The 206,114-nt window shown below is 45.6% G+C and overlaps 3 protein-coding genes across 7 annotated transcripts; 2 read left to right on the top strand and 1 right to left on the bottom strand.

Annotated features, from left to right (window-relative positions):
• Nucleotides 1-11,538: 11,538 nt before the first annotated feature.
• Nucleotides 11,539-22,299, top strand: LOC149869188 (uncharacterized). 5 transcript variants are annotated; one of them, XM_090039880.1, is made up of 3 exons: nucleotides 11,539-14,865; nucleotides 16,887-16,950; nucleotides 21,004-22,299. In XM_090039880.1, the coding sequence occupies exon 1, from the start codon at nucleotides 11,563-11,565 to the stop codon at nucleotides 14,494-14,496; it is 2,934 nt and encodes a 977-aa protein (XP_089896006.1). In that variant the 5' UTR covers nucleotides 11,539-11,562; the 3' UTR covers nucleotides 14,497-14,865; nucleotides 16,887-16,950; nucleotides 21,004-22,299. The 5 variants fall into 5 exon arrangements, with proteins under 5 accessions (XP_089896006.1, XP_089896005.1, XP_089896002.1 ...); XM_090039879.1 differs by having other exon boundaries at nucleotides 20,989-22,299; XM_090039876.1 differs by having other exon boundaries at nucleotides 16,887-22,299.
• Nucleotides 22,300-35,178: 12,879 nt separating this feature from the next.
• On the bottom strand, nucleotides 35,179-37,536 carry LOC149869187 (cation channel sperm-associated auxiliary subunit delta-like). Its single transcript, XM_090037693.1, has one exon. It carries the CDS (start codon nucleotides 37,534-37,536, stop codon nucleotides 35,179-35,181), a length of 2,358 nt encoding a protein of 785 aa, XP_089893819.1.
• A 25,213-nt stretch (nucleotides 37,537-62,749) lies between these two features.
• On the top strand, nucleotides 62,750-178,601 carry LOC149869186 (opsin-5-like). The gene is made up of 6 exons (XM_090037315.1): nucleotides 62,750-62,853; nucleotides 128,227-128,314; nucleotides 132,726-132,888; nucleotides 137,515-137,642; nucleotides 146,943-147,277; nucleotides 177,818-178,601. The coding sequence occupies exons 1-6, from the start codon at nucleotides 62,848-62,850 to the stop codon at nucleotides 178,436-178,438; spliced, it is 1,341 nt and encodes a 446-aa protein (XP_089893441.1). The 5' UTR covers nucleotides 62,750-62,847; the 3' UTR covers nucleotides 178,439-178,601.
• The last annotated feature ends 27,513 nt before the right edge of the window (nucleotides 178,602-206,114 follow it).

Raw genomic sequence — 206,114 nt, 5'->3', positions numbered from 1 at the left:
GGAACAATGGTTCAAGCAGCTGTATGAGAGTCAAGGGGTTGTGGAGCTGAGTTGAGGTTGAGGCAGCTAAGTTACAAAAAAGCCAGGACATGTGCCATCACAGTTAAGAGTAGTAACCATTATGAAGGTAGAAGACTTGGTCCAGGAAACTAGCTTTAAGAAGTTGCATGCTAAGTTGAGTGAAGGTGGAGCTGGGAAGCCTGGTCAGTAATGATTTGGATGGGGGAACTGAGTGCATACTCTGCAAACTCACAAACCATACCAGGCTGGATGGAGCTGTAGACCCTCTGGAGGCTAATGCTAGGATCTGAAATGGTCCACAATCAACCAGCTGAAATTCACCAGGGACAAGTCCAACATCCTGGACTTGGGACAAAATAATTGCATGCCCAAAAGCAGACTGGGGAATGATTTTTATGATTTTACTAGCCAGTTGCCTTGATGCTATCCAGGAGACAGGGATTCCTTTACTTTCTCATCCCAAGTATGTGCACAGAAATCAGACTTGAACTGGTTCACACAGGATTCTTCAAGGGCTTCCTCAGAAGCAGCTCTGAAATCTTGCTTTTAATCGCATCAGTTTGTGGCTGCCTGACTATTGTGTAAGAGAAACTTATAGTAAACTTGACCTTTGGCCTGATGGGTGCAGAAACCCTTTCAGTTAAGCAGTGTATGCAGTTAAAATTGTGGAAAATCTGTGGATTTACTAAAATAGCACCTATACTGAACAGCTGGACATTAGACCAACCATCAGTTACTGTGGTCTGGGGTGTAAAACTTACCGGGCCCTGTACAGGACCAGTCAATTGGATCTGGCATGTTGTGGGAAGAGGCTCCAATCCAGAGCTTGTGGTGCTTGCTTCAGCCAGTCTGACATGAGCCTCATGTGGCACCAGCTCCAAGTGGTGAAGGGTGGATGCTGAGCACATGTCAGTTCCTGATCAGCCAGAGGAGGTGCTAGATTTGGCATGTGGAGCACCAGCCTTTCCCTGCTGCCCTCATTTTCCCCCCCCACCAGCCCATCTACTTCATATCCTGCCCTTTGACCCCTGCATGCTAAATTCAGCCACCCCTTCCCTCTGGCCTGAGACTGTACTGCATATGGTGCCTGCTCCAGGACTCCTGCTACATGTACTGCCCACCTGGGCCCAGCCAGGATGAGCAATGCATGTGGTTTGCTTTCCAGACTAGAAAGAGTGGGTGCCACATGTGGACCCATGCAGGGCCAGCCTCATGGGCCAGATGACAGAAATTCACAGGATGGATCCAGCCTGCAGGCTGTATCTTTGACACCCCTGCCCTAGGTGATATTCCCACAAGGGCACAGAATGTGGTGATGCAGGGAGTTACTGGTGTGGTAAGAATATAAATGGTGGCTAGTGCACCCGATTATCTGATGTAAATAAGACTTGGAGCCACTGCTATATTGCACTTAAAGGTGGATATTTCCATATCTTTGGTATATAGAGATAAAGGAGTTTCCTTTTGGTTAAAAGACAAGGACCTTAGTGGTGTACCTGATGGATATGTGAGGTCCAGTGATATTTGGTTCTAGTCCTACAAATAAATTAGACATATGTAACTAGAGGAGGAATGCAGCTAAATAAATATGCTGATCTATCTTTGCTAAGCACAACACTATGAGAACTGCCATACAAAGGAACTTCTTGTGTTGCATTAAATATCTTTGAGAGGGATTAAAATAGTGGATAGTGAGCTTATTTTTCTTAGTTTAAAATTAATATTTATAATTCTAAAAGTATGAGAGCCCTGTATGTTTGATTATATAAAAATCAGTTATGCTATGAATGTCTAAGAGGTATAACAATTAAAACTCAAATAGTGTAATTTTAATTGAAATTTATCCACAAATAAGCTTCTTCATATTTGTGGTAAGACTTTATTCCTGTTGAATTTCCAGACTATTCTTCTGAACTGAAGAAATGCAGCTTTCTATTAATTTCTTTTTTTAAATGCTAAGATTATCTGATTTTTGAATGGAGAATTTGCTACAACATGCTTGTTGGGAAGGAAAATAATCATTAGATCTTGGAAAGCTTTAAATGGTCATAGAAAAATCTAATGTGTAGGCAGGCAGGTGCTGACAAGAGCACTTCTTTAAATAGTGTTGCCAGTGCTTTGTCTAATCTCTTTTTCACTATGAGAATGGGCTCTTCTGCAGGGATGCAAACTGGTACGCGTGAAGCTGTGCTCCTCGCAGAATAGCATTTGCCTGCCAAAGTCTAAACTCAACTCTTTGGGGTACTCTGTTCCTTGGAAGCTCTTGCATCACTAATGTGACTGAATGTTCACCGGAGCACGTTTTCCCTATTGTGGAGAGATCTAACCTGCAAGGTTATTTGGCATATACCCAAGTAATAACCACTAGAGGGAAGAGGATGAGTACTGGAGGAAAGTAAAGGGGAAGAACATTGAGGAAATACTTGCTTTGCAGCTGAGTGGGCTGTGTGGAAATGAAGTTCATGCTGTTGAACTTTTGCCCGTTATATCCAAGGATAACCCTGGTGCAGGGGTAGGCAGTGTTTTTGGCCAGAGTGGCGAAAAAAGCCCACTGCCTACCTTGTAATGTGCCGGAGTGCTGGCATACCAGAAAAACAAAACTGGAGCAGGGGAGTACATGGCAGGATACACTTCAGATTAATATAATTAATAATCATAAATGTTGGGGGGGGGTTTGGGGTTTTTAACAGCAAACGCTAGGTTTTCTAAAAATTATAAACCTGGTGACAAATAAAACTTCATCTACTAATTTTGTATTTTTTTTAAGCATGTTGTGATGAGAGAGAGAGAGAGAAAAATAGGAGAAAGAAAGGGAAAGAAAAAGGAGAGAGTATGATAAGAGGGAAACAGGAAAAAAAGGAGAGAGATGAGGGAACAGGGGGAAAAGATAAGAGGGAAAGAGAGAGGAAAAATAGAGCAAAAGAAAAAAGGGACCTACCAAATTCATGGCAGAAGTGGGCTGCGCAGCAGCACCTCTAAACTTTGTAGGTTCCTTTGCGCCTGGTACTGATTGGTGGACAGGCCACACTTGCAGCTCACTCCAGATCAGCAGGGAGGCAAAAAATGTGGTTTTAAATATGGTGCTGATTTTGTCTTCCTGCTGTTGATTAGCCAAGAGGCCCCAGCACTGCTTTTTGCTGCTGACTGGCATGGAAGCAAAAATGGTGCCATGTTTAAAACCATGGTTTTTGCTTCCCTGAGGATCCATCAGAAAAACACCTGCAGTTGCTGGGGGAAGAAGGGGAGTTATTATATGCATTTTTATTCTGGTTTGGCAAGCAGCCCCAGGCTGGCAGCACCAAGACAGGGGGAAGCTGCAGGGCTGGGCTCTGTGGTGTACAGCATGAGTGAGAGGGGGAGCTCATGTCCTGCTTGGCTGTGCCCTGCTCTGTGGCTGGCCCTAGGGGCGAGCAGAGGCAGCAACAGCCAACTTGCCATGTGGCTTTGCCTGCTTACCACAATTTTCCCAGAGTACTGTGATGATGTGCCCCTGGGCAGGGAGGGTGCCAGCTGTCCCAGCACTTCTGCATTGGAAACCTAGCAGTTATTTTTAGGGGGCTGCTAGTGTGGCCAACAGGTTCCAGGAAGAGGCATCCCCTACCCCACCTCACTGTCATGCAGTTCCAAGGAAGCACAGTCCCCCCCCATGCAGTACAGGCTCCTTCCCCCAGAGGTCTCCCATGCCCACCTACACGCAGGCCCCTCTGCTGCGATGAGCACCAGCTCTCCCCTGTTCCTCCCAGTGCCAAGGCTCCCCCTCCCACCTTCTTCAGGGCCAGCCTGACTTGCTTACAGTCCACAGGAACTGTATCTCCAATTCAGCAGGGAAGTGAAAACAAACTATGGTTTTAAACATAGCATTGGTTTTGCCTCCCCACTGGTCAGCAGTGGTGGGGAGACTAAAACAGTGCCAAGTTAAAAAAATTAGGAGTGAGCTGCAAGTGCCACCTCTCCACCAATCAGCAGCTGGGAGGGCAATGGAGGAACCTGCAAGATTAAAGGTACTGCTGTGAATCCTACTTCTGCCATGAATTTGGTAGGTCTGTAGAAAAAAGGGAGGAAGGGAAAGAGGTAGAAGAAACTGAGGAATAGCTGCCAGAGCCTGCCTCTCCCTCCCCCCCCGCAGGCCAGTGGTGCAGGCATTGGGTACATGAGGTGGCAGCTGCCACCACTGCTGCTAGTTTCCCTTCCCACCTCCTCAGCCCTGCAGCAGGCCTAGGGGGAATGCAGGCAGGGTGCATTCAGGAATGCAGGGTGGAAGACTGCAGTCCTGCAGTTTGCCTGCCCTGGCACTATGAATGGAAATTGTTGAAAACTGTGAGTGGCCTTGCTATGGTGCTCCTCTGCCTGGTCTCCAACTAAGTTCCTCTCAGTAAGGTCATGCTGTTTCTCCTATGATTGGTCATGATCCTCAAGGGTATTTAGTTTGGTAGAAGTCACCAGGGCTAAGTACAGACATTTGGGAGGTGAAATCAGGTTCAAAATGGCCTTCCAATTCTAAGTTAGCTTGTCCTGGTGCTGACCTTATGTTTGAGACCTGGTTTCAGTAACTGGCAATCAGGTTCTCCCCCTTGCAAAGTTCTCCATCTTGGGAAGAAAAACCTGCAGCATCCTAATAGGCTCGGCAGTGCTACGCTGGCTAACACTACGGAAGAAAGAGACTTGGGAGTCATCATTGACCACAAGATGAACGTGAGCCTGCAATGTTGTGGCTAGTAAAGTGACCAAAAGGCTGGCTTGCATCCATAGATGCTTCTCAAGCAAATCCCGGGATGTCATTCTCCCCTTTGTACTTGGCCTTGGTGAGGCTGCAGCTGGAGTACTGCGTCCAGTTTTGGGCTCCATAATTCAAAAAGGATGTGGAGAAGCTTGAGAGAGTCCAGAGAAGAGCCATGCGCATGATCAGAGGTCGGGAAAACCGAGCTTACAACGACAGACTGAGAGACATGGGGCTCTAGCCTGGAAAAGCACAGGCTCAGGGGTGATCTGGTGGCCACCTATAAGTTTGTTCACCAGAGCGCACTAAGGGATGATGAGGTCAAACGACCGGTCATAAACTCCTGCAAGACTGTTTCAGGCTGGACATAAGGAAGTATTTCTTTACTGTCCGAGCCCCCGAGGTCTGGAACAGCCTGCCATCGGAGGTGGTTCAAGCACCTACATTGAGCACCTTCAAGAGTAAATTGGATGCTTATCTTGCTGGGATCATATGACCCCCGCTGACTTCCTGCCCTTCTGGCGGGGGGGCTGGACTCAATCTTCCCAGGTCCCTTCCAGCCCTAATGTCTATGAGATCAGTCTAAACCTGCAACTGAACAGAAGTTCCGTGCACGCACACTGGTCTCAAAATTGCAGAACCTGTTTTAAGATAAACCTGGACCTGTGTAGCATCAGACTCATTCTGTTTAAGTCAAACGGTGCAGAGAACTTCTGTCCACTTCCTTTGTGCAGCCCAAGGGCTGGCCTCAGCTCCGGGGCTGCTCTTTTGACTTTTCCTCCTCCCCCTGCAGTAATCTATTTTTTGATCCCCTGACCTCTCAACCCTCATCCCATAAACCACTCTGGGTGCAGCCACTTTTATCAATGTTCACCACTTCTGGAGGCGATTAAGTGACCAGGGAGCCAGCAGGGGAACAAGGACTGCCAACAAGGGAGCAGTTTGCAGGCAGTTGCTTGAGGCAAGAGGAAGGAGAAAGAAGGCCAGACACTAGATCATGCCCAGGAAAGTAAGTGATCCAGCTGCCTGTACCTTTGGTTTAGCTGATTGTTTGTTTGTTTGTTTGTTTGTTTGGTGGGGGATGTGCTCTGAGAAGCTGGGAGTGAGTGCTGACTGCTGTGTGATTGCTGCCTGGGCCTGAGTCAGCCCAGGCCCATAAGAGGGTAGTGTGGGGGCCGGAGGTTTCCTTGCCTGTCCCACATCATTGAGGCCCTGGAGGGGCAGGTGAGGGAACTCCAGACGAGTGAGCAGGCTACGGGGGATCAGAGCTGCAGAGGATAAGATTGATGGATACTTTCATTCTCTGCAGAACCAGACACCTAGCTCAGAGACATCACGGGAAAGTCCCAGGACAGCTGAATGGAGGATGGTCACCTCCAGAGCTAGAAAGTGTGTGGTTGTGACTGCTTCCCCAGTGCAACTGGGGCACAGATATGAAGCCCTGGCAGCACTGAAGGATGATGCAGCAGAGGAAGCTGCAGGGGAAGACACATCTGCAACAAACACCAGGCAGGCTCAGCAACAGCTGAGCAGCCAAAGACAGAGAGACTGGGTCATTGTGGCGGGCAACTCAGTCCTGAGAGAGACAGAGGGGCCCTATCTGTCAACCAGATACCATGGCACAAACCCTGGAGCCGCAGGTTGACTTCCCTGATGAAGGCATCCTGATACTGACGGCAACCACTGACCAGAAGGATGGATGAGAAGACCACCTGTGCCCCCAACTTCCTAAGCCTGACCCCTAGAGCCCTGTAGTCATTCATGATGCAGTCTGGACTACTGTCTCATGGCAATGCGGATCGTGGTTGTAGAAATTAAAACCCACTTCCATAAGAGAGGTATCCTGGGATGAGATGGTCTTCATCTCTTCTAAAGGTAAGAGCCTGTTCTCTTACAGGTTGGCTAATCTCCTCCAAAAGTCTTTAAATTAGGTTTGTTGGGGGATGGGGAAGCAGAGGATAAGTAGAACCTAGGATCAGGGAGCCCCACAAGCAATGCACTGGATCAGCCCAGATAAGCACTAAGGTAAGCACTAAGGGGCCCAATAGACATCAGGACAGGGGGGTATCAAGGGCACCCATCGGGAGGCTTAAATGTCTCTACACTAATGCCAGGAACATTGAGAACAAGCAGGAGGAACCTGCAGTCCTGCTTGGAAGCAATAGCTTTGACTTGGTTGGACTAATTAAAACCTAGTGGGACCCTACGCATGATTGGGCAGTAGGCATTGAGGGTTACAGGTTGTACAGATGGGATAGAGTGAGGAAAAAATGGAGTGTGGGAGGGGTGTTTCTCTATGTTGAGGAACAATATACATTCTCTATAATCAAGATGGGATCAGAGGATGGCCAAACCGAGGTACTGTGGGTCAGGATACAAGAGGGCTGGGGAAAAGGGACTTGGTATTGTGGGTCTACTATAGACCGCCACACTAGGAGGATGAGCTAGACCTGGAATTCTCCAGATGGCTCTTAAAGGCCCTATGGTCGAGAGACATGGTTGTCATGGGTGACCTAAACTACCCTGACATCTGCTGGGAGGAGCAGTCAGACAAATCTAACTGCTCGTATGGGTTCTTAAAATGCATATAGGGCCTCCACCTAATGCAGGAGATATACAATCCCACTAGGGGAAACACCTTGCTGGACTTGGTGTTAGCTACAGGGGATGATCTGGTGGGGAATCTGCAGGTACAAGGCAATCTAGGGGATAGTGACCATCAATTGATTGAATTCACTATCTGCTGAAGGGTGGGTAAACTAACCAGCAGGGCTAAAGTGCTAGACTTTAGAAAGACTAACTTCAGTGTGCTCAGGAGATTAGTTAGTGAGGCATTAAAGCTGAAGAGCATTGGCAAAATGGGGGTCCAAGAAGGATGGTCGTTCCTCAACGGAGCAATCCCATTGCACATAAAAAGGGGCAAAGGGGCCAAGAAGCCCTCTTGGCTGAACAGGGAAGTCCAAGATAACCTAAGGGCAAAGAAAGAGGTATACAGGCTGTGGAAATAGGGGGTAGGTACCAAGGAGGAGTATACATCCCTGGCTCACTTTTGCAGAGAATCAGTTAGGAAGGCCAAAGCGGGATTACAACTTAGGCTGGTGACAAAAATTAAGGACAACAAAAAGTCCTTCTTCAGCTATATAGGGAGCAAAAGGAAGGCACAGGATAGCATAGGACCCCTATAGGATGAACTAGGGCAATTGGTGACAGAGAAGGGGGACAAAGCTGAGCTCCTCAATGAGTTCTTTGTATCTGTATTCCTAGACACAGACCAAGACAAATCTCCCAATTGGATCATAGATAAACACAGGAGGAACACCAGGTCACCAACTGTTAATGCAGACTTAGTGAAAGGACACTTGGAGGAGCTGGATACGTTCAACTCAGTGGGCCTGGATGAATTTAATCCAAGAGTGCTGAAGGAATTGGCCAGTGTCATAGCAGAGCTGCTGGCATGGCTCTTCAAGCACTCATGGTGCTTTGGTCAGGTCCCAGAAGACTGGAAAAGGGCCAATGTGGTCCCTATTTTGTAGAAGGGAGGAACTGGGAAACTATAGGCCAGTTAGTCTCACCTCTATCTTTGGGAAAACTCTGGGGAAAAATCACGAAGGATCACATTTATTTGGAGCCCAGCAGGGGAAATAATGCTGAAAAGAAATTAGCATGGATTCATTGTAGGTAGATTCTTCCTGACTAACCTTGTTTCTTTTTATGACCAGGTCACAAAATGCTTAGACACAGGAGTCGAGGTAAATGTCATCTACCTAGACTTTAAGAAGGCGTTCAATACAGTGTCTCATTCTGTTCTCGTAAATAAACTGACAGGCTGTGATGTAGAGGATTACACGGTCAGGCAGGTAGAAAATTGGCTTAGCAGTTGCACCCAGAGAGTGGTGGTGGACAGGTCGATATTGACTTGGAAAGATGCGGGCAGTGGAGTCCTGCAAGGCTCAGTCCTTGGACCAGTGCTATTCAATATCTTCATCAGTGACTTGGACAAGGACATGCAGAGCACCCTGTCCAAGTTCACAGATGATACCAAATTATGAGGCAAAGTTAACACACCAGAGGGTAGGGAATGGATCCAGGCAGATCTGGACAGGTTGGAACAAAATAGGATACAGTTCAACAAAGATGGGTGCAAAGTGCAGCACCTGGGCAAAAAGAACCATCAACACACTTACAGGCTGGGGGATGACTTCAGTAGCACAGCAGCAGAAAGGGATCTTGGAGTTATAGTTGACTCCAAGATAAACATGAGTCATCAATGTGACAAAGTGATCAATGAGGCTAACCAGACTTTATCATGCATTAGCAGATGCATGATGATCATATCCAGGGAGGTGATGCTTCCTCTCTATGCAGCACTGGTTAGGCCACAGTTGGAGTACTGCGTCCAGTTTTGGGCACCACACTTCAAGAGGGATGCGGAGAATGTTAAGATGGTTCAGAGGTGGGCAACTCATATGGTCAGAGGCCTGCAGGCAAGGCTCTGTGTGAGGGGGCCAGGACCCTGAGGGGCCCGGACCGAGCGGGGAACCCCGGAGTTCCGCCCCACTTCCGGGTCCGGACCCGGAAGCCCGGCCGAGAACTTAAGGTTTCCCGGAACTTGAACCACGCGGGACCGGCGCGGGAAGATAAAAGGGAACCACCTACCCCGAGCAGAGGAGGATGGAGGCTCCAGCGGGAACCTGCCCCTGGAGCTGCGGAGCTGGGACCTGCGAGGCCGGGAGCCTGGAACTGCGAGACCGGGAGCGGCGGAGCCAGGTGCTACGGAGCCGGGAGCTGCGGGGCCGAGAGTGGCGGAGACAGGTACGGCTGCGCCGGGTGCCACGCGGCGGGAGCCGGCAGCGGCGAGGCCGGGAGCCGGGGAACCGGCGGCGGCGAAGCCGAGAGCCGGAGGTCCAGAGGCAGCCGGGCCGGGAGTGGTAGAGCTGGGAGCCCGGCTGCTACAACAGCACCAGCAGACTGCCTTAAGGCAAGCAAGTGTGCAGGAGCATCTGCTCCAACAGCAGCAGGCAAGGGCTGGCCCGTATAGGGAAATGAACATGCCCCGCATGAATCGGAAGGAGGACGTGGAGGCCTTCATAGAAACCTTTGAGAGAGCGGCCCTCGCCGCAGGCATAGACCGAACGAAATGGGCCAGTAGGCTGGGAGTCCTGTTAATCGGCCCTGCCCAGGCAGCATACCGAGCCCTGACCCGTGCCGAGGCCAGTGACTACGAGCGGGTGAAGGCTGAGATTCTACAACGCCTAGACATCACCCCGGAAAAGCACCGACAGGCATTCCGAGGAAACAAGACCAAGGGAGAGAAAAGCCCCAAGATGTTGTGGCACAGCCTTAGAGACGAAATGATGAAGTGGCTGAGGCCGACGGAGACCACAAAAGAAGAAATATGCGATCAGGTTCTGCTAGAGCAGTTCCTGACGGACCTGGAGGACGACACCCAACAGTGGGTAAGGTGTCACGGCCCCACAACTTCCCTACAGGCTCTCCAGCTGGCGGAGCAATATATAGCAGCCCAGGTGGGGCGGCGCCCGGGTCGGGGGAAACCGAGGGCGGAAGGCTCCCCCCGAAAGGGCAGGGGAAGTAAGGCTGAGAAGACCCCAGGGAACTCGGGTGTTAGTTGCTTCCGGTGTGGCGGCAGGGGGCACCTTGCCTGGTCCTGCCCGACCAAAGCCGAGTACCCCCCCGGTAAGGGGACCCCGCTCCCCAGAGGTAGCAGCAGAGCAGGGGAATACACCCGGGAGGAACCTATGGACTGTGGGGTCGGCGGCAGGGAAGACGCCTTCCCCAGGCCCCTGCCGCGAGTAAAGGCCTGGGTGGGACAGCGACCACTCATGGCCGTAATTGACACCGGATGCGCACAGACCCTAGTCAGACCATCGCTGGTAGAATGGAGGCGCGCCCCGCGTTGCGCAGGGATCCACTTAGTCTGCCTGCACAATCAGAGGACGCACTTCGAGCGGCGGATCCTAGAGGTCCGGCTGCAGGGAGTTTCGAGACACCTGCCCGTGGGGTTGAAGGAAGATATTTTGCACCCCATGATCGTGGGGAGGGACTGGCCGGAGATATACGAGGTGCTGGCCGCCCTCCAGCCTCGGAAAGAATCCCCACAAGGCTTAGCCGGGGAAGAACCCGAACCGCCCTGGCCGGGCGAGCTGGACGGCCTGGCGAACAGTTACCAGTTCCGGGAGGCACAGGAGGAGGACGCGGAGCTGAGACCCTTCCGTGAAGAGGCACTCCAACAGGAGCGGCAATCGGTAAGCCCCACGGCGGATCGGGGACAGGGCCCCCGGGTCGAGTTAAGACAGGGTCTGCTATACCGGATTAAATCCGACCCCCAGACGGGGCGGGAGGGAAGTCAACTTTTAATTCCCTGCCGCTATCGCACACCCTTATTACAATTAGCCCATGGGAATCCAATGGGAGGCCATTTGGAGAAAAGGAAGACAGAGGCCCGGCTGATACGCTGGTGCTTCTGGCCTCACCTGTATGAGGACGTGGAGAGGTTTTGTAAAGAATGTCGTCACTGCCGGTTAGTGAACCCCACAAACCCCCGCGCGCTCCCCTTCAGGTGATGCCCGTTATACGGGAGCCATTCACCAGGGTGGCGCTTGATGTGGTGGGGCCTTTACCACGCAGCACCGCTGGACACCGGTTCTTACTGGTGCTTATTGATTACGCCACCCGGTTTCCGGAGGCGATTCCCTTACGGACGGTGACGGGCTCCAAGGTGGCCGAGGAGCTTATGAAGTGGGTTGCCCGGTTCGGGATCCCGCAAGAAATCGTGACTGACCAGGGAAAGAACTTTGTCGGCTGTAATGACAGCCCTGTGCAAGGTGCTCCATGTCACACACCTAAAAACGTCGATTTATCATCCCCAAACAAATGGGCTCGTCGAGCGTTTCAACGCAACACTGAAGGGGATGCTCCGGCGCTGCACACAGGAAGATCCAGCCAGGTGGGATTTGTTGGTACCACCCTTGCTGTTTGCAGTGCGGGATGCCCCGCAGGCCTCCACGGGCTACTCCCCTTTCAGCTTGGTCTTTGGGCACCGACCCCGAAGTTTGTTGGACATCCTAAGGGAGAGCTGGGAAAACAGCGCACGAGGGGGCCGCCAGGTGGCTGAATACGCCCAGGAACTGCAGGACAGACTCCACAAGGCCCAGAGAGCAGCCCAGGACAACCTCAAGCAGGCCCAGAGACAACAGAAGGGCCGATACGACCAGGGAGCCCGGGAGAGAGAGTTACAGCCCGGACAGAAAGTGTTGGTGATGCTGCCCAGCTCTCATAGTAAGTTCGAGACGCGGTGGCAGGGGCCGGCACGGGTCATAAGACGAACCGGCCCGGTCAATTATGAAGTCCGAAGGGAGGGCCATCCGAGGGCGTCCCAGGTCTTGCACATCAATCTATTGAAGGAGTGGCAGGAGCCGCACGGGCTCCTTCTAGAAATGGACCGAGAGCCGGTAGATGGGGAGTGTCAAGAGGGGGAGACTGGACCAAAGACCCTGGAAGAGGGACCACTTGGGGAAGGGACGTCCCTGTCCCCATACCAACAGAAAGAGTTACAGCAGCTAGTCGTAGAGTTTGGGGATGTGTTTTCAGAGACCCCGGGGAAGGCTAGAGGCGTGGAGCATAAGATCCTGACGCCACCAGGCCAGATTGCCAGGGAAAAGTGGCGACGCATTCCTTTTTTCCGGCGCCAACCGATTAGAGAGGACCTTAATGGCATGCTGGCCCAAGGCATCATCACGCCTTCCCGCAGTCCCTGGCGGAGCCCGTTGGTGGCTGTGACGAAGCCGGACGGCAGCTTGAGGCTGTGCGTTGATTTCCGGAAAGTGAACGCCATCACCCAGTTTGACGCTTTCCCCATGCCTCAGATAAGTGAACTGGTGGAGCGTATCGGGCAGGCCAATTACATCTCCACCCTGGATTTAGCAAAGGGGTATTGGCAGATTCCCCTGCGAAGGGAGGATCAGCCTAAGACCGCCTTTGGGACCCCATGGGGCCTCTATGAGTTCAAAAGGATGCCGTTCGGGTTGAACGGGGCCGCCGCGACCTTCCAAAGGTTAATCGATTGGATACTGGCACCCCACCAGGAATATGCCGCCGCCTACCTCGACGACATCGTGATCTTTACCAAGACATGGGAGCAACACCTCCGGGCCCTGAGACAGGTCTTGCAGGAGTTACGAGGTAAGGGCCTGACGGCCAACCCAAAGAAATGTGCCCTGGGAAGATCAGAGACTAAATACCTCGGCTTCCAAGTAGGCAAGGGACTGGTAAGACCTTTACGGGATAAGGTGGCGGCACTTCGGGACTACGAGGCGCCAGCAACCAAGCGGCAGATGCGGGCCTTTCTGGGGCTCGCCAGCTATTACCGGCGGTTCATTCCCCGGTTTGCGGAACTGGCGAATCCCCTGGTAGACACCACCAAGGGGAGAGAACCACCACATGTCAACTGGACCCCAGAGAGGCGCAAGGCATTCAGCGAGATCCGGCAGGCCTTGTGCCGAGGAGCGGTACTACATACCCCTAATTTTAACGCCCCCTTTATCCTACAGACGGATGCCTCAGCGTACGCCCTGGGAGCGGTCCTCTCGCAGGAGGTGGAGGGAGTCGAACGCCCCGTGGCATTTGCCAGTCGCCGATTGAACGAACACGAACAGAGGTACTCTACGATTGAAAGGGAGTGTCTTGCTATCCGTTGGGGTATAGACTATTTTCGGTACTATTTACTGGGCCGAGAATTTCGTTTAATAACTGATCACGCCCCTCTCCGGTGGCTCAACTCGGCTAAAACCGAAAATGCCCGGATAATGAGGTGGGCCCTGGCACTCCAGCCCTATCAGTTTAAAATCGGGTATAAACCGGGTTGCAGCAACACCATAGCAGACTTTTTGTCTCGGTGGGGAGAGATAGAGAATCCCCGCGAGCCATCGGTACCGCCCCGCGCGGACAGGGAGAAGCCCTCGGGGGGCGAATATCGCACAGCAAAGGGAGCGCCTAGCGGCGTCTCGAGGGGTGGGGTGTGTGAGGGGGCCAGGACCCTGAGGGGCCCGGCCCGAGCGGGGAACCCCGGAGTTCCGCCCCGCTTCCGGGTCCGGACCCGGAAGCCCGGCCGGGAGCTTAAGGTTTCCCGGAACTTGAACCACGCCGACGCGGAACCAGCACGGGAAGATAAAAGGGAACCACCTACCCCGAGCAGAGGAGGACGGAGGCTCCAGCGGGAACCTGCCCCTGGAGCTGCGGAGCCGGGATCTGCGAGGCCGGGAGCCGCGCAGCCTGGAACTGCGAGACCGGGAGCGGCGGAGCCGGGAGCTGCGGGGCCGAGAGCGGTGGAGACAGGTACCACCGCGCCGGGTGCCACGCGGCGGGAGCCGGCAGCGGCGAGGCCGGGAGCCGGGGAACCGGCGGTGGCGAAGCCGAGAGCCAGAGGTCCAGAGGCAGCCGGGCCGGGAGTGGTAGAGCCAGGAGCCGGGCGGCAGGGACCGGCGGCAGCGAGGCCGGCCGCCGCGAAGCCAGGAGTGGCGCAGCAGCAGCCTGCAAGGCGGGAAGCGGCGGAGCCAGGGGGCGCAGCGGACCCCGACGTGACGAAGGTACCAAAGGGACCGGTGGCCATTGCACCGGAAGAAGCCGGGAAGGGAGGCTCGGTCGGAGGGACCTTCCTCCGGCGGTTGCAGGCCGCTTGGCTGCGGGGGAAGACCCACGGGCAGGGAGGCAGAGCTTGTAGCCCACCCGGGTCTAGAGAGTGAATCACAAGAGGTAAAGACACCTCAGGACTAGTGGAGCGATCAGCATCAGGGAGACTAGGTGCTGGTAGGACTCCTGGTGAGGGTCCAGCAGTGTGAGGGTACCCCCCCCCCCCACTGCGGGGCTAGCATGAAGACAAGGGAGCCCTAACGGAGGCTCCCCACCCGGAGGACCGGGCGAGGGTGTAGGGGAGGAGGAGCCCTCAGGACCCCTGGACCTTGGAGGTACTGTACCCCACGTGGACCGCCAGCTTCCCGGCACGGGTGAACCCCATATTTCCATCAAGTCGTGGCGGACAAGAGCGGCGAAGCGGGACGGTCCCACCTGTACCACCTCCTCTCCAGGGGACATCCGGGGATCGGGGTCTCACGGTAAGTGACGCACCCCCATCCCCTTACACTCTACAACAGGGGTGGGCAATTATTTTAGGTGGAGGGCCGCTTACTGAGTTTTTCCAAGCCATTGAGGGCCGCATGACAGGTAGCCAGAGGCAGATGAATACTAATTTTCTAAATTTTTAGGGGCCCCACAGGTCAGATAGAATGGCTTGGTGGGCCACATCTTCCCCACCCCAATCTAGTCCCTCTCCCAATAAGCCTCCCACACTAGGTACAAAGAAGAACTTTATGGGTTACAAGGAGTAGGTTTGGAATAGGGTACGGGGTAGAGCAATATCAGAGAAATCTCATAGAGTAGGGGTGGGCAATTATTTTGGGCGGAGGACCACTTACTGAGTTTTGGCAAGCCATTGAGGGCCACATGACAGGCAATCGGGGCAGATAAATATTAATTTTCTAAATTTTTAGGGGCCCCATGGGCTGGGTAGAATGGCCTGGTGGGCCGCATGTGGCCTGTGGGCCACATTTTGCCCAACCCTGCCCTACAAGGAGAGGCTGAGGGACCTAGATCTCTTCAGCCTTCACAAGAGAAGGCTCAGAGGTGATCTTATGGCTGCCTATAAATTCATCAGGAAAGGGCAGCAGGGAATAGGAGATGCTGTATTTACTAGGGCACCCCCTGGAGTAACTAGGAACAATGGCCAGAAATTGACAGACAGCAGATTTAGGTTGGACATTAGAAAGAACTTTTTCATAGTAAGGGTTGCCAGAATCTGGAATGGGCTTCCAAGGGAAGTGGTGCTCTGCCCTACCCTGGGTGTCTTCAAGAGAAGACTGGACAAGCACCTAGCTGGGGTCATCTGACCCCAACACTCATTCCTGCCCAGGGCAGGGTGTTGGACTCGATGATCTACTGAGGTCCCTAACAACCCTAGCATCTATGAATCTATAAGTAAGTTTCAGTGGGAGGAGGGACAAGAGGGATGGGGGTGTAGGTTTACTGGCGTCTCCACCTACAGATTGCACCTCCGCCCACCCCAACCAAAGGTCATGCCACCGTCTTTTACCCCACCTGTGTGCTGCTCCTGCCCCCACAACCCCTGGTGGATACCTGATCCTCTCCAGCTGGCTGGACCCCCAATGACCTGGATAGCACCTTCCATCCTGACTTACATGATATCAGGCAGTCATTTTGAATCAATTTATGAATGCACAACTTCAAATAACAATGATCACTCAGACTGATCAAAGCCATTTTTTAGTCCTCAATTATCTTCATTTTTAAACAAAATCTTTTAAAGTGGTAGATGCTATTGAAATGTGCACAGAGCTCTGTTCTTGTTTTGTCCCAAAGGAAATTACAGGCTAAGAAGTGGCACAATGTATATAGTGAAAGTTATTTTGAAGAAAGTTTGTCTGATTCTTAAAAATTCCGTTGGCTTAAAAACTGAACAAAACTGAATGGAAAAAAACATTGGCAAAGGTTGAAAAAGGAGGAAGCATTTGCTGAATTACAGAATAAATAATGAAACGGTATCGATTGTGGTGGGGTGTGGGCATATTAGAAGGAAGGAATAGGCTACAATTGGACCTAGACAGTGTAGGATTTAATGTAAATTTAGTCGGCTTCTGACCTATTTGACTAGAAAAACAGAGACCAGAAGTGCTGATACTACTTATTTCAGTTAAATGTTCTGAGATAAGAAATCCTGCATGCCTTGGGTTATCCTTAGGTTATCTTGATATATTACCCTGTGCACAGATGGTTTGTTTAAGTAAACTTCCTAAATTTCTGTGTAATTTACTATTGTTTTGTTTCTCCAAGGTCATATTTTTTTATCTCTTTCTCTGTCTTAAGTATAAATATGCTTGTAAATTTAGAGAGTGCGAGAAATCCTTTGAAACAGACAAGTGGGTGATTCCCCTTGCTGTATGGAATTCTCCCTGTGATCACAGTATAGCCCTAAATAAAGAAAAGCTGGCTCTGTCAGTTCTGATTCAACCACAACGCTAAGTTTGATTTCTTCCACAATTTGGTGCTGTGACTCGGATAGAGATGCCTGGAGTGATCAGTTGGGACACAGACATCTCTTTACTGAAGCCCTGGCGCCAAACAAGGTAAGAGACCTTTTGAAATCTCTACTGGGGCTTTTTAGTGAGAGGCTGTCTCTGTGTCTTCCTGATTCACTGCTTGAGGCTCACACTATTCAAACTTTTTTTTCTGCCAGAACTGTCAGACCCACTGTGTAAGTAGTAACTGTGAGTAGAAAGAGTTAAGGTTAAAGACTCTGTGTTGCTGTTGTCAATGATAGTATTTCCCCGTGTGAATTGAGTTAAGTTCTGTAAAGAACTATGAGGTCTCTCTGAGGCCAGAAATAGAAACCTTGTGCAGCCGCCCTGAAGACAACAGATTTGTTCTGTGTGCTCTTGAAAAGCAAGGGTGCCAGGTGAAAACTCTTAGAGTGTGAGTGTTTTCCACGATAAGCGTTGACCAAGGCTGAGACTAAAGAAATGCTCTTGAACCTCGTGCCTCAACGCAGAAATTCCCTTGTGTGAATTAAGAGTATGAATTGAGAAATATGAGCCACTGACCAGATCTGAGACTAAGGTTGGGTTCAGCTGCCCCAAGGCTGTCCGGAAGAGCAGTTTTGAATGCAAGGGGACCCAACTGGAACCTCGTGACCCGGTGGACAGGTTTACCCTTTCCCCACCCTCATAATGAGCCGTGTCCAACAGTGAGTAACTGCATTGTGTGCTGTTATTGCAGTGGAGTCTTGTCTTTGGACATTAGCCACAGCATCTCTCTGCCACTAGCAAATCTCACAGCCTGACCAGACATCCTGAATAAGTCATTCCTGTATGAACGACCTGTGTGAATTGAGTTTAAAGATATGGGGAGTGGAGAGTCTAAAAGACGTACTGGCTCTGCCAAAAGGGACTCCAGCATTGTACATGTACACACACTATGGCCATAAGTTGTAAGTTTCTAGACAAATGGAATTGGTATACCAGAGATGATTTTAGCCAGCAGTTTCCCCTGAAGGGAACATTTGATTTAAGTAAAATTGTTCATCTCTGCAGAGACCTTGAGTTAAGAGGTAGTAATATACCACAGACTCAGTGGGACACATTTTTTGATTAGTATGAAGAAGCTTTCAAAAGACATCAAGAATCTCAATTTCAGAGTCTTAAGGACTCCCAAGAGAAACTGAAATCTCAGATAAAAGAAATTAAAACAGAAGGTGCACCAAAAGGGGGCCCCCCATCAACAGTACCATCAGCACCAAAACAACTTTATCCACAAATAACTGAGAATGAATCTGCAGAAGATATAATTGATTTTCTTAATGTGCCACCCCCATATCAGTCCCAGGCACAGTCTGAACTTGAAGAAGTCCAAAGTAACCAAATAGGCTCTTCCAGCAGGATTAGCCCACTTCACCAGGAAGCTATCACTCAACAACCATCACCTACCCCTGGGGCATGCCCACGGCCACCAAAGAAATTTCCTGAAATCTCAACCCCCTCCTCCTTTTTAAGGTCTGGTACCCAGTATGGTCCAGCCCCTCCTTTAAAATCTAAAAAGGCTCAGCTTATGCCTTTATGGCAACTTCCAGGGCAAGGCCCAAATGGGGAAACTACAATCACAGTCCATGCCCCCTGGGCCCCAGGAGATCTCCTAAACCTTGTTAAACAATTTCCCAACATCAGGGAGGAACCCCAGAAATTTAAAGATCAATTGGAAACTGTAATCCATTGTTATGATCCACAATGGGCAAATTTGAACCAATTAATGAGAAACGTTCTGCCGTCTGAGGTCTGCAACCGACTCATCGCACAGGCTACTTGGCCTACTCAGGACCCTGGAATTAGAGATCGCTTTGCAGATGCCTGAAGATACCTCCTTGAGGCTGTGCTTAAAATTTGCCCCAGGAAAACTGACTGAGCCAAAAATACGTAACGGTAAACAAAATAAAGGAGAATCCCCAGCAGACTACATAGACCACTTGAAACTAGTATTTGAAAGACATTCTGATATTGAAAAATGCAGCTGAAACTGCCCCAGAAGTAGTTGCTTCCGCTTTTGTCCACATACTTCTTTCTAAAGTCCAGGAACAGTTGTGCACAATTGCTGTAGGTTGGCAGACTAAGCCACTTGCAGAACTAGTCACCATTGCAAATCATTGTACAACCTGCCAGGAAAAGAAAAAGGAATCCATGGAAACTAAGCTAATGTCATTACAATTACAGACTTTAGGCAGGGGCAGAAGCTGAAGTTTCCACCAAGGACAGTTCAGAGGCAGGGGATGGGACAGAAAAGATTTCAGTCCCAAAATAATGACAGTCGTCATTATTGTGGCCAGCCAGGACACTGGAAGGCTTAATGTCCTCGCTGGCCTGGCCAGCCAGGGATAACTTTTAACCCGCCACCACCTCCTGTCACTCAGTTCTCTGTTCTGAATCAGGGAGCCTCCTGTTAGGCCAACCTGAGAAATAGTAACATCATCACAGCCCTGCTTCTCCCACTTAATCAAGAGGAACCCTTTTGTTTCCTGTGTGATAAATGGCATCTCTACAAAAAGTTTACTAGACACCGGTGCAAGCCGCTCTACTCTTCGAGCTGAAGAATTTTCCACGACACCCCTCTCCTCTGCTGTTGTAAACACTGTGGGAGTTTCAAATCAAATAGTTCTTCATCCTGTTTCCCAACCATTACATGTTTCTCTCAGTCCTGTTTCTGATCAACATGCCTTTCTCCTTAGTCCTTGTTCTCCTGTTAATTTGTTAGGCAGAGATTTGCCTTGTAAACTCGGTTGTACTAGCTATTGCTCTCCTAATGGTGTTTATTTAACTATCCCCTGTGATAATGAGAGAGCAGCACTTGCCATTTTAGCTAGTTCACCTCCTGAGCCTGAATTCCCTGATCTTTCTGTGTTACAAGAAGAAATCATAAAAGCTGTCCCTCCGTTTCTCTGGTCCCAGCATGCTAATGAAGTAGGACAAACCCATACTGCCCAGCCTGTAAAAAATAGATTAAATGCAGCTAAGCTTTGAAAGTTGCTCAATACCCTTTACGTCCAGAAGCTGAAGAAGGGATACGCTCTGTTATAACTGCCCTTTTAAAGCAAGGTATCATTGTCCCGACTAAGAGCCCTTGTAATACGCCTATTCTTCCTGTAAAAAAAACCAAACAAAAAACCTGGAAAAAAAACAAACCTATCACTTTGTACAAGACCTTTGTGCAGTAAATTCTGCAGTTTTACCTACTTTTCCTGTTGTACCAAATCCAGCTACTATCTTGTCCTATATTCCTCCTAATGCTTGTTATTTTACTGTTGTTAATTTGTGTTCTACATTTTTCTCTATTCCTATACGTCCTATACAAGTTTCTCTTTGCATTTACCTATCGAGGACTTCATTATACCTGGACGCGATTGCCCCAGGGCTATATTGAATCCCCTTCTCTTTTTTTCTCAAATTCTAAAGAAAGATCTAGATGATATAATAAAAATAAACAAAAAAATTCTGTGCTTGTGCAACATGCTGATGATTTGCTCTTGGCATATACCTCTCTTAAAGCCTTGGGGACCGTTTGTAAATTTACAACTAGATTTTATTCAAATGCAAAAATGTTGTTCTTATGAGTATGTTCTTCTTATTGTATGTATGTTTTCTAGATGGGTAGAAGTCTACCCATGTGCAAAAGCTGACACCATCACTATAAACAAAAAGTTGTTCAGAGACTTTATTCCAAGGTTTGGTATTCCTTTATCCCTAAACTCTGATAGAGGAACTCATTTTACTGGACAGATAATGAAAGAAGTCTGCAAAGTCCTGCAGATCCAACAGAACTTTCATTGCCCATACCATCCACAGGCCTCAGGCCAAGTGGAACTCCAAAATGGCATTCTAAAAAATAAACTGGCCAAAATTTGTGCTAAGACTCACCTAAAATGGCCAGATGCACTTCCCATAGCCCTTATGAGTATGAGATCTACTGCCAACTGAAAGACTGGGCTTAGCCCACATGAAATTCTAATAGAAAGACCTATGAGGCTCCCCGCCTCACCACCTGTTGCCTCCCACTTTTGCGATATACATTCACTTGATGATACCATTCTGGACTATTGTAAAGCACTAATGAAGTGTGTTAAGGCTTTTCATTCACAGGTACAGGCAGATCTCCCCAAAGAACCAGATGAGCTGTGCCATTCTATCCTGCCTGGTGACTGGGTCCATCAACAAAAGTCATCGCTGGAACCTTGCTGGAAAGGCCCATTCCAGGTACTCCTAACCACCAACACTGCAATAAAGTGTCAAGGACTCCAGACATGGAGCCACGCTTCACACCCTAAGAAAACATCAGCCCCGTTAGACCCAGAGTCTCCTCCATATCAATCTTGTAATCAGCCTCCACAGACTGGTAGTGAGCCTAGCACAGGAGAGCTCAAGACCAGTAATAAGCCAAGCACCTACTGGTGAAGAGGATTTGCCACTACATGAGCCCCAATGACACCACTATGCCCTTTGGGACAGGAAGAAGGCCTCTACCTAGTTCCTGGTTCCCGAAGTGGAGTTGGTTAGTCGTGATTTGGGTAGTTCTCAGTATTTCTTTTTGAGCCATCTTATATGAACTTTCTCTCATCAGTTATAAGAAACTTTGTAAACCAAGCTACACTTCTGCACTGACAAAGAAGATCATTTCATGAAAATGTGTTCTTGTCTTTAGTTAATCAAATTGGGATAGATTTAAATGTCTCTCATTGTTTGATAAGTAGTCATATCCCTATCTATTCTACTGGAGGAATACCCATGATACCGGAACCCTTGAATACAAATCAGATGTTAGCCCCTTACTATTCAGATTTTCATAGAAATGAAACTTGGCAGTAAGTTGCAACCAGTCTGACTGTCTGATTAGCATATGCCACCCCTGGAAAGCTCTGTTGGACCTGTAATAGATCTTGTGTTGCAGTAGGAGTCAGTAAGTGTGAGGTAGAATTTAAGATAAATGGTGCTTGGTTTTCTAATGGCTATAAATATCTAACTTGTTAGGAAAAAAAATAGGGAATGTAGGAGTAAATTTAGTCAGCTTCTGACCTATTTGACTAGAAAAACAGACAGAGACCAGAAGTGCTGATACTGCTTATTTCAGTTAAATGTTCTGAGATAAGAAATCCTGCATGCCTTGGGTTATCCTTAGGTTATCTTGATATATTACCCTGTGCACAGATGGTTTGTTTAAGTAAACTTCCTAAATTTCTGTGTAATTTACTATTGTTTTGTTTCTCCAAGGTCGTATTTTTTTATCTCTTTCTCTGTCTTAAGTATAAATATGCTTGTAAATTTAGAGAGTGCAAGAAATCCTTTGAAACAGACAAGTGGGTGATTCCCCTTGCTGTATGGAATTCTCCCTGTGATCACAGTATAGCCCTAAATAAAGAAAAGCTGGTTCTGTCAGTTCTGATTCAACCACAATGCGAAGTTTGATTTCTTCCACGACAGGTTACAGGGGTGGGCGCACAAGAATAGGATGGGATTCAACATTGACAAGTGCAAGGTGATGCACCTGGGAAGGATGAACCAGCACTATACCTACAGGCTGGGGAACTCCCTTCTCGTTAGTGCAGAGGCAGAAAAGGATCTTGGAGTCGTCATTGATGCCAAGATGAACATGGGCTGGCAGTGTGGGGATGCAGTCAGGAAGGCCAACTGCACCTTGTCATGCATCCACAGATGCATCTCAAGCTGGTCCAGGGAAGTGATACTCCCCCTCTATGTGGCACTGACCAGGCTGCAGCTGGAGTACTGCATCCAGTTCTGGGCGCCACACTTCAAGAGGGATGTGGACAACATGGAGAGGGTCCAGAGGAGGGCCACTCACATGATCAGGGGGCATCAGGGCAGGCCCTACGAGGACAGGCTAAGGGACCCGAACCTGTTCAGCCTCCAGAAGAGAAGGCTGAGGGTGTATCTAGTGGCCTGTTACAAATTAGTCAGAGGGGACCAGCAGGCATTGGGGGAGTCCCTGTTTCATAGATTTCATAGATTTCATAGACATCAGGGCTGGAAGGGACCTCGGGAGATCAAGTTCAGCCCCCTGCCCAAAGGGCAGGAAGTCAGCTGGGGTCATAGGATCCCAGCAAGATAAGCATCCAATTTACTCTTGAAGGTGTTCAATCTAGGTGCTTGAACCACCTCCGCTGGCAGACTGTTCCAGACCTTGGGGGCTCGGACAGTAAAGAAATGAGCCTATGCTTTTCCAGGCTAAACAGTCCAATGTCTCTCAGCCTATCATCGTAAGATCTGTTTTCCTGACCTCTGATCATGCGCGTGGCTCTCCTCTTGACTCTCTCAAGCTTCTCCACATCCTTTTTGAATTGTGGAGCCCAAAACTGGACGCAGTACTCCAGCATCGCATTGCAGGCTCATGTCCATCTTGTGGTCGATGATGACCCCCAAGTCTCTTTCTTCTGTAGTGCTATCCAACGTAGCACTGCTGAGCCTATAAGGATGCTGCAGGTTTTTCCTCCCGAGGTGGAGAACCTTGCATTTTTCGGTGTTAAACGCCATCAGGTTCTCGTCTGCCCATTTGCTGAGCTTGTCCAGGTCAGCCTGGATCACCCGCCTATCTTCTGGCGTGGATGCTTTGCCCCAAAGTTTGGTGTCATCAGCGAACTTGGCCAGTCCACTCCTGACTCCAATGTCCACATCATTAATGAAGATGTTGAACAGTATGGGTCCCAGGACAGAGCCTTGAGGGACCCCACTGGTCACAGCGCACTACAATGAGTGACTACCATCAATCACAACCCTCTGGGTCCGACCACGGAGCCAATTTCCCAGCCAGCGGATCGTGGTGGAGCCAAGGCCGCAACTGGCCAGTTTGGCCAAGAGGTGATCATGGGATACCAGATCAAAAGCTTTTTTGAAGTCAAGATATATGACATCAATCTCTTCTCCCTTGTCCAGGTGATAGGTCACCTGGTCATAGAAGGAAATGAGATTGGTCAAACAAGACCTACCCGCAAGAAACCCATGCCGGCTATCCCTTAGAATGTTAGCCTGGGCCAGTCCCTCAAGGATGGCCTCCTTAATAAACTCTTCTAAGATCTTCCCCATGATAGAAGTCAGGCTAATGGGCCTGTAGTTAGCTGGATCCACTCTCCTCCCTTTCTTGAAGATCGGCACCACATTGGCCTTCTTCCAGTCTTCGGGCACTACACCAGAGCGCCAGGAGTTTTCAAAGATCCGTGCCAGGGGCTGGGCTATGACGCTCGCCAGCTCCTTGAGTACCCTGGGGTGCAGACTGTCAGGGCCGGTTGACTTGAAGGTATCCAGCTTCTCAAGATGTTCCTTCACAAGGTCAGCATTTATGGAGGGTAGGGGATCCCCATCACCCGGATCTCCCTGTCCCATAGCAGGCATGGGCGTCCCATGGGACTGATGAAAGACTGATGCAAAGTACCTATTTAATAGCTTGGCTTTTTCCTGGGCGTCAGTTGTCAGTTGCCCCATCTGGTTTAGCAGGGGTCCAATGTTGCCCTTGCTTTTCTTCCGGCTTCCCACATATCTGAAAAAGGACTTTTTGTTGTCCTTGATGCTTGAAGCTAGTTGGAGTTCAGTTGCAGCCTTGGCTTTCCTGGTTTGCTCCCTGCAGGACCAGACCAGTGCAGAATAATCCTCCTTGGAGGTGAATCCCGTCCTCCATCCTTTGTAGGCTTTCCTTTTTAGCCACAGGAGGTCCGCTAGGTCCCTGGAGAGCCAGGAGGGCTGCTGTGCCTTCTTGCTGCCTTTCCTCCGTGTTGGAATAGATTTAGCTTGTGCATTGAGGATCGCTTCCTTGAGAAGCAACCACTCTTCTCGAACTCCCATCTTCCTGGGGTCATGGTCCCTAAGGGCCTGACCGACAAGCCTCCAGAGCTTGTCAAAGTTGGCTTTTCTGAAGTCAAAGACCTCTGTGTTGCTGACTGACTTGCCAGCTTTACGGCGGATGGTGAAGGTGATCAGCTCGTGATCACTGTCACCCAGCTTCCCATCGATCACTAGGTCGCCGATTAGGTTGTCCCCCGTAGCCAGTACCAGGTCGAGCAGCGCTTTGCCTCTTGTTGGCCCATAGACTTCTTGAGTCAGGTAGAGGTCATCCACGCATGAGAGAAAGCTTTGCGACCGCTTGGATTTTGCTGAGTGATCTTCCCACGAGATGTCCGGGTAATTGAAGTCACCCATGACAACCAAGGTCCTGGAGCAAGCAGCCTCAGTCAGTTCCCGGGTGAACTCCTGGTCAAGCTCAGGGCTTTGATGGGAGGTCTGTAGTAGACTCCCACCGTTGTGTCCCCTGTGCCATATTCCCCACGAATTTTTACCCAGAGGGTCTCTAGCTGTTCATGCTGGTCACCAACATCAGCTTGCAGGGGCATGTAGCTTTCCTTCACATAGAGAGCTACACCCCCGCCCCTTTTGTCAACACAATCCCTCCTGTACAGGGTATAGCCCTCTATACCCATTGTCCAGTCATGGTTGGAGTCCCACCAGGTCTCTGTTATCCCAATGACGTCATAATTCTTTGCACTGAGCAGGAGGATGAGCTCCTCCTGCTTGTTACCCAGGCTCCTGGCATTAGTGTACATGCAGGCAAGTGTGCCCTTAGGGGCTCTTGCCTTGCCCACAGATTGTGCAAGGGCTGGGGCAGGGGTGGGCTCCCTTAAGTGCCTTGGTCTGCTGGCTCTGCAAGGGTTGCTCAGCGGGCCAGCAGTGGCAGTAGCCCCCCAACCCCCAGCGGGCTTAGTTTAAAGCCCGGTGGAGCAGGTCAGCCAGCCTGGCTAAGAATAGCCTCCTCCCCAAGGGGGAGAGGTGGAGGCCATCTCTTCCCAGCAGCTCGCTGCCTCTCTCACCAAAGAGCAGGCTGTGGTCATGGAAGCCAAAGCCTTCCCGATGACACTAGCTCCGCAGTCTTTGGTTCACTGCGTGGATCCTCCTCAGCCCATAGCCCGAGACTGGGAGGATCGACGAAAACACCACCTGAGCTCCCAGACCCCTAAGCCCCGCTCCGAAATCCCTGTTTCCCTGAGCACTACCACGAGTGACTAGAAATAATGGTCACAAGCTGACAGGGTAAATTCAGACTAGACATCAGGAGGCGCTACTTCAGTGTCAGGGTGGCTAGGAGTTGGAACCAACTTCCAAGTGAAGTGGTGCTGGCTCCTACCCTGGGGGTCTTTAAGACAAGGCTTGACAATCACCTTGTTGGCAGTACTCTTTCCTGCCATGGCAGGGGGTCAGACTTGATGATCTGCTCAGGTCCCTTCTGACCCTACTAACTATAAAGCTATGAAATAAAATGAGAAGTAAAATAAGATTATCATCTGCTGTGTGCTTTTGAAGTTGCATTTAGGTTTCAATTACACGATTTCTATGTGGTTAAAATCAAATTCAGGGTACTTCCTTACAGTAAATATTTCTGAGTTATAGAAATCTATCCAGGAATTCATATTTAATGGCCATATAGCTCTCCTCCTGGAGCAGAATTGACATTCACAGATGTCTAATGATGGAATTAAAGGAAATGAGTTTATTGGCCATTTTCTTTAAAACAGACTAAAATTTGATTAAAGTAAAAGTTTATTTCTGGGTCCAGAAATTTGGTGGCAGAACAGTGGCACTACCCTGAGGGGCCCTAAGACAGGGATTAGGGCCAAGAGTGACACTCAGGGAATAGGAGTGGCCGGGGCAGCACTGAAAGCAGTAGTATAGCCAGGAAGACCTGGCATAGCAGCAGGGACAGTCGAATGTCCCAAAAGGACCTAGGACAGGGCAAGGTCACTAGGAGCCCTGCAGACAAGGAGAGTCCAAGAGGGAACATTGGAGGGCAAGCCAATCAACCAAGTGCCTGTCTTAAAAGCTGATGCATGGGTTGGGGGGTGTCAGGGAGGTGGATACCTGCTAGGAAGTGCAACTGACCTGTAAGGGACTACAAGAGGAAGCCCCACCACTGAAAGGAAGACCCAAGTTGTGGCAGGTGAGTTTTGGGGTTTTCCTCAGGGAGAACTTGAGTCCTCACCAAGACTGCAGAAAAAAATACTGCAGCCAACCCCAGGCACATGCTTCAAGGCAGCAAGGGAATGCCTATACAAGACCAGGAAGGCACAGGGTGAGACAATGCTTTCATAAATGGAAAAGGGTTGAATTGTTTATATAAGTATAAATAAGATGTTTTATAAGCTGGTATGCATTCTGGCATGCTATGTAACAGGATTAAGAAACTAAAAAGAAACAATATTTTAAAAGATTAGAAGTGAGTGTTAAACTACTATGCATAGTATTACACTAGACTTATGTATTTTCGGCATCATTAAGTTGGAAAGGGTTGACTGTAATGTGCTCTATCTTTGTGACATGGCTACCAGGGTTGTGTGAAACGGCACCATTTCATTTCAACTTCTGTTTCACCATTTTGATGGAACAGTGTTTCGTTTTGAGTTGCATTTAGTTTCCAAACTGTTTTGCAGTTTCAATGTTTCCCCCATAGGTTATAATGGGGAAGCACATAACTGCCTATAACTTTGTCATTTTTTAGCAGATTTAGATGAAAACAGCAGGGGTAGTAGCCCCTCCTGAGGGCATGAAGTGTGTCAAGTTTCAAGGAGATAGGTGCAGGGGTTTCTGGGAAACTGCACCTCAAAATCTTGAAATTAAAACTCATGTCACTTTTAAATGTGAAGGCACAGGGGAGACATGGTAGCTCCTGCTAAGGCCACAAAGCCTGTTAAGTTTCAAGGAGGTAGGTGCAGGGGTTTCTGGGACACTATACCTTAAGCTGCTGACAAGCAAAACTTGTGTGTTTGTTTGTTAAGGTGCAGAGGGGGTGAAAACAGCAGATGTGGTAGCCCTTGCTGAGGCCATGAAGCCTTTCAGGTTTCAAGGAGATAGGTGCAGGGGTTTTTGGGAAACTGCACCTCAAGCTGGTGAGCAAAACTCGTGGTGTGTGTGTGAGAGAGACAGAGAAAAGGCATGCCCTTATTAGCGCTGGGGCCTCTACAAGACATAGCAGTATGCCCCAATGAGCCTTCCTTTTCCCCTACAGCCTCAGTCTGGTCCACCACTTTAAATAACAACAGGTAAAATAATAACTTAGTGAGCACTAGCACAGTAGCACCAGCAGCATCTCAGGCAGCCAAACTGTAACAGTGCTTTTCTTTCCTCTTCTGCATATAAATGTATGTGTGTCTCTCTGTCTTCCTATATAAATTGCATAATATAATATGCAATATAATTATGAAATTGAAAAGGATAAATCAATGTATATAATAATAAAAAAGAGTCTAGAAAGAAAGCTAAAGGTATTACAGAACCCCACTTGCTAGGCTAGCAAGTAAGAAATCAATGGTAGTAGTAGCCTTTGTTGTCTAATGCTCCTGAGCTTCTGGAAGACAGCTCAGTAACTGACCTAAAGGCAGAAAGCAGGCCGTTTGAAACAATGCTGCCTTTTATGCTGGTTTTCCATCCCTCCCACAGAGCACTGGGATTGGAAGGGTCCTCAGGGAAGGATCACAGTAACTGGACAGCTATACAATCTACCTGAGAGCAGTCCTTCCTCCCTTTTCCCTCTCCTTCTCCTTACTTTCTGTTTCCCTGCAGGCAAGCCCAGCTTCAGCTTTGAAACTCAAAATGCTTAGAAACTTTCTAAATGTTTCAACTGCCCTTGTTTTGTTTCTAGGTTGTTTCAAAGCCCTTCATTTCATTTCTATTTCACTGTTTTGAGCTTGAAACAAGACAAAACAGTGTCGAAACAAAACAGCCGGTGAAATTTTGCACAGCCTTAGTGGCTACACTTGTGTCTAAAATAGAAGGATCATAGGAACTACTGTTAGCCTCAAGTACTTTACAAAGATGTTATGAAGATTTGGTAGTAGACTAAGTTTCTTTTTTTTTTTTTTTTTTTTTGAGAGAATCTGCAAATATCTTAGTTAAACTTGATTTAAGGTTAAGCTCTTTTTTATTATTATTTGCTACCCGCTTATGCTGGATTTAAATTTTCTGTTGTCCTAAATTCAACTCGATCTATTCTTTCATATTTGGTACATTTGGTGAACTTGGTCTTACCAGGTTTGTTATATCTGTTGCTTACTTCAATACATTTTCAAAGCTGAGGATTCTAAAATATAATTTTTTTATTATGCCTAGTTTGTTTTATTCACACACATTCGCACACAGGACCATTGTAATTATCCCAAACACAAACTTTAGAAACCCCAGAAAATTGATCATAACGCTTTTTTTTTAAAGAAATCCAAATGTTAAGGTTTGCAAATAAACTGTTAGAATATTCAAACAATCTCAACTCTGCTTGGCAGTATTGTTATATGAGAAAGGGACAAAAAAACCAAACCATTAAACTACCCTTAAAAATCAGTGGTATTGGTGGGATTGCTACTGGAGCTTTTGAGCAAATGGCTACAGCAGAACTCCTTAAGTTTACACTATTTAAAATCCAAACATTAAATGTTAAAATGCCTTCAGGGTAACTGTCTGATATTTGTTTGGTATCCCTAGTGGCAGAGTAAGCATTGTCTGGACACCTTAACCAGTCCATATCCATGCCTCTGTTTCAATTTTGTGAAAGTTTAATCTTACCTTTGAACTTCTTGGATTTGTAATCTCACTCCCGGTACAAATACTTTAAAATATGAAAGCTGTATCTTCCTGTCATTGCTCCTGTTTTCAAATAAAAACAAAAAAGCTATGAGACATCAGCCAGTCTTATGCTAAGAAACAAGGAACTCAGGAACAAGAATTGTACAAGAGAGTATCATATCAAGAAAGTTGTCACTCTGTTATAGTTCATGCAATGGGATGGGAATCAAACATTTAAGCCTAAGCTTCAAATACAGAATAACATGGAACACACACAAATAATGGTGGTTTGGAAGGGCTGCAGTGTCAGGCCAATGAACAGGCATTTCATTTGTGCCAGGAGAAAAGCCTTTCTTCCAGCACAAAAATAGAGTGTACAGTCCTTCAAGACATTTGTAACAGGGTGAGGAGTTCACCTTGTCACGAGATGCTGAAAAGGCAAAAAAACAAAGGAATACTTACTGCACCGGTGAGCCTGGCCAAAAGCCACATGGAGATCCCTGGATGCTAATTAGCTTGATCAGCTGGGAGAGCCAGCTAGGCAGCGAATGGGATGCTGAAGCTGGCTCACCACTGATTGGCGCAGGGGAATTAAAAGGAGAGCTGAGCAGGCAGTTGGCATTGGATGGGGAGAAAAGAATCTCCAGGAAGAAACTCAAGGGAATGTGGGGAGACAGCAATGAGGGACCGAACAAAGGGACTCAGGAGAGAGGCCTGAAGACTGACTTACCTGCAGAGGCAGGGAAACAAGGCAGCTGCAATGTTCAAACCGGTGAGTCCAAGTCTGACAGGTGCAGGCAGCCACTCTAGGGACCTGGAGGAAAGAAGAGGCGGGATTAAGTGTTTGAGTGAATTTAAGGTGTCTGCCTCCTGTGACTCTGCCCTGAAGAATAAGGGCAAAGGCGAACTTCAGGGCAGTTGGCTTGGGACCTGTGTGGGAAAGAATGGGGTAAGTGACCAGGGACCAGAAACCAGCCACCTAAAGGCTTATAAAGATAGGCTGGAGGCTGAAACTCCCAAAGAGAACAGATATGAATGAAATCATAACATCATGTGTGGTGAGGGCAGGGGATGGGGGTGGTGGAGCCCTGCGAAGAGGAGCCAGCCTTGTAAGTCAGTGTAACATCAACCCCTCTCACAGTACTGTATACGTTTTTGGTTCCTTGCTTTCCTATCTAAGTTGTGGCAGGCAAGATCAAGGAAACTATCTGGTCCAGCATGAGAGAGACCACAGTTTTACTTTGGGAGGATGCATCAAATTTTCCACAACATTTCTTATGGAAGATAACTCGCTATTAGGCAAGAAGATTAGATTCATATCTACCAGGATGAATTCCCTCCTCCTGACCCAACTTGAATGGATGTATATCCATCCTTTTAGGTGTTGGAGATGCCCATTACCCCACAATCCTCTACTTTCTCTCCATTCCTCCAAAGGAATGGAGGTGGAGTATCGGCCTGTATCAGGAATCCTCCTGGGCCCTCAAGAGGGTTGCTGCTGAGGAGAATGGCTACCAGGTAATTTCCCCACCCCCACAAAAAAACCTCCTCTGGGTCAGCTTGGGAGGGCATTGGGGGGGAGGGCAACAGCACTGTGATGGCTAGAAAATGATATTTAGAAATTTACTTTTAGGAACTGGCTTGTAGGTAAAGTAGATGTGCATTAAAATAATGGTTCAGGGGAATGGCAAAGGTTAATTGGTTTCTAAAAGCCTGTTTGTGCCAAATATTCCTTCAAGGCCCACTGTGCATGAAGCTAATACACAAACAAGATGGGAAATTGAAGATGTACCACACTGTTCCATAATAAAAGACAGGCTTACTGCATTGGTGCCAGGTCACCATGTCCAAATGCAGAGCCCTGGGATTTCCGGTTCTGGTGGACAGACCAAATTAGGAAGCCAGGGCATGCCCAAGTTAAGACACCAGTAAATGACCAAATTAAGATGTTTGCATGTAATGGGTTTAGGAAACAAAGGAACACACTGACAGAACAGAACATGGACAACATGATGACCATAGGGAGACAATGGCCAGAAATGAAGTAATCAGAGGACAAAAATAATACAAAAGGAAGGATTTTAGAGCAGCAAAGGGTCCCTTAGGGGGTGATCCTGAGGCCACCGTGGACAGAGGATATACCACCAGCCCATTTCACCCACCCCACTGCAGGGGGAGTGGGGCCTTGGCCTTTGACCTCCAGTTTGCTGACATCTGACATTCAAGAAAGAACCACAGGATGAAGTTTGTATACCATCCAGCTGTATCTTCCCTTTGTGACAGCTTTTGGACTGGTAGATATAGAATTGGTTGGGAAGGGGGGGAAGTGGGTTGCCTTACCTGCATTATTCTTATCTGCTGTCACTGTTTATCAGTAGAATTTGCCTATTATCGAATGAAAGACATTGTGGTTGTTCTGAAGGTTTGGGTCCACCCAAAACAGGGTATCTGCATCATAAATCAGGTGCCAATACACTGTGGCAGCAACTCTCCCAAGGCTTCGGGAGGGATGCTGCCACAGAGGAATGTCCACTATTCTGGGCTGGTTCTGATGGATGCATGCAGCAGGGCCTATTTTCAAGTACCCATCATGGGACAAAGCATCCTGCTGACCCCAGGCCCTCAGTATGTGTGAGAGAGGGGGTGGGAGTGTAGGTTGCGGGGAGTGTGTGCTTATCTTGGGCACAGGGCTGCAGCCTGGCCAGACTTGCACAGATAGGAGCCTCTTCTGCAGCTTAGCGGATGGGACCAGGAATGGGACATTGAGACTCATTGCTGTTGCTGCTGCCACCAGGACCCCTGTGCCAGCCACATCACCAGCAGTGCAAGGAGTAACAGATGGGGCGGGGGCACACTGCCCTCAGCCTCCTCCCACTGCCAACTGCTTGCCCGCTGGGCCATGACTTTACCATGGCCTGGCCACTGCCATTCCCCTCAGCCCGCCTGTACTGCTTACTACCTCGCCACCCCTCCAGGGTAGAACTGCAGCCTGAGAGAAGCAGTGGCAATGGGAGTAGGTGAGGGTAGTGTGTCCCTTCCCCTCTGTCTCCTCCCGTCCATTACTCCTGGTGCAGTCTTGCCATCTAGCTCTGCCCTCCTGTGCGGGTCCAGCCAGGCTACAGCCCTGTGCCCGCTGTGGGTGCACAAATCTGGAGGGGGCCCCTGACACATTCCCTGTGGCTCCCCGATTCATCATCTATGCCTACCCCTGCCCCCCCCCCCTTTGACTCTACCTGCAGGAGCTGCTTTCTATGCTACCTGCCTGTTACGTGCATGTATGCATGCACATGACACCCCCTGCCTGATTGTCCTCATCCTGCTTCTCGCAGCCCCTTGCAGGCTTGAACTCTGCCAGCTTGCAAGGGGAAACCTGTGGTTTTCCACGTTTTTCTCTTTAAAGGAAAAAATCCATGATTTTCCACATTTTTCCACGATTATTTGCCACCCTTCCATATATTCTTATGACCCACTTTTGGGTTGCGATCAATGGGTTGAGAAACAAACACTGGTGTAGATGATCAAGGGGACATTCTAAGTAAGCAGCAGGATGGGCAAGCACACAGTGCTTGCTCACAGGGGTGAGTAAAAGAAGGACATACAGGGAGGAGAGGTTTGCCCTGGTACAGCACGTGATCTAAACACAAGAGTGATAAGAAAAAATTGAGATTTGAATACAGCCTAGACGGCTAAGATAATTAGGCAAGTTATCACACTCGATCATAAGCAAATAGGGCTGGAAGGAACCTTCCAAGGTCATCTAGTTCAGCCTGCTGCTCAAGGCAGGATCAACTCTGACTAAAACCATCCAGCCATATGTTGGTCTAACCTGCTTCTGCAAGTTTCCATGCATAGAGATTCCACAACTTCTCTAGGTACCCTGTTCCAATGCCTGGCCACTTTGCGTCAGAAAGTTCCTTTTAATTTCCAACCTAAATTTCCCCTGCTGCAGCTTGAAGCCATTGCTCTTAGTCCTGTACCCATTAGCATCTCTAGAGAGAGATAACTATGTTAGTTTGAAGTCAGGCAGAAAGAAGGGCAGGCTGGCACCTTGGTGGCTCTAGTCAAAATAGTGAGTGAGAAAGGGTGGTATGTATATATATATGTGTGTATATACATGTATGTACATATACATATATGTGTGTGTGTGTGTATATAATCTTATCAAGCTCTACTGCAAACCCCAACATTTTTGTACCTTGATATTTTCTACTTAGGCTACAATAACCAGTCTGTCAGTAATCACCTTGCTCTTCTCCTATATATATGTACCCATTAGCGTCTCTAGAGAAAGATAGTTAACTATGTTAGTCTGAAGCCAGGCAGAAAGCAGGGCAGGGTGGCACCTTGGTGGCTCTAGTCAAAGCAGCGTGTGAGAAAGGGTGCAGAGAATGAAATAATGCCAACTTTCCAAATGATATTTATTTTTAAACCTAAATAACTTCCATATAATATGTAGATGAAAAAGCAAACGCATTTTCTAACTCAGCTAAAACACATGCAATTGACAATAAACACTATCAATACACAGGTGAAGACTTGGCAAAAAGCAAATAAAATAGCAAATTCAATAAAATTGCACAATTTTATTGAAAATACATTAGAATGGGGTGAATAGTTGTCTAAAATATTTGTTATAACAAAATATTAACATTTTACTATATTTATATTATAGTCACAACTACCTGAAATGTGTACATTAAATCCCAATTTTCTTTTTTGTGTATGGAACATTTTGATTTATTTCTTTTTATTGCATAGCCATATCGTGTTAGGATAATATTTCATTCCAGCTGATACATTTAAAAAGTATTAATTCTGGTTTTAAAAAATGCTTTGAGATGTTGGTGACCATCTTAATGGCCAAAGGTATGATGATACTTGACTATGGAAATGGGCCATGGCAGTCTTCCATGGCGTAGGACATGGGAGGCTACTGGTCTACCCATTAGAAACAGACTTGTACATTTAACTTGGGGGAGGGAGGGTAAATTCTGCAACTTTTATTCATGCTGTCTAATATTTACTAATGCAGGTAGGTATATTAAAGCCAAGTGTCATTCAATTAAATATTTGTAGAATCATGTCTTTTTTTCTTTTAACTAAGGGTTTTTTTTTAACTGTCTGTTCAGAGTGTTTTGTAACTGAGATGAAGCCTCAGAATTCCATTATCTAGCCAATAAAATGGAATATTTGAATGAACATTAATATTGTAAGTGGGAGAAGAGGTAGGAAATATGCATCTTGACTACAAAAGGAGTGCAAATACAGAGGAAGCTTTGATTTCCATTGATCTGTTGTTGAAGTAAAAGCAATTGACAGGCTCCAAGGATGATCTTTATTCCTCCTGAGGAAAGGAGACCTTTTGCAGTAAGCTAATGTAATTGATTGCATCAACAAAAGCTGGTAAACTTAAAATCAGTCACTATAATAAAATAACGGTGTAAATTCTTCAGGCAAGCAACAATATGGTCAGAAAATTATAAAATAAAAACAAAAAAAGTGGAGAAAATTAATTAGCATATTAAAAATGGATCTACAAGAAAGTTACAAAACAGACATCAAAATGGTTCCTTTTTGTCAATTCTTCTTTCACTTGTTTTAAAACTGATTTCATAACAAAAATATAATTTAATCTCCTGACCTGTACAAGTGAGATATGAGAATTCTTAACATAGTAACTTCCTTGAACATCACACAGTTTACAAAATAAGCTCAGAATATTTTAACTTTTGAGGGTATTTTTATCAGTGATAATGTTGGTAAGATATATCCCATCAAAATTGAAACAAAAATAATAGTAAAAAAAACTGTTAGTGCTACCCAAGGATTTATGTAGCTTTTTGGGAGGGCACCATAGACATAGACACAGAAAAATGTAGACAACTCACAATAACTGTAAAACTTGTCCACTACAATAGCTTTAAAGACATATAATCCATTATACTGTGAAAAAATTATTTTGTTTTTTGTTCTTCCACCAAGAACTTGATACTTGGCTGAAGGCGATACTAATTTAGGTCCATTGGGATTCTCACAGTTTATGTAATTCTTTCTATTCCATGCAGTATTTGGGTCTGGAGAATCTTGTTCTTTCAGCAAAGAGGTCCAATTCTGAGGTTGAGAGATGCAATCAGCTTCTGCAGCTGTCAAGAGATAATCATAATTATGAATTCCATTTACTTCAAACATAACAAAATCAACAGAAACGTACTCCACAAATTCACTGTTTTCCCATAACTCAAGAACTGGTGACCAAGGATCATCATGATATACCAGAAGAGGACATCCCAGCTTCTCATAATCGTAATGAATTTGAAGGTCGCTTTGCTCCAGGTTTTGTCTGGCAAGAAATTCTGGGTCATATATATCATAGCTGATTATGTAAGTGAAATTATTTCGTAGTAAGTCTTGATGAAAGAGTTCTTTGCTGCAAGCAGTTGCATTTTTAAAAAGTCTAATCTGTTTCGTAGGTGGACAACCTACATTAATAAATGCAGACAAAGGAACTATGTCAACACAAAAAACACCTTTCTTGGGAGCATCCACATTGAGGATAGACACGCCACCTTCATGTAAGTCAGCCCAGAAGTGTGGCTCTGCCATGTCAGAGAAGCATTGTTGCATCAGCAGTATGCTTAATCTGTACTTGGTATTCCCATCATCTGTGTACCCATCCTGTACCACATGTGCCTGGAAACTCAGCACATGGGGGTTGCTCACAGTCACCAGAGGAAAGGCCCCAGTACCACGTTTGGGTACAAAAGTGGCAGTGAAGTTCAACATGTGGTACATATCAATGTAAAAAATCTTGTTGTGAAAGGGGCTGTTAAGGACCTCCAGTGTGCAATACTGCATGGGTTGTAACTTGTCCATGAGCAATGACTGCATATTATAGGTGCATTTCTGGAAGTTATATATGTGGGAATCATTGTTACGGATGGGTCTGAGCAATGTCAGTATTCCTGTCCTTTCAAACTGCAACACACAACAGCCTACATCTGTGGTGTTTATTGTTTCTGTAAGGACCATGGAAGTGGAAAACATGCCAAGAATGCCATAGAACAGCTGGTTCTCCTGGGTGAAGACTGCAATCTCAGAGGTGCTAATGGCTACATGGAATAGAGAAGTATTAGGGAGAGAAGTGCCTGGAAACTCATCTGTGGGCAGAATAGTTACTGCTTCTGTAATCAGGCCATTGTTGAAGGAAAGCATCAGGGTACCCTTGGTCCAGAGAATGATGTAGCCACTCAGGCTAGGGTGCTGGATATTCTGGATAGAAGCGCCCTCTTTGGACATCAGCTGGAAGACTGTGGATCTGCGATAAACCTCATGGCTCCTCTTCCAGTTAATGTATGTAAAATAAGCCCCTGGTCCTTTTCCTTCATCCTCTTGGGTACTGTTGATTAGTAGCCCAGTAACAGAGAGGGAAATAAAATTATAGACACCAAGCAGCACATGTTGCAGAGCTGATTTTACCTTCATAAGTCTAAAAGTGAAACCTCCATTTTCTGACAGGAAGATTTGGCTCTCGGAGACTGAATGCCCAGTCTCATAGGCAAAAAGGGTCATGCTGACATTGTCACAGTACAGGTCCTGCCAGGAGAAGCAGCAGTAGGTGTTGGAGAGGTCAGCGACTGGGGAATGGATCCCCTCTGCTGGTTGCCATTTCTCCTCATCTGCAAAGATATAGAGATAGACCCTACCATTTATCACCATTGCTATCTGATTTTGCTTCACAAAGGTGGCAGCACTGACTAAGGCTGTTGGACTCACTAAGTCGCTGGGGATGGAAAGTGGTAGGAGGCTGCTCTCAAAGCCATCTTTGCTGAAGAAAACTCTCCCCCCCAAATACAGGGCTGGAGCAGGACCTCCCCAGAGGTTCTCATCTGTACATGGGTGTTGCAGAAGGCGGGGCTCATCGGCAGCGAACTGAAGGACAGTGCCCGACACCTGCTTCTGAGAAAGGGAGAGTTTAACTGAGAACGACTCCCTCCAATTGCAAACAGAGCAGTGACCTCCAACTATAAGGTACCTCAACAGCCAGAGTGGGACCAGCCAATAACTTCGCATTTTTTGTGCGGTTACTTGAGCCGCTCCCTCTGATCTGTTTGGCCTGAGGTAGGTGCTCTTGTTCCCTGTGGACATCAGCCCGCAATGGCTGCTGTCACTTCTCACGTCCTCCTGTGAGCAGATGGAAAGAAGTTCCGAGTGGCAGTTGGTGTCTGGGCCGGACTGTGGGTTGTATATGGCTGTTGCTCTGTGTGTTTCTGTCACAGCCTCAGTCTTTTATAACTGATGTCTTAGGCTCATGATTCCGTGACTAATTTTACATTATCAGTAATGACTCTTCATTTAAACAGTGTGTACTTCTCTCTCCCCTGCTCTTCGTGTGGTTCCTCCCTCACATTTCTCTCATCACTGGAGGACCTCTTTAGATAGAGATCAGTGCCTAATGTGATCTACCTTGGGGTTTTTTAGGGCTCAGCATAGTTTCAGAGCCCTTAGGGATGCAGTGACCCTCCAAATTGGCTGTTAAATCTCAGCACTCCATATTGGGTAGAGCCCCAAATGATCAATAGCATCCCATGCCCTTCCTAAACAATGGACCCCTCTGAGACCAGTTGCTCCTCATGCGGCCTATTTTTAACATCGCAAAGTTTTGTCCTCACAATGGCCACCACCTCCTATTATTGGTAATGGGTCAGAAGACACAAGTTGCCCTCAGCAAAATGGCTTCCTGGTCACTTTCACTTATTCTAGTGACAGTAAGGCTTCCCCCAGTAAAGATGGCTGCCACTTTCCACAGCATTGTCGGTAACCCACACTTAGTAATGTGATTGTACCCCTGTTGAAGTTTCTCAGCCCTGCCATCTTCCTCAGTGCCCTGCATCCAGGGAGAGAGCAGCTACTTCTGGAAGTAGGAAGTCATAGCTGTTTCACAGAGTAACTAGGAGATTTTGGAGGCAGGAGGTGGATGGGGCAGCAGATACCATTCTCACAAGTTAAGGAGGGAAGTGGGGAGTATATAACAGCTCAGTGCAGCACTGCTCACAGCCCCCTTTCCAGATCAGGTGTACTGGGGCAGAGGAGAAAAAGTCCTGGAGCTGAAAAACTGAAGGGAGGTGGTAATGAATAGGCAGAACAGATAAGGAGATGGATAGTAGGGCTCTGAACACCTCCGAAATGAAATGGCTGCCATATTTTCACACAGCCCTAATAGATAGTACATCACTATAGGATTGGGGACAAGCACACAGAAGCTGGTGGAAGTCTCACCCCCCACACCATATATAATATCTATATCCAGTCCAGGGTTTGTGCTACATGCAGCATGTGGGACTGGCATAGGACATACACTGTATGCAGTGCCTGTGCTGGACTGGTTCTGTGTGCTGGCTGCAGCAAACAGGGACAGTCTGTAGGCCTGAAGTGGACTGGCCCCAAAGGTGGCATGGAGGGCCAATCTGGCACCAGTGCTGCATGCTGTCTACACCTTACACTGGCCCCCTGTGCCACATGTAGCACTTGCAGTGCTGGGTCAATTCCTATGCGCCACAGGCCATATCTTTGACACCCCTAGTTAAAATGAAACTGATAAGGAAACAATTGTAGTGCACTCCTAAATTGATTTCAGAGTCCATACAAGGAAACTGCACGGGTTTCATCAAACTAATTTAGTTAAATCAACAGCCCATGTGTGCATGCAAAGAGCTAAAGTTCAGCAGTGCAGTACTGACAAAAACTGGTTTCTCACAAAGACTTGCCATGCCCAGCATGAATTCAGAGCTGGGTGCAGTGGTGTGTCTGCTGCCCTCTTCTAGATTGGGTCCAGCCCAGGAGCCTCTGGGGACTTTTTAAAAAACCCCCAAAGCATGTAAGAATCCCTCTTTTCTTTCTGTGCTAAGAGGGATCTCCCCTTCCCGCCCCATCCCTCCCCCCTTATGGGCTGCTGGTGCTGCTTCCCTGCAGTCTGGGGTGAGGAAGAAGGGTTGGGGAAGGAACTTCAAATCCACTGCTGAAGGTGGGCTCAGTTGGGAACAGTGCAGGCAGGAAAAGCAATGGGAAGGGGATTCCTTCTTCTGGCACATGCTGCCTGAGAGACCAGGTAGGGTGGGGGAATCTGCCCCCTGCCTATCTCACTGCTATAGTTATCACTTTTCCCATCCTCCATGCTGCTCAGGTGGAGCAGGCAGGAGCAGTTTTGAGCTTCCACAACCCTGGGACATTGGGAAAGCAGTAGCAGCAGATGGGGAGGTGAGGAAAAGAGAGGGGACATGATGGTGGGGGGGGTTCCTCCCCTCTAAGTATGGAGGGGATGTGGGGGGATACTTATGTGCTTTGGGGACTTATAAAAGTCCCCAGAGGCTTCTGTGGTGGGGTGTGTCCCCACAAGTTGGGGAGGAGGGGAGCTGGGAGCAGGGATACAGCCACCTTTGCCAAATACTGGATCTGCCCATGGCTATGCATAGGGAGTACATGTACCCCCTACCCCCTGTGTGTGGCGGTGCACCCCCTGCAAAAAGGTGACAGTGTCAGTGTCACCTGTGAGCAGTTGCCCTTCGCCACCCCACCGCCAGCACCACCAGTGGTGCCTGCACGCAGTCCATGATTGCCCCTGGCTACTACTGCTACTGCTGCTGCTGCCGGCAGCACCTGCAGGTGGTTGCCGACCCATGGTTGCCACTCGCCGCCACCCCCCCCCATCACTGCCAGTGCTGGTGGTGTCTGTGGGAGCTCCCCGCTCACTGCCACTGGACTCCCGTCACTGCCACCATGCTCCTGCCACTGCTGGTACAGCCATGCCCCCCTAGCCGCTGGGGGCACGCGCCATTTATGGCTATGTCTAACGCAACTTCAAACCCTGTTTTCCCAGCAGCATTTTGTCTAGAGCAATTGTGATAGTTAGCAGCACTTTACATGTTCAAAACACTGTAGACATATAATATCTTTGGAAGGTAGGTTACTATCTTGATACTACAGATAGAGACATTAAAGCCAAGAGTTGAAGTTGCATTGCTGGCTTTCACTACGAGTCAGTGCAGAGGTGAAAAATGAACTTGGAACCTTCTGGCTCTCAGTTATTATTCATTGTCATTGATCAAGTTTTCTTCCAGATGTGAATACCTGCAGGAGCATAGCCTCTTGAGGAGAGCATTATGTTGGGAGAAGCACTGTAGCACCAATTTTCAGCTTTTATGATCCTGGAACAAATTATTTCAAGTTTTACTTTTTGGAAGTATTTCTGAGTGTACCAATAAAAATAAATGAAAATATCCACAGCTTTCTATAATAGACTGCCTGGTCTACCCATCAGTTCCAAGCTAAATTTAACACACAAATTAATATATTGCCTTGAAAATGGTTCTAGCCACATCCCAATTTTAGTCCTATGAAATTATACTAACTGGCTTTTTACTGAAGCTTCCCAACCTGTTCACTGAAAATCTGTTTACACCATTGGTGAACTAAACTTATCTTAATATTGTATTATCAAATGAACTCCTGAATGAGGCACTCACAATGTATATTTAATGAGAACTGCTGCATCAATTAGATCGCAAAAAGCTGGTTAAAGCACTAACATATTTTTTCTTCCATTATATCTTTATTTTAGGGTGCCTACAGTTAAGGTTGTCCAACACTTCCCATAAGAAGATTCTGTTTCCAGTTGCTTCCAACTAACTTTGCCAAACAGGCTAGGCAAGAAGAGTGAGACTGGGAAGAGGAGCCTGGAACTAGCTATGCAAGGAAAGCAGTATTGCCAACTCTCATAATTTTTGGTGGTGTTCTTGAAGTCTAAGTTTCAGGAATGTGAAAAACTTAGCTTTTTCTTTTATACATGTATATAAATATGAATATATATACAAGAAAGAGCTAAGTTGTTCACATTCCCAAAGCGTGGACTTAAAAACAACTCCAAAACTCATGAGAGTTGGCAATACTGGGAAAGAAGGATTTTTGATAAGGAGTTATGAAAGGGACAGAGAACAATACCGGGGAGCGGGGAGACGAGATCTAACCACTAGCTCAACCCAGTGGGTACACCTTGATTTAGAAAATTACTAATCCCCTGAGAGTTTGTGATTGCTGGATTACAGCAATTGCAAACAGCTTTCTTAAAAATATTGCTTATCCATAATTTTTAGATTTTAAACAACAGAAAGTTTAGGTGCACATCTTTTATTTAGAGTATGACCATCCTCTTGACCAGGACTCCAGTAAGTTTAATTTAACCCAGACACCCACACAACAAGCTCTGCTCAGTTTCAAAATCCCCTCTCTCTCCTGGAGGGAGAATCTCTTTAAATGTAACTGAGATCTATATGGTCCCTTCTGACCCTACTTCTATGATTCTATGAGTCTTTTGATTTCCAGTCCCTCCTGGGCCTATCTGCCTGAGAGGCCCAGCAAGGGAGGTAAGCCAGGGTATCAGGAAAAAACACTTTTGTTAAGAGTTTATCTCCATTAAGTGTTTGTATCTGATTCTCCTTCCTTTCCTGTGTGTATTTCTTGACAGTCCTACTAGTGAATTAATTCAGTATACTGGGGTTATCAACCTTTCTCCCTGGTGGGTGAGGGGGGCAGTAATCTATCTATCTGCAGGCTGGATCCTGCCAGCGGTCCTGATCTGGTACTGGGGCCAGTGGAGTGGGAACCATCCAGCCACATGGAAGGGAGTGCAGGGCAGCCTAGCCACAACACAGCCCCACTGGGGGAAAGGGGACATGGCTTGGCCCTGTGGGGAAAAAAGGGATGTGGCTTGGCCTGTCAGGGGAAGGACCATGGCTTGGCCCCAACCCAACTCCATGGTGGGGAAGGGTATATGACTCAGCCCCTGTCTAGATGTGAGGGGGGCAGTGTGGGGTTTGGGAATTTGGTGGGGGGAGGGTAACCATAGTAATGGCCACTGCTCCCTGCCGACCAAATATTCTGTCCCATGAGGAGCCCCATAGGCTAGATGCAATGGCTCTGTGGGTTGCATTTGGCTTGAAGCCTGGAAGTTGAGCACCCCTGCAATATACAGTAAACACCCCAGTAACCCAACCAAGATAGTTTTCCATAAATCATTATAGGCAAATTCACTGTCACACACCAGTTTTAAACGATCTTAACTTTTGAGTTCTTGACTTGGATATTGTTTTAACCTGCTCTTGTGGATGTAATGCAGATAGAGTTATTTATCTGCATTGCCTGCCTGTATATGAATGCCAGGAGCTTGGAGAATAAACAGGAGGAACTTGTCCTCCTGCTTAAGGCAAATAATTATGATGTCATAGGGATAATGGAGACCTGGTGGGACTCCACCTATGACTGGACCATGGGTATAGATGGTGTAGCAGGGCACCAGGGTGCCTACTAGATAATGGTGTGTAGCAGGGCACTAAGGAGCCTGCTACTAATAATGGTGATATAGGCTTAGCTGCCACTCAATAGGGCAGCACAGCTGTGAGTTGCCAAAGCAACTAATTGGATCAGCTGACAGCCAGGGGGCAGGGCCTGGCCTTCATAAACAGAGGAGGCTGAGGCCAGAGCAAGTTCCCCTCTGGCAGCCTAAGGAGCAAGAGCTCTGCTAGAGCGAGCAGGGCAGTGTTGTGCACCAGTGTGCGGATACAGGGTGGAGAGGACCCTGACAGGGATGAGAGAAGGTTAGCCAGGTTGGCTTAAGGTTTACATTGTAGCCGAAGGGCTTTGAGTTTCTGTTTCGGGTTGTTGTGATTATTACACCGGAGGACTGGGTGAGGCTGTAGGGGTGGAGGAGGCCTCAAGGGAGCTCCCCGATAGAGGGGGAGTTCCTAGCACCACAGAGGGTGCCGTGTAGTGGGGTGTCCCGACCCCAGCCCAGCAGGGGTGATATCAGGATGAGCCCCAATTGGGAACCCCAGTTGGGAAGAGCCCCAGTGGGGCATAGGCCCAAAAAGGGCCTAGCCTGAGCCCCAACCTTGGGAAGCCCAAGTCGGGCATAGAAGGCCCCAGTGTGGGTGGGCGCGCGAGAGGCATGAGCAAGGGCGCGAAGAGCACAACAAGCGCAAGCAAGGGCCCCGGTGGGGGTGGAGAGCGCGACGAGCACGTGAGGCACGAGTATCTTGGAGCAGGCCCCGGGAGAGGGCGTGTATATTGGACATTGGGCAGGCCCAGTGGGGCACTGCCTGTGAAGGGGAAGCCCAGAAGGGGGCAAGCCCAGTGGAAAGCCCCGAAGAGAAGGGCGAGTCTACTAGGAAGCTCGAAGAGAGAGGGTGGGCTGCTTAGGACGGTCGCAGAGACAGGCCGGCGAGGGCCGGCATAGGGGGTAGCCCCAGAATCGTGGTAAAGCAAGACCGGCCCCATGCCAAGGGGGCAAGAAAGCGGCCTCCCATTGATAATAATAAAATCAAAGATGTGGCAGGTGAGATAGAGGATGCATTCAGGACCAAGACTTGGCACGGTGGGCAAGGACGCTAGGGGAGGTTATGGCACCCCTAGGGACTGTCCTGCCACAGATGGCTATACCCTGTACAGGAGAGACTGAGTAGACAAAGGGGCAGGCGTGTAGCTCTCTGTCAAGGAGAGCTACACATCCCTGCAAGCTGATATTAGTGACCAGGGTGCATGGCTGGAGACCCTCTGGGTTAAAATCTGTGGGGAACACAGCACAGGGACATAATGGTGGGAGTCTACTACAGACCTCCTACCCAAAGTCAAGAGTTTGACCAGGAGTTCTCCAGGGAATTGGCTGAGGCCACATGCTCCAGGTCCATGGTTGTCATGGGAGACTTCAACTACCCAGACATTCATGGGAGGAGCGCTCAGCTAAATCCGAGTAGTCATAAAGCTTTGACAAGCTCAGGAGGCTTGTTGGTGAGGCCTTAAGGGACCACGACCCCAAGGGGAGGGGAGTTCAGGAAGAGTGGTTGCTCTTCAAGGGAGCAATCCTTGATGCACAAGCTAATGCTATTCCATCTCAGAGGAACAGCAGCAAAAGGGCACAGCATCCCCCTTGGCTTTCCAGGGAACTAGTGAACCTCCTGCAGCTAAAAAGAAAGGCCTACAAAGGATGGAGTTGGGATCCACCTCCAAGGAGGAATATTCCACACTGGTCCAGACCTCCAGGGAGCGAACCAGGAAAGCCAAGGTTGCAACAGAACTCCAACTAGCTACAAGTATCAAGGACAAAAAGTCTTTTTTTTAGATATGTGGGGAGCCGGAGGAAGAGCAAGGGCAACACTGGACCCCTGCTAAACCAGATGGGACAACTGACAACCAACACCCAGGAAAAAGCCAACTATTAAACAGGTACTTTGCATGGGTCTTTCATCAGTCCCATGGGACACCCCTGCACATTACAGGATGGGGAGGCCTGGGTGAGAGAGATACCTTGCCCTCCATCAATGCTCACCTTGTGAAGGAACACCTTGAGAGGCTGTACACCTTCAAGTCAGCTGGACCTGACAATTGACACCCCAGAGTACTCAAGGAGCTGGCTAGCATCATAGCCCAGCCCCTAGGATGGATCTTCAAGAACGCCTGGCACTCTGGTGAAGTGCCTGAAGATTAGAAGAAGGCCAATTCATAGATTCATAGATGTTAGAGTTGGAAGGGACCTCAATAAATCATTGAGTCTGAACCCCTGCATAGGCAGGAATGTGTGCTGGGTTCAGATGACCCCAGCCAGATGCCTATCCAACCTTCTCTTGAAGACCCCCAGGGTAGAGAAGAGTACCACCTCCCTTGGGAGCCCATTCCATATTTTGGCCACTTTAACTGTGAAGAAGTTCTTCCTAATGTCCAGTCTAAATCTGCTCTCTGCTAGCTTATGGCCATTATTTCTTGTAAGCCCCAGGAACACCTTGGTGCATACAGCCTCACCAATTCCCTTCTGTGCTCCCATGATGAATTTATAGGCAGCCACAAGGTTGCCTTTCAACCTTCTCTTGCAGAGGCTGAAGAGGTCCAGGTTCCCTAGTCTCTTCTCATAGGGCTTGGCCTGCAAGCCCTTAACCATATGAGTGGCCTTTCTCTGGACCCCCTCTCCAGGTTATCCACATCCTTCTTAAAGTGCGGCGCCCAAAACTGGACACAATATTCCAACTGCAGTCTGACCAATGCCTAATAGAGGGGAAGTATCACCTCCTTGGTTCTGTTTGTCATGCATTTGCTGATGCATGATAAACTGCAGTTAGCGTTGCTGATGACTTTGTCACACTGACAACTCGTGTTCATTTTGGAGTCCACTAGGACTCCTAGATCCCTTTCCGCTTCTGTGCTGCCAAGCAGGTCGTTTTCTAGGCAGTAGGTGTGTTGGATATTTTTCCTCCATAGATGCAGCACTTCGCATTTCTCCTTGTTAAATCACATTCTATTGTTTCCTGCCCATTTGTCCAACCTGTCCAGGTCTGCCTGTAGTCATTTCCTGCCCTCCGGTGTGTCCACTTCTCCCCACAGTTCTGTATCATCCGCAACCTTGGACAGAGTACACTTCACTCCTTTGTCCAAGTCACTGATGAAGACATTGAAGAGTATCGGTCCAAGGATTAAGCCCCACTGCCCACGTCCTTTCAGGTTGATACTGACCCGTTCACCACCACTCTCTGGGTACGACCCTCTAGCCTATTTGCCACCCACTGGACCAATGTGGTGCCTATCTTCAAGAAAGGGAGGAAAGTGGATCCGGCAAACTACAGGCCCATCGGCCTGACTTCTATCTTGGGGAAGGTCTTAGAAAAGATTATTAAAGAGGCCATTCTTAACAGACTGGCTGACGGCAACATCCTGAGGGATAGCCATCATGGGTTTGTTGTGGGTAGGTCTTGCTCGACCCATCTTATTTCCTTTTACGACCAGATGACCTATCACCTGGGCAAGGGAGAGGAGATTGATGTCATATATCTTGACTTAAAAAACGCCTTTGATCTGGTATCCCATGATCACCTCTTGGCAAAACTAGCCAACTGCAGCCTTGGGTCCACCACAATCTGTTGGGTGGGAAATTGGCTCTGTGGTTGGACCCAGAGGGGGATCCTATGACCCCAGCTGACTTCCTGCCCCTTGGGCAGGGGGCTGGATTCAATGATCTTCCAGCCCTAATGTCTATGAAATCTATGAAATTAGGGCTGTGCAGACCTTCAATCTCTGATTTGATTTGGTGGAGATTCAGCTTGATTTGGTGGCTGAATCTCCAAATCCGAATCGAATTGGAGGACCGTTTCATTTCTCTGGATCGAATCGGAACCCTCTGAGTTGCTGAATCTTTCCAAATCTCTCTGAATCATTTCAGATGTACACACATTTTAAAATGTTTTTGCTACATACCTCCAGGTAGCAGGTGGCTCGTGAATACTGTGATGCTGGGGCGCATGGAGCATCCCACAGGAGTGCAAGGGCCTCCCCAGTGCACTCGGCAGAAGACCCAGAAGTGGACCAGAAGGACTGGGTGGAGGGGCCCCCCATGCCGCCCCCAGCTTGGCCACAGGTGCTTCCTGGGTCTGGGTGGGGCACCCGGGGTCTCCCTGTGGCTGATCACCAAGCTGGGGAGACCCCTGCGTGCTCCCCACTGAGCACACGGAGGTCCTCCTCACACTCCTGTGGGATGCTCCATCTGGCCCAGCATCACAGCTTTTACAAGCTGCCTTGGTACCTCGAGGTATGTAGAAAAAACATTTAAAGCTGTGTCTATGGCTGAATAGCTGATTCTCGAAATTAGCATCAAATCTTCAGATTTGGATTTGGCCAAATCCAATCGGGGACAGTGATCCGAATCAACAAATCGAATTACTGTCCCCAATTTGGGTTGAATTTGGATCGAATGGGACCTGCTTTGCACACCCCTATTATTTATGCTTGACTTCAGGGCCAGGTACAGACATTATACCTTTACTGATATAAGTGATTGGAAACCAGTTTATACTTGTAACAGAACAGAAACTTGGGACATATAAACTGGTTTGAAAATGACAGAAGCTGGTCTAAAATTTGTGCCCTCCCCCTCCATCAAAGGGAAATGTATGTTCTGTTTGTTACTGATCTAAACTATGTTGCTTACAGAAAACTGCGTAACTTAGATCAATTCCACATCAGGTTTTTTGAATGTCTGTACCAAATGAATAAGGCCCATCTTTAGATCACAATAATTTTCAATGTCCTGTTTTTCAGCGTGTGCATGGCTGTATTTTATCCTTTTGTGCTGGAACTAATAGTTGAAAGCAAGTATTTTATTTGACTTTTCAAAGGTATTAATTTTATTTTTCTAACAGTCCATCTGTCTGTGGTTCATGCTTACACAAAAGGGTACGACTTTGTCGGTCTGTTGCTTTCATATATTTTGGTATAGCAAGGAACTTGTCTTTTCTTTAAGCAGCTTGTTCAGGGCCCAGCAACAGTTTTCATTTATCTTTATGAAGTGCCTTGAGTACAAACGTTGTTACTATTATGGTTATTGTGTACTAGTGCAGGTGAATGAAGTCTTAGCTTAGTTCCTGAAAGTGATTATCTTGGAATAAACTGTTACAGAGAGATTGTATAGAGCCTAATCTAATCCAATGTGAAGACCAGAGGAATTTTTCAGAGATTTCAGAAACTTTGGTCAGGTCCATAATGACTAAATTCATACAATGTATTTGATACTATCTGCTTAGCTGTACTGCAGTTGTACTCCATATTTCTGAGTGATACAGAGAATTATGCTGGGTGAATTAGGTCCTTTTACCACTTCTCTTTTTGTGGTAGTAGGAGTTGGGCCTATCACTTGGATTTCTACAGTTGCTGTTTGAATTATACAAGATCATGTATTCAAGCTTTCTACATCATAAAATCTGTTATTGCATTTGATTACTGAATTCTAATCTTACAAAAATAGAAAATGCCCCATCACAACAATTTAGTTATTGTTCTAAGTAATATTAATTAGTATTCTAATGCTTAGTATTCTAAAAGTATATATTTGTGTCTATTGTTAGATGGCTGCTTCCTCACCTGATCATTCAAATTATACCAGTAAGGAATTCTTGAACGTTGCTGCCATCTAGTGATTCCCACTTAGCTCCTAAGTATGTGTTATTGTGCCTCACCAGCAAATAAGCATCACTTTCCTTCTTTTCCCTTGAAAAATGTATGTAAAAATTAAGGCCAAAGGAAGGAAAACTCTTGGTAAATCTGCAATGATGCAATTAACATAGGTTTGCTACAGCAAACTTGATCTATCAGCAAGCTGCAAAATTATGCTTTCTTCCCTCTTTCATTTCATTAAAGCCTGCTAAGTGCCACCGGCACTTGGAAATCAAGTTAACTAAAAAAATGAATCTCAGTTTTGAATATGATTAGGATTTCTTCAGGGTTAAAATCTCTACTGAGCTGTATCTTTCAGAGTTAGATTCCTCATTTGCCTCCAAAAAGAAGAAGGGTATGTGGCCCTCAATTGCCTGTCATAAACCTTTTTTAAAGGATAATTTGAATATAGCCTTGTCTTTGTTTGGAAGACAGCTTAGTGGTTTTCTCAGAACGATGTATTTTTCTTCAGGATAAAGAGCCAAGCCTCTTATGGTGCTTCCAGTTATGCTTTTGCTCGGCACCAAAAAACAGAAATGCCTAGCTGTAAAAAGTTGCTCAATTTCTCAAAATATAACATGAACCAATCTTTGGCTTCAATTTTGAATTAGATTTTTGTTAAACTCAAACCCAATAAAACCAACAAGTTGATTAATGTAAAAAGTTGGGGGTGAGGGAGGAGGTTGGGGAAATAAGAGAAAAAAACTCCCTTGCTTTCCTAAATACACTTGGCAGTTATTTAGTTATTCTGTTCCAAAAGCAAGTACAGAGAAAATATAGTAATCAGAACAGAAGAAGCTTCATACTGATGTTTAGTCTTTGGCATTGCTGATGCAAGTTTCTTATTCTAAAAATATTTCACTATCTTTATGGCTTTCAAAGTGTTTTTGTAACCAATGGGGAGTGCTCATTCTTCTCTAAAAGAAATTGCCCAAACGTCACTTCAAATTGCAAGACACAGAATATTCTAGGTACAATATACCAGTTCTGCAATGATAAGCAAAGGAGCGAAACAACCTTTCTTTTCTGGGCTCTAGAATGTGCTCTCTGGCAAGATGCTAGAATGGGTGGAACATGTTTGCTATTTTTTTCATGTCCGGACTCAAAGTTTTTTTCATGGTTTAGCTTATTCTTTTTAAAACAAATACATGGCATGAGCAGCAATGTAGAAATATCACAACTACTTTAATACAAACTTCTGTGATATTAAGCCATGACATTGCTTTTCTCTCAGACTAGTAAGAATTTCAGCCTCACTGAGAAAAATGAAAACCCCTGTCCATGAGAACATTCAAGGCAGTTTGGAAATCAGCTCAAAGGGACAAATCCTGGGCCTATTGACATCAATGGGAATTTGGTCACTGACATGAATGGAGCTAGCAGACCAGGCCAGCTGTGATACACAGGTCAGCGCCAGACTGTGGAGGTGTTGGTCATGGTGTTCATTTTTGTTTCTCCCCCCTACACACACGCACCCACACACGTGCAGTGCTTGGGGCTGCTGCCCTGGTAGTTCCCCACCCCTTAGTTAAGCTAGTGAGGTCAGGTTCCCATCCAAAAACAGCAGCTTTTCCAAAGGAGATCATGAAATGGAGACCCAAGCACTGTAGTCAAAAACTAGAATCTTGCAAAGACAACCTGCACCATGATAAAGCTCTGAGTCTGCTAAAGCATCTTCTCTCTAGAGCTAAGATAGGACTTCTCAGAATTACCAGAGATGGTTCAGCCATTGTCAGACATTTCTGTCCTTATTCTAATCATTCTAGAGTTTATCTGGGAAGTTTAGATAAAGGACTATCTTTGAATATTTTAAAAACAAAAATGGTTGCTGTAAAGTCTCTAAAGCAGTTTACTGAGGGAGCTTAAGTGATTTCTTTCTTATACTGTACATTGGCAAGTTCTTTGGAACACTACCTAGAATTAGATCTAAAGCAGGCACTGCTTCCACTTGGCATCTTATAAGTCTTTTCAAACTGTTTGGTACTTGTGACATGAAATTATTCACCTGGGCTTTCTGAGGTTTAAGATAAGGTAGAAGAGAGGAAAATCAAATCATGGTCTTCAATCCTTGATTTTTTATTTTTACCGTTTAACGAAACAGTGATAAGATCCAAACCAAGATTTATACCAACAGAATGAGGACTCCTCTTGTTTTTAAACAAATTTGCAAGGATAAACTGATTAATTTTAAAAATGTAATTGGAACAAGGAACTGTGATCATTAGATTAATAGAAGGTAATACCACAATTCAAAGACCTATTAAATGGTCCAATTGTAATGTTATATCTAAATTCAACTGAGATCTATGATTGTATGGCAGCAAATAGCAGGTTTTGTCAGTGGCATAACAAGCAGAGCTTGTGCCCTGAGCAAACCATGCAGGAGAGCCAGGGGGTGTGCAAGCAGGGGCAGGGGGCACAGGGTTCTGAGAGTAGAGGAAGGGGTACAATAGTTACCTGTGCCGGGAACTCCTCAACAGTATCGGCTGGGCAGCTGCTGCTACTGCATGCTCTGCCTACCCCAGCTGTTGCTCTTAAAAGAACAGCAGCTGGGTACTGTTCTGGAGTTTCTGGCAAGGGCATAGTGTCAGGGAATGGATATCACAAGGGTAGAGGGTGATTTCTAACTTGGTGCCCAGGGCAGCTGTCCCTCTCTCTTCCCTCTCCTCCTCACCCCCCTCTGTTACGCTTCTGGGTTTTGTCTTTACAAACTGGAATAGAGGAGTTAACTTCCATCCACAATCTGTATCTGACAAAGTGGGAAGTGGCTTTGACTAATGACTATATGTATAGGTTTTCAGATAGGAGACCTTGGGGTAAGGCCAAGGGGAGAACTAATGGAGAGCTGGGGAGATATGGAGGCATGGGCAGAATGGATGGGTGGCTAGAGATGGGCGGATGTCAAGGCTGGAGGACAAAAATGATGTGGGAGCAAAACTGAAGCAGGGAATAGGAACACCACACTGATTTGGAAGTTGTGTTGGAGGATCAATTGGGTATGGGATGAGTGGATGCGAGAGACAGAGCTCCTGCAGCATGGAATGGATCCAATGAATGGGAGACACAAATTGTCACAGACAGACCCTTCTAGGGATGACAGGGACAGCCCAAAAATCAGAGAGACTGAAATCCATAATGTAATCTATTTTTAAAACATCCTAATTTTGGTGTACAAACTCATTATTTTGCACCTCCAACTTACGTGTTTTGACACTTGTGACTGGTGATACTTTACATTATCTATGTGATTATTACTGCACATTGGTGCCTGTCAGAGTAGCAGGACAACCTGTGGCAGAGAATCAATAGAGCTACAATAGGCTATTGGCTCTCAGCTGTTTCTTTTCTTTTATTATTTTTTACACTGGGCAGCTTTTTGGAGAAAAGGAGCAAACCTGAAGCTCAGGCTGAACCAATCAGATTCCTGCCCTCTCTAAAACTTCTACAGCCCTGCAATGAAACATCCCTAAGTTCTCTCCTCCTTCCACAATGCTGCAGGCAGGTAGTTATGGATCTGTTAAAAGTAACGGGGATGTCATGGGAACATTTGAGGTGGTATCAACGCCTCATTCTTCCCAGAGGGACAGTAGCAACTCAGATGCATCAAACTAAAGTTCAGGGGGCCTGATTCAAAAAATGTTCTAAATTTGACGGCCTCAAGTTAGTGTAGCAGATTGTAGGTTAGGCACAACAGCCCTAGATGTTCAAACTCAGCACATGATTATGTCTCCAAATTCAATCTCTGAATCTTTCTGAGTGTCTTTAAATCAAAACAGTCATAAACATTACGGACAAACTCTGGTCTAAAGCTACACGTGTGAACACAGTTAGCTTCCTTTAGTCTTGAATGGCTTTATCTAAGGACAGAGTTAATCTTAAATTAAAAATATTTTTAACAATATGTTTTCAGAAGAATATACACATTTCAAATTGTATGGAGTGCTTTGAAAGAAATATAAATTAGAATACAGGAAATATTCAATTGCTGTGCATTTAGGTTAATAAAATTCAGAGCAAAGTCTCCAATCACAATACATAACAGACTCACTCAATATGGAAAACTTCCCTTTAGTATGGGATGTCTCCACTTCTTTCTCAGGTGACTTTACATACCCACATATCCTTCTCTCTGTAGTACTGTACAGTGGGGAGCCCATGAAATGGAAAGTCAGAAAAGCAGTAGAAAATGTCTTCACTGTGTTGCTGTGTCCCTCCTCATTCTCTCTGCTATGTATGGATGAGAATATGAGAGGAGGTGGTAAAACAACAGATCACCACATGTACTTTTTGTCTTAAGGTAGAAGATGTGTAAATTAAAACTGTCTTGAATTATTGCTGAGGAACACCATTTCTCTGCCTGTGTGGATGGAACAGAATGTGGAGAGAGAAGCAGCATTTTCCCAAGCTGGTAGAAGCTCATTACTCCTATAGCATCAAGGGCAGGAGACCTTAGGAGAAACAGGTTAAAGACAAAACTTTTATTCCTTTTGATCTTGGTTTTCAATAACAAGAAACAACCACAACCAGCTTCTCTGTAACTGCTCTCAACATCTTGAGGAGGAGATTGAACAGCTGTCCAGAAAAGCAAGTACATCTCTTTGAAGGGCGGCACTCCTATTCCCTGGGAGAGCATGACCTATAATTTTAATTATTATACCAATTCAGTAAAATCCTATTCCTTGCAAATATTTCACTTCCCAATGCGAACCAACATGGTGGACAGCAGAAGACAATTAATTTGGTTAAGTAGGTAATTACTTCTGCCTGCTGGGTTTAGTTAGCTACGGCTGTTTAGGAATGATAAAATGTAAATTCAGTATGATTTTCTCTAGGTCAGCAGCTGCACAATAGGTGTTAACCATTGTACCATTTCTAAAGATCTTAAAAGCAGAGATGGTTTCAATCTTGACAGCATGGTAGTGGACATAGTGACAGCTTGTGCTTGGAAAAATCAGTATCTCGGTTTCATGGTGTTGCTTTTGTGTTATTTGGACAAGGCAAATTGTGTTTGACACATTTTATGAACCTTTGTCCAGTAGTTTTAAACATGGTGAATTACTGAGTGATAAAATCCTTTGTCTCTAAAATGAATTGAGACAGCTACAATTTTTTAAAGAAACAACCATGTCCTGAAGGCCTGAGTTTCCCTTTTCAAGTAAAACATCCATTAAAATTAAATGGGAGTTTTAACTCAATAAAAAACTGAGGAAACTCTTCAGGATTTGTGAAGTGAAAAAAGACATTAAATTCCCTCCTCCATCCATTAGCATTTATCCTTTATTCCTAATGTCTTCCATTTTCCCCCTTTGTTCCTTAACCTCTTCCTTTTGAAAATCTGTTCATTTTTGTCAGCAATGTGAGACCATGCATGAAAGATGTAGTAATAACAAGAATACTTGACTGACCTATAATTTTATCCATTAGCAGAGTTTTATTTTTCAATCATGGAAAGAAAAGAGTGAAAGTTTATTCATTGTTTTATCCAAAATACAAAATATATACTGAGGTGGAAAGTGGTCAGGGTAAAATGTGCTCTGTAAATGTGCCCAGATTGTGCTGCTTTTTGTCATGATTTTCACTGAACTGCTACATTGTAAATATGAATGAATGTACAGTAAAGAAAATCAGAAGCTATGGTCATTAGTTGCACTGGGTTTTGGTAATGGAACTGAACATAACAAATGGACAAAAATAGCATGAACCACTTCCTGTGTATGTAGCTCTATGGTTCTGTTGGCTAAGACATTATGGTTATCTTTGCTTGTCTCCTCCTCTGTGTTCTTAACCAAAAGTACAATACAAAAATAAGAGAGACGATGATTCTATGATGGCCAAAAACTGAAATATTCTAGCACTAGCTAACTTACTTGCAGGAATAGCCCTGAAATGCTTCCTGAAATAAAACTGGTCATCCAGTTCTTCACACAAGCTTCCTTCCTGATTAAGAACTTTTTTGCATGCTGGATTCAGTGCAGTGCATTTCTCATCCTTTTGGCTCAGATCTGTTGTAGGCTAGCCAGTGGAAGACTTGATGTTAATTCAAAATGGACCAACAGGATTCTACCAAATAGAATGCAAGCTTTAAACAGTGTGGAATCATGTCCCCATCAACAATGATATTACAAATAACTGGAAGATGGTTTGAAGAACATGGGATTTGAAGGATTATGATGTTTAATAGTTTGTGATGTAGAGAAAAGGCCATCCTTGGGGTGGGTTATGAACTTACAACTTGTGGCTATGAGAAGTCTGTGAATTTGTGTACAGAAGGGATGACAATTGTTAAAGGAGAGCATGGAATTTAGAGGCAGGATCATAAGCTGCAGGAACAGTTTACAGGAGCCACAACGGTATTAGGCTGTGTGCATGTGCCTGAAAAGCTAGTTGAGTTACAGCATCACTGTAAATAGTTCTCTTAATAATTAGGCAGTTTAATTTTACAAGCATGGAATCATTTCCTCTTATTACTAGTATAGAATACACGAAGCAGACTGTCATTGTTTTACATCTATATTTCTTGTCCTTTCCACACCCGTTTTGTAATAATAGGGTTTTCTTTTCTGAATGTAGATATGGATTTTCTTGCTACTGTTAATGCTCTGACAAAATACTATTCTACTTTTGGCAGATCTGAGGAGCATCTTCCAGAACAATAGTGTGTGACTTTTTCAACAAAGTAAATGATGAAAGTTTCCTGGAATATCTTGTGTAGTCTATTTGGTGTTTGGCTTTAGCCTATCACAGAAGTGTGTGATATGACTTACATTCGCACCCCTTCTCTATCAGCATTAAAAATGGGAGCTGTTCCAATCCAGAAGACTAAAGCTTTCTACAGGGTAACCTAAGACTATTTGGTGTATGAAATAATCCTGAGGTTTCTTAATTGTATGTTTTAACAGCTTCTTCTATTATTATTCCAAACAAGAATAAAACAAACAAATGCTTGGTAAGTGACTTATTTAAGATTAGCACTGTAGATTTGATTACTGAATTTGCCCCCAGTATGGTATCCTGCTTTGCTAAAAGAGGTATGCTCTTCCACTGAAATGGTTATTAGTACCCAGATAGACCAGATTTGGCAAGTTACTTTAAATCTATCTTTCTAATACATAATGAAATCAGAGTTTATGTTCCAAAGCAATATATGCAGAACCCTGTTTTAAACATAATACCAATCCAATTATAATTTTTGACCATGATAATATGCTATATGCTAACAATCCTACTAGGTTCCTACACAGAAGGTATGGGGTGTGCATGGTGCTTGTGCAAACACCACACCCTCCTCTTTCCCCCCAAGGATTTTGTATCTCATTTCAAATTACCTTGTTATCTGAAAATCTGGCAAAAATAGAAATAAGAAAAATTCCATTAAAGCTATAACTTTGTAGTAAGCTAATTCATTCAGAAAAGCTTAAGGCCCCTCTACTCAAGATAGAAGTGCCATTTAGCCACTACTGGTGCTAATATCCAGTAAATCTATCTTGTATGAATATGGCAGCTAATCTGAATTTGGTGGCAAAAATTTGGTGCCTACTTACTCACCTCTGTCTGATTGTAGCTGATCTTTATAAGACAATGAAACCTCATACTACACCTGGGCTGGGCAAAATGCGGCCTGGGGGCTGGATGTGGCCCGCCAAGCCATTCCATCTGGCTCGCGGGGCCCCCCCAAAATTAAGAAAATGTATTTATCTGCCCCTGGATGCCTGTCATTCAGCCCTCAATGGCTTGCCAAAATTCAGTAAGCGGCTCTCTACCTGAAATAATTGCCCACCCCTGTGCTACACCAATAGGAAAATAGTTACATAAGCAAACATCAGGATACATGGCCTTTAATCTACAAGGAATTAAAGTCACCTGTACTCTCAACTAGTAAAAATGGGTTTATCTCTATCTTAATTATTCATCAGGTACAGTATTAGCATTTTGAATCATATATGTAATAATTAAACAAATAAAATATTTTCCTATATTGCACTAAACACAGCCAACTCTTTGTCTACCAGATCATACTACAGTTCAGCTGATAGATTCTGGTGTCTGCGAGTAAGTTGGTTCTCTGAGACAACTTTCAAAATTAACAGATGCTTCCTACATAAACAAGTATTATGTAGCCCTCAGGTCCCCACACATTCTTATTGCAGTCGTGGAGTTTCAGGGTACAAAGCCTTTTCTAACTTTAGAAATCAGTATTACACCTAATGTGGGGAGGAGACAGACTATTCTGCATCTGCCTACCTAGGCATTCTTACATCTTCCTTTAAAGTACCTAGTACACTACCCTCAGAGGCAGGATACTGAACTGGGTGGACTTGGGTTCTTGTTCAGTATGGCACATTCCTATGGGCATCTAAAGTTGCTTGCTCTAGGCACTATTCATATTCATCTGCATTTAGAAAAATGATCATTTTTGAATGCATTGGAGAATCTGTGGGCCACCAGCACCTCAAACATCTCTTGAGGAATGGTGGTGACGGTGCTGGGGTTGAGGGCAACCATGCACTTCCTCATGAATAATTTGAACAAATACATTGCTTTTTAAGGTATGCAAGTATTCTTATCCCTATTTTACAGATGGCAAGAGGAAGGCAGTGGTAGGTTTGCCATTTATTTACATTCACATAGGATCAGGGTCTCTTTCAGCAAAATACAGGAGGAATGTCCCTTCCTCCAAACATAAACTGGAACATTTTTTAACTTGATATTTACCAATTGGTAAGTGTGTTGCTGAGGACTTATTTCCCAAGTTTAGTATACTACTGCTTAAGATGGACTGAGAGGAGGATGTAGTGAAGTGGAAAAGCTCACTAGACAACTTGGAGCCCTTCTTTTCTACTGACTTCTGTGTTCCAACATGGTACCTTTAAAATTCCTTGAAAGTCTGTGTGATTAGGTATACACAAAGGTATAAAGACTTACCAAAAACATCCTGGAAAGGGCTGAAGGAGGGCCACAGCTGTGACTAAGGAGCTGATTAGAAACAGCTGCTACAGAAGACTGCAACCCAGATAGACTGGGACAGTAGGTGGAGAGGTTGAGGACTACTTTTGATAGGTGTTAGAGCCACAAGTTGAGAGAAGCTGAAGAAGTAGTAATGTGGGAAGTGCTGAAAGAGTGTAAAGATAGGATGTTCCCCAGGAAGTGCTAATGATAGGATGGCATAGTTTTTTGCTATTTAACATGAGGTTTCTGGGCTGGAGTTCAAAGGAGAGGGTGATTTTGGGTTCCTCTATGTTTCCTCCCTTGCAGGAGGGAAAATTATGGCTCTGGAAATAAAAGACTACTTGATGGCACTTTAGGAACAGAATACTTTAGTAATACTTTAATACTGGTGCAGCAAACATGGAACATGCCTAATTTTGGCAAGTTCAGTTTATCAACTCTGACTCCTTTTGAAGAAAACATTTTGAAAGTTGAATGTGGGGTTTTAATTGTTTATTCTATATACATTGGCTGTGTTGTTCCTGCAACTGTGGAGAGTGTAATATGTATGTGAGCCGATACTGGAAGTTCTTTGCTTTTGGACTGGAAATTGTTTGTTGCCATTCTTTAGGGGCATACATGTATCTGGGGTTCTTTGATTATTACTACTGACTGCTCCTGAGTTAGTCAGGACTGTGTGTCACTGTCCCAGTAAAATAACTTTGTAGCTGGTTGGTGACTATATCCCAAACTTTCTTCCTCTTGTGAAACCATGTAATAACCTGTAAATCTTGGCCTTTAAATAAAGGCTTGGGTGATGATTTGTGACTATATTCTTAGAGAACAGGCTGCTAGTGATCTATCAGACTGGTTTTCTACCAGAAATATAATAAAGTAGTTCTGCTCAAGCATGTACCACTCAGGAAAAGACTAAACAAAAAAGAACTTCAGTGAAGAAAAAGGATTTGTTGTTGTTGGTCCACTGTCACATTTATAAGTCAAACAGCCATATTATAGTTATGCATTGTTTGGTATTTTAAATAAACAGTTTTGATTGTCACATTTAGCTAGCATATGTTAATACCTTAAAGAAGCACTCAGCTGAAGAAAACAACTTCATCAGGCATCCTATTGGGACCATGAGCACAGAATGGAAATAGATCTTGAGGTCAAGATTATCATTCTCTACATCTTTCTCAGTGTAATCAGACATCTTTAAAGCCATGCTACCAGAGTAACCACATAACCACAGATTTCATAGACATAAGGGCTGGAAGGGACCTTGCAAGATCATTGGGTCAAGCCCCTGCCCAAGGACAGGAAGTCAGCTGAGATCAAATGATCCCAGCAAGGCAGGCATCCAAGTGTTTCTTGAAAGTGTCCAGAGTAGGTGCTTGCATCACCTCTGGAGGGAGTCTATTCCAGGCCCTGAGGACTTTGACAGTAAAGAAGTTTTTCCTTACGTCGAGCCTAAAATGGTCTTCCAGGAGTTTGTGACTGTTGGACCTTACTTTCCCTTGGGGTGCCCTGGTGAACAGATGTTCTCCCAGTTCCTGATGCACATCCCTTATGTACTTATAGGCTGCCACCAGGTCACCCCTGATCCTATGCTTTTCCAGGCTGAAAACTCCCATGGCTCTCAGACCCTCCTCAGAAGGCCTGTTCTCTTGTCCTCTAATCATGCATGTGGCTCTTTTCTGGATTCTTTCAAGCTTCTCCACATCTTTTCTGAATTGTGGAGCCCAGAATTGGATGCAGTACTCTGTTGACACTGAATTTTAGGAAACCAGCCCCTATACCTTTGTTCCAGGTGGGCACAACACTCAGACCGACTACAACACCTACCAGTTGAAAACAGGCAAATTTATTGATACAGAGTAATAACAACAAAGCAACAATACAAGCAATTCTATATCTACAATTCTAGGGCTGTCATCAGAGTCAAAGTATGCATGGTCAGGATGCAGGCTCCACTCTGAGGCTCTCTCTCTTAGGTGTCAGCAGTCTGGAGGTGGGATGCCAAGGCCCACAGCCCCACTCCAATGGGGTGTATGAGACAGGCTGCTGGTATGCTCTTGGTCAATGGTGACCGTGGGGACCCTTCCCAGGAGATGGGTATGGGGACCCCTCTCAGGGAGCAAGACAAGGAGGGATGGAACAAAGGGAGGGACCCTTTGTTAATCTCAAGTCTCTGCTTTTGTATTTTCCTTCCCCTTTGATGCTCCTGATGACTCTTCATCTATGGCTGTCTCTGGTTGGCTGTCTCTCTGTCATGTAGCCTTCCAGGCCTTTTCCTAATCTGGTCTGTTCCCCCCCCAACCGGGACTCAGCCTCCCCTGCTGCTCTGGGGCCTTGTGGCTGGTATAACTTATCTTGTGTTATGGGAGAGTATGGTACATACTTCTTTGGTTCCCAGGCTGTGTGTCCTTGTTGTGTTAGACAACCTGTCTCCCTTGAAGGCTGTGATCTTGTGTTATGGCATGCCCCCCCTTAATTCTCAGGCTGTGTCTCCATCTGTTGGCCTTGTGCTGGACAGCCCGACTGCTTTCAGGGCCATGAGAAGCTATGTGAGCATCTCCCAAGCTCTTTAGAAATCCATTTAACCCCTGCTGCCCATCTTGACCCCTTATAATGCATATATCTATACCTATAAGCAAATTATCAAAAAACAGGCCTTTAAATACCATTTCTAAGCCAACAACTCCAGCTGCGGCCTCACCAAGGCCGAGTTAAGTGAGAGGATGAATTTCTGGGTCTTGCTTGAGATGCATTGGTAGATGCAAGCCAGAGTTTTGTTTGCTTTGCCATCTGCAGCAATGCATTGGTGGCTCATATTCATTTTGTGGTCAATCATGACACCCAAGTCTCTTTCAGTTGTGGTGCTAGTGAGTGTAGCACTGCTGAGCCTATAAGTAGGATGTGGGTTTTTTCTCCCGAGGTGGAGCATCTTGTATTTCTCTGTGTTGAATGCCATCAGGTTTTGATCTGCCCACCTTGTGAGCCTGTCTAGGTCAGCCTGGATCGCCAGCCTATCCTCTAGTGTGACTACGCTTCCCCATAGTTTGGTGTCGTCAGCGAACTTAGCCAGTCTGCTTTTGACATCAGAGTCCAGATCATTTATAAATACATTCAAGAGTACAGGTTCAAGAACAGAACCCTACGGGATGCCACTGATCATCATGTGCCATGTTGATTCAGTTCTATCGATTGTCACTCTCTGGGTCCAACCATGGAGGCGGTTCCCCAGCCATTGGACCGTAAGGTTGTTGAGGCCTCAGCTCCCCAGTGTTACCAGGAGGACATCATGGGACACCAGGTCAAAGGCTTTTTTGAAGTCCAAATATATGATATCAACCCCTTCTCCTTTGTCCAGGAGATGTCACCTGGTCATAGACGGAAATGAGATTCATCGAGCAAGACCTGTCTGCAACAAAGCTGTGTTGGTTCTCTCTCAGAATGTTGCCTTCTGTTAGCTTGTTGTTATTGGTTTTTTTGATGTTTTTTTCCAAGATTGAGGTCAAACTGATTGGCCTGTAGTTTCCCGGATCCTCCTTCCTCCCTTTCATCTAGCCTCCTCTTAAAGACCCCCAGGGTCGGAGCCAGCTCCTCTTCTCTTGGAAGTTGGTTCCAGATCCTAGCCGCCCTGACAGTGAAGTAGCATCTCCTGATATCTAGCCTAAATCTACCCTCTGCCAGCTTGTGACCGTTATTTCTAGTCACTCCTGGTAGCGCTTGGGGAACAGGAACTCCCCCAGTGCCTGCTGGTCCCCTCTGACTAGTTTGTAAATGGTCACTAGATCCCCCTTCAGCCTTCTCTTGTGGAGGCTGAACAGGTTCAGGTCCCTTAGCATCTTCTCGTAGGGCCTGCCCTGCTGCCACCTGATCATGCGAGTGGCCCTTCTCTGGACCCTCTCCATGTTGTCCACATCCCTCCTGAAGTGTGGCGCCCAGAACTGGACGCAGTACTCCAGCTGCGGCCTGACCAGTGCCGCATAGAGGGGGAGGATCACCTCCTTGGACCTGCTTGTGATGCATCTGTGGGTGCATGACAAGGTACGGTTGGCCTTCCTGACTGCGTCCCCACACTGCCAGCCCATGTTCATCTTGGCATCAGTGATGACTCCAAGATCCTTTTCTGCCTCCGTGCTGACAAAAGGGGAGTTCCCCAACTTGTAGGGGAACCGGTGGTTCTTCCCCAGGTGCATCACCTTGCACTTGTCCGTGTTGAATCCCATCCTGTTCTCATCCGCCCACCCCTGTAACCTGTCTAGGTCTGATTGCAGCCTATTCTTCCCCTCTAGTGTGCCCACATCTCCCCCCATCTTGGTGTCATCTGCGAATTTGAACAGGGTGCTTTTTACCCCCTCATCCAAGTTGCTGATAAAGATATTTAAGAGTGCGGGCCCAAGGACCGAGCCCTAGGGGACCCCACTGCCCACATCCCTCCAGGTTGAAAATGATCCACCCACCCCCAGTTAATTGTGTGAGAATTATTTTGCATGTGTGGCTGGGCTGAATTTATTATGCTTCACCAGTGAACTGTGTAATATATATGTAATATGTAGGAGGGAGCTCAGGCTCTGGATGCCCCAGTGAAATCCTTGGGTTTCTCTCCTGAATTGTGGGTGCACTGAAGAGTGTCCACAGCATGTGGCACCCCGCCTTGAAAGGCTCTCCAGGCACCGCAGTGTCGTAGCCCCTGGTTGAGGACCACGGGGCAAGAGAGTTAGTTATAGTCCATCAGGTGCATCTCTCCCCTGCCCTATGGCTGACTTCAGTGGGTCACAGGGAAGCGGCTCAGAGAGGTGCACACTTCCCTGAGCAAGAAGGGGGAAGGCCCACCTGGGCCCAGCAGGGGGGCTTGCTGAGGTGAACCCCCTCCAGGTGGGTTCCCAAGGCCCCCCCCCCCTTCCCCCAGAGGCTGCCACATCCCCGAGCAGAGCGGGGGGTCCGAGGTTTGTACATCCCAGCCTCTCTCCTGGAGGCAGCTGCCGGGCGGGAGGGCGCCGAGGTGCCTGGGAGCCGCCAACTCTTGCCCTTCGCGGGCCCAGGGTGCCGCCCGGTGCCTTGCGGGTGGCGGGGACCCGCGGGCCGCAGCGTTCGCGCGGCGGGAGGGCCCGGGCGGGACGTCCTGGAGCAGCCCGTGCCCTCGCCCCGGCCCTGCGGCCACTTCAGCCGGCGGCTCCGAGGGAGCGCGGTGCTCTGCCTCCACATGGCCCCGCAGCCGGGGGCGGCGCAGGATCCGGCCCAGAGGCGCACTTCGCCCGCTTAGTCTGAGGGGGAGGCACCGGGGCTGAGAGAGGCATGAGCTTTCCTATAGGTGACAGCCGGCCCCATCCCATGCAGCCCGGCTCTGGCGCTCTCCTGTCTCATGACTAGTCTCTGCCCTACTTCTGCTCTTCAGTTCCTTGACAGGCGCCGGCCTGTGTCCCTGTAAAGATGAAGGTAGGTAAGAGATGCCTTGATATACCGAATTGTGCTGGAAGGGATACCAGCTGTGAACTGCATGGAAAGAAAGCTGTTCCTCCCCCCACCCCTTTTTTTTTATAATACTGCACCCAGTTTGTACAGGTTGTAAATTCATTAACAACCCTATTTGGTTGTTTTTTTAAAATTTTAAATACCGTGTTTTTAATTCAAATAATGATTAGGCACTTCCCTCTTCAAATTATTGGAGGCCTCAGAATAAGAAGGACAATGTCACATTTCCATTTCAGGGAGCCTCAGAGAGACGGCAGATTTCTTGGCTTCAGTTTCATTTTTTATCCTTGGCTTTCTCCCCCTTTCTTTGTAATTCAGGTGTGAACGTGCCCAGGGTTGCCAGCTCTCCTGAATCTTGCAATATTTGGCTTTTTACTTGGGGTCCCAGGTCTTGGATGAAAGGTGTTACATGTACAACTTTATTGCATGAAGTGTTCACCTAAAATACCCAGCTCTAATTCCTTTGTGATTGCAAACCATTAGAAACACGTTTCCTCCTGTGCTCACAATTTAAAAAATATCAGAAGACAAGGAAAAAGATCCCACTTTTCTCTTAATTTTATGAGTCTTAAGCCCTTTTTTTTTTTGAGGGGAGAGTCTCATGATCTTTGAGCAGCTGGGTGTAACAAAACTGTGCAGTTTAGCAGATTGCTTGCTCTGAAACTTCCTTTGAGTATTAGCAGTTGGGAGATTTGGCTGATGAAGGTACATGCTCTTGTTTTTTGTTCCCTTTTCCCAAAATATGTATTAAACAGGTGTTGTTTCTTTACCTGAAACAGACTTGAATTTAGCTCAGAGATAAGTGTAGTTTTTTTTTAGAGATTAAACAAATCTCAGGTGCAAGTCTGAAACTTGCCGCTTTTCTGCATACAGGCATACAAACCAAACCTTGTTCAGTTGACTTGTCGTGAGGAGATGGTTGAAACATTGTGAACACTGGGAGAGTGAAATTCAATTTAAAGAAGTTTGCAAATCTTATTTGTTGGTTATCCGCCTCGGCAGCCCAATTGGATTGTTAGGATGCGGTTGAGGAGGCCATATAGCATCCCAGTAATGCAACAAGGGGCTGGGTTGGTGTTATACCCGTATGGGCTCCTCATATGGGCAACTTGCCGTAACTTCGTGAGGAGTGGTGCTCTGAGGTCTCAGGGCAGTTACTTGGATTGGTCACACTCAGGGCAGATCCAGAGGTGGTGCAGGGGTGTGGTTGCACCCCCTTTCCAAACTGGACCATGATGCTGGATCCCATGAGAACTTGAAAAATGTCCCCAAAGCCAAAGAGAATTCCCTTTTCCCTTTGTCCTCAGAGGCATATTCCCCCCCTCCCCACCCCCGTCTCTGTCCCTCTCCTTTCCACCTGCTTTCTCCACTGTCCTGGGGCTCGGGGAATATTCAGAACTGCTCCTACTCCAGCTGTTTGCTTTTTTTTTTTTTTTTCCCCAGTGCTTGCCTAGGGCAGCAACAGTGGCAGCAGCTCCTTGCACCTGCTCCTGTGGGGACCAGGCAGTGTGGGGGAATCCACCCCCCTCCCCATTGCTGCTGTCTCTGTGGCTGTCCCAGCTGAGCCCAGCCCCTGTGCAGCCTGGCTGGAGTAGGCAGGAGCAGCTGTGAAGCTTCCCCACCCCCAGGGCAGCAGGGAAAGCAGGAGCAACTGGAGTAGGTGGAGGGGACATGCCTCTGAGCACAGAGGAGAAGGTGGTGATACTTGCATGCTTTGGGAACTTAAAAAAGGTCCCACAAGGCTCCTACTATGCATGGGCTGCCTGCATGGATGGGTTGCAGGGGTGGAGGATGGGAGCAGGAGTGCAGCCACCCTTGCAGCACAGGTGGCTGCTTCTGTACTCCTTCCATCCTGCCAAATCTTGGATCCACCCCACTCACACCTAAAACCAGTTCTGACTATGCATCACATTTGATGCTCAAAATGTCTTTGTGGAATAAGAGCAACTTCATGTTTAGTAATGGATTGAGGATAAATCTCCAATGTAGCTGTACTGAAGCAAGTGTCTTCTGTTGGGTAAGCAACCAGAAGATAGAACATACTCTACCTACTTATGTCTGCATCCCTTTTTTCTATGCTGTGGCAATGTACAGACATACACAGTGGTTGTTCCAGTCCAAAAAAGTTACTTCCAGTTCCAACCTAAGGTAAGAGATTTTGACTTCAGTAAACCCTAGTATGATGATGAATTAGAAAGAGATGGCTGTGTTACTTCTCTCTTCCCCATCAAAGCAGAATTCCTCTGCCTTCACGTGCATATGCACTGTCAGCAAGATCTTAATGACATTTACACCTATCCATGACTTACTTGGTATATGAATAAAGCTATGCCCAGATATCTGCTCAGGAGTTCACAGTACACTCTGCCTTTGAGTTTATATAATGATCGTTCTGTTGTACCACTCTAAGATAGTTCGCATCTAATCCAACTTGTACTGGAATACTTTCTAGAAATCATAATACTTATGGAGATGCTGATAGGACACTCTTTCTGCTTTTATGCATGGAGTCACAATTGGATATACCAACCTGCTTGTATTTTCTGTACATAGTTATAAACCTCTATTCATAGTGCATCTGTACATACAGTTCTCAGCACTGTGAAAAAGATTACAGAAAAGCTGCCAGTCAAAACCATGTTACCCACTGAGCTTTGAAAGGTTGCAGTAATTTTTTCATCTCTGCCCTCAAAGTAAGGCTGTTCAGCGTGGAGGAGCTGAAGGACTCTATGACCCTTAAGAGGACAGAGGGTTGTTTGCCCAGGAATGGGGAGGAGATCTGATACTATGGCTATTTGGGCAAACCGATTCTGTGGACTGGTTCTGCTAGCCAAAGCAGTCTGCAGTTTTGAGAAAAGGTGTGGTAAGCTGCAGACTCATGGGTTGAGTTCGAATCCTTTTTTTGCATTGATAGCTATTAATGTTTGAGCACTTCATAACCCTTATTACAATTATACTCAGAGTAATTATGATTCACAGATAAGAATACTGAGAACTTGCTTGATGGGAGCTGGGAATTGAGTAGAGCTGGGAATTTAGCCTAAGTGTCTAAGAGCATGGTGCCAAGTCTCAGTAAGTTTGCCACACAGCTTTTACAAATAACCTGCCAAATGGGGGTAATGCAGTGAAGCATTGTGGCTAAACCAGAAACCCTTTGGATTCTGTAGTTAGGCTAAGTGAGTTGATTCTTTAATTTGAGCAGGAAAGGCATGATATGGTATGATATTATATCATATGTTTTTAAAGATTCAGAGGTCCCAAGTTCAGTCTCTGCTAATGACAGATGGAGGCATTTATGTTTCTGACTGCGTCACCTTAACCATGAAATGACCGTTGGTTCCCAGATCCAAGACTGTAGAACAAGAATCTTAGTTCTCATCATTTCGTTGCCTTCTGACATAATTGTATATTTCACTGGTGATGCTTACTGTCACCTTGTATAGGCTGCTCCATATACAGAAAGCAAGCTCTTATACTCTCTGCTGCTTGGACCTATAGCTGGAGTAGTGGAAGAGACAAAAGCTCCCTATTTGCAAGTCATGTTCATACCTCTCCATGCCTATATGTAATGTCAGTCGAGTAACAGTTGGAATGATTTTACATTTAAAAGTGAATTTGGAAGGTATGTTGTTATTATTTTTTGCTATTGCATTTGTATTTTGGTTGAACAGAATCAGTCTCTTTTAATAGGAACAGTAGTGCCAACTTGCGATTTTATCACAATACTTGTAGTTTTTCCTGAAATTGTAGCTATCACTCATGTGATTGAGTGAATGCCAGAGTCATGTAAAAATGGTGTCTAGGATGAAAAAGTTAAAATTGTAACCTGAGGGCATTTAAGTCTCAAATGCTACAAGGGAAGTAGAAAGAACTGCAAACACATACTTAAAAAAATGAGGTTATTTCTGAGGCCTGATTTAGGAGTTGGGTTAGGCTTGGTGGGTTTGACAGGGTGTGGTGCTTCCCTGTAAGTCATGTTTGAGGCTGAAAAACATGCAAGTCTGCCTTTGTTCAGAAGTAGGAGACCCTGCCTATGTAACTCCAGAGCCTGATTTTATATATTGCTTCCTGACAGATAAATTTTATTCTCAAGGTATAACTTGTGTTGTGTCCTTATAATCATTGATGGACTACAATTCTGAAGTCGAGTTGTGCTTCTCTGTAAGCCGTAGGAAAAGTGCAGGGAATTACTTCTAGTTTTCCTTCTCAATGCTATTCCAGCAGAGATGGGGGTGAGGTGTATTTTGGGGAGGAGAAGGTTTATCTAAACAGTGGAACAAGTGAGTAAGGGTTCCCTGGGTTTTGTAAAGCAAATCTGAAAGATTGCATATGTTGAATCCTTTTTTCATCACTCATTACCATGATGCAAGTCAGCTTTTGAAACTTAAATCTTGTCTTTCACCTTGTAAAAATTGGGACTTTCAATGTATGAAAACTTGCAGTTTGTTTCCATTAGGCTCTTGCCATTTTTATTGTTTGCATCTGGTTCCCTGCTACATGCAGGCTTTGTGGAGGATGATACAGCGCTGATAAAATGTGGAGAAATATCAGTTTTCCTGTATAAAGTATTCATAAGAGCATCCATTGGTAACCATGCAGAACTTGTCTTGAAGATCATGCTAGTGTGAATGATGCTGTAAAGATAATTTCTAAAATGTTAAAAATCAAGTATACTACCTTTCACACAGTATTGTGATGGGATCCTCTGGTTGGTCAGCCATTCAAGATTTGAGTTTCCCATGAGGATGACTGCAGGAGAAGATGGGGTGGGGAATTCCCCAGGAAACCCATCCTGGAGTTCCTCACAAATTGCTCTGTTTTTAGGGGCAGAATAAATGCAAGTCCAGCCTTCGAGGACATTTGTTGCAGGATATCAAAGCAGCAGCCTAGAGCTCCCCACATTCAAGGCTTTGGCAACACTGTTTTACTAGAAACCCTTGTTTTTAAGCAAAGCTTTGAAGGAGACTACTTTTCCTGTGAAACTGTGTCTGCCTCTAGCACCATCTTTTCCATCCAGGTTCTCTTGCTCCTTATCCAGTTTCTTCAGTTAGGAGCCCTTGGAAAGGCAAACACAAATGGGGAGGTTAGTGGAGCTTCTAACTTTCATTGTGAGAAGGGTTGAGATTTGTTCATGTGTTTATAGTTGCTGTTTCTTGTAAGAGAAAATGGCAATACAATCATAAAAAGCAGATGACCCTTGAAAAAGCAAATGATCTTTTTTCCCCTAAGATTAAAGATCACCTCTTGCTGACAGTAAGCGGCGTGTACTTCTCACTGACAGTAATGTGTAACCATGAAACCAGCCTAAACTAGCCCAAGCTTGCTCTGTACCGTGTTTTGTAATTTTGTAACGGCAAGAGGAAAAACCTAGATGCTGTGCAACAATGTAGCAATGCAATGCTTAATGTATAAATACCAAGCTGTAAACTCAGTTCAGTGGAAACTCTCCAACTTTGTGACACTGGGTGGCCCCCTCTGCAGAGAAATAAATCATCTTGCTGATACTCCCTCATTCTCTGCCTAATTGATCGTGGCTAGGAACGAGCCCTGCAAAAGGGACGAGATCAGTGCTCCTTGGTGTATGAGCACACCCTTCGGTGTATGGGTGCTACACAGTAGCTGATCAAATTTCCCCAGCATTCTGCAGTGTTTGCTTTACTATTTTGTTGGATTTAAGATATGGAAATGATTCTGTAGTATTCCCCACTGCTTTTTTGGTCTTGAATCTATTAAAATAATCTACAGGGGAAATTTTAATCTAGGTTCTCTATGAAAAGAACTATTTTAATCTAGCTCCTATATAAGATTAAACAAGTGTCTATTAGCTTTTTCTACTATATTTGTGTATTGAAAGAAATCTGATGAAGTCATTTGTGTGTAAACCCTTGGCTCAGTTTATGAAAATTTGGAAGTGTGTGTTGAGAGCGAGTTGAGAAAATTTCATAGGAATATATATTTTTGTCAACTTTAACAAAGCAGGACTTTTTTCAAAAATATTTACCCTATTTCCCTGAAGAGAAGGGGGAGGAAAACATTTTCTTGATTATTTTGCAAGGTTCATCAATATAATGGTCCCAGATATTGCAAATACTGTACAAAAGAAGTTTGCTGGGGAAAGCAAGATTACTTGAATTTAAATGAGATGGGATATGCACAATCCTGCATAGCAAAAGTTACTATGTTGTAAGGGCCTTGTTACACATTACTTTTAGGCAGCTCCTGGAGCTCTTCCCCTTGAATTATCCACACATTAACACCTGCAGTTAGTTTTAAGCACACTTTAGGCATCTTAAAGTTATGCTGCTCCAGGGCAGGTTTATCTCTGCTCTGTATTACTCATCTCATGTTCCTAGAAGGGACTTTATTAACCTTTCTTTCTCCATGTACAAGCTAGTCAGGGAAGCTGAGGCATGCAATGCTATTGCAACATGAATGCACCCAAAAATATTACAACAAAACCTGTAGTCCATCATATTGATACACAATTTTTTTATTGCCACCTTTGAAAGGTGGTATATTGCCATTATCAGAAGTGGTGCAGTGCACATAATCTTGCTTAAACTCCACATAATATATGGCTGCACAGCTAAATGAGTGGTGTGGACCCAATCCACAGGTTGAATTAAGCCATGTGCCAGGATCAGGCCCTTTGCCCTGGGATCAGATCTTGGGCTGCCCCCTTCCAGCCCTGTGTGTCAGGATTGGGCCCTAGTGCCCAGTGTTGCCCATTTCTTGGGCTTTCATTGGAGGATCAAGTGACCAATCCATGTGCATGGCCTGGGGTTCCCTATGAGTCCAGAAATTTAGCAGAAACCCACTCCCTGCTGCCAAAGTTCTGTACCCATGGGGAACCGCACAGACTAGATGACATGGTACCATGGACTAGATCTGGCCCACAGGCCAGGGTTTGAGCATCCCTGCTTTAACACTTGGGAATCTCATCACACTTATTTCAAAAGGGGTCCTGCTCATCCTAGACACTGAAGCCAGCCTCTACCAGCACCTTCCATGTTATCCTTTATTTAAAGAATCCTATTTCTACATCAGTCCAGAAGGTTCCTATCCCCATCCAAGTTTGCCTCCCCCTTGTCTCTTACAAGAAATTCATCAACCAATGATGGATTGATTGTATATTGCTTCGGGGTGGATGGTTCTAACTAAATCATCGTAAAATGTGGTACCTTCAAGAATCCTCAGATCATGCAGTTGTTACTTAAGTAACCATGTAATCTTCTTATTGGTGCTGCTCTTTACATCATGGTTGGGGTCTGAGGTTGAGGTCCTATTATGTAAGGGCTCTATAGCTCTCTCACACATACTTTGAGAGTCCTTTGCCCTGGAAGATCTTTCCTATATAACAGGACAGGTAATTGGAGGAAGAGAAATAGATTCACAAAGGGGTGAAGTGACTTGCCCAGTGCCATAAAGAAGATTGGTGGCAGAGCCAAGGATAGAACTTGTTTGTTTCTTGCATCCTAATCTAATGTTTTGTCCACCAAGAAAGTGTTTTTAACTGTGTGAACTGTAGAAGTGCATTTTTTCTCCCTTACTGAAAAAGTGTTATGCAAAATGAGCTTCTTTAACAGAAAGGGAGTGTTTGACAGAGATGTGGCAACTGAAACTGGGACTGAAACCCTTCATCAGGCTAAGGAAGTTTCTGCAGTTGGTGTATGCTCTTTCTGGATGGAATGAAAAGTAAAGAAGCCAGAGGCTGGGCTGGTATGCATACAAGACAGGTAGTCAGTGAAAATGTAGATTGAGGAGTCAATGGGTGAGAGACAGGTGGGGGGTGAGGGGGGGAGGAGAGAAGAGGGATGAATAGTGGAGAGATACCTGGGGAGTCAGATGTCGGGCAGGTTATAATGTGTCATAAATCCAATGTCTATATTCATAGAATCATAGAAGTAGGGTCAGAAGGGACCTTGTAGATCTTCAAGTCTGACCCCCTGCCTGGGCGGGAGAAAAGAGTGGACTCAAATGAGTTCAGCCAGGTAGTCATCAAGCCTCTTCTTAAAGATCCCCAGGGTAGGAGCCAGCACCACTTCCCTAGGAAGTTGGTTCCAGCTCCTAGCTGCCCTAACTGTGAAGTAGTTCTTGTGGATGTCTAATCTAAATCTACTCTCTAATAACTTGTGTCTATTGTTCCTTGTCATGCCAGGGGGCGCTAGGGGTAACAGTGTCTCCCCTAAACCCTTCTGGTCCCCCCTTAGTGAGTTTATAGACAGTCACCTGGTCCCCCCTCAGCCTTCTCTTGTGAAGGCTGAACAGGTTTAGGTCCCACAGTCTTTCATTGTAGGGTCTGCCCTGTAGTCCCTGGATCATGCAGGTGGCCCTCCTCTGGACCCTTTCAATGTTGTCCACATCCCTCCTGAAGTGGGGCACACAGAACTGGATGCAGTACTCCAGCTGTGGCCTGACCAGCGTCTCTAGAGGGGGAGGATCACCTCCCTGGCTCTACTTGAGATGCACCTGTGGATGCACGACAAGGTCCGAGCCCTGCCAACCGTGACCTCGCATTGTTGGCCCATGTTCATCTTGGAGTCAATAATGATCCCTTTCCGCCTCCGTGCTCTCAAGAAGGGAGTTTCCCATTCTATTAGTGTGCTGCTGGTTTCTACTGCCTAAGTGTAGCATCCTGCACTTGTCAGTATTGAAATGCATCCTGTTTATGTCAGCCCACTCCTGTAACCTATCCAGGTCTTGTTGCAGTCTTTCCCTCCCTACTAGTGTGCTCACCTCACCCCAAATTTTGGTATCATCAGCGAATTTAAACAGGTTGCAATTCAACCCATCGTCCAAATCGCTGATGAAGAAATTGAACAGTGCAGGCCCCAGGACCGAGCCCTGGGGGACTCCGCTGCCCGCTTCCCCCCAGGTTGAATATGACCTGTCCACCACCACCCTCTGAGTATGACCCTTGAGCGAATCTGCAATCCATCTGACTGTGTAGGCATCAATCCCACAGTCGCCTAGTTTTTTAATGAGGATGGGGTGGGAGACAGTGTCAAAGGCCTTGCTGAAGTCTAGAAAGACTACGTCCACGGCGACACCTGCATCCATTGCCTTTGTGACCTGATCATAAAAGGCAATCAGGTTGGTCTGACATGACCTGCCTCTAATGAAACCGTGCTGGTTGCCCTTGAGCATCATCCCTGAAGCCGGCCCATCACAGATGTGCTCCTTGAGGATCTTCTCAAAGAGTTTCCCAAGGATAAAGGTAAGACCGATGGGTCTATAGTTGCCCGGGTCCTCTCTCTTCCCTTTTTTGAAGATGGGGACCATGTTAGCGATCTTCCAGTCATCTGGCACCTGGCCCGAGCACCACGAGCGCTCATAAAGCCATGCCAAGGGCCCTGCAATAACCCCAGCTAGGTCCCTCATCACCCTGGGGTGGAGAGCATCTGGACCTGCTGACTTGAACACGTCCAGCCCCTCCAGAAGCTCTCTAACCCGGTCCTCCCCAACCTGAGGTCTGGAGGCATTCCCCTCGAGTCTGTCTGGCATCATAGCAGGGAAGTCCCAGTCCCTGCACAAGAAAACGGACATGAAGAATAGGTTAAAGAGTTCTGCTTTAGTCCATGATTTTTAGTATCCAGGAGGCTGATGAAGTGCAGTTCATAGGCTTGTCTCTGGGAAGTGTTTTGTAAGTTTCCTTTGAGGATCAGGACTGAGAGATTGGAGAGAGAGTGGTTTTCTTGTGAGAAATGTGCCCCCACAGGTAATTGGGTATTCCTGTCTTTGATAGATTTCTGGTGTGCATTAATTCTGGTGCACAGTTGTTGTTTGGTCTCTCCTACGTATTTTCCATCAGGGCATTTGGTGCATTGGATGAGATGTATTACATTTCTGGAGGTGCAGCTGTAAGATCCAGGAATGGTGATGGGTCTGTTGTGGGGTATAGTAATTGTGGGGGTGGTGGAGATGTGTTGGCAGGTTTTGCATTTCTTGTCATGGCAACATCTGGATCTATTTGGTGTGCTATGGGCTTGAGGAAGTTTGCTTCTAGTGATGAGGTTAGCGAGGTTCGGTGCTTGTTTGAAGGCTAGGATGGGTGGCTCTGGGAAGATCTTTTTAAGAAAAGGGTCTCTTTCTAGTATGGGTTGCAGTTGTTTGAGGATTTTCTGAACTGGTTCGAGGGAGCGGTGATATGTCATAACCAACAGTGTGTGATTTGTAGGGGGTTTTCTTCTGTACTGCAGCAGTTCTTCACATGTCATCCGGGTGGCTCTTTCAAACGTGCAATCTATCTCTCTGGAGGAGTGTCCTTGTTGGGTGAAAGCCTTTTTAAGATTGGTGAGGTGACAATCCTGGGTGTTCTCTTCAGTGCAAATTTGGTGGTATCTGAGGGCTTGGCTGTATATCACAGCTTTTTTGGTGTGTGTAGGGTGATTGCTGGTTTTGTGTAGATATGTTTGTTGGTCTGTGGGTTTCTTGTATAACGTGCTCTTTTTTGTATGGATTTTGACTAAGCTCAATACCCTTTAGTAACACTAAAGATGTATATAATTATTATTTATACATGTGGTAAAGTAAGCAATGGGTTTCTGTGTATATCATCTCTCTCCATGTGGTAGCTTAGCTGCTTAGTGCAAGTTGTGAGTCCATGCTTTCACAAACCAGTGAATAAAGTATCATTGTGCTGCCCTTGCTTTGAGTACCTGTTACGCATGTACCTCTGGTTACAGTAAATCTTCATTTGAGGGTCACTGAGTTTTGAGATCTTAATTTAGTGTAATTGTCTATTTGAAGGGTAGCAGCTAATTTTGGAAATGGTGAGGTACTGTAAATATGGAAACCCCCCCTCCCCCAAAACACCATAAACCTCCCCCAAACCATTACAGTCTATCTGTTTCAGGACTCTCTTGTACATAATAGTTGCATTGCATTTTGTTCCATGAAATGAAGTAGTGATAGGAAATGGCTGTACAGGTGTTGTTTTGCTCAAATTACCCACCTAGGGGAGCTGTAGCAGACATCTTCCATTTCTTTGTGTAGTTATTAAAAAATGAATGTTAGCTACCAATGAGTTTAAGTGAAAATGCACTCTGACATCAAACCTGCTCCCATTTGCTTTGACTCAGTCTTACCACTGTGGATTTGTAAATAAAGAAATCCTAGGAAGTTCCTTGTTTCTTTCCAGAAGTCTTCCTGCTATCTAGGGCTGTGCGAGTCTTTGGATCCCGCTTCAGATCTGGAGCCACTTCAGACGCTTCAGTGTCCTAAGCGGCATGCCCGGATCAAAGTGGGGCCCCAGCAATGATATCTGAAGCGGGTCGGAGCATCCAAAGCACTTCGGATCCACTTTGGATGCTTCAGACCTGCTTCAGCCATCTTGATTCGCAATTAGAACACATTCTATTCCTGAGCAGCCATGACATCGGTGCTGCCAGTGGAAGCCAGGCGGTGGGAGCAGTGTCTGCACCTGACATCCCTGTACCTGCACCACCTTCGCTTAGTCCAGAAGTGGGCACCAGCAGTGGAATCAGTGCTGCCTCCACCCCAATTTCAGCTCTCAACATGAGCCTCCCACTGCCAGAGGAGCTGGAGCTGGAACCAGGGATGCTGAGTGTGCTGGCTCAAGCAGTTCTGGGGACTGAGGGGGAATCAGAGTTTGTGCTCTATACCCCTCAAGTTTCCCCTAGACCCAGGTCTCCTCCAGAAAGCAGCACCTCGGGGGAGGCTGAGGTTGTGAAGGCAAGTGACTCAGCTGAGGCAGCTCCTCCTGGTGTTCAGCCTCAGCCTACTGAGAAGGGGGAAAAGGCAGGGTCCTTGCCCTCAACCCAGAAGCAGGGGAGTAGTGTAGTGTGGGATTATTTTGAGGTGGCAGATGATCCCAGGTTTGCCATCTGCCAGCACTGCCGAAGGCATATGAGGTGGGGCAAGGAGGTAAAACTCTTTACCACCACAGCAATGCTGCTGCATCTGAGGAGGCATCACCCCCTTGCCCTTCTTTCTGCTCAGCCTGGCACCAGTGCAAGTGTGCTGAAAGGGAAGGCCCCCACTCGCTCCAAAGCCCCCTTCCCCCCCCAAAGCAGAGGCAGGCCACCCTGGACCAGTGGGGGGAAAGGTGGACAGAAAAGGGGGCACGAGTGAGATCACCCAGAGCATTGGGGAGATGCTTGCTCTGGATAGCCAGCTCTTCTCCCTAGTTGAGCGGTCAGGGTTCAGGTGGTTCATAGCACTTCTGGCCCCATTTTATGAAGTGCCAGCATACACCCCCTTTAGCAGGGTGGTGGTGCCCTCCCTGTATGAGGCATACAGGGAGTACTTAAGGGAGGAGTTGTGCAAGGCAGGACCACAGGTAGCTTTGCACTTCACCTCTGACATCTGGAGCAGCCTCACAGCCTCATAGGGCACTGGTGCACTCAGTCAGGCCGTCAGTGGGCTCTACTGCAAGCCAAGGTGCTGGATGAGCCTTACACAGCAAGAGAGATTATGGGGGCCATGGACTGCATCGTGCAGGGGTGGCTCATTGGGCAGGCCGAGATCACCCGCGGTTCATGGTCACTGACAACGGGGCCAATATGGTGAAGGCTGTCCGTGATGCCAATTTTGTTGGCATCCGCTGTGTGGCGCACAGGCTGCACCTAATAGTGAGGGATGCCTTGGAGGGGGACAGGGCTACCGGTGATGGCGCCGGTACCAGTACTGCTAAAAGCTAGCTGATTTTGAAATGCAGAAAGGTGGCAGGTTACTTCCACTGCAGCATCAAGGGGGGGCAAGATGCTGCGGGAGAAACAGGCAGAGCTGAGCATCCCGCAGCACAGAATCATGCAGGATGTCGAAACTTGGTGGAACTCCACATACCTGATGCTCGAAAGGTTGGTGGAGCAAAAGAAGGCCATCCATGAGATGGCCTTGCTCAGGGAGATTGGGATCAGCACCCCCCTGAACAGAGCTGAGTGGGTACCATCTCCCAGATCTTGCTGGTCCTCAAGCACTTCCTCGAAGCCACCGAGACCCTTAGCATTGGCGATGCCCTCCTCAGCCAGGTGATCCCTCTAGTGAGGGAACTGGAGAACCAAATGGAGCAGTTCTAGGGGATCAATGTTCCTGGCTGGGGCAGGCTGCTGTCACCAGGCGTGCAGGCACTGGTGAGGCGGCTGAAGGAGGTCATCAGGAGACAGCTGGATTCCTTGCGGTCCAGTATGATCCACATGTTGGCGGGCATGTGTGACCTAATGGTGAAGGGGAGCATGTGCATTGGCAGCCCCAAAATCTTTGATCACTGGACACAGGTGCTGGTGAACAGTCAGGGAGGCCAAAGTGCAGAGGCAAGGGGATGTTGAAGGGGGATCCACTTTCCCGTGTCAGCACTCCCAGCACTGGCTCCAGCACCACCACCGGCACCAGCACCAGCCAGTCTCCTCCACGCCAGCCACTGCCAATGTGAGCCATAGGCATGGCTTCAGTGCTGGGGTCCAAACACACCAGACCCCAGCCTAAGGCAGGTAGCACCGAGGCTTTGGTGGCTATCTATCTCGCTGAGGATGTGGAGCCACTGGACTATGACCCCTTGGCCTACTGGGCAAACCACTTCCAGATGTGGCAGCATCTGGCCATGGTTGCCTGGCAACACCTATCCTGTCCACTGAAGAGTGTTCCAAGCGAGAGGGTGTTCAACATTGCTGGGGATGTTGTGACACCCCACTGCACCTGCTTGGATCCTACATTGGTGGAGCGGCTGATGTTCCTAAAGGTGAACCTCCTGCTGCTAGGGTTCCCCAAGCTCCACTTGCAGACAGACTGAGTGCCACCCTCCTCACTCTGTCTGGACAATTTCCTTTTTTGAATTTTTTAAAGGCCAAGTAATGCCCCACTCTCAGCTGGAGGGGGCACAAACTGCATCACCAGCCAGCAGGAGAAGACCATGACCCTGCTGAGCTCATTACCCTGCCAGGACAAACTTGGAGGTATGGGATGGGGGCAGTGGGGAAGGAGGAGGCCCCAGGTCCTGGGCATGACCACTAAAACTGCACCCTCCCCAGGTAGGGAGGCTTGGTGGGACTGCTGGTGGCGCGACAGCCTGGTAAATGCCAGCACCAATGATCCCCTGGTGAAAGGTGGGTAGGAGGCACCATAACTTTCAGCTAATACATGCACGCACAAAGTCCTGGCTGGGGAACACCCAGACCTGTCACGTCTTTGACAGGTGTGACGCTTGCTGGTTGCAGTGCAGTTGTGAGGCTCCCAGTGAGCTCAGCTTAGCTGCCTGGGATGCCAGCTTTAGGGTTGAAAACCCCTTTGTCAGGTTGAGGAAGTACCTGCAGTTGGTCCTGGATGGAAGGAATAGTAAATAAGCCAGAGGCTGGCCTGGCCCGCAATGTAGGCAAGAAAGCCAGTCAGTGAAAATGGAAATGGAGGCATTTGGGGGAGGAACAGGCTAGGTGGGGAGTAGGGCAGAAAGGGAGATGTAGCAATGCAGGTAAAAGTGCAGAGGTGCCTTGGGTGTCAGATGTCCAGCAGGTCACAGTGTGCCAGAATGCCACTGTGTATATGGATTCCATGAGTTTCTGTACCTACTACCTAAGAGGCTGATGAAGTGCAATTCATAGACCCAGCTCTGAAAGTGGTTTGCATTGTAATTTGTTCCCTCACAGGATCAGGCCTGAGAGACTGGAGGCAGAGTGGTTTTTTTTGGTGGGGAATGTGCCCCCACAGGTAGTGGGGTTTTGTTGTTTTTGAAAGATTCTGGTGTCAGTTTGGGGGGTACTGGAGATAGTTAGCAGGTTTTGAGCTGCAGGAAGTTGGCTTCAGTTCTGGTGATGAGGTTGGGTGCTTGTTTGAATGTACAAACCACTTTTCAGAGCTGGGCCTATGAACTGCACTTCATCAGCCTCTTAGGTAGTAGGTACAGAAACTCATGGACTCAATGTAGACACTGACAGTGGAATTCTGGCATGCTGAGAGCGGCTGGACATCTGACACCCCAGGCACCTCTGTACTTTTACCTGAGCTGCTACATCCCCCTTTTTGCCCTAGTCCCCACCTAGCCTGTCCCTCCCCCAAATGCCTCCATTTCCATTTTCACTGCCTGCATTGTGGACCAGGCCAGCTTCTGGCTTATTTACTATTCCTTCCATCCAGGACCAGCTGCAGGTACTTCCTCAGCCTGACAAAGGGGTTTTCAACCCTAAAGCTGGCATCCCGGGCAGCTAAGGTGAGCTCACTGGGAGCTCTGGGTATGCCCCATCAGCCAATTTTTTACCCATTCAACTGTGTAGGCATCAGTGCCACAGTCGCTTAATTTATTGATGAGGATGGGGTGAGAGACAGTGTCAAAGGTCTTCTTAAAGTCTAGGAAGACTATGTCCATGGCAACACCATCTTCCAAGGATTTAGTCACCTGGTCATAAAAGGCAACCAGGTTGGTCAGGCAGGGCCACGGATTTGAGGTGCAGTTCCCCACAAACCGCTGCACCGCTCTTCTTGAAACTTAGCAGGCTTCATGCTCTCAGCAGAGGCTACCGCCCTGGAAGTTGCACTCAAATTGGAGCTAAAATAACCAAGTTATAGATATTTCATTCATCCCCCATTATAACCTATAGCCGGATCTCTGAGGTGGCTCTGAAGCTTCAGAGCTGCTTTGTCTGGATTGAAGCGGCAAACTGATCCAGAGCTCTGGATTGGATCGTGGCCATCCGAAGTGGCCAGATCCGAAGCCGGATCGGATTGCTGCCGACTCGCACAGGCCTACTGCTGCCTTCTGGTGCATCTTCTCTCTCAAGAGCTGTCTTGGAATGCTGGTAGCCTGTTTGGAGTCTTACAGCTGCTAATCCTGGCTGCAGTGTCTCAGGGATATTACTGCCTTCTTACCTTGTTCGCTCTACAGACTTCCATAAATCTTGCCTTTGGCCTTACATTTGTGTGTAGCTATAACCATTATGATGGCTTTTGTCCTCTCTGTAGTTCCCCTTTGTTTCTAAGCACTCTTTGTGGGCACAGAGTTCAAAAGCTATTTTGTTCTCAGTGCACTTTCCAGAGTGACAGGATGTTGTGTGTTTGCATGCTGTTTCATGGAGACTTTTTATTTTTATTCTTGTTTTTGTTTTTCTAAGTATTTTCAATCAGCATGATGATTATCTCTTTGCTCCTTAGGGTTTCCAAATTAGGAAAGAAAAACATGGTTAGGTCAGATGTTAACCTAGATGTGTGTTGTGTTGGTTGGCTAACTCTTATTGCCCAGGACTTCGAAGCATAGACTTTACCTCCATAGGTACCATCTGTTAAGATATAATATTGAGATATTAAGATATAATTCAGTGTAGGCAGGCCTACACTAATGCTTTTGTATATGTTTTATAAATGCACTTTTTTCTTCTTTTTCCTCCTTCCTCAGTTTGTTTGGAATGTGAGGTGGAGGGGAGAAGAATTAAAGCCAATATGTTAGCTTGGAGTATTAACAAATCTGAACGACTTTCCTTCTTGTCCACTGTAGCTGCTACAAACACGATGGTTTATTGGGTGGATGATCTTTACAGAACTTGTGTGTACCAGTGAAGAATGTGTTGCTTTTGCACTGTGTATATCAGGGGTGGGCAATTATTTCAGGCAGAGGGCCACTTACTGAGTTCTGGCAAGCCATTGAGAACTGCATGACAGGCAGCCAGGGGCAGATAAATATTTATTTTCTAAATTTTTTAGGAGGCCCACGGGTTAGATAGAATGGCCTGGTGGGCTGCATCTGGCCCATGGGTTGCATTTTGCCCACCCCTAGTGTATATGCAGCACGTGGTATTTCCTTTTTTAAAGCTTAGTCAGATTGTCATAAATGTCTGGCCTTATTTCACTAATGATCCTTAATTCGTTGTTGTTTTATATGTACAAAACTGAGATTCCCAGCTCACTTTACTTTTATTTCTGTCTTTGAACCTCATGTTGAACAATTACTCTACCTTCCAGAAGAGGAAAGTTCTGAATACCAGGATGAGGCAGTAGTGAGGGTGGTGGGTTTTCTGAGCCATGATTTCCAAGTCTTTAATATGGTACAAGCCAAGAAGTGGAGAGCTATGGAATACACTCAAGTCTCCATTTCACAGATTTCATAGACATTAGGGCTGCAAGGGACCCTGGAGGATCATCGAGTCCAGCCCCTTGCCCCAGGGCAGGAAGTCAGCAGGGATCATAGGATTCCAGCAAGATAAGCATCCAAATGTGTCTTGGAGGGGTTCAAAGTGGGTGCTTGAACCGCCTCCGCGGCAGTCTATTCCAAACCTTGGGGGCTCGGACAGTGAAGGACTTCTTTCTTATGTCCAGCCTGAATCAGTCGTGGCGGAGTTTGTGACCGTTTGATCTTGTCATCCCTTGGGGCGCTCTGGTGAACAGACCTTCCCCCAGATCCTGATGAGCACCCCTGATAAATTTATAGGTGGAGTTGAATCCATAGCTTCTTACTTGTCTGCCCAGTGTTGCCTACTGACCTTCATCTTTTGCCCCTGATTCTGCATCTTTTACCCACAACATAAGATTGTGGTGGGTGCTTGGGGTGATTTCTCAATGCTATTGCCATGATCATGATTGCGTAGCTGCTGCAAAAATCAGACTTTTCTTCCCCCACCTCCCCCATTGGTGCCCAGGGCATTTGCCCATATGACTGCACCCTCATTATGCCACAATTCTTTACGAAGCAAAGTCCCAGGTCCCCCACTCCCACCCTGCTATTCTGATAATGGATATTTCAGGAAAGGCTGAAAGAGTGAAATGGGAGTCCTGCCTGCAGAATGGTGAGACTGAGCCACCGGTGCCATTAGTGCATAGGCTCACTAAAGATTGAGCTTGGCAGAGAAGATGGCAGTCTGGAGGAGGCAGGTGCATCATAAGCTTTTCCTTAAATGCTCAGGATAAAATTCTTGGCTAGTGTAAGTTTACAATTTAGGAGTGGATACCCAAATTGGCAGTACTAGGAGAATATTTTTGAAATGTAGGCAGAAAGACAGCATTTATCTGTGGAAGAATTTCTGTATTGCACCTTGGACTGCTCAAGCACATTTTAACAGTAACATCACTTAACAAAAAGGGGACAGCTATGGAATACGCTTGAGTCTCCATTTCGGAGTACACACCTAAATTGGCAGTACTGAGAGAATATTCTTGAAATACAGGCATTTCCATAGATTTAGTATGGTATAAATATAACATGCAACTTCACCCTAGATCCATTGAATATCATATTAGATCCAAGCGTATGCACTACTGTCAAAGTCAGGGGACAGAAATTTTCATTGTTCCTATCATCGGTGGCAGGGAGCCTTAAACAACTTTTTTTTTGTGTGTGGGGAAAGTTTTTCGTATTCCAGGTCAAATTAGCCAATCAGTTCCGAATCTTAACAATTGAGCAAAACTCAATTGTTCAAACACCATATGTGGTGCTACAACTGGCAAGTATCCTCCACCCCAGACTTTTCAGGATACTCCCAAATCCATTTGGCAGGCATCCTAGGTGTAGGCCCAAGCCCAGAGATCTTGGGATTCGGATGCGCTCTGAGTCTCACATGTCCTTAGCCAATGGCCACAGGAGCAAGCTAGGGAGCAGTTCCCCATTTCCATAAAGTAGATGTGTAGCTGAGATCCTCCCACTGGGAGGCTATACCAGACTCTTATAAGGTGTCCTGTCCACAGTGCATTGGACAGGGGTGAACACTCTACTGCGCAATGCCATTCTAAAGTGATCTTGGTCAGGGCAACATACCAGTGCAGTGACTACACTGGATCTTAACCTACAAGAGGCTGAGAAGCAGTTTTTTAATTATTATTATTATATTTTGGAAATGTTTTTGTTCCAGGCTGAGAAGCAATTGTTTTTTGTTTTTTGGGGTTTTTTTGGTAAAATTTGACTGATAAGTTACTACAAAAGTTGGTCATCAAAGCATGCTTACTGAAGCTATTGGTCCACCTGGTTAGGGTGAGATGGATAAGATGTTCAAAATTCGAATAACTTGCATCACAACTTGAATACCATAGTTTTAATACTTCCAAGTAAACCGTTCACATAGGTGTCTCTGGATTGACTGTATGTCCTAGCGTAGACACTAAGATGTTCCACTATTCTGAATGTCAAAACATTCCAGATACAGATTGGATCTGATCATAAATTGTTAATTGCTCATGCAGCAATCAAGTCAGTGATGCATTATGTTGTAGGCTTTCCAGACAATCTCAGTTGAGGTTAAAACCAGTTTCAAAAATTGTTAAACTTGAAAAGAATCCTCCTCTCCACCTGGACTTTCTATAAGCGAGAGAGAGCCAAAACTTTTGCTGCTAACAGGATAAGAAATACGGAGAGATGATATGAAAAGGTCAGAGTCTGAGGACTTAGTCAACATGGAGAATCTAAACTCAGATTATTAAACTATAAAAACAGGAGTGATGTTGTATCTGTGATGGTCCAGGAATTATGCAAGAGGAAAGGATTTTTTAGGGTGATATATTTTATTGGATCAACTGTATAGTTGGGATATAGTTGGACAGGGTTTCAAATGCAAGACATTCTTCATCAGGTCAGAGGAGTAAAAGCAAGCACAGCATTGTAAAACAGTTGGGAGGGGTGGGGGGAGAAATTCCTAGGGGTAGGATAAGAAAAACTTGGATAAATTCCCAGACATGGAATAAAGGTACAGAATGATTAGGAGTGGGGAGGAGAAGGTGGAGTGGTCACTAAGAGCAAGCTGAAGTAAGCTTCAGGGGAAAAGGAAGGGAGAGAGAGAGTTTTTCCCTCTCCATCACAATTCTGATCACAGTCTCCTGTTTGGTTGAAAGTGAAATTCATATAAAGGAAAGACATACAGACTACTGCAGGGCTTTTGCCGCTGGAATTAGAATGAACTTCAGAGTCCATGTGACCAGAAGCAATTGCTTATTGGAGAACCCACTCCTTGAAGATTAAATCTGAGATGCTCTTTGGTGAATAAAGAATGAAAGGGACCTGTAACATTCTGGAAGAGCATAGGAGAAGGTATAGAGTTATTGAGGAAGCTATACAAGAAAATCTGAAGTCCCCTCAAGATGGGACTGCAGATTAGAAACAGTCTGCATTCAAGGCACCTAAAAATGGCAAAAATGATGCCACAATCATCAGCATTTCTACACGATAGATTATCTTGGAACATGGAGATGGAAGTAGCCATCAAGCAAGCTGTTTGCAGGGAAGAGAGAGAAACAAGAAACCTGTTCATCAGCCTACTTACAGTAACATTATTAAATAGCAACATGCTGTTCAGTTAATCACATCTTGACTAGTAACCCAGCCACATGTTAATACAGTTAATGGTGTAATAAAATAAGGCATAAACCACAGTTATTGCACTAAAATTGTATAATAGCTTAGTGGCTGGTTCCATCATGCCTTAAATTGCATGTGTGGCCAGGCTGATCATGGCTTCCAGCTTGGGGAGCTCCCGAGGCAGGAAGCGCCAGTCAGCTGATTGCTGCTTCCAGCCTCCAGGGCGCATTGGAGTCAAGAGCTCTGATGTGCTCCTGAGTCTGGGCGCTCCAGTTAGCTGCTGCTCTTAACTCTACTGCGACCCCCTGACTGGGAGTGACAGCTGATTGAGGCTCCTGAGTCTACAGTGTAGTGGAGCCCTTAACTCCAGCTGTGCCATGGAGCCTGGGAGCCCTGATCAGCTGCCTCTTCCAGCCAGCGTACAGTAGAGTCAAGGGCTCAGATACCTGGGAGTAGCAGCTGCTCTGTGCTTCCAGCCTCCAGGGAATGGCAGAGTCTTTGAGTCCATTGTGCCCCAGAGGTTGGGAGCAGCACCCAATTGAGGCTCCCAGCCTCAGGAGTGCATCAGAAACTAGGGCTCCATTGCATCATGAAGGCTGGGAACAGCAGTCACCTGATCTGTGCTCCCAGCCTCAGGGGTGCCTTGGAGCCCTTGAGTCCGATATCCTCTTGAGATTGGGAGTAGGGATCAGCTGACTGGCTTCTTAATTGCTGGTGCAGGGGGAGCCTAGGATCATGATCCCAGGCTCCCCCTACACCGGCAATATGGTGTGATGGGAATCTGATCCCTTATCCTACAATTTTGCCTTTTGCCATGCACATGTAGCAAGTCAGGAAGTGTGATTATTGAGATTGCACATTAGATTTTATGGAACCTTTAGCTGAATGTCTGCCAGGGGCCTGAGTGACCCTGGGAGGACTTGGTCTAAAAAGTCTTATAGATGCCTATAAAAATGTTTTTGTGTTTCCTCCTCAAACAGAAAATGTATACTTCAGACTGAGCTGTATAACTTAGAAGCAACAAGAAACGGTTATAGAAAGATACTTTTAGTAGTGCAAAGCACACCTAGCACTAACATACTTGACTATAGGGCTAGGGACAGAAGTTACACATAAACCAGTTGAAGTGATCAGAAACTGGTTTAAGCCTGTAACAGAGCATAAGTTCAGTGCGCATAAACCAGTTTCAAAATGTCTGAGACTGGTTGAATATAGTATCAGACTTAACTGGTTTATGAAACTTCTTTCCCAGACCCCCTCCTGGTTCAAATTCAGTCAGAGTCCTCCAGCATCCTAGTATGCTTTGCAGCTCTGGGCTAGGCTAGGCTGTGCTGCCTACTCCAGAGAGCAAGACTGGTGCAACCCCTCTGCTCCCTACCTGGAGCAGTGATGGCTGGCTCAGTGGTCTCACTGGCTGGCTCACTGGCCCCTTCCTGGCAAAACCAAGCTGGGGTCTAAAGTGAGGAAAGGGGCTTAAACTTACTTTCCCTTGAATACAGAGCTGCTCTGCCCTGCTAAAACTTAGTGCGACTGTGGACTACAAATTTCAGGGGTACCTGGAACCAGGAAGAAGAAGTGAGAAATAACCCCGAGAGTCCTGCTCTTCTGATTGTGGACTACAAATTCCAGAGACCTTGGGGACAGCAGGAAAAGTAAGTGAACACACAGCCCAGGCTGTGTTTTATAGCTCTTCAGTTTATAATTTTTCAGAGAAAGAACTAGTCTTGTTCAAGCTTTTATAAATTCAATGCCACTACCTCCCCTTCCCCCCCACCCAGGCAGAGCATGGGCTGGGGCCTGACCATGCCCCCTCTGCTCCAGCAGGGCTTTCTCTCTTCCTTCCCTTTTGGAAGTGGTTGGCAGGAATGCTTTAGCACCTCCTGGCTTCTGGCTTGAGCCATGGCAGGCATGTTGCTGTATTTCCTGAATCAAAAGTGAATGTGTGTTCATTTGCTTATTGGTTAGACTAACCTGCGAAGACTGAATCAATTTAACCTTGGGCTTTTTCACTGTCTGTACTTGGCCTAAAAGAGTATGCTTAGAGAGTAGTAAAGATCCATTTTCACATAGTTCATTTAAAACTAGACTGAAGAAAGCATGTAAATGCCATGCTGGGATTGAATGGACTGGACTGGATTGAATGGACTGGATTATTCCAAATAGACTTTTTTTTCCACCGTGCTAACTTAAATGGGTCACTGTAGCTTCTCCTTCAGTATTGTTTTGGATATGTATGTATGTTATCTATCTTGCCTTTGTAATTAGCTTGGCAATGGTGTGATGTTAGGAGGCATCATGGGTTTTGTCCAACTGTACCTGGGAAAAGAGCTGAGAGTTACTGAATGGGTTTATTTTATCAGTAGCTCATTTTTATGAACACTGGATATGGACGTGTCAGTTATTAAGTGGATGCTAAAAGAACTATAACATGTATTTGGTGCTTTTTAGAATATATTTATGGAAATTCCAGATGAGTTCTCTGTGTAGGAGGCTCCATCTGAGAACTTTGTTTTGTTGTCTGTATAATTTTTAAAATTCAAAGTACCTCAGAAATATAATTTTTATGTCAAAATGTTTAGTGTTCCCTGCCTTTAATGATGTCTATTTTGTTGACAGTTACTTCAGCTGACAGGAATGACAGTACCTGCACTTCTGAAAAACTAGACTAAATGTATTGAGCACCCAAATCTGAGGCTCACAAAATTAGTGAAACATCTTTTTAGAAGTAGTAGTTTTACTATAAAGTATAGGAACTGACTTTTGGCAATGAACTGTTTTTTTATGTAAATGGGTAATAAAATATACCAGTGGTTTAGCTGGAAAATTTACTTTCCTGGCAAATCTGAACAGGAAACAAATGGGACTAATTTACAAGGGCATAAATCTATTAGCCCTGGTCTTTCTTCTAATGAAGTCAGTGATTATTTTGCCATTTTCTTCACTGGCAGCAAGACTTTAGCACCTTTTGTTTACATGATTGGTTATCCATGGCTACCTACAGCTGCCTCTTGATGATGACTGATTTTCAAATCAGCATTCTGATGTATTTGACACAAACACTATTTCATCATAGTCTGGTACAAATAATTTTACATTACCCTTTTGCACTAATTTTGCTTAATAAATAGTTGCTAAATAAATCTGCCTACTGCTGCTGCCACTGTTCCTGGCTGAGCCTCTCTCTCTGCAGAGTCTAATTGAAGTGGGCAGGAGCAGCTCTGGAGCCTCCCCTGCCCTTTTCCCCAGGGCAGCCACTGAGCAGGGAGGAGAGGGGACATGGGGGAGGTGCCGCTGAGCACAGAGGGGAAGGGAAGGAGAGAATTCTTACCCATTGCGGGACATAAAAAATGTCCCTTGCTGCTGCTTCTGTGGCACCATTGATGGAAAGGAGTGTGTCTGTGCTACTGCATCTGCTCTAATCCTACCCATGCTGAGGCCTGAGCTACCGTGATTTAGTTTACACTCTACTACGAGGTAAAAGTGTGCACATACATGGGCATTTACTATAGAGCAGCTGATGATGTATGGTAAATCTCTGCCTCTCTTGTCTCATGATAAATTGTTTTTCTGTCTGTATTGTAAGACAACTACTAAGCTATATGGGTATAACTGCATCCTCTAGGCAAATGACTACCTCAGTTAACTAAAGAGGTTATAACTGTGACCATACATGGATTTTTGTACTGGTAATATGAGTTGGATGCCCAGGTCTCTTGGGTGCCTTTAGAAGGTATCTTTCATCTAGATGGTGTTACATGTTTACAGAATCAGGGCCTTGGCTGTTGATTATCTTGTCCCTTGCCCTGATCTTTTTGGGTAACGTGTTTCTGAAGGCTACAGACATGCTGACAGGAATTCGGCTGAGGTCTGTTGCTGTGTCTTGAACCAACCCATATTATTCCTGGAACAAAAGGATACAGAGATTGCAATGTGGCATTCTGTAGCTCCTATTCCATTGGATGGAGGGCATTAATTTTTAAAACAGTTTAGATTCTAAACTGAATATAATGAATTTATGGTGTTCTCTTACCCTCATCATAGCCTTAATTTTTGGTTTGTAAGGGGTGGATTTAAATTCCCTTCTCACATGTAGGAGGCTGCTTCTTTAAAATCTGCATTTTCAGGTTTGCTCATTGTCATTTATTAAACATTTTTCCTTGCTCCAACAAGAGGACTTCATGTATTAAGGCTTTCATGCGTAGTACATTGTACTGTGTACAAAATAGTATTTGAAGAACTTGGTACTGACTCAGAACGAGACACTTGAGAATTAATCATGCCCACGTCAGTTGTCTGATTCACGAAGACAGAATTTAGATTCTTCTCTGGAGGACAGTAGATTAGTCCCAGGAGCACTACTTTCATGGGAAGCTGTAAAAGAGGCTCCCTCAACTTACCAATTAAGTCACATTCGAAGAATACAAAATGAGTTTTTAATACTCAGAATTTGGTTTTATTTTCCTTCCCCTCACTTGGAATCCATGAAACTCTGCAACAAATAAAGCAGTAGCTTTATTTAATTTCACAGAAATCAGCTTGGCTCCCAAGCAATTATCCTGATTACATTTACTCTCAAACTTGACATACACCCGAGCTCACTGTTCTTTTAACACTTGGCTTATGCTATGAAGCCACCCGTGTTCTTGTAGTTTTGCATGAGCAAAATATTCACCAGCTCTTTCAGAAATCACAGCAGATAGAGCACACCTACGTAAGGGGCTTGGTGAAGCACGTGTACTGACACGATACCAATAATCATGTAGTAGTCTGTATTTACGTCTCCCCTTTGCCACAATAGGGTAAAAGCTGAGGTGGGGAGGGGGCTGGATATTTTGGTTTGTTTCTCTCCCTCTCCTTCCCTTACCCTGGGGAATAATCTATGTGAGGCATAAGATCTGCACAAAGTATTCCTTCCCACACTTGTCAAAAGCAGGTTTGGTAAGGGCAGATTCTGATGTGAAATGTGGTTCTTAAGTACATGTATATGAACAGCCCATTGGTGTTGGTTGCAAGGTAGTGAGGCTTGTGCCTGATCCCTAGACCAGGTGCAAGGGGGAGAGGTTCTTAGCTTGCTTGTCCCTTTTGTGTGCAGGCATATGCACAACATGCTACCAGTACCTCAGTGAGCAGCTCCTTTAAAACTAATTCCTTCTGCCTGTGGATAAAGTCCAGGTATAAAGGGTAGATGTGCAGCACAGATAGAGAGATGGGCACTGTTGCCCCTTTCATAAGCAGCGTTGAAGAAGAATGTGTTGTCGCCTCACCAATTCCTATAATGGATTTTGTTGGAGTCTCTTACAATTGTCAAAAACTGTATTAAGCCCACTGATAGTTCAGCACACTGTCACACTTGTGGAATGGGAAAAGCAAAGAAATGGGGTTTGCTATTCTTTCCCTGAGGTGCCTTTTGAAGCATTGTACACTTAGTATGCACTGCTCCATTCCCATGGCAAAGATGTTTGCTTTTCAGAAATATTTTAAGTTCTGTGGTAACTTGCTCCCAGTAGAAATGACTGCAGTATCTCAAGAGGCCCATCAGATGCAAGAAAACCACTTCACTCCTCTGAGAATTTCTTCCAGCATATTATTAGGTCCTATCTTCAAGTAGAATAGTAAATTGGTATGACCACTTCCTTCCCAGTCTTATTCCCTGAAGGAGTCATCTTAGCATCTATGACTAGAAAAAGCATGGCAAAGGTGATCCCATTAGCTTTTTTTATATTGCATAGTACTTTCACAGAAAAAAACCAACATGTTAAATATGGGCAATTAACCTTGTAATACCTTGGAGATGACCTTTGATATTGCAATGGGTTAACAGACAAACAGAGGGAGAAAGTTATTATTCTCTCTGCTTTACAGATGAAGAATTGAGACACACAGATTAAGCGGCTTTCCTGAGATCACATGGAAAATCAGCAAGCCCCATTCTCTTAAATCACATCATACTGAGTTGACAGTCTTGGATCCTGCTTCTCATCATATTTTCCTTATTCCATTGGATTATCCAAGTCTTCCAAAAATGTTTCTGCTGATTCATGATCCCAAAATAACTCCACTTTTTTCCTCTCATTTGCCCTGGAGTTTATCTGAGAAGAATAACATTTCCTGAGGAGCCTTTGCTGTAATGCCTTTGAATGTTGCTTGAGACCTGGCTTAGGGGATCTCAGTCTGGGAAAATACAAAATTGGTTTTGTTTATATAATGTTCCCCATAACTGCCACTTAGCTGCCAGGAAATCCAGTCTTAATCTGATATTAGATATTCCCATAATTGCAATCTTTTCACTATTTCTGTGTCTGAGGCTCTTGCCTAAGTTGGTTCAGACAGTGCTGCCAAACCTGGAGCTGCAGAAAACTCCCACAACTTTCTGGTCTCTTTCAAAGAGGTTGAAGTGACAACAAGATGTTTGCTGATCAGGCTACAAAGTCATATGGGGTAGGATAGTACCCCAAATAGAATTTGATAGTGTGAGAACTCTGGAGATAACATTTTTCCCATCAAAGAGAATGCAATGCCTTGGATCTGTTTGCAATTGTCTCATTCTTTAGAGATCCAATCTTTTTTTTCTTCTGTGGGAAAATGTATTTTTTGTGGAGTAGGTTGATGGAAGAAGGCTGCACTGAATCTTGGACTGTTTTAAACGGAAATCAAATTGAATGTTCTGAGCCCCCAGCTGTTTTCAAGTTAGCCCGGTTTCCAACCAACTTCGTATATAAACAGAATTATGAGAGTTCTCATTTAGTTTTTTATCAATGAATCCCAATGCTATCAAAGACCATAGTAGTTTCTGCTCCCTCACCTGGAAGCCTGAGACTGCACTGGTTATGATTCCTCACTCAGCTGTTCAGCATCTCCAAGAAATTGTACTGCTATTTATGATCAGACAGTGCTGGCCAAGAAAGATATGTGGTTTAACATATCTTCCTGTCAGTTCACTTTAGTCTTATGTTTGTTCCCACAACTGTTGGAATTAATACTGTGATAAATCATACACATAAAGTAACATCCAGATTAGGAGCAGAAATTTTGCCATAACTGTTTGTAAGAGGGAGAGTACTGCATCATGCTGGATGGAAATGACTAGGTCCAGGAGGGGAGTCTAAGCAATGAGGGTACATAGTCGGGGTTAGTTATAAAGAATGGTCTGTATGGTTGTTTCACACAGGCTTCATGTTTGGGGTTGTTGGAGGTCTCCTTGGAGAGTCTTTCTTTTAGATCAAAAGGTATTTGAAAGATGCTTAGCTATGTCAAAAACAGAACTCAATTAGTATTTCTTGGAAATGAATAGAAAGGGAGCAGAAATAGAAATGTACTTAGTAGCCACACTGAAAACTGCCTTTCTGTTATACTAACATGATTATTAGTGATACTTTATCTTTAATGTATCAGTCAATGAAATCTGCTCCCTCATCCTTACTTGCTAACTGACCATAGGCCTTTGGCACCATCCTCTGACCTGTTAGCACACATCAGTCAAAATATCCAACCACTGGCCCAACCACAAAGAATATAGAATTGGCTCTGCCCCCTTAGTTTCACCTGCTGACCATTCAGCACTGGTAATGTAGTATGGGCTGCATGCCTTATCCTGCTCACTGACCAGTCAGCTTGAGGATGTGGCACAGTCAAACTCAGCCATTCTAATATTATAAAAGGCTTAATCTCTCTGTCTGTCTGTCTGTTCATAATGCCTCTGACCAACCGCATATGTACCACTGTGAGGGTGGGCGACGATTGGCTGGGTGGCCCGGGCTGTGTTGGACCAAGTTTGAGCTGTTGCCAGGGAAGTTTGATGGGGAATGTGCCATCCCAGCAGTGGGGCTTCCCCTCTGCCTCCCTGCCTGAGGGCAGAGTGGAGGATCACAGTGGTGTTGCCCCCCAGAACAGCTGGCAGGGAGGGGGAGGTGGCTGGCAAGGAGGGAGGGAGGGAGGGGTTTGGGAAAGCAGGTGGATGCAAGCCAGGCAGACCCAAAGTGGCGGGAGCAGGGCTGGGTGGAGTGGGACTGGACCTGAAGCAGCAGGGGGGTGGGGGTGGAGCGGGGTTAACTTGGTAGCGAGGGGAAGTGGAGGTGGACCTGAAGCAGCTGGGCGGGGAGTGCAGCAGGGTTGGACCTGAAGTGGAGGGGGGGAGGGACAGGGGTCAGACTCGAAGTGGTGGGGCAAGGCATGGGAGTGGGGCCAGATGAGGAGTGGTGGGGTGAGGTGGGGGAGTGGGGCCAGATGAGGAGTGGTGGGGGGAAGGGCGTGGGGCCAGATGCAGGGCTCTATCTCCACCAACTCCCTCTCCCCCCACCTTTATATTTCCTCAGTACGTGGGACAGAGTAACTTTTGTGTGTTTTCTTTTAGTTTAATATTTATTCTATTTTTTTATAATGTTATTTTAATGTTATTTATTTTATAACGTTAATATGCATTTTAAACTCCTTAACTTTATTTAATTAAAAAAATAAGTGCCACATGCATTCAACTAGTTAAATTTTTTTTGTATCTATGCTGGCACTAAACAAAATTGGACTAAACACTTGGACTTTACCATTCAGGAAGCTTACTGTTTGGCTCATCAGCTCTAACTGGTTGTTTCGACATTAGCTCCACACAGAAAAGTTCCAAGGGGGTCAACAAAAGCATGGCATGCATTTTTACAGATATGCCAAGGGCTTTCACTGCTTTAATTTCTCTAGCATGGCTCATATGAAGTGGTTGCCTGACAGTGTAGGACTGAGCTCAAGTCCAGCAGGTCTTTCTGGTTCTATGCCCTTATGTTTATCAGTCTAGTACAGCACAGGGCATGAAAAATACACATTCATGGAAGTTTGTCTGCAAGCTTTGCAGTAGAACTTTGCACAAACTCCATCAACAGGTGCAAGCAGAGCACACTTTGCTTCAAGGAGCTCTGAAAAAATCTATGAGGGTAAATCAATTTGTAAAAATCTATCCTGAGTATGGTGAGGAAAGCAGACACCCAAATTATCACATCCTGAAGTGTGTGCATTTACCACACAACAACACCTCTTTTTGGAAAAATAACACTGTCTGTTGTTCAGTAACTCTACTAGAAGTGTACTAAGAATCTTTCCTGCCCCAGAATGTTTAGAAATTAAGGAGTTGTGGAAGGTGCCATTGATTTGAAAGGGACAGATTATAGTGAACCTGTTTTTCCCACTGATGAGCAATTACATAACAACTTTCATTGACTCTGTGGGTGTCAAATTTATCTGGTCCCTTGGACCAGATGAGAGGTGTGGGTTCAGTCTGTGGTCTGGATTAGGTCCATGGAGGCCCTTCCCACATGCCAGATCCAGTGTATGTGGCACCTACCTGACCAGTTTGGGATTGTGCTGAACAAGATGCCTGCTCCAGCCCCTGTGGCACCTGCCCTAGCTGGGATGTATGTAGCACTTAGCACTCACCTCTGTCGGACTAGAGTGGGCAGCACATGCAGCACAGGTCGCCTGTGGCATCTGGGTCACCTGCAAGACCCAGAGGCAGCTGGGTGCTGGAACATAGAGTTCCATGCGGCAGATCCAGCCCACAGGCCAGGTCTTTGACACCCATGCTTTATGGGACTTCTGATGTGAGTAATTGCTTGTTTATTTGGTCCAAAGCATTGTCTAAATTCTTTAGTGATATGGCAGGCTTTCATTTCTAGATTTTTTTTTCTGATGTGACCAAATAAAAGACAAGGACAGGATCATGAGAAATTCATAGAAATGCAGAGGATGTGGGGAATAATTGATCACTGTCTTCTTAATAACAGCCTTTTCCATATTTGAGGACTTGGCATGTTCCCAGTTAATGTTCATTCCCAGACTAAATGAATAAAATTCTTTCCACCTTTTCTTACAAGTCATTCTTTTCCTTCTAGTTGCTTGCTGCTCTTTGAATTCTGTACTATTTGCCTATCTCTTTCTTAGGGATCGTCTACTCTTCTGTGATGACAGTGTAAAATGGATTTACCTGAACCCTCCATAAAGACAGCTGGATACCCTGGCAGTGTAGGACTAGCAGCAAACCCCTTTGGGAATCAGGCTACATCCTTTGACTGTTAACCTGTGCTGGGCCTATCTTCTCTGCTAGTGTAGCTTGAGCTGGCCACAGTGTAGCTGTACCCTAAAATTGGGGTGCTGAATCCTGGGTACTGCACTGAACTCTAGCTGTGGTCTCACGATGGCCAGGTATAGCTGACTGACTATTTATTTCCTTGGTTATATTTACATTTTGCATCCAATACTCCTGTTTAATTCATTCAAAAGTAATTTTGTAGTAAGTTGGAATGTTGTAGCTCTGATGATCGAGGAAATGGTGGAGGGGCAGGGCTTTTTGGGCTATGTTTTATTGGACCAAAAGCATAGCTGAGGGAGCTCTTGGATAAACTTTCAGGCATCAGGTGTCTTTTCTCAGGTTCAAAGAGAAGCAGATAAAGCAGGGGTGGGCAAAATGTGGCCCGGGGGCCAGATGTAGCCCTCCAGGCCATTCTGTTCAGCCCTCAGGGCCCCTAAAATTTTTTGAAAATTAATATTAATCTGGCCTAGTCTCCCTGTCATGCAGCCATCGATGGCTTGCTGAAACTCAGTAAGCAGCCTTCCTCCCAAAATAATTGCCTGCCCCTGAGATAAAGGCTGAACTTAATATTAGAGAACAAAGTCCATGCAAATACAGTTCTTCTTCAGCACTGTATCTAGACTTCTGGCAGCCCCGGACAAACATTTAGTATTGGGCCCTTCACCAGAGATGATGATAATAAAAAAAATTACCATTTTCAGGTTCCCTTTCTGTCTGGGCTCCAGGTGGCTGCCCAGTTCGCCCATGCCTGTGTCCAGCCCTGGTCTTCTTGGAGGCACAGAGGTAGGCCTAATTCGCCTATTTTGAAACTTTGGAGTGTTGCCTCATGTTGAGTAAGCAATATGTTGTAACCCCCAGATTAATTTCTTCAGTACTGCCCCATTTTTGCTTGTACATTTGATTTCTCCTGTCTGGCTGTGTCCATATGAGTGCAGACATGTGCTTTGCATAGTAAGGACCCATCTGCAGTGCCACACACTGCACATGTAGGTGTTCCTGGAGTCAAAAACACCAAGTTGGGCAGAGTTGAATGGTTAGGATTCAGAATGACCTGGACAAATTAGAGACATGGTCTGAAACCCATGGTGAAAAAAAGTGGGGTGGCACACATGGTGGCAGCGTGCACTGCCTAAAACCGGAACCTGGCCAGGTTGAACTATGCTCCAGCTGCTGGCCAGGCTTTCTGCCTTGGCTGCAGCCTCGGGAGGCCCCCCAGGATCCCAGGGAAAGCTGCTGGGGCTAGCAGACTTGCTGGCCCCAGCCTCCCATACATCACTCAGGGAAACCTGCTGTGCTCCAGACGGTGCGTGGCACAGGCATTCTGTGGGGACAAATAGCAGTGGCACACCTTGTGCCACTGCTACTTGTCCCCATGAAAACAAATGTCTGCGATCATCTGGATGTGCCCTCTGAGTGCAGTAGTTTGAACTTGTGTCTGAGCTTCATCATGTTTTAAATTGGAAAAAAATCTTGAAGATTATTTCATTTCTGATGCTCTTCTGCAAAGTGCTTGCAATCACTCCTAGGTCAATTGCCATCTGCAGGTTTAGGAGCACTCTGTATCCCATCATATGAGTTATTATTAATGCCGATCCCAGATAGAACTAGGTTCAGGACAGACCCCTGCAGGACCCAACAGGTGAGATCCTCCTAGCGTGACAGCAAACCTTGATAACTGCTCTTTGAGAGAGATGTTTTTTTCCAACCAGTTGTGTGCTAAAATTTTACTAGATTAAAAATCTAGCACATAGATTACTTTCCCATTATCCACTAGGTAAGCTACACTGTCAAAAGAACAAATTAGATTGGTTTGACATGATCCATTCTTAACAAAGGTGTATTAGCTGGTATACCTTTACTTTTAGGTGATTGTAAGTTGATTATCAAATACATTTTTCTTGTATGTTTTTGGGTAAAAAATGTAGTCAGACTGGTCTATAATTCCCCACGTCTGTCTTTTGAAAGATATTTTGTTTGCTCTTCAGTTCTTAGGGATCTTTTTCTCCACAAGCTCTTGAATCTGTTTCTTAATGATTTAGAGATTTGATTAATTTAGGTCAAGAAATACTCTACGGCAGTGGTACGCAACCTTTTTGCTCAGAGGGCTAGATTGGCAGTTCCTGGTCCATCCACAGGCTGGATCCAGGTGCTGTTCCCCATCTGGCACCCAGGCATATGCAGCCCACAAGTGTGGCTGTGTGGCAGGGGGCAGGCCAGTGCAGCCCACAGGTGAAAGGAGCTTGACTTGGCTCTGTGGAGAGGAAGGGGATGTGGTGCAGAGGGACATGGCCACGTCTGAACCCAGCCCTGTAAGGAGGGAAGGGGGCATAGCTTCACCCTGTGGAGGAGGAGGGGTGTGTGGCCAGGCACCAACACAGCCATATGGGAGATGGGGGCATGACCCTGCTCCAGTGGAGGAAAGGGGGCATGGCCAAGCCCCAACCTAGCCCTGCAGGGAGGGAAGGGGACACGGCTTGGCCCTGCAGGGAGTGTGGCAAGGCCCCAACCTGGTCCCATGGGGGGAAGAGGACTTAGCCCAGCCCTGAACAGGAAGAGGACATGGTCAGGCCTCAACTTGTCCCTGCTGGGAGGGAAGGGGGTGTGGCACGGCACTGATCCAGAAGCAGGGGGTAGGTGTGTGGCCCCGCCCCATGAGGGAAGGGGTTGCAGCCCCAACCAGGCTCCAACCAGGCACACAGCCTAGCCCAAACCAGGTGCGCAGAGTTGAGGTTTGGGAATTTGGCAGTGGGAAGGGGAGCCTTATTCATTGTCCCTGCTCCCATGCTGCCAAAGTTTTTGACCCATAGGGAGCCCCACAGGCCCGAGGTTGAGCACCCCTGCTCTAGGGTGAGTTTCATCAGGCTCTGCCCGTTGGAACACATAACTTTTCTCAAATATTCTTAGCCCGTTCTTTTCATATTTTGTCCCATGCGATTGTCTCCTTCTTAAAGACCATCTTTTTTGTGAGGACTGAAGCAAAGAAGGAATTTAAAAGATAAGTCTTTTGTGTTAGTTATTTACTCTCCCTCCTCACTGAGTAATGGACCTATACTTTGCTTAAATTGTCTTCTACTTCTTATCACCTTTTTGCTCGTTATTAGCAGTAACTTATCTTATGCCAGAGCTTTTCTGACTTTTATCTCTACATGGCTGAGGATAGGTATGAAGAAATAGCACCATCACCATTTTTTATTAAATATAAAGATACTGCTACAACTGTATTGGTCTGTTACTTACGTTGTATTTCTGCCACCAGGGGATAGTTTTCCACAGTGCCTTTTAAAATATTCTCTTTCAAGAGCTGCTGACTCTCCAGTCCTCCTTTTTTGCTTTTTGCTCAGCATTTCTGGTTGGGAGGCCCTGTTTACCAGTACTTTGAATTTGCTGAATTCTCCTTTTTTGAAGTCCATTGTCATCCTGCTGCTCTCATTCTTCACTTTTCTTAGCACTGTTAACTATGCTCTGCTTTTGTTTGTGGGGGGTTTTTGTGGCTGCTTTCACCCAGGTTCTCAGACAGAGCTTCCTTGGTAATCAGTATTAAATCTAAAATAACCATTTCCTTCCCCCCCTGCACCCTTTAGTAATTCTGAGTTGGGTGGCCACTTCTGTTTTGCTACAAATTTTAAAAACTTGGTGGATGGTTTGTGTCATCCCACATTTTTCCCCCAACATCTCTGCATAGTTGAAGTCCCCCAGCACCACCTGGTTCTGTCCTTTAGACACATTTGTCGATTTCTCAAAAAGGCCTCACCCATCACCACTTTGTGGCAGTTTATTGCAGACCAGTACTACTACAACGTCCTTGTTTTTCATCTAATCTGTCCTTTCTGTAAACTGGAAATATCCTGGAATCTGACTTCTGCTAACCACACCCTACACTTACCTTTACTGTGAAATGTGGATAAAATGATTTCTAGAAAGGTACATTCAGCATTTGTATTGCAAGACAGGAGCTCTATGAAATGTTACTTTCATTTCAGTAATTCATTAAATTTTACTTACAAGTAAGTTTATTTAAAAAAAAACACTCCAGGCCAATAAACTTCCTTCTCCACTAGCCTTTAAGACTGGAAAGACACATAGTTTGAGTGGTTTCTGGTTAGGTCTGAGCTTAAAGAGAGTAATCACTGGCATTTTAGCAAATTGGCAGATGACGCCAAGTTGAGCAGAGTTGAAGGGTTAGGATTCAGATGACCTGGACAAATTAGAGACATGGTCTGAAATCAACCAGATGAATTCAACAAGGACAAGTGCGAAGTCCTGCACTTTGGGACAGAATAACTGCATACACAAATACAGAATAGAGAATGACTGGCTAGGCTGCAGTACTGCAGAGAAGGACTTGGAGGTTACAGTGGATCATAAGCTGAATATAAGCCAGCAGTGTCCTTTTTTTGCAAAGTGAAGCCAACCATGTACTGGGCTGTATGAGTAGGAGTGTTGTTTTCAGATCAAGAGAAGTGATACTTCTGCTCTATTTGGCATTAATAAGGCCTTACCTGGAGTACTGTGTCTAGTTTTGGGCCCCATATTTCATGAAAGATATGGGCAGATTGGAAAGAGTCCAGCAGAGAGTGACAAAAATGATTAAAAATGTAGGAGGAAAAGATGGAAGAACTAGGATTATTTGGTCTGGAGAAGAGAAGACAGGTGGGATTTGATAAAAGTCTTCAAATACCTGAAGGATGGACATGGAGACAGACTACTTTCTTTAGCTGTAAGGGACAGGACTAAGAGTAATGGCCTCAAGCTTCAGCAGAGGGAATTAAGGTTAGAGATTAAGAAGAATTTAGAGTGTATGGGCAATCATGCATTGGAACAGGCTACCTACCTACCTAGAGGGGTTGTGGAATCTCCATCCCTGGAAATGTTCAAGAGCAGGTTAGTCAGACACTTGGTTGTGATGCTCCTGCCTTGAGCAGGGGGTTGGACTAGATAATCTCACGAGGTCCCTTTCAGCCCTGCTTTTGTACAATCCTCTGAACTTTGTAAATTCCACAGCACTTTGGGACATGGAAGCTGAAACTGATGCTTATAGAGGGAAGCAAGGTGAATGGCAGAGTGTTGCTCATTAAATTAAAGAAAACAGAAAAGAATGTTACAGTTTTTAATTTTTGTTTTATATTTTTTAATGGCCCCAGCTAGAAAAACTTCACAAAATGAGGAAAAGTATACCAAATCTATATCTTAAGAGCAAATATCAGTGTCTGTTTATCATTTGCAGTGGTAGTTATGCAAACAGTAAGTTCAGGTTTGTGAATTACAGTCACTACAGGGTCTGATCCCAGGAGGCTGTGGAACTTCTGCTGTTGACATCAGTGGAGCAACAGCAAAGCTGCAGTTAAATAGTTGTTCCCCTCTTTCTAGAGAGAAAATATGAACTGCCAGAAGAATAAAACTAAGGCGTGAGAAGAACAAAGAAACCCGATTATCCTAAACTGAGGTTCAGCCAAAGAACAAATACAGAGGCTTAGGGATTGGACCTCCTCTGGCAGCCAATGAAATTGTGGAACTCTGAGTCTGGGGAAAGTACAGCTGGGCCTTACTGCGTGAAAAAGTAAGGTCAAGAATGCTTAGGCTGCAAGGTCTGTTCCTTATTGCTTAAGTGTTAAAGCAGTCTAAGCATAAATAAATCCTGGGCCTTCCAGTGAAATTTTGTGTTCAAAGGAGATTAATTTATGCCTCAGAGGTCCAAGCGAAGAAATTGTTTTGAATGGGAGATCCCCTGCTCCCTCAAAATTTTCTCTTCAGCTTATTTCACTTGCAGTTTTCTTGTATATCTGTCCTCTAAGTCTGCTTTTTCCTGTAAGATCACTAAAATTTCCTGGGTCTTCCATCACGTTCTTCTCTTCCTTTCCAGCAGCTGCTGGCATTTCTGTTGTTTCATTCTTCAGTGTCTGAATGCAACGCAACTGCCTAAAGCTGAATCCTGGTGAAATGGAGTGATGGTAGTGAATCTGGCTAATACAGTCCTGATAGAGAGTGTAAGTGCTCTAGTGTTGGAGCCATTTGGCAGCTACTGGAAAAGGAATGGATAAAGGTGAGCAGGGCAACTTCTCTAAATGAACTAGACCTAGTAGATTTGAGCAGGCTCTAAGAGGAGAGGAATGTAGACAGAAAGTCTGGTGGTGTTGATGGAGCAGGAATACTGCATTCTGATTAAACCTGGTCAGCCACTTGCCACAGGGCCCTGACAGAAGTGATATTTGTCATGTGATTGACCTCTAGAAAGTTTTGTGAGTTTTTTTTGTTTTTACAAGAGTATGAAATGGGAGAGAACAGGCATATTACAGAGAATCTTAACAGCAAAATAAGAGAATTACTAGAGGAGATTGGAAGCGGGAAATATATTTGCTCTGAAACCTGATAATGACAGTAATATGAGAACAGCATGGAACAACATAATGGATATTATGTTGTCCTACATGTGATGTATTTCTCATCTGCTGCTTTTAGTGATTTAATGATGTTGGTGACCCTGGAAAAGACTTCTAAAAACAATAGAAATGATAAAATATGTGACAGTCACGCCTAATGTAGCTGCTATTATTAAGAAGAGGCAAGAAGAATGGTAAGAAAATTAATTAAAAAGTGAAGAAGTTAACTTCAATTATAATTGTATTTTGAAGCAGTTAAAATTATATAGCACACTATACTTGAAGAAGGTATCTTTTGGCTTTATCTATAAATTCTGAAGTAGATAAAGTAGTTTTATCAGTATTTAAGGTCTAGGGAAAGTGAATTGTTTCTGAGAATAGAAGTGGAAATGCACTTACAGGTATAGAAAAAGTAGAAGTGAAAAGTGTTATGCAGAGATGGTATGAATTTTGGTGTCAACCATTATTTTCTGCAAACATCTGCTAGTTTTGAAATTTGGGTCTATATTAATAATGGTACTACAGTTTTAGTCTCTTATTGCATTATTAAACAAATGATACATTTAGGACTAAATGTTAGAAAAGGACTTTCAAATATTTCAGACTACAGAGCCTCTTCAGATGTTTGGTTCAGGTTTGCAGTCTGGGAATGTCATGTGTGTTGCTCCTACAGCATGTTGGCAAGGCCTTTGCACAACACAGCATCTGAGTTCTTTTGCTTCATCTGTTTCAGATTACTCTGTCTTCTGCATTATGTGAAAAGACCTGGTCAGCATTTAAATATATACATACAGAGTCAAACCAACTTCTCAGTTCAGCCATATATTAGCTATTTCATTTTGTTCAAATATTCCAATTAAGATGGTACATGAAGATTAGAGTGAAAGTTCAGACTTGAAAAATCTGCATTTAATAGGTTGGACAATGGATTTGTATAGATTTGGATAGGGATGATCCTGCCTCAGGTTGGGGTGAGAGGAGAGGGAGATGGGGTCTAGATGATTTTTGGAAGTCTGTTCCCACCCTACTTTTCTATGACCGTGATCTTTTCAGATGCAGTTTTTGATTAGAGATATCATAAAAAAAAAAACCATTATGCTTTGCTAGGATTTCCAAGATATAGCTCTTCTCCATATCTATGCTATAAAACAGATTGTTTATAACTCTGCTGAATTTTGCCTTGTTTAGCTTGAAGGAATTCTCTTAGGGTGCATACAGGCATTCTGGGAGGTTAGCAGGAAGTTGGATTGAGTTTAAAATGGCCATCCAATCTAATGTAAATTGGGATGGGGGCCTAGCAGGGACAGTGTGGGGGGACTGTGGGGGCAAGTAGGTTCTGGGTGGAACTGGGGAGGCAGGTGGGGTTTGCAGGGAGGATCAGGGGTGGGTAGGTGGGATCCACAGGGGGATTGATGTGGTCTGAGAGGGTTTGATGGGGATGGGGGGCCTGTTTTTAGGTCCCTCAGCCCTCCCCCCTACACATAAACAACCTGTGCTCCCTACCCCCTGCAAACCATCTACTTCCCCCACCTTGATTTACTTGCTGGATTCCTGCACACTAGTGAACGCCAGTAAAACCAGCACTGACTTGCTGTATGGGGGTGGGTTTGATGGCCTTGGTGGTGGTGGTGGGAGGGGAAGCAGGGGAAGGCTGGCTGATCCACGCGGCTGGTTGTCTGTTTGAGGGGAGGAGAGATCTGGGCTAAAAAAATCCCAGTGCCAGGGAGTAAAAGCACAGCCCAGAGGCTCAGGTTAGTGGCTGGGTTTTTCCAGCTCTGGGACTGCACTGGGACTGCACTGGGAACTGTGCAGAAGTCCAGGACAGTTAGATTGGTCTGAAAATGGCCAACTCAATCTAAGTTAGGTATACCTCAGAGGTAGATCAGATTGGCCATATTTAGGCCTATCTAACTGTTCTGGACTTCTGTACAGTTTTCACTTGGATCCTCCTAACTAGTATAAGATCCTCACCTGGACAAATTAAGTTAGATTAGGTGGCTTACACTAGTTTCTGATCACTTAAACCAGTTTATGTATAACTTTTGTCCTTTAATGAAAAAGTAAATGTGAAATTAACTATTTTTCCAACAGGTGTAAATTCACTCAGAATTGCACAATTGAATGCATATATTTTAAGTTGCTTGGTAAATTGTTTGTTGAGCATATAAAGTCTGCTAGTCTCAGCCATAGATATGTACCATCCCTTCCTAGGAGCCAAGATTTTTATTTACTATTTGTCTTCATCTCATGTCTCCTGAAATATCAGATGAATCCAGTTTTCATTCATAGTCTTATACAAAGTCTTTGCCAAGTTGAAACACATACTCCTTCCTTACTGGACCTTCCAGGGTCTCTGAATGGATCCTCCAATTTGAACTCAAGTATTATCTTCTAGGGATGATGAGGGTGCTAAATAAGATTCATTTGTAGATCTGGCATTACCTTTGTTCATTAGTGTATATGCATTTTGTTCCTGATATAACCTAAAGCAATGGAGGCCAATCTTTTTGGCAGGCATACCACAAATTAGTCCTGTACTCTCCTCAAGCCACTCCAATCCCTTTCCTCCAATTTGCTGCTCTGCTTTTTTCCTTCTACCCCATCTGCTGCTTTGCTATCTATCCCTTTTCTGACTTGCTGCATGCCACATACACAGACTGCCTGTGCCACTTTTGCGAAGCGTGTCACAGGTTGGCCACCCCAACCTAAAAGATACTGCATGTAAAAACTGGAAGGTGGATCATGTAGAGTTCCCTTTTTGAACAGACAAAACAATTGTGCATTTGTTTGAGAGTTAATGGCCTCTTGCAAATATTGCTAATTATTAAGCCACTAGCAGAAAACTACTTGCTGATTAAAATACAAAACAACTCATAAAATTCCCATGCTTAACAAATAGATTAGCATAATTTATCAGACAATAAACTATGTTCATATTATTACCCTTTTCCCAAGTGACCAACAAAAGAATTTAATTTTCTCCAACTAAATAAGATTTTAAAGCCTCTGAGTCAAATTAATTGGTTTTTTTATATTAATTACAATGTTCAGTTGAACATGGCAAACAAAATCTGCAGTCATTCCAGTATCAGGGGGCTAATTAGGATGACAATTTAATAATCGCAATGAACATTATGGATGGTTGTAGTGAATTGCGAAAAATAGGCAGGAGCAAATAACTTAGGAAAAAGTCATTTTTCTCATTTAAGAAGTGAACTGCAAAATATTTGAATGTATTAATTATTTGAAATTATTTGTAAATATAATTTGTGAATAATTTATGGTCTGCAGATTATTTGCCAATTTTCAGTCTGTACTATGGTGGTGAGTTTGGTATATCACAGAGTATCCTTTTCTGTTTCCTGATGGGGGCTAAGTACAGATAGTCAAAAAACCTGAGGCTGACTTGGTTCAATCTTTTCAGGTTAGTCTAAGTTGCATAGATTGAACTGATAAGCAAGTGAAAACACATTAATTTTTGTGTCTGGAAATGCAGCCACATGTGTGCAGTAGCTCAGGCTGGAAGCCAGGGGATGCTAGAGTACACCTCCCTGCTTGGCTGTTGTGGTGGAGAGGGGTGGCAGATTGTGGGGGAGGTGCAGAGCATCCTAGGATGCTGGGAGACTTAACTGGAATCTGGAGGGGATCTGGGACAGAAGTTTAATAAACCAATTTAACCTAAATCAGTCAAGTTTCATAGTTGTTAGGGGCTGGAAGGGATCTTACAGATCATCAGGTCCAGCTCCACTGCACTTGGGCCTGATACTACATCCATCCAGCTTTATCTTAAACTGGTTTTAGCTATTTTGAAAGTGGTTCTGTTGTGTTATTGATCTGAACTAGTTTCAGATCACTTATGTGTAACTTCTGTTCCTAGTCTGGGTGTAGCTCATCCACATAGCATATTTTGGAAATTTACAATCAAATATGCAATTCAGAATTTACTGTTGGTGACTAAGGTAGTGGTAAGATCCTCAGTAATTGAAACAGATAAGTGAATGCACTTGAGTTAAAGTAGCTGTGCCGAGTATCTGAAGAGGTACCCCTATAAATCATTTTTTGTTAAAATGTATAGTACAGAAGTTCTAGTATTAGGTGCTTCTGAGCAATATAAAGAAAAAGAAATAAAGAAAAAATGTTCCCTTTGAATTATTAAAAGAAGATTTGCTATAACTTTGTTACTTTCTGCTTGGCTGTAGCCATCCCAACTCCTCCATTACTCCAGTTGATATTTTGCCGTAATTACCATTGATGATACCATTATAGTTTTCTTCTAACTAATCTTGCCCTTCAGATTGGGGTTGAGGGGAAGAGAAGTGTTACCAGATTTGCCTATCACTTTGGGGTGTGCTCATTTATTAGGGATACGTTTCTAGGGTCTTTGTAACTCTATCAGTGTGCTGCTTGTGTTACTTGTGTTTTTATATGGAGTTGTATTTCTCCCTTCTCTAAGTCCTCACCCCCAATGGAGCTATCTTGCAGGACTCCATTTAAATGGGGCTGGGTTCCTCCAGCTACCAAATCAGTCAAATACACACACACACAGACACACACACACACAGAGAGAGAAATTAACATGATATGCCTGACCTGGCTGGGTTGATCAGAATGGACAGGCTGACATGCTCATATGCCACGAATCAGTTCATTAAGGTAACAATAAAATGCAGTCAGACACAAGCACACAGTTAAACAGAATACCTCCAAATCCAGCTGGGTGTCCAGCTGACACCCTCATGGGCCAGTATTCAGTTCATTAGGGCACGTCTGAGCCAAACTGGGTCAATCAGCCTGTACAAGCTGATCCCCTTATGTGTCTCAAACTCAGCACGTCCCAATCTTTTGTCCTAACTGTCCTAGTAATGGTAGCCTCTTGATGAGCAGACCCCACAGTATTTTGGATTTCACTGGGATCTCTGGCTTAGGTAAAAGAAGCGTTGGTGTAGAGCAAGTGGGGAAGGAAAGTAGAGAAGGAAAAATATACCCGGTTACCACCAGGTTGACTATAAAAGTTATTTATTGCTAAGTATATGAAATTTATGATAGTACTAGTAGTAATAGACATACAAAGGAATACAAACAAAATGATTACAATATTACTTTGGTTTCATTAAGTATTTGCGGAAACTTAGCTCATGCTTAACTAATGCAATTCAGGTTCAGAAATCTATGCCTAGAGAGAAAAAGAGAAAGAGAGAGAGCAAGAGCTGGGATCTTACCATTCCAATACACTCAGGTTGTTTGCTGATAGGTAAAGTTCCTAGTATGATCGTTGAAGGTTAAACAGATGACGGAAAGAGATGATCTGTTTCTTCCAGCTTCTCGAGAACAGCAGCGGATGGTATCAGAGATATTTCTCTCTCAAAGCATACTGTTTGCTGCTTTTACAGCTTTCTTATACCCTTAGTCTAGCCTCTTCAAAGCATTCTTTTAATTGTGTAAATCAAGAGGGCCCCAAGACATAATTGACAAGGAAAATCCTGTTATATAAACAGTTTTAATTTAAATGAATTACCTTTTTCAGTGCCAAGGGGTTATCTGGTTTGGAACATTTAAACTGATTAACAACCAGGAAAAACATTAAGTTCTAAGGAGTAACCGACACCTAGGAGGCAGCTTGAAATTGTTATGAATAGAAGATATACTGGATGGGATACTACATTGTTTCTTCTTAGATGGCTTAGCTATGCTTGCAGCATCAGGGTTTTGTATTTTATCTGTTGTGAATAAGCCTCAGTTTAGCATGACTCTCAGATTTTACTGTAGTCTTTTAACAGACTTAAGGCGATTACTGGAGTGTTCGTAAACTTTGTGGGGAGGACTTCTACCAGTCATCCAGGGAAAAGTATGACAGCATTTGTGGTCAGGGCTCCAATGAGCTGGACAGTGTGATGAACCCTTAACCATTGTTCAAATATTGCCCGTACCTGGTCTGACTCAGTTTCTTGCCTCAGCATTCCCTAACTTGGCAACTGAGGTTTTAGTCAATCAAGTTTAAATAGGCCTCCCATAGTGGGACCAGGGAATGTATGGCCTGAGATGCCTAGTAAACTTTTCTTCTGCTTAGTTCTGGTTAGATGAGGTATATATGTATGTGAGTGTGTGGGGGAAGGGAATAGAAAAAGTCCTTTTTAAGTCCAGCAAGCTGAGTGCCAGGTGTCCCTCAGAAAGACAGAGCTGACAGGTAACAGAAGAGGAAATTTAGTTACTTAAATTATTATATTTTTAATTTTTTAATTAAAAAGCTCTCTCATCATTTGGTGGCATTTTTTTATAACATCCTGTTAGGGTTCCTAGATTGAAAGTGTTTAAAAAACTTTCTGTTTATATAAAACGATGAAAATTACAGAATTGACTGTGATATCATTTGCATTAGTGCAAGCCATATGGAGCAAGGCTAGTGGTATGTGTGACAGGGGCTAGCTCAGGGCCAGATCTCAACACTGGCCTGCCCACCTGTCTAGGGCAGTCTGCCCTATCTTGCCTGCCACAACTTGTTGTATAAATAACTGGTGTTGCATTTGGGAGCCAGCCCATTAAATGTCCCAATGCCTAAGGCATTATACACGGCTCCAACCTTCCCTATACTGTGTCCCATGCCTTGCAGATGGCATCCAAAATAAGTTCTTAACCACTGACCCAAAATTCAGCCTCACAATGTTTGAGGGCTTACTGGGATCTCCACCTCAGGCCCAAATGCAGTCTCAGGAGTCCATAGACTTGCTTTGGCCTTTCTGTCCCTTCCCTGAAGCATCAACTAACACCGTCATACTAGGGTCGTCCACTTATGTTAACACAATTGTGGAGCTGGCCCATGTGCAGCCCTTCAGATTGCTCCTGCAACCGTACTCTGCATACCCCCGATGCAGCCCTTCAGGTCCACTTCAGCAGACCCTACTTTACACAGCTCATGTACAGCTGTTCAGGCTGCCACCACACACCCTACAGCCCTTCAGGCTGCCACCACACACCCTACAGGAGAGTGGCCCCATTGAGAGGGCAGAAGTATGTGCTGAGGCCTGCACAGAAGTATGTGTGGGCTTCTGTACATACTTCTGCCCCACACTGGGGCTACTTTTCTGTCCCATCTCACTTGTGGTCCTGGGGTCTTGCACCCCATGGAGCTCAGGTGCCTCTCACTAGGCATGCCTGGCTCCCATGCCTGTCCTTATATCTGGGTTACCCACCAGGATATGGGGGCTGGAGCTATAAGGTGCCCCTTACTCAGCTTTCACTAGGGAGGCAACTGGTGTGGCATTTTCTGGGGACCACCCCACTGTAGGTGGACCCGCCAAACCATCCTACCCTAGTAGGGTTTAGCCCCAGGACCAGGAGCCTCCTGCCATCCCCAAAGCTCCTAGCCTTACCTCTAAGACGTTGTGAGCAGAAGCTCCAGTCAGGTAATATTCTCCCTACAGCTGCAGCCAACAAACTGGCTTCCCTTCTCAGGCTTGCTCTTATTGCCAGCAGCTGAGCCCTCTTCCCCAGTCAGGTAGCCTCCTGATGGCCATGTGACCCCTGATTGGGGAGTGCAGTCACCTGCAGGCTGCACTGCTGCTTGCTCTAAGCCCTTAAAGTGGCAGGCACCAAAGGTGCTCTGCCACAGTATGTAATAAAATTGTTAGGGAGTTAATTTTTTAAGATGGCTAATTTATAAATATAGATTTATGTGCGAGAGAGATTCAGATTGCATGCTAGTAAATGTTTAGATATACTCTCTTAGTTTGGTTTTATATAACCTAAATTATGGGCAGTTAAGATGTTATTAGTAGCTTCACAGCCCAGTGGTAAAACAGCTGTCATGTAAATTATTATTAAGGAGATAACAGTAGAAATGTCAGGCATCTATATTGCTTGATGAGACACAGGTGTGACAAGGGATGAATATTAAAGTATCTGTGGAAGGAGATGATAATCCTATGGCCATTAATGATCTGTAAAACAAAAATAATCTGTTTGGGATAATGTATTGGTAGTTAACATGTTCCTCTGGAGGGAATTAAGTGTCCTGAAAGTATAACCTTCAGTTTCTTCAAAAATAGGCATAGCCCCTATTTAGCTGACAATGACTGCACATTTTCATAGGAAATGTAGACAGGAAAATGAATAGAACATTTGCTAAACTGTTTCTCTTAATAAAGAAGAGGTGTGCAGACAGTGTGCTATCTTGTGAAGAGTCCAGATATAGATAAGGGGCTATGACAGGCATTCAGGGCCCTGCTCTAACTGATGGCACTTTACAGAAAGCATCATGAGCTAGAGTGCCTGTCCCCAGGCCAACGGACATTCACCTGTTGGGTTGTGGGGAAATTGAGCCTGCCTGCACTGGCCCTCCTGGCCAGCAGGCAGGGGTGCTGGGCAGGACCACCATTCTCCCAGCCCTGCCCCCCTCCCAGTTCCGGGGCTGTCAGCAGAAGGGGAGTAATGGGAGCATCAGCAATTGCGGGCTGCTATAACCACAGATGGCTCTGCTAAGATGTTAAATATAAATTATGTAGGAGAGTTAAAATATTATTTTTGATTGAGAAAATTCATTTTGTTTTATGGACACAAGGACCCATTGTACTGTCCAGTGGAAAAATGCTAGGGTACATGCATGAACAAAAGGTAATAATAGATCTTTGGCTTAAAATACTGATTGCATTCTGTATAACTATTCTACTGGTCCTCATTCTACCTCTAAACTGATATAGATTTAGTGCAGAACTACAGAAAAATTATGCCCAGAACATTTGTAATGTTTTATTTAATAGTATATAATAGTATATAGTATAATAGTAATATAATATGACTATAATATTATTATATTGATATCATATCATTATTAATATTATAATATTATATTAAGATTATATTAAGATTAAGTATTGATATAATATTATTGTTAATATAATATTAATATTATATAATAGTAATGTAGTATACTAATGTAATGTAATAGTAATATAGTATATAATAGTATTTAATAGTACAAGCAGAATCAGATTCTAATTGATGATAGATATTTTCTAGCTCTATCCCCATGCAGTGCAAAATGCTGTTGAAACATATTACAGTACTTAGCATATTGCATTTATGTAGTGAATAGGGAGAAGTGACTTGCATCCTGTTTCTGGAATGTAAATGTAAAACCAATACTATGATGTTTACAGACCCAGAATTTCACTGGTAGTCAAACTGTATACTCTGATTAAGAGGTTGTTCAAAGGACTTGAAGAGTGAGATTGCAAATTTGGCATTTCCTTCCTCCTTTCCCTGTTTATACTATGTATGTGCAGCACTTAAAAAGAAAACTTGAACATGGTAGCTAGAATGGGAAGTGGCAACTATGCTATAAATTCTGTCTTACAAATTTAAGTTGTTGACTTGGATGTAGGAAGAAATAAGACAGTGGTGAAGGATAAAAATATAAAAGTATTCATGTTTTAGGGAGTTGTGCCTATGAAAGAAATGAGGATGTTATCTGAAGCCCCCTCTACACATGCAGGCAGAGGTGCAATTGGATCTAATGCATGATCCACACAATCATGCCTCCTGCCATGCCATACAAGTAGCATCGGCAAAAAGCAGACACCCATGGCTGGGAGGGCTCCAAGCCATGTGTGCCATGCACAGCTGGGATCAAGAGACCTGCAGCTGATGGGGCTCTGGGTCCCAGCTGCATGTGAGGCACAGCCAGGACTCAGAACCCTGTGTGGGCCAGGGGAGGTGGGGGTTTCACCCCTCTTCCCCCAAGCTTTGGAGATGAAAGCAATTCCCAGGGCTCAGTGGTTGCACACTTGTGGTTGGGAGCCCTGTCAGCTGATAGGCTCCCAGCCACAGGGGAGACCCTGCTGCATGTGCAAATTAAAATTGTGATAGCAACCAGCTATAAAGTTAGTACACATTTTCAAGGTCTAATTTTCAAGTTGGTTGGAGCTTTTTATCATGTGATAGCTACTTGGCATGCATAATTGGTCTCCAAGTAATTGGAAAAATCAACCAGTTAATTGAGTGATACCTATAACATGTAGAAGGGGCCTGAAAGAATCAATGGTAAGAAATTAGACCCCACCATCTTAGGCCTCTGCATTTGACCCAGCCAAATACTTTGTTGTGGCATATTTTATTTGTTCACATGCTGTTGTTTCATATTTAAAAATGCCTGTCAAGTGCTAGTTCCGTGATGGATCTAGATTATGACAAATATCAGTAATGTAAATTAGTGGTTTGAAATATTATCTGTATAAATACAGAATAGTCCATAAATTGGATCATCACAATAAACATCAGTGGATAGATGGAACAGGCAAATAGAAGTTTATGGTGAATCTGAGTTTTTAAAAAATTATTATTTTGATCTGCACTGAAGGGTTTAGCAATTGCTTTTGGCATTTTTCTCAATCATGAATATGCAATATTATATCACAATACAATGGAAGTATCTTCAGTTTTATATCATAATCATTTTCATTGAGTGCTATAAATATATTGGTTTATTTTACTAACCCAGGGTCCTTAACTCATTTCATCCCTGTAAATGCCTGAGCAGAGAGGGAAAGAGGGTTTTACAGCATCTCTAAAAAGGGACTAAGTCCAGGTGCTGGCAGATTTATAGGATAAGATAATTCCAGAGTCATGGAGCATTCAAGCAGGGGGCTTGCCCAGCTGTCCCATCTCAGCAGAAGCCATGAAAGAAATGAGCTTGTGCTTTGGCAATTTTACTGCTACTGAACTGTTATCTTAGGGGAAGGGAAATAGTTTCTCAAATAGCCAAATCCCTAGATGTTCAGGATTGAAGATCTTGAAGACACCAAATGGTTATAATTTGGATAATGTGTGCCCAGCCTGGATTACAAAACTTTGTTATGGAGAGAGCTGTGCAAAAAGTGTCCCCCCCAGACCACATGCAGAACTGAAAAATAGAGGAACTGCATTTCTGGACTGTTAAATATTTTTATTCAGCCTGAAACAAAACATTTACATTTAGCTTTTTGTAAGAAAAAACTTTGACCTTTCAAAAAGTTTAATTAATTGATATTGAAATATATTTCCAAACAAAGCATCATTTTAACTGAAAAACTGAAATATTTAATTTAAAAATATTTTTGGAATCAGAACATTCACCTCTCATGAATTCATAAAATGTTTGTTTGACCTAACTCTGTGTGCTTGCCACAAAACTTTTTGTGAAAAGAATTAGCTCTTTTCTTTTCATGGCTTCTACTGAAATAATCTGTTTAGTATACTGCAGCCACAACCTGTCCTAGCTTCAGCTCCTGGTTTATCTTTAGGTGTAGCTGATTGTGGCGGTGACACGCCCCCACAGGCTTTCAAAGGGGCGGGAGTGAGCTCTGTGGGTCCCAAAACCCTGAAACAGACCCCCCACAGGGAAAACTTACCTCCTGCCAGCCTGGCAAGACAGTAACCGGGACCACAGCTGCAGCTGCGCGAGCCGACGTTACGTTGGCTGTTTAATCAGCTGTTCCCCACACAGAGAACAGCTGGACCAATTGCGGCAGCCATACCGGCTGTCGCGCGGAAGTTAAACGGCCCCGACAGACCCAGGGTAGGGGAGGAGCCAGAGGAAGAGCGAGTAGGTGGGCAGCACATGAGACATACTGAGCTCCTGCAGGGAAGAGGAGTGGCACAGCTGGAGCAGCACCGGTGAGCAGGGCAGGGGAAATCTTTTAGTCCCCTGCCAGAGGCAGAGCAGGGGAAACACTTCAACCCCCTGTAGGAGGCAGAGCAGGGGAAGCACTGCAGCTCCCTGTGGAAGACAGACCAGGGGAAGCCTTCGAGTTCCCTGTAAAAGGTAGAGTAGGGGAAGTGTTTGAGCCCCCTGTAGGAGGCTGGGGGAAAGGAGGCAGCTCCACATCCCTCTTCTCCCCAGGAGAACGTTTCTTCTGAAGAAAACAGAAAAAGAAAGAGAAAAAAAATCAAAGAGCTAGAAAGAGCAAAAAGGTTGGGGCATCAAGGTTGATAGGACAAGAGCCAACGGAGCCCACTCGGACGTGGGTCCCCCCACCTGAAGCAGGCTGCAGGCAAGCCCGTGGGGTCAAAACCACCATCGCACAATTGCCTATCTGGTTGGCGAGTGGATGAGGTGTAGGGGAGGTGGAGCCCCATGGAACATCGCGCTGAACATTCGTGAGTATAGCTGTTGTTGGGAACCCTTCCAAGAAGATCTCCACTAACCCCCCTCTCTTGATAGCTTAACATCAAAGTTGTGGCAGGTGAGTTGAGGGGAGGAGCTACATCCCTGACAGGCTGTGCTACCCATAAGGCCCCCCAAACCTCACACTGATGGAACAGTCTCATGCACCAGGACAGGCTGGGGACTGGCTGGATAAGCAGCAGCTCCGCAGAAAAGGACTTGAGAGTTGCACTGGATAAGCAGAAGATGAACCAACAGTGTGCCCATGTTGCAAAGAAGGCTAACAACATATTGGGCTGCATTAGTAGGAGCATTGCTAGCAGATCAAGGGAAGTGATTCTTCTCCTCTATTTGGCACTGGTAAGTCCATGTCTGGAGTACTGTGTCCAGTTTTGGGCCCCCACTACAGAAAGGATGTAGAGAGATTGGAGAGAGTCCAGCAGAGGGCCGTGAAAATGGTGAGGGAGCTGGGCCACATGATTTTTGAGGAAAGGCTGGGGGAACTAGGTTTATTTAGTCTGGAGAAGAGAAGCTAAGGAGGGATTTAAAACAACTTTTTAACTACCTGAAGGGTGGTTACAAGGAGGATAGATCTAGACTGTTCTCAGTGGTGGCAGATGACAGAATGAGTAGCAAAGATCTTAAGGTGCAGCAAGGGAAGTTGAGGTTAGATATTAGTAAAAACTTTCTCACAAGGAGGGTGTAGCAGGGCATTGAGACACCTGCTACTTATGGAGCAGTAAGTAAGGAGCCCAGCTGCAGGTTGCCAGGGCAGCCAGTAGAAGTCAGCTGACAGGAAGGGGTAGGGCCTGGCCCCTATATAACTCGCAGGCTGAGGCCCAGCAGGGAGTCCCCTGCTAGCAGCTGTAGGGGAAGGAGCTCTGCCGGACTGAACAAAGAGGAGAGGCTAGACTGCAGGTACAGTTTCGAGACTGGGGGAAGGATAGAGCACCCCTGATGTGGCAGGGCTAATGTGATAGCTGAGCGGCTTGAATTTATGTTGCAGTCTAGGGGCTTGAGCTTTTCTGGTTATTGTTTACAACTGGAGGACCGGATGAGGCTATTAGGGGTTGGAGGAGGCCTCATAGGGGACCCACAGTAGTGTGGAGACCCTGGCGCCAGAGAGGGCGCAACATTTTGGGGTGCACTGACCCCAGCCCCAGAAAAGGGGAGTGGAAAGTTGGAGGCCAGGGAAGGCTGAGGCCACCTGAGCCCTGCAGGGGGGTTTGGGACCCCGAGGAGGAGAGGGGCCAGGCATGGCTACGTTCACCTGAGCCCACCTGAGTATGACAAGACCCAGAGCCAAGGGGGCAGCGATTGAAGGGCGCCGGTGGGGCACAGTTGTGAGACAAGGTGGTGGAAAGCCAGAGCACTGGTGGGGTGCAGTTGCGAGACAAGGGCTGTGGAGAGCCAGAGCACCAGAGGGCATGGTGAGAGACGAGGGCCACGGAGGGACAGACTGAACAACATCCGATACAACAGTGAGGCTTGGGTCATGGTAAAGGGGCGGTTGGAGCCAAGCATTGCCCATAAGGCCCGGGTGCACGGGAACCCCATTATAAGAACAAAATGAGTGACAGCAGGAGAACCATGTCCAAGAGAGCGAAAGGCAGCCTCCCTTTAATATTGAAGTTCAAGACATAGCAGGAGAGATTTGAGGGTGCTTGAAGTAAACTTGGCATGGTAGGGGGCGCTAGGGGAGATCACGGCTACTCCTAGGAACCCACCCTGTGACAGAGGGTAGTAAAGCACTGGAGCAAGTTACCCAGAGAGGTTGTGGAAATCTCCATCCTTGGAAGATTTTAAGACCCAGGCAGGCAAAGCTTTGGCTGGGATTATGTAGTTGGAGATGATCCTGCTTTGAGCAGGGGTTGGACTAGATGACCTCCTGAGGGTCCCTTCCAACCCTAACTTTCTATGATAACTTCATGCTATTCACCATGTGGTAAGTCAGTGGAAATGGGTTGGGATAAAGACGCTGGTTTCCTTGGTGTCCTTAGGCACAGGCCACGTCAATACATGTGCTCCAGGGTGGAGGGGGAGCACTCTAATTAAATCACCAGTAGCATCATGTGTATTTAGTGTCCTATGCTTTGCAATGGCAGAGGCGCTTTAACTAAAGCTCATTTGACAAGCTTTAGTTAAAGCAGTGTCATTGCTCTTTTGAAGTGTGGGGATGCTGACTAGATGTGGTGCAGAGGCTCCTGGAGCATGCTAATTGGCATATTCCATCAGACTTGATTAATCTAGTCTGCTCTGACATTTTGGAGCAGATGTCTGTCATGTATATAGGTGCCCAGGTTGACCAAAACTGCAGCACTAGTGCTGCACTGAGAACAAAGGTAGTTATAGCAATGATAGTCAGGAATGCTAAGCACTATAAAATAGACAGGGTTTAGAGCCTTTGATCCCACCCCACTCTTTATCAGGGCAACTGCAAAGGGAGGCCATGAAAACATATATTCTCTCTCTTTCAAGGATTTTGAGGAGGAAAATGTTGCATGTGGTTGATTGAGAAAAGCATGACTATTGTTCTTTGGGCTTATCATTAGCCTGATTATATAAATTTTCCTCAAGTTAGCTGTATCAAGCTCTTGTATTGAGGCATCCTGCTTTTCAGCTCATATTTTGTACTATCCCAGACATTTATAATGTGTATGGAGAAAATGTGCTGTGCAGTTTGTACAGTTAAGTGTAAAACTGATGAGCCCTTCCCTTCACTTCTGGAAATTGGATCACTATTTTTGCATATCCTTTTTTCACAGTATACAAAGCAATTTTGCATGAAGCTAAATTTCTATATTAGAAAGTTCTTTGCTTTATAATTCCATATACTTTAAAAACTGACTGCAGAATTTGGCAAAGGTGACTTGGAATTCAAAAGAGAGATTTTTAGATGGTCAAATAAACAGAAATGAAGACTGTTATACTTCATAAATTATTGCTCTTCCGATTCCATGTTTCCATAACCTAGTTCTTCCTTCTTGGCTTTGATTCCACTAGGCAAATCCAAAGCCACTCTGCTCATTGCCAGTATTAACGGTACACTACAGCCTTTTTTCTATCACTGTTTTGCAGTCTCTGGGGCTCCTATTCTCTCCCAGAGAAACTTTCCACCCAATCTTCTAATTAACACCAGCAGAAATAACACTTTTCAGATACGGTATCATTTAACAGTCTCTCCTCTCATTGCTATTAGGATTTTTGGCAGGGTAGATGTGTAGACTAAGATATACATAGAGCGTAAATTTTTGTGAACTCGAGATCACTTTATTAGGTGCTGAGAAAGGACAGCATAGAGACTTGTCTAAAGTGGAGGGAGCAATTTGAATACAAAAGGTGGGAATACAAAATGCGCGTAGTTTAAAAGGGCCCGCCAAACAGGGGAAGAAAAAAAACCAAAAAAAACCACTCAGGTAGGCTTTGGAGTGGTGAGAGACGCGTGGGTGAAGTCCGCTGCACCCCCACTCCCCCGAAGCCCCCCAGACACCCCCTCAGCAGCCGCCGAGCCCCCTGCCGACCCCCAGCACAGCCGGAGGTGAGCGGGCTCGTGGTGGGAAGGGGTTAACACCTCGCTTGCTGGGAGGAGGCCGCTGCCTGGTGCCGGGCTGGGTCAAGCCCCCGCCCAGGCCCCTACTGAGCCATGCGACCGGAGCCGCGCGAACAGGCTGCGTAAACAGGCGCTCGAGTTAGCGCAGAGTTCACACAGGGGAGGGCGCGGGAGGGCACGAGACCCTGCCTGCAACCCCCCCCAGCCATAGCCAGCCCCAGCTGTAGCCAGCCTACCAGAGGCATGACATGGATGGGCACGCGCCGCACCCCAAGGGTCCCCTCGGGCTCTACGGCCCCTCCACTGGGCACCTCAGAGATGGCCACACAGACGGAGCCCATGGTTCCGGGCTCCACGCAGACGGAGCCCCTGGCTCTTGGCTGCGGGGGCTGCCTGTCCCTTTTTCAGGCTCTGGGGCCTGGGAGCATGGCCACCTCCCCTTGTGGGGTCTGCTCCCTACTGGGGTCTCTGGCGCGCCAGCTGGAGGAGTTCCAGGCCACAGTCCAGAGACTGCGTGCCATCAGGGACTGTGAGCAGGAGATAGACTCCTAATGCCAGGCCCTTCTCCCCCGGGAGCCACAGGGGAGAGCTCCGTCTCCCTCCACGACTAAGGAGGACTCTGGGACCTCCCGCTCTGCCCAGTCAGGGGCATGGACCAAGGTGGTCAAGGGCCTCAAGGCCTGCCGCACCAAGGCCCCCGCCCCACTGGAGCTTAGCAACAGGTTCGCACCTCTTGCAGCCCCAGCAGAGCCCACGCAGTTGCCAGCTCCCGCAGGCAACCCAGGCTCAACCGCAGCTACTGGCCCCGCTCTCCCCAAGACAAAGCGTAAGGTGTTTGTTGTGGGAGACTCCATCCTGCGGGGCACTGAGGGGGCAATCTGCCGCCCCGACCCCTTAGTCCGGAAAGTCTGTTGCTTCCCGGGGGCCCGCATCTGAGACATTGCGGAGAGGATCCCAGAGCTCCTCCGGCCCACAGACCACTACCCCATGCTCCTTATTCATGTGGGCACCAATGACACGGCTCGGAGCACCCCCAGCCAGGTCATGAGGCGCTACAGGAAGTTGGGAGTGGGGCTTAGGGGTCTGGGAGCTCAGGTGGTGTTTTCATTGATCCTCCCAGTCTCGGGCTATGGGCTGAGGAGGGAGAGGAGGATCCACGCGGTGAACCAAAGACTGCGGCGCTGGTGTCATCGGGAAGGCTTTGGCTTCCATGACCACAGCCCGCTCTTTGGCGAGAGAGGCAGCGAGCTGCTGGGAAGAGATGGCTTCCACCTCTCTCCCCTGGGGAGGAGGCTCTTCTCAGCCAGGCTGGCTGACCTGCTCCACCGGGCTTTAAACTAAGCCCGCTGGGGGATGGGGGGGACTACTGCCCCTGCTGGCCCGCTGAACGGCCCTTGCAAAGCCAGCGGAGCCAGGCAATTAAGGGGACACTTAAGGGAGCCCACCCCTGCCCCAGCCCTGGCACAATCTGTGGGCAAGGCAAGAGCCCCCAAGGGCACACTTTGCTGCCTGTACACTAATGCCAGGAGCCTGGGCAACAAGCAGGACGAGCTCGTCCTCCTGCTCAGTGCAAAGAAATATGATGTCATTGGGATAACAGAGACCTGGTGGGACTCTACCCATGACTGGACCACGGGTATAGAGGGCTATACCCTATACAGGAGGGATTGTGTTGACAAAAGGGGCGGGGGTGTAGCTCTCTATGTGAAGGAAAGCTACATGTCCCTGCAAGCTGATGTTGGCGACCGGCATGGACAGCTAGAGACCCTCTGGGTAAAAATTCGTGGGGAATTCGGCACAGGGGACACAACGGTGGGAGTCTACTACAGACCTCCCACTCAAAGTCCCGAGCTTGACCAGGAGTTCGCCCGGGAACTGACTGAGGCCGCTTGCTCCAGGACCTTGGTTGTCATGGGTGACTTCAATTACCCGGACATCTCGTGGGAAGATCACTCAGCTAAATCCGAGCGGGCGTAAAGCTTTCTCTCGTGCGTGGATGACCTCTACCTGACTCAAGAAGTCTATGGGCCAACAAGAGGCAAAGCGCTGCTTGACCTGGTACTGGCTACGGGGGACGACCTAATCGGCGACCTAGTGATCGATGGGAAGTTGGGTGACAGCGACCACAAGCTGATCACCTTCACCATCCGCCGTAAAGCTGGCAAGTCAGTCAGCAACACAGAAGTCCTTGACTTCAGAAAAGCTGACTTTGATAAGCTCAAGAGGCTAGTCGGTCAGGCCCCCAGGGACCATGACCCCAGGGAGATGGGAGTTCAAGAAGAGTGGTTGCTTCTCAAGGAAGCGATCCTCAGTGCACAAGCCAAATCTATTCCAACACGGAGGAAAGGCAGCAAGAAGGCACAGCAGCCCCCCTGGCTCTCCAGAGACCTAGTGGACCTCCTGTGGCTAAAAAGGAAAGCCTACAAAGGATGGAGGACGGGATTCACCTCCAAGGAGGATTATTCTGCACTGGTCCGGTCCTGCAGGGACCAAACCAGGAAAGCCAAGGCTGCAACTGAACTCCAACTAGCTTCAGGCATCAAGGACAACAAAAAGTCCTTTTTCAGGTATATGGGGAGCCGGAGGAAAAGCAAGGGTAACGTTGGACCCCTGCTAAACCAGATGGGGCAACTGACAACTGACACCCAGGAAAAAGCCAACCTATTAAATAGGTACTTTCCGTCAGTCTTTCATCAGTCACACGGGATGTCCATGCCTGCTATGGGACAGGGAAATCTGGGTGAGGGGGATCCCCTACCCTCCATAAATGCTGACCTCGTGAAGGAACACCTTGAGAAGCTGGATACCTTCAAGTCAGCCGGCCCTGACAATCTGCACCCCAGGGTACTCAAGGAGCTGGCGAGCGTCATAGCCCAGCCCCTGGCACGGATCTTTGAAAACTCCTGGTGCTCTGGTGCAGTGCCCGAAGACTGGAAGAAGGCCAATGTGGTGCCGATCTTCAAGAAAGGGAGGAGAGTGGATCCGGCTAACTACAGGCCTGTTAGCCTGAGTTCTATCCTGGGGAAGATCTTAGAAAAGTTTATTAAGGAGGCCATCCTTGAGGGACTGGCCCAGGCTAACATTCTAAGGGATAGCCAGCACGGGTTTGTTGTGGGTAGGTCTTGTTTGACCAATCTCATTTCCTTCTACGACCAGGTGACCTATCACCTGGATGAGGGAGAAGAGATTGATGTCATATATCTTGACTTCAAAAAAGCTTTTGATCTGGTATCCCATGATCACCTCTTGGCCAAACTGCCCAGTTGTGGCCTTGGCTCCACCACGATCCGCTGGCTGGGAAATTGGCTTTGTGGTCGGACCCAGAGGGTTGCGTTTGCTGGCAGTCACTCATCATGGTGCCCTGTGACCAGTGGGGTCCCTCAAGGCTCTGTCCTGGGACCCATACTGTTCAACATCTTCATTAACGATGTGGACATTGGAGTCAGGAGTGGACTGGGCAGGTGCGCCGATGACACCAAACTTTGGGGCAAAGCATCCACGCCAGAAGATAGGCGGGTGATCCAGGCTGACCTGGACAAGCTCAGCAAATGGGCAGACGAGAACCTCACGGTGTTTAACACCGAAAAATGCAAGGTTCTCCACCTTGGGAGGAAAAACCTGCAGCATCCTTATAGGCTTGGCAGTGCTACGTTGGTTAGCACTACAGAAGAAAAAGACTTGGGGGTCATCATTGACCACAAGATGAACATGAGCCTGCAATGCGATGCTGGGGCTAGTAAAGCGACCAAAATGCTGGCGTGCATCCATAGATGTTTCTCGAGGAAATCCCGGGACATCATTCTCCCCTTGTACTCGGCCTTGGTGAGGCCGCAGCTGGAGTACTGCGTCCAGTTTTGGGCTCCACAATTCAAAAAGGATGTGGAGAAGCTTGAGAGAGTCCAGAGGAGAGCCTTGCGCATGATCAGAGGTCAGGAAAACAGATCTTACGATGACAGGCTGAGAGCCATGGGACTCTTTAGCCTGGAAAAGCGCAGGCTCAGGGGTGATCTGATGGCCACCTATAAGTTTATCAGGGGTGACCACCATGATCTGGGGGAACGTCTGTTCACCAGAGCGCCCCAAGGGATGATGAGGTTGAACGGTCACAAAGTCCTGCAAGACCGTTTCAGGCTGGACATAAGGAAGAATTTCTTTACTGTCCGAGCCCCCAAGGTCTGGAACAGTCTGCCAGTGGAGGTGGTTCAAGCACCTGCATTGAACACCTTCAAGAGTAAATTGGATGCTTATCTTGCTGGGATCCTATAACCCCAGCTGACTTCCTGCCTTTTGGGCAGGGGGCTGGACTCGATGATTTCCCGAGGTCCCTTCCAGCCCTAATGTCTATGAAATCTATGAAAAGAGTAGGGAGAGGAAGGTGGAGAGGGGGACAGCGCTGGGAGAGCCTACAGGCACAGAACCTATAGGAACAAAGGGGACGCAAAAGCTAATCCAGGTAATGGGTTAAGTCCTTGCTTAAATGAATGATTTAGGGCAGGGGTTCCAAAACCACGTGCCATGAAGGGTTGGCTGCCTGTTTGCAGGAGGACTGGCTGCTGAAATGGAAGTGACTGGGGACAAGCAAATTGTGGACTGGAAGTGACCAGCATACTATTGATGGATAGCCAACCTTTTTTATAGCTGCCTGCCCGCAGTATGCTGGTCACTGGAGGTCCGCAGTTGCTTCTGGTCCGTGGCTTGCAGATCCTCAGCATAAAAAGGTTGGGAACCCCTGATTTAGAGTTTTAATCTTTGAAATAGCTTCAGCAAATGCTTTTGTCCAAAATTGATTTCTTGGTTTAATTTTGCAGCAGATTTGTGAAAGATTACAGTTTACATTAATTGTAAAACCAAAGGGCAAAGGTAAGTACTTGGGAATTGCCATAACTGGACAGATCACTGTTCTATCTTATTCTGTGCCCTGTTAGTAGTTAATCCAGATGCTTTGGGGGCTACATTTGATGAAGCAGAGATTTCTCCTCCTCTGCAACTGAAGGTTGCATAATCATGCTCATACCCAAGGCGGGTGGTTTTTCTACCATTTAGCTTAGTTATTGCCCTAATATTAAAGTTATGGCTACTGGCCAATCAAAACATAAAATACTTGAGTCCATTGTTATAGGGATGGTCCATTATCAAAGTGAAGCTTTCTGACAAGCTGCAGCTATACTTGTTCATGCCACCACTTTTTTTATTTTTGAATCTCAAATGTACTCTAATTTGGAAGAAACTTCTGTCTGTGTAACTTGGAAAGCTCTGTGTACACTACTCTGCAAACCAGCGTGCCATTTTCAGGGTAGTTTCCCTGAAGAGAAAGGTAGAAACAGGGTGATGTTTCCTGTCTGCTGTTTCTTTTGTCTTTTAGCTACCAGTCTCTTATAACCATTTTTATAACTGTCTCTTATAACCACTTTTTATTTATTTATTTTATTTATTGGAGTTTTGCACTGGCCTTTGTTCTGTCTGCTATTACCTTAAGCTCTATCTGCTTTTTTTGCTTTTCAGAGACCCAAGGAAATGTACTTTATACGTGAAAGCTTGTTTATACCTCCTGCCTATACAGTTGGTCTAATAAAAGAGATCACCTGCAAAAATCCTTGTTCTTCTATTGATGAGAGCAGATTATTAACTTTGAGTTTGTTTAAAAATTTGGTCAGGGTGATGAAGACTGATTTCAATGTCAGCACGATTTTTTCATGGAATTCAGTTGAGAACAAGCAATAGGCAGCCTATGGTTACATTGCACTCAGTTCTTACTACATAACTTAAAGAAGAAAACATTTTCACATTTTATTCCAGACTGTGCTCAACTTCACCCTGCTATTATCATATGGAACGCAATAAACTAGCATCAGTACAGTGGAAATAAGGTCAAAATTGGGCTGCACTGAAGGAAGAGAGTACAAAATCTGTACTGCTCCAATCTTTTGGAGCTTCTCCCTTTCATGGCTGGAGGAGAGTGATGAGTAAGGCATATGCAACCTTGGCAGGTATGGCTATTTATTAGGCCTGTGAGAAGTGGCTAGTATTTGCTTCGGATTCCGATTCGGCTGATTCAGGGGACAGTAATTCAATTTGGTGATTCGAATCACTGTCCCGAATCGATTCAGCTGAATCTGATTCAGAGATTTGGCTGCTGCTGAATCAGCTGAAATCAAACAGGCTCCATCCCCTGCTCGCTCTCCCAGCCCCGTCAATGGCTGCCCTGCCTGGTCCCAGCTCTTTTTTTTTTTTTTAAGCCCCACCCTTACCAGCTCCTGCCAGGAGGGGGGGCAATCCCCACTGCACCCCACTTCCCTGTGCTGCATGGGGTGCTCTGACATGAGTCCCCAGAGGCCCCAATGGCCGCTGCAGCAGCCAGTGAGTGCGGGGCATTTTTTTTTTTAAAGAGCCGGGATGCTGGGATTGGGCGGGGCAGCCAGTGAGAGGGCAGGGAGAGTGGGTGGGGGTCAGGGGGCACTCTGGGAGGCTGGGGGAGTGGGTAGAGGATGGAGGTCCCCCCATGGTTCCCTTCCCCCCTTCTCCAGCCCCCCCCTCCACTTACCAGCATGGAGTCCGGGTCCAGCTCCCTGCAGCAGCAAGCGGGGACTGCCCAAATCTCTGAAGCTCTCCAAATCTTTTCTGACTCTATTCAGAGAACATTGAATCAATGTGGACCTTTTTTATTGGTCTCCTGATTCGATTTGGGTTCAGAGATTCGGCCGCTGAATCTCCTCCGAATCAAATTGGCACCTGAAGCTTCACATAGCCCTATTATTTATGAGAAGAAATTTGGTAGCAGGCTTTTCAAGTTGAATAGTCTGCTGCTCTTCTGTTGCTCTGAGCAGTCTTAAATTAACTTTTGGAACAGCTTACCTAGGGCTGTGGTGGGAGCTTTTAATAAAGATTGGACTTCTGTAAAGATTCTCTAGTTCAAACAAGAATTAAGCCAGGGAGTCCCATGGCTTATGTTATACAGGAGGCCCCAACAGAAGATCAGAATGGTCCTTTGAGACCTAACAATCACAAATCTAGGATCACTTGTTCCTTGGAGCCTGTGCAAGAATTTTAATTTTGTGTCTTGATTAGTGTGTAGAAATAATTAACCACACTAAAAAGCACACAATAAATTTTATTTCATCCTATTCTCATTTGCTTAATGTAAAAGGCCTACATTAAAGCAACCCAGTCTATCTGCTGCTTGCTTCTCTTGGGTGAAGAGAAGGGCATAGAGCCAACCTAGTAGAACTGCATTACTGTGTAAGAATATCTCCTTATTCCATACTTTTTTTATATTAGGAAGCACACGTGCATACAGTGAACGGACTCCTCTCTGGTGAACATCTGCACATCTCATTTCTCCTTTTAGCGAGTGTTGTTTACAAGAGATGGAGTGACCTGTGGCCTGATATCAGTCTTGCACTCCAGAAAGACTCCCACAAGATGACTTAAACGACAAAATATCTCAAAGTAATTTCCCTATAGGTATTGAATGGCAAAAGGGCTTCTGTTATGGCATGCATGCACAGTCTTCTTGCACTGATGTTTCTATATGTGAACAAACCAGGCAAGTATTAGATGTCGGATCATATCTGTAGTGATGAGAAAAGCAGAAAGTAGGCTCGATATGTATTCAGCAGAAGGTGGTATCATATATACACCAGATGATTTTTTACATGAGATTTGTGCCCGCATAAAACTGGCATTATGAACCATACATTAAGCAAAGGTTTAAGTATGTAGATTACTATTACTATTCACATTCTCCATAGCTATCTTATGTGAGCCTTAATAGTCTTGTTCTGTTTATTTCCTTACTTTGTCTTTTTTCATTTTAAGTCTTTAATTTCATGCTGAGGATTTACCAAAGGCACCATATATAACTTCTGTTAGCTTTAATTTCTTTCCACTGTATCCAGCAATAACTCTAAAATTATATTGAACAGAACAAAAACCTGAACAAGAGCAATAAAACAACCAGCATAGAGTCTCAGGATTACCTTCGTGTATTTATGTGTAAAGGATGAGTTGTACATCACTGAATCTTGTACAGAGATAGATTTGTAAAAAAATATTAACAAAGCTCCCTACCTCCTGCTTCACAGAAAGTGAAAATGGGACTACATAATATATTTCTTAGGATAAGTACTTAAAAATATTTTTTAAAAGTGAATTAGGAAGACATAAGTGTTCATTTTCCATTATCTCCTCATGTGTTTAGTGTTACCAGCAATATAACTGAGGGGGAGGAGAGGAGCACTGAAACATCAGCTTGGAGTGAGGACTTAGCTGGGTTGAGGGTAGATACAAAGGCTAGGTACAGAAGTTGCACATAAACCAGTTTAAGTGATCAGAAACTGGTTTAAACCTGTAACAGAACATAAGTTTAGTGCACATAAACTAGTTTTAAAAAGGCTGAAACTGGTTTAAGATAAATCTGGTTGAATGTAGTATCAGACTTAACTGATTTGAGTTAAAGCTGTTTATGGAACATGTGTCCTAGAACCCTTCTTGATTTAAGTTAAATCAACATGCTGAAAAGCATCCCAGCATGCTTTTCAGCCCTGGGTTGGGCTGGGTTATCTGTTCAAGATAGTAGGGCTGGCCCTGCACCTCTGCTCCCTAGCCAGAGCTCTGGCTGGCTGAGAAGTGGGTGGACGACTGCAGCCAGGGTCTGTGTGGAAGGGACACAGCAGCATCTAACAGGCTTTCCCCAGCCACACCCCTCCTCACTATTTGCTGCTCAAGTAGGGATCCCTCCCTGTGTCCCCACTCCCACAACAGGGACCCCAGCAGCACAGACCTGGCTAGCACTAATGCTTTATACTTAACGCTTTGCAATAGCACTTGATTTTTTCCCTCTGTTTGTTGGCTGTATCTTTTCTTGTCCTGCTACTTCATCTGCTATATATTTTTCTGTTGTACTGGTCACTTTTTTTTTAGAATTGATTGGTATATTGAGGGATATGGTAAAGTATGGATTTGATTCTCTGTTTGGGAAGGTGGAAGAGTGTGGATTGGTAAGAAAGTGTTTTGCCCACAATCTATATCCACTACCAGATTTTTTTTTTTTGTTGAAAACAGTGCCAGGAAAAAAATGGAGGGGATCACCTAAATATTTACCATGTTCAGGAAAAATCACAAAAGTAGATATTTGAAGTGATGACTCTCTAGACTAAGGAAGGCTGTTTTGGTGTTAGTGCGTGTGTGTTTTTTTTAACGGAAATGATTTTCTAATTAATGCGAAGTAGAGTTGTATTCACTCACCATAAGCTCTGTGAATTATTCTTTTCTGTTTGGTTTATAGTAGGCCTTGGTTCAGTTGAATGGAATCTAAGGAAGAGGTGCGTGTTCAGCCCAGTTCACATTTCAGTTTTAATCCACGAACAGAAGATGTTTTATCCATTGGTATTCTTTTTAATAAAAACGTACAGAATGATTTGTGGAAAGCAAATGACTTAAATGTCTTGCATATATTTACTTGCTCCTTTAACTGCAAAGGTCCTCATGTGGTTCCTGCTTCTGCTGGCAGTGTTTCATGAAGAGAATCCTTAGCAGGTACACTTGATGCTTTGCATGGGGTTTTATAGTGAGATTCAGTGGTAGGGATTTCAAGATTACCTAGCCTTTTTCCACGCATTTGTTTTGGGATTTCAACAGCATCATGTTTGGGTTTTGAATGAAAAGATTACTCTTCTGGTTCATAGTGTGAACTGAATGCTGTCTAGGTCTGGAGAAAGGTCAGAGAGAGCTGTGGGAAAAACTAGGAAACTGGACAGACTGCAGGGAGTCCAGATTTGTTCCAGGGCTGCATTTTTCTAGTGTTGATTGCTTGTCTTTTAAAAAGTATTTACTGGCAAACTCTCATGTCAGGATAGACTTTGAACATTAAGGTGAATTGTTCTCAATCTTTTTTGACTCAAGACACCTCTTGGTTTCTTAGCTTCCACTTATTTTTGATGACAGAAAAGAGATAGAACAATGCTTCTGTTGCAAAGAACTGAGAAAGACCACAACAGGTCAAAATGTTTTTGACATCATGGGCTCCTTTTTGAAATCTCTGGGTTTATTTTGTGAATCATGTGGAACCCTGGTTGAGACTTACTGACAGAAGCATGCTACTTAAGAGTGATGGACACTTTTGTCGGAAGAAACTTTCTTGCATCTGTGAATTAATCTGCAAGTAGGCTGTCTCATGGAAAACAAAGAGGAAAATGAAACCACTGGTCTGATGTTTTAGGTTATAGTTTCTTGGGGGAAGTCACATGCTGTAGCAGTGGATGCTAGGAAAGCCTTAAGTTTCTAATGTGAATACTTGTTGCTGATACTTAATAAGCAATAATTTATGATAGTAAAATGCTTTAAACTTTCTAATTCTAGGAATATTTGTGCAATATCAGCTTAAAATGTTGTTCCAGTGAGTGTTCCTGGCAGAGTAAATGTTTTCTGCAGAATCCAAGGCAATAAACAAGAGGCATAACTGCAGTTGAAAGTAATAGTACAGATCCTCCACTGGTCCAAATAATGTAACTCCAGTGATTTCAGTGGAGTGATGCTGATTGACATCCACTGAGATTCTAGCAGTACGTGCTTAAAATGGCTGGTATATTGAGAATAAAAGGAATTTTTAGGAAGAGACAGCTAAGAGAAGTTGCAATGAAGACTGATAGGGTAAATTCTGATTACTTCTCCCTCCAGCAGTTCAGGAATAAAACATTGTTGCAATGATATTGTTCAATATGGGCACATAGCGGTCAACACTCTGGAGTTATGGTAAAGTATAAAACCCATTAGACTGTTGGCCAGTCATTCAGGTGACTTTTCTTGTTTTGCTCTGACATTTGATGTTCTGCATTAAAAAAAAATGTACATGTATTGCCTCATTTTCAGCTGCTGGGATATGGAAGATACTGTCAATAAAATACTTAGCCACACACCAGCCACCAAGTGGAGGAGAGAGGTACTTTTTCATTATAATAAGAATAACAGTTATATCTACCATTACCCAAGGCAGTGACTCATGCTTATGTTTAATGAATATTTCTGAACTCTTGTCAGATCATTTGTATAGGAATTAACATATGTCTCTTCTACTGAGAAGTGTTCCACCAAAACTTTACCATCGCTTGCAAATCCTTTTTGCCATAGTCTTCTTGACAATAAATAGGGAACAATGTCTTTCAGACCTTGTAATGTATCTGTTTTAAGGCTATATGACTACTTGTGTCATATCTTTACTATACTTGAGTAATTAGTGCCTAGGTTTGAATACTCAACTTTGCAGTGTCCTTCTTCACAGGTAGGCTAAATTAAGCTATACCAGAGTTTGACTACAGCATCAGTATAGGCTCTTATCTGTGCATCACTAAGACTTCCCATGGTTCTTTTTGCTGCAGTTAGTTGTAAGAGAGCATGTCTATCCTGGATAAACACAGGAATTGTGGAAAGGCTTTGATGTGAGTGATTTACCAGCCCCAGAGTAGATGACATTCAAGCTTCGGTCCATATCACCAGGCATGCCAAACAGGTTAGATTGAAACATCTTTTAAATCAGCTGAGAGATTTTTGTGTGTGCATGGGATGGGGTAGTAGCTAAGGAAGAGCCCAGATTAGTCTATTCTGCAGTGTATGGGTGTGTGTAGATGAAACAGGGGCCCTAAGTTGAAGCGGTGGGTTTTCAAAAACACCGCTTCAATTTAGGGCTGATTAAACCCCAGTGTTGTGCACACACCCTGCTGACCTACCTGCCTCTCTGGAGGGGAGAGGAGGGTGAGTTGCCCGGGGCGGGGGGGGTTGCGGGCTGGTGCTTCCCTCCACAGCAGTGGTGCCCCCCCTCTACCCACCCCCCAGCAGCACCTGCCCACAGGCACCCAGCTTGGGCAGTCCTGGGGGGCACCACAGCCATGGAGGGAAGCACTGGGCCCTTGCACAGCTCAGACAGGCAGGCAGCCTCTAAAGAGGGGGTCAGGGAATCAGGCTCGCCACTTTTCTTGGGCGGAGCCTGCTTTCCCAGGCTGCTGCCAGGGCTTCCTGCAGAGCCATGGAGCTGTATGGAGCCTGGTACTTCACTCTATGGCTGTAGGGGCAGCAAACTAAAACTCCTTGAAGGCATTTAAGTTTGCTGTGCCCCAAGTCATTTAAGGCTTATTACACCACTGAATTTCCTGCAGTGGCTGGAATTAATGCTCAATATGCTACTAAGGCATGCAAACACTGACACCATTAAAGAAATGCAAAAGCATTTAGCCTGCTTTAAAGTGTCATGCACGCACACCTCGTTTCGTCTACACATGGCCTATAACTCTAGGCACATACACCCTGCAATGTAACTGGTGTGAGGCTGACAGCAAAGCATCTCCTTCATGCTCTGTTGGAGATGCAAATAATTTCACCTGTTTTGTCCAAATAGTCTGGTCTTCTCTAGCCATTTATTTCTGTATGTCAGCCTTGGCGGAAGTCCAGAAATTACCTCCTAACTCCACCGCACTGCATGAGGCTGAAAGCATGCACGGGAACTGAGTTGCATTCTGGTTAAGGCAGTAAACCTAAATGAGTCATGTGAAGTGAATAATTTAGAGAAGTAAATTTAACCAATTTTACATTTCTCCTGTAGCTCCTTATTTTAACCAACCTCATTTTGGTTTTCAAGGCTTAAGATTTTGTCTTTGTTCTTTCTACCTTTATGTCTTTATTTTTTGGAAAGTGCCAAATGTTGCTCTTCTGCAGTTAATTTATTCTATTTAAATGTGTGCTAATCAAAGCATCCAAAAACCGAGGTATCCAGAATCTCTAGGTGTTTTGGGAAAATATTGATGTTTCCATGTTCATTAAACCAAAGGGGCACCCATAATGTTAAAAGAGACAACTCTGTTCCAGATTTTTCATCTTTAGGTTGGTCATTGCAGGTACTGGAAAAATAAAACCAAAGCCCTGGAAAAACCATGAAGTGCTTGTTTCCCAGAAGGTTAACTGATAGGTTCTCAGGTGCTAAATTCCAAATTCATTGTTTTTCAGATGGGTTCCTCATTTGCCAATGCAACATTCCAGTCCAAAATAACAGAAACAGCTGACATCATGGTTGGAACATGTTATATGGTGTTTGGTAAGTCTGTTTCCAGGGCAAGTGCATTTTTGGAATCTTCCTTATAATTTTTTTTTGTGATTTATTATTTTGTGTTCTGGAGACTGTGATAAGAAAAGGGAGGTTTAGAAACAACTCTTTATCTTTTTCATAATTGGAAAAGAACAGAATAAATCAACGTAACAAGCCATGTATTTTTATTAAAAAGAAAACACCTGTTTGAATTTGGTTGTTTTAATCATTTCACAGTAAGTATAGATTTTTGATTGACTTCCAAGATTTAAGATAATTTTTCAGCACTCGACTGCAAAACACCGTGTGACTAGTTACAGTAATCCACATATACATACAGGTGTCAGATCCTTTTTACAATGGTAAATTTTAACTTGAATCTTAATGCAGACCACTGACCTCAGGGGGAGGTAGGCAAGTTTACACTATATGAGAATTAAGTCTGCAATATTTTGTATTTTTTATGGCATTAACATGATTCTCTAGTTTCTAACCCTTGTGCAGACCTCTTCATCCAGAAGTTGTTCCAACACAGCTCAGATACCTCATGGGCTCAGTGCACCTTAACATCTGAACTAACGCAGGATTGTAACATTACATTCCTAAACAACAAAACTGAGTCAAATTTCCTAGGTTTTGTGCATGAGAAATCTCAATATTTTATTTCCATGGGATTGAGCCTGTTTATACTATTGATGAATATGGTCCTATGCCAGGGGTGGGCAAAATCCAGCCTGTATCAAATGATTCTGTCTGGTACAGCTGCTTCTCTGATGGAGAATTGTATCTGACTTTGTCTGCCCTGGCTTTTGGTGCCTCTTGCCCTTCTCCCTTCCCTGTGCCAGCTGGCTGCAGCAGCAGCAGCCGCTCCTCTCCCCAGCCTGCCCTGCCTTGCCCTCTAACTCCCAATGTACGCTCCACGGCAGGGGCCACTGAGCTCCTGGCTAGGCTTCTGCTGCTGGCTGTGTGCAGCTCCAGCCCTGTAGCTGTTTGCAATCCAGGCACCCTGGTGAGTTGAAGCTCAGGTAAGATTCTCCCCTGTGGGGGGATGGGGAGCAGGGGGAGAAAGGCCAAGAGACATGAGTTATCCAGGCTCTGCTGGGCCAGGCCGGGGCCTGGTGGTAGGGGCACAAGCACTGCTAAGGTGGTGCTGCACTGTGGCCCTGTGTGCCGCTTTGGGCTGCACCACATAGGTGCAGCTGGAGTGGCTGGTATGGCTCCTGCCTGACCCTGACATGGCTCTTGCCCAACTCTGAGTCCCTGGCACATGGCTAGGTTGGGCAGGAACAGTGCCAGCTACGCTCACATGACACACAGTGATGCATGGGAACACAGTATCCCACTGACCCTGCTTGGCTTGGCCTGGCCACATGTTAGGGACTCGGGGATGGTGGGTGCAGGGAGAAGGGGGAAACAAAGTGTGGCACTGGTCCAGCTGGAACCCAGGTAATTTGCAGCTCCTGGCCCCCTTCTCCCTTCACCCCCTCCCATGCCATGAGTCTCTGGCATATGACCGGGCTGGATTAGTGTCATACTGTACTGGCTTTGCAACAAACTGGTATTTGCAGTTTTTTGATCAGAAAAAAAAAATCCTGAGCTTGACTTTTTCCTCCTTGCAAATGAAAATTAGATTATTTGTTTTTGGTGAGACTTTATTTCTGGTTCTAATGTTCTTCATTCAGATAAACAAAAAAGCAAAATGCAAGTTCACACACTAAATAATGAATTTCAGGTGGAATTGTGAATAGTGCATCTGTTTTAGGAACATGTGTCGAATACTCTCTTCCACCTTAACTTGAACAACAGCATGTTCAGCACAATGGTACCTTTTTATTTTCTCTAGAGAACCAACCTATCTTGGATCACTGTTTCTTGTTTCACTTTGACTTCCCAGCATGTACTATGTTTGTAATAGCAGAGATGCTGAGAGCATTAAAATATGATGTTTACAATATTTAAATAGAGATAAACTAATTATTTACTAGCTCAGAAGACACCTGCCCCAAAGGGGTTGGTCGTCTCTTAGGGCACCTATACACGAGCAGACTCAATTAATCAAGTTTGCTGGAGTGTGGTAATTACCACACTCCAGCAGACTTCAGCATCTTGTGTATCAGCATCCCTGTACTTAAAAATAGTGATAGGGGGGTGCTTTATCTCTAAACCTTGTTCAATGCTATTTTTAAGCATGGGGATGCTGATACACAAGGTGCTTTAGTTAGGGTGGTTCTTGAAGCTGCTTTAAAGTGCCCCCCCACTCCAGGAACACATATGTAGATGCTTTTAATGTCTCTGGCTAACTTTGTGACCCAGCACAATCCTAAAACAGCTGTGGCATTGATTGTGTGCATGCTGGAACATCAGAGGAAACCATGAGCAATGATACAAATGGGGAGGAACATTGTGGGACCTGAAAATCAGAAAAAAAGGTAAACTGTTATTTTGGAACAATGTGATGATCATCCTACTGAAGTTGTTGAGCCCGGCCAGAATTGTTGATGCAGCTGGAATTTTCACATTCTTGCGGCAGATCATCTTGATAGGCAAGAGTAATTCCAGTGCCTGGAGTTTACAAACCATTTATGCCCCATGTCATATGATATTTCTCACAAGGAAATATGTCATTCTTGAATAATTTATGTTCTAACTGAAGCATTGGCCCTGGTTGAAAAATGAAAAAAATAATTGCATGTAACCTTTGAAAAAAAGTGCTTTTTTTCCATTTTGAAATATTCTGATTAGAAATATCTTCAGAAGCTGTGGTAATTTTTTAAAAAGAAATATTTCAGATTTTAAATATCAGTATTTTAAATTTTAGCTTTTATCTTCTCTGCTTTTTCTCTAATTTCTTTTTTCCTCTTTTTCCACTGATTGTTTCTTCACAGGTTTTTTTTTTCACCCCATTTTTCTTTCTGTCCTAACTTTAAAGAAGGCAACATTTTCGAAAATTAAACTGGTAGAAGGAAAAAATGATCCACTTTCATTATGAAGATACAGTTCATTTTGATGCCCTGTGGGGGGTGGGGAAGAGCAGTAGGTCTATAGGGAAATGATGATATTTAAAAAAAAAAATGTTTGAATTTCGGGATCTAATAAAGTGATACATTTTATTTTTTTTAAAGAATCAGTGCTCTTTGGTTTGGAAAATAGTTTTGAACAAAATAGTTTTGACCAGCTCAGACAATCTCAGCTCTTACATTAAAATCCCTTTTCTTTTCCTTTCCTTTCCATCTCAAATTTTTGGGATATGTTTAATAAGGTCAAGGATAGAAAACAATTTAGTACCAAATAATACAATTCTTTAAGTAGCCCAACAGCCAATCCAGCTGGTTCATCTCTTTCCTGTGAAAACCAGATGTTCTCTATAGAACCTTTGAAAAACTGGACAATATGACTACTACTTCCCCATGGTCCTGGGGGTACCATCCGCCCACTCCCAGTTGGCATATGCAAGGCTCAGAAATGAAGCAGTGAAGCTGTCCTGAGGGCACTTTTCCTGCTGCTGCTGTCAGTCCTGCCAGGGGCAGAGGTCCTGTAAACAGTCATTGGAAATGCTCTGAAAGTGGCTCCCTCTCCTCATTTCCAGGCCTGGCACATGCAAAGGGGGCATGGATGGATGGGTTATATTTGAGAGCAGCCACTCCTGGAAGTAAACATGTCATAAGTTGCTACTAAATCACTGAATATGAAAACATATAAAATGAGGGACAACCTAGAACTGCTGTATTAATGAGTCCCTGCTGAGTTTTTTAATGTACAATTTGAGTTTGAATTTCTAATCCATGAGCCAGCGTGCTACCTCTAGATATATTTAATGGGTCATCCTGATAGTTCAGAGGTATGGAATGAATGATTGCACTTCCAACATGGTAAGCTACTACCTACATGTGCCTTGTATCATCACGGGTAAGTGGAATATAAAAACTATATTAGGTTCTGATAAAGAGAAACATACTGAGGATAATGGAGAGAACATTTAATTTCATTTCTTCGTGGTACCTTTTGTATTATCATTGATTACAGTTTAGTCTTAAATAAGGCATTCCTGTGAAAATGTACCAAAGAAAGAATATATGAGGAGAGTGATTTAGGGGTCAGAGCACTGGGCTGGGACACAAGACATGAACTTGACCTTTGGTGCTACTACGAACCCCTAGGTGAAGGGCATCTTATACAGATCATTTCTGTATAAAGATTGTGAGAAGCTCTGATACTGTGGTAGTGAGGGCCATTTAAGTACCTAAATGGAAGAAAGGAAGGTTATCAAGTGTTGTGTTTTTTGGTTTTTTTTTTTTAATGAAGGTGCTCAACATTTCTTTGAATGTTCATCCTATAAGCATTGGACATACATTATTTTCATGTAAAGAATATTAACATAATTAACAAGAGTATTTCATTCCATTTAATCTTTTTTCCATAGGAATATGCTCATTTTGTGGGAACACTGTTCTTCTGTATGTTTCATATAAGAAAAAGAATTTGCTGAAACCAGCAGAGTACTTCATAATCAACCTTGCCATCAGTGACCTTGGTATGACTCTGACTTTGTGCCCCCTAGCTGTAACATCCAGCTTTTCACACAGGTTTGTTCAATATGGACATGGTGTTTAACAACCTCTACACACACTGGAGATCTTTACCAGTGGAGAGGCCTGCATTATTCTACCACTCTTGTTGTAATGACAGAGAAAATTAATTATAGGGACTGAAAGAAGTTTGTTATAGAACAGCAGAGTTACTGAGCTGCAGGCTGCAATTAGCATTCTAGCCTGTTTTGAAGCCACTGACTTTCTGATTCATACTGGAAAAAGTGGCAGGGATATTTCTTTCACACAACTGCTTTACCTGCTGTCTTTTTTGTCTGCTTTGGGAGGAATCATAAAAGAAGTTGGAAAATGCTTACCCCCCACTCTTTTTTTTTTTTAGTGCTAGTCAAATATGATGAAGTTGCACTTAAAAATCTAAGGTAATCTGTAACTCCTGACGATGCAATTTTAATCCTGGGTTTTAAGATTAGAGTTAATTCCCAACCTACAATCTACCCCATAACTAGCTTTCCCCTCCTTTGCCCCTTCCTCTTCTCCCTATCTGTGCCTTGTTGGATATTGGACAGGATCTAGTACATTCTGGAACTTCCCTAGGGAGCTTTATGAAATGGTGAAAGGGAAATAAGTGCTGGCCCGGGAAGGGCAGAAAGAGTCTAAATAGTTCTGTCCAGTGTTTTTCTCTGAACGCTGAGTTCTTAGGTATATAGTATGGAATAGCATGATACTTGTACTGTTGGGCCTGTTGATAATCACCAAATTTCTTGTAATCCTGCAAGGCTGGGTGCAAAGTGCTGTTTTATCTTTACTGACTATTTCACAGCAAGACTGAAAGTATGTGTGAAATTCTGAAAACTGAGAGAAATGTGTAAAGTTTTCAGTTGGCTGAAAAGGGTAACAGAAATTTGCAAGGTTTATTAAAACCAAACACAGCTTAGTTTGGGCATAAAATGAGCTGGGAGGGTGAATATTCTGCCTGCCCTTCATTTTAGTTCTAAGAGTGAATAGGTCAGAGGAGATATGGAGTCAAGAGAGCAGCTCGGTGTTCTCTGGATGTCTGTATAGTAATGTAACAGGAAAGAGAAAAGTGTATGAGAAAGGTCAGCAGCAGCAGTGATGTTGTCCAAATCAGCTGAAACTTTTGACTGTGAAGTGTGTGTAGATGAAACGGGGGCCCTAAATTGAAGTGGTGGGTTTTAAAAAACACCGTTTCAGTTTAGGGCTGATTAAACCCCCATGTTGTGCACACACCCCATTGACTTACCTGCCTCTGGTGGGGTGGGGAGGGCGACCTGCCAGTGGGCTGTGGGGGAAGGAGTGGTGCTTCGCTCTGCGGCAGCAGCACCCCTGTCCTGCCCCTAGGTGGCACCCACCCGGAGGCACCCTGCTCGGGCAGTCCCAGGGGCACCGCAGCCATGGAGAGAAGCACGGGTGTGGGGGCGTGGAATCAGGCTCACTGCATTTTTTGGGCGGAGCTGCTTTTCTAGGCTGCTGCCAGGCTGCCTGCAGGGCTTCCTGCAGAGCCACAGAGCTGCACAGAGCCTGGTGCTTTGCTTTGTGGCTGTAGGGGCAGCAAACTAAAACTTCTTGAAGGAGTTTTAGTTTGCTGCACCCCGAGTCACTTAAGGTGCATTATGCTGCCAAATTTCCTTCAGTGGACATTAATTACAGCTGCTGTAGCAAATCTAGCAGTGTAATGGACCTTACCAAGGAGTTTTAGTTTGCTGCCGGACCAGCCATGGAATGAAGCACTGAGCTCCATGTAGCTCAGGGGCTCTGAAGGAAGTCCTGCAGGCAGCCTGGCAGCAGCCCAGGAAGGCAGACTCTGCCCAAGAGAGGGAAAAAAAAAGTGGTGATCCTGCTCTGTTGTTTTTTCTTCCCTAGAGCCTGCTTGCCTGCATGAGTTGTGAGGGAGCCCAGTGCTTCCCTCCACGGCCATGGTGCCCCCAGGACAACCAGAGCTGAGTGCCTGAGGGTGGGTGCTGCCTGGGGGTGGAGGCCACCACTGCGGTGGAGAGAAGCACCAGCCTTCCCTGCAGCCCAGGGACCACTCTGTCGGCTGGCAGCTTACCCTCCCCTCCCCCGGGCTGGAGAGGCAAGTAAGTCGGGCATGTGCACGATACAGGGGTTTAGTTGCTCCCTAAACTGAAGTGGTGTTTTTAACCTCACAGACCTGTGGTTCAGGCACTCTCTTGACTCATGGACAACTTAAGTTGATTTATTTCCAAATAAGGGTGAAAGGGAATATGAATCCAGCACCCCCCTGTTGCAGATGAGTACCTTAATCACTGGGTTATTGGAGATAAAGATGATAACACCTCCAACACTTTCTGAATGGCTCTTAAGTCACCTTATATATCAGGACTTTTGTTTTGAAACTTCTTTTGGTTTTTTGCTAAAAATGCATGAAATAGGAAAAACCCTCTTCTTCTAGTCTAAGTATTCTGAATGCCATTTTTGATAATTTTTTTCCTTTTTAGTAGACCAATATATATTTTAGTAATATATTAATAGAGACCTACTGAAATCATGATTACGCAGATTGCGCAGAAGTCATGAAATTGGGTGATTTTCATTAAATCTGTGGGGGAGAGGGCACATTATGTACTAAAAATAAAATACTGGCTCCCCAGTGGCAGCCAACAGTCGTCCTGGGTTTACAGCTGGTTGGTGGGAAGACGAAAGGAAGACTGAGATGGCTGTCATCCCTACCCCTTGCTGGTGATTGGCTGAGAGGGCTGCCAGTCATGTGGTCCAGCTCCTCTTTACCAATCAGCAGTGAGAGGTGGGGCTAATGATGGCCAACCCTCTCAGTAAATCAGTGGTGAGGGGCAGGGCTATATAACAGATGAGCCATATGAGGGGTAGGGCCTCTGGCCACTGGGCCCCTCTGCCAATTACAGGTGTTGGGGTGGGAGTGTGGGGCAGCCCTGATAAGCCCTTGAAAATGGTGGCTGACCCCATGTTCTGCCCACAATCAGCCGGTAGGTAGACCTCTATATATTAAAGGCTACTGCGAGTTGTATGATGACAGCTGCATAAATGTTTTATTTCGGTGTCAATTATGTATATAAAAATATAATATATCACTATAAATAGGCTTTAATATATCACTAAAGCTCTGTACCAAGAGACACAGCAGGGAAGCTTTACATCCTGGGCAGCAGTGGTGTACAGGTTAGCTGCCAGCTGAGGTAATAGCTATTTTTGCTTCCCTCAACTCCCCCTTAAAGATGGCACCCCAGTCAGCCAGTCCCAGTTATGCTACTTCTATATCTTATTCTAAGACTTCAGAAGATTGTGGGGACCTGATCAAAAACATCCTACAGAAAACAAAAGTACCTTATTTACTAGAATATAAGAAAGACCCACTTCCAAATTAGATTTTATACATAGAAAATTTATAAATTTGTTATAATTTTCCAGGTGTAGAATCTAATTGTGGGAATATTGCCCTGAATTTGCCTCCTTCCTACTGCTACAGCAGAGTAAATCAGTCTGGGAGATCAGATTTACCATTTAGTTCATTGGGCTGGGTCCTAGCAGAGTCAACAGCATTTTAAGCCATGGTGACTGCACAGCTCCGCACTGTTCAGTATGTGTGTGTACTCTAGATACCTCTGACAAAGGATCCATGTGTGCTAATTAGCCCCCCACTTATTGCTGAAACTAGGTGTTTTTGTCACAAATCCTGGAATCCTCCAAAACTTTATGTACAGATGAGACACGGGGCATCTTGGTCCAGCATCACCTCCTAGATGGTGGGGCCACAGTAATCATGTGACAGACTGAGAGAAGGGCTGACAGAGGGATTCTGGTGAACTGTTTGGGGTCCCAATTGGTGATGTTTGCCAGTCATTTAAGGCTGGTGAAGAAACCGGAATAATTGGAAATGGGAAAGAAAAGTGCCAGCCCAGCTGTGGGAGTGAAGAGGAAGTTGAAATCTATGCAGCATAGTGGCTCACCATGTCTTGAAATTGAATTGTTGCTGAGAGGGACTGTGCTTAATGAGCACTACTGTGTATTTTCTTCAGATGGGTTGCATTAACCTATCCTGTGGTAGGTTATCATCAGCATGCTTGTCCAGTATGCCATGTGTTTTATAGTTGCATGCAGTGTTGGCTGCATATAATCAACTTCCTAGTTGGTTTCCATTACTGAGCATGTGCTGTTTTTGGCAGCAGTTTAATGATAAGCCAGGGTATTTAAGGTGGTTTCTTTGTATGCAAATGTAAGATGAGGGGCTTCCCCCCCATGGTGATTGGTGAAAAAAATCCTTGTTTTGTATTTGAGTAAGTATGGTAGCACTTGACGTGGTTTTGTCACAGGTGCTGCTTGAGCCTTTGCTAGGCATATATGTCTGGCGGGGGAGAAGGAAAAGAACAGGATTGGTCAATTTTTTATGAAGGAACATTTTGCTATCACTTAGGTAGTTTCATGGGAAGCATAATTTTTATGAGAATAAAAATTTCAGTAAATTATTTTTACGAACAAATTGGGGGAACATCCTGTTTTGGTTAACTACTGACCAACAATTAACAGTGTAGTAATTATTGTTTACAGTAAAGGGTGAAAGTTAACATTTTAGCAGCAACTGCTATATTCAGTTTTGTAGTGGAGAAAGAAAGTCTGCATCTAGATATTGACTGTCTTGGTTATTTTCAGATGGCTGTACGGTAAACACGTTTGCGTGTTCTATGCATTTTGTGCTGTATTGTTTGGAATCTGCAGTATGTCAACGCTGTTGTTATTGAGTATCGTGTGCTGCCTCAAAATCTGTTTCCCAGCTTATGGTAAGTTAATTTAATTTTCCCTCAGATTGTTAAATATCTTTCACTGCAACAGAGACTACCCACATTATCCTAATAGCCTAATAGTGATTGGCCCAAACTACTTATATTTATGTTTTATCCCCAGTAATTGAATTGAGTGCTAGGTAAATCTAGTTTATTACTTTAGAGCCATATTAAGCCCAGGTAGAAGACTGAGAAGAGAACTGAGAGGAAATAACTTTAGGTCAAAAGCAAAACTGGCCTCAGATGATTTTATATTTGGGGCTTGCTAGTACCTTGGGTATCAGAGCATATTGTGTTTTTTACTACTTATCTTTAATTTCATGTGACTGGCACTTTGCTACCTCTGATTTTCTGTAAATGACAGGAATGCATGCTGTATTTTTATGGTGGTTCCACTGTTCTTACTTTATTACCTTATTTTTCAGATAAGAGACAAGGCAGATAATATTGAAAAATATGTGGGGCATTTCAGCCTTACTACTAAAGAATAGCTTTGAAATTCTAATATCTCATTGCTACAGAGCAACAGCATAGGTCAAATTGAGTCCCTTTAATTAGGGCTGTAAAGATTGTGTGTTAATAGGAATTCACCATGGGCCCATACTGTCCCAGCTGTTAATTTGTTAAATTTGCTTCTGTGCTACAATTTCACTTGATAATTTAAACCAGAGGATGGCTAGCATTTTGAAAAATCAATCTAAGAGGAAGACATAGGGTATGGACAGGTGTTCATCTGTAGCAACACAAATGAAAAAAGATACAGAGCATAACAGGTGTTCCAGCCCCGTGGCTGGCGAGCTACAGAGGTGCCTCAGAAGCTGGAGAGCTGCTGCTTGGTCCCCCAGTCCTTAGGGGAGCCCAAACACTGACAGCCTGCCTTCTCCCCTGCTGGGGAAGTGGGCAGACTGTTTTTGATCAGCTGGCAGCTGCTGAAAAGCATCAGCTGCCAGAAACAGCCATCTACCACTTGTGGGGATGGTAGGAATGAGGAGAACTGGCCTCTTTGTCCCCACCACCCTTGATAGTGCTACTGCCAGCTGGGGCTGTGGTGGTAGGAATTCCTACACACTGTAGTGCTCTTCCTTTCCACTCCTCTGCCCACAGCCTGCCTGCTCTGCTCTAGAGATGATCAGCAGGGCTAGGTGGCCCAGGCCTCTACTACAGCCAGTTGAGCTGCAGCTCTCCTGTCTGCAGCCTCACAGCTGCTGCAGCCAGCTCTTTCTGTGGCTCTTGAAGTGAGAGTGGCAGTAGTAGGGTCCCAGCAGAGCAGGTTATCAAGAAGCCAGCTACTTTGCCTTCCTCTCCCCTGCTCCCTACCCCACCCCTGAGCCTTGAAGGGGGCAGAGGAGTGTGGGGGAAGGAAAACAGGAGGATGTGGGATGCAGATGGTCCTAGAGACTCCTGTTGTGCTATGTGTGTCTGCACAGGCATTAAATGTACTGCTACACAGTGTAGCTCTACCAAGAAGTTTGTTTTTGTAAGCAGTAATTTTTGTGGCACTGCAAATAGCTTGAATGGCTATAGGCTTATTTTTTATAGTGCTACAGAAGGGTGTATTTAGTGATACAAATGTAATGACTATCCATGGATGTAGTTAACATTTATAAAATATTTTGTAAAGCACTGCTTTATCCTCTATTAGGATATCACTGTTGTTCAAACAGTTCAAAAGTGGCAAATATAAACATGTAGATCTGGATTGTGACCCCAGTGTAATAGTGCTCAATGCTACACAAGTGGGACAAAGTGTTTAGTTCAGTCTATCTAGGTGGCAACCTCTCTTTGCTTCGGAATGAGGATGACTGCTCTATAGATCCATTGGTGTTACATAGGTGTAGATTATACTAGAAAGAATTGACTGTGTAATATTCTAATATAGGCCCAGGTCCTTTGCTTTGCTGAGGAATATCAAGCACAAGTTGGGAAAAGGGACCTTTTCTGAGGTCTGAAGATGACATAAAGCTCATTTCTGCACTCCGCTAATCATGTTACTTTGTTCTGGTCTGATTCCCTAGTATAACTTAGGATGGGAGAAAAGTACACATTTTCACTTTAATGAAATGTTTGATTTCTCCAAGAGCTGTTAGAACTGAGAAAGTCCTAGATAGCATGAAATTCATTGCTTTTTACCACAATATCTATTTCATGGTCTGTGCCTGGAGTTTTGGCACAGAATGCTTCCTGATGCAGAATGCAGGGAAAAATGCAAAGCCATGTCTTGGATCATTACACTTCACTTTGCTCTTGAGTTTCACCACACATCATGTCTTTCTTTAGCTACTTCCTTTCTTTAGCTACTTTCCACCGTGGAGTGAGCCCCATCTGTTAAATATACTTACTGTCCTCTTCCATTCCACACCTAATTTGTCCAAAGCCATGATTATACTGTTGACAGTGCCCTCTCCTGTAGTTTTCTTTCATTAGTACTAACTCTTCAAACTCCTCTGTAACATGCATGCCATTACTGACACCCCAGACAAACACAGCAAACTGAGATGTTACTCACATCTGTGTTTTCAGGTCCTTTGCAGTAAGTACTGCAGCCTAGCCAGTCCTTACCCAGTCTATACTTGTTCAGGCACAAAAAACAGGTGCACACTGTAGGTGATATATTTGGCCCAGACTTAGGTCAACTAGAGAACATTATAGTCTGATTTAGGGCCTTGCTGCACATTAGGGCTGTTCAAAATTTCGGTGGTCGTTTCATTTAGTTTCAGATTCAGATGTTTTGGCGGCTGAAGCACCAAATCCAAAACGAAATGCAAAGCTCCGAATCAGCTGTGAAATGAAACAGATGCATCCCAAATGTTTTGTAAATGTTTCATAAATGTTTCAGACTGTTTCAGATGTTTCAGAAGTGGGCTTGCAGGGAAAGAGAAACTAAGAAAAGGGTGGGGGGAAGGACTGCTCTGCTATTGACATGTGTAGCTGGCCAGTGACAGCAGTCTGTCCCTGAGGTCCCTTCCAATTCCAGTGCTCTGGGGAAGGGACAGAGGAGCACCATAAAAGGCTATTTGTGAACTGCTGTCTGCCATTTTGCAGCTGCGTCTATGTCTATGTAGCAGCAGCCAAGAGCAGCTTGCATCTTGGTAGTGCCTTCCTACCAAGTTGTAGCCAAACCTTTCCTATTTACCCTTGCCTACCCTCCCTGTTGTTATCCCTTGCAACTCTTTCTTCTCCAAAAAATCTGTTCTTCTTATTCCCCCACCCCCCCCCAAAAAAAAAGAAAGCAGTGCTTTGCCTGGCAGTGTCTCATCACAAGTTCCCCCTCCCCCAAACTTAGATGCACTCACTTTCTCAGCACTAGCAGGCATGAGGCTTCTGGTGGTAGTGGCAGCAAGGAGGTGGGACCAGTGCCTGCATCTCTACCACCTCCAATAACAACAGCTGTAATAACCACCAGCATGACAAGCAGCACCACTATGACAATCTCCTCCACCCCCATTTCAGTTCTCAGCCTGAGCCTTCCAGTGCCAGAGGAGGTGCTGGATCTGGAAGCAGGGGACCTGAGTGCCCCAGCAAAAGAAATTATGGGGACCAAGAAGGAATCTGAGTTTGTGCTCCACTCCTCTCCAAGTTCCCCTAGAGCCAGGTCTCCTTCCTTGGAAGGCAGTTTGGAGGAGGTTGACGTTGAGGTTGTGGAGGCAAGTGGCTCAGCTGAGTCTGCTCCTCCTGTTGTTGTGCCTGTGCCTGCTGAGAAGGGGGATCAGGCAGGATCCATGCTTGCACCCCAGAAGCGAGGGGGTAGTGTGGTGTTGGATCATTTTGAGGTGGTAGATGATCCCACATATGCTATCTGCCTGCACTGCCAATGTAAGATCAGCTGGGGCATGGAGGTGACACACTTCAGCACCATGGGGATGCTGATGCATCTCAGGAGGCACCACCCCCTTCCCTTTGCACTTTGTCAGCCTGGCACCGGTGGAAGCATACCAATAAGAAGTCCCCCTCTCACTCCAAACCATCCCTCCCCAAGAAGTCAAGGCAGGCCACCCTGAAACAGTGGGGCAAAGGTGGACAGAAAAGGGGGCACGTTGCAAAGGTTAGTGAGATCACCCAGAGCATCAGGGAGATACTCTGGATGGCTAGCCCTCCCCCTTGCTGAGCGGCTGGAGTTCAGACAGCTTATGATCCTCATGGTTGCATCCTACCAAGTGCCTGCACACACCACCAGTGATAGGATGGTGCCATCTCTGTATGAAGCATGCAGGGAGTACTTGAGGGAGGAGTTGTGCAAGGCAGGTCTGCAGGTGACCTTGCATTTCACCTCAGACACCTGGAGCATCCGGGGTGGATATCATGCCTATCTCTCTCTCTCACAGGGCACTTGTGCCATCAGTGGGTTCTCTTTCAAGTTGAGATGGTGGATGAGTCCCACACAGCAATGGAGATCATGGTGGCCATGAACTGCATGGTGCACCGGGGGCTCATTGAGTAGGGTTCATGGTCACTGACAATGAGGCCAATATCATCAAGGTGGTACGTGATGCCAACTTTGTTGGCATCCACTGTGTGGCACACAAGTTCCATCTCATAGTTGGGATGCCTTGGAGGGGGACAGGGCTGCTAGTGATGGCACCATCACAACTGGACAGCTCATTTCGAAATGCAAGAAGGTGGTGGGCTACTTCCACTGGAGCATCGAAGGGGGCAAGATGCTGCAGGATGAACAGGCAGAGCTGAGTGTTCTGCAGCACAAAATCATGCAGGATGTGGAGACTCCATGGAACTACACATACCTGATGCTGGAAAGGCTGGTGGAGCAACAGCAGGCCCTCGTGAGATGGCCTTGCTCAGGGAGATTGGGATCAGTGGCCCCCTGAACAGAGATGAGTGGGATGTCATCTCCCAGATCTTGGTGGTCCTCAAGCCATTCCTTGAGGCCACTGAGACTGACAGCGCTGACGATGCCCTCCTTACCCAGGTTATCCCTGTAGTGAGGAACTTGAAAACCAAGTGGAGAATTTCCAGGGGATGGAGGTTCCTGCATAGGGTAAGCCACAGTCACCAGACATGCAGGCACTGGTGAAGTGGCTGAGGGAAGGCATGAAGAAACAGCTGGATCCATTGTGGTACAGTACGGTCCACCTGCTGGCGGTCTTGTGTAACCCAAGGGTAAAGAGGAGCGTATATGGCAGCAGAACCCCAGATCAGTGGATGGAGGTGCTGTGAACAGAGTCTGGGAGGCAGAGGGGCACAGGTGGGGGGATGTGGAAGAGGGGGATCCAGTTTCCCGTGCCAGTACTCCCAACAGCAGCCAGTCTCCTCCACAACAGCCGCTACCAATGTGGGCCAAGAGTATGGCTTCAATGGTGGGGTCCAGAGGCACCAGACCCCAGCCTTGGGCAGGTAGTGTGGAGGTGGAGCTACTAGACTGCGACCCCTTGGCCTATTGGGCAACCCACAGCCAGATGTGGCAGGATCTGGCCATGGTTGCCTGGGAACACCTGCCATATCCACCAATCAGTGTTCCAAGTGAGAGGGTGTTCAGCCTCACTGGGGATGTTGTGACACCCCAGCATACCTCCTTGGTTTGGTGGAGCAGCTAGTGTTCCTCAAGGTGAACATCCTGCTTCTGGGGTTCCTTGACCTCCACATGCAGATGGAGTGAGTGCCATTCTGTCCGCACCTATTTCCTTTTTTAATTTTTTTGAAACTATTTAATGCTCTGCTCTCAGAGTTGGAGGTGGCACTCACTGCATCACCAGCCAGCAGTAGAAGAACATGTCTCTGCTGAGCTCCTGTTCCAGGATGAATTTGGAGGTATAGCCTGGGATTATGGAGAAGGAGAAGGCACCAGGTCCTGGGCATTACCTAAACCTGCACCCTACCAGAGTTGGGAGGCCTGGTGCGACTGCCGGTGGTGCAACAGCCCCTAAGAAATGCCAGGACTGAGGACCTCCCTGGTGAAAGGTGGGTAGGGGCACCTTATAACCTCCAGCCACCGCATGCATGCACTAGGGAAATCCCAGACCTGCAAGATCTTTGAGAGGCCTGAGCCTTGCTCATTGCAGTGAAGTTGTAAGGCAGCAGGTGAGATTAGCTGCCTGCTGTGCCATCTGCAAGGCATGGGCTTTCGGGTTTAAAACCCTTAATCAGACTGAAGAAGCATCTGCAGTTGCTGTGTGCACTCCTCTTGGATGGAGTCATAGATTCATAGATATCAGTGCCAGAAGGGACCTCAGTGGATTATCCAGGTGTGACCCCCTGCCCTGTGCAAGAAAGAGTGCTGAGGTCGGATGACTCCAGCTAGGTGCTTGTCCAGTCTCCTCTTGAAGACCCCCAGGGTAGGGGAGAGCGCCACTTCCCTTGGAAGCCCATTCCAGATTCTGGCAACCCTTACTATGAAGTTCTTTCTAATGTCCAACCTAAATCTGCTGTCTGTCAATTTGTGGCCATTGTTCCTAGTTACTCCAGGGGGTGCCCTAGTAAATAAAGCATCTCCTATTCCCTGCTGTCCCCCTTGATGAATTTATAGGCAGCCATAAGATCACCTCTGAGCCTTCTCTTGTGAAGGCTGAAGAGATCTAGGTCCCTCAGTGTCTCTTTATAGAGCCTTGCCTGCAGGCCCCTGACCATATGAGTGGCCCCCCTCTGAACCCTCAAGAATCTCTGCATCCCTCTTGAAGTGCGACGCCCAAAACTGGACACAGTACTTCAACTGCGGCCTGACAACGGCAGCATAGAGGGGAAGCATCACCTCCCAGGACCTATTCATCATGCATTTGCTAATGCATGATAAAGTGTGGTTAATCTTGTTGACCGCTTCATTACATTGACGACTCATGTTCATCTTGGAGTCAGCTATGATTCCAAGCACTTTTCACTTGTCTTTATTGAACTGCATCCTATTTTGTTCTGCTTATTTTTCCAACCTGTCCAGATCCACCTGGATCTATTCCCTACCCTCTGGTGTGTTAATTTGCCCCATAATTTGGTATCATCTGTGAACTTGGACAGGGTGCTCTTGTCCAAGTCACATTGAATGGAAGGAATAGGAAAGAAGTGAGAGGTTGGCATACAATGTAGGCAAGAAAGCCAGTCAGTAAAAATGTAAATTGAGGCATCGGGGGTGAGAGACAGGCTGGGAGGCGGAGTGGGGGGGAGGTGAAAGGGGGACGAAGCAGGTAAAACTGGAGAAGTACCTGCTGCTACCTGGGGAGTCAGATGTCAGGCAGGTTGTAGTGTGTCATAAATCCAATGTCTATATTGAGTCCGTGAGTTTCTGTATCTAGGAGGTTGATGAAGTGAAGTTCATAGGCTTGTCTGTGAAATGTGGTTTGTATATTGCCTTTGAGGATCAGGACTGAGAGACTGGAGACAGAGTGGTTTTCTTATGAGAAATGTGCTCCCACAGGTAGTTTAGTATTCTTGTCTGTAATAGATTCTGGTGTGCAGTTTGTGGAGGTATTGGAGATATGTTGGCAGGTTTTGCATTTCTTGTCATGGCATGGTCTGGATCCATTCAGTGTGTTTTGGGCTGTAGGAAGTTGGCTTCTGGTGATGAGGTTAGTGAGGTTCAGTGCTTGTTTGAATTTACAAACCACTTTTCACAGATGGGCCTATGAACTTCCCCATTATAGCCTATGGCCAAAACACTGAAACCGCATCAAAATTCCAAAACAGTTTTGAAACAATTTCTGCCTAAACGAAACGGGACAGCGATCCAAAACACTGAAATGAATCACTGTCCCTCTGAAATCCTGAATCCAAACTGAAACGAAACACAGCCATTTTGCACAGCCCTGTGAAACGTTGAAATGAAACACTGTCCCTCCAAAATACTGAATCCGAAACCAAAACAAAACACAGCTGTTTTGCACAGTGCTATTGCACATTACTTTTAGGTGGTTCTTGGCGCTCCTAACCCCTGGATTGTCTAGACATTTACACCTGAAACTAGTTTTAAGCACACTTTAGGCAGCTTAAAGTTATACCACTCCAGGGCAGGTTTAGCTCTATCCATGTTATCAGCTTATGTTCCATGAATGTGTGGTCACTTTGCACAGATGAGTCACCCATGTTGCAGTCCTCCAGCATCCAGGATGTAGGCTTCCCTCTTCTGCCCTTTTATTCCCTGTGAACAAGCTTTCCACTCTGAACTGTGCTGCCAATCCAATTCCTCCCTCACCACGCTTCCCCAAATTCCTTTTCCTTTCCACTTCCCATTTTATTACCCAACCCCATCCCAGTTCTGGGCGCCACACTTCAAGAAGGATGTGGAGAACCTGGAGAGGGTCCAGAGGAGGCCACTTGTATGGTTGAGGGGCTCTGTGCCCAGCCCTGTGAGGAGAGGCCCTTACAGTAACAAGGCCCTTACAGGAGCTAAGGAGAGTGAGGCCACCTTTAACTCTTATTTAGTGTTACACTTACAGAGGATACTGAGAATCCCAAGAAGAAATTTCAGCAAAAGAAATCTGCTGTATGTTTGATGCCTCTGATTTACAAGAACAATATTTTCACTGTTGGCAAAAATATCTTCAGTGTAGGGGTGCCTCATGTTAGTGTCTCATAGTAGCATAAGAGAAATTCCCTTTGATTGAAATCAGAAATATTATCTATATTTTTGCATGTCAAGGGCATTTGCCTGTACAGGATTGTTTATGTATAATTCTTTAGTTTCCAGTTTGTTTTCAGTCTCCTTGAACTTCCTGGCACTGCCCCTTTTGTCAAGAAACCTTCCCTTTCCATCTTCTCTGGCAAGAAGCTAGGGAAATACATGCTTTGGCAGGGGGGTGTCTTTAAAAAACTGAAATGTCTCTCATGTAACCAACCTGCTTGTAGTTATGTTGAGCATGAAATATTTTAAATGGGTTTTTGTGGTAACTTTTAATTGGAAAAGCAAGCCAGTGGTTACTATTGTAGCACCTTTGAGCCTAAGTCATTGACTAACGATCCACTGTGCCAGGTGAGTCTAAGCACGGAACAGAAAATATAGTTTCTACCCCAGAGGAGCTTACAGTCAAAGTTTTTTTTTTTTTTTTAAGTCAAAAGATGGGTGAATACAGACAGCAAAGCATCACAAAGAGACAATGGGAGAGTCATAATTAGTATGATAGGTTTTGGTTTCAGTATGTCAGTTAATTGCTGTCCAGCCTTTTTTGTTAGAATTACAGGGATATTGGTTCAAGGGAGGAGAATAAAGTCTTGAGAGGACGTCTTCATACATCATAGGAAATTGCCCTTATTTGCCTCTATACATTAAAAGGGGCCTCTATCACTGGACCTTGGCTTGTATGGTTAGCAGTCACTATATTGCTATGCACAGTTCTTCACTAATTCTTTCTTATCTTCCAGGGAACAGATTCAGGCGAGACCATGGTCGAATCTTGATAATCTGTGCTTGGACCTACGCAGCAATATTTGCCTTTTCACCTCTAGCTCACTGGGGAGAGTATGGAGAAGAACCGTATGGTACCGCTTGTTGCATTGACTGGCATTCAGCTAATGTCAGTGTGGTGGCAATGTCTTACACTGTAGCTCTCTTTGTCTTCTGCTTTATCCTCCCATGTGGGGTAATTGTCACATCCTACACCCTTATTTTAATAACTGTGAAAGAATCCAGAAAAGCAGTGGAACAGCATATCTCAGGTACCACCAGGATGAGCAACATGCAGGCTATTACAATCAAGGTATTTTTAAATGTATGTTTTTCTTTTCAGGCCAGATTCTATGTATATAGGCAGTGCTCTTTTAGAGTTCTAGGGGACCCTGAGAGAAGAGTAAGAACGGATAACTAAATTTCGGATTTTTTAGACCAGAGTGCAATATTCCCTTGTACAGCTTCACTTCATACAGTGAACTGTTCCTGCAAAACCCTTGGGGGATAGCTGAGGTTTCTGTAGTCTCTTCTGTAGGCTATGCTAAAAGTAGCATGTCAGAATGTCTTAGTAGTTCTGATAGGACTGGTCTCATAGACATTTCAGGGTTTTTTTTTTATGTTTTGAATATTTAGTAAAAGATTTTGGAAGATTGTAAAAGAAAAATTATGCAGACTGCAATAAAATTTTGAAATGTGAAATTGAAAAAGCTGCATCACATATCCTGAATAAGTTTATACCTCATTTATGTAGCTGCCAGGTTTTGGAACCGTCTTCTTAAGTGTTTATATCTGAATTGTATTTTGACCTTTCATGGGTGTGTCTACAAAAGACGTTTACTGTGCAGTTGACTAACTGCGCAGTAAATGTCTCAGCATCTACATGTGCACCCTTATTAGGACATATGAAACTAATAAACTTCTCTGTAGGGCAGTACTTGTAAATACAGGTACTACTCTGTTGCAGAGGTTGTGTTTTTTTTATACACAACAGTGCACATGTAGATGCTGACTAGCTGGCTGGGGCATGAAGGTGCTTCAGTGCAGGGGCTGCCTGCCAGCTAACCCTGCACTGAAGTACCCTTGTGCTCCAGCCAGCCTCTCCACAGCACATTGAGCCTGGTTGGTGCAACCCTGGGATGGCAGGCTGACCCCCTGCTAGTCAGGGCTTCTCTGACTGGGCTCCGCATGCTGTGCGTGAATAAACTCTGGAGCTAATTGCTCTGGAGTTATGTGTTCCCAGGCACATGTTCAAATGGCACTCGGGAGCAATAAACTCTGAAGCAATAATCATGCATACTAATTACATGTGTAGATGTGCTCCACGTGTGTAGCTTTTTCTTAACGCTCCCAGAATCACCTGTCTTTTTCTTGGAGTCTGCCATCTCACAGCTCACTCCAATCCCCACCTCTGTATTTGCTTCCAGTATTTTGGATCTCACTCTTGATCTTTCTATTTTTGGAAAATTTGAAACACAAAATATGTTATTGTCTTAGTAACATAAACTTTTATGTAAGTTTGTTTCATATAGGAAAAAGAGATGGGTCATTTTATATTGAAGGGGCATTATAATAATATCTCACAGAAATGTCTTAGCAAATAGTTTCATGTGATGTTTGCAGTATTGTTTGGCAAACGCATAGAAGCATTATCTAGATCAAAAAGAAAGGAAATATAAAAATTGATTCCAGCAAAAAGTGAGAATTAGTTAAATGATGTGACCTAGATCTCATGCCTATAAATCAGTATGGGAGAGAACAGATTGTTTTAACTGAGGGTAGCCTGAACATCAGCATAAACAAGTGATCTGATATGAATGTTCATACAGCTTCAGTATGCTGAGAGGACAGAAGCTTAAACAGTTTATCTCTCTATGGTAGACCCCACTCCTTTCTCAGTCAAAATTTGGTCCATCTGACATCTCCTTTTGCTCAAACTCAATATGGCTAAAACAGCTCTTAATCTCCCCTGGATGCTCTCTCCATTACCTTTCTTCCTAATCACTGTGGAACAGTGCCAGCCTCCTACCTTTTGTAACCCGTGCATTATCTTAACCTTGAGCATTTCTTTTGGTTCTCTCATCAAGTTTTCTAAGAGTTGCTGAGTCTTTCTGTTTAATCTCAACTTCTGCACATATCAAATATATAGCCTCTCCTATCCACCCCCATATTGCCAAAACTCACATGCAGGCTTCCAGCATCTTGCATCTCAATTATAGCAACAGCCTTTCCTCGGGCCTTCAGTCTTGTCCCACCCATACCCATTCAGAATTCTTTACAAATCCTTTTTCTAGCTCATTGCACAAATTCTCTCATCCCTTTTTGCAGCCCCCGCCCAGCTTTGTCTCCATTACATCAAACATGTAATACACCTTTATTTTAAAGCCCCTCATTGCCCATACCTAACCAACTTGTTGTCTCTCTTCCTTTTTCTGAGTAGCATAATTCCTGCTTTCATTAAATTTTTAATCTGGGATCTTCATACTTTCTCTAGGCAGTTGCTTGTTATAAACTTCTGCAAAGGTATAACTCATTATGGCTAAATACAGACATGGAATTTCTCTGGGACAAAGCCTTTTCTCTTGGGATCCTACAGACATATAATCCCATTGTCCTATTTTAAGTACCTGTGAAGTATCCAAGGGCCTTGGCACAATTTACCTTAAAAGCATCACAAAGGCATTTAAAACAAGAGCCTTATCCTCTCAACCAATGTTTCTCAACCTTTTTTATACCAGACTCATTTGTAAATTAGCCAGTCCTGACCCAGTGCCTTTCACTCCTGACCCACTGTCCTCTGCCCCCAGCCCCACAGTGTATGGGGTAGGTGGGATGTGTGGGACAGAGGGGCCCCTAAGCAGCCCCTTGCAGGCAGGAACTCTGCCAGTCTTCATGGGGAAACCTACTGTTTCCCATGTTCTTCTCCTTTAAAGGAGAATCCATTTTTAAAGTTTGTTTGTGACTCTCGTATGTTTTTGCAACCCGCTTTTGGGTTGCAACCCACAGGTTGAGAAACGCTGCTCTATAGGGCTATGCGAGGCTTTGAACAGAGCTTCAGATCTGGAGAAGCTTTGGATGCTTCAGGGTCTGAAGCAGCAAATCCAGGGTGAAGTGCTGCCTCGTTCGGCTTCCCGAAGCGCTTTGGAGCCTCCTCAGAGCCGCCTCGGAGATCCTGCCATAGGGCGTAATGGGGGAAACAATAAAATAGCTATAACTTTGTTGTTTTTTGTCCAATGTGGATGAAATTGTCTGGGATGGTAGACTCTGCAGAGAGGATGAATCCTGCCAAGTTTCAAGAAGATCCGTGCAGACATTTGGGGGGAACTGTACCCCAAATTCTTGCAAGAAAGACTCCTGTCATGTCTGTGTGTTACACTGGGGGTGAGAGGGGGAAGGGGTGTCAGAACTGCAGTGGTGGTAGCTCTTACTGAGGCCACAAAGCCTGTCAAGTTTCAAGAAGATCAGTGCAAGGGTTTGGGAGGAACTGCCCCTCAAGCTGTGGACAAGCAGAACTCATGCCATGGATGCTGTGGGACTGACTCTGTCGGTCTTGGGGCGGGGAGGGGAGACACCTGGCTGCTAAGCTGCTGTGTTCCCAGTTACCAGTCAATCAGTCATGATTTCCTTGGGGACCAGCTCAATACACAGGACTTAGCTACTACCTAATGACTTAACGAGCATCAATTAGCACCTACAAAACCAGGCTAAGGAGAGGAAAGAATCAATACAGACAATCAACTGCTCCAGGACAGACACAGTCTTGGCATGAGTTTTGCCTGTCAGCAGCTAGGGGTGCAGGGCCCTGGAACTCCCCTGCACCAATCTCCTCAACAGCTGGCAGGCATCACAGCAGGGGCTACCATCCCTGCAGCTGTCACTCCACTGTGCCTTAACACATGCAGGGTCACCCATGGCACCAGTTTTGCTTGTCTGCAGCTTGGGGTGCAGTTTCCCCCAAACCCCTGCACTGATCTCCTTGAAACCTGGCAAGCTTTGTAGACTCAGTAAGAGCTACCATCCCTGCAGTTTTCAGCCCCCTGTGGTGTAACACACAGCCATGACATGAGTTTGGCTTTCAAGAATTTGGGGTGCAGTTCCTCCTAACTCCTGCACTGATCTTCTTGAAACTTGGCAGGCTTCATGCTCCTAGCAAAGGCTATGATCCCTGCAAGTTTCATTCAAATCATATAAAAAACAACAAAGTTATAGATTTTCCATTGATTCCCCATTATACCCTATGGCTGGATCTCTGAGGCAGCTGCAAAGCTTCGGAGCTGCTTCAGCCGGATTGAGGTGGAAACCTGGTCCGGAGCTCCAGGTTGGATCGTGGCCATCTGAAGCAGCCGGATCCGAAGCCAGATTGGATCGCTGCCAACTCGCACAGGCCTACTGCTCTAAACATTTTGAAGATGAGCCATTGAAAAGAAGGTTTATCTTGGAAACAGTTCATTCATGCCGTTCCAGGGTATTGTTTGAATGGCCACGGGAGATAAACCACTTTATTTTCTTTCCTTCAGTGTCCCAGGATGCATAACTCTTAGCCCCTCTTCCCCTCCCTACTCTCCAAATCTCTCATGGTTCCCCAACCCTTCTCACTTATATCAACTTCTCTGAGTTGCAGAGAGACCATGGAGCTGGGAAAGCCTGCTTCCCCCAGATAGATGCCTGATCTGACTGTGGGAAGCCCAAGGAGCCCCTGGGAGCCCCAGGAGTGCTCTGGCCCATGCTCTAAGTAAAGAGTGGCCTTATCAGTTTCAGCCCTAGCAGAGAGCTCCAGAGAAGCCGCTTCCTGGGGTTCTCTGTACTCGGGCCGACTCTGATGCATCTGTTGGGTATTGAGAGTAGCTTATCAGCTGTGGGACCCTGGAGCTAGGGACAGCATGCACTCCCAGCCCCAGGGTCTCACCACTTAGGCCAGGACAACTCTCCACTCCCAGCCAGCACAACCCCTGCTGCCCCTAACTCTACTCTCCCCTCCAACCCAATTCCAATTCATTGAGACAGATTCAAGATTTTAGTCCTTTAATTTTTTGTTAATCTTTTCTTCACGTCTTTCTCTTTATTCCCCCCATTTCTCCTTCCCACCTCACTTCAAACAGTTTGTCAAAAATTTCTCCCCTCCCACTCTAGCTAGGTTCCTGCTGGATGTGGAGAGAGGGAAGACCCAATGCTGGTTTCTCTGCCTTCCAGCTACATGCCACCCTGAAACAACATGAAGCCTTCACTTTTAGTCTTCTCTAAAAATGCTGTCATTTTATGACATCACAACATTCCACAGATTTTTTACATTATACAGGTAATCTGTGCCAAAACTCTAATATAATACTTTTCCCCACAACAGTCGCAGCTAATTTGAGTTAATTCAGGGACAGACCAGGTTGGTAAAAGGCTGTGTTGGTCCGAGGTTTTGATTTGATCAACTGGAATTAACTCGGATGCAATGTCTGGTTTACCCTAGCTTCTTTTAAATTCCTTCTTAAGACTCTTCGGTTGTGATTCATGTAGAAAATTTGATGGTAGCTTGGATGCTATCATGCTGATAGGAACTTCCCGTGTCCTGACCAGTATTGTTTGTTTGTGCTCCATCTTTTTTCTCTTGTGTGTATCCTCGGATTGCAAGCTCTTCAAGGCAGGGATAGTTTCTTTATACTGTATTTCTAGAGCCTTTGCGTGACAGGGTCCCTGTTCTGTGTCTGAGCTTTACTACTACATGTCACTTATTTCTAGTGCCTATCTCATGTTGGAGCTTCCCTAGACAATTGACCTTCTACCTCCCTCAAGTTCTGGATGTTCCTCTGTTTCTCTTCACTGGCATTTCCTCCCACTCTGCTTCCCGAGGTCAGTCTGGAGATCTGGCAGACTTCGTATCAGGCCTATGGGGCCTGCTGTTCTATGGCTGAATCCATGTGGTGGAAGCCAACATAGAACAACCAAACACCAAGAACTGAGCAGAGATCTGGATGCTGACCTTGTGTTTGGAAGTCCTTAATTATGTTAAGCTGCTTTTAAAACACATCCTGGTTCTTTCTAGAAACTGAATGGTCCAAACCACTATGGGTGCCTACTTGACCTTAAGTATGAGGAGAACAAGTATCTACTTAATCAACTTATACAACCTTTTTACAAGAATATGCAAGGACTTCATTTAAAGTATCTGAGTCTTATGAGCAGGGATCCTGGTTTTCACTGGTTTTTTAAAAATCCACACTTTTTGGTTTAAAAAAAAAAGTAACCCCAAATGCATATTTTTCTGTGATTAAATGAAACGCCATGCATACATATATATAAGTGGAGTTTCATTTTACGTAAACCGTTTGTGCACACATGCACAGAACAATAGATTCAGCAGAGAACATGCTTCTCATATGAAAGTACCATACAGGCTCTGATCCAGGGTAGTCCCTCCACCCACCGCTGTGCCATCCTTCCTCCTGTTTTCCCATCAAATTTAATAGAAATAAGATCATTTCCTGAAATGGAAATCATGATGCATGCGCCAGTGCAAACATGGATGAACATTGTGGCTGGCTTCAGGCCTCACTGTTAGAGGGGTAAGAATAAAATGAGAAACATAATAGAAATAAAATTGCATGAATGACATTCTCCCAAGATGACAATATGTTGATAAAAGCTCACAAAGCCAATTTGTGAGCTCTGCTGGGCACAGATAGCTAGAGTTGAAAGGGAACTGGCACCACTCTGGGTTGGGTTTGGTTTGGTTTAGTTTGAGCAAATATTCAACTTCAATTGAGTCATTTTGAAAGGCTGCAGAGAGTTCAATGCCATTTGGAGCTCTGTTACTTTTGCTTAGACAGTTCAGTTTCTAAATGTCACTCTTATTGGTAGGAAGTGTAATAAGCAAATGAAGAGAAACAAAGCAAAAGCCAAATTGTTTATTATAATCTCCTCTACTACTGACTCCAGGTAGTATTTACTGAGTAGAGGAGAAATAGGCAAAAACACTTTCCTCATTGGCAAACCATGAACAATCTGTCTGATAAGGAAAAAACGTGACAATATGCTATCAAAAATATTAGGATGGGCAATATCCTTGCAAGAAGCAAGGATTTTTGTGGATGATACAGAAGACCCTCGCCATTCGTGGGGGATCTGTTTTGGAGATCCCCGCAAATGGTGAAATCTCCAAATACTGACAGGGCTCCCTGTCAGACCCCACAGCTGCCCCCTGCTCACCCCCTCCATGAGAAGCTGGAAGCGCAAGGCTTCTCTGCAGTGCCTGGGGACTGACCACAGCTGCCCCTGGGGGAGAAGATGCAGCCACCACCACCGCCACCTCCCTTCCTGTCCCCGGTGCTTGCTTTCTGCCCACCTGGTTCTGCCCTCCCCCTCCGCCCACCCGACTCTGCCCTCACCCACCCTGCACAGTGCTCTGTGCCTGCTTCTGCAGGGGCAGGAACTTGGTGCAGTGCCAGAGGGAGCCATGGTGGTGCTTGCCCTGACCCAGCCAGTTGGCGTGGTGCACCACGAATATTCAAATTCGCGAATAGCAGATTCGTGAATAGCGAGGGTTTCCCGTATATCTTATTGGGCCAACTGTATGGCTGAGATAAAGTTAGACGAGTTTTGTGAATGCAAGGCATTCTTTGCTGAGTCTGAGGAGAGAAGCAGGTGACAGTGATGATGACTGAGATTGGAGAGGAGAAACATGGAGGTACATGATTTGGAAAAGAGGTGCAGTCAAACCTGACAGTTTAAAATGATCAAATTCCCTTCATTTGCTTTTGCTTTGCTTCTATAAAAGAAACATCTGTAAAAATGAAGAGGAGCCCCCTCTCCACCCCCCTCACCTTAGCAAGTATGAGATTTTTTATGTGAAAATCTTGAAATTCCCCCAAAATCCATTTTTTCAGTCATCTCTAACATAGCACGAGGATTAGATTGTTCTTTGGAACAATGGGCATACATGATGACGAATATCATTTAATCAAGGGGGCAATCATGCCAGTCCTGTACATTATACACTTTCCCTGGTTGGTGCTCATGTGAATTTGAAGTGTGCAGTAATTGTAGGATCAGGGTCTTTACCAGGAATCAGAATTGCTGAAAACACTCTAATTTTGGATCTAATTTTTAGGCCTATTAATAGGGATTCTTTTTTCAAAGCACCATGTAGGTAAGAAGAAAGAAAACAGCTTCACTTTTCCCCATTATGTATCTTTTCCAGAGACGGCTGCACAAATGCTCTTCTACTTGGGAAATTTCCCTGATGAACATGAATCAAAACTGAAATACACTTTTCCCCTTGGGCATTGCAGGGACTAACGGAGTCAGGAAGAAAGAGCCTTACTTATTATGGATAGATCTGTGAAAGATTTTTTTTTGTAGACCTGCTCCTTATGGAAAACAAATCCCATTATTGATTACACTTTCTAGGAGTAACACCCAAATACACAGGACTGGCTTTGCTGTTTTGAATTGTTGGTAACAATGTAGATCAGTCCCAAAATTAGATGACCATTTCATAGTGAATGTATAGGGAAAACATCATCCCTGCTAACTGCCACTCATTCTGCTGTAGAGGATCCCAGTTGGTTGTGCTCATGTTGAGCCATAGTCACCACCATTGAGCAGCATTTTGCAAGGTGATAATGTGATAATCTGCATGGTTGAAGGAAAGGAAGCCCTTGCCAGAAAAGCATTTTATGTGCATACTGACAAATGTTATCATTTATATGCCACATTGTGCCTTGATAGGTAGAGAAGTAAAATTTATCCCTATTATACAGATAAGGAACGTAGAAAAGTTAAATGGCTTGATTTAACGCCATGGGGAAAGTCATGGCCAGACACAGTCCACTTGTGCATTTCAGGTACTTTTCTTTGTGTCCTTAGAGGCTTCAGTAATCCAGCTGAGTAGGAGTTTATACATTACTATTTTTAGTCACTCTCTCAAAAATAGAGGATGGGATTAATAACTTTTGTTCTTTGGACTTGAAAATGTCCAGCAAATCTCGTATAGCTGTATGAACCATCTCTTAAAAAAGTCCAATTATGGGTAATCCATGTACACTGACTGATTTTTATAAGACTATCTAAAAAAGAAAAAAAAGACCTGAGTTTAGTCTTAGCATTGTCAGGTCCTCTGAATTGGGGTTGGGGTGTTATGACCTACTTTATAAGCTCAAAGTTAGCTCATGGCTGGCTCTAATGTGGATAGATGCGAGGGTCCAGATTTTTCATGTAAGAGCTTCTTCCCTGTCTTCATGCGGTTGTGTTTAGGACAGGGTACAATCCCAGTCCTAGTGGTTCTTTGCATATAGGGGTTGTGTTGAATTGATGGTAACAGTCAACAGCTCTGGGTAGGGAAGAGCTTGTGCTATGGCCATTCTCCTTCCTCCCCACCATAAACATTGTGACAGGATAATGTTTTCTGTCCTGAGTAAACAGTGCTTCACTTCCCTAGACTTCTGCGAAACAGAGCTTCTGTTAGGATACATCGCTATCTGCTGTGTATAAAAAGTTCCTGTTTTCCCATAAAATAGACTTAACACCCCCCCCAAAACAAACAAACAAACAAGCAAAATAAAAACAGAAAAGTGCTAAGCTGCTGGGAAACTAGTCTTAATTTTATATTTGTTCACTTCAGTTCATAGAATCATAGAAGTAGGGTCGGAAGGGACCTTGTAGATCTTCAAGTCTGACCCTCTGCCTGGGCAGGAGACAAAACTGGGCTCAAATGATCCCAGCTAGATAGGCATCAAGCTGCCTCTTAAAGATCCCCAGGGTAGGAGCCAGCATCACTTCCCTTGGAAGTTGGTTCCAGCTCCTAGCCGCTGTGACTGTGAAGTAGTTCTTATGGATGTCTAATCTAAACCTACTCTCCAACAAGTTGTGGCCGTCATTCCTTGTTATGCCAGGGGGTGCTAGGGGAAACAAGGCCTCTCCTAAACCCTTCTGGTCCCCCCTAGTGAGTTTATAGACTGTCACAGGTTCCCTCTCAGCCTTCTCTTGTGAAGGCTGAACAGGTTCAGATCCCGCAGTCTCTCATTGTAGGGTCTGCGCTGTTGTCCCCGGATCATGCGGGTGGTTCTCCTCTGGACCCTCTCAATGTTGTCCACATCCCTCCTGAAGCACAGAACTGGACACAGTAGTCCAGATGTGGCCTGACCAGTGTTGCATAAAGGGGGAGAATCACCTCCTTGGCCATGCTACAGATGCACCTGTGGGTGCTCAACAAGGTCCGGTTAGCCCTGCCAACCGTGACCTTGCATTGTCGGTCTGTGTTCATCTTGGAGTCAGTAATGACTACAAGATCCCTTTCTGTCTCCGTGCTCTTGTTGCTACCTGGATCAATTGGAGAGCTTTATTGTCAGGTACATTAAATGCAAAGAGTGCTCTTCTCCTGAAAAAAAATAAAACGTTGTGCCATGAAGCTGATTCTGGGGACATGAATTATCTGCTTGGTGCAACCTAAAAAATCACCCCTGCACTTAAGCTTTTTTATAAGAGGGAACTTTTTTACATTTTCTGTTCCCAGCAGAATGCCCGTTAGTTTCGTATCATAGCAGTAACTATGAAAGGGATTAGAAAAAGAAAATTAACTTTTGACACTTGTACTTATCTATTTTGTGGAACCTATTGCTGCTGAAACTTTGCGGGAACACATATTATAAAAAAAATATGTTGAGCAAACCTAAGTACATGTTCCAAATATTCATTCTCTTCTGCTATTACCAGGAGTTAATGTGGCCAGGCACAGGAGTGAGATGTAGTGTACCTGAGAGAAATCATAGTAAACTAGATGTTATTTACCTAAAGCACAACATGGTGTGCCTCATTTTCTCAGGTATGGTTTGTTTCTTCCAGCTGGTTACAGGTGGAGGTCTGCAAATATTTTACAGGAATCAGAAATTACTCTTCAGTTTTCTTTCCTTTTAGCTTTGCTTTCAATACCCTTAATCAACAGCATTTAATGTACTCGCCATCAGAGGTGGTTGCCCTTCAGTGAAGCATTTTTTGATATACATATGGACACATCCACTTATGGGCAGATCTAGTATTTTGAAATGGAGGGTGCAAATGGTGAGGTGCATCATCACATAGAAAACAACACATATTTTTCTTTGGTTAAAAATAAACTAGAAGTTTTACTGATATGCTAGGATCTTGGCCTGTATTTTTCAGTTTAAGTAAAAACAAATATAACTTTATTGGAATGAGTTAAACAGTCTGCAGGGCTCTGAAACTAGAGCTTCCTTATTAGGAGCAGCTAAGGGACAGCAGGATTGCAGAACAAAGGATAGCTTGATTGGTAGAACATTAGCCATTAAAAAGGATAGGGTCATTAACACCTGTGTAAAGGACTTTAAGAGGGATCAGGTAGATTATACTGAGCCATGAAGTCAATTGACTCTCTCAGCACTGCTTGACTAGAAATGCTGCTGTCACTGCCAGGTGGTTGGTTTAAACTTTTGGGTGGACCAGAAATCCGGGTGTGGGGGGTGCAGGTCCACCAGTGTTACCCCCTCCTTAATCTTGCTCTGCCTCCACTGTAAGTAGAATGGGCACTGAGTGCAATGTAGTGCTTGTACCCAGCCTGCCAAGTAGCATAGAACTAAGTCATGGATAATATTACAGTGAAAGTTTCAATGAACATATTAGCTCACCCAGTCTGTGCTTTTAGTCTACAACCACTCTCTGTGCTGGGACACACTCCTAGCCCAATGTACAGCTCATTCACAAAAGCTCTATGAATTAGGAATATAATCCTAGTTTCCCTTTATCCTTCTCATGTTAAATAAAGATACTTGATACTGGCATTATGTTCTGGGATTTAATATATTTGGATAATGTAGTCTTTTGAGCTGAAATTTTCATCCTGGAGGATCTGTGTTACTTTTATATTCCTATATTTACTTTTGGCCCCTCAGTAGAAGTTTTCTGGAAGGTCTGCAGTTCTTACTGACTTTGAAGGAATTTGAGGGTCACATTAGGTGCCTAGGTGAGCGTGGGCTTGCAAAAGCTTATGCTTTGTGATGTAGTCAGTCTACAGGGTACAAACCTAGCCTATCTTCTAACTAGTTGAAGAGACAGAAGCCTAAACTGGAAGTTTCAAGGCATCATCTGAAAGAAAAAAGGGTTATTTCCCCTCAACTATAATATTGTTTGTATAGAAAACTCCTTTCTTACTTGGAATTTTGATCATCAAAACATATTCTGTTCTTCATTCAGCTGATTATGGTTATACTGTGTTAAACTTTGCAATTTGAGAAAAACATTTATTACTAATTTTGTCGTAGTGAAACTAGGTGCTCCCCATATGCACAGAACAAAAAGACCGTTCCTGTCTGACAGGCTTAAAATATAAGTATAAAATAAGCTGACAGAAAGAAACAGGCAGTCTTGTGGGAAGCATTAGGAAATAATAAGTAATTAATAGTCCGTCTGAGAGGAGAACACCTCCAGGAAACTTGCTCCCTCATCTTGCTCATGGGTAAAAAGCTAGCTGGATTGTCAGGCTCAACAGGTAATAATCAATGTCTCAATGTCTAGTTGGCAGCTGAGATTAAGTGGAGTGCCCCAGGGGTCAGTCCTGGGGATGGTATGGTTCAATATCTTCATTAACCATCTGGAAGATGGGATGGATTGCACCCTCAGCAAGTTTGCAAGTGACAGCAAGCTGGTGGGGGTGTAGTAGATATGCTGGAAGGTAGGGATAGGATTCAAAGTGACCTAGACAAATTGGAGGACTGGGCCAAAAGAAATTTCATGAGGTTCAACAAGGACAAGTGCAAAGTGCTGAAGTTAGGACAGAAGAATGCCATGCACTGCTACAGTCTGGGGGTTGACTGGCTAATCAGCAGCTCTGCAGAAAAGGGCCAGGAGGTTACAGTGGACAATAAGATGAATATGAGTCAGCAGTGTTCCCTAGTTGCCAAGAAGGCTAACAGTATACTGGGCTACATTAGTAGGAGCATTACCAACAGATCAAGGGAAGTAATTGCTCTGCTCTATTCTGCACTGATGAGGCCACATGTGGAGTACTCTGTCCAATTTTGGGCCCCCCATTATAGAAAGGATGTGGACAACTTGGAGAAAGTTCAGTGGAGAGAAGCAAAAATGGTTCAGGGGCTGTGGCACATGAATTCTGAGGAAAGCCTGAGGGAACTGGATGCATTTAGTGTGCAGAAAAGAAGACTGAGAGGGGATTTGATAGCAGCCTTTAACTACCTGAAGGTTGGTTCCAAAGAGGATGGAGCTAGATTGTTTTCAGTGGTGGCAGATGGCAGAACAAGGAGCAATGGTCTCAAGATGCATCAAGGGTGATTTAGGTTGGATATTAGGAAAAACCTTCTCATTAGGAGGGTGGTGAAGCACTGGAACAGGTTACCTGGAAAGGTGTTGGAATCTCCATGCTTGGAGGTTTTTAAGGCCTGGCTTGACAAAGCCCTGCCTGGAATGATCTAGTTGGGGATGGTCTTGTTTTGAGCAGGGGTTTGGACTAGATGTGACATCCTGAGGTCCGTTTCAACCCTCATTTTGTATGAATCTACAATCTCGTCCTATACCTGCTATATAATGTCCCTTTTCTGAAATGGGCATAGCACCTGTCCTTGGGCTATAAAGTGGTTGTGAAGCTATTCCAACACTGGGAGGCACCGCCTAGGGAAAACATTATTTTAAGTTAGGGTTTCCTTTAATGGGCAAGCTAGCTTTGGCCCAGGCTCTCTGCTCCAGCTGAGCAGGAGGCATGCTCTAGTGCTCCCCAGCTTCTGGCTTGGGCTGCTACAGGCATGTGGCTGCATGTCTGGAATCAAAAGTCAATGTCTCTTCACTTGCTTATCAGTTCAATCTGTGCAGCTTAGACTAACCTGTGAAGATTAAACTGGGTCAACCGTGTGCTTTTTGACTGTCTGTACTTAGCCCATATGATCTGATCACCTTCTTGTGACTGTAGATCATCTTTCTCAATTTCTTTGAGATCAATCTTGTGATATTGAATGAATGTGTTTTAGCAAGTGCATAGGTATCTTAAGGTTGTCCAGCAGAGCCCTTTCCTGGATGAATTTCTACTACCAAACTAGAATTGGTATGAAATGATGCAGTGCATTTCAGCAGTATGTTAAATAATGCAAATGATAATGTGATATTTTCTTTCTCATTTTGCAAGTTTGCATTGCATTCAGACATCTTGGGTTTGTTTGGTTTTTTTTCCTTTACTTAAGCCTGGTGAACAGTGATGAAGACCTATAGAAAAAGATGCTTGCATTTGATTCATCCCCACCAAATACTGCCTTCATATATTAAGCATACTAATTTAAGATGCAGATACTTACTGTTAAAATCCTTTTAGCAAGAATGAGTAGTTAGAACCATGCTTGGCATGCAACTTTTTGAGTCATGTGCTGTGCCTCTAAATTGTATAATTAAATCTGTCCATAGGTTTGTTTTTGCAAATGCGTGTTCTCATGTACTCTCCTTACTAATCATTTGGAGTAGTAATTGTTTTCAGTTTCTGGAGTATCACACCAATTATCCTACTGGCTATATATGGAGGCAATGGGGAACAAAGGATGTTTTTCAGGATGTGATGTGTATAAGATATGCTCTATACTTCATTTTTCTCATGTCTTGTTAGTTGTCCCTGGGGCAAGATAGACTTATTTAATGACAAACACCATTTCTGAAGGAGGAAGACGCACACATTTTATTTCAGTTTCAGTTTGCAAAATATACCAGTGATTTTTATCTGTTGATCCTTTAATCCTACTCTTTTCCAAATGATAACCACATTTAGAGGTGCTCATTTTCATGAATGATTTGCAAATGCAGGTGAAATAGGTTTTTCATGTCATTATACCAATTTGCATTTTCAGATACAATTACAGTAAATGAATATACAGTATTAATATGAACACGCAGAAATTCATACATGTTTGTATGTGAAATTGAGGCATTTTTCCACTAAAGATGTGATCTAAATTCTCCTTAAAAATTTGGCAACAAATATTGAAATTGCTTTTTTTTACTGAATTTTCTCATTTAGAAAAATTTAAGCACTTGCATTTTAATGAAAAATTTTAAAATCTATAATAATGGGATCATTGGAAAGTAGGGTGGGAAGGGATCTCAGAACGTCAACTAGTGCAGCCGCCTGCTCAAGGCAGGATCAGCTCTGATTAAACTATTGCAGCCAAATCTGATCTTGAAACTTCCTAGGGATGCAGATTCCATGATTTCTCTAGGTAGGTTATTCCAGTGCTTGACCATACTCATAGTCAGAAAGTTCCTTCTAATCTCCAACCTAAATTTCCTGTGCTGCAGCTTGAGGCCATTGCTCCTAGTGCTGTTTGTTACAGCCATAGGTAGCGGAAGGCCGGGGCTAACAGGGCTTAGCCCTCCCAAACTAATTTTGCAGCTGCTGGCAACAGCAGGAGCACCACAGCACCACCATCCCACAGTGTCTGGCACCACTTGGCATGCAGCCAGGCCAGTACCCTATGTGGTCTCAGCTTCAGATGGCTCCAGAGCGCACCAGCCTTGCAACAGTCCTGCGGGGGCGGGGGGGGGGGGAGTCAGACCCCCAAATAATATTTTCTCCTACTGCCTATGCTTACAGCTACAGTCATCACCATCCTTTCTATTATCATCCTTCAGGTGTTTGAAGACTGTAATCAAATGTGCCCTCAGTCTTCTCTTCTCCTGACTAAATAACTAGTTCTTTCAGCCTTTCCTCATAAGTCTTGCCTCCTTGGTCCCTAAACATTTTTGGGGTTCTTTGCAATCTGTCCACAACCTTCTTGAAGTGTGGAGCCTAAAACTGTACACAGTACTTCAGATGAGGCAGTGTTAACCAGAGCAAAAGGATCACTTCCCTTGATATGCAAGTTGACATAATCTGTTGAGACAGTCCAGTATGCTGTTGGCCTTTTTTTCAATGAGAGTAGACTGTTGGCCTATATTCAGCATATAGTCTGCCATAACCCCCAGGTCCTTCTCTATAGCACTGCAGCCTACTCAATCACTCCCCAGTCTGTGTTTGTGTATGCAGTTATTCTGTCCCAAGTGCAAGACTTGGCACATGTTCTTGTTGAATATCAACTGACTGCAGATCATTTTTCCAGTCTGTCCAGGTCATTCTGGATCCTAGCTGTATCCTGCAGGGTCTGTATCTCCAGTCAATTTGGTATCACTTTCAAATTTGCTAAGCGTGCACTCCATTTCATTGTCCAAATGAAGATGGTGAACAATACTTGGACCCAAGACAGACTCCTGGGTAATCCCACTTGATACCTCTTGCCAAGCAGCTGTTGAACCATTAATGACTACTCACTGAGCATGAAGATCCAACCAGTTATGTATCCATCTCCAGTACTTTCACAAAGTTTTTGTTTCCTTATCTTGTTAATGAGAATGTCATGACAAACTGTGTCAAAAGCCTTACTAAAGTCAAGGTACATTGTATGTACTACTCTCCCCCATCCCCCAAGCCTGTCACCTTTATCATAGAAAAAAATCAGAGTATTCAGGCATGACTTGCTCTTCATAAATCCATGCTGACTCTTCCTGATTACTTTGTTCTTCTCTAGGTACTTCACAGTAGATTCCTTGAGGAGCTGATCCATGATTTGTCCAGATACTGAAGTCAAGCTGACTGGTCTATAGTTCCCCAGATCCTCCTTTTTATTTTCCTTTTTGATTCATCTGGAACCTTGTCTGGCCTCTGTGAGTCCTCAATGAGTCCAATGGCTCTGAAATTATCTCAGCCTATTCCTTCAGTACCCTAGCTCTGTACTCTCAGGTACTGAAGGAAGGTACCACAGGGTAGAACACATCCAGCCCTGCTGACTTTAAAGCATCTGGCTTCTCTAAGTAATCCCTAATTTGTTCTGCCATTATTCTATCCTTTTTGTTTCCTTCCCCATCTTTGCTGAGAACTGCACTTGTCATCTGGTAGTCACCCCCCCATTTGTGAAGACTGAAGTGAAAAACAAATAAAACTCTTTAGCCGTCTCTACATTATCCATAACTAGACTGCCTTCTGTGTTTTGTTTTATTTTTGTATTTGAAAAGTTTGCCTTTGCATGGATTTTAATTGTTAAATTATTGAACAAAGAGAGAGTCCATTACATTATGAGAAGCTCATAAAGTTTGTTTACATTCACTCTTATAAGTAAATAAATAATCCAATGTACATATATATGTAGACACCCTGAGTGTGTGTGTGTTTGTAAAACTACCACAAATGGGGTTTGCACATGTGTACGTCAGTGGGCATAAAATTTTGCAGTGCAAGGGAATTAATCAGATCATATAAGATTTTTTGCCTCATATATCTGCTGATTACTATTTTATTCTTACTCTTGTTTAAGATAAGGTACCAGAGGGAGCAGATAACAGTATACTGGTGCTTATTAGCAGAATTCTAGTTGAATTAATTACAATTTGAAGACAGCATTTTAGGGAAAAAGAATAAAGTATGGAAATAAGGAGCATGGACCAAGTTTCCATTTTCTGTAAGGTTCTGTTTTGAGTTTCAATTAACTGATGTGATTGTTATTTAGCTAGGCTGGCCTCCTGTTGTACTTCCCATTCTCCCATCACATTAGAATAATTTGCTCTTACAAACTTCAGAGAGCCTCCTTAAATGACAGCCATCCATCCTGGACTCATTTTCCCGGCAGGCTTGCCTCCCAAAGGATCCTGCCTACCATTTCCCTGTGTCTGTTGAAGTCCACTATCCTTATCCTGTTGCTGTCATTCCTTCCTCCCTTTAGGATTGTGAACTCTATCATTTTGTGGTCATTGAGTGCATCTACATGAGATGCTTTACTGTGCTTCACTGTCTACACATGTAGATGTTTACTGCACAGTTAAATACTCAGTAATGTACATGTCAAAGATTAAAGTCTTTGATTTCAGATGCCGATGCCAAAAGGTCAAATGGCAAAGGGTCAGAAGCTAACACAACAAACTCTGTGGTTGTAATTTATGCCTCTGTATTAACAGTGTTGCATATACACACCCCTATCTGTGCCTCATTTCAAATCACTTGAGTTCTCATACTAGAGAGACAAACTGGCCTTGACAATTCAGCACGAGAGATGTCGGTACCCATAGTGACCAGATAAAAATGAAACTACTTTAATGAAGTTGTAAAATTAAATATACGATGCGCGCCATCCTGTGACCAAACAGAACCAGTGCCACCCAAGTAAAAATAACCCCTCTTTTTTATGAAACCTGAGCAAACAAAGAAAGCACAAGTGCCAACTCATTAATTATTTATAATTGGCGTATAGTAATTGGTCACCTGTGTCAGATAAAACTTTGAAGGAACTTCTGCCCAAACCAGAGAACAGAGAAAGAACAGAGAACGGAGAACTGTGTATACACTCAAGAAGAACAGATTGTGCACAATGAATGTTATCTCTTCTGCCTACGTATTTTATTTATTTATTTATTTTTTTTTGGGCGTACCCTGTCTCGTCTTACCGGTCCATTTATCTCTTTATCTTTGACGTTATCTTTCTTATCAAGAGCTCTTAGTAATCTGCAGACTGCAACGGCTTTTATTAATCGCTCAGAAGCAACTGTCTTACCCACCCTGTAAATGCTGGGTAACATGATATCTGCATGCTGTAACTGAATCAATCAGCTCCTCTCCCTACGCTGCAAGCACATCAGAAACGTAAGTAAAATAAATCTTTTGTGAAAACGTCACGCTGTGTTTAAATCATCCTGACTCCTGCTCACCGTTATCACCCACCTGCCCGGTCATAAATCCCCCTCCTCGCGCCAAGCCGGTCGTGCCGACCCAGGCTCGCAGGTCAAGGATGTACCGGCGTTATGGGGCACGACAGTACATATAGGTGCTGACCCAGAGCAAATTTCCTCCTGGTGAGTCCCACCAACAGGTGCTCACCCACAGCCTAGCCCCAGGGCAGTGGGACTGGGATGACTCTTTACCTGCCCCAGCCACTGGCTCTTAAAAGCCAGTGGGGGCCCAAGGCCCTGGGCCACCTGCAGCCAGCCTCTGGCCACTGCGACTCATAGCAGAGGTCCCAGGCCAGCTGGGGAAGCCTGCCTGAACCCTGGCATCACGTTGCTGCACAGCTGCCTGTTCCACACTGTGCCCCTGCTCTAGGTGCTGCAGGCACCTGCCAGGCTTGGCAGCAGTGTGGGCCACCTGCAGCCAGCCTCTGGCCACTGGGTCCCACTCCAACTGGCCCCAGGCCAGTCACAGCAGACTCCCTGGACCCCACTGCTGGTGCCTGGCACAGCATTGCTACATACCTGCCTGTTCCATGCTGTGCCCCTGCACTGGGTGCTACACACACCTGCCCAGATCCACCAGCACCAGGACTGTCACACAGAGGCCCAGCGAGCCATCGAAGGAGCCATGCTGGCATCCTCTCCAATACAATACAACATGTCCCATGACTGCCATTGGTCCCAGGAGAAGACCATGGACCTCATGGTGGTGTGGGGTAAGGCCAAGGTCCTCAGCCAGTGAGTTTGAGTGGGTGCTTCAATGTGCATATCTATGAAGGCTTGTCAGGCCACATGCAGGAGCGTGGACATAACTGGTCAAGGATCTGCCAGCACAGTGGTTCACTGTCACCGACAACAACTGTCAGTGGGGAGCTGCCTGCAACTCCATGCCCTTTATGCAGCAACTGGACACATCTTTGTGCCCTGGGACCCTGGCCAGAGCTGTGCTCTCTACTTGAGCATGGGAGGCCTGCCTGAGCCTCCACTGTAGCCTATCAGCCTGTCGCCTGTAGTTCATCCATAGGTAGTTCTCCAGGTAGCAGCGGAGGTTGCAGAGCAGCGCAGGGGTGCCCTCTGCACTGTTAAAGCTTAGGGTCCTGTGCCAGGTTTGTGGGTGCATCTGGGACATCATGGCAATCAGCAGCAGGGCATAGTGGGTCAGGCACTCCTCGGTTTGCACAAACAGCTGCTTGTACCATGCCTGGGACACTCAGCAGGGGCACCCTGGCACGGTCCCCTGAGAGGTCCCTTGGGAGGAAGGCAGGGGTGCCACCAGCTCTTTGTCCAAGTTGGCCAGGAGCCTCGCGTCCCCAAGCTAGGGCTCTGTGGGTTTGGCGCAGGGAACAGGCTGGCCTTCTGGATGTGGGAGAAGCAGCAGGGTGGAAAGCTATGGTAGCAGGTGCTGCTAGGAGCCAGGCCTGTCCTGGCCTGGGAAGGGGGCAGAAGAGGCAGGCTGCCTGCAGTCAGCACTCAGCGGCCCACTTGCCCTTGTGGAGTGAGCAAGGATGGGGGGCTTAGCCAGCCTGTGCCAGGACTTGCACGGCTGCCTTACCATGTTCCCTGGGCACCTGCGCATCTATGACCTCCGATCTGAGACTGGGCAGTGCCCTGCCCCTTGTTTTGGAGAATGTTATCACAGAAATGCTGCAAACAGCCTTTTTCTCCAACCTCTCACAAACAGCCTCTTTCTCCTGGCTCTGTAAGGGCTGAAGCTGCATGCAGGGAGAGGCACCAGTTGGTAGTGGGGATACACTGTTGGTCACTGCCAGTCTCAGCTGGGGCCCTGTATATTCATTGGCTGCAGCAGCACAGGACTTAGGACTGGACCTGGCTGCTGGACTGGCTGGTCATGGTGGTTGAGGAGTGGCTGGTAGACTCACAGTCTTGGTGCATGGAGGATGTTGCCTGCAAGTGAGAGGGGGGTGGCGAGGGACCAGGTGGACCAGGAATTCAGAGACAAGCTCCTGGCCCTGTAGTAGAGGCCTTGGAGTGGCAGGCTGCCCTGGTGGCCAGGGCAGTGGAGGCCATGGAGGACGATTCCTGGGTGATGAACATCAACCTAGCCTTGGTGGTAACCTTTGTTTCACCCACTGCCTGCCCTCACCCCGCCTGCCCTCTGGCAGTCGCCTGCTGCCCAGCAGCAGCTCCCCTCTGTTGGCTTGGGCTGAGGTATAGCGGCACCTCCACCGGGCAGATGCCCGTGCCCTAGCCCCTGCCACTGAGGCCCAATGCCTCGGCCCAACCTGCAGCAGGGCCAGGACTGCATGTAGGCCATGCTAGCCCAGCCTGCTGGCTGCAGGAGGAGGAGCCAGTTCTGCCAGAAGACCAGCAGCCACCTTTGCCCCCCAAGCAAGCCCCTCTCTTGCTGGCATTGCCATGGCATGCATACCCACAGGGTGTGATCAGAGGCCGGGCTGCTGGTCACTTGTCCCTAGGCTTCTGCCCCTGGGCATCCCCATCCCACTTCCCCCCACCCTGAGAGGGTATACACAGCACACACTGGACAGTTTCTGCATGGGGAAGAAGGTGCTTTATTGGTGGTGGGTGGGGTGATGGTGGAGAGGCTTCATGGTGAGGGGGGGCGTGGAGTCTGGTGTAGGGGAGGGAGGGAGGACAGGGTCTGTTATTGAGGACAGAGGGTCTGTGTTTGTGGAGGGGAATAAAGTGCTTTTCTGAGAACTATCTTCAGTGAGCATGGTGCTGGCAGTGTGTAGGGCGGGGGTCCAAAACTGGCCGTCCAGATCTCCTATGTGCAGTCTCCAGCTGTGGCTGGCTGGGCAGGCCCACAGGCAGTGGGCTGGAGGCCCTGGAGCGTGTGGACAGCACCAGTGGTTATCCCTGGCACACTCCAACAACTTGCTGGATTGCCTGTGCACTGCTGTGTTTCCCTCCTGGCAGATGTCCTGATAATTAAAGTCCCCTTTGAGAATCAAGTCCTGTAATTTGGAAGTTTCCATCAGTTGTCTAAAGAGCACCTCGTCCACTTCCTCCTTCTGATCTGATGGCCTCAAGCAGATGCCCACTACATCCCCCTATTGCTCTCCCCTCTGACCTTTACCCAGCTCTCAACAGGCCTTCCTTTCACTGCATACTGCACCTCAGAACGTGTGTACATCACCTTTGTATACATGGGAACACCTTCTCCTTTTTACCCCAACATGTGAACTATCCCACCACATCTCTAGACCCAATTACAGCATAATTCCTTGATTGCGTTAGGACCTCCAGCTCTTCACTTTTGTTGCCTGAACTTCTTGCATTAGTACAGGGTTTTCAACCTTTTAAAATAAGCGTACCCTTGGCAGGTCCCTTTTTAGTAGGGTGGCAAGCAGGCGGATGTGGAGTGGGGGCATGGCAAGAGGTGGAGAAGTGGTAGCACAGTGGCACGGGGTGGTGGCACACTGTCCCCACCCACCCCCACGTATCCCCTGGACCTTTCAAAGTACCCTGGTTGGCAACCCCTGCATTAATATATAAATACTTAAAGTATCTGATTGTCCTATCTTCCCCCTGAGAACATTGTTATGGCTAATGCTAATCTGATACTGTGCAATACTTTTGCATTTATTTTTTCATATGTTCTTGAAAACAAACATATAATTTGTAAATATATACTTGCCAAAGATTTTCTTACTAAAGGAAGCCACAGCAATTTGAATAGTTGAGATTGTCAGTAAACAGTAGGTTTGTATATTTTGCAGTTATTTTTCTATTATAGCTACCAAGACTTAGTTTTCAATATGACTGATCTCAGTGTATTTCTATATCTTCATGGGAGAGTAACTTACCAAGTATAATGTGACAGAGGTTTTCATCAATGATTCATGTCCCTAGTGTGTTTCTCCCTTATTTAAAGGTAATACAAGTTTCATTATGATCTCTGTTAGAAACTCTCTTTTTTGAGTGAGTTTTTTTTTTCCTCTTCTGTATATTCTGAAGCATAAGATTTGATTACCTTGATCTAAGCAGACACAAGTTAATCCCTGAAACCTTTAAATTCCATTTATTATACTGGAGATTTCCTTCTCTGAAGGGTAAAATCTATTTAATAATTGTGACCTCCTGTATAAATATACCTCTGGTCCTCCAGGGTCTATGGAATTGTATTGTTCTAAGAAGGTACAAATGTTATTGGTTATAAAATTATCCATTCTCACTAGCAGATTAAACAGTATCGAGCATTCATGGCTTCTATGGGCTGACTTGACACTCTTAAGTATTGTCTTTTTTCATTTGTTGTAAACATAGTGGCCTGGAACTGCTTCATGTCAGAAGCATAATGTAAACTGTTCACATTTTAAAAGATTAACTTGGTTCATTGCATCTGTGTCTGGTGGCTAGCATGAGAGGGCTTCTGTTCATAAGTTGAACCTGTGGTTGTTACCTCAATGCAAATAAATTAGTACCATAATAACTATAGATGATATATAATTTTATATTTGTTGTTGTCATAGTTTGCCATCCACCTGTTAAAACTTGACTTAAATTGCTTGTAAGCTTCTTGGAACTGATAAAGTCTTTTACTATAATGTCTGTAGAGTAGCAATGACAGCTGGGCACTGATAGGTAGATGTTAATTTGATTAAAAACCAATAATAATAAGTTTCCACAAATGAATGCAGTAAAGAGAAAGTAACATGTTATACTTCAGTGGTCGATTTTTTTTTTTCCACATGGTTCTTCATTGAATCATAGTGCTTTGACAGCAGGTTCACGATACACAGGCACCTGCTTCAAAGCTTACTAGAGTTAATCACAAGTCACCTTTTGATTGATTTTAGTGGGCTTTGTGTCAGTCCTTGATGACACCCTTCACAATTTGTGACAAGTTATTGGTTGCTGTTTGGCTTATTCTGATTAGTTAAAAAGGTCATTTAACAATTGGAACATTAAATACTTCTATTATGTTGGGTCTACAAATGTTCTTGAAAGTTACATTTTCAAACTGTCCTGTGTCCAGCTGCACATTTTAGAGCCGTATTTCCCAGTGTATAAGGACACTAAATCGTGCCCAGGCATAGTGTCCTTATATATACTAAAACTCCAAGTTCAGCAACTTTGAGTTACAACCTGCCACTAAAGTGAAGGAAATGGTTGTTTCTTTCACTTTAGTATTTGGGAAGATTGGCCTTCAGCCCACCATTAGATTATGAAAAGGTCATTAAGTTTGTTTCTTCTTCAGTCTATATACTAGGTGCCCTCCCAGGGCTTTCACTGAGTAGTAGTATGCCCATTGGATCCAGTAAGTCAGATCATACCACTTCCATTAGTAGAAATTGAAGACCAGAATTGACACTTATCCATTAAGACTGGGTTGAAGACAGTTTATATATCTTAGTCACACCATAAAGCGAGTTTAGCAAGATGATTCAACAGATCTCACCTGTTGGTGGGAAAGTTGTATCCAATTAAAAACTTTGCAGGTATATGATCTGGCATGTTAATTTTAAGTTAAAGGGTTGCAAAGAAAGAAAAATATACAAATCACTTAAACTGACTGACTGTTTCCTGGGTAAAGATGGCCCATATTTTTGAATGGGAATGGGAGATTATTCCTGTAACATTACTGAGTTTAGGCATCTCATTAGAATGAAAAGCCATTAATTCAACACAGGCATAGCAGCCAAAAGAGTTAAGTTCTGTGAGATAGTCATTGTGTACAGTCTCACAAGGCCAAGGTGCTTCCTGTAATATAAAAGTTTGTGAGCCTTGCAAACTTGGAGAAAGTCTAATTAAAATCTTAGAGATCTCCACAGTCTAAAGTAGACTGAGCAGTACCATTTGTATACATCCTAGGGTTTGGGGGAAGGGAGAGAGACTCAGAAGACTTCTCTGTCTCACTCCTGCATAAAATAACAGTAGCTATGGCAATAAGCACAGTTTTTGCAGCTGTTAGTTTTTAGTCTGAGTCTAACATGGGGGAATCCTGTTTGGCTTACAAACTAAGCAAGCTCATTAACAGCTTGTTGCAATTCTGCTGAGAGCTGTCAGAGTGAAACATAGTGGTAAAGCACAATTGGCAACTGAACACATTAGTGCATCTGGTGCCCATACACACTCTTGCTTGTTTATACTCAGCACTACAAAGCGACTCTTTTCCTTATTTCTCATTTGAGGCTGTAGATTCTTGACCAGGTGGAGCTCAGGCAGCTCATTCAGAAGTCTGCACTTACTGGAATATTTTTATTTGTATCTACCTTGGGAGCGCATAGTTTATTTCTGAATAGGGTTCAGAAAGGTTCACAGCAGATTAAGAGCTTCCTTTGCAAGTGGAAAATTACAGTATGAAGAAGTTGTTTGACCTGGGATAATTTGAAATTTGTTTCTAGACTTTTGGCTGGTTCAGAGATGTAGCCCAGGAAAACATCCTTAAGGCAACTGAACCTTAAGTAGTTACTGTAAGTAGTTAGTGCTGCATTTCAGGCTTAAGTAGGTTATATCTATGAAGGAATATGCTGTGCTTCTTCATGAGCCTCCATGCTCACAGACATGGGGGCACTCAAAGACGCATGCACTTTCAATCCCCCCCCCCCCCAAAAAGAAAAAAATTCTGCAGTTATTCTCATCAAAAGGGCACTAGGTCTTCACTTCAAGGGATTCCATATAAATATCCCCAAAGTCACCCCCTTGTCCACCTTCAAGTCTGCCCTTGAAGTTCCCCTTTTGCTGTGATGCATGAAATCTTGACAGTGGTTGGGCAGCTGTGGTTCTGGGACTACTGTTTGTCTCACTGTTCACAGGAATTATTTTACTTCCTATGTCTTTGTATTTGCTTGTCATGTTTTTGTTTTGCATGTAAATTGTAAGCTCTTGGAAGAAGAAACATCTTTAAGTTATCTTAAATGTGCACTAGGATTCCTGGAACTTGGTGTTTTCTTTCATAGTTTCATAGTTTGTAGGGTCAGAAGGGACCTGAGCAGATTTCATAGATTTCATAGACATCAGGGCTGGAAGGGACCTCGGGAGATCGAGTCCAGCCCCCTGCCCAAAGGGCAGGAAGTCAGCTGGGGTTATAGGATCCCAGCAAGATAAGCATCCAATTTACTCTTGAAGGTGTTCAATGTAGGTGCTTGAACCACCTCCACTGGCAGACTGTTCCAGACCTTGGGGGCTTGGACAGTAAAGAAATTCTTCCTTATGTCCAGCCTGAAACGGTCTTGCAGGAGTTTATGACCATTCGACCTCGTCATCCCTTGGGGTGTCTAGTGAACAAATGTTCCCCCAGATCCTGGTGGTCACCCCTGATAAACTTATAGGTGGCCATCAGATCACCCCTGAGCCTACGCTTTTCCAGGCTAAAGAGTCCCATATCTCTCAGCCTATTATCGTAAGATCTGTTTTCCTGACCTCTGATCATGCGCATGGCTCTCCTGTGGACTCTCTCAAGCTTCTCCACATCCTTTTTGAATTGTGGAGCCCAAAACTGGACGCAGTACTCCAGCTGCGGCCTCACCAAGGCCGAGTACAAGGGGAGAATGACGTCCCAGGATTTGCTCAAGAAGCATCTATGGATGCAAGCCAGCGTTTTGGTCACTTTACTAGCATCGCATTGCAGGCTCATGTTCATCTTGTGGTCAATGATGACCCCCAAGTCTCTTTCTTCTGTAGTGCTATCCAACGTAGCACTGCCGAGCCTATAAGGATGCTGCAGGTTTTTCCTTCCAAGGTGGAGAACCTTGCATTTTTCAGTGTTAAACACCATGAGGTTCTCGTCTGCCCATTTGCTGAGCTTGTCCAGGTTAGCCTGGATCACCCGCCTATCTTCTGGCGTGGATGCTTTGCCCCAAAGTTTGGTGTCGTCGGTGAACTTGGCCAGTCCACTCCTGACTCCAATGTCCACATCATTAATGAAGATGTTGAACAGTATGGGTCCAAGGACAGAGCCTTGAGGGACCCCACTGGTCACAGGGCACCACGATGAGTGACTGCCATCGATTACAACCCTCTGGGTCTGACCACGAAGCCAATTTCCCAGCCAGCGGATCGTGGTGGAGCCAAGGCCACAACTGGGCAGTTTGGCCAAGAGGTGATCATGGGATACCAGATCAAAAGCTTTTCTGAAGTCAAGATATATGACATCAATCTCTTCTCCCTGGTCCAGGTGATAGGTCACCTGGTCGTAGAAGGAAATGAGATTGGTCAAACAAGATCTACCCGCAACAAACCCATGCTGGCTGTCCCTTAGGATGTTAGCCTGAGCCAGTCCATCAAGGATGGCCTCCTTAATAAACTTTTCTAAGATCTTCCCCAGGATAGAAGTCAGGCTAATGGGCCTGTAGTTAGCCGGATCCACTCTCCTCCCTTTTTTGAAGATCGGCACCACATTGGCCTTCTTCCAGTCTTCGGGCACTACACCAGAGAGCCAGGAGTTTTCAAAGATCCGTGCAAGGGGCTGGGCCATGATGCTCGCCAGCTCCTTGAGTACCCTGGGGTGCAGATTGTCAGGGCTGGCTGACTTGAAGGTATCCAGCTTCTCAAGGTGTTCCTTCACGAGATCAGCATTTATGGAGGGTAGGGGATCCCCATCACCTGGATCTCCCTGTCCCATAGCAGGCATGGGCGTCCCATGTGACTGATGAAAGACTGACGCAAAGTACCTATTTAATAGTTTGGCTTTTTCCTGGGCGTCAGTTGTCAGTTGCCCCATCTGGTTTAGCAGGGGTCCAATGTTGCCCTTGCTTTTCCTCTGGCTCCCCACATATCTGAAAAAGGACTTTTTGTTGTCCTTGATGCTTGAAGCTAGTTGGAGTTCAGTTGCAGCCTTGGCTTTCCTGAGATCATCTAGTCCGACCCCCTGCCATGGCAGAAAATAGTACTGGGGTCAAACGACCCCAGCAAAGTGTTCGTCTAGCCTCCTCTTAAAGACCCCCAGGGTAGGAGCCAGCACCACTTCTCTTGGAAGTTGGTTCCAGATCCTAGCCACCCTGACAGTGAAGTAGCACCTCCTGATGTCTAATCTGAATTTACCCTCTGCCAGTTTGTGACCGTTATTCCTAGTCACTCCTGGTAGTGCTCGGGAGAACAGGGACTCCCCCAATGCCTGCTGGTCCCCCCTAACTAGTTTATAACAGGCCACAACATCCCCCCTCAGCCTTCTCTTTTGGAGGCTGAACTGGTCCAGGTCCCTTAGCCTCTCCTCGTAAGGCCTGCCCTGCTGCCCCCTGATCATACGAGTGGCCCTCCTCTGGACCCTCTCCATGCTATCCAGATCCCTCCTGAAGCGTGGTGCCCAGAACTGGACATGGTACTCCAGCTGCAGCCTGACCAGTGCCTCATAGAGGGGGGAGGATCACCTCCTTGGATCTGCTCGAGATGCATCTGTTGATGCATGACAAGGTGTGGTTGGCCTTCCTTACCGCGTCCCCATGCTGCCAGCCCATGTTCATCTTGGCATCAGTGATGACTCCAAGATCCTTTTCTGCCTCTGCACTGATGAGAAGGGAGTTTCCCAGCCTGTTGGTTTGGAGCCGGTTCTTCCTCCCCAGCTGCATCACCTTGCACTTGTCGGTGTTGAATCCCATCCTGTTCTCATCTGCCCACCCCTGTAACCTGTCTAGGTCTGATTGTAGTCTATTCCTCCCTTCTAGCGTGCCTACTTCTCCCCACATCTTAGTGTCATCAGAAAATTTGAACAGGGTGCTTTTTACCCCCTTGTCCAAGTCACTGATGAAGATGTTGAACAGTGCAGGCCTGAGGACTGAGCCCTGTGGAATGCCACTGCCCACATCCCTTCAGTTGATAATGACCCATCCACCACCACTCTCTGGGTGCGGCCCTCCAGCCAGTTGGTGACCCATTTGACTGTGTAGGCGTTGACACCACAGTCCCCCAGTTTCTTAATGAGAATGGGTTTAGAGACAGTGTTGAAGGCCTTCCAAAAGTCCAGGAAGACTACGTCCACTGCTACCCCTGCATGTAAGGATTTGGTGACCTTGTCGTAGAAGGCCACCAGGTTGGTTTTACAGGACCTGCCTCTAATGAACCCGTGTTGGTTGCCCCTAAGCATAATCTCCCCTGCTGGCTGGACACGTGCCAGAATAATTCTCTCAAAAAGGTTGCCCAGGATCAAGGTAAGACTAACTGGCCTGTAGTTCCCCGGGTCCTCCTCCCTCCTCTTTTTGAAGATGGGAACCACATTGGCCCTCTTCCAGTCCTCTGGCATCACTCCAGAGCACCATGAGTGCTCATAAAGCCGTGCCTGGGGTCCTGCAATGACCTCAGCTAATTCCCTCAGTACTCTGGGGTGGAGATCGTCTGGACCAGCTGATTTTAATACATTCAGTCCTTCCAGAATTTCCCTAACTAGTTCCTCACTAACCCTTGGCCTAGGTGCGCGTCCCCTGGGGTTTGATGGGGGCTGAGAGGGGGGGTGGCTGTTCCGGTCCCTGCTCAGGAAAATGGAGGCAAATAAATCATTAAATATGTTAGCTTTGTCATCTGGGGTGACGACCAAATTTCCTAGTATGTCTTTCAGGGGCCCTACGTTACCCGGTACCTTCTTTTTGCCCCCTATATATTTAAAAAAGGACTTCTTGTTGTCCTTGATCCGGGAAGCTGGTCCCAGTTCCACCTCCGCCTTGGCCTTCCTGAACGCCCCCCTGCATCCCTGAGCAACCGCAGTATAGTCCTCCTTGGTGATGGCCCCTTCCTTCCGTGGGGTGTGCGCCTCCCTTTTAGCTAGAAGACATTCCTGGATGCTTTTGGTGAGCCATGGGGGCTTTTGTGCCCTCCTTCTCCCTTTGATCCATGTTGGGATTACCTCCCTTTGGTCTTGGAGGATCGTCCCCTTAAGGAGCAACCACTCTTCTTGGACACCTGGCTCCTCTCCCCTCCGGGGCCTCAGTGCTTTCCCAACTATTCTCCTTAGCTCAGTGAAGTCCGCCCTCCTGAAATCTAGGGCTGCTGCCTTGCTGCCTTTGCCACCTTGTGCTGGATGGTGAATTCCAGCAGGTGATGATCACTGTCACCCAGGTGGTTGAGCACCCGCAGTCCCCTCACCAGGTCGTCACTCAGGGCCAGCACCAGGTCCAACAAGGCGTCTCCCCTGGTGGGGCTGTGCACATTCTGGGTTAGATGGAGGTCCTGCATTTGGGCTAGGAACCTATGTGAGTTTTCAGACCTGGCTGACTGCTCTTCCCAGCAGATGTCTGAAAAGTTCAGGTCACCCATGATGACCACATCCTTTGACCTAACTACCTCTGTGAGCTGACTTAAGAATTCCTGGTCTAGCTCTTCTCCCTGGTTGGGTGGTCTGTAGTAAACCCCCACTGTTAAGTCTCTTTCCCCTCTACTGCCTTGTATTCTAACCCAATGGGTTAAAATGGTTACTGTGGTTTTAGTATTTACTCTCATATTGTGGTATATCAATTTTAAAAGAGTCGCTTAACATTTTTTAAAACAGTTATCAAAACTACACAAAGGCTATTTTACTATCACAATCAATGGTATATCAGCAGTTCATATACATTAGTGTGCAATTTAGTTTAATTGTTAAATTTAGTTTAATTGCTAGTTTAATTGTTTTAAGTGCTTTTAGAAAAACTAATTGTGTTCAGAGTCAGTAGTCCAACTAATTCATCAGCCGGCTGTGTGGAACTCCCCTTGAGTTATTTATATATTTGTTTATGTAATGAGATTGTTATAAGAAGTCTTTAGAGAGATGACAGAAGAGACAAATTAACAAACGAAAGGAATTCTACACATAGTAAATTCAGTATAAACCAAGGATTTGGACCAGCAGGTGGGGATGTCTGGCGGTGTTGAAAGTCAGGAAAAAAATTCTTCTGATCCTTAAATTGTCATCAGCTGTTTATAAGAGAGTGTTTTTGCTTTTATGACTTGAGAAGTGTAAATAGAGATGGGATTAAGACAGCAGACCAGCCCTCAAAAGGCTCCAGATGTGATGGGCTTTTCACCTTCCTCTGAAACAATTATTCAGGTATAAAGTAGCTTTGTGGAGAGTAAAGTCATGAGAAGCATGGAGAGGCATTTTAGCAGTAGAAATAGCTAAACTGATGTCTTACAAATGCATTGTTTTGAAAGTATGTTTCTCATACATGCTTTTAATTAATACTACTGTACTTCTTTTTCCTCTCTCTCTCTTTCTCTGCACTGTAAGATGAGTGTTGCTGTATGCACTGGATTTTTTGCTGCATGGAGTCCATATGCTGTCATAGCCATGTGGGCGGTCTTTGGATCCATGGAGAGGATTTCTCCGGTAATTTTTGTGGTGCCAGCTGTCTTTGCAAAGTCCTCAACACTCTACAACCCTGTTGTTTATCTTCTCCTGAGGCCTCATTTCCGAAATACCATTGCCCAAGATTGTGCAGATCTTCAGCAATTATGTATCAGGACTTGCTTTTGTCTCAAAGCTCTACCGAACTGCAGCTACAGATCAGTTCTGGAGGTCGGCCTGAGAACTTTTAAAGGGCGAAATGAATCCAGCTGTAACTCTGTGCAGACAGTAGACGGATGCTCCCCCTATCTCCCTTGTGAAAAGTGCAATGATACTTTTGAATGCTTTAAGAACTCTCCAAAATGCTGTCTTGAAAGGTTAAGTACTACAGAGTGCACTACTCAAGAAAATGTGTCCTTTGAGAATAACTTCCAAGTTAAAGTGAAGCAGGGCACCAAGAAATCTGTAGGAGTGGTTGTTCAAGGAGAAAAAAGATCTGAAACTGACCATTTGGAAATCACTTTAGAAACAAAACCTGTGTGCAGTAGATTTACAAACCTTTAAGGTTCCTTCCAGAAAGTAATGAACTTATGAATGCAACCTTTTCTAAACATCCCTTCCATCATTCCCTTTTCTATACAGTTCTCCTGACTCCCTTCCATGTCCCCTGTTAAAATGTTTTATATTCTGTGAGTTCAAGATGCACAACTTTAATGTAAATAAGAATGTTTTAAAAGATGGCCTGCTGTTTTAAGTATTGTAAAAATTAAAAGATAAATGTTGTGTGGAATGCTTGTTTTCCAAGAATGTATAGAGGATAAGTTGGCATTATGTCACCGATGCTAGCGCTGGCAGCAAAGAACATTTTGTTCCTTGCATTCAAGAGACAAAAAGGCAAATTCTGCTCTGATTTCCACTAGAAAAAAAAATCAAACTAACATTTTAAACAGATATGTTCTGTAATGACACCACAGTATCTTTCACAAGAATTGAGCTCAGAAATGATGCAAGATTACTCCAAGTTTTGGAGATGATACCAGCTGAGATTCAGGTCCTTAGTATAAATTTGTGCAGCTGTATCCTGAAGTCAGTGGAGCATTTAGCAAGTGAAGATCTGGTCTCTGTGCTACAGATCTTCTATTCAGGTTACAGCAATAGTGTTACTGATCAAAATTGCTCAAGCCATTTTCTTTTTCCATATTCCTAGTCTCTCTCCCCTCCCTATTTATGATCCTTCCTCCTGAGTGGGATGCCATTTTTCAGCATATGAGGAAACTCAGTCAGGTTTGTGGAGCTGCAGCAACTATGTCCTTGTGCCTGACCTTGATTTTTGTTTTTTGTTTTCTGAGGGAGGGGAGGCTTTGCAAATGGCTGACACCTATCAGTTGCCACTGTTGGAGCTTGATTCACCAAACACCAGCATCCTTTATCTATTTTGCTACATATTTGTGAGTTTCAGCAGCAAGTGATATATCATTTCGTATCATGAAAGCAGAGGGCATACTGACTTGGCAGCACCATAGCTTTCCTGTTCAAATGTGCTATTATTACTTCACTGTGACAGGTTTGTGCCCCAGGGGCAGCCAGGAAGTCCCCTGGTGGCCATATGACTCCTGCCCAGCTCAATCACTATTACAGCCCTCTCTTAATTGCTCTCCTGCCATGCCTTGTTCTTACTAGAGGTTGAATAAGGGAGGCTGCCCTCTGGCTTAATATGAGCCTTAGTCCATTTGCAGTACCACTGGGTCTCTCCTGGACCCCCCCAATGGCTTTGATTCAACCCTTCAGCTGAATAGACACTCTTGGCTGGGCTGTGCCCCTGCAGGGCCCCTGTAGCTTTGAGGGCTACATGCATATCTGTGCCCCTCCAGCGCACCCGTAGCCTTAACGGCTCAATGTATGGATCCATTTCTTCCCCTACACCACACTCCAAGACTCACATATGTTTTTCCTCTGATTTGAACTATTTATATACTCAGCCCCCTTGGGCTCTTGCCACCCGCTGGCCCCTTACACAGTCTCTCTCTGCACTTTCGGACCACTGGTCCCACAAACAGCCCCTCCTCTAGGCTCTTGGATCCTTGGTCCCATATGCAGCTCCTCCTCTGGGCTCTTGGATCCTCTAGTTCAGGTTAGCCCATTCAGGGTTTGTGGACCCTCTGGCCTGGCTCAGCCCTTCCCTGGGGCTCTCGGACCTTTTGGTCTGGGTCTCAGCCTTTTTCTAGGCACTGGGACCTCTTACTGGGCCCTACCTTCAGTCTGAGGGCTTTTGGGTTACCGGTTCTCTAGATAGGCCTTGAATCTGCCCCAGCAAGGTTCAAGGCTAAACTACCAGTGTAAGTCAAATAAACAAAAAGCATCTCAGCCCTTTGGCAGGCACCTCAAGCCCTCTATGGGTTTAACGTAAAGGCCACTTGCCTGTAAAACCCAGCCTTTCTCAGCCCCAGGAACTTGCCTCTGTTCCCAGGCTGGCAGAGTTGTTCTGCAAAATCCAGGTCCCTTCAGAAGTCCTGCTGCCTTGCAGCCAGGAGCTCCTCACTTCATGGTTGCTGGGAAGAGACTACCTGACTGGTACAGGCTCTGGGCTTGTATAGCTCAAGCCAGAGCCCTCTTCCAGTCAGGTGAGCCCCTTATTAACTCTCCCTTGCTCTCTTAAAGGAGAGGCACATCCCAGTGCCCTGCTACATTCATATTGCAGTAGTGCCCATTTCAGTAACAGGTTGCATTGTGCTGGCTACTGCATAAACAAAGATATAATCCCTGTTACTAGGATCTTGTGGCTTATGCTGTTTAATTAATTTCCAGTCCCCAAGAGATACCCATTGCATGTCAGGGAAACACATGGCATGTATTATTTTATGTAAATATGTCCCATTGACACATCTGTGGTGTCCTTCAGGGCATGTACTTGAATAGCAATAGGCCACATGTTTAAAGCCTTGCCAAGAACGTAAGTGCTTTACTGAGTCAGTTAGCCCAGTATCCTGTCTCTGATGGTGGCAGAAATACATGCTACAGGGAGAGCGTTGAACTGGATATACCTAGAGTGATTTATCCCCTCTTCATTACCCTCCCTGTCACCCTCCATCATTGGTTTTGAGAGGCCAATGGAAATACCTCCAATTGCTCTGTTCAAAAGCTATTAATGGATCTATCATCTATGAATTTCTCCTATCCTTTTTTTGGGAACATGACTATGCTTTCTGCCTTTGCCACCTCCTGTGTCAATGAATTCCACAAATTAAATACATGTTGCATAGAAAAATACTTTCTCTTGTTAGTTTTGAACCTGACTCCTGAGCTAGAAACAGACATTCAATTCAATTGATTCAACCTTTGCCAGTTAGTTTAACCTGCCTAGGGTGAATCAGTTTATAACAGTACAGATATTCCCTCTGGACTGAGGAGATGCAGGCATGTGCCTGCAGTTGCTCAGGGTAGGCACCATGGGCCACTAGAGCACACTATTGGCTGCAGGGAAGTTGTGCTGGGGAGTGTATGGCCAATCTAGCCTGAACTGGCCAGAGAGGGGTTTAATTCCCCCCTCCCTGTCCCACTGGCAGGGACCTGAGCCAGGTCTGCTAGGCTCTTCTGCCTCTCTCCTCTACCCTCACTGCCTCCAGGGGACCACAGCGAGGTCTATCTTCCATGGCTGCTGGTGTGCTCGCTCCCTGCACAGGGCAAGCAGTGGAATAAACCCCCTCCTGTCCCCTCTGCCAGATGCCAGAAGGAGAGGGAATATCCCTGCTCCCCCCACCAAAGGGCTCTGCCAGCTGGTGTCTGGCCATGCCCCTGCCCAGCCATTGCAGTAGTGAGGGGTCAGGGCCCTTGATCGGGGCAGCAGCCCCTGTCATAGTGTCAGAGATCATGAGCCCCCTCCCAGTGGGGAGTCCCACTCCAGGGTGGCCAGAGCTGTGGTGGACTGCGCGTGATGGCACTGAAGCCCAGAGGGGGCCAGAGTCCCCACAAGTGGCATGGTCCATAGCAGCTTTCCCCACCCTGCAGTGCCTCCTGCTCCTCCCTCGCCCCCTACTGGGAAGAGGTTGATGCTCCAGGAAACCATGACAGGGGTAGCAGCCCCTGTCATGGTTGCTCCCCCCTCGCCACTTCAGCAACTGGGTGGGGGCTGGGCCAGATGCTGGTGGGCAGGGCCTCTTGGAGACAGGGAGCAGGATTATTCCCCCCTCTATCCCCAGGGCACAGCAGTGGGGTGTGCCTGCCCCAGCACCCACTGCCACTCAGTGTGCCTGTGATAAGCGGCGTAATAAGCCCCCTTTTGCGAGAGGGAGCGGGGCAGGAAGGGGCTTATTCTGCCACTTGCCCCAGGCATGAGCCAGTTTAAACCAGTTTCTGATCACTTAAATCAGTTTAAATCAGTCTGTCCCTAGCCCTGCTAATTTCAGTGGGTGCCCCCTAGTTCTAATATTCTGGGACTTGGTGACCAACAGTCTCCTATTAGGTTGGTCCACACCTTTCATGATTTTTTAGAACTCTATCATACCATCCACCAGCCTTCCCCTTTACTAACTTTTTATAGTGACTCCAGGTATGACACCTGCTCCAGGCCCCTGATCATTTAGTTGCCCTACTCTGTATCTTTTCTAGTTCTACAATGTCCTTTTTGAGATGCAGAGACCAGAACCGCACACAGTATTCAAGATGTGGGCACACCATGGATTTGTATAATGGCATGATGATAGTCTTAGTTTTGTTTTCTGTTCCCTTGTTAATGATGCCCCAAATTTTACTGTTTTTTTGGTCACCCTGCACATTGAGATGATGTTTTTAGATAACTATCGACATTGACTTCATGGTCCTTTTGCTGAGTCATAACAGCTAGTTCAGGACCCAGCATAATGTATGTATGGTTGAGATTATTTTTCCCTAGGTGCATTACTTTGCAGTGGTTAACATTGAAGTTTATCTGCCATTCTTTTTGCCCACTCAGTTAGCTATATGAGGCCTTTCGGCAACTCCTGTCCATTAGCTTGGGACTTGACTATGCTGAATAATTTGGTATTGGAGATTTCACTGTGTTCACCCCTTTTCTAGATCACCGATGCAAAAAATGAACAAAATTGGGCCCAGCAAAGATCCCTGGAGGACCCTCTCTTAACCTTCCTCCATGCTAAAAAGTGACCATTTAGCTCTACCCTTTAATTCCTACCTTTTAATTCAGCTCTCAGTCCATGAAATAATCTTTCCTTCAATCCCAAGGCAATGCAGTTTTTTGAAAAGCCTTTGGTGAGAGACCTTGTTGAAAGCTTGGAAGTCCAAACATATGATGTCAACTGGATACTCTTTATCCATGTGCTTGTTAACACCCTCAGAGAATGCCAAAAGATTGGTGAGGCAAGATTTCCCGTTTCAAAAACCAAGCCGACTTTCCTATCAGATCCTATTTGACAGAGACTTTAGAGTCATTGTCCATGGAACTGAGGATTTTATTTTTTATACTAGATTTTACCAACTTGCTAGAGCTAGATGTGAAACTTGCTGGCCTATAGTTTCCAGGATCACCTCTGAGCCCTTTTTGAAGATGGGTGTTATGTCGACAACTTGCCAGTTCTTTGGCACAGAGTCTGTTTGTAACACTAGGTTATATATACTAATACTTAGCTGTGATGTCGCAGCTGGTAAAGTGAGCAGAACTCTGGCTTGCATCCATAGATGCTTCTCAAGCAAATCTCAGGATGTCATCCTCCTGTTGTACTTGTCCTTGGTGAGGCTGCAACTGGAGTACTGCATCCAATTCTGGGCTCCACAATTTAAAAAGGATGTGGAGAAGCTTGAGAGAGTCCAGAGGAGAGCCACATGCATGATCAGAGGGCAGGAGGACAGGCTTTATGATGAAAGGCTGAGAGCTATGGGACTCTTTAGCTTGGAAAATCACGGGCTCGGGGGGACCTGGTGGCTGCCTATAAGGGGTGTACATCAGGATCTGGGGGAACGCCTGTTCACCAGAGTGCCCCAAGGGATGACAAAGTCAAATGGTCACAAACTCCTCCAAGACTGTTTCAGGCTGGACTTAAGGAAAAACTTTACTGTTCGAGCCAACAAGGCCTGGAATAGACTCCCTCCAGAGGTGGTACGAGCACGTATTCTGGACTCTTTAAAGAAACATTTGGACTTCCTGCCCCTGGGCAAGGGGCTGGACTCAAATGATCTTCCGAAGTCCCTTCTAACCCTAAGGTCTATGAAATCTATGAACTATTACCAACAACTCTACAATTTCACCTTTAAGTTCTTCAGAACTCTCAGATGGATGCCATCTAGTCCTGGTGACTTATTAGTGTTTAATTTATTGATTTGTTCTAAAAGTTCTGTTCTTACTTCCATGGGGGCTAATTCTTCAGACCTATCTACTAGGAAGGTTTGATCTGGCATATGAATTTCCCTAGTATTGTCTGTGGTTAACACCAATGCCAAGACTTCATTTAGCTTCTCTGCTATGGCCTTATCAACCCGGAGTCATCTAAAGTTGACAAGGACTCTGCATAGTAGCAATTTGAATGAATATCCTGGGATAAATAAGGAGAAGTACAAAGTCCTGCACTTAGGATGAAACAATCCCAAGTACCTGAACAGGCTAGGGACCAACAGGCTAAAGAAGCAGCTCTGCAGAAAAGGACCTAGGGGTTACAGTGGACAATAAGCTGGATATGAGCCAACAGTGTGCCCTTGTTGCCAAGAAGGCTAATGGCATACTGGGTTGCATTGGTAGGAGTTTTGGCAGCAGATTGAGAGAAGTGATTCTTCCCCACTATTCAGCATTGATGAGGCCACATCTGAAGTACTGTGTCTAGGTTTGGGTCCCCCACTACAGAAGGGATGTAAACAAATTGGGGAGAGTCCAGCAGAGGACAACAAAAATGGTGAGGGGGCTAGGGGACATGACTTATGAGGAGAGGCTGAGGGAACTGGGCTTAGCCTGGAGAAGAGGAGACTGAGGGGGAATTTAATAGCAGCCTTCAACTACCTGAAGGGGGTTTCGAAAGAGGATGGAGCCAGACTGTTCTCAGTGGTGGCAGATGACAGAACAAGGAGCAATGGTCTCAAGTTGTAGCAAGGGAAGCTTAGGTTAGATATTGGGAAAAACTTTCCCATAGGAGGGTAGTAAAGCACAGGAACACATTGCCCAGAGAAGTGGTGGGATCTTCATCCCTAGAGGATTTTTAAGACTTGGTTAGGCAAAACCTTGGCTGGGATGATCTAGTTGGTGATAGTCCTGCCTTGAGCAGGGGGTTGGGCTAGATGACCTCCTGAGGTCCCTTCCAACACTCGTTTTCTGTGATTCTATGATTCTGTGAACAGTGCGTTATGCGTGTTTACTTTATACATGCTCGGTAGTGTTTTACCCTCTGCTTCATGTTTTATCAGAGCCCTCAATGTGTAGTTAGAGATATGAGCAAGCCAAGAGCCCAGTTCTGCTTAAACTGTCTTTCCATTCATTTTTCAAAACCACTTCTGAGTATGTTACTTCTGCTAGTTTTGCTAATTTCCCACATCTGCAGTGTGTCTGAAACAAGCAGCTGTTTGTGCAGTTTGAGGATAGAGAACATTTAGAATGCACTGTGGTCCTCACATGGCTGATATACCAAGCCACTTTAATAACCATGAACAATAAAAACATAAAAATAAAATACATTTCTTAAAAGCTTGAAAATTAAATTTGGTGTTTCTGTTCATGTTTTATCAGAACCCTCAACGTGTAGTTAGAGATTTGAGCAAGCCAAGAGCCCAGTTCTCCTTCCCTAAAGATTGCCCCAGAAAGACCATTTTACCATTGACATTAAATAAAGGGGGAGTGGGTTTAGATCCTGGAAAGGTTTATACACATGCTGAAATTGATGCACTATGTGTAACCCTATTGAATTAAATGAAACCACTTGCCATGCAGCTGTGGATGACTGGGATCTTTAGACATTTGGTTCAGTTATATACAATTAATGTGTTTTTAAATTAATACACAATGGGGGGTTTTAAACATAACTTTTATGTCTAAAAATGAGGGCTGTATCAAAGCAAAAAGCAGAACCTGATGATCTGAGATCTTCAGAATCTCCTTCATAGAAGTCTTTTGAAAGGAGGCCAGATAAGCATTGAACAGTAGTGATTTTGGAGTAGGATTCCTGCAGGGGATTGGATCAGATGACCCTTGATGTCCCTTCCAGCCCTGATTTTATGAGTCAGGGGAGTCAGGTGCCCATCTTAGTCGCAATGCTTTTTCCTATTTAGACCATTCCAGAATTGCAGAAGCCTTGCATTATAACTCCTTGTTGTGCCAGGCTGTCAGTTGGAGCTAATGTTCTGAAGAACTGGCCAGATTGTGAAGATTGCTTACCTAGTAGGTCTGCATAAGCAAATGAGGTAACCAAACACGCATTGTGCTTGGAGGGATTAAGTTAAGTGTTCAGCCTTACATCCAACCTGGGGACAGTGGTGACAAGAATAGTTTACACAGCACAATATCTATATTTCCTGGAAAACACACTAGTGGGAATTTATATAAAGACTGCTATTCAATGGCATAAAATGAAAAAGGATACATGATTGTTTCCTACCTGGATTGCTGGAAGCAGCCATAAGCTCTGAAAGAGTCTATCTACTAGGCCTATGCAAATAGGGAAGCAGTCAATTCAGATTTGGCCAATTTAGAGGACAATGATCTCGGTTCAGAGATTTAGATCACAGTCCTGAAATGATTCAACCAAATTGGAAGATTCAGCGCTAATTTGGACAGGTTCTGTGATTCTGATCAGCCGGGGGAGGCAGGCACAGCTGGGTGGCTTCTCTGGCTGTGCCTGCCTCTCCCCGGGTGGGGGGAGCCACGGGAGTATGGCTGCCCTGCCCAGCCCCATCCCCTGCTTGGTCACAGCCTAGTCCTGGCACTTTATAAATAAAAAGAAAATAATAATAATAAAAAAAAGCCCATGCAGGATCGCTCCTCCCAACCCCATGCCTGGCACCCACATGGCAGCTGCCCCATGGTGCAGGTGCAGTGTGGGTTGGCTGTGTGCCCCCCACTTCCTGGGAGCTGGAGCTGCTGGGGCTGAGTGGGGCTGACAAGTGGAACTGCCCCAGCTCCCAGACAGTGTGTGGCGCCCAGCTGAGCTGCGCTGCACCTGCGCTATGGGGCAGCTGCCACATGGGTGTCAAGTGGGGGGGGGTTGGAGTGATCCCCTCTGCCCCCCATTGCTCCACACTGTGCTGGCGGGGGGGAGCTTTGCCACAAGCCCTCAGAGGCCTTAATGGGTTGGGTTTTTTTGTTTTTTGTTTTAAAGTGCCAGGATGCTGGGCTGGGTGCAGATTGGGGCTGGGCAGGACAGCCATGGGGGCTTCTCCTGTGTCTCCTCCAGCTGTGCCTTTCTCTGCCCCAGTGGGGGTAGCTGCAAGGGCTCTGCCCTGCTGCTGCTTGCCCAGCTGGCATGGGTTGTGTGTGTGTGGGGGGGCGCAGTGCAGGTGCATCTCGCTCGGGGCAGCAGCAGGGCATAGCCCCCACTCCCAGCACTGCCACACCCCCATCAGCACATTTCCTGCTGTGCATGAGCCAAACACCAAGAAATGTAACATAGTTGCTGTTAAAGGGCCACTGGGTGCATGCCAGGAAATGCACTTGAGCCTGAGAGTGGTGTTGGTGTCCCCTGGATGCATGACAGACAGCAGCTTGCGTACATTTTCTTCACCATGTGGTGCACATTCATTTTAATTGTTGTGTTCTTCCCCTGCTTAGAGGTGGTGTAGACACATTACCTTAAAAATCAACACAAGGTCACATTCAACATTTATTCTTTCTACCATCCATAATTCTGAAGCCAGGTAGAAACATTTGTTTAAAAATATATGTGCCCCCGCCTTTCTCTCCCCAAGCCTATTCCTTTTTGGCAGTTCCTGGAAGTAGGACTGTGCCTCTGGAGAGAAGGATGAAGCAATGGCCAATGTTCAGAGACATTCAGAGTGACAGTCCAATTCAGAATATCTCACAATGATGTGAAAATACTTTTTTCCTGTGTGGAGTGTTTTCACCAGGGTAATTGCATCCACAGAAAAACCTGTTCTAATTTGCCAGCTTTTGGACAGTTCTGTCATTTGGCAGGGTCAAAGTCTTGCCATAAGTTACTGTTTACAGATGTGTTTGCAATCATCATGCCATTATAAGCTCTCTTGATATTATACATCAAGGTCAGATGAAAAACTTAGTGGTATGAATTATTGGTAATAAAAATATCTTTTGTTTTAAAAAGTAAAATAATAAAAGGCATGATCTCATATCTGTGGAGTGAGTGACTTTGTAATTATTGTTGCTGCTGATATTTAAATTCTAAATACATGGAGTAAAATCAACTTTTACCATTTTAACAAAGCACTAACAGCCGAAAGGATTACTGCAGTTAGTAATCCTATTTTTCACGCTTGTTCACAAAATATGATTATTCTTACGTTGTAGTTCTCAAAAGTTAAATGTTATTTTGTAGGAGAATTTGATTGCCCAGGCAATTTGCTCTGGGATATGGTCTTACTCAGTACATGGACACATAGTTAAACTCCAGCCAGGTAAAAGCAGAATTGAGTCCTGCTGTGCATCAGCTATCCCCCAGTAGCTGCCTATGTTTGTTAAGTGGAAGAAGCTGTATCACAGTGGTTTAGCTCTCTTTCATCAGAGTTAGCAATTTTTACTCATCCCTGATCTAAAGCGACTGAAAGTCACAACTGTCAGCTTTGCTGCTTGGAGTTGGACCCAGCCCAGGACCTAGATGAGTAACTCAGGCACAGACAAATGACTGAAATGGCACCTCTGTTCTTCTTCTCATTTGACCACATTTGGCCATTTTGTTTCACATGCTTGTGCTCATTTATTGTACTTTGCAACATCTTTCACTGTACATGTGTCTTCGAGCAGTGGGCATTGCAGCAGGTGTTGTGTAGCCTGAGGCTGTACCATAGACACAGGTGGCTGAACCAGTGGGTATAGCCCAATGGTAACCAACCAGTTGATCTCGATTGACTGGTTGATTGTGGAGCCTCTGACGGTCGATCTCAGTCTGTCAGAGGCTCCACAGTTGGGAGCAGCAGAATGCATGTAGCTTGGCTGGGCCATGTCCCCTGTCGCGTGGGCCAGGCTGGGTGAGTGGGGTCAGAGCCCGGGTGGCTTGTCCAGGAGGTAGAGGGGTGGAGCAGGGGCGAGACAGGGTGGGCAGCATGGCCAGTGGCAGGGTGGGGGGCAGGGCAGTGGCAGTAGATCCTGGGGTGCCCTTTACTTACAAAAAGTGACTTTCACCATATAAAGGTTGGAGACCACTGGTATAGGCCCACTTCTTCATTACTTGTTTGGAACATCTGACTCCAGTACATCGGTGGTTGAGACATCACCACCTTTGCCACGGTTTGTCAGCTCCTGGTGGTAAGGATTCGGCTGCTGGAATGTACATTTTTTCACTGTCAGGTATTTTCTTCAGCCTTGTAACAGAGCACAGGGTGTGCTCTGTTACTCCTAGAGGCATGGGGAGCAGCAAGGCAGCCTGCAGCTAGTTGCAATGCCCAGTTGTAACAGGGCCCAGCTGTTCCCTATAAGAGTAGGGCCCTGAACAGCAAAGCCAGAATGTTGCTGCCTGCAGCCATGGAGAGAACAACACCTGGCTGGAGCTGCTGCTCACATCTTGGAGGTAGGAGCAGGAGCTATGGGGATAGCTGGAGGCTCCTGGTCCTGGGGCATGACCTAAAACTACACCCTGCTGGGGCTGGATGGTATGATGGGACTGCCAGTGGTGGGGCAGTTTCCAGGAAATGCCACACCTGGGGCCTCCCCAGTGAAGGGTGAGTACAGGGTGCTACAAAGCTTCAGCCCTTGCTGCCTTGTGAGTAACCCCATGGAGGGGAAAGGCTAGAGGAGCACACCCCAAATAACAAAGCAAGGGCCCAGACTCACCGTAGGTTCTGAGGTGAGGTCCTGCCCAGGTGAAAGGACCAGAGATGGTGCCCAGACTCATGACAAGATCTGAGGCTGCACTAAGGGAGCTGGGAGAAAGGCTTCAGGAGGGTGCAGCCCTGAACCTGCAGGGAGCAATGAGTGAAGCTCCTGGGGCGAAGGGATAAGGGAAATGTGTGCCCAGTGTAGAGCATGGGAATGGGACTTGGAGCCCAGAGTGAGGCTGGGAGCCCTGAATGGAAAGGGAGCTTGGAGCCTTCAAGGGGTAAGGGCTGGGAGCCCTAAGTGAAGAAAGAAAATTCCAGTGAGAAGGCACTGGGACTATGAGCTCCAGTGGGGAGTGAGAGTCCTGGTAAGACTCTGGAGCATGGGTCCCACTGCAAGGCACTGGAGGAATATGGATCCCATCTGTGAGGAATGGGACGTGGTACAGGGGTGGTTGGAGCAGTGTGTATCAGCCTTTGGCTGCAGGACAAGTAAATGGGAAGCCTCCCACCTTGTTAAGATTTTCAAAGCTAATGTAGACCCAATAAAAACTTGTTATTAATGAATTCCACATCCTAATGAAAGAGAATTTTTGTTAGCTATGCATATATACTAATTAATATGTAAAATAATATTCCACATCAAGTACAGACCCCTAAATGAAGGTCAGATTAGAATGGAATTATGGGGCAAAATACTCCTTGGCCCTCCTCAAATTTCATGGTGATGCCACTGGGGAACTGTCCCAAAGAACCCTGACCACAGTCCCACCTGGCCTAAAGCATGGTTTGGCTGTGCCAGGCTGTCAACTAACAGCCCCCATGCCCACTATATTAAGTATAATGTCTTGAATAAGGAACTAGCTTTCAGACTGGGATTATAGCTAGAAATTCTGCTTGGGCCACCCATCAGAATACTGCTGTGCCACTGGGGGACTGTCCTGGACATCTGTGACCAGAGACTTACTGGCCCAAACTGTGGTTAGGCCATGCCAGGCTGACACAGACAGCACCCCAGCTGCTGTGCTAAATACATGGAACTGAATAAGGAACTGGGTTTTGGGCTGGGATTATACCCACAAATCCTTCTTTGGCCACCACGGAACACATCTCTGTGTCACTGGGGGACTCTTCTGGACATCTCTGAATAGAGACTTGCTGGGCCCAAAGTGGGGTTTCGCACCAGGCTACCAACTGACACCCTCCACCCCCACACTCTGTGCTAAGTATCTGGACCTGAATAAGGAACTGGATTCTGGGCTGGGATTATACCCAGAAATCCTTCTTGGGCCACCCTGGAACACATCTCTCTGCCACCAGGGGATACTCCTGGACATCTCTGAACAGAGACCTGCCTGGCCTAAAGTGTGGTTTGGCCATACCAGGCTGCCAATAGATAGCACCCCAGACACTGTGCTAAGTATATCCTCTTGAATTAGGAATTGATTGGTGGGCTTGGATTAGAGATGGAAATGCTTCTTGGGCCACCCCATGCCATGACTCTGCAGCACTGGGCTACTCTCCTGGATACTCTCTCCATTGTCATTAAAAAATTAGGCGACTGTGGTGTCGATGCCTACACAGTCAGATGGGTCACAAATTGGCTGGAGGACTGCACCCAGAGAGTGGTGGTGGATGGGTCATTTTTGACCTGGATGGATGTGGGCAATGGGGTTCCCCAGGGCTTGGTCCTTGGGCCCACACTGTTCAACATCTTCATCAGCGACTTGGACAAGAGGGTGAAAAGCACCTTGTTAAAATTCACGGATGACAATAATATGTGGGGAGAAGTGGGCACGCTAGAGGAGAAGGACAGGCTACAACTAGATCTGCATCCCACACAGGTCCAAGGAGGTGATCCTCCCCATCTGTGCAACATTGTTCAGGCCATAGTTAGAGTATTGTGTCCAGTTCTGGGCACCACACTTCAGGAGGGATGAGGCCAGCATCGAGAGGGTCCAGAGGAGGGCCACTTGGATGGTCAGGAGGCAGCAGGGCAGGCCCTACGAGCAGAGGCTATGGGACCTGAACCTGTTCAATGTCCACAAAGGAAGGCTGAGAGGGGATCTGGTGGCCATCTATAAACTTGCCAAGGGGGACCAGCAGGCAATGGGAGAGACCCTGTTCCCCTGAGCACTACCGGGAGTAACAAGGAATAATGGCCATAAGTTGATGGAAAGTAGATTCAGGCTAGACATCAGGAGGCACTACTTCACAGTCAGGGCAGCTAGGAGCTAGAACCAACTTCCAAGGGAAGTGGTGCTAGCTCCTACCCTGGGGGGTCTTCAAAAGGAGGCTAGACAGTCACCTAGCCGGGGTCGTTTGACCCCAGCACTCTTTCCTGCCCATGGCAGGGTGTTGGACTTCATGATCTGCTCAGGTCCCTTCTGACCCTACAACTATGAAACTATGAATCATTATCATCAAGGCATGGCAGGAAAAGATGGAGAGCTGTTTGCCCAGAGACAAGTGGGTACGCCTACATTTAGACTGGCCTTGGGATGCCCACTTGTTACAAACCTTTTGTTCCACATCTGTAGTCATGTCTCCTTGGGTGTGGCATCAAGAGGTTGGGTGCTGGTAAGGAAGCTCCTGCATGACTTCAGACATTTATTTGTATGCTGCAGGATAGTTGTACATCAGGTGTCTTTGCATCTTCAGTTTGTCTTAACCTTTCTGTCCTGCTGACCACTGTCATCTTTGTTGACAGGCAGCTCTCCTGCCTTTGATATTAATGTCCTGTATTTTTTTGCATCTTGGGAAAACAGCTGTTTATGCATCTCACAAGTCTATGTAACTTTCCACTCATTCACCCTCTTTCAGCCCTTAGCTTGTTTCTTACATTTATTCACTATGTTTTAACTTTAAACTAGATTGTAAATTCTCTGGCTTGGGACTTGCTTATGTGTACAGTACTTCACGCATCCTGTACCTTTTTGTAATAAATATTAGCAAGTTAACTTGAGGTTGAGTGTGGACTGGTCATAGAACCTCAATAACTTGTTCACTAGGAAAGGGAGTTCAAAGCAAGGGTGGGACAGAGGTTGTATGAAGAACTATGCGCTGCTATCAAATTTACTTCCTTTTCTGTGGATGCAGAGCTAAGCGTTCAAGGCTGTCAATACATCATCTTTAGACATGACCTTTAAAATAATTCATATTTATGTCCTGCAGTGCCAGAGCAGCTCCTTCTTTGCAGAACCTTCTGTTAGAAGCTGTATAAAGCAAGCAAAAAAACTGCATAAAAGTGGGGTAAGAGGAGAGGCAGTAAGGTGAGAGTTTGGGGAGGATGGATACATGTCCCCAGGGCATAAGACTCTCTCTTGCTTTTCTTGCTATCTTGTGTACATCCTTGCACTCTTGTCTTTCCCCAGCATTACTGTCTTCTACTGTCTTTAGCACTCTGCCTATTTCCCTTTCTGTTCCTGCTTTTCTTTTTAATTTGCCCTCCCTGTTCTGTGTCTTCCAGTCGTCTGTTTCCATGGCCTTGTCTGAGGAGAAAAGAGATGTTACTGTTATCATCAGACCAGCTGAGCATTACTTTCCACACCTGGCTGGTGCCTGCTCAGCATGCTCTCTCTCCATCTCAGCACCTATTTTGAATGCCTTTTCACCCTGTTTAGTGTACTACAGAAATGCACTGAACAAAGGGAAAAAAGAAATGTATCTTGAGATGGGCATTCACCAAGGTCAGATACAGACATTATACTTTTACTGGTATAAGTGATTGGAAACCAGTATATGTCCATAACAGAAGTGTGGCACTTATAGATTGGTTTAAAAATGGCAGAACCTGGTCTAAGATTCCCTGCTCCCGGCCCATCCAAAAAGGTAAATGTGTGTTCTGTTTTCTAAAATAAGCCACTTACAGAAAACTACTAACTTAGATTGATTCTGCCTAGGTTTTTTTGAATGTCTGTACCTAGCCCAGGTGGACTCAGGGGTGCTGGGCATTCAGCAAGGGGACTCAGATGTTCATTTGCACAGCAGCTGCCAGCAGGTCTTAGCAGGTGAGTAAAAACTAACCTTAGTAGGTCTACTTGGGCTCCCTTGGTATTGCCAAATTAAGATCTGTTTGCAAAGCTCTGCAAACCTGTATTTTCACTACAAAAGGCAATGGAAAGGAGCAGCTCATAGAGATGAAGGCTAATTGCCACAAAGACTAAAACAATGCCCTTCGCTACCTTCAAGGACAAAGTATTTGGTTTTAAAAGGGAAATAGATGCAACCCTGCACCCTCTGAAACAATGGGAAATTCCACCAAGTGGGAGGAAGGAGAGTAAAAACTGCAAAGATGAGGCTAGTGCACTGTGACTGACATGTCAGGGAACCAGATCCTTCTTTTATTCACTCCTGCTCCTGAAGTAGACACACTTCTTCGGCACTAAACTTGGTCCATTTAATAAAAATAAAGGAGTATTTCTGAAGTGAGATGCTTTTCAGCAAATAAAGGGCACTTACACAAGTTACATTTTTCATACAATCAGGCCCTGAAAGTATTCTCCAGCTGTGATGTAACACATGTGCATGGCTGTAGAGCACTTTTAAAATGCCTGATAATGTGAAAAATTAACACTCATCAAATCAGGTATTAAATTAAGTCCCTCTAAAGCAGAGCACCTTAGGGAACTTGTGTTCACTTGATGGTTAATGTTTCACCCAGGGCAGGGCTGGGTTGATGCTCATATGGGCCTGCACCAGCCCAGACCTGCCTCTGTGGCTATCAGTGGCGGAGGGAGGGGTAAGGGAGCAGCATGAAGCTACCAGCTGAGCTTTGTCCAGCCTGAGCTGGTTGGGGGTGAAGTGGAGACCCCTCACCTCAAGGGCACCCCCTAGCTACCCCAACTGGGGTATAGCAGGGAGCTGGGTCAGGCTGGTGGGGTGGGGGAGCTGCATTGCACCCCCTGCCCCCAGCTGCTGCTGCTGCTCTCAAGATGCCAAGCTGGAGCTGGGTGGTGGGGCGTGGGGATGGGGGACAGACCTCCCTTGCCTCACAGGCCTAGCTTGGCTACCCCTAATACCCCACCTGGGGGAGCTTGCAAGACAAGGGGTTGCACTCCATCCCCATCCCCACTCAAGCTCAGGCTGGGAAAAGCACAGATGGCAGCTCTGTGCTGTTCCCTTGCCCCTCCTTCCACTTCTGACAGCCCCAGAGCTGCAGGGGGGAGGGGGGAGCTTGGCTGGGGAGATATGTGGTACAGCACCCTCCTCAGAGGATGCTGGAGAACCCCCACCTGGTGGCCAGGGCCAATGCAGGCAGGCTTGATTCTCCCCCAACCCAATAACCCAATAGGTGAATGTCTATTGTGTCGGGGGGGGATCTAACTCATGGCACTTTTTGTAAAGCGCTATGAATTAGAGTGGGGCCCTGAACTTCTGTAGGCACCCTAAGGTGCCAGACTGAAGGCAATGCAGAGCAGTAGCCCTTCTGTCCCACCCCACCCCCATCCCTACCCCAAGCAGACTTGCAGAAGGAGCATGTAGGCTGCACTGAAGTAAGGTTCAGTGGCCTTTGATCTCTGATGCATGCTGTTGTGGCTTTGTTGACCTGTGCAGGAGAAGATAGCTCTTTAGGAGGTGTATATTCTATTGGCAGTAGGGTGGAGCCAAACCTGTACTCAGAGCTCAGGACCTGCAAATATGTTTCTTGCTGCGTTAATCTGAGAAAGGCTCTTTGGACCCACCTTGCCCCCAACACAGAACTGCAAAGTGAGGACCAACTGAACCCCTGAAATGTAGCCTGTGATTTTTTAATGTAGACTGAGGATTTATTGGAGAGAACAATTGTTTTTTGCATTTTTGAATTATTACCCACATATGAAGAAGTAAGGATTCCTCCTGGCACATCAGCCTGCCTATAAGATTAAAAGCGCTCATGCAAGACAAGATTATAGTTCTCTCATTGACTTACTGCCAGGATTTTAATAAGGTACCACAGAAGCTTTTCTGTTTAGCTTGCAATGTTCTTGTACGCTAGCCAGGACTATGTTCTTGTGGGCAGGGTAATGGGAGACCAGAGGATTTGATATATTTTTTTCCATTTAAACTAAAATGAAGGCTGTGGAGAGGAGGTGGTGTCAAGAGAAGCAACAGATGTTAAGCTGCCTTCTGTTGTACAGATTTGAGATTCTCAGGAACACTGGTAAGAGACCTTCAAGCACATCACGTTTCTCTACAAAAGACAACTGGCATAAACAACCCAAGGACAGTCTATGAGTTCATGGAATCTATGAACAGAAATGCTCTGTGTTTTAATGTTACTAGTTACAGTCCACAAGAAAAGTAGAAAATATCTCTTTATTAAGTGCTTACATTCAACTGAACAGGCAAGTTGGTGTGGGGAATTGCAGTTCACCTGCATCCAAGGTTTCCAGTGAAAATGTTGGACCTATGAGAGACAACATGAGAACAAACCTTCATTGGCCAACAGATTCCTGAGAGTTAGGGCAGTATTACCTACCAAACTGTGACAGCTTCTGACATCTGTGCATGAATTTCTTCACTAGGACTGGATGATGATCTTTTTCTGAGATTGCTTGACTGAATTCAATAAATAGTATTAGAGGAAAAATTTCAAAAATGTCAAAACCATTCCACTTGGCATGTCAGTAATATTTGAGTTTCTGGCTAGATCGGGGTGGGCAATATTTCTGCTGGAGGGCCACTTAACAAGTTTTGATGCTCTGTTAAAGGCTGCAAAGGTAGTCCTGCCTTCCCCATGTATGCCATCTTGGGACCAGAAGTCCCGCCCTTAGCCCCTGACCCTTGCTACTGGAAGTCCCTCCTTTTGCCCTGAAAGTACTCCTTGGGAGATGGGTTATCAGCTTGGAAGTGAAAAAAACCCAAACCATATACAAAAAAATAAAATATCTACAGTAACTTATTTTTTTTTCAAAAAAATATTTTTATCCTGATTTATGTGTGTTTGCCTTGTGTATAGAGCAGTGATAGCATAAGGGCTCAAAATGCAGTCTTACTCTTGTATATTATGTGGGGCCTAAGAGGGTATGGATGTATAGGTGGAAGGAGAAAAAAAAATTGGTGGGGGCTGAGTGCATGTGTGTGTGCATGCCCCCCACCCCTGAGAGAGAGTCTGTGTGGGAAGGGGAGGGGGGAGTAGAAAGGGCCTGGGTGGGATGGAGAAGTGGGGTTGGGACTGGGCAGGGATCGGGATTGGGGCTAGGGCCTGCTGTGCCCATGCAGCTGCCCTGTCCCCTGTGCCTGGGGTTATTGCCTGGCACCAGTGGGCCCTGCAAACCACTGCCCTGCACCTGCCCTGGCCCTGCACCACCCAGGGGAGGCCTATAGCTTGGGGCCAGACCAGGGCCAGCCTTGGCTGCATTGCCAGGTCAGAGCTCCCCGGACCCCTGAGCCCACCTCAAATCATCCCTGGGAAGAGCCCAGTGCAGCTGGGTGGCTCCTCCAAAGGCATAACATGGGGGGAGCCAAAGCGGGACACATGCCCCCTCCATTTTTCCATGGGGCAAGGGCAGGCTGCACTTGCAGGCTGGGTTTAGCCTCAGCTCTGTACCTCTACACCTCACTGTCACTCCTTGGCTCCCCAGTGCTGCATCCCTGGACAATCAACTGGGCTTCAATTGTCTCGTGACCTGGCCTGACCAGGGCCCGATTCACTGTGAATGGGGCCCCATCCAGGCTGGGTTGTGAGGCAGTTGGAGCCCAGAGTCTCATCATGGGGCATGGGCTAGCAGCTCCCACTGCTGTGTGCAAGGTGGGGAACCAAGGGAGGGGGGAAGTTTCCCCTCCCCTTGGCTCCCCTATGCTGTGCCCCTGGATGAGCCACTGGGCTCTGACTGTCCCACAACCTGGCCAGGCTAGGGTCCCATTCATGATGAATTGGTCACCAGCTGAGCCGGGTCATGGGACAATCAGACATCATTGGTTTGTCCAGAGCCAGCATGGTGCTGGGGAGCCAAAGGAGGGGGTATGTGGCCCCCCCAGTATTTGCATGGGGCAAAGGTGGGCTGCACCTGTGAGCTGGATTCTGCCTGTTCCCTGCCTCTGCCTCTCGCTGCCACTGCTGCTTTGAAAGCAGCACAGCATGGCGCCATTGCATGTCCTGCCTGGGTGAGCCAGGCAGTGAGGCACATGGCATTGCACTGCACCACTCTTAAAACAGCAGCAGCAGCAGTGAGACAGAGAAGCAGGGAGCAGAGGCTGAGCCAAGCTTGCAGCTTTGGCCTGCCCTTGCCCTGTGCAAAGATTGGGGAGGGGGACATGTGCTCCCCCCCACCTTTGCTCCCCAGTGCTGCGCTGGCTCTGGATGAGACACCAGGCTCCGATTCACTGTGAATGGGGCCCCAACCAGGCTGGGTTGTAAGACAATCCCCACAGTGCAGCAGGGAGTGGGGCAGAGGCAAATGATTCACGCTGCCCTTACCCCACTCTCTCCTGCACTGTGGGGGTCTCAATCTTCCATCTCCCCCCTCCAATCCCAGGAAGTCATAAAGAAAGATTGGAAGAAAAATTACCTGCCTACAACTGGGCTGGCTGTGATCCTGGCTGTGAATGCGCAGGGTGCCCACTCCTCCCCTCCTGCTGCTGCAGCAGCCTGGAGCTGGGCTACCCTACAGCCCTACTTGCTGCCCTGTTTTTGCGGGAGGCTGAGCCAGGTTAGCCTATGTGTGTGTGGGGTGGGGGATCTGTGCTTGGGGAATGTGTGTGTGTGAGCTTGGAAGTGGGAGGCAGGAATGCATTTCCCTGCCACAGGTAGCCCTCCATGAGGCAGCAGAAGTTGTGGGGCAGCCCAGGCTAGCCCCCTCCACTGTTGTAGCTCAGGGTCCCAAACTAGGAACACAGGTGTGTCTGGGGCACCAGAAGGATCAGCAAGGAAGAACTATGCTATCCCTAGATAACTGCAAGGTGCTTGGTGCTTCTGCTTGCTCTGTTTGCAAGATGCCAGACAACTGCACTGAAACTGAGTAACTTGCCAAATTTGAAGGAGGTACCAAGTGTTCTTGGACCATGTTTGCACAGCCTATCTGTGTAGACACATTGGTGGAGTTCTGGCTGTGGACTCATTACCTCTGTTTTGTCCCATGTTGGCATAATGAATGTATAATCCTCAGAGCATCTAAGCTGATTGTTCAGTAATGAATGATGTCATTGGAAATAGGCATTGGAAATGGAATGTATTAATCTCAAACTGTTACAAAGACAAAACAGGCTAAAACGAGAGGCATCAAGAGCAGGTTTCTAAATGTAAAGAAGAATGTATAACTGATACTTAATCTGTCCTATTTGAGAGAAAAATAAAGCCAACCTCTTACCCCTCCCCTCCAAAAAATGGAAGAAAGAGAACAAATAGTTACATCAATTGTAATTATTAATTAAGTAGATAGAATATTCAGTTACTTTTTAAATAAGGGAACATAAGTGAAAGAAATACCTTTTTTCCCCAAAGAGACCTTTGAAACTAATATAATACTTACTATTCATTGAAACTTAAGTTTCTGCCGGAGGAGGAATGCTAATTAGGCCTTCAGAAACCAAGGTATGACAACATAAGCTTCTCAAATGGGCCAGTAGGAGTTCTGCCTTAGTAAGGACTTCAGGATTTTGTCCAAGTAGGGAAAAATGAATGCAGTCTGTTTCTCAAAGCTGTTTGACTGATCTGTCCCATTATCTTAGTTAATCTTTAACACTGCATTTCTACTCTGAGGCCCTATCTACATGTTACACTTAACCAGTTAATGATGCCTTAACTGGTCACCAGGCCACATACTGAATCAATTAATGTTGTGATAAAAAGAGGAACAATCTACAAAGGACAAATTCTTCTGTTTTCAACTTCTGTCCTAGTTGATAAGGAACTAATGTACCTCCTCCACTTCAGATGTCTCTACCTAACATAATGGCCCCTGTGAACTTACGAGATGGTGGCAGTTAAAGTAGCTGTAATGTTTTTATTTATTAGACCTATAATGCCACCTTTTCTGCCACGAGTCCCTGAGATGCTAAGGCCTTTGTCCTGCTTCCCAACCCTGCCTTGGGTCATTGAATCTGGTTTGGATGGACCAGAGAACTTAAAAACTTGTACTGCTAATCAGCTCAAGTGCATATGGTGCCACAGGTCCAAGGCATTCACACCTGTATTTTAATAAAACACTTATTGACAAATGGGATCTTGGAGTCATTGTTGACTCCAGGATGAGCATGAACCGCCAATGCGAGGAAGCAGTCAGTAAGGCTAACTGCACCTTGTTGTGCATCTACAGACGCATTACAAGCAGGTCCAGGGAGGTGATTCTTCCCCTCTGTGCAGCATCGGTCAGGCCACAGCTGGAGTACTGCGTCCTGTTCTGGGCGCCACACTTCAAGAGGGATGTGGCCAGCATTGAGAGGGTCCAGAGGACGGCCACTCTCATGGTCAAGGGGCATCAGGGCAGTCTAAAGGACCTGAACCTATTCAGCCTCCACAAGAGAAGGCTGAGAGGGGATCTGGTGGCCATTTTCAAACTCACCAGGTGGGACCAGCGGGAATTCGGGGAGGCTCTGTTCCCCCAGGCACCACCTGGGGGTTACTAGGAATAACGGCCACAAATTGTTAGAGAGAAGGTTCAGGCTGGACATCAGGAGACATTACTTTACAGGTAGGGCTGCCAGGCTCTGGAATGGGCTCCCAAGTGAAGTGGTGCGCTCTCCTACCTTGGGGGTCTTCAAGAGGCTGGACAGATATTTGGCTGAGGTAAGATGATGCCGGCACCTGTTCCTGCCCAGGGCAGGGGGGTCAGACCTGACGATCTGTTTAGGTCCCTTCTGACCCTAAGTACTACGATACTATGAAAATATATTATTAATTTTAATACATTGGCAATAAGCACACTGGCAATGTTTTTAAAGGTTGGTTAGCTGCCATAAAGTTTAAAGTCATAGTTATATGGGGACTTTTGGTGAATTACTAAATAATGACTATTTAAATAATACTTAATAAGGTTTTAAAAGCCATGCAGTTAGCTGCCTCCTAATGAGAGATGTTAAAATTGCTGTATTGATTTATCATATTTGGGAATTTTGAATTTCCTGCAAGTTGAATAATTTGCTGTAGAATCCCCATTTGATCCACAGAAATCTTACTGTGCTCAGTAGAACTTTTCCTTAGTTCTTCTTATGACATGTTTGACTGTGTCCTTCTCACCTCTGTTTCTCCTCCAAGTCAAACTTCATGTATGACTGACCATCAAAGGTTTAACTCAGCTGGGACTATTGTGCGTTGAGAGCAGAGGACTCCTCACTCTGTTGGTTCCTAACTGGAGAACTATGTCCCAATTTATTTATTGTTCCTGTAAGTATTTCTTTATCTTTGATACATAGATATTATATTTTTTTCCCTTTTATGCATTCTGTATGTTTGTTGTGTATCCCATTCCTTTGACTGTATGCTATCTGTTGTGGTGCAAGCTTACCCTGGAATTGGCTGGTGTACCACTCTGCACCTGTATGGTGATCTTCGTGGATCTGCAGATGTGATGTAGCTAGCTTAATGGCAATTTTTGTCACAGGGACACAGGAAAAGTGCAACGTGGACAAGTGCCCAATGAGTTCCACCCAGGGCCACATGTCCGTGCCCATACCCTAATCCTGGACAGCATGTAGGACTGTAAAGCTTGCAGCCAAGGGATCCAGCTCCTTACAAATCCATAAAGCACATTATATATTCATCTAAATAAATTAAGTAAGTAATAACATGCTCAGAACTCCAGCTCTGGTTGGACAGCTGTATTGCTGTCACTGCTTGACAGAGGAGGGAATGGGAGGACTGACTAATAGGAGAGAGTCTAAATGTCTTTTGAATGCCACATATTTTCCTCCGGAAGTGGGAGAGATGGATGTGTCTTCATTTACTTCCACCATGTGCTACTCTTACCTGCTTATTTGATGCTCCGTGTCTTTACCCTGGCTTTGAGATGAGCTACTTCAGCAGTTAATAGAGCTGGGGATGGCGGTGTATTGCACTGAGTGACCATCCAATTTGTGACTGAGCTTTTCCAAATGACCATTTTTATCTTGGAGTTTTTTGAAGGCATCATATGGCAACTGGAGATTAAATCACACAAATAGTTCATATCTCTGTAGAACAATATTTTCCACATTATTCTATCTAGGCTAGTTTGTCATTGAGAGGAGTACCATTGGACTACAAAGTGACTGTGAATTATTAACAAGGCTGTTGAGGGCAAAATGGTGTTTTGGACATGAAAAAACAGGTTGTGCGTTATTCTTCCTTGTATTATACTGACTTTAATTATATGAATTCTGTTGGCAAAACAGGTGGAACTCTCAGTAGCCATAGTTACCATGTCTGGTTTTTATTCCATTAATATAATTTACTTTCTGAGATAAGGCACATTGACCCAGTAAATTGCTTCAGCTCAGTACAGGGGGTTTCACAGTAAAAACCACGGCCCAGATTTAGTCAAGTACCAAAACCAACTTGGTACAAGGAGAAGTGGCAGTCAGGAAGTTGTACCAGCCACCTGATTCTCAAGTTGCTCTCACTGTAGCCGTAAGGGGACATAAAGCAGCTTAACAACTATTTTTCCTTAATTTCTATCAGCTGGTCTGCTAGCAACTGGCATTTGAAAAAGAGATAGAACCAGTCAAATTAATTTTGTTGCTTTAAAAATGCCTGCTGCTGCTGCTTCTTCAAAAAGCAATGGTTAGTTTCACAACTTCCCATTCTTTTTTCAGTAATAAAAATGAAGAGGTGGCTGTTTTTAGGGTTTTTCCTTCCAACCCGTTTTTTTGTGGCAAAAAGGAGTGAAGAAAGACAGAAGCAGGACAAGAAGGGAGGGAAGAAACATTAAAAAGCAGAGAAAAGACAAAAAAAGCATTATCTAAAGAGATTTTCTTTTCAAATTTGTATTATTTTTTCAGCAAAATGTGTTCTTTCCAGCAGAATTAAACCTACTTTAAAAAATCAGAAAAATTTTGCTTTACTATTTTCTTTAGACTTAATGGTGTGTAAATGGACTCTACTCCACTCTTGACAAATCCCCAATTAAAATTGCCTTATTCCAAAAGAGTGCAGAATTCAGGCTATGGGGATCCTTCGGTGATGAGTTACAGCAACATTCTATAATTTTACACCTTTTAAGTGACTCAGTGTCTTTCCAAGTTTCATCTTTCTTACACCTCTACTACGCTGTTAGTATACACTATTTTGATAAAAGAAACTACGTGTTAAACATGAAATATTGGAGAAATGCTGGTTTAACATAACAACAATATAGCTGCTCAAATAATCAAATTGTGTTGTTAACACTGTTCTAGCAGATGATATTTGGAAGGCATGTGGCCAGGGCTTTTAAAAAGTTTTGGCTTATGAATACCGTGATATTGTTCCAACAGTGTGAATCACGCATATTAATTTTTGATGTAGGTTTTTTATGAGTTTTTACCAGCCATCTTGTAAAACTAAAGAACCCAATCAATAAAACTTCTACTGTGGTAGCTCAGTTGAGTCATTTATGTTTGCTAGTAATATTTCAATGTCAAGATTAGCAGCAATCCAAGTGGCTTTAAATCATTAATTCTGCCCCCCCCCCCCAGCTATGTCTGTAGCAAGTTCAGCCAAAGATTTTCATACGTTGATGAACATTAAATAAAGGTAGAAGGTGAGAATGTGAAACCCAGGGCAATAGGAGCAGATAAGGAATTTTCAGCGAGACCCTTCTGTTGCATCCTGGTTGAAGGACCACAGTATATCTTGACCAGGCTATCTGTTATGACAACCTCTCATAACTCTCTCATGAGCTATGGGGAGTTATGCTTGCCTTCCTTGGTCTTGCAATTGAAGAACTGTCACCCTGTCAGAACTGCCCCAGCCTAAGGATGCCAGAACTCACCCAGAACGCTCTTGCACAGTGATGTTCAACTAAGATGCCACAACACTCTTTTAGAAAGACTAAAGGACATATGGAGTCCAAAATGTTCTAAGCATACATTGTTTTGGTGTATTTACTGTCATATTTATGCTCCTGTTCATCTCTTTCTGTGTTGTTTCAAGATATGTACACTTATTGGCTTCCCTTTTAATCAGTGATAACAAACAGTATTCATAACTAATTTGATAAATATTCATCTCCCTGTACTCATGCTAAGTTAAAAGCTCAATTCTCCTTATGCTTTAGTTAGGTTTGCTGCATTTATTGTTCAAAACTAAATCAGAAACTGGCAGAAGCTGTTTTGCAACATGTTGATATCTTGTATGAAAAATGTTGATGATGCACAAACTATCCTATTGATCAATTTGATGTAAACAAATGGTCCAGAAGATACCTATTAGATAGGTATGTCAGTCTTGCTCCATGAAATGTCGGAACTGGAACAGACACTGGAACAATGGGTGACGTGTTATCTATGTCACAGCTGTATAATTCGATCTTAGGCGTCATAATCAATTAACTGAGTTTAGTCAGTCTGGCCCTCTGGACTTTTTCTTTAGTGAATGGCTTTTCACCTGAGACCTGAAAAAGAATGTCTTGCATTTCAAATCTTCCCTAACTCTGCCTACTACCATACCTAGACTCCTGGCAGCCCTGGGCAAACTTTAGTATCAGACCTCCCTTTGGCAGAGATAATGATAATAATAATAACGATTTTTTAAATTACCATTTTGGGACCCTTTTCTGTCTGGGCCCTGGGCAGCTGCCCCATTTGCCCACGTCTGTGTCCAGCCCTGACTCTACCCCAACTATGCAGTTGGTCCAGTAAAAGAATCCGAAGAAATCCTTGCTTCTCCTTTAATAAATAGTGTAGTAAGTAACATTGATACAAACCTGCCAGCTCAGGGATAGATGATCAGGTCAGTTATTTTTTTTTCTTTAAAGGACTCAACTCACCTCATTATTTGTAAATATTTATTTAAAAAAAAATCCTTATTTCGTTCTTTCCCACAGCCTTTTTAAAAGGATCATAAATACCCCACACAAATCTTATACCATGAATGGTGTGGTAATAATGAAGTAAAAGCCCACCAATTAAATCTGCCCTTCTTTATATTTTTAAATAAGCATTGGAACACAGCTCTCTCTTTCTTTTTGTCTTCAACACCACCATGTTGCACGAGATGACTGGAGGAGGGGCTAGTGTACAGCTAGGAAAGGGGCTGGCAGGTGAGGTTGGTGGAAGCATCAAAGAGGGTGCTTCTTGTTACAGAAGCTATGGAGCAGAACTGAGATCAGAGCAAGCTTACAAGTGGCCTCTTTTAGTCATCTTTGGGCAGAATTAGTATAGCCTCATAGGGTACATCCACATGAGTCTGCACATGCCTCTTGCCACATCTCAGACCCCTTTGAGATGTGGCAAGAGGCATGTGCGGGAACAAGAAAATGTTCCCCATGCTGCAAGTTTGCAGTGCAGGGACAAAATTATATCCCTGGATATCCAGGGGTAAAAAAAAAAGCTCCACAGACCAGCGGAGCAAACATAGGAGTCAGTCCTCCAGAAGAAATGCTCTGGTTTCGACCAGAGCATTTCTGTGGTGCTCCTGCTGCCCCCCAGTGCTGTCCAAGGTGAGTTAGGGAATGGGGATGGGGGGCTTATGAGTGTGGGTGGGTGTGTGTGATGGGTGGCGGGGGGATGTTGGGGGGTGTTGCAAGTGGAAGGGGTCTTGGGGGCTATGGGGAGTGGAGGGAGATGGGGAGTGGAGGGGGGCATATCCCAGTGGGAGATGTGGAGGGGCTCGAGCAGAGGCTGCCACATGCCTGCACCCCCACCCAGCCCCTGTGGCACTGGTGGCAGCAGGCAGCATGGCTGTGGCTCTGCTGCAGACACAGCAGGCAGTCTCGCAGTGCTGTGTGACCCGGGCTTCTACTTGCTGAATGGACCTGGCCTGGCCCACTAGGGCATGGCCTTGGATGGGCCAAGATGGATCCATTCAGCATGTAGGAGTCTGGGTCGCACAGTGCTGTGTCACTGCCCGCCTATGCCTGCAGCAGAGCCACAGCCAGACTGCCTGTTGCCACTGGGGCTGGGTTGGGGGGCAGGTGTGTGGTAGGGCTGCAGGGTGGTGAGGGGGTGCAGGGGGGCAAGTGGCCAGAGCTGGCAGCATGCGGTGGGACCCGGCCCAGCCTGGTGCCATGCAACCAGCTAGTCCGGCTTTGCCCTGAAGCAGGTTGTACGGCTCCTGTGCAAAGGTACACTAGCTGAACAGCCTGGACCAGATTGGGCGGGCAGGGCTTATTGGAAAATGCTACTCACCAGCCCAATCTGGCTCGGGACATGCAGCTACTGTGCCTTCACACAGGAGTAGGGCGACCCATTTCGGTGAAAAGCCAGACTAACCGGTCACGTGGAGCTGGGCTGA

This window comes from Crocodylus siamensis, chromosome 3, assembly GCF_052110815.1.
Source record: "Crocodylus siamensis isolate JL-2025a chromosome 3, ASM5211081v1, whole genome shotgun sequence".
NCBI lineage: Eukaryota > Metazoa > Chordata > Crocodylia > Crocodylidae > Crocodylus > Crocodylus siamensis.
The sequence above is the reverse complement of the archived record's forward strand: the minus strand, read 5'-3'. Positions and strand labels throughout refer to the sequence as shown.

What these genes read in the sequence shown, in the direction of transcription:
- LOC149869186 (XM_090037315.1), top strand. An exon ending in AATCTGTTTCCCAGCTTATG is followed by an intron (nt 137,643 to 146,942) that starts GTAAGTTAATTT and finishes CTTATCTTCCAG; the next exon opens with GGAACAGATTCAGGCGAGAC. An exon ending in TGCAGGCTATTACAATCAAG is followed by an intron (nt 147,278 to 177,817) that starts GTATTTTTAAAT and finishes CTGCACTGTAAG; the next exon opens with ATGAGTGTTGCTGTATGCAC.
- LOC149869187 (XM_090037693.1), bottom strand. Translation starts at nt 37,536, where the DNA reads ATGCGAAGTTATTGGCTGGTCCCACTCTGGCTGTTGAGGTACCTTATA.
- LOC149869188 (XM_090039880.1), top strand. Translation starts at nt 11,563, where the DNA reads ATGACAGCCCTGTGCAAGGTGCTCCATGTCACACACCTAAAAACGTCG.